The 275000-nt window shown below is 43.3% G+C and overlaps 4 protein-coding genes and 2 long non-coding RNA genes across 11 annotated transcripts in view; all 6 read right to left on the bottom strand.

Annotated features, from left to right (window-relative positions):
• LOC147032467 (uncharacterized) overlaps positions 1–48263 on the bottom strand; it is a 73648-nt gene extending 25385 nt beyond the window's left edge. The window contains exons 1-12 of one of the 4 annotated variants that reach the window (XM_085870104.1): positions 47781–48263; positions 32335–32482; positions 30755–30828; positions 29142–29282; positions 28550–28654; positions 28374–28439; positions 26529–26621; positions 26131–26256; positions 19290–19447; positions 17510–18242; positions 17232–17296; positions 15170–15551 (exon numbers count right to left, since the gene is read on the bottom strand). In XM_085870104.1, coding sequence (XP_085726230.1) covers positions 15170–15551; positions 17232–17296; positions 17510–18242; positions 19290–19447; positions 26131–26256; positions 26529–26621; positions 28374–28439; positions 28550–28654; positions 29142–29282; positions 30755–30828; positions 32335–32482; positions 47781–47855 — 2166 coding nt within the window. In that variant the 5' untranslated portion in view covers positions 47856–48263. Of the gene's footprint in view, positions 1–15169; positions 15552–17231; positions 17297–17509; positions 18243–19289; positions 19448–26130; positions 26257–26528; positions 26622–28373; positions 28440–28549; positions 28655–29113; positions 29283–30754; positions 30829–32309; positions 32483–47780 lie in introns of those variants that run through there. The other 3 variants (XM_085870106.1, XM_085870107.1, XM_085870105.1) reach the window with 3 other exon arrangements.
• A 3951-nt stretch (positions 48264–52214) lies between these two features.
• On the bottom strand, positions 52215–140420 carry LOC147032464 (TNF receptor-associated factor 3-like). Its single transcript, XM_085870099.1, has 13 exons — positions 140379–140420; positions 129604–129657; positions 68955–69055; positions 68616–68774; positions 64358–64409; positions 60904–61008; positions 59773–59934; positions 59270–59350; positions 56714–56788; positions 56464–56556; positions 55597–55737; positions 55247–55436; positions 52215–55080 (listed from the first exon to the last, which is right to left on the bottom strand). The coding sequence occupies exons 3-13, from the start codon at positions 69050–69052 to the stop codon at positions 54509–54511; spliced, it is 1728 nt and encodes a 575-aa protein (XP_085726225.1). The 5' UTR covers positions 69053–69055; positions 129604–129657; positions 140379–140420; the 3' UTR covers positions 52215–54508.
• Positions 108345–109259, bottom strand: LOC147032466 (uncharacterized). Its single transcript, XR_015052066.1, has 2 exons — positions 108828–109259; positions 108345–108733 (listed from the first exon to the last, which is right to left on the bottom strand). It is a non-coding gene; the product is annotated as an uncharacterized LOC147032466 (long non-coding RNA).
• Positions 115630–140375, bottom strand: MRPS12 (mitochondrial ribosomal protein S12). 3 transcript variants are annotated; one of them, XM_085870101.1, is made up of 3 exons: positions 140236–140375; positions 129604–129657; positions 115630–116357 (listed from the first exon to the last, which is right to left on the bottom strand). In XM_085870101.1, the coding sequence occupies exons 1-3, from the start codon at positions 140264–140266 to the stop codon at positions 115963–115965; spliced, it is 480 nt and encodes a 159-aa protein (XP_085726227.1). In that variant the 5' UTR covers positions 140267–140375; the 3' UTR covers positions 115630–115962. The 3 variants fall into 3 exon arrangements, with proteins under 3 accessions (XP_085726227.1, XP_085726228.1, XP_085726229.1); XM_085870102.1 differs by having other exon boundaries at positions 140336–140365; XM_085870103.1 differs by lacking the exons at positions 129604–129657; positions 140236–140375 and adding an exon at positions 117138–119048.
• Positions 140421–143196: 2776 nt separating the features above from the next.
• SLC39A9 (solute carrier family 39 member 9) lies at positions 143197–171773 on the bottom strand. Its single transcript, XM_085870100.1, has 7 exons — positions 171512–171773; positions 170550–170667; positions 164582–164797; positions 159599–159667; positions 159388–159473; positions 158279–158413; positions 143197–144592 (listed from the first exon to the last, which is right to left on the bottom strand). Exons 1-7 carry the CDS (start codon positions 171605–171607, stop codon positions 144341–144343), a joined length of 972 nt encoding a protein of 323 aa, XP_085726226.1. The 5' UTR covers positions 171608–171773; the 3' UTR covers positions 143197–144340.
• A 31322-nt stretch (positions 171774–203095) lies between these two features.
• LOC147032462 (uncharacterized) lies at positions 203096–204972 on the bottom strand. The gene is made up of 3 exons (XR_015055179.1): positions 203907–204972; positions 203373–203805; positions 203096–203148 (listed from the first exon to the last, which is right to left on the bottom strand). It is a non-coding gene; the product is annotated as an uncharacterized LOC147032462 (long non-coding RNA).
• Positions 204973–275000: the final 70028 nt, after the last annotated feature.

The following is a 275000-nucleotide window of genomic DNA, read 5'->3' as shown; positions in this document are numbered from 1 at the left end:
ACAATATCAAACCTTGAAAAGGCACATCCACAGGGCACCAACAATACACCTGGCAAGTTTCAATTAGATCGGACCAGTGGTTGTCGAGAAACAGCGGTCACACACACACACACACACACACACACACACACACACACACACACACACACACACACACACACACACACACACACACACACACACACACACACACACACACACACACCTGGAATTATAGATAGATAAGTGACATTTGAATTAACTGAACATTGAACTATTGCCATGATATATTTCTGTAAAGACATTGTCACTATATTTTGATTATTTCATGTTTAAAAGATCAAGCACTTTTTAGAATAGTATATTACATTGTGCAAATTACGTGTCTTTTTCAAATATGAACCAAAATTGTGCCAACTTGAGGAACCCCTAAATATCATGGAATTTTGTTCATTTTTGACCTATAAGTTCTTATGGGGTATTGGATCAAAGGCAAAATCAGGGAGCAGCAAAAATCAAACTTTCATTTTTTTTGCAACACCCTACTACCCATACACACATACATACACAAGTACCTCTACATATACACATACACACATACCTATACACACATACATAGACATACACACGTACCTCTACATATACACATACCTATACATATATACACACATACCTATACACATAAACATACCTAAACATACACAAATACATACATACAACTATACGTATACATACATAAACATACACATATACACACGCACAAACACACATACATACACACATACCGACACACATACATATACATACATACACAAATACCTAAACATACATATACATACCGATACATACAGAAACATACATATACATACACACATACATAAACATACACATATACACACACACATACATACACACATACTGACACACACACCTATTCATGCATATACATACATACACAAATACCTATACATATACATACACACATCCACACATACCTATACATGCAGAAACATGCATATACATACACACATACAAACATACATATGCACATATACATGCACACATATACATACACACAAATAAACATATACACATGCATGTACATATACATATACATCCATATACATACACCTACATACATAGACATATACACATACCTATACATACATACACATACACACACATACACACACAAATACCTATACATACAGAAACATACTGTTACGGATCTGGAAACCATTTGCATTCAACATACAGGTCCAAAAAGTCAGTTATCCCGTTAATAGACCAGGAGCTTGGGCACTTTTATTTCCCGTCTGAGGCCAAAAGGTTTGAGGATGTTTTCTAAATCAGAATTTTGTGTACATTCGGAAAATCCATTTCTTAATGGCCAAAGCCTCTGCGTTCTATGTGAAAAATACCATTTTCTTATTGTTGCGGGTGGCATTTTCTGCAAAAATAGAAAATATCAGTTTCAGCTTTCATGATCCAATATCACATGGCAACCTTGGCATGTAGGGTATCAAATTAAAGCTAATGACCTGGGGAAGGTTACTATATATAAATAATGGCATATGGGATGATCCTTATGGTTATTAGTGCTGTTTATGGCCAAAAATTAGAGAAAATATCCATTCTCTTGATGTCATTTTGGAAAAATCACTAAGTGTACATTCTTACATACTGGGGTTGGCGTTATATATCTAGTGAATTGTTGTAGCCTTGTCAATAGAACATTAGCATTAAAGGTCTTTTGAAAATTAATCTGTGCTATATTTTCACCATGAAATACTCCAAACCTTTGTATAAATAAGTCGACTAGTATTAATAATGATGTCTTGGATGTGCACCAATTCTGCTGAGCACATAGAACCTTTGGTGGTTAAAGCATGTCCAGAGCAATGAAGAAGTTTTTGCTGTAAATTTACTTTGAGTGTTTGTTGTATTTTTCAGAAGCTTACCTGGTAAAAATGGTCTGTTCAACAACACGTTCAACTACACCATCAACAACACGATCATGTGTTTTGCACACGGGACATCGCAGCAAAGATGAAATCAAACCATTTGACATTAGAACTTGGGATAAATTGATGGCTGCTAAAACTTCCAGACTATCCAAACTCAGTACAAGCTCCAAATATTCATCAGTATGTGCAAGCTTACCTACAGACTATAATGACAGTGACAGTATAGGATATCACACAATCTGTTACAAAAATTTCACAGCACTTCCTAAAACTACAGAAGACAGTTAATCCCATTATCACACCTTTAACAGATCTGCCAAACAAACTATTAAGAACACATATACAGCATCAGGAAGCCTCATCATCTGGGGTGTTTCAAGCCATTTGTATCTTCTGTAACAACAAACGTAAAACTGTGAATCATAAAGTTCAATTGATAGGCAGTTGTGAAACAAAAGATGCTGAGCAGACCATAAAAGATGCTGCGATTATACTTCAGGACACACATCTTCTTGCCAAAATTGGACATGTGGACTTTGTTGCAAAGGAAGTCAAATATCACCATTCTTGTTGTAAAGCATATGTCAACAAAGCCCACAGGGCAGTGGATTCATCAAGTGAAAAGACTGATTATGGAAAATCAAGGGACATTCATACAAAAGCCTTTGAGATGATTGTCCAGTACATAAAAGAACATGTCATAAATGACAAGCGTGCTGAGCTTATGACTTCTATTCATGCTCGTTACAAATCAATATTGGATGACTTAGGACTTGATGGTGCAGCATATGAAGTTCAGTTATTATCTGAAAAGATACTGCATCATTTTGGAACTGATCTGGTGTTAGGAAAGTCCAGTAACAAGGAGGGTAATGTTTTGTACAACAGAAATATGTCTAAAGATGATGCAATAATATGTGCTAAGCAGTATGCCACTTCCTTTGAGTGTAAAGTCACGGAGGTGACCTCTTTGGCAAACTTCTCTATTTAGCAGCAAGTAATGACTTGGATCTCACTTTAGTCTTCAGCTATCCTCTCACACCAGTGCCCTCAGGCCTAAGTCACATTTGCCACGGCGGCCGTGGGGTCTCCAAAATCTACGGCCACTAGCAATTATACGGCGGCCGCAGTATTTCCACGGTCACACAATGTAGCAGTCACATATGTTTTTATTTTTCGGGGAGCCGCACGGCGTATTTAGAAATTGTGGAGATAAGACCGAAAACGTGGGGTTGCCGTACGGTCTTTGATTTGATGTCGCACGGTGACTTTAAGGGGGCTCTGCGGCGGCCATAGAATTTTCAAGGCAGACACAAGGTAGCCTCAAGGTGCCCGCAAGGCGACTGCAAGGGGGGCGAACGTGCGGCCAGACGGACGGTAACGAGTGGGTTCATTTTTTTTTTTTTTTCGGCTTGTCGAATTGCTAAGGCGAACGTAGAAATGAAAAAAGTTATAACTCTGCGATATAATTCCACGGCGACCCCTACGGCCTGTAAAAGATAGCCAAACGGCGTAGGGCTACTCTGAGGCCACTGCAGAAACTCTGCGGCCGCCGCACGTTTCTGTCCATTCAGAGGGCGTACGGCCGCCGTATCCTCGCCGTAGAGCAAATGCGACTTAGGCCTTAGCACTGGCACATGTGGATGGCTCCATCAACAAAACTGATAAATCAAAAGTCATGCACAAGCTAGAAGAAAGAGTTCAAAGTGATAAACCATATGAGAGAGATGCATATGCAGTTGATGCCATGTTTCTGATACACACGCTTGTGAATGTGCATGTGACATTTGGTGGAATTGCTAAAGTTCTCATCACAAGATTAGTTGAATTTGCCAAGAGAATAGACTTTGTTTGTGATTCATACAAAACTCAATCAATTAAAGATATAGAGCATGGCATCCATGGGTCTGAAAGCAGACAGGCTGAATACAATATTTCGGGACCAGATCAGAAGTGTCCAAAAGATTTTCAATCTGTACTCAAGTCCCCTAAATTCAAGACAGCACTTTTGAAGTTCCTCTTTAGAGAGTGGCAAACAAAACCATAAACAGAGCAACTCCATGGCCATGTACTCTTTATGGGACTGGGTAAGAAAGCATACAAATATTAAGTAACTGATGACAAAGTCCAGATGGAAGAGGTCCCTGGTCTGTTTTGCAATCATCAGGAGGAAGATACCAGGCTGATTTGGCACATAAAACATATGTGTGATGCTCTCGAAGATGGCAACATTATTATCAGGGCCTCGGACAATGATGTCCTTGTTATTTTGCTCACACATAGCCAACTCTTACCAGCTCATCTATGGCTTGATGTTGGAATTAGCTCCAACAACACCAGAACATACATTGATGTATCTCAGTTAGCTACAAGTATGGGCCCACAGTTGTGTGGTGCCATTGCAGGACTGCATGCCTTCACAGGTTGTGACTTCACAGCCAGTTTCTTACGCAAAGGGAAAGTGCGCCCTCTGGCTTTGATGGAAAAAAAAATGAAAAGTTCTTGACAGCATTCAAGAAACTTGGTGAATCTCCTGTCATACAACTAGATTTATTGACAGACTTTGAAGCTTTTGTGTGTAGCATGTATAGGAAACCACATCTGACATCAGTCAATTTAGCCAGGAATGCACTATTTCACCAACATTTTGCCCCAAAGAACCGGTTTCAACCTTTGTATAAAATCAAAGGAACGGATCCTAGCAACCTGCCTCCTTGCAGATCTGTACTACTTGAGAAGTTGAAACGCACCAAATCTGGTAGCATCAGTGTGGAAAACAGCAATAATCTCACACTCCTGCAGCTGGGACCCACAGGAAAATGGATGGATACTCAAGGATGGCCATTATGCCCTAAAGTGGTTTGAAGGCAGACAAGTACCAGAAGAACTATACAATCATATTGATGATGACTTAGATGCAGAGTTGACCAATGATGATGATGACAAAGTGGAATACAACTCTTCCTCAGATTAATCTGAAGATGACTGAATAATTAGTGACACATCTCAACAAAAAAAAAAAGCACAAACATATATCATGCTTGATTGTACCATACATATTTGCTTGGTGATGGTTAAGCTAGAAACTTTGGGGAAGATATATTAATGGTTATGGTTCTTAAGCTAACACTTAATGGTTTTCAAATGCACTTGTCTATTTCACCTTGGAAATTCAATAAAATAATATCATTATGTTTAAACTTATCATAAATATGACAATTAATACTCATATTTTGTGTGATGCAACTGAATTGTCAGCCTTGCCTGAAAACCAGAAAAGTCGTGTTCAAACATTGTTGTCAATATTCATTTTCCTTTGTGTATTTTCATTGAAATACTTCTAATTATACCAGACACTTGTTATGTAACTGGAACAATAACAGCTGGTCTGAGAAAGATAAAGTTATCATGTAGATATTTTAATACAAATATATACTAGCGAGTGAATTTTTATCAACTATTTTGAGCTAAAACTGCCTATGAATTCACCTAAACACAATGTAATGATGTTGTTTATACATATTTGTATTATTCAGGTCACGACCTATGATTTGATACCCTATATGGCCATGTAGCCTGGCAATTTTGTATCATGTAGACCAAAAACGCTTTTTCTCACTTTCACCAAAAGCACCACCCATAACAATAACAAAACGTTATTTTCACAAAGAACGCAGAGGCTTTGACCAATAAGAAATGGATTTTCTGAATCTGCATAAAATTCTGAATTAGAAAACATCCTCAAACCTAATGGCCTCAGAAGGGTAAATAAAAGTGCCCAGGCTCTTGGACTATAAGTACATGTGTAGTCAGATTCCCTTCCTTTTGTCCAATGGGAGAATCAAAAACGTGTGTTGCGACTTCTTTTAGTTTGGTTATTAAATCTTTACAACCAACGAACCCTCCAACGAACAACCAACCATTCCATTCCCCATCACGACCCACTACCCACCCATTGTCTACAAACACTCTGACTTGCCAAGGCAGAGTCTTGCCGCCATTCCTTGCCGCTTCCTCTAGCGTCCCAATTCAATCTGGCGGTGGGTCCTTTTTAGTGAGTCTGCAGTAGAGTGAACGGGTTTTTCCGGCCTGGCCGAAATCCTGCCCAGAAAGGGCGGACCCATGGAAGCCCATTCCAATCGGGGCGAACAGTGACATCGGCTTCACCAAGGCCCCTCCCCTATCGAGGGGGATCTATTAAAATGACGGGTGGAGTTGCGAGGGTGTCGTGTTTTTTGGGGGGTTGCGCTGGAGTTCTTGAGTGGTTACGAGCAGTGGTTATGAGGAGCTGATACGAGTTCTTAGTTGGTTTTTGCTGTCAGGAGGGTTGAGCAGAGGGTCATCGAGGCAGCAAACGCATCTCTGCTGGGCCTCCACAAGGAAGGGCAGAGCGACCCCGACCTCCCTCCGTGGACCCCGACTATTCACCACCAAGCTCAGCCACAAACCACGAGTCCCCCACGTGCGACTGTGACCAGGCCTACGACCATTGGCAGGTGCCGCAGCATGGAGTACCCCCTTTCTCCGATGGCCAGGTACCCATCCGGACTCTGACCCCCAGCTCATCTCTCTCCCATGGGCTGGAGGGTCCAATAAAGAACTCTGGGTCTCATTTCTTTTTGTGTGTATGTCTGCGTGTGGGCCCGTGTTGCAGGTAGAACTGAGTAAGTGTTTTTGCTGATTGTAAATATTTCCCTGATTGCATATTCGCGTCAAGTCTGGCCTTTGTCTTTATTTTACTGTAAATAAAACAATTGTAGAAATGTTCCCAGTCCGTTTCTGTCCCTTCTTACATTGGTCCAGCATGGTCCGGGTCTGACTATAAGCGGGGTTTCATCTCTGATAATCCGTTCATTCCAGCCGGCACAGCTTTGGCAGTTTCCGCTCGGCTGCACCCGAACCGGAGTTGGTAGTCGGTAGTTGGAACTCTACCGCAGTCGGTAGAGTGATCCGGTTCAAGCAAGACGTGCCGAGGGCGTGGTTTCCCCGGTAGTCAAAATTGCATATTAGGTAAATTGGTTTTAGACAAACAGACCCTACGCTACACGGTTGAGATATTGGCGTCCACGGTTGGTTCAGCGACCCGCCAGTTCACGGAATTATCCGGAGCGATGGCCTACAATTCCGGGGAGTCTGGTGGGAGACGGCGTAACCTCCCCCACCGAGTGGTCGTTCTCACCACCGACCCCCGGCCCGCAACAATATATATACATACACGTACACAAACATACAGACACACACATAAATATATACATACACACACATAAACATATACATACACACATACATACTGTTGTGGATTCTCGCCTGCCGGCGTGCGAACGACCGCGTTTAGCCAATGGCGGTCGTCTCGCCCACCGAACGGACAATCCAGTCGCGCTTTCCAGATCAACGCCGGAAACCAGCCACGGGTGTGTTTTTAAGCACACCACAGCCTAGTCAATATTCCAACCGCGCGCGACAGGGTCAATCGCCGAATTGTCGATATACCTAATTATTCGCGCGGGCAGACTGTACCTCAACGGGGCCACTGGGACACGAGCCGCTTAAGCAGCTCGCTTCCTTTTGGGATAACCGAGCGGGGTATTATCGCACAGTCCCGTTAGACCTGATCACTTTACCGGCTATATTCTGAGTGCAAGATGGCAGCCCAATTAAGGGAAGAGGACGCAACGAACAGGTTTACATTCACACAAGGACATTTATTGTAATAAAGTACGTAAGTAGGCATGCACGTATGCAATTAAACAAGGCAAAACACGTATGCAATTATATAAGGCCAACACCCATGACAGGAGAACTACAACCGTTCTACACAATCACTTAACAGTTTTTACTACTTAGTAGACACGGGCACACGGACACACACACACACACACACACACACACACACACACACACACACACACACACACACACACACACACACACACACACACCCAAGAAATGGTGGCTGAGGCCTTTAATAACAGGCTCCAGCTCGGAGGACAGGTGAGCTGAAACCCAGAGCCTATCTCGAACCTCTCCACCTCATGTGGTCTTCAAGTTGTTCGGACCCGGGCTCCAGCGAAAGCGAGCTGGATCCAATCGCCGTGAGCCACAATCCTTCTCGAGCTCCCGCAAATCCTCCTACGCTTCTCAACAGGTGCTGGTGAGATGAGGCACCGATCCTACTTCTTTATGACCCCGTCGATGCGTCGCTTCCCCGAGGAAGCACCTCCAAGAAAAGGCCGAGGAGTCGCACCAAGCCGGGAACCAAACGGAGAACAAAGAGCTCCACGAACCAAGAAGAAGCCACCACTCGCAGCTCGAGTCGAGCAACCGGCTCAACTCTCTTCCAAACAAAGTAGCTCTCCAAAAAGTCTCCACCCGAGCCAAGCCGTGGCCGAAGCTCTACTGAAACAAGCAGGACCTGACGGCCTGCTGAACAACCACATGAACCCGAACCAACTAGTGGATCTCTTCCTTATCCTCTTCGCAGCTCGAGCCGAAGCTCTACTGAACCACCCACCCGAACAAAGAAAGGATCTCCTGTTTATCCTTTTCCGCCCCCCTCCTCCGTGCGACTAATGCCCTCATGATCCATCCCCCGCTCAACTATGGGTGGGAGGGAGTTGTTGACGTCATGAATCATGGGACGGAAGGGCTCTTCTTCCTCTTCGCAGAAGAGGGGGAGGGACGTCTCCATTGTTCGCTCCCTAACTATTAAATTGATCTGCAGCGCATCTAATCGATTTCTAAACATTTAAACAATGGAAGGTGAGCTATCTTCAGAGATGCCAACTTTTGGAAATCAGAATTAGGGAGGATTTTCAACCGACACCAAATAATGTGCGCGAAGCGCACCTCTCGAGCGCGGAGCGCTCGACCCTTGCGGCGGGGTCCAGGGCCCGCCTTAGGGCCCTGGAAGCTCTGGGGTTCTAGACGCTCTCTAGTGCCCTCTGAGCCCTATTTTGGAGCATTTAACATGTTAAGAATTCCCACTTTTTGAACAAAAGAAGGGGAAAATTGTGCACTTTTTAATGTTACATGTATGTTAATATTAGTAAGTTAGGGGACAATCAAAGATTAACAAAAAGCACAAAAGAAGCAATATTTTTCTTACCTTACTGGCTGGTACTACTGCTGCTTGCTTTTTCCATGGCAGCTTTGCTGAGTGACAGCTGTGTGGCTCTTTTAGCCCTTCTGATTATGTCTTTGCTGTATTCTCTCTGGTAGCAAGGGGTGTTATGAGCTAGTTTTTCAATTAAGAGAGCTTCCAGGGTTTTGACACTCAAATTGGGACGAAATTCAGTATGATTCTTCCGTACAAGACTGAGTGCCCGCTCACATGATGCGTTCGAATGAGGAATGACCAAGATTCCCTTCATCACTTTGCTCAAATTAGGATACTTCTTGGCACCAGTGCAGGGATCTGTGAGCTGTGAAATCCGATGCCACTGCTCATCCACTCTCACTGTCTCAGTAGCAATTGTAGCTATGGAGGCGTCTGCCTGGTCGTGAGCGAATTCACTCTCAAGACTGTCTATGTCACTATCACCGCCACTGAACAGACAGGGGAATTTCTTGATGAAAAACTCCACACAGTCAAACCCCACTTCTTGGTGTAGCTTAACATCCAGCACCTGAGCATGCTTGGCTAATTCATCATCTAGCGGCCAGGTTTTGAAGATGTAATTGCAGGCTTTCACATAATATGAGCGAACTGCACTGAAGAAACCTTGGATGTCTGACTCACTCAGAGTGAAGGTGGATTTCTTGAGACTCCTTTGTTCCCTTATATACAGTTTGGCATCGTTCCCAATCATGAGGTCCTCATCATTCTTCTGATGATTTCTGTCAGAGAAGGGTACATTTACCAGAGCAACCGATGACACCGATGGTTTCAAAAACCGTACGAAGATATCTTTCAGAAGACCATTCAATTCTCCGTGCAGGAGATGAATACAGGGTTCGTCTCTTTGGAGCAGAAGATTCCCCTTCTCAAAAAGCTTGTTAGCATATCGAAGGAAGAAACAATAGAGTTTTGTTTGTGGAGACAAGAACATCCTGTTGACACGTTTTTCTCTAGATTCCTGCACAGTGTTTGAGGAAGATGCGCTTTTAGTTGTAGAACTCGTAGTACACTTAGCCGCAGGGCGATCACACTTGCGTTTACTGCCAGCAGAAGAGGTCAGACTCAGATACCCACTGGTATCTTTCTTCTCCTCTGCTTGTGTCCACACATTTAAAAGAGGAGCTTCGGATGATGAAAATTTCTCACCGCTGCCTTCACCTCCAATGCAGCCAGATCCAATTTTACGTTTGAGGAGAGAGCTTGAGGTAGGTGCAGCCAAGGAAGAAGACCTCTGATTCGAAGGTTTTGCTGAGCTTCTATCAAGTGATTTGGCAAAAGCAGAACTTAACTTGGGTCCTTCTTTGCCTGTAGATGGGACTATCACAGTCTTTCTCGACTCTGAAGGGATCTGCTTTGTAGATGAACGTGATGAAGGGCCGGTGATGCTACCTGCTCTCAGCATTGGTTTTGGTGCTGTCCCTGCTGTCTTCTTCGCAGCAGATACTGCAGTGGTAGTGGTGAATGCTGCTCCACTAGTGCTTGATCCTGCAGTGCCAGTACTGGCAGTAGATACAGTGCCGTCCTTCTTGCTCGTTGTTAGAGTCTTGGCTACAGTTGGTTGCATTTTTCTTCGTACTTCTTCTTTGAAGAAGAGGCGAAGTGGCTCCCACTGTTCAATCAGCCTGTCTAGGCACTGACCAAGGGACAGCCACCTTGTTGCGACATGCTTCAGAATCTTGTGTGTCGGGGCATCACAGAGTTCTTGCAGTGCTTTCACTCCTTTGACGCGTTTACTACTTTTGTCCAAGTAGTAGTAAATATCGATGAGAAAGTCATCTAATTCAATGGGTAAGGCCTGAGCCGCCTTCTTGGCCGTATTGTGCATCATATGGCAAGGGCATCCCATGATGTCGCACTCTGGATTTTGTTTGTGGATATAAGCAGCGACTCCTTTGTGCTTGCCCACCATGACAGAGGCATTATCAGCACAAAAGGAAACACAATTTCCCCACGGAATTTTCCTGTCACTGAACTCATGATCAAGCAGTTTGAAAATGTTTTCTCCAGTGGAATCTTGTTTGCACGCAGGCAAACTTAGCAAACCTTGCTTCACAATCCCAGCACTGTTGTCATAGTACGAAATCAGGACAGGATATAGCTGGGCCTCACCACTGTCATTGCTACCGTCTGTAGCTAGGCTAAATGGAGCTAGTCTAGCAATATCGGCAATAGATGAAGCAGTAACATTTGACAACTCACCAATTACACTGGTCAACAACAAATTTGTTGTCTGCATTTTTAAGCTGATTTAGGACGAATCTGATGCGCTGAATCCAAAACTCACATTAGTTTTGTTCAATCAGGTCAAGTTTTTGAGATATGGCCACATGTCGTTTTTTACATATTTGTTCACATGTACGCATGTGTGGAGCATTTTAGAAGAAGTTGGTGGGGGTAAAATGTCATGTCAAATAATTGTTTTGATTGGAAATAATTATTTTAATGACAAGAAGTATTCAGGTACGATAGTTCTGGGTGATTATGTCGAAAAGGGATCAGTTTGAAGTCATAAAACCTCAAAATCTTCCAAAAATTGGTGAGGCAAAGCATAAAGTTCGTGGATCAAAACTAAAGTTAATGGGGCAGATTTTGTAATAATGTGATACAAAAAAGTTGTATTTCTTGAAATAACGAACTCTGAAGAATGTACAATACCTACATGCGCCAATTTATGACATGCGCTTCTGCTCAAGCTTGGAGTGCCACAGCACGAACCCAAAGATTGGAGACTGTTCATTGACAGCAGCAAGCGATCACTGAAATGTGTTCTGCTACACAACGGCAACCAGTTTTCCTCTGTACCCATCGCTCACTCGACTACACTGAAGGAGAAGTATGAAGCGGTGAAGTACGTGCTGGAGAAAATTGGTTATGATCAGCATAAGTGGTTTATGTGTGTTGACCTGAAGATGGTGAACTTTTTGTTGGGACAACAGTCTGGCTTCACCAAGTACCCATGTTTTCTGTGCATGTGGGATAGTAGGGACCGTGCTCAGCATTACACGAAGAAGGACTGGCCTGTGCGGGAAGAATTGGTGCCATGCAAAGAAAGGAACGTCATCAACGACCCTCTGGTGGACAGAGACAGAATACTCTTCCCACCGCTGCACATCAAGCTCGGCTTAATCAAGCAGTTCACCAAGGCTCTGGACAAAGATGGTGACTGCTTCACTTACTTGTGCCAGGCTTTTCCAGGATTGACCATGGAGAAATTGAAAGTTGGCATCTTTGATGGTTCTCAGATCCGTCAGCTCATCAGAGATCCAGAGTTCAAAAACTCAATGAACGAAGTGGAACTGGAAGCGTGGAAGACATTTGTTTTGGTAGTGAAGAACTTTCTTGGCAACAATAAGGCCAGAAACTACGCAGAACTTGTCAACAACATGCTGACTGCTTTCAGAAACCTGGGCTGCAACATGAGCATCAAGATGCACTACCTATTTTCACATATGAACCGGTTTCCTGAGAACCTAGGTTCAATGAGTGACGAGCAGGGGGAGAGATTCCATCAGGACATGAAGGAGATGGAGACCAGGTATCAGGGTCGCTGGGACGCAGTCATGATGGCTGACTACTGTTGGAATCTGAAGAGAGACCTCCCTGCCGCTGAACATTCCAGGAGTTCGAAGAAACGGAAGTTCAAGCCCTGAAGTTTGAACAGTGGTGACGCAACATGCAATTTACTTGTACTTACCTTTATCAATGCCCACCATTCAGATGACAGTAATCGATGTTTCTATCATGTAATCAATAAATGTTGTTGGCAAAACATTTTTTTTCTTAAAAACATGTTTAGGATGATATGTGTTGACAAAAATCAGCTGATAATGCCACAAAAATGTAATTGATTTTGTCACAAGATCTGATTTTTTCAAATCAACTTAGCACAAAAACCTGACCTGATGGAGAGAAACGGATGCCATTTCCTGATTCAGCAGTGCCAGAATACCCTAATTCACTTGTAGAAATCTAGACAACATTCAGAAAGTAAAAAATTGTTGACCAGTGTTCTTTTTTCTTCTTTTTTTTTTTTCTTTTTTTTTTTTTTTTTTTTTTCTTGATTTTTGTTCTTGTTTTTTTTTTTTATTTTTTTTTTGTTCTTGCACATCTTGCACATCTTGCAAGTTTTTGTTCTTGCATATCCATACTTTGAAGCAACTTTTGAATCTGGAAACATCTTTTGAAATAGAGGTCCAGCATGATCTGAGACTGATATGGGCAAGTTATGTTCCACAATAAATCCACTAAAGAGAAGTTCCGCTCGGGTAACATCCTCTTCCTCGCTTGTCCCTTGTTTGGTGAAATAATTCAGAAGTGTACCGGTACTCGTGCTCGAAGATCTCTCCTTTGCAATGTCTGTGTGCCGTTTGCTTCCAACGTGCTTCCGAATATCATCGCGACCTCCGTGCTCAACTGAAATATCAACGCTGCATACTGTACAATACGCATGATGAATTCCTCTTTCAGACTTTCGAATACACGGGTATTGGAGACTGTATTCGGTCTTGTACTTCTGAGACCATTTCTTGGTCTTCGTAAGCTTCTTTTCTGCCATTTCGTAATCAACATCGAGGGCTTGAAGCATCGGTAACTTCGAAGTCGATGTTCCACAGCTGCAGCACGACTCGTAGAACTCTAGCGGCTGTTAAATTAAACACCGCACGGTGGTCGCGACCGCCGGGCTGGTACGGGGCCCAGCTGCATGCAGTGAGAGTATCGCATGCATATACACTGTGCATACATACCGCATGCACTGTATTGCACACATACCGCATGCACTAAATCTCAGTGCATGATCGCATAAGCGAGATCCAGACCCAATGTTTCGCTGCTCCTCATTTGAATTTGCAATTTTTTACGTACAATTTGGTAGCAGCGAACGTTATGGAGTTACCACATGCTATACGTAGCAGACGATGCTTTTCATTCAATTCTCATACTAGTACATTCTGATTAGTGAACAGTGCAAAAATATCAAAATTTCGGGAGGATAAGGATAGTGATCGTAAGGGCGGGAGTTTGGGTGAATTTTCGGAAGCCTCCCGATGAAATCGGGAGGGTTGGCATTGCTGTATCTAGGGAACAAGCACTTATTGACATAGCTGACTAAAGGAACCTGTATGTTGTGTGCAATCGAATTCCAAATTCATAACAATACATATACATACACACACATAAACGTATATACATGGATATACACATACGTATTCATAGAGATACACACATACATAGACACACAAACAGATATACACAGATATACACACAAGCCGGTAGGCGACATGGGTGGTCACTACACAATTGCATACTAGTCATACAGTTTTTGATGGATCGGGCTGAAATTTTTTGACAAAGAGGTTGATTATAGTGTGCATAAAAGCGTGGAAGCCGATTTTTGATTTTCGAAAAAATTAAGTTTTTAGGATTTTTCAAAAATTTCAAAGTCCCGTTGCTAGGCAACGGTGGTGTCCATAGCAACGGTGCTCAAAAGCAGAGAACTATATCCTGGTATGAACCGACCTGTCAAGTTTCATCAAAATCGGTTGACTCCTCTGGCCTCCAGAGCTGTCCATTACATAAAGACATACAAACAAACTAACATACAAACAGACGGAAAAAGTGAAAATAAGCGTACTCTAGCGACCACCCAACAGATGGAAAAACTGAGAATAAGGGTAGTCTAGCGACCACCCAATACATACATACATACCCAGATACACACATACATATACACATGCAGAGATACACACATATATATATATATATATATATATATATATATATATATATATATATATATATATATATATATATATATATATACATACATATATATATATACATACATATTTATACATATATACATACATACATACATACATACACAGACACACATTCATTACAATAAAACAAATAAAAAGGGGATCGGCAGATGTAAAACAAGCAAGCAGATGGGATCCAGCAGGACAGAATTGGAGGTGGTCAGAAGGGAAAGGTCAGCAAAGAATATAAAAGGTAATAGATAGACATGAGAAATGACACATGATGACCATGGGCTGAATGGTGAATTCAAACATTGCCATAAACAATTACTTATAAAACAACACACCTGTAACCCACTGGTATCTTTCTTCTCCTCTGCTTGTGTCCACACATTTAAAAGAGGAGCTTCGGATGATGAAAATTTCTCACCGCTGTCTTCACCTCCAATGCTGCCATTCACGCCTTTTCCATCAATGCAGCAAAATGCCTCCAAATTCTCTATTTTGTCCTCTCCACTTGCCTCCGTTTGCAAAACCCTCCTGCTGTACAAACCCTTGCCATCCAAAATGTAATCTGCGAAGTCATTCTCTCTCTCCACTATGACCCACTCATCCGTTGGACCACCTGGACAGGTAACCCCTGGCATTTGTCCACTTTTGAGGCCATCATGTTCGCTGGTAGACAGCGCAGCAACTTCTTCAGGCTGTTCCGTGACGGTGTCCTTTGGTCTGGGAATGAGAGGAACGTCATACAATTATGTGAACTATCTTGTCTTCCTGATCATATCAAACACATTTATATTGAACTAGCAAAGATAACCCGTCGCTGATGGGGATATTAAGTGGGGGGGGGAGTGAGTTGAGAGAGAGAAGGGAGGGAGGGGAGAGAGAGGAGGAGAAAGAGGGGGGTGGAGGAGAGAGAAAGAGAGGAGGCAGGGAAGGGAGAGAGAGGATGGAGGGACAGGAGAGGATGGGGGGGGGAGGAGAAGACAGAGTGAGAGGATGGAGGGAGGGGAGAGGACGCTAGAAAGGGGGAAAGGGCAAGGAAGGGGGATGGGGGAGCAACGCCTCACCAAATGTTGCTATATAATGGAGGAGGGAGAGGTGCGAGGTGTGTGTGAGTGAGAGTGAGAGTGAGAGTGAGAGTGAGAGTGAGAGTGAGAGTGAGAGTGAGAGTGAGAGTGTGAGTGTGAGTGTGAGTGTGAGTGTGAGTGTGAGTGTGAGTGTGAGTGTGAGTGTGAGTGTGAGTGTGAGTGTGAGTGTGAGTGTGAGTGAGAGTGAGAGTGAGAGTGAGAGTGAGAGTGAGAGTGAGAGTGAGAGTGAGAGTGAGTGAGAGAGAGAGAGAGACAGAGGAAAAAAAAAGACAAGTGATGGGTGGAGGTGGGGTTAGCAAAGAGAATAATGTTATGCTTAATGACCGAACACGAAAAAAAAACTCATGTCAGAACAGCTGTACACACAATGACACATGAGTTTGTAAAATAATCCGCTGGCACATCTGCAAAAACTTTGATGTCCCAGTTCCAGAGAATTTGTTGGAACATGAACCAAAAGCAATCACTGAAAACATGGAAGTACCTACTGCTCACGGACGACCGAATGATCCCATCGAGTGTGAACATCGAAAACAAAGCGTTGTGGCCAGATATCATACTTAGGTACAAAAAAAATAAGGCATTGCTGATTGAGGTGTTAATAGCAGTGATTTTGGACTGAACAATGCAGAAATCAAGAAAATGACCAAATACCAAAACCTCAAGAACGAAGTGAGAAGATCGTGGAAGCTGAAGAATGCCAAAATTGGACCAGTGATAGCTGGAGCAACAGGAATGATGATGAAGAACCTCACAGTGATATTAAAAACCATCACTGGGAATATTATTTTAAATGAACTACAGTTGGAAGCTGTCTAGGGCTCAGTGACAATCCTGAAGAGAGCCCTCAGCACAAAACTTTTACAACAGAAAACTTCACAGCTTGGTCCATGAATCGTGATCCCTTTGAAGGGATCTAAAATGAAGGTGGATGAAGGTGGATGTGGAAGAAGGTGGATGCTTTGAGCCTGAATGAAGGTGAAGGTGGATAGTAGTAGGTGGATGGTGGATGAAATGAAAATGAAGGTGGATGAAGGTGGATGCTTTGAGGTGGTGGAAGAAGGTGGATGCTTTACTAAAATGAAGGTGGATGCTTTGAGCCTGCCCTTCGAGGACTCCATTCCACATTCTGACACCAACATATGTAGATAGCAGTCAACGACACACCACGCGTGCACGCACGCACGTACGACTTTTTTGGCATTTGCGGCAATGGTTCAGGCAATTAAATACCTATTTGTCAGGAGGTATGGGAGACAAAGCAAAATGTAAGGGAAGAGAATACCATGTGTGAGAGAAGTTATATTCTCCTTACTTTGGACAAGGTGCATCAAGCTTCATGTCAAAGATAATTCCAGCACAATCAGGAACAACTGAGTCCTGAAGGAAATGAGGAGCAACATGGTCATTTTGTGCTTGAAGTGGGTGGAGATGCTTTGTCAAGAACCATTTTGTTCTTGAGGAAACACTGACATCGATTCAAATACATCAGTGGCAAAGCAAATTAAATTGAGTGGGAAACAACATTTGAAACAAAATTGTTTGGTCAGGTTTCCCCTTTAATCTTCTTACAGGTAAGAGGGAAGTCATTACCTTGGCTGAGATGTGATGAGGTGCGCTGTCATCGTGCATTCCGGACTGTACTTCAGCGTCATGAAGTGGTAATTGTAAAGGCTGTAGGGTACATGGCACGGAGCATGTAGGATGAACAGAAGAAAGAAAAGCAGGAGGGAAGGCAACAAGAGGAGGAAGTGGAAGAGCAGGAAGATTTGGCAATGGAACAGTTTCATTGGGTGGCAGAGCATGAGGCAAAGTGGAAGGTGAAGTACAAGGTACAGCCAGAGAAAGGGGATGACTAGGAGGAGCTGTGAGAGAAGGAATGAAAGGAAAATCAGGAGGGAGAGGAACAGAAGCTGGAAGTGGAAGAGTAGAGGGAAGAAGAAGGGTCTGAGGAAGAGGTTTAGGAAGAACGTGAGCAGAGGGGAGAAGAGTTGAAGAGCTTGGTGTCACAGGTACACCCTGAGTGACTGCTGCCAGAGCAGACGGCACAACTTCAGGTGTGCCAAAAGTGCAAGGAATGCTGGCAGCGGTATGTGTGCCTTGCAGGACGAACAAAGCAGTTTGGATTGGAGAAGAAGGCAGGGCGGGTGTGGCCAGTGGACTGGGTGTATTAGCAGTCACTGGTGTGACAGGTACGGCAGGCACGACGAGGGCACTGGGTGCAGGACATGCTACATTATCCTGGTCGCTGAGTGCACCGTCCTGCAGTACATCATAGGTGTTTTCACGCTGTAGGTCCCCAGGGAGGGGAGTGGCATGGGCAATTCTGCCAAGAGGGGAAATCCACAGTATTAGTACACATAGGAAATTATACAAACAGCAGTGTTAAAATTCCCCTTAAGTTATACCACAAAGCCCCAAAAATCTGAAATGTAGCCAAAATCAGATTAAAATAATAAGTATTCAGGAAATGGAATTAAAGCAGATTGGAATTTTTTATTTCATAAAAGCATATAGCATTATGCTTTGCCATTGTGTTTCAATCCCTTCTTGGGTTTGCCTTTCCACTTATCGTACAAGTTTATTCCATCATTCAGAATTTTTATTTTACACCCCCCCCCCCCCGCACCCTCCTCTGCTAACATACAATGGTTGCATTAATATCCAAAGATTACCATTCACATGTGAACTGCGAACGCCTGAGTGCGTGAATTTGTCTTCTAGTGTAGGAGCTGCTGAACACACAGCAACCACACTCTGAGATAGCAAGCAACGTAACCCGGTATCAAGGAATAGCCACAACCAGACCACTTGCTTTATACCCGTAATTTAGGGCAGGAATTTTGCAATTTGGCCAGAGTGCTGACAATAACTCGCTTGGTCTTCGTCAAAAAATACCATGGGATCTTTAACGCCCACAACATGGTGCTTGCAGAGGGGTCCCCAGGTTCACCACCATCCAAGGAATGGCACACTCTGATACAACACCCTGCCTGTGAAGCTCTAATACGACTGTCGGCCTGACTATTAAACTATCAAACCCAGACTAAACAGCTCAAGTGCAAGTGCCACTACCTCTGCACTATCCTGCCAGATACAAATGAACAATATTACTGTGAATGCAAACATGCTTCAGATTTAAATCTGATGTCGATATCGTCTTTTCATTTCCTTTTTTAAAAGTTTTGTCACAACAATACTCGAGCGATTGAATTGCCTCCCAGCTCAGATTTGAGTGAATTTCATTGCTTAGCTGCCCGATGAGCATACGTGAAAAGTAGTCGTCAGAGTAAAAGCGTCTTGTCAATTCTCATCTATTAGCACAACAACAAGGATAAGACAATCGGTGGTTTGGAAAAATCGGAAGGTGTACCCAAGTGCAGCTGCAGTCTGCTTGGTGTGCTGCTGGGGGGGTGTTGAAGAAGTGGTGGTAGCCAGCGAAGTCTCAATTCCTCCTTTCTCCCAGTCAAAAGGATCATTTTCCATCACGCCTGATTGCCTCATGCTCAGCTCCAGCAAAGATGTCAGCAGCTGTAAAATAAGCAATTTCTGCTCTCTTTTCTCTTCCTTCTATCTAATGTACAGGGTGGCCCAAAAGTCTATGTAATATATCTATAGGATTTGGGCAGTTGGGCTAAAATAATTACTTTTTACCTTCTACAGTATATTATTTGAAGTATGTACATTTATTAAAAGTAATTACCCCTTCTGTCTTTCCAGATAAGTGATGGCAGCAAAATTAACAAAGGATAAGAGAGTGGAGCTTGTTTTTATGAGTGGAAAGCCAGGCTCTTCAAACCGATCAATTGCTGCAAAATTCAATGAAAGATACTCAGAAACAGCTCCAATTCCTCAGGAAGCTGTTGGAAAAGTTAAAAAGCGATTCAAAGAAATGAGAAGTGTTCAAGACTGTCCTTGTGCATCATGTATCATCATGATGTCCAATCATCATGTGCATGTAGAATCAAAAAGTGCATGCAAGTCTAAAATCCAGTTTGTTAATGAAAACCTGTGTATAGTCATCGGTATGGGCTCCGTAGCGTGTATGAAATTGGCCATTAAAGCCGTTACATTGGTATAGTCTGTGGGCTTATGTAACATTTTCTGGATTTGTCATTTTTTGGGGTATTCGTGGCACCCATGTCTAAACACATCTAGAAACTTCACTGGTTTAGAAAAAAAAAAAAGTGCCAGTTTTTCCATTAACATTTAGGGCCTCCATTTTGTATTTCAAAATTGCCACCGCCAAAAATCTTCTTTTAAAAATAATATTGCAAATTAACCATAACTATTCATTCAAATGTCATACAATATTTATTTTATCTAAACTCATATAAAGGGGACAAAGATTCATTAGAAGCAAACTAAGAGCACTAGAAATACTCTAAATATTGGAAAAAATTCAAGATGGTCGCCTGATTTCGGGGGTTTTCTATGTAAAATGCCATTACTTTTGAACCAATAAACATAAGAAGATGTTTTTGGTGTCGAATCATATGTTTTGGCACAGGAGGATTCCAATAATTTCTATTATAATACCAAGCTTGCACACTAAAAACTCGGCTCGCAGTCACACGATCCCTATGAAATTGCTGTGGCACTTAGCGGACATGCCGACAATGTTTGAGAAGTCTTTGCGTTCCATTGTACCACTTGCATTTTGCACAATGCGTATTTTTGTCATTCCCCATGTATAGTCTGTCTGCTACCAGCTATGTTGTACTGCTATCCCATGCATGTGCACGGGTATCGCTAGTAACAACATATTTATGATTGGAACACTTTGCCAATCCTCCAAAACATTTAACAGAAATAATATAGAGTATGTAATTCAATATAAATTTATTTGGGCGGTTATACAATTAGAAGATGGATAAGTTTTTTTTCAAAGGTATGAAAATGCTACATGTATGAATCAGGAGTGTCAATGTTACTGATTAAACATTTATAATTGTCATTGCTTCAATCATCTTCTAGATCTTCGCCAATCCTTGGTGGTGTTATGTTCGTACAGCTGTCGCCTTCCCCACCACATTTGCAAAGTTCGGTACAGACCACACTGTTTCCTCTGCATGAGCACCTTCTTGAACACTTTGATTTCTCACAGTTACACCTGACGAGCTGAAGCACTGAGACTGGAGCTGGTGCAACCTGAGAAAGAACAATCAGTAGCTTTTTGTCTTGGTCTCGCCACCCCAAGGTCAAAGGGTCAAGAAAAGTTGGGTTCAATACCATATCCTGGCGCCAGATATTACACTGGACATGGGCACGGTGTATATGTTCAATCCATACTCCCTGAGTCGGTGGCAGTTTGTCAATTCCTTGTTCATCTGTGAGTTGCTTGAACAAAAACCATCTCAGCGTCTTTGCTTGCCCAAAGTGGACTCCAACTGGAGAGAAAAGAGTGCAAAGAAACTCTTCACAACCACGAAGAACTTCTTCAGATGGCTCATCCCCTTCGCCAAGGTCAGCGAGTGCTCTCAGAATGGTGGGGCTTGCCTTCAGGTAAGTTGTAAAGCACCCCTTCTTTCTCTTCCCTTGGATATGTCCTGTCGTATCACAGCCTGTAAGAGCATGCCAGTTGATCAAAGCTGCTGATTTCTCTTGGCCAAACTTGTCATATATAGGCTGTAGGAAGACTTTCCGTCATCTTTCGCTTGTGCCCATGATTAGTGCAGAATGGTTGCCAAGTAGTGGTGTTCTTCGTAGAGCCAAAAGTAGCACATCAGTGTGAATATATGTCTTGTGAATATATGTGGACATTCATTCCATTGCTCGCAACTTCTACAGCATGATAAATTATAAGAGTGTCCGCCTCTTCCTGTGTGCTGACACCAGTCATTGTTTCAACTTCATAATTCGTCATGACCTCTTTCAGTGTTGCAGTCATAACCTTGTATTGACGGTACTGTAGTGGATGAGCTGATGGGAAAGGTAGAAAGTTAGTGAATCCTTTGTGCTGCTGCTGGCGAGAAACATCTTTTTGTCTGATGCCTGTTGAGTCTTGAACAATGTAGGATTTAGTTCCCTTCAGCTTGCCTTTCCGCCGCTCTCAAGTCTGCTCCTTCGGTGATGCATTCTTGGTGTAATTATCAAATATAACTCGCACTTGACAATATCCACGAGCCTTTGAGTCAATGAGTGTGACAAAGGATGTTGCAAGTTCTTTGCAAGTCTTGAAATTTTTGACTGCCATTAATTCCTGCACCACTCCCATTCCATCAACTACAAGACATGTCTCAGATCCCTCTTCAAACTTGGCAGGTTGTGCAGAAGCTTAAGCTGTGTCATTGGCCACCAGATCTTCCAGAAGCTTTATCACTGTGCTCTTGTCTGTAGTGGGATGCTTCCTTGATCTATAGATTCCTGCAATTCAGCACTGAACTCGATCTCTGCAGAAATAAATTCCACTGTATTTTCTGCCTGATATTCTCTGTTACTGACTCTTTCTTTGGCTTGTATGTACTTGCGCCAGTTTATGGTATGGCAATTTTTGTGATATTGAATGTCCCTTGAAAGAAAGTCGCCATCAGTTATGATGTTTGCCAGGTTTACTTTCCATTGTTCATTCCCGCTAACATCAACTATGTTTTGGATTTACACTCCAATATCGACACTTCGACAAGTAATAAGGCGTTCTGTTCTGTCTTACCACCACAAATATTCTCGTTTTGACAGAAGAAACAGTGTTCCTTTTGGAATGGAAGGTAACGAGATCTTGTTAGTGTGCTGGTAGATGCAGGAGTTGCTTGCTTTGGGGTGTTAGATGTTTGTGATGCGGGAGGGCGACCACCGACTTTGCTGTATGACAATACACTTGATTCTTCAGATAAAACTGCTTTGTCATATCTAGCTTTGTCTCTCTCAATGTGTTGCTTGTGCATTGCTTTACCATGACATGATTTGTGCCACACTGCATGTTGGTTGTTCAGTTCTTTTCCAGATATGCCACTCAGTTGTTGATGCAAACGAACATACTCAGGGTTTTGATATTGAGCCCTCTTTCTTATACAGTCCAACAATGATTGGTATGATTCCAGTTGTGGTAGTCGCAGATGCTCCAGTTGATGAACACCTTTAATGTCAGTGAACTTGTCTCCTTGACACAACAAGCAGATTCGAAAGTCAATGGAAGGTTCAGTTGCACGCTTCTTACATGATGGTTCTCCACAGGACACCATGGTTAATCTGGAATCATAACCATAAGTGAAATTAACAATTTGCCATAAATTTCAATGCCTTATGGATTTTATAGGATTGGATGTCCACTGTGCATTTTTGGTCTTCTGAAATAAAGCAGTAAGTTATTTGGTTCACAGTGGATATGCATCAAATTGCAAGCAGAAAATATTCGTCAGATACCAGTAATAAGTGTCACATTCATACCAATATTTCTTGACATTAACATCAAACCTGTTGACATCCATGCAAACAGAGTTCAGATGAACAGTTGTCTCAACTACAATGCATTTGGTACCCAAACTCTATTTGCACACACTTTGAAGTATATGTTCAAAATAACGTTAAATACCGAAAAAAGCATACATATAGGGTAAAAACGGCAGCCATTTTGAAATTAAAAATGGAGGCCCTAAAAGCTAATAGAAAAACTGGCACCCTTTTTTTTCTGAATCAGTGAAGTTTATAGATGTGTTTAAACACGGGTGCAAAGAATCTACCCAAAATTTTGCTTTTTTTACATAAGCCCACAGACTACGTAGTTTTGGGTCCGCGAATTAAGTGCTTCAATTAGCCGATTGCTTGATGGCTGGCTCGGCCAATTCTGTCAGGTGAATTTGCGGCAGTCGGGTATCTGAGATGCCGATTTGCGCCCAAATTAATCCGGGTGGATACGGAGACCTTTTTGTCCCCTCCCCACCCAGCGGCATGACAGACTTGAAGACCCCGACTGCAACAAGGTAAATCTATTTTTGTATTTTTTTTTTAAGGAAAAGGCACATCCAACCAAAAAAAAGTAGATCCGGTCTCAGGCGACGTTCCAGCCGCTTCCCAGTGGGCTTCCTCAGGCCAATAGACCCGAAGCCTCAGCACGTGTCCACTTTTATTCCCAAGGCGACAATTTGTTTTGGGTCACGTGCCGGTGTGAGAAGTCAATTGAGGAGTGTTTTTATATTGGTCAACACCAATCACATCATCGTTCGTCTGCTTTGCTCTTTTTATTTACTCGTGATCTGGTGTTGTATGTATGGGGTGTGTTTGCTCTTGCATTTTTATTTTAGGGGCAGGAAGATGGCTGGCTTCGTGCCTGGGTTGGACATGGTGATGTGGGGGTTATCCGTTGAGTGGAGGTTCTGTTGGGTGTTGTACATGTGTGGGTGGGGTGTTGGGCATCAAGGGTTGTTGTTTTTAGCTTAGCTGGATTTGGAATTCCAGGTAAGGTATTGTCATTGTGCACCGTCCGTCCCTCTGTCTGTCCATCCATCCGTCTTCTATTTCGACTTCTCCGGCCAAACCGCTGGGCCCATCCGGCTGAAATTTGGCAGCCACGTTCTGCTCCTGACTTGTAAAGGGGATTGCAAAGCTCATTCCGGTCACGTGACTTTAAGTATGTCAAAATGGTCAACTTAGTAAATTCCTTTTAAAAACATCTTCATCTCCAGACCCACCAGTCAGAATGCTACCAAATTTGGGTTACAACATCAGGACAGGTTCATGATGTTAAATTGCGGAGGTCACGCTGATTACTTGACTGGAAGTGTGTCAAAATGGTGAACTTGGTGAATTTTAGAGAAAATCGTGCAAATTCTTTCAAAAATCTTCTTCTCCTGACCCACCAGTTAGAATGCCACCAAATTTTGGTTACACCATTAGACCAGGGCCCAGATAAGCTACAGGTCTCGTGGTCCTTTTTTTTTTCCTCACCTTGTCCAGCTGTTTTCACCTTCCAGTTTTTGCCATTCGTATTATTGGTGTGTATTGTGTGGGTATGAGTATTCTACAGTCTCCCAAGTTAGACCACCTTCTCGAGTGTTGACGTCGACTTAGTAAATTCCTTTATTTGTTTCCAGTCACGTGCCGGTAATCCGGTCACGTGCCTCCAGAATCGAAGAAAATTCCTTTATTTGTTTCTGGTCACGTGCCTCCGGAATCAATGTGTGTCGTTTGTTGGATCTTGTTGTGTCTCGGACGTGGGTCCAATCCAAGTCCAACTTGTGGCTTGATTGCAGACAATTGCCTGCTCTGGCCGACTGTGTCACCATTCCAAGCATAATTGCTCTGTCATGTTCATGGAGCCTTTGCTTCAAATTCCTTCCAGTTTCACCACTGCAGAATTTGTCACAGTCTCTGCATGATGAATGGTAAACTCATCTTGATTTGTCACCAGTTGATTCCATGTCCTTCAGCTTTGAAATTACATAACACAGAAAAGATGTCTCCCTGAGACCCACTGTGTTCTTTGCTAATGCTGTCATACCAACTGTCTGGCTTCTTAGCACACATCATTAACAGGCTTGCAGGCAAGAGAGATAAAACAGTGAAGAATAGTGATTAATTTGTGGAGAGGATAAGAAAGGTTAGAATCCAGGAAGAAGAGACAATGGTATCTTTTGATGTGGTTTCACTTTTCACTCCAATGAGAGCCATCACGTCCCACTTTGTCTTCAATATATATATACATCAAGCACCAAAGCGTTCATTTGTGCTGGCTGCTGAAACCGTTTCATGGAAAGGGCCATGCTGAGAGGTTTGTCATCCCTCTAACAGCAGAAGTTAGGGCAGGATTTGGAATTTGTCCATGGTGCCGGCGAGAGCTTGCCTATTCCTCACAAAGGAAACCGCAGGATCTTTAATGGCCCCAACTAATGCTGGCAGACAGGATTCCCAATTTAATGTCCATCCAAGGAACGGCACACCCGTTGAGGAATCACCCTGCCTATGAAACATTGGGATGGCATTTTTTAAGTTGTCAGGATTCAAACCCAGGTTAGATGGCTTGGAGGTGAGTGTGCATACCTCGAGGCCATCCTGTTAGCCCATATTTATATAGACCACTTTTAATTGACAATATCCTACTCTCATTGCTTAACAGGATGGCCTAGCACGAGAGGTATGCACACTCACCTCACACTCAAAAAAAACAAAAACGTATGCTCTTAAACAGGCTTTAATAATAAAGCAGAAATACAAGGTTAAGCTTATGCCCATTACAAAATGGGCACAGAAGATAACCATGGCATAAAAGAGTTACTGACCTGATAGTCTGGCCGAGAAAAATATTCCAGGTTAGAAATGTGGACGAGAAAAGCATTGAATTCAGATGGGAGATGCTTCAGCAGGATTTGATGGTCATACTTTTCTTTAATCTGGCCGACTTGTTCCTGCAGCAGTTTCATACCACCTAATTATACATCTTAACCTCAAGAGATTCTCCACTCTCTATGTCACAAATCCTTCAAAAGAAAACTTTATCTTCAACAATGTCAAACATTAATTTTCCCAATCTCACACAATTCCTTAACCCCGCTCAAAGACTATGACATGTAAAAGCTTGCCCTCAAACCTTATCCCTCTGCCTTTGCGATCTATTCCATCTGGATTATCTTCCAAAGTTCATAAACTCTGAGATCAAAGTGGAACAACATTACAGCACCTTGTCTTTGATCTTCCGCCATGGTAGTTGTCCAACTGCAAACTCCACCAACATGTAGAACAGGGACCAGAGGTCATCATGCCGTCCCATCTCCTGCAATACAGCGAAAACACACATTAAGTCTTGGAAATAAACCATAATTTGGTGTGTGATTTTGGTCACAAAGTATCACTTAAAAATGAGAAAAATCTTAAAGCAATGTGACGAATCAATTAGTGAGTCCACTTTGATGAAAGTAACATAGGAATTGTATTTTTTATTTATAAATAATCCTTTTTTTTTTCTTTTTTTTTTACAAAGGCAAGTTGTATCAATGTAAAGATGAGTTGCATCTAAATTTTCCTTAGATATCACAGGTTGGTTTGAGATGTCTATATACAATTCAGGTAGTAATAATAATAATAATAATAATAATAATAATAAAACCGTTCCTTTTGTGTCGTAAAGGCGCATAGTGCTGCCGAGGCAGTTTCATTGGCAAGGAGAACAGTCCTGGACGGGTCACCACTCCGACGCAGGTCACCCCAAATGGTTATTACCCTAGTACACTGGTACTCATTTCGCCGACTTTGGAAGGATGACAGGCTGAGTCAACCCCACCTGGTGTTAATTCAACGGTAACCAGGGGGCTCAAACTCCGGACCCTAAAGTCCAAAGCCAGCCACCTTAACCGCTAAGCCAACATCAGGCTGTCTAGCATTCAGGTACGCTGAAATAATTACCATTAAATCAACCTGGCACCCCAAAGACCTTGGCAAATCCTTACAATCAATACTTTAACTTTGTTGACAAATATCGTAGTTAAGTTAAAGTAACTCTTGGCTGTCACATGCCATCCAGCTGAAGGGTCGTTTCCATATTATGTATGCAAAAAGCGTTTTTTACCTCCGCCACCGAAGGTGAAGGAGGTTATGTTTTCACCCCTTTCTGTCTGTTTGTTTGTCTGTCTGTATACATGATATCTCAAAAAGTTGTGGACAGGTTCGTTGTGTAACATGGACGAACTGATTAGATTTTGGTGAAGAACCAAATCCGGATCTGGATACAAGAATTATTTAATTTTTAAAGTGATTCTTCACCATTGAGAGATAGGGCCAAAAACGATATAGCATGATATTTTAAAAATGTATTGGGCCTGATATGGTCTCGTGGATCAGGTATTACATGGCGGAGGTATGCACTCTACTGAGTGCCCTTCTAGTGTCCACGAGATTCCTCTCCCACTCCACAGATCCCACCATTTCCCTTCCCCTAAATCAAAACTGCTAACCTCCTTTCTGTTTTTCTCTCTACTTCTCCCAACTATCAAAGCCTTTCATTTGAATTGTGTCGATATTCGAAGGCACAATTAAAGCCGTGCATGCTTATGACCAGGAAAATGCCGTGTCAAGGTATGAAAAAGTGGAACAAGATTGTGAGAATGCAATGCATGTGTCATGCCTTTGTGCCCGAGATGGCAAATATACTTCAAGTACCATGCAAAAACCCACTAAAACTGCTCCAATGGAAATCATGATGCAAGAAAGTTCGAACAGAAAACTTATTATTATTATTATTACTATTGTTATTATTAACCCCCTCCATTGGACTGTTCAAAATAAGTGGTGAATTTAGCTCCACTCTGTAAAACTTTTCAAAAGTACTTTGGTTTCCAAAAAAAGTAATGCTAATAAAAAAGTAATGATGAATTGCATCCTTGGCAAGAGAAAAATCAGTAAAAAAAACAAACAGTGTAATTGTGTTGATTTGAGAAGCCCTTGAAATGGAGGGGGTTAAAGTAAATTCAGCTTAGCCAAGAAGCAGTTCAAAAACAATGAGCAACACTGCTGGTTTTCTGACACCAACCTTGTTTTTGTGGGCATTAATGGATGCGTAACGTACTGTTCCCCTGAAGCCGGCGACAGCACGAGGCTGCACAGTAAAAAAAGACAGGCAATCCACGATAAACCAGGATTAAATCGCTTCTAATTGTGCTTTGCAACAAGAGACAGAACATATGAGGTGTGACTAACAAGACGTACCGGCCGAACTTCGCCTGTGCAGGTAGTGAACTGCCTTGCAAGACCAAAATCAAGCATGAAACAATTTCGACAGGTCGTGGGTGTCCGTCCCATGGCAAAGTTAGACTGTTGCATGGAGTTGGAAAAAAAATTAATAAAACATGTCATTTGAGAAGGTTACGCGAATCAACATTTGAATTATTTTCAAAAGCACTTTGGTAGTTGTGAAACGTGCCAGGACAATTAGGAACGGGAAAACAGGTACCATGGTGTGCAATTGTGTGTATCATTGGATGCAAGCGTGAAAAACATGCAGCAAAAGGGATGAGGCAAATACAAATGCCACAGGATAAAAGAAGGTGTGCTTTGTGGTGCAATGATGAAGGCAGCTGTTGGTGCTTCTGGGAGCTGTTGGCAGCTGTTGCAGGCCATAGGTGCTCCGGAGGCAGGGGAGAGGGGGGCGCGGAGGCTGAATGTGCCGGGTGTTGGGTGGGACGGGGGCGCCGGGTGTTGCGTGGGACGGGGGCGCCGGGTGTTGCAGGCAATGGGTATTTATTTACAGGGGTACATGTGGTGGGTGTTTACAGAGCTATCGGTGGTGCCTGCAGCATACAGGTTTGATGTCGCGATGCAGGAACCCCACGTTGTGGATGCTCTCGATTGCCTCAAGTATCTGCCGACCCAGCCTGAGTGTGCTGCCAAGAGTAAACGTCCCATGTGGTTGGCTGCGACGCAGTTCTGCAAGGTTCTTTCCCTGAAATCAAAGGTATTTTGTTCACCAGTTGTCATGCCACTGATCGTGCGGCAGTGACTTTGTAATGATATTGCATGAAGTAATGCATAAAGTAAACAAATGATGCCAATGATGCCAACAATGATCATGCTGAAGCACAAATAAATCTCCAATTACGCAATGCAGCAAAATTCCGTTTACGTTGAAACATGGCCCAAAATAAAGTACTTGGGAAATGATTTCAAAGCAAACTTCGTAATCACTACAACCGAAGTCACAATATGCTACTAATGCTAAAGCAGAGATAAACTAGAGGGGGAGCACTCAGGAGAGTGGAAAACCTCCGCCGCCAATACTGCTGGGTCACTCAAGTGAACCTTATATCTTATTCATTAAATATGATGTCAACAGTGCTGACAGTTATAGTTCTTTTCTCCAACATTTTTTTTTTGGGGGGGGGGGGGGTTGGAAATCACTTAAAACATGTAAAAATGCAAAAAAAAAAAAAAAAATCGAAATTTTGTTGAAAAAAAAGTTGCAAAATTTTTTTTTTCTCTAACAATATTTTTTTGGAGGGAGGGTTGGAAATCACTTAAAACATGTAGAAATGCAAAAAAAAAATTCTTTTTTATTGGGGGGGGTTGGAAATCACTTAAAACATGTAAAAAATGCAAAAAAAAAAAAAATCGAAATTTTGTTGAAAAAAAAGTTGCAAAAATTTTTTTTCTCTAACAATATTTTTTTGGAGGGAGGGTTGGAAATCACTTAAAACATGTAGAAATGCAAAAAAAAAATTCTTTTTTTATTGGGGGGGTTGAAATCACTTAAAACATGTAAAAATGCAAAAAAAAAAAAAGGTCGAAATTATGTTTAAAAAAAAGTTGCAAAAATTTGTTGTTTCTAAAAAAATTTGTTTTGGAAGGAGGAGGGTTGGAAATCACTTAAAACATGTAGAAATGCAAAAAAAAAATTCTTTTTATTGGGGGGTAACAATTTTTTTTGGGGGGTTGGAAATCACTTAAAACATGTAGAAATTTAAAACAAAAATTCTCTATTTTTGGGGGTAACAATTTTTTTAGGGGGGGTTAGAAATCACTTAAAACATGTAGAAATGCAAAAAAAAAAATTATCCAAATTTTTATTTGGGGGGGGGGTTGGAAATCACTTAAAACATGTAGAAATGAAAAAAATATATTTTTTTCTCTAAATTTTTTTTTGGGGGGGGGACCAAGTCCAAAATTTAATGGCATTATCCTTGGACCATACCTAACCCCCCCCCCACCAAGTTTCGTCGAAATCCGTCGAGGATTTTTTCCGTAATACTGTTCACAAACAAACAAACAGACAGACAGAAAGGGGTGAAAACAGTAACTAAACCTCCATCCATCTTCGAAGATGGCGGAGGTTAATAACAGGTATTCTAACTTGTGCACAGATTACAGATCTCTTTTCTTGTGAAACAAGTCAATTACATTCTCATTCAGTGGCAGTACCTGCAGTTGCATAACTACATAGTTGAATCTCTCATTTCGTCCACAACCAACAAACTTGCAAACATGATCATACCCTGAAAGGTACAGGAAGCAAGAAAAGCATTTTTTTTTTTTTAAAGAGGATTAAAAGTCATACAATAAAGAACAATCAAAAAGTAATTATATATTTTTGTATGTGTACAAAAAAACATTCAAAAAACCTAATTGACCAATCATATGCAAAAAAAAACTCATCAGTACCAGTTGATAACCTCATGATACCCCATCAACATAACAAATTTTGAGGAATAAAAACAGAAGTTTCCTACTTGGCAGAAGTCTGTGTGAGAGCAACAGACCCTGTGCTTTTGACTCATCATAGGAGATTCCAATGATTCTGAGAGCTTTAGATTCCACAGAATACACAAGAGACAGATGTAATACTGGACTCCAGCCCATAGTGGAGTGCAGTGCTGCATTGGATCACGGAAAAATGCCTTATCGACTGAGAGTAGCTTTGGTTTTCTAAGGAAAGACATGGGTCGACGGAGGACGCCCAGTCTGCGGTTGGCTTTGGAGGCCAGTTTTGTTATGTGATCAGCCCAGGAAAGGTCATGGCTGATGGTGATGCCGACATGTTCAACAGAATGGTACTTCAGTAGCATAGGTCACAAACATATCGTGCATAGGTGGCAAACTTACTTTTGAATTGTCCAGTCTGGGTTTGATTTCCAAAACCGACTATAAACTGTCAGATTGGTGCTTCACAGTTGGGGAGTTGCATCAGAAAGTGTCCCCGTGCTTCAGATGGACATCAATATGGGTGTCCTCCCTTCTGGCATTAGTTGGTGAGTTAAAAATCTTACCGTCTTTTGCAAACAGTCGATTATTTATCTCTGGCATCCTGACTAAATTCCAAACTCCTGCAACCTTCAGTCGACTGTCAGACCTGGCTATCTGTTTCCTGAAAGACGCATCCAAACACCTTCCCTGGCCAACCCCACAATAAAGTGGGGAAAAAATTGAGCCATTAAAGTAGCAGTAGTAGTAGTTGCATGGGATGCACAACCAACATTATTTTGTTGTAGTTGTTTGTTGGCTGTGCATAGTTGTTGATGGTGACACGCGAGGAAAAGTCAAGAAAGTGGAAAGCATTTTGGTGGGGCCACAGGAAAATGAGGGTCCAGAAGTGACTCACACAATGTTCACATTTGATGGTAGTTGTGGCAGTATCAAAGCACCTTTGGCTTCCAGCTTCTAGATTTCCTCAGCATGTAACGCTCCACATCAGACCAAGTTATGTGCATGGCCCAGTGCTGACTCTTCCAAAGTGTGAACCCCAATAGCAGCTGATACGTGATCTATGACTACTACTCCTACTACCACTGACACTGTCCAAATGAAAGGCTTGTATGAGAATTCACTTTGTGTGAAGAACCATTTTGTTCTTGCGCACTCAAATTATTGTATAACATACATTGAAATGTTTTAAAAAAAATTTTTTAAAGTAAAAGTGCTGTATATTTCATGAACCATGTTTTAAGTGTTGCACAACCTCACTCTAGCATTATCTTACCAATCAATGCTCTTCACTAACGTACCCTGAAGCTTTTTCAGCACAGCCACCTCCATCTTGAGAACCTGCTTTGATTGCTGTGCAGACTCAACCTTGAGTGCAACGCATTCCCGGCTCAGCAGATCTAGAGCTTCATAGATGTCCCCGAATCCCCCACCACCAATCTTTTTGAGCTGCAACAGGTCCCAAGAGTTGAGGATAGGGTTGAAGGGGGTGAGAGGAGTGTAGTGCAAAATTATTCTTTCTAATTGTATTTTTGTTTTTTCAAGAGTAGGCATTTTGGTCAATATACAGGCCAACCACCCCTGACTACTGTAATCGTAAAGGCTGTAGTATTAAAACCTCAGTGAGTACATCTTACGTTCCTTTTTTTGCTGGCTCTGAACTCGACTTGGGACACAAGGAGTTGGACTCAAGACCTTATGACTTGATAGATTTCAAAGATTAGGTCAAATCCAATGTGCAAAATGGGGCTTTGCAAAGCTTGCACAAAAATATATTTGTACTCACCATGTGATTATTCCTCCTGAAAATTCTGCAAGCGTGCCTCACGTACGTTTCAAATTTTCGAAAGAGTTGAATGACTGGTTTATTCAGTTTTTATAGTCCACTCGCAGAGCCTACCCTTCGCTTCGCTGACAGACCAATTAGTCATCCTGTTTGCCAAATTTACCCGTGCATAGGGTGCTTTAACCCCCTCCCTCCACTGCCCTCACGTCCGGCCCCCCCCCCCAACTTTATCCCAACATTCATCCTGATGTCGCTCCCCACTGTATATGTCTCACACACAATGACAGGCTTTGATAGGCTCCTCCGTCGGGGGTGGGGTGGGGTGGGGTGGGGTGTAGTGGGGGAGAAGGGAAGGAGGACAAATTTACCCGTGTGGAGAGAGTGCTTTCACCTCAGCATTGCCCAGGTAAAAAAGGGATATTGTAATACCTTCTGCCATCACAAGGTGACACGACACAGTACACATTCACACAGATGTATAAATGAAGAATGTGGTCATCATTGGCTCGATATTTATCGGTATGCCGTCCTGATGAGGGCAAATAAGCCTGAAATCCAGGTAGGTGGTTCCGTTTGATGTTGACCAGGTAATCTTTGTGTTTGACAGTCGCCCCGCCGAGGCCTCTGGGTTGGAGGTGCCGCTTTGGTGTAGTACTACGTCCAATGGAGATAGGGGGAGTGCTCGTCACACTCCACATGTTTCGATTCACCCGCCAATCACATCACATGCCTTCTAGTTGAATGGTTTTCATTAGCAGGAACAATTGTCTGGGTGGCAGACGGGTGGTTGTTCTTTGCGGATTATGTGGTTTTACCATGTGAGACATAGTTTGCGGCAGTGCTCACCATAAGTCAGGAGGTGCGTCTGATTATATATATATATATATATATATATATATATATATATATATATATATATATATATATATATATATATATATATATATATATATATACCATCAGAGATGGGGAATCCCCCACCATTGAATGAAAATGGTCATACATATTCCAGATAATGAGGGAGGTGAATTGGAAACAAGACACCATTTGGTCATCAACTCGAAAAAGTTCCCCAGGGGTGAGGAACGTAGTAACCAAAAATAATTGAAATCAGATAAGCAGTTTTCCATTTTTTACAAAAAGCATTTTTTTCAAGATGGCCGCCCCAGTTGGCCATCTTGGATCTGGCCATGCCCAAAATCAAAAGGGTTCTTCCTTTTCAGGTGGTACATGTGTGACCCAAATTTCAAATCGATATGGCGAACAGTTTGAGTTATTACACTCACAGCTATAAATGTTGACGCCCAGCCAGCCGGACGGACGGACGACACGGGTGACAACAATATTCCCCTTCCGCCACGCGGCAGGGGATAAAAAAAAAAAAAAAAAAATATATATATATATATATATATATATATATATATATATATATATATATATATATATATATATATAAAAACAAAAATATATAAACAAATATATATATATATATATAATAAATATATTTAATATAAATATAAAAAATATATATATATATATACTGTATATATATATATATATATATATATATATATATATATATATATATATATATATATATATAATATAATACAATATATTTTTATAAATAATATATTATAGTTGTATATTTTATAAATAATATATTATAGTTGTATAATATATTATAATAATATATTATGAGTACCAGTGTACTGGGCCCGGTGTATGCCCCGGTTAGAATAGGTGTACCATATCCCTGTGTGTCGTAAGAGGCGACCAGGGTTGCGTCAGGAAGGGCATCCGGCGTAAAAACCTATGCCAAATCATTATGCGGACAACAAAACGAATTTCCATACCGGATCGGTCGAGGCCCGGGTTACCAACGACCGCCACCGGTACCGGTGGTCAGCAGGGTACCAGTGGAAATTGTGCTACTGCTGGGCGAAGGAGGAGAAGGAGACGGGGAAGGCGAGTCCGGAGGAAGTGGGAGAGGGGGAAGGGTAGAAGTGTGGAGGTGAGAGTTGGAACTCTGAATGTTGGGACGATGACTGGCAAAGGGTGAGAGTTGGCTGATATGATGGAGAGAAGAAAGGTGGACATACTGTGTGTACAAGAGACCAAGTGGATGGGGAGTAAGGCGAGGAGCATTGGAGGTGGTTTCAAACTGTTCTACCATGGTGTGGATGGGAGGAGAAATGGTGTCGGGGTAATCCTGAAGGAAGATTATGTCAAGAGGGTATTGGAGGTGAGGAGAGTGTCTGACCGAGTGATGAGTGTGAAGTTGGAAATTGAAGGGGTGATGATGAATGTCATCAGTGCATATGCCCCACATATGGGGTGTGAGATGGAATATAAAGAAGATTTCTGGAGTGAGTTGGATGAAGTGGTGGAGAGTGTATCCAAGGATGAAAGAGTGGTGTTTGGAGCAGATTTCAATGGACATGTTGGGGAAGGGAATAAAGAGGATGAGGAGGTGATGGGGAGGTACGGTCTCAACAAGAGAAATGTGGAAGGGCAAATGGTGGTAGAGTTTGCAAAAAGAATGGAAATGGCAGTGGTAAATACGTATTTTAAGAAGAAGGAAGAACACAGGGTGACATACAAGAGTGGAGGAAAGTGCACACAGGTGGATTACATCTTAAGCAGGAGATGCAACCTGAAAGAGATTAGTGACTGCAAGGTTGTGGCAGGGGAGAGTGTAGCTCGACAGCATCGATTGGTGGTCTGTAGGATGACTTTAGAGGTGAGGTTGAGGAAGAGAGTGAGGGCTGAACCATGGACCAGATGGTGGAAGCTGAAGGAGGAAGACTGTTTTGTGAAATTTAGGGAGGAGGTGAGACAGGCGTTGGATGGTGGTAAAGATGGGTGGGATGATTGGGCAACGACAGCAGAAGTTGTGAGGGAGATAGCTAGGAAGGTACTTGGTGTGACATCTGGACAGAGGAAGGAAGATAAGGAGACTTGGTGGTGGAATGAGGAAGTACAGGAAAGTATAAGGAAGAAGGGGTTGGCGAAAAAGAAGTGGGATAGTCAGAGAGATGAAGAAAGTAGGCAGGAGTACAAGGAGTGGCGTCAAAAAGCAAAAAGAGAGGTGGCAAAGGCCAAGGAAAAGGCATATGACGAGCTGTATGAGAAGTTGGATACAAAAGAAGGGGAAAAGGATTTATACCGATTGGCAAGACAGAGGGACCGAGCTGGGAAGGATGTGCTGCAGGTTAGGGTGATAAAGGACGCAAATGGGAATGTGCTGATGATCGAGGAGAGTATGTTGAGAAGGTGGATGGAGTACTTTGAGGAGCTGATGAATGAAGAAAATGAGAGAGAGAAGGTTGGAGGAGGTGGAGATAGTGAATCTGGAAGTGGGGTGGATCAGTAAGGATGAAGTGAGGACTGCTATGAAGAAGATGAAAAGTGGAAAGGCGGTTGGCCCAGATGGTATACCAGTGGAGGCATGGAAGTGCTTAGGAGAGATGGCAGTGGGGTTGTTAACCAGATTGTTTAATAAAGTCTTGGAAAGTGAGATGATGCCGGAGGAGTGGAGATTAAGTGTACTGGTTCCGATTTTCAAGAACAAGGGTGATGTGCAGAGCTGTGGAAATTACAGAGGGATAAAGTTGTTAAGCCACACCATGAAGTTGTGGGAAAGAGTCGTGGAAGCGAGGTTGAGAGGAGAGGTGACGATCTGTGAGCAGCAATATGGGTTTATGCCAGGAAAGAGCACCACTGATGCGATGTTTGCTTTGAGAATGTTGATTGAGAAGTATAGGGAAGGCCAGAAAGAGTTACATTGTGTGTTTGTGGATTTAGAGAAAGCTTATGATAGGGTGCCAAGAGAGGAGTTGTGGCATTGTATGAGGAAGTCGGGAGTGGTGGAGAAGTATGTGAGGATCGTGCAGGATATGCATGAGGACAGTGTGACAGCGGTGAGGTGTGCGGTAGGAATGACGGACCGGTTTAAGGTTAAAGTGGGATTGCACCAAGGATCGACTCTGAGCCCTTTCCTGTTTGCAATGGTGATGGACAGGTTGACGGACGAGATCAGACTGGAGTCTCCATGGACTATGATGTTCGCGGATGACATCATGATCTGTAGGGAGAGTAGGGAGCACGCTGAGGCGAGCCTCGAGAGGTGGAGGTACGCACTGGAGAGAAGGGGAATGTTAGTCAGTAGGAGTAAGACGGAGTACATGTGCGTAAATGAGAGGGAGGGTGGTGGTATGGTGCGGTTGCAAGGAGTTGAGGTGGGGAAGGTGGATGGGTTTAAATACTTGGCATCAACTGTCCAAAGTAACGGAGAGTGTGGGAGAGAAGTGAAAAAGAGAGTGCAGGCAGGATGGAGTGGGTGGAGAAGAGTTGCTGGAGTGATTTGTGACAGAAGGGTAGCTGCAAGAGTGAAGGGGAAAGTATATAAGACGGTAGTGAGACCAGCAATGTTGTATGGTTTGGAGGCCGTGGCACTAACAAAAAGACAGGAAGCGGAGCTGGAGGTGGCAGAGTTAAAGATGCTGCGATTCTCGTTGGGAGTGACGAGGATGGATAGGATAAGAAATGAGTATATTAGAGGGACAGCGCAGGTAGGACGGTTTGGAGACAAAGTGAGAGAGGCGAGATTGAGATGGTTTGGACATCTGCACAGGAGGGAAACGGAGTATATCGGGAGAAGGATGTTGAAGATGGAGCCGCCAGGCAGGAGGAGAAGAGGAAGGCCAAAGAAGAGGTTCATGGATGCGGTGAGGGCGGACATGCGGGTGGTTGGAGTGTCAATGGAAGATGTGGAGGATAGAGCGAAATGGAGACGGTTGGTCCGCTGTGGCGACCCCTAACGGGAGCAAGCCGAAAGAGGAAGAAGATATAAAATATATATATATATATGTATATATATATATATATATATATATATATATATATATATATAAGTATATAGATATATATATATATATATATATATATATATATATATATATATATATATATATATATATATATATATATATATATATATATATATATATATATAGGGTGTCCCAAAAAATATACAACTTTTAACATGCTTCGTTTGATCCTAAAAAAGCAGTAATTTTGTCACTAATGCTTCATTTCTTGTTGTAGAGACCCTGAAGTTTATTTTGATACCAAACAAGCGCCAGAAAAATGCCAAGACTGACCGTACAACAACGGACGAAAATTGAACTTTGGCACCAGACGAAAAGTGTCATACAGGTGCAACGTCTTTACTCGAGACATTTCGGTATCCACTTGCGCCATGCACCAAACTTTCGGACAATAAAGTGCACCATCGCAAAGTTTACCAATGTGGGAACCATCTGTGACCTTCACAAGGGTCACGGTAGTCGGAAGAGGACAGGTCATAGTGAAGAAAATGTGGAAATGGTGAGACAGGCGGTCGTTCAGAGTCCAAAAAAATCGATTTGACGACTTTCTGCCGAGACAAACATTCATAAGAGCACAGTTCAGTGGATCCTTCGCCAAGACGTTCATGCCTTTCCATACAAAATTCAAATGGAAGCGGTGCTTACTGATCAACAGAAACGCAAACGACTAGACTTTGCAAATTGGTTCTCAAGAAAGTTGGAGGAAGCTGCAGACTTCCTCAAAAAACTTCACATGACAGACGAATGCCATGCTCACTTGTCCGGGGAGGTAAACAAGCAAAACTTTCCGTACTGGGGAACTGAAAATCCTGGTAATGCATCAACTGAACTGGTGCCTCGATCTGTTCTCAAAGTCACCACGTGGGTGGCGGTTGATTGGTATGGGATAATTGGTCCATACTTCTTTGAAGATGACCAGGGACGACTTGCACGATAATCCAGAGGAACTATCGCGAAATGATTCAGGAATTTTATCTGCCTGAGCTACGTACTCAGGGCCGTAGGAGAAACAACCTGATCCAGATGAGAACCCAGTGGTTCCAGCAGGATGGGTCACCGCCCCATACAGCCAGGGAAACGCATTTTCTCAACCAACATTTTGAGGGCCGCTTTATCTCCCCCTACGAAGACGTTGAGTGGCCACCGTATTCCGATGACCTTACTCCTCCAGACTTCTTCTTGTGGGGGTATCTCAAGGACAGGATCTATGGAAACCCTAGGCCTCAGACTCTTGATCAGCTGAAGGAAAACATCCACCGAGAAATCCAGAACATTCCTCAGGAAACGTTTCCCAAAGTGATGGAGAACATGACAACGCATTTGCAGGCAGTGATCGGACAACGAGGAGCCTACGTCAAACATGTGGTCTAAAAGAAAACGATGATTCTATACCAAAATTTAAATTTTGGTGGCAATTTTGACATTGGTACAATAAACTTCAACCTTTCAGCTTTCTATCCAGCCATATATCTTTTTAAAATATATATGTTATGACCATCCTCTTTGCAGATGAAAAGTTGTATATTTTTTGGGGACACCCTGTATATAATATATTATTGATAAATATATATTATAAATAATAATAGTGTAGGGTTCCACAGCTGCCATATGCAGGAAGAGGAAGAAGATATATTGTACAAAACTTTTGAAATGACTGGTATAAACAAAGTTTTTGGAGATGTATTTTTAGTATGTTGGACATGAGGGAAAAAGAGTCGGGTCAAGAAGGAAGGCCGTCATACACCATACTCTATATCGAGCGTCGGTTCTGCCGAAGCAGTTTCTTGACTAGGGTTTCAATCCTGGACAAGTCGCCACTCTGACACAGGAAGTCAGGGAAGGAATTTGGAATTTGGCCAAGGTTCCGCGATAGCTCGTCTACTCTTCACGAAGGACGCCATGGGATATTTGACGACCACCTAATGCCGACAGACGGGACATCCAGTTCAACACTCGTCCGAGGGAACCATGATACCAATGCATGATACATTGCAGGAACCATGATACCAATGCAAATTTACATGGGTGCATCTGTAAGATTGGTTCATGAAGACTTTTAATTGCAAGAATACATCACCGACTGCAGAAAACGAAGGTGGAGTTGTGAAGCTATCAGGATCAGTCTTACAGGTTACCAGTGATCATAGTGGCTGAGAACAGGCCAGCACTTCTTCTGGTAAAACTACCAAAATCACGAATCACTGCTCACCTTCACTCTTTCATTCCTTTTTTTCCCCGCCTTTGCAATAAACTCCCTCACTCTCTTCAATCCCATTATTCCCTCCAGGCCTTCGAAACAGCTGTTCACCACCACCTCTTATTGTCCCCCATCCAAATCCTCGATCTTTTCTACCCCCGTTAATCCACCCCACGCCCACCTCCTTCAAAGTCCCCACTTTTCTTCCTGAAAATCCGTGTGATGTCCACCTTGTATACCCCGTGTTCCCTGCCCCATCCTTCTCCCTTCCACAGATCTCCTAAAGTCTCTGTTCCCCACTGTTTTGTCCTTCCCACTCCCTCCCCTCTCGTCTCATGCCCCCCTTGCTGTGCGTTGTGTGTTAGCTCTCACACGAGCCTAGACAAGGTATACAAAAAAAACAAAACAAAAGCACTAGTGGGAAGAAATTGATTAGGCTCCATCGAGCTATATTGAAGGAACATTTTCCACATCAAGTCGAGGTATCGTTTGCATGAGGATGTTACTCGGCAATATCCTAGTGTGTTTAGCGAGACAGGAAAAATCAATGAAAGGGTTCAACACAAGAGGGGTGCTACGAGACCATGCCAAGCCCATCTCTTGTAAGCCACGTCTAATACCCTGGTGAAGAAAAGGGTGGACAAAGAACTAAAGAGATTAGAGATGTAGGACATTATCAGTGAGATAGATCAAAGTTGTTGGGCTATTCCGTCGTACCAAAATCAAACGGACAGTTCTGAGGTTGCGGGGATTATAAAATGACTGTAAACAAGGTCCTCGAGAGTTATCCAGCCAATACTTTGCCAAATGTGGGTGATCTATCCACAACTCTGACAAGCAGCCAGATCTTTTCAAAGTTAGATCTGACAAATGGCTTCCTGTAACTAGAGTTATATGAAGAGTCCAAGTAATATTTGACAATGAATCCACACAGGTGTGTACAGTATTTCAGTTTAATGGATAGCCTTTTTGAGTGTCTTCTGCCCCTGGAATTTCTCAAGGGGTAATGAACCAAATTCTGCAAGGAATGGATGTGGGGTAGTTTGCCGTCTGGATGATATTCGCATCACATCTCCCAACATGATGAGGTGTCGGATGTGGTACTCCAACATTTGGAGAAGTACGGAGTACGAGTGAAAGCAGACAAATGTGAAATGTTCCAAAACTCTTGTAGAGTTTTGGGGGTCATAGAGTAGATAAAGGTGGTCTACATCCTAGTCAGGTAAAGGTGGACATACTCCAGAATGCGCCCATTCTCAAGAACAGCACAGATCTGAGATCATTTTTGGGCCTTCTAAATTCATTCCAAACATAGCCATGATGCTACATCCACTGAAGAAGCTTTGCAGGAAAGATGTTCATTGGGAATGGATGGATAATTACGAAAAAGCGCTCAAACTATGTGAAGGCATGTTATTGGGAAGTCTATGCTTGTACATTATGACGTAAACCGAGAGATCAAGTTAGCATGTGATGCTTCGGCATATGGGGTCGGAGCTGTGTTTTCGCACGTGTTTGACAATGGAGATGAGTGACCGATTGCATTGACACCATACACTGTCACTGCGAATGAATGAAAGCATGTCCAGATTGAACGAGAGGCGTTGGACCTGATTTTTGGGGGAAAATAAGTTTCACAAATACTTTTATGGTCACAAGTTTACTATTTTGAAGGATGATAAACCCCTTAAAACTATTCTTAGGCGCAAGTGTCCTATTCCAACCTCAGCAGTAATCTGTATTCAAAGGTGAGCTTTAATTCTGTGAGCATACGAGTACATACTTTTGATATCGAGTATAGATGATCAGTTGATCACAGTCATGCTGATGCAATCTCTGGGCTGTCATCGCAGTTGACTGCAGAAGGAATGGATGCGTTGTACTTTTACCACTAGATGAGCTGCCGATCACAGCAGATGATGATGGCAGCACAACCTAACGGGATCCGGTTTTAGCAAGTATACATGACGAGTTAATGGTTGGCCAAAACATGTCGGACGAAGAATTAAGTCTATATACCCCCTTTATACCACACATATATATATATATATATATATATATATATATATATATATATATATATATATATATATATATATATATATATATATATATATATATATATACCACAGTGCCTATATACCCCCTTTCAAAAATTTCACCTTTTGTTGCCTATCGTGTGGAATTAAATTACATTAAGTGAGACTTTTTCCACCATTATTTACACATCGTAACCCACAATTTCCAAACGAAAAACAAATTCTACAAATTTCAGAAAATTAATTAAAAATACAAAACTAGAATATCTTGGTTGGATAAGTGTCCACCCCCCTTATAATAACAATTGTAAATTAGCTCAGGTGAAACCAATCACCTTCAAAATTACACACCAAGTTAATTGGCCTCCACCTGTATTAAATTGTAGTGATTCTGATGATTTCAGAATAAAATCAGCTATTCCTGGAGGTTTCCTCTATTGGGTGGAGCATTTCACAGCAAGGACCCAACCATGAGCACCAACGAGCTTTCAAAAGACCTCTGGGATAAAGTTGTGGAAAGGCATAGATCAGGGGATAGGTATAAAAATATTTTAAAGGCATTGAATACCCCTTGGAGCACAGGCAAGACGATCATTAATAAATGGTAACACAAGGACCCTGCCTATATCAGGCCGTCCTTCCAAACTGGATGACCAAATAAGGAGGAGACTGATCAGAGAGGCCACCAAGAGGCTAATGGCAACTTCGAAAGAGGTAAATGCTTTTATGGCAAAGACTGGTCACTGTGTGCAGGTGACAATATCCCAAGCACTCCACAAGTCTGGCCTGTATGGTAGGGTGGCAAGAAGGACGCCATTCCTCAAACAAGGACAAATGTGTCCAAGAGCCGCGTCCTAAAGGTTTTGTCTTCACCAGAAGAAGAACAAGAACAAGAAGAGGAAGAAGAAGAAGAAGAAGAAGAAGAAAAAATAACAACAATAACTTCCGATATTTCGTCACGTGCCTTGATTGAGCCAATAGCGAGACCCGTCATGGACGATCGTCGTTCATGACGAGAAAATCGTGTATTTACGAAATTACAATACATTGAATGGAATAATCTTTAAACAGTAACGTGAACTTTTCGAAACTTTAAAGCAAATGTCCGAATATATTTGAAAGTTCATGATAGACGCTCTGAAAAGGCACCCTCAATGTGAGGACGTGTACAGGTGTTTAGTATTTAAGGAGATCCGGATCCTCTATATAAAAGAGCCGAGTCCGAAAGGTTTTGTCTTCAGAACAAGAAGAAGAAGAAGAAGAACAAGAAGAAGAAGGACAAGACAAAGAGCAAGAAGAAGAAGAACAACGCAGAGCTCTCTTTCTCGCCACGCCTCGCGACTAAAAAGCCCACCTTGAGTCTCGCTTGAGGTTTGCAAAAAAACCACTCCAGAGATTCTGAAACCATGTGACAAAAAGTTTTGTGGTCTGATGAAACCAAGATGGAACTTTTTGGCTTCAGTGCAAACCGTTACGTTTGGTGCAAACCCAACACATCACCCAAAGAACACCATCCCTACTGTAAAGCATGGTGGTGGCAGCATCATGTTATGGGGATGTTTCTCATCAGCAGGGACTGGGGCACTTGTCAGACGAGATGAGAAAATGGATAGAGCAAAATACAGAAAAATCCTTGAGGAAAACCTGCTGCCATCTGTAAGAAAGCTGAAATTGGGAGGGAAGTTCACCTTTCAGCACGACAATGACCCGAAGCACACAGCAAAAGCTACACTGGAGTGGCTAAGGAACAAAAAGATAAACGTTTTTGAGTGTCCCAGTCAGAGCCCTGATCTAAATCCAATCGAAAATCTGTGGCATGACTTGAAGATTGCTGTCCATCAACACTCCCCACACAACTTGACTGAGCTTGAACTGTCTTGTGCAGAAGAATGGGCAAGTATTTCCCAATCAAGGCGTGCAAAGTTGGGAGAGACCGATCCAAACTGACTCACAACTGTCGTTGCTGTCAAAGGTGTTTCCACCAAGTATTAACTCAGTAGGATGGACACTTATCCAACCAAGATATTCTAGTTCTGTATTTTTTTTATGAATATTCTGAAATTTGTAGAATTTGTTTTTCACTTGGAAGTTGTGGGTTATGATGTGTAAATAAAGGTGGGAAAAAGTCTCATTTAATGCAATTTAATTCCAAGCTACACGGCAACAAAAGTTGAACATTTTGAAATGGGGTGTACACTTTCTCTAAGCACTGTATCCTTCAAATATCTCCACAAAAACATATCTGGAGAAGTAAGATCTGAGGATTGAGGTGCCCATAATGACTTTGACACCACACGGTCACCAAAAAGTAGCCTAAGTTCGTTCTTGCTGCACCGTGAAGTGCGACTCGTGGCACCATCTTGCTGAAACCATCCTCGGTTGATTTTGTCTTCTGGAAGGTGCCCAAGAAACTCATGGATTATGTTGATGCAACGTTCTGAGTTTACTCTTTCTGAGAAGAAAATTGGGCCAATAATTCTTTGCCGACTTAAGGCACATTAAACAGCAATTTTAGCGGAATGCAATGGCATTTCATGCCATAATCGAGCGTTTTGTGAATTCACATGCAAAGAAAGATGTAACCATGCTTCTCCAATATTTATTACGCAGGACATATTTATTTAGTCTACATTTACGCAAAAAATATGAGGTTCCGAAAAGATATAGTTTGTCATGTATGGGAATTATTTAAGGTTCTTAAATAAAAATAAAAATTAACCCTGCACAAAAAGGAGGAGAATAATCAGCACTTTCTATTTTTTATTTTTAAGAATTCGATATATTTGTCGAAGATACTACACCGACCCAAAAGGAGGAGATTGGAACCAAACTCTGTGCAGAGCGTTGGTGCTGCCTCAGCAGTCTCCTTGGCTATTGGGCACAGTCATGGACGGGTCGCCACTCCGACACAGTATACCAGCATGCTGGCACTCATTTTGCCGACTTCGGAAGGATGACAGGCAGAGTCAACCCCACTTGGTATTAATTCAACAGCTGAGGGGGATTTTAACTCAGGATCGTAGGATCCCGAGCCCACCACCCTAACCAGTAAGCCAACACCAGGCATGACCCAAAAGGGTCTCTTCATAACCACATAATCTTTCGAAATGTTACAGATCATCTTGAATGATGAGGGATGTCCTTCTTTATATTACCTCCGCCACTGAAGATGGATGGAGGATGTGTTTTCACCCCTGTTTTTTTTTTGTTTGTTAGTCTCTATGTGAACAGGATATCCTGAAAAGTTCTGCACAGATTCAGACGAAATTTGGTGAAGAGGTTGGGTGTGTGACAAGAACGAAATGATTGGATTTTGGCGAAGATCCAGATCCGGATCCGAGAATTTTTAAAGTGATTCTTCACCATTGAGTGACCACTCCTTGGCTTTTTTCACAAGATCTTGGCTATTCGTTGTTCACCTTGGCGTCTTGGTTTTCTATTATCATCGCTTTTCCAAAACCTTGTGAATTATTGGCTTTTTTCATTGGCTCACCTTGGCATTTATGAAAATGAGGAGTGGTCACACTGATTGAGAGATGGGGCCAAAAACAATAGAGAGCACGATCTCTCAAAAATCTCTCAAGTTGTGGACGAGTTATGACAAAACTTGGTGGATGAGTTGGTTCGGTGACAAGAACCAGCAGATTTGATTTTAGTTGAGGTCCGAATCCAGATCCGGCCAATCAGTGGCATACAATACGTAAACTGCCAGCGTGGCGGAGGTATGCGCGCTACCGAGTGCTGTTTCAGTTCCTTTCCTGTAACTCAAGATTGAAAAACAATTAAAAAAACATCAAACTGTACCATGTGATCTTTCTGCCAACATGAACATTTATAAAACACATTTTCCTAACACGCTGTCCATGGTATTTATATTCTGGAGAAATGACCAACCCTAAAATAGTCATCCTCACCCCCCCCCCTACTCACAAACCCCCACAATAAAGAAAAAACTATCCACCCACTCACGAGTTGAAACATCACAATAACCATAAAGCACACCACACACACCTCTCCAACTAATCTTCTACATTGCACATGCACTACACCATCCATAACCAATCCCACACCACACACCTTTTCCTTAAATGTACCCACATAACTCTTCTTGTATAGAAAACCTCCCCATCCACAACAAACCCCCAATACCACCATCTCCACTCCCCACCTGCTAACATCAGACACCTCCACCACTTGCACCCCCCACACCAGACACCTCCACCACTCACCCCTCTCCACATCAGACACCTCCACCACTCACCCCTCTCCATATCAGACACCTCTACTCCTCACCCACTCTCCACATCAGACACCTCCACTCCTCACCCACTCTCCACATCAGACACCTCTACTCCTCACCCACTCTCCATATCAGACACCTCCACTCCTCACCCCCTCCACATCAGACACCTCTACTCCTCACCCCCTCCACATCAGACACCTCTACTCCTCACCCACTCTCCATATCAGACACCTCCACTCCTCACCCCCTCCACATCAGACACCTCTACTCCTCACCCACTCTCCATATCAGACACCTCTACTCCTCACCCACTCTCCACATCAGACACCTCCACTCCTCACCCACTCTCCACATCAGACACCTCTACTCCTCACTCACTCTCCACATCAGACACCTCTACTCCTCACCCACTCTCCACATCAGACACCTCCACTCCTCACCCACTCTCCACATCAGACACCTCCACTCCTCACCCACTCTCCATATCAGACCCCTCCACTCCTCACCCCCCTCCACATCAGACACCTCTACTCCTCACCCACTCTCCACATCAGACACCTCTACTCCTCACCCACTCTCCACATCAGACACCTCTACTCCTCACTCACTCTCCACATCAGACACCTCTACTCCTCACCCACTCTCCACATCAGACACCTCTACTCCTCACCCACTCTCCACATCAGACACCTCTACTCCTCACTCACTCTCCACATCAGACACCTCTACTCCTCACCCACTCTCCATATCAGACACCTCTACTCCTCACCCACTCTCCACATCAGACACCTCCACTCCTCACCCACTCTCCACATCAGACACCTCCACTCCTCACCCACTCTCCATATCAGACACCTCCACTCCTCACCCCCCTCCACATCAGACACCTCTACTCCTCACCCACTCTCCACATCAGACACCTCTACTCCTCACCCACTCTCCACATCAGACACCTCTAATCCTCACTCACTCTCCACATCAGACACCTCTACTCCTCACCCACTCTCCACATCAGACACCTCTACTCCTCACCCACTCTCCACATCAGACACCTCTACTCCTCACTCACTCTCCACATCAGACACCTCTACTCCTCACCCACTCTCCATATCAGACACCTCTACTCCTCACCCACTCTCCACATCAGACACCTCCACTCCTCACCCACTCTCCACATCAGACACCTCTACTCCTCACCCACTCTCCACATCAGACACCTCCACTCCTCACCCACTCTCCACATCAGACACCTCCACTCCTCACCCACTCTCCATATCAGACACCTCCACTCCTCACCCCCCTCCACATCAGACACCTCTACTCCTCACCCACTCTCCACATCAGACACCTCTACTCCTCACCCACTCTCCACATCAGACACCTCTACTCCTCACTCACTCTCCACATCAGACACCTCCACCACTCACCCCCCCCACATCAGACACCTCTACTCCTCACCCACTCTCCACATCAGACACCTCTACTCCTCCCCTACATGAAACACCACCACCCCTCTAACCCCTAGCACACACCACATACACACGTCCACCACCCCTAAAATTCCTCTCCGTATCTTTTAGCTGAACTCACCACTTTCCAGCGCTCCTTGACGAGGCAACCAACGGACAGCAGCTCGGCCTGCTCCGCGTCCTGTCCGTCACTCATGGCGCTTCTAATACCGCTCGGCACCCGGCCCGGCCACCCATCGCCGCGGGCCGGCCTGAGGTAATTGCGCCGTTACATAAGCGGTTATCCTCACGTGGGTTAGGCCAGAGTGTTCGGGGAAGGCATCGGGGGCATCGGGAAGGTGGGGAACGGAAAGACTTGTGGGAGACTTGGATCTCGGGATGCGAGGAAGGGGACTGGGGATTGTTGATGGCGATGAGAATGGGGAATAAAGCTCGATATGGGATCCAGGCAACGGTGCGCCGGGCGTGGCGACCCCTTCGGGGGTTTATTATTATTATTATTATTATTATTATTATTATTTGTTTCGCAATCCTCCGGTTCCCCCTGCTGATGGAATAGAAAAACTAAACGTCATGAACGAGCGGATCAAAATTATATCAACAACAACAAATCCGATTCGTCGTGTACAGTACGTACTGTATTTACACATAGCAGACGTACTTTGGGCGTGGTCAAACTGAGAGTGGGCGTGGCGAAACGGAGGGTGGGCGTGGCTAAACTCAGCAGCACGTCAAGAACGGGTCACGTGGTACTAAAACCCCCCGATCCCTGCACGTTCCACTCCCGTCGGCCATCACACGTCACTGGAATCGGAGAACGAACAAAGCAACATGAAATCAAATCTGTGGGGGAATCAAAAATAACTCGGGAAATGACATTCTCCCTGAATCATTGTACATTGGTGTATTTTAAGGAAACATAAAGTTTATATCGATGTAAACGAGGAATTTACCCCGTGAGTTACATCATCAGCACCATTTAATCATCCATCTCGGAGACTGACCTTCTGCTCGTTTCCTCCCCCCTGAAACTTACACTCAGGGGGGGGCGGTTAAACAACCTCATACTATAGCGAAGAGTGATAGGAACTGTCATTAAACGTTTCCCCACCATTCATTGACCTGACAGCGGTGAGGGGTTCGAGAAGGGGAAATCTATGTATTACGTACGCATGTGGTTATTACTTTCGGTGTACGGCGTGTTCGATCAGGGCGGGGGTAGGGTGGGGGAGAAAACAGAGGGTGGACAAAAGGAAGGGTGGTCCAAACGTCCGTCATGTTTCCGCACACAATAAATCACATCGGAATCAAGCGGGTGCGAGTTGAGCGATTTCTCGCGCTATTAAAGGGTTAGTCACGTGATTTATTAAAACATAGAGATAAAGGTCTCGATTGGAACTCAGATCTCGATTTATTAATTAAATCGTCACATTACCGTCGGTTCCTTGAAAAAAAAAAAGATTTAAAATGGTCCCGACGTCATGATTTATTTTTAAAAGCCCGAAGCAAGGGGAGTTTTGTTGGACGTGGAAGCTCCGACACGTCACGCCCGTCTGAGCGTGACGTACGGGATTCCCAGGATGACATCATGGGGTTTCATCCGAGCAAAGAGGACGCTATTTGCATGAAAAAAAAACCAAAAACCCCGCGATTTCGTTCAAAAGTGCCACGGTCATTCACGTTATTGGTTTGTAGGAATAAAATTTTTTAACTACAATTTCCAGGAATTTTGAAACAGGAATACCAACTTGTAAAATGAATAATCACCGAATTTTGAATTTAGGGCTGGCAGGATAGCCTAGGCCCGAGGAGAGCACAGCGGACTCTCCTCCGAACTGTTTAGCCTGGTTCGAATCTCAGCCCAGTTAGAAACGGTCACCCTGGTGTTTGGCAAGCAGGGCGAGTAACCGATGGGTGTTCATCCATGGGAACCGGTCCAATTAACCCGGAGAACCCTGGGAATTTAGGGCTGGCAAGATAGCCTAGGCCCGAGGAGAGCACAGCGGACTCTCCTCTGAACTGTTTAGCCTGGTTCGAATCTCAACCCAGTAAGAAATAGTCACCCTGGTGTTCGGCATGCAGGGCGAGTAACCAATGGGTGTTCATCCATGGGAACCGGTCCAATTAATCCGGAGAACCCTGGGAATTTAGGGCTGGCAGGATAGCCTTGGCCTGAGGAGAGCACAGCGGACTCTCCTCCGAACTGTTTAGCCTGGTTCGAATCTCAGCCCAGTTAGAAACGGTCACCCTGGTGTTTGGCATGCAGGGCGAGTAACCGATGGGTGTTCATCCATGGGAACCGGTCCAATTAACCCGGAGAACCTTGAGAATTTAGGGCTGGCAAGATAGCCTAGGCCCGAGGAGAGCACAGCGGACTCTCCTCTGAACTGTTTAGCCTGGTTCGAATCTCAACCCAGTAAGAAATGGTCACCCTGGTGTTCGGCATGCAGGGCGAGTTACCAATGGGTGTTCATCCATGGGAACCGGTCCAATTAACCCGGAGAACGCTGGGAATTTAGGGCTGGCAGGATAGCCTAGGCCCGAGGAGAGCACAGGGACTCTCCTCTGAACTGTTTAGCCTGGTTCAAATCTTAACCCAGTTAGAAACGGTCACCCTGGTGTTCGGCATGCAGGGCAAGTAACCGATGAGTGTTCATCCATCGGAACCGGTCCAATGAAGCCGGAGAACCAGTCTCCAATTCAGAAATGGTGGACGATGGACGTCAAAGAGCTCACTTTTTTGGGCACCATGAAGGGTTCGGAAAAAAATTGGTGAGTTGGGGGGAAAAATAAATAAATAAATAAAATATATATTTACACTTAGAACTGAGAACGATCAATAGAGGCAAGTCATCTGAAAGAATCGTCAAACAGTGCTGTCTGTCTTCAGCAAATAATTTCTTGATGAAGTCTCAGTTGTGATAGTTTTTTCTTCTGTAAAAAAATTTCACCACGACAGATCGGGGATCAAAGTGTGCCGACCGAGGACTGTCGATTGCCTCTCTCGAGTAGCCAGACCGTTTTAATAGTGTGACATGAAACAGCATGTTCGTGCCCATTACTGTGAGGAGCCAGTGACAGGTAAGCATGTACCATCTTGGAGAACACAGTTCCAGGCACAGAAATCTTCATCACACGGTACAGTTTTCCAGTGCCGTCTGCAACATCGCATGGTACAGGAAAGGTTTCCACAAGCGAAGCGTCCAATGACTTCATCACATAATGTGTGACAGAGGTCTCCGCAAAAAGTCCCTCCACCGCATCTCGTGTCGAGCCAATCATCCGTTTCGTACTTTGTGCCTCGAGAAACAGGTCGAACCACTTTACGACGTCGTTCTGGTCCTCAACGAGTCTCTGTGTCAAAAATTATTTCGTACTGAGTACAATGTCACACTTGAAACTCGATATAATTTTATTTTGTGAACCTCATTCTTTCAATAACATCAACTTCTTGTTTAGTGTTCTCTGATTTACTCTCCTTCTGACTTAAATTGATAATAATCATTTATCATCTTTGGTTTGGATCCTGGACGAACCAAAGACACCACAAGTGTGAATGAAAGATGAACAATGTTGTCGCCCAGTGGTTTGAAATTTCATTCACTGGGCCACAATAATGTACACAACGACAACGATTAACTAACATCATGGAAGAAGAATAAATGAGTGATGTTCGTTATCAGGTCTGTTAACACATTAAGAATATCAAATGTAATTATCAAGATCAAGTGTAGTTATTGAGAATAACATCACTATGGTCATGGTTCAGGCCAGTCGCTACAACTCGAGAAGTCACCCACAATCTACAAGGAAGGAAAGCTACCTTTGAAGTTTAACTTGGGGTGAATGAAAATACAACAACAACGGCACTAGGTAGAGCACATACCTCCACCAGGCTGACCATTTTACATTTTGTATCCCACCGAGAGGACGGATCTCCATCCAGACCCGAGCCAAAATCGAATCGACTAGTTCTAGTCACCTACGCAACTCATGCACCAAGTTTTGTCCAAATTTGTCTGCAACTTTTTGAGATATCCTGCTTACAGACAGACACACAGGGGTGAAAACAACCTCCGTCCACCTTCAGTGGAGGACGTAACAATGTCACACAGTCACCGTGCTAACGAATGCACTGCCGCAGTGTCTTTTGCCATGAGAACGGGAGTCATCACCTGAACCTCAAACAAATTGCACACTCCTACCCAAATCACCTTCAGGAAAACTTCTGGCCGAGCCAGCACGATTGTGTAAATGTGTAAAACTTGGGCCAAAAACGTTCCCTTGCTACCCCAAGAAGTTGGGAATGAATAATGTAGATGTAGTAGTAGTAGTAGTAGTAGTAGTAGTAGTAGTAGTAGTAGTAGTAGTAGTAGTAGTAGTAGTAGTAGTAGTAGTAGTAGTAGTAGTAGTAGTAGTCCCAATTCCTAATTCAAGGTGAGGCTAATAAGTGACTCATGCCATAGCTAAACAGAATAAGGGATAAGTGATGGCTCATAATGCTCCGTGCATTTGACTTCCCAGTTATAAAGAAAACCAAACAACATATCAAGTCTACAGCTGAAAACAATTTATTTTCGCGTATAATTTCTCGCACTCGTTCAGCATCATTTACAATAGCGTGGCTTGTTGTGTAGAAAACTATATCTTTGTATTTACATGTGTTAAAGTTATTAATAAAGCGCCATGGTAAAACCGAAAATGCCCAACCTGTCAAAGTTCCTGAAGGGAAGATTTTCCACCTTGGTGCAAAGTTACAATTCTTTGTCATCATTATTATACAAGGGGAATTCATCACGTTTCCCCCACAACCATGAAGACGGTAAAACCCGACACAGAAGTTTGAAACTTATTTAAATACAAAGTTGCCTCTCCCTTGTAAAGCTGTGAGGGTTACGGTCATGGTGGTGCGAGGCGCTGTGCTGTTTTTCCAATTACAGTATGCAATCACTGTAGGTAAAAAAAATTTTTTAAACAATAAACAGGTATAACAGGGTACATACGGTAAAAAGCCATCCCAAAATGACAGGTGACAAGAGATCTAAACTCCAACATACCACGGGACAGATTGAAAAAATTCCCCCGTGGCTGTGAAACGCACCGGTTCCTGCCACGTAGACCAAAGTAAAACTGTTGCCAAAGCACAAAGGTGATTGTGACGATAAGACGTGCGCTGCTTCTGGCCATCACGTCTGTTTCTAAAGAAATTCACATTGCTAAGACAATCAATCGACACCCATTTAAGTGCAGCGGCATCATGTCAAGGGGACATGGAACCTCGGCTCGCCAAAGATGAAAAGCTCACGTCGATGTGTTGCAACAACAAGAAAAAGAACAAAAAGTTACCTGCCCCAAAACAATGAGGTACTTGCAATGACCCTTACCGCTCTGCGTGTCCGTAACCATTTAGCATTAACTCGATCCACTTGAGTTAAGTGAAACAACCGGCAAAGATGACCAATTCATTTTGGTTGTGTTGTGGGTTGGATTTTTTCAAGGAGCACAAAGTGCATTAATGGCTCATCGCATCAAGTTGCACTGGGAAGTCTTAGAAGGCATCTACATATTATGTATGCACAGGAGGAACATGAGAAGGAAAGTTGAGAGAATGGTAGATTTAAAAAACAAAAATGTAGGGGTGGGGGAGGGAAGGTCGGTGAGGTGGGCAGTTAGATCATAAGAGAAGAAGAAGAGTGCGTGGGACACGACACAGAAAGTTCAAAAGTTTCTTCCATTTTCAACAAATCTTCCATTTTTCCATTCTTCGATCACGATAACATGGTCTGGTGTATTTTTGGGAATACAGTTCCTTGAACCAAAATGATTCTAATGAAAAAAAAAAAAAATATATATATATATATATATATATATATATATATATATATATATATATATATATATATATATGAGGGTAATAATAACGATGGACCCATAGTCGTGATCGAGCTGCGTGCCATTCAAGGCAAGAATGAATGCCGGACGGATCGTCACTCCGACTCAACTGAAAGCGACAGGAATTTATAATTTGTTCTGAGTGCCGGTAATAATTCATATCCTCTTCACGAACGTGATCGTGGGATCTTAAAATGTACGCCAAGTGCTGCCCGATGGATCCTCTTGATCCATGTCCTCCCGAGGGACGACGCACACATCGATGAATCGCCCTGAATGCGAAACACCAGGGTGACAGTTTATAGCCAGGCTGAGATTCGAACCCAGGCTAGACGTCTCAAAGGTGAATGCCTCCAGACGATCCTGCCAACCCAATTACAGATTACAGTCTGATATCTAGAGTTTATGAACCGGAGGTTAACAAAGGACTGCTAACCGCAATGGGAAGTACTTTGCTTCCCACGGAGGTCTAAACTGTCAATTTTAAAGTTGATAAAACCTATCATTTGAATTTCCACCAACACAGACGGACCTGAGCCTTGACATGGACTAATATTTAATCCAGCTACAAAACAACCGTTTGCCAGTTTAGTTTAACAGACAGAGCTGCTTGCCATTTGTTTTTTTTATCAGGAGACTTCTGCTGATGGTGCCTTTTCATCGGTAGCAATTTAATATAAATCCAAAGCTGCAATGAGTCAACCAACATGTGTGAATTGGTGTCGACTCGACCAGATCCACCAAGGTCATTAATGAGCCAGCTCATCCAACAGTGATGCAATTCACATGAGACCGGGTCAGTTCCCAGAAGCTTCGAATCCACATCCTCATCACTGCTGCCTAAAGCAGCATTTGAACTCATAACAAGTAGGATTCCAGTCCACTGGACTTACTAATAGGTAACCACCAGATGCAGTTAACCAAAACAAAAAATAACTTTAAACAGTAGCCAAAGAGCTATGGTTCAGCAAGATCAGAATTGTCCACGACCACCTTGATGAATATCGTGTCGTCACACACGTACGAGCCGGTTTTCAGCAAGTCGTGAGAAACAAACAATGGGCAGCCTGATGCAATGTTCATGTCCGATGCAGGGCGGCTGAAACTCGTGCTGCTGGGGTCCGGTTTGAACGTGTCCGACAGGTGTTTCCGCCCAACCCCCTGATCCATGAGGGTGAGCGTCACTCGCTGACGGAAAGGCCAGGGAAGCAAAGCATCGTACTCCCCGCGCATAACCACAAAAAACAACGAGAGGTGTGTGCCACGTCCCATGCCATCTCCGTTAAGATAGACACGAGCACACATTTTATACCCGAAAGCTGAGGTATAAAAAGGTTGGCTGTACAGCGATAGCGTCTTGCCAGTGACAGCGTCAAGTTTCCGTCGAGAGTAGTCACGTATCTTCCAGATCAGCTTGCTGTTGTAGCTCGTAGTCTCCATGACCTGGAAGCGAAGGTCCATGTCGAGAAGCCGTGCATCATGCTGCCTCAGCTGCTCATTATGCCGGTTCAAGGAACTCTCCATTGTGCCTGAGATAGTGATAGACGTGACACCCTTGGCATCGCATCCCAACATATTTGTATCTCATCTGTTTGTGCTTCTACTTAACCGGTCGAGAGATATGTTTATGAAAAATGAAAATTTGCCCCACGATCTCCCCATGAACGTTACTGCCCCGAGGGCAGTTAAACTCACCAAAATTTTCATCTTGGGTTCGGTTCGTACGATTTTCCTCGAAGTGCTCAACGCGTGCCTTCAGATTCGCAATATCGTCCCGCATGCTTTGCACACCTTTGTGCAGAAAATGCTGATCGTCATTCTTAGAAGAGAGCTGGATCACATCTTGCAGCTTCAGAAGCTTCTCTGTCTGCATCGCCAGCATTCGCTGCAGAAACACCAGGCACATGCGCACTTTTAAGCAAAAAACACAAACAAACAAACAAACAAACACATAAATAATGGCTGAAATAGCCCATGAGGACACTTTCTCAATGTGACTGGACGGCATCATTCGGAGCTGCGTGGTGCAGCACAGGTAGAATTACCTGTGTGTTGCTCAGCCGAGCTTCTTGCTTGCTGCCAGCCTGCCCTTGAGCTAAAATCTCCCGTTCCAGCTGCCGCACTTTCTGCACAAGCTGCTCGATGACCTGCCCACGCTCCACTAACTGAGAATGGAGCACAGCTACCTGTGAGGCGATGAGCAATCAATAAACCATTATATATGGACCTTCTGGAAAGTAATAAGAAGAACGACACTCAGGAGAGCACATACCTCCGTCAGGCTTAACAGCTTACGTTTTGTATCCCACCGAGAGGCCAGATCTGAATCGGGACCTCAACCAAACTCTAAGCAGCTTGTTCTTGTCACTTAACCATCTCATCCACCAATTTTTGTCATAATCCATCGACAACTTTTTGAAATATCGTGCTACATATCGTTTTTGGCGTCATCTCTCAATAGTGAAGAATCACTGAAAAATTCATGTCTCCATATCCAGATAATCATCAAAATCGAATCATTTTGTCGTCGTCACACACCCAACCCGTCCACCAAGTTTCGTCCAAATCCGTTCATAACTTTTTGACATATCCTGCTCACAGACAGACAGGTGTGAAAACATAACCTTCGTCCACCTTCGGTGGCAGAGATAATAAACCATTAGCTATGGATATGAACTTCCTAATTTCATAAACAGCATCTAAAACGCACCGCTGCATATGATATGATGGTCCCATAACTCAACATTACTCAGGAACAAAAAAAAAATGTCAGGCAAAAATAAATATATAAATTTAAGGTTTTTCAATCACCTTCAGAACGATTTGCAAGCACAAGTTAGATCAAGGTAAATAATGTTTTGTGTTTGAATGCTCTGATCGAGACACTGTAGAGAATATCGATGTATCCTGACCTTGAGCTCGAGGTCGGTGTTTCGAGAGGTGACCAATGCAAGGTGGTGTTGCAATGCAGCCTCCTCGTGCTCTTTAAGACCTTGCAGAGTTCCCTGGGATGGGTGGCAACAGAGAAATGCTTAATACAGAAAACAGGAAAGATTTCAACAGCACGGAGTGTATAAAATGTGTGTTTTTGACAAACAATGCGCAGGTTACAAAAGGAGGTTGTGGAAATGAAAATGTAAGACGCAAGAGATGATGCCAAACCTTGTATATGCAGCCACAGGTGCTGAAAGAGCATTCGGCCTGCCTGTACGGGCAGCATGAGAGATGAGTGGGTAGCTGCAATACAGGGGTCTGCAGTTAGCAAGGCTCTACACATGAAGAAAGAAGCATTTAACCAAAAATTACAACAGCATGGTATGCAATTGCAGGGCACAATGACATGACCTTTGCACTCCAAGGCTTTACCTGAGCTGTGACAACCGACGGACGGCACGAAAAATACACCACAATCAGTGACGTCATAAGCAACCAGACAGACAGTGCATGTGTACATCCGTTTGGGGTTCATTATGGCATTAAGACGCAAAGTTAGGAATGATCGTTTTTGGGTTTGTTTTTTTGTTACCTTCGCCTGCGAAGGTGAAGGAGGTTATGTTTTCACCCCTTTCTATTTGTTACTTGCAAAATCGAAGATTTTTCAAGTATATTGGTTAGTCCATTTTGTTATTCCGTCAGTCTGTTTGTCGCCTCCAGGTCACAATTATAAACCAATTGCCATGAAACTTTACCAAGTTGTAAAGGTCGTCTCAACTGAGAAGTCTATTGAATTTCGAGGTTAAAGGTCATCAAGATTTGCATATTGCGGCATTGAATTGGGAAACCAACTATTTTTGAGATCAAAATGTCAAAGGTCAACTCAAGGTTAAACTTCTAAAATCATCAATTTTCAACAGAAAAATCGTCAATTTACATCCTATTAACTTGAGAGTTGAATACAATTTGCATAGTCCATCACTGAATTGGGAAATCAACTATTTTTTGAAGTCAAAAGTTCAAAGGTCAACTCAGGTTCAAACTTCTACGATAATCAAATTTCACATGAAAAATTGTCAATTTTCATCTGATTAACCTGAAAATTAAGCAGCAATTTCATAGTACATTGTTGAATTTGGAAATCAACTATTTTGAGGTCAAAAGTTCAAAGGTCAACTCAAGGTCAAACTTCTAAAATCAATTTCAGTCTGAAAAATCATCAATTTTCATCCAATTGACCTGAACTTTGATTAAGATTGTGAATTTTAATCTTTATTAAATGGACAATTTCATGTATCCATGGCAACCTTTGGAGAATGGGTGGGGGGTTTGCAAGTATCGTGTCTTTTTCTTGTTTGGTTGTTTGTTTGTTTGTTTGTTTGTGTGCAGGATATCTCAAAACGTTGCGAATGGATTCGGATGAAATTTGGTGGACACGTTGGGTGTGTGATGAAGACGAAATGATTAGGTTTTGTGGAAGATCTGAATCCAGACCTGGACATGAGAATATTATTATTTTATAAGTGAGATATAATTTTATTCACCATTGAGAGATTGAGCCAAAAACGATAAATAGCATTATATTTTAAATATATATCAGGCCTGATATGTTTTACTGGATCAGGCATTGCATGGCGAGGTATGCGCTCAACCAACTGCCCTTCTAGTTTATTCTGTTTGCATTAATTGAACCACCCATGCTTTTAGGAGAGTAAGCAAATATAATAACAAAAATAAGCTTCCTCCAATTTTCACGTCAGATGTATCAATGGAAATTCAATGACAAAATGGCCGAAAGTCAATGATCCATCTCATAATGTTGCATCAGGTTGGATCCTCATCAATTGGACTGATTGGGTATGGTCCTCGATACAAAATGACAATATCATGTGCCGTGCATCCCTGTATAGTGTTGTGTACCAAAACGGTCCTATAGCACATTCCACACCGTGCAACGATGCAAAATGAAGGTGTGAGGGTGAAAATTTCACAAAGTAGTGGAAGCAAAAAATAAAAAGATCGAAAGTGCATGCATGCATGCATACACACACACACACACACACACACACACACACACACACACTCACACACGCAAACACACACATACACACACACACACACACACACACACACACACACACACACACACACACACACACACACACACACACACACACACACACACACTACATAGAGCAAATGATTGTGGAAGAATATTATAACCAGACTCAGTGGCATAATGACTGGATTGTCCACTCTGAGCCTAGGAGGTCAGCGGTTCAAACCTAACCCTAACCGAGTCATATTAAAGAGAAAAATGGTACGTGCGGCTCCCTTGTTTGACGCTCAGCATTTAAAAGTATAGAGCATGGGAAAACAACCATAGGTTGGCAACCATTGAGCACGCTTGATGGGCCTAATGGCCCGCTCTTTCGCTGAAGTTCCTTGAAAGGGAGGCAACTCAATATTATATTAAATATATAATTTCGTGGAAAGACATGCAAATTGACACTTTACATCGGTACAGCTGATGACACTTTAGAGGGAACGGCGAGATAGACGTGACAAGCATATCTTGGAATTCCTCAAGTAAGACATCGTAACTTCATCTTCAACAGTCTAATCAAACGAACATCATCTCACACCACAAAATCCTGAGTTTCCTCTTGGAAACTACCATAATCAGAGCTTGAACAACTAAAAGGAGGATCATGAAGAAAAATAAGCAAAATGAAGCGTCTTGTGACAAGGACAAAGAACAAGTGGAGGAATAGACAGTCCAACCTCATCTCTTGGGATGTCTCCTTTGTCACAGTGGTTGGGACACGGGATTAGGTACTTTTGGCACTGTGTCTCGTAGTGTTTCTGCAGAGGTGTAGAAGTTGTAAAAGAGGGAAACAACAAGTTGGTTAGAACCAACACCAAATTAATCATTTATTGTTACGAGGGTTCTTCTTGCAAGGTCGATAGAATGGCAAAGACACGATAGTAAGATTGATTATGGTGAAGGATGGGAAAAAAAAGAGAGAGAAAAAAAGTTTTCAAACCCGTGAAGGGAAAGGGTAGAGGGACAAATAAGAAATTGGAAGTGAAAGAAAGAGTGGTGGCGATTGGGGGTAGGGGAGGGTGTGGGGTGGAAAAGGAAAGGAAGGGATGCTCCTTTGTATATTTGTGATGGCACGGAGCCCAAAATCAAAACTGGTTTCTTGCGGCTCAATGGCACATGGGTATTCAGGTTGGGAAATTTTGGGGAAATTTTAACCTTGACAAGGGGAATCCAACTACACCTTAGTGTCTGTGAGAGAAATCGGCAGAAGGCAGAACTTGCAACTCCGCTGGCGCAACGGACAACTCGCGATGTGTTGCTCGAGGTACTTGCGAAGGGGTCTCTGAGGGCAGCCGTGGAAGGAACACTGAACAGGCTCCCAGTGGCAATTTGAAAGGTGTTCCTGGGAGAAGGGTACAAGGATAAACAAAAAGGAATTTAACAAAAGGAAAAGGCCATTCATGCCACCAATGGGAACATACATGGACATTCACGTACGTGTGTGTACACACACACACACACCGTTCAAATTCAACAACTTTGAGGATAAAAGTGGAAATTTGTTATTCGTCTGGCAGGTCCACAAAACTTGTTTATTAATTATTATTATTATTATTATTATTATTATTATTATTATTATTATTATTATGTTTGCCTCATTTATTGGCAGGGTCGACGTGGCCAAGCTACTCGCCCAAAGACCTGCTTTTGTAAAAGACATGTGGGTTGTTTGAGTTCCAGATGGGTCAGAATGTTTTTTTTTCTTTGAAGATACTCCATGGTGCAACACCCTCCAATGGCTTTGTACCAAAAACATAATAATATTTTAATGAGATTCCACTCCAGTCGGGATATCTCGGTGGGTGGCACGGCTGCCATCAAGTCATTTCGTTTGGGATACCTGTAAGTAATAACCTTTGTAGAATTGAAAACTACCATTCTGTTGGAGTGCCAACAGGGGGGCTCTCGACCCACAAGGATGCAGTCCTTCAAAGGGAACATACAGCTGGACGTCCCATCTCCATTTAGGTTGCAGGTGCATCTTCTACAGAATCGGTCATCATGTGCTCGTACCCTTGACCAAATTTTCTACTTGGAGCTAGGTGCACAATCAGCACTACCTGTAGTACATATTAGACGAGCCTTATAGCCTTTCAGCTGACATATTACAAAATCCAGGGTTAGACAGCTCAGAGACAAGTAAACTGCTAACTGCGAAACGCGTCGGAGTTATCAGAGGTGTCCAAGTCCCACAAGACTGTACAGACAAGCACAACATAGACAGACAAAGAACAAGTCTCCGCTTATTACTTGCGAAACAAGTGTGATCAACAGCTGCACTCAAAACAGAAACAAAGATGCAAATTCTCACATTGAGAGTACTGAGGGAGGGCGTTGTTTTGCAGCCCTGTTTCTCATTGGGACAATGAACTCTCAGCACCAGGATCTCTCTCCGACAACAGTTGTCCGTGAAGACCTGTTGGAGGTACAATCGTACGCAGGTAAAGGATGTTGCCAAGCGAGGCACCCGCTAGCCCTACACGGGAAGGCAGATACATTTCCTGAAATCACAGTGGCGTCGCAATGGCAGTTGCTGTGACTCAAAGTTGTGAAAATGCCAAATTTGTAACAAGTACCGGCAAAATGTTCGACTGCAATACGAAATGGTGACCAAGAAAGTTCCAATGGAACACTTGTGACCGTTTAGACAAAAAAAACAAAAAAACAACAAACAATGCCACTCACTACAATTCAAATTACCCTGCACATCAGGAAACGTGGCTCTTAATACGTGCCACATGTATTGTCTGCGTTCATAGAGCGAGTTATTGAGATTTTAATAGTTGAAGCTGGTTGTTCTAAATGACAGATTGTTGTTGGTCTTCTTCTTCTCATACCCTGCCGACCTGTTTCCATGTCGTTCTCTGAGTGTTTGCCTGTGCCCCCTCATCTGCCTGTTCCTCTCCGCTCCATTTTCAGTGCATTCACCACTCACACTGTCATGTATCTCTTCCGTCAGCCTTTATCATTTCCACCATAAATGGATGAGGTGTGTGTGTGTGTGTGTGTGTGTGTGTGTGTGTGTGTGTGTGTGGCATACTTTATGTCTATTAAATACGTACTGCATATTCATTAATTACACACTATTGGAATGTACCTTTTGAACCTTCAGACTGCTGAGACCCCTTTTAAGACCCCCCCCCCCAAGACCCTTAAGAACCAGATGACTTTAAAAAAGACCCAAAAGACCGATACAACCTAAAAGTTCCCGAGGACCCAAAAGACCCAGAGGACCCAAAAACCCTTCAAAAGACTACTATAAATGGATGTGTGTGTGTGTGTCATGTTTTTTGTAGAGTTCTACTCCAGCGTTCTATTGTGGAACGTGATACACCAAAATGATCGTCATGACCTCATGAGTTGATTAGGCAAATTAAATACAAAAATAAAAATAAAAATTTGAATTCCCATGTTAAAGTATATTAAACAGCTTAATACGTCCTTTTACCATGGCATGGCATTCCAATTATCGTCAATTCCAATTACAAGATAAAAAAAAATAACAAAAACAATGACAATATTGTAACAAAGCATATATTAATTAATACAAATAATATTTACAATAATAATAATATTAGCAGCATTTGGCAATAATAATAATAATAATAATAATAATGAACATATACAGTAAATCCTGTTTGCCTGGTGTTGGCTTAATGGTTAGGGTGGCGGGCTTTGGATCCTAGGATCCTAAGTTCAAATTCCACTCGGCTGTTGAATTAATACCAGGTGGGGTTGACTCTGCCTGTCATCCTTCCGAGGTCGGCAAAATGAGTGCCTGCTTGCTGGTATCCTGTGTCGGAGTGGCGACCCGTCCAGGATTGTGCCCAATAGCCAAGGAGACTGCTTCAGCAGCACCAACGCTCTGCACAGAGTATGGTCCTCATGGATGGATATAAATCCCTGTGCTGGCCCCAAGCACATCTGGGCTTGGTGAAAGGCAAGCTAATGTTCAAGTAGTACAGCAGGCAGGTAAAGCTGTGAAGACCAATGAAAATTTGGTCCATCAGACCAACGGGCCCACAAGTTATAATAAAAACAACACACTGGATAAGTTAAACTACATGACAAGTAATGGATGCCCAATGTAAAGCAAGTTTGACACCTTCAGTGGTAAAGCTATTAGAACCTCAGCTGTGGTGTTATTATGATGCTCAACAACATCCCAACCCGTACATGGTGAGATCTCCACATGGCCGCGCCGAGGACACGCGGCACAATGCACTTTTGAGCTGCTTCTTTCAGGAATGCTATCAGAATTTCCATCAATGGTGGCATATTAGTTGAAGCAAGAGCTGACAGGATGGCCGAGGGGTACGCACACTCGCCTCTAAGCTGTCTAGCCTGGGTTTGGATCCTGACCCAGCTATAAACTGTCATCCCGGTGTTTCACAGGTAGGGTGATTCATCAATGTGTCCGTCATCCCTCGGAAGGACAGTTAAACCGGCATCCCGTCTGCTGGCATGAGTCGGTGGACCTATGCATCCTTTGTGAAGAGTATGCGAGCTATCGCCAACACCCCAAAAAAATTACAAATTCTTGTTCTAACTGACAAAGGCATTGCATTAGCGGCACAGCCATGCCCTCAGCCAATGACTTTACCCCACAGGCATGTGCCGCATACGAAAGAAGAAGAAGTTGAAGCAAAGTAATGACACTGGTGATCAAGATACTTCCTTTGTCTGTTTGTCTGCCATCCAACTTGCTTGAACTCTTCCCCACTTGGTAAGCAATTTTTTGGTTCATTTTCTTGGCAACAGGTGCTGTGTAATGCCGACTGGTGGATGCTGCAACCTTCACGTCTCTGTGTAATCGTTCCTTCTCTTCCTTTTCTAAACATCGTCTCATTACATCGACCCGCCAACCGAAGTGTGCAAATAGGAAACGTATGACCCCTTACCACTGGACAGTCAAGATGCCAATTAGCCGAACACACCGAAATATGGTGAAATGTAAGTTTATACCGTAATAAATTTTTTATTTATTTACAATGATCTAACATTCTAAGGCTTCGGAAGGAAGGAACTTGCACATAAATCGCACGCAGGAAATGGACATTAGGAAATATCAATGTACAAAGAGGCTAGCCTGAATTACAAAGACAATAATCAGCAGACAGATCAACACAGCGCTGAATATGGGGCTTGAACCTGGATCCCGACGGCATGAGCCATGAGCTCAGATGGAAACACCAAACAAGCCAAGCATTCTTTGAGGTTCAATAAAACTCGATACTACGAGTTAAACGGATGAAAATACAGAGAACCGCATTATTGCATTCACTCTTACGTTCAAGAAATAACTAACACAAATGATCCAAACCTTTACAAGCGGATTTGGAAACTGGCAAGCAAGCAGGACAAAGTGAGATTTTCAGGAAAAAAAAAAAAAAGGTTCAGAGGAAGGAAGTTAAAGATGCAATGGGAAAACCCCAGTGGACCACAACCGACTGCAAGCTGTGCAGTTGGATAGCTGCTTCGAGAAATCGAAGTGGCAGGTTTCAAATCCAGTAGCCATGCAAACCAATGAATACGAAAATCGTACTGTAATGTACATCGCGATTCCGGGAATCAGTTCGTCATTACAAATAAAATAATAAATAAATAAATAAATAAACAAACAAACAAACCAAGTGCTGATCCTGACAAACTGCACTCGGAGACCACTGCCCTTGAATTGCATCTGCTGAAGGCCGATAGCATGTCCAGCACAGCATATTACCGAATGTATGTGCATCATCCCACATGAACAAATATCTGCTCACCTCATCTGGCCGCAGTATCTCGTCATCTATAGGGCAAGCAGGTCTGGCTTGGCTGCAACGACAGGAATTAACCACTTCAGACGTCGTCCATAAACCCAGAAAAAAAATGACAAGCGAAGTCTCGAAAGTCAGAAGGTATATTTATTTGGAGATACCAATGGGATTTTAATCCCTGCAGATGGAACAGCCGATTTCAACATCTGACGCAAGAGCAGCAAACCGATGACTGTAGTTGGGAAGGGTCATGATTCACCAAAAATAAATAAATAAAATAAATAAATAAAATCAGCAACCAACTATTTTCTTCTTCATTCATACAAATGCAAAGGTTGTACGACCTGCACCCTTTCCCTTGGGCAAGACCAGGGCAGCAGTTTTTGCGAACCGTTTCTGATGGGGGTAGGAAGCACTGGGAATGCAGTCAGTGGTATTTGAATGCAGTTAATGCTTCAACCTGCTGTTGATTGTCCAAAAATAAATGCTTCCCTGCTCCTCTTTGTGAACTGCTACTAAACTACTCCTTCAACGGCCCCAATTATTGCCGCCTTCTTGTGAGGTTGGCCGGTGAATGTACTTGGCCAAAGCCTTCCACAAGCCAGCTGGCCTTGCCTGACATTCAACCGAAGGTGGCAGGAATTTGTAGTTTGTTCAGGTTTCCGGTGATAACTCCTGTGCAAAAGACACAGTGGGATCTTAAACATCTAACGATGACTAGTGTTGGTGGATTGATCTTCGGCCTTAACGTCCACATGGAGCACGGCACACAGATTGAAGTCTCGCCTCTACGATACACCAGAGTGACTGTTTATAGCTGGGTCGAGATTCAAACCTTGTCTGGACACCTCAGAGACAAGTATGTGTACCTCTAGGCTATCCTGCCAGCTGCTATAACTGTTAGAAAAATCAAATTTCTTGAAAGTAAAACTTTTTATGTCATGTAACTGAAAACCCCCAAGTGAGGGCATGTTTGACCTTCACAAGCTGCACAAACCATACTCTCAGCACAGCCATGTCCATCACAAGGCAGATTTGAACTTGAACTGACAACAAAAGAGCATAAACGCAAAAAAAAACTGGTACGGCACTCGGTAGAGCGCATACCTCCGCCAGGCTGAACAGTTTACGCTCGGTATCCCACAGATCGACCAGATCTGCTGAACTGAACCAAAATCTCATTTGTTGTAATCTAATCAATTCAGCCAACAAGTTTTGTCATTCATCCACAACTTTATGAAATATTATGCTACCTATCGTTTTTGGTCCCATCTCTCAATGGTGAAAAATCACTTTACACATTAAAAAAAAACGTTCTCGTATCCGGATCCGGATTTTATTTTTTTTTTTACCAAAATTGAATCGATTTGTCCTCGTCGTACACCGAACCTGTCCACAAAATTTCATCCAGATCCGTGCACAACATTTTGAGATATCCTGTACACAAACAAACAAACAAACAAACAAACAGACAAACAGACAGATAGGGGTGAAAACATAACCTCCGTTCACCTTCGGTGGTGGAGGTAATAAAATTAAAATAAAAGGTGTTTCCTGTCTTTAAATATCCTCACTCTGCGGAAGAACAATTAGCAAATGTCCCATTGTTCTCTAAGGCCATTCGTGCCATCAGTGAATGAAAGCCCTTCACCTGTAACACATTCTGCGCAACGTTAAAAACCGTGAAACATGGACAGCCAGAAACAAACTCCAGTGTTGCGGTGCGAAAAGGCCAGGGAGCAAAACCTCTCACAATTTTAATCAAGAGGACAAACCTCACACAATACGAACACAAAATGGGTTTGTTTTTTTTTTCAGTGAATCAACGTCTGATGGAACGAGTCTTCAATCGCCACAATTATTCCCACCTCGTTGGTTTAGCCGGGAAAGATTCTGGCCCGTTTGATCACTTTGGAATTTGTTCAGGGTGCCGGCGACAGCTCGCCTACTCTTCGTGAAGGGCACCGAGGGATCTTTAACATCCACCAAATAATGTTGGCCGAGAGGACACCCAGGTGAATGTCCAACCAGGAGGGATGACACACACCTTGATGCATCACCCTGCATGCAAAACACCGAGATGACGGTTTATGGCGGGGTCAAGATTCGAACCCAGGCGAGACAGCTCAGAGGTGAGTGTGCATACTTCACGGCTATCCAGCCAGCCTAATGTCTGATATGACTGTTTAAAAAAAATTAAAAAAAGGTCGGATTTTTTTTTTGCAGTAATTGCAGAACCAAGAAACAGGCAAATGCACCCCACCCCCCAAGTTAAACAGGTTATGCATATGTGTGATACACAATGTGCATGCTTGGAAAATAAAATATCCAACACGAAGTTGGACTAGAGCTCGCATTCCTCAAAATCTGCTGTCTTCGGAATATGCTAATCGACAGTCCAGCCAATGATGCTACCCCACACACTTGTGCTGCATATGAAAGAAGAAGAAGACGACGAAGCAAGTCTCTGGGCAAATGCATTAATCCCATAAGATAAGTGTCGATAACAATGCAGGATGGAAATCCCTCATGAAGTTGGAATGGTTGACGCGATCCCTTTTTCGATCGAATAAAAGTGGTGCACACGAAGCGTTTAGCTCGAACACTCAACGTGGATCGTTTCAAACAAATGAATACCTTAAAACCTTAAACGAGCCTATTTCAGTCCACTGCGAGCCGAAGGTCGAATTCACCGAGTGCCGAGTGGGTGTTTGGCATACCTGCCACACTTGCCAGGTGTGGGTTGGTGAGAGCGAGCGGCCGTGGCAATTGAATCCACATCCGCTCGCGGGGGAAGAAACAAATCTTAAAACACCTCACCGAACGGCCGGCCGACGTCAAATGAAAGCCGATGTACAAATTTGCATTCTGTGCCATCAGTGAATGACAATGGCAGTGCAAGCACAGTTCCAGAGGTGGGAGTAATAGCACGTCTATTTCCCAACTTCCCAGTTGATGCACGATGATTTACTGGAGAAAGGGAAACAAACTCGAGACTTATTTCACATATTACATCAACAAATATCAGAATTTTTGGTACATTGGTATTTACATACATACAAAAAAATAATCAATAGGTATTTCCTTTATTCTCCGTTACAAAGTTTTTGGGTTATCCACACCTTCCAGCGATTCCTTGGTTATCTTATCCAGCCGCGACCAGGTGAGCGCCCAGGGGTATTGCCCCTATGTTTATTGCATGGGACTGTGGAACAGAGGTTGCACCTGGCTTTTTTAGTTTTACTAACTCTGAAACTGCTGATCTTTCAATCAAAGACGATAAAGGGGATAACAGAAAACATCGTCATTACTGAATATTTGTTTTAATTCAGCCAGCTTAGTTTAGGACCGCAGGTTGGGGCAACACATATGGCAAAAGCAGTGCCCTTGGAAGGTTTCAAATAAGGACCCAAAACAAGAGGAGAACAAAAAATAATGAAGTTATTCCATAAACAAGTTGAACTAGAACGGCACTCAGAGGAGCGCATACCTCTGCCAAGCTGAACAGTTTCGGTTTTGCATCCCATTGATAGGCCGGATCTGCATCTGGACCTGTACCAAAACATTATCGGCTTGTTCTCGTCACCTACGCAACTCGTTCAGCATGCTTTGTCATAATCCGTCCACAACGTTTTGAAATTTCGCGCTATATGTTGTTTTTGACCCCCATCTCTCAATGGTGAGAAATCACTTTACACACTAAAAAAAAATTCTCGCATCCGGATCTCGACCAAAATCGAATCAATTTGTCATGATCAGACACCCAACCTGTCGACCAAGTTTCATCCGAATCCATGCATAACCTTTTGAGATATCTTGCTCATAGAAACAGACAGACAGACAGACACACAGACAGACGTGCGAACATAACCTCCATCCATCTTTGGTGGCCGAGGTAAATATAACCAGACTCAGTGGCGTAATGTTGAGCGTTCTGTCCGAGTCTGGGAGGTCGGCAGTTTGAATCCCTGGCCAAGTCATATCAAGGACTTTAAAAATGGTACCTGCTGCTTCTTCGCTTGATGCCCAGCATTTAAAAGGATAGAGCAGCCACGTAAACAACCAAAGGTTGGCAAAACTAGCACAGCCTTTGATGGGCCAAATGGCCCCCACCTGCATTAAAGTTCCTTGTAAAGGACCTCATGATATTATTATTATTATTATTATTATTATTATTATTCAAAAGGCCAGGTATCAAAAGAGGCTGTTCACTTGTCAAGTCAATAATCAGGCTAAAAAGTAACTGATTTAAACTCCAAGTTACCTCAAGATGGTAGTGATGCACTGCAAGCAAAACCGATGACCACAGGCCGTCTGCCGTGGCTCTTGAAGCACGTCTCTGCATGCCTCGCAGCGATACTTTTCCTCGAGTGGTACCATGAACTGACATTGTTGCCATGGAGATGATCCAGTTTTCACCAACCTGGATGACATTTCAAAGGGTGGAGTGATATATACATAAATATACTTCACTAAAAGAGCCGTGTGAGTTATACGAGCGAGCACAAACAATAGTGGGTTGGTTGAGCTGACAAATGCCAATTTCTGGGAGGAAAAAAAAAATAACAATACAAAAGATCGGTTGTAATTGGACGGTGGGTACGTTTTTTGTGAGGTGCGGTGAGAAGGATGAAGAGAGAACTGCTTTCCATGCTGAGGCTCACATGGCTCTTCAACGGCACCCGGAAGAGAAGCAGACATTGCCTACAGGGTCAGGGAAATGAAAGAATCAGATGCATCAGCAACAAAACATTTCAATAACAGCAGCAATCAGCAAGTGTGCAACTTCATACACGACTACTCCTGTCATTTCCAGGCTGAATAGTTTTCAATACAAATAAGTACAAACAGAAATAGAAAAATTCAGATCAGTTCATCTTGACACCCTTGAATTGCATGTTTTTGACTCCCTTGGCCTGGTATTACAACGTTTAATTACATTGGATTCAATGCAATAACACAGCTAGCTCAGGTATCATTACGTCCACCCACCAAAGGTGAACGGATGTAATGTTTTCACCCGTCTGCTTGTTTGTGTACAGGATATCTCAAAAAGTTATTGACAGATTGGGATGAAACCTGGTGGACAGGTTGGTTGTGTGACGAGGACGAATTGATTCGATTTTGGTGAAGATCCAAATGCGGATCTGGATATGAGAATTATTTAATTTTCAAAGTGATTCTTCACCAATGAGAGATAGGGGTCAAAAACAATATATATATATATATATATATATATATATATATATATATATATATATATATATATATATATATATCATGATTCTTTTTTTTAATGTATTGGCCTCAATATGTTCCATGGATCAGGCATTGCATGGCAGAGGTATGCGCTCAACTGAGTGCCCTTTGTAGTCTGGATATGTTTTTTTGCATCCAACAGTTCTTAACCACAGCCCCCCCACCTCCACCAACCACACTCTTACCCCAAAAAACACCTTCTTGGTTTTGATAGCGGAAGTGATGTAACACATTTAACATATACCCGAGTGAAAGACATTACTGTACAACTTTCCTTTTCATGGGCGACTAAGCTTACGATGTTCGCGTATCATTGTTCATCGAGTTTGTCGTGGCGATTTACTGTAATTTGTTGTTAAAATTGTTTGCAAAAGTTGTCAAAACACAGCATTCACTTCCATGGTACCGTACTGGAACAACCACTGTGCACGAGTTCCCAAATTAACCCAAACTGAAAAGCTGGAGTCGGTGTGATTTGTGTGGGTGAAACAGGTGACTTTCATGACAACAAAAACAGGTTCCCTAGGATATGATATGTTGAAACCATTTTTTTTTCTACAACATCGAGGCTCATGGAAGAGCAACGTGATGGAGGGTATGAATTGACAGTAGGACAGTAGGACAACAGTTGGACACAACAAGGAGAGACAGAGACAGAGAGAGACAACACAGCAACCTGAAAGTACAAGGGATGGGTAAGTAAGGGTTATTGAGGATAATAAAGATTGTGGGGAAAGATGAGGAACATCATGAGATCGTGGTGCACCGTAAGCTCTGGAGGGAAGAGTGGGAAAGCACAACCTCTGGAAGGCCATTCCACATACAAGAGAATCGATGAATAAAAGAGTTGAGATGTGCATTCATCCTGGATTTTGGGAGTTTAACAATGATGGAATTACTGGAAGAATGCATACATCCAAGAGTTGTTGAGGAGGGTCAAAGGGCTGAGAGAGGAGGGAGAAATAAACCAAAGGAGTCTCGGTGGTAAAATACAGAGGCCACCGACCTGCCTGTGCCGCAAGTGCTCCAGACTGCTGCCGGGATAGAATGGAGAACTCGTCTTACTGGTGAAGGCTAGTGTCGATCTGACTGAGAGAACAATGGATGGAATCAAGAGAACGTTGATCGAGGTATGCTAACCACTGTGGGAAGCAAGGAGAGTCTGACATTTTGGGTGATCAACCTTCTGTTGAAGCAAAGATAATCCATTGCTCTCAGGATGGATAGTCTACAAGGCGAAAAAGTGATTCAAGCGAAAGAGAATGTTGAAACCCAAGTCTCTGTCAACCCTGAAACGCCTCATTCACGTCCAATCTGAATCATTGGGAGTATAAAGAGAGTGTCATTCAAGCCAAGCGACTATCCAAAGACAATGGTTGATTGATAGCCAGTAACCTCAGGTATTTAAAATCTGTACGATTTGGGAAGTTATTTCTTTCAATCATTGTCAGTAACTCAGCTTATGTCTGAGATCCATCCATCCATCAGAACCATACTATGTGCAGAGCATTGGTGCTGCCGAAGCAGTCTCCTTGGCTACTGGTTACAATCCAGGACAGGTCGCCACTCCGACACGGGATACCAGCAAGCTGGCACTCATTTTGCCGACCTCGGAAGGATGGCAGGCAGAGTCAACCCCACCTGGTATTAATTCAATAGCTGAGCAAGATTTGAACTCAGGATCCTAGGATCCCAAGCCCACCACCCCAACCATTTAGCCAACACCAGGCATATGTCTGAGATGCAAGTGCAATAAAATGGTGACAGAATGTATAGTTCATGATATTGTTAAAATGTTGCATCAAAATAGCAACATCAACCAATTATAACTAGGGTTGTACCCAACCACCACAGTGGGTCCTGTCGAAGGGTCTTCACATCTACATTATTTATTTATTGTGTATTTTTCCTTCCCTGAGCATTTCTTTGTGTAAACAAACTCAAGGCTCATGTAGTAACTAGACAGGAAGCACTGAGGCAGCGAAGCAGGAGTTCAGGGACACGCTGGAAGGGACGATGGGAATGTTTGTGCTGAAGGTGCATTGTGGGAGACTTCAAGGCGCACGTGGGAGATGTGGAGCTGGGTGAAGAGGGATGTGTTGGTAAATTTGCATGGGAAAACGAGGAATAGAAAGGGTTGAAAGCTGGTGGTGAGAAATGGTTTAGCCATAGGTGGTTCGTTCTTCCAGAAGTGGAACAGCCACAAGAATGCTTACAGAAGAGGACATCACAAAACGGAACTGGATTTGTTGGTAGTTAGGAAGTAATAGTTGGGGAGGATCAAGGACTGTAAGGTGGTGGCAGGAGAGTATCACCCAGTACACACCTGTGGTGTTTGTTGCACGCATGTAGAAAAGGTAGGAAGTTAAGAGCAGGGGTCAGAAGATGATAAAGTGGGGGAAGTGCAGGGATGACGTCGCTGTAGAGTACAACAAGAAGGTGAGGACAAAGTGTGAGGAACCTCGTGAAGAAACCGAAGGTTTCAAGGAGGAGTGAAAGAAGTACAGAGGCGTTTCGGGGGATTTCAGAAGTTTCGTGTGAAGGAAAATCATGACAAGTTAACAATCAACATGGAAATCCAGCTGCTGCACCACCTGAAGTTGAGAATCCAAATCCTTCATGATGATGTCTGGAATTGAAGGTGAATCCACAACCCACAACCTATGGGTTTCAAAGACTAACATTTTTACCACGAGAACACCGTCCACTATGTTACATGTAATAACACGAGTACCTTGAAAAGGTACTTCAACGCAGGAGGAAGCCATTAGGCCCACCAAGCATGTGCAATGGTTTCCATTTGCCAAGCTCTGGTTGTTTGTCGGTGCTCTATCCTTTTAAATGCTGAGCGGCAAGCAAGGAAGCAGCACGTACCATGAATACATGCTTTTGATCCGACTTGGCCAGGTCGGGTTCGAACTGCCGACCTCCCGAGACTCAAAACGGACGCTCTAACCATTATGCCATCGACTCTGGTTAAATGTTCCTCTTCTTTTTCTCTAGCTACCATTGTGGACTGAGAATTTCCCTCCTCGTGATCGGAGGGTGAAACATTCTCATTATGAATCTGCAACCAAGAAACATATATTTTGGAGGAACGTCTCTTTAAGGACGTCAGTCACATGACAGGTGAAAGGAGAGTGACGGGTAACCTCATCAAATGTATTTATTGTAAAGGTTCAAGTGGTTGCATCCCATGCACAGCCAAAAATATAACTCTTACAAGAGCAGGCAGAGCTTTGAAAAATACTCCAAAAAGGCACAAAAACACTATTTTACAGCAAAGACCAGGAATGACGTCAGGGAAGTATAAATCTGGAAGAAGAATGTTGGAAAAGCCCAGACGAGAAATATGGAAAAACGTTTTCATCTCCCACCACCCTCTTAGCTTGGAATCCTTCAGAAACATAAAAATCAAAGCACTCCATCTGCCTCGGAGTTTAAAAGTAATCACAGGCCGCACCACAACTCCACCATTGTGGTTTAAAGAATTAAAGTAAAAACCGAGGCCTCACTTGATCAAATTACATTTCTGAAGAAAGATCCTGTGTAGTGAGGGGTTTCCTCAGAGTAATATGAATGCTTGTTGCAGTACAATATTTCTGTTTTTACTTCGGTCTTCTTGATGAGCTAGTAGTCCGGCAGGACTGGTGTGAGAATTGTCTTTCATGATAGAAGCATGGGAATTGGCACACGAGTGGAGCATGCCCTAAACTCCTAAAGAGTGTTTACAGCTATCGGGCCATTGCAGATTTGTCCCCAGATAGCCATGGCAGCCATTTTTCAAAATGGCTGCCAGCAAATGCTAGCGAATTGAACTATATGCTATGTTCTTCCACATCTTGTTTATTTCTTCACGTTTATTTCAGGAAAGGCTGCTACATGTTTCCTAAGCTCGTATGTGGATACTGCATTACAGCAAACAAATGGCAGCCCTTTAGACTGATTGTCGGGTCATTGTTATAGACCACAAAGACGTACTCTGCACCAAGCCAAGGGACTTCACTGGTCCTTGCTCCCTGTACTCAGGACAAGGCCGATACACGCATCTTCCGACATGTATTTGATGCAGTCAAGCATGGCTATTCAAAGGTGATGATTTGCACAGTTGAGACTGACATCCTGGTATTGGCCATAGCAGCGGTCAAACTCCACAGTATCACTCACATAACTGTGGATTGCTTTTGCCACAAAAAAGGCTTCAGATACCTCCCAGCCTATGACATGGCAGTGGCTCTTCGACCTGAGAAATGCAATGCCTTGCCATTTCTACATATATTCAGTGGGCGAGACACAGTATTCTCCTTTGCCAGCAGGGGTAAGAGGACTGTGTGGGAAGTATGGACGGCATTTGATGAGGTTACACCACCATTGTACACTTTGGCAGCCACTCCCAGCACTGTTGATGGCCACATGGGTGGACTGGAGCAATTTGTTGTGCTCCTCTATGATAATGCGAGCAGTGAGGTGAGGGTAAATGAGGTCCAGAAGCAGCTGTTCTCTCAGAAAGGTAGGTCTATGGATGGCCTTCCCCCATGACAGGCTGCACTTCTGGAGTATAATAAGAGAGCTGCCAACCAAGCAGGTCATATCTGGGTGCAGATGTTGGTAGCTGTTCCCAGGCTTCCATCCCCTGGTGAATGGGGTTGGATGCAAAAGGAAGATTGGGGTGAGGAAGTGAAGTGGACAGCTCTTCCTGAGGGTTGCAACTGCCACGGACTACTTTGCTGTGGTTGCAAGAAAGGTTGCAGGAGGTCATGTAGATGTGTGAAGGCTGCTCTACAGTGCACTGCTCTCTGCCTGTGTGGAGGCCTACGTGACCATGAATCGGCTAACCTTATCTGATTCTGGAATTTTTCCACATATTCACTCATGTACATTGTATATATTTTATATAGCTATAAGTTGACACATTACAACTGAATCAGTTGTGGAAATGGTTGTTAGTATAATGACTCCAAATTGTTATGCATTCACTTCATGTTACATTTGGTTATACGTGGGTTTAATTGATGCCGGTATCATAGTAATGATTTTGTTGCGTTCGAAAGTAATTTGCATTCATAAAAAACGGTAATTAAAAAGTACACTGCTATATAACTGACTCATGAGCTCATGCAAGACATTTATCATCTTTCAAAATAAATAAAAAATATAATAAGACTGGTGTGCGATATTGTGAAGCCAACAGCTAGTTAACATATCTAGGCTTAAATGTTGGGAACTTTATTTAATGATAACTGTCATTTTAAAATGGCTGCTACAGCCATCACAGAAACAGATCTGAGATGGTCCTATAGCCCAAAACTTTCCGCATAAATATAATCCTATAAAATAGGATCCTCCCCCAAATCTGTGCCAAATTTCATGCTTCCATCACCAAAGGCACAATTCCTTGATAGAGTTCACCAATCTGCCAAACTACGAGAAGTTTTTGCGAATCTGAGATCTTAACAAACGACATGGAAACACAGCAAAAGTTTTTGTTAATTGTGCCACAGCTTTGATCGATTGATTGATTGATTGATTTAATGGTTTGGTAAACCACCACCATGTTACATTCATGAACTACAATGGCACTTGGTAGAGCGCATACCTCCGCTAGACTGAACAGTTCATGTTTTGTAACCCACTGATAGGCCGGATCTGAACCAAAATCAAATCGGCTTGTTCTTGCCACTTACCCAACTCTTCCACCAAATCCTGTCATCGCCCGTCCACAACTTTTTTGAAATATCGTGCTATGCTGTACATCGTTTTTGGCCCTATCTCTCAATTATGAAGAATCGCTTTAAAAAAATAAAAAACAAAAATTTTTTTTTTAATTCAAAGGAAAAAAAAAAAGAAAAAAGATTGGAACACCGAACAAATTTGATCCCAATCTTTGTATCATGGAAGTTTCAAAGAATTTTTGTTTTTAAATTTCGAGTGAAATATTTCAAGTGTATTTGACATTCTTACTTCCGTAGGTAAACAATTCCAAAGCTGAATGGTGACAAAACTAAACGAGAACTGGCCAGGCCCTTTCACCCGAGGAAGCAGTATCGTATTACCGGAATACTTGTTTCCCCTGAGAAAGGCAACATTTGGTTTTAAACAATCAGGGCATAAATTTTTTTTATCATTTCCAAAATACAGTATGGACTAAACAAACTGTGGATGAACATGAGAATCAGTATCTAATCATCCAATTTGAGCGCACCGTTGAAAGATAGGGCCAAACATTATATATCATATTGACGGTTCTGTCAACCCACCGTTGAAAGAACCGTCGATACGATATCTACTGTTCACACCAAAAGTAAGTCTGGCCATTTTATTTTGACAGACTGGAATACAAGATGTGCTACGTTTGGATACAGAGTGAAACCAAGAAGCTGCAGAACAATCAAAATGAGGTTGAATTAAAGTAGGAACAACATAATTATTGAATTTGTACATCAAAATAAAATAACATTTTCTTGAGAGATGCTCCAGTCTTAAGATAGGTTTCTGAATAACACAAGTCGCATGCATCTCTCCACTGAGACTTTGATCTAACACTACACCAAGACATTTAACAAAAGATAGAGACCTTCCACATTTTAGCCTTCACAATGAATATTAAGATGATTACGGATATTAAGCCAACATTTTGTACCAAATAAAATGAACTCTGTTTTGCCTAAATTATGGGATAATCTGTTATCTTCCAAACAAAAGCTCAGGGAGTCAAGATCACTTGAAAGCTGGACTTGCAAGATAGCCGAGAGGTATGCATGCTCGCCTCCAAGCCATCTTGCCTGGGCTTGAATCTCAGCCCAGCTAGAAACTGTCATCCTGGTGTCTCGCGGGAAGGGAGATTCATCAATGTGTGTACCCGTCCCTCGGATGGACGTTAAACTGGGAGTAATGTCTGAAAGCATTAATTGGTGCATGTTAAAGGATCCGATGGTGTCCTTCGTGAAGAGTAGATGAGCTATGACCAGCACCTTGAACAAATTCCAAATTTCTATTCTAACTAAGGGTGTTGCAGCAGCGACCCAGCCACACCCTAAGACAATGATGCAACTCACAACCTTGTGCTGCACACAAAAGAAGAAAAGGCCTGGAAAGCTCACGCTCAAAACCTAACAAACAACGTAGAGATCCAGGAAAGGTTTTCTTTCTTATTGTGCCACAACTTAACAAACCACATTCAGCAAACTCTTCTTTGTTTTTTTTTTCGAATTGTGGCACAACTTAACAACTTGGAGATGCAGGAAAAGTTTTCACTTAATAAATTCAGAGTTAGGTTCCAAATTCTAAAGGTAATTCCAAACTTGAGTATTACGGATTGATCAAGAACGGCACTTGGTAGAGCACATACCTCCTCCAAGCTGAACAGTTTACATTTTGTATCCCACTGAAAGGCTGGATCTGGATCTTCACCAAAATCTTATTAATTCGTCCTTGTCACGCACCCAACCAGTCCATCAAGTTTCGTCCGAATCCGTCCATATCCTGCTCAAAGACAGACAGCGACAAAGAGCCAAACAAGCAAACAAACGGGAGTGAATACATAACCTCTGTCCACCTTTGGTGGTGGAGGTAAATATTGTGTACAGTACTGTTTTCATTTCTCTTCCGTCACAAAAATTACTTCGTAACCCATGCACTCGTACACTGACCCCTCATATTTTGTACTTCTGCACGGGATAAATGGAACTACCTTGGATAACTGTCTGGTGACAAATCTAAATGATGTCGAGAAAATATTAAGAATAAAACATAAAATAACTTAAAAAGATATCACATGCTAAAAACAAATTACAGACAAAAATGTACAATTGAGTGATAGGCTGACGTCCATCCTCTGTTATGGATGACGTACTTGAATGGTGCAACAAAAGCACAACACAACACTTTCTAGTCTGACAGTTTTGCCATTCATCGACCCAAGACTAGAGAGTAGATGCTACCCTCATTTAAGACACGCTGCAATGTGTTAGAAATTTACAAATATCGACTAAATATATATTTTTGGAATGATTGCCACCAATCAGTTTGTACCAAATGCTGGGTTACACGTCAAGCACAAACTACTGTTCCACCTCTATATTTTATTTCATTTCTTTGGCTCTACAGGTCAATATTTTGGCCGATCTATCCTACATTCACACCATAAGTATGACCTGTCATCTTCCGTTTCCCATAGTTGACGCGTCAAAGTCCAATGTCACAGAAATGTGACTCATGTACCCTCCATATTTCCACTTCCTTCTCCCACTCCCGCAATCACCACACGATGACATATTCATTGCATGTTGAAGTACCTGTTGCTCACGTGTGTAAAGAACATGCCACACTGCAGTGTGGAGAATATAGACACTTGTATGTTGGGAGAGTTCGTTTCCAGTACAGATGTACTGTCCCAATACATTTAGAAGCAGAACAGCACTCGGTAGAGCGCATACCTCCGCCAGGCTGAACGGTTTACATTTTGTATCCCACTGATTGGCCGGATCTGGATTTTGACCTGAACCAAAATCGAATCGGCTTATTCTTGTCACCGAACCAACTCATCCATCAAGTTTTCTTATAACTCGCCCACGACTTTATTAAATATCATGCGATAAATCGTTTTTGGCCCCATCTCTAAATGGTGACGGATCACTTAAAAATTCTCGGATCCGGATTTGGATCTTCACCAAAATTGAATGAATTCATCCTTGGTAGACACCCAACGTGTCCACCAAGTTTCGTCCAAATCCGTCTATAGCTCCGAGATATTCTACACACAGACAAACAAACAGACACCTTCAGTGGCACAGGTAAGTACAACGTAGGAGAACATACTACGTAACACGCATGTTACGGCAATAGACGCATGTTATTCAACATTTCCTTTCGCATAATGACTATTTTCTGTGACACATCGTCAGTGGTAAAAATGATCACTTACTATGTATGACGCATCATGTCACATTGCATGACATTTATAAACACTTTCAGTAACTGCTGGACATTTACCATTTTCAACATCATCGTTTTATTTATTTAATATTTGGCGAGGAGGATGTGGGCGGCATTGGCTTTAAATATGCACACAAACTTTTCAAAAACCTGACATCATTGCCGGTCAATTTGAAATTACAGACCGGCACCATACATCGGCCAGGCCAGGCAGGTAGATCATCTCCTCACTAAAGGTCATTAGTGAACAGGCTAGGTTTTTGATCAACATTCTAATGGCAACGGAGTGATTTTCCTGAAACTAGCTCAGTTTCTGGAAGCTGCAAATCAAAAGTCTTTATCACGTTGCCTTCATCCAGATTTGAACGCACAACTTTTGGGGATGACAGTGTGGGTGTCCTTAACACTTTACCAAATGAAATTAAAAAAATTAAATAAAAACACAAAAACATTTTACCATCACAACCTATACTTTGTACAGTGTAGTGTTTTTAGTACAGATTACTGCAACTGTTGAACTACTGTATTTTAACTCACCGATGGAACATAGTATTGGGCCATGGTAAATGATAATTCGGTCTTTTTAGTGGGGCAGATAACAGCAATTTTTGAGAGGAATCGTGAAAATGATGACACAAGCATCAAATTTGGCACATTTGTTCTCCAGGGGATTCTAATCAAATCTGCCTGATTGGCCATTTGAAAATCCAAATTTTGAAAAAAAATAAAAATAAACTTCAAAAAAATTTGAAGTCGCAGCTGGCTGAAATTCGTGAAGCGCAAGTGAACATCCCAGACAGAGAACCAAGGGGAGATGCAGTCATCATTGATGGCTCAGCACTTATCAATGCCCTACCTCCACGCACTTCAAAGATATTTGATGACTATGCTAAAGAAGACATCATCCCAGACGAACAGAAATACCAAATTTGATGCTTGTATCATAATTTGCACGATTTTTCTACTATCCACTACACTATTTCCAATCAATTAATACACCAACCTTAAGTAACTTTTATCTTACGCAATAAATTTTCTCATCTCACCATTAAATTATTTGAGCTAAACCTCCCTTCACTGTAATGTGACTCAATGAGTAATGGCAAGTACAAGTCCTATGACGTTGTACTCTGTTTCTTCAGTTCAGTCGTTCTACCTCAAGCAAAGTACAGTATAAACCCTCACCTTGGTGTTTCCTATGGAGGGTAATGCATCAATGTGGGTGTCTTGCAATGGATGGACGTCAAGCTAGATCATCCGTCTGCCAGCACCATTTGTTGGTGGTCATTGAAGACCACACCGTGTCGTTCATTGAAGAGTAGGTGAAATATTGCCAGTACCCTGAACCAATTCAAAGTTTCTGCCTCCTTTATAATCAAAATGTCAGGCCTGGCAAACTGGTAAGCTAAATATTTGGACCATAAACATTCTCCAGCCATGGCATCATTAAAAAAAAAGTTGGGGTGATTGTGGTGGAGCTTTCTGCCGATTCGTACTCTTATCTCCCTTGCCTTTTGCACTGTGAAGTCACTTCCCCTTATCCATCCACTTTATTCCCTTCGCTCCAGCCTTTCACGGTCGTGACTGACCAATATCTATCATCTACCCATAAAGACATGCAATATAGTCCGATCTTGCTACGTGTGTTTATCATCATCATCATGTGTGCTTTGCCCAAAGGCAAGTCCTTGGTACATGTATTTGTCTGCCCCCATTTCTCTATGTTCCCTTCCACTCTAATGTTGGCTCATTAACCTCCATCAAATAGGAGCCTTAATTGTTTTTACCCCGTGTGTGCGAAGCAAAAAGCGTGCTTAAGCAATTGTTTCACTTTGTCTGTCTGTCTATAAATGTCAGCTTATGATCGAGGAACAACTTCATTTAAATTTAATGTTATATTCTGAACATGACTCGGAAAATGGACCCGTAGTACGTCCGTAGTACGAAAATGAACAAACAGTACGTTCTCTCTGAATTTGACCCGATCATGCATGCACAGAGAGGAGTGAGACTATTTTAACTGTCTACCTGCCTGGCACACACACACACACACACACACACACACACACACACACACACACACACACACACACACACACACACACACACACACACACACACACACACACGCATTTAAAGGCCATTTTCCCCGCTAAAGCAGGGGTTAGCCTTGCGGGCCCCATGACAATCTTCTCCACTTTACCCTGTTTTCTGCATCCCCCCTTCTTAATCCCCTTGCCCACATTTCCTCTTCCACCACATTTAGCCAAGTTTTTCTCGGTCTTCCCCGTCCTCTACTTCTGACTACACTCATTTCCAACACTCCTCTCACCCAGTCACTTTCATCCTTCCTCAACACATGACCCAACCATCTCAACCTGTTTCTCTTCACAACCTCCATCACAGACTCTATTCCCATCATCTTCCGCAAGTCATCATTTGTCTTCCTCTCTCTCAACGATACTTCACACATCCACCGAACCATTCGCATTTCCACCATTTCCAGCCTTTGTTGCTGCTCCATGTTCAGTACCCATGTCTCACTCCCATAAATCATCGTACTCCTCACACATGTAGCATACACCTTTCCCTTCAGCTTCAACGACACTCCCCTCTTTGTCAGCACGCCACTCAGTTCCCGAAACTTCTTCCATACACATCTCACTCTAGCAACCGTCGAAGAGTCTGATCCACCTTCTCCATTCAGCATGTCTCCGAGATAGCAAAATGTTTTCACCCCTTCCAGTGTCACACCATCTCCAAGATCCAACTCAACAATTCCTTCATCTGCTGCTCCCTCGACGCACACCTTACACTTGAATGTAGCTGCCACACTGGTTAATGACCCTCTCACCCCACTACATTTTCGATGAACCCATTCAGCACACATTGCACACTGAATGGAGTTCACTCCGACACCCTTCCTGCACACAGCACACGGCCACTTCCCAGTCCTTTCCACCTCACCACATGCTTTATCACTTGCCATCACGTTCGTCTTTCCGATATTCACCTTCAAACCTTTTGCCTCCATACATTCCTTCCACTTGTTCATCTTCTCCTTCAGTCCATCCAGACTCTCTGCAATCAACACCAGATCATCTGCATACAGCAGCTCCCACGGTAAACCCTCCTTTACCCTCCGAGCCATCACCTCCATCACAACTACAAATAGAAGTGGACTTAGTACCGACCCCTGGTGCACTCTTATCCTCACCTCAAACTCACCACTGTTCCCATCCTTCGTCCTTACAGCTGTGCGTGCTCTCTCCTACATGGCCATCACTACTCTGATCAACCATTCCTCCACTCCTAACTTCCTCAATGCCCATGTCATAACTTCACGTGGAACCCTATCAAATGCTTTCTCCAGGTCAACAAACCCAAAAAACAACTTCTTCCTCCTCTCCATGTACTTCTCCTGCAACTGCCTTACAATAAAAATTGCATCCGTCGTTCCTCTTCCTGGCATAAATCCAAACTGCATTTCGTCAATCTTTACCTTCTTCCTTATCCTCTTCTCCAACACCCTTTCCAATACCTTCATTCCATGCTCCAATAACTTTATTGCTCTATAGGAGCCACAGTCCAGAGGGTCACCTTTCCCCTTGTACAGAGGGATGAGGGTACTCAGTTCCCAATCCACTGGAATGCGGCCTTCTTTCACCACCAGATTACAGATCTCTGTCATTCTCTTCACACCCCAACTTCCCGCTGCCTTCAACATATCTCCCACAACTCCCGTCGGCCCTCCTGCTTTTCTACTCTTCATTGCTCTTATAGCTTCCTCAACTTCCTTCTCAGTTATCTTCTCTGCTGGTCCTAAAACTGGGTTACTCTCGATGTTTCTATCCCATTCATTTTCTACATTCAACAGCCTTTCCATATATCTCTTCCATCTTCCTTTAATTCCATCTGAGTCCACAACGATTTGTCCCACTTCATCCTTCAAGAAACTCACCCCCGTCACATCAAATCTCTCTCTCGCTATCTGCTTTGCGATCCTGAATACCGCTCTCTTACCCTCCTCCGAATCCAAGCGTTCTCCAAACATTTTCCTATGGGCCTCCTGCGCCTTTGCAACCTCTATCTTTGCAGCCTTCTTGGCTTCCTTATAACTTTCATGTGCTGCCTCTTCTTCCACCGTATCCTTTGCCTTTTGCCATTCCTTGAATTTCTTCCTCTTCTCTTCAATTGTCTTTCCAACTTCATCATCCCACCACCATGTTTCCGAGTGCCTCGGTGGTCCTTTTGTCCATCCACATACCTCACCAACGGCTCCCAATAGACTATCTTTCATTGACATCCAACCACTTTCAAACTCAACCACATCATCTTCAACCATGCTCAGCCTCTCTCTTAATGCTTCCTTCACCGTCGCCTCTTTCAACCTCCACACCTTCATCCTCGGTTGGTACTTCACCCGCCGAATTCTCCGCGCACCTTTCACCCTTATATCGCAGACAACCAGGTGGTGCTGCGAAACAGTCTCCTCCCCTGGGATCACCTTTGTGTCCCGGAGGTTTCCCCTATCTCGCTGACGCACCATCAGGTAGTCAATGGTTGTCGTCAACCCACCTGACGTGTATGTAATAAGCTTATTATTCGCTTTCTGGAATTGAGTATTACAGATCAACAAATCAGCTCCATCAGCAAACTCCAAGATCCTTTCACCTTCTCCATTTCTCACACCATATCCATAACCCCCATGGACTCCCTCAAAACTGTCTGTACTCCTTCCCACATGTCCATTCAAGTCTCCTCCAACCACAACAACTTCCTCATCTTTCACATTTTCCATCAAGTTCTCCATCGCACACCAGAACATGTTCTTCTCTTCATCGCTTCGACTGACCTGCGGGGCATATCCCGAGATGACGTTCACCAAGAGATTTCTGATCACGATTCTCACCATCATCAATCTTTCACTCACTCTAGTCACACTCACTACACTGTCTACAAAATCCTCAGAAAACATGACACCAACACCATGCACGCCTTCCGGGCACCCTTGCCACATAAACTTGTACTTCTGCCCCTGCCTTCCCTTCACCATTCTCACACCACTTCCCTTCCACCGTGTCTCCTGCACACAACATATGTCCACTCTTCTTCTGACCAATGTTTCAACCACTTCTCCAGATCTCCCTGTCATTGTCCCGACATTCCATGTACCAAACCTCAGAAACCGATCTCCACGTGGGGCATCAGACGATTGGTCATCGTAAATGGAAAAATTTCCTTCCTTGCTTCGATCGGGTTCCCCACCTTGAGTTTTAACGAGAGGGGGTGAGGACCCCCACGGGGTACTTCGGGCTGTACCCTGCCCATCAGTTGTACTCATCATGGTTTCCTTTTGAGGCGATGTTTTTATGGCCGGATGCCCTTCCTGACGCCAACCCTTTTAGTCGCCTTTTACGACACGCAGGGATACGGTGTACCTATTCTGACTGGGGTACACACCGGGTACCTGCCTGGCAATCAAAGAAAATTGAAAATCATTCCAAACATGAAACTTACTGTTTTGAAGGATGATATAATGGACACATACAACAGGCACAAATAACTGACGTAACGTATTAAATAACATGGCGCAATAGACCCTGCATCAACGGCGGTAAAATTATGAAATTCTATTTTATTTTTAGCACGAAATCATAGCACAAGAAATAATAAAATACATGCCCACTGTCTGCGATAAGGGAGAGCATTCCATGGTCCACCATTTAAAAAGGGTGAGTACGCAATGGTTACATGTATTTGCAGTTTTTAAGTAGGCTTTGCTCCTCAGCCTCTGGAGGTGTGTTAAAGTGATAAATTTGTACTGTCGCAGCACCAAGTAGTACAAGCAGTTCCACCCAAAAGAGAAAAACAAGACTTTTGATTTTCATGCATACTGAAAAGGCATACTAGTAAGCAGGAAGACGTTGTGGGGTCTCAAAGTGACTGGCACAGCAAAATAGCCTTAGTCTGGCTTTCAAGGACAGGTTGGAAATGTAATTTCATCAGGATGTTTAATGATGAGGCACACGAGCTTTAAAAATGTGTGTTTAACTTGGGATATTGCAAATACGAAGAAATGTGGGGTTTTTTTTGGTCCCAGGTAATGATATTTAAAGTGGTCATTCAGGAGTCAAAGAGGAAGGATTGGAGTCTTTCCTATATCGAGTGTCAGGTGGCAGAAGATAGATGTCTGACCAATCTTCTCATATGACTAAATTCATGCAACTAAGGATCCACCTTCTTCCAATTGTTGCTTGCATGAGGAAATGGTCAACAGGACTGATTTATTGGCAAAAGTACACGTTAGGTAGATATCAATTTTGCAAAATCTTATGACAGACAAATCTTGGACAGCATTTCGAGCATTATCATCTCAATTGGCAATGCAAGCCGATCCCATGGATAAGTGAAAAGGATGTCATTGACCTGAGAAATTTTATACACACAAACATGCACGTACAAGATCAACCCCAAAATAATCAAGCTGATTGAGAAAGCCCTGGATCTGTCGAATACCACACTAATCCTGCAGCACTCGGAATGAAAGATCGAACGAAATACCAGAAGTGAAGATACGACGCGGGGTCTTCCAAGGAGACAGTCTCCCCCCCCCCCCCTCCGGTTTTGCCTGACTCTGGATCCACCAAGTGACGTCATTAATGAGCAAGGACACAGATACGCCCCAATAAGCAATAAGAGAATGTCTCAAGAAACCAGAAAGATGACACATCCACTGAACATGGATGATTTAAAACTCGGAGTTTTACACTGAACGATGAAAAATCGAGGGAACAAGTGAAATTTGTGAAACGGTACTCTGACGACATCCAAATGGAATTTAGCCAAGATAAGTGTGCCAAGTGTACACTTGTACAAGGTAGACCAACAAAAACAGACAACATAAAACAATCGACCTCGATGCAACAATACAGGAGCTAGATAACGGAGCATAATACAAATACCTTGGAGAAGAAGAGGGCCACCAAAAATGTCCTAAAAAAAAAAAAATATTCACAAAACAATTATCAAAGAATACCTGTGAAGAACGAGGCTGATCCTAAAAACATATCTCTCCCCCAAGGAACAAAATCAAAGCCTTAAAGGATGGCATGACCTTTTGTACTGTTTTTATGGCCGGATCATATGGCCGTCTTTTATGGCTCTCAAACCAGTATTCCATTAAAGCTGAAGAATAGTAAACTGGCCACAAGTGGAAATCAACAAAATAGATATTAGAACAAGGAAATTCCTCAGCATCCACAAAATGGTCGACAAAAATAAATGCATCCCGAGAATGTACCTGCTGAGGAAAGGAGGAGGTGGCGGCCTCATGGAACTCAATCAAGTGCATCGAGCGACGACTCTTGAATTAGCAGACACGTGAAAAGTTCAACAGACTACCAAATCCAATTTGTACACAAGCATGAACACAACAAACCAGAAAGATATCTCTCACTCCAATTGCAAAAAAATTTCTAAAACAGGCGTGAATGGAACATGTCATGCTCCAAACCGAAACAGCAACAAATACAACCCCAATGATACAAAAGAAAAATACAACAACAAATACAAAAGAAAAATACAAAACGAAATTCCAACAGATATTGTATGGATATATATATATATATATATATATAGATATATATATATATATATATATATATATATATATATATATATATATATATATATATATATACACATATATTGTTGTGGGGCCAGGTCTCGGTGGCGAGCATGGCCGCTTGGGGGAGCAGTAGAGTCGGCTCCACCGAACACACCAAACTACATTTAGGTCGTGACCCTCAGATAATCCAAAAGGCACGGGCCCCTTACAAGACCATAAATCGCCAATAATTCGACCACATGGGGTAGGGTTAATTGCCAAACTTCAATATACCTAAGTACCCATGCGGCAAAGCTACCGGGGAATTCACACCCTCGGCAGCCCTCGAGCCGTTACCGTGCTTGAACCTTGTGTAACCCAAGTGGATGGTTACCGAGACCTGTCGGTCCAAATGAACAATTACAGCAACAACGGCCTTCCTAGTCCCCAATACGCACCGTAGCAAACCAATGGCAGAAATGACAAAGAATGAGCTGATACATTCAACAAGGGGGGAATTTATTTATAACAATAATCGGGGAGGGGAACACAGAGCAGAGTTATCACGATTAAAGAAAGGTATCAAATGTACAAGCAATTCCTTAAACAATTCTACTTAGAGACAGGGCCACGGACACACACATGCACAAACAAATACCCCAGGAAGAGATGGACCTCGAGGTCTTTATTGCCACTTCAGCTCGGAGGGAAGACGAGCTGAGGGAAGAGAACTTGCTGGCTACTTGGCCGCGTTCGTGAGACTAGACGACCACACCTTCCCGGAGCACCAGTCGCCAAAGAACGGAACAGGGCAGGCGAACCCAGAGAAGGCGAGACGAGCTGATCTCCCGTGATGAGATGGTCGACCAAGCATGCCGGCGAGCGCATGAAGAGCGTGGACAATGCCGCGAGCAGAGTGTTGTTGTTGTCGTTGTTGATGTAAAAATCCTAACTATAAAATAATTCACAGCGCATGTACAATTAATCACCCATTAAACATAGGACGGGACCCTACCAAGAAACAAATACTTACTGATATAACTGATCTATAGGGCCTGTCTGTTGTGTGCTTATGGCTGCCAGATTCGTAACTATATATATATATATATATATATATATATATATATATATATATATATATATATATATATATATATATATATATATATATATATATATATATATATATATATATATATATATATATATATATATACACAAGCCAAACCCACGCTCTGCGCGAAGTTTCGAAAGTGAGGGTTCGTTAGGACGTCAATATATCCAGTTTTCACAATGTGATTTATCCAATTTCTTTATATTGTTGCGAATTCGTGCCCGCCAGCGTGCGATCGGCCATGTGACTAATTGCGGCACGTCACCCACCGGATGGACAATTCAGTCGTGACCCTCCGGGAACTATCGCCCGGAGCCAGTCACGGGTGGGCCTTTCGACCTCACCACAATCGTGCCAATCGGCCACCCGCGTAGGATAGGGTTGTTCGCCAAACTGGACCTACCTAAGTACCCACGCGGATGGTAAACCGGGCGATCGTACCTCACCACAGGTCGACTCCGGACACGAGCCTCTTGGGCGGGCCGTTCCGTACTATCGGGATAACCGAGCGGTGTTATCGTTGGCCTCGACGGTTCCGATTAATTACCGGGCGTATTAAGCCCACTACGAACCCTTTACGTGGAGCAAGATGGAGATTCGAACGAAGGAAAGGACGCAGCGAAACGGGGAACAATTCAACATAATGCACATTTATTACCTGGCCCACGAAAAGCACACATATTCAGTCAAACAGTCAGAATGCACATATATCAATTAAAACAAAAACAACAATGCAGAGCTACTACCGAATACGCGAACACACGGCAACAATTATACAGTTTTACTTCACACACGGCGCCGACACACATTTACTCAAAAGCAAAGGAAAGAAGCCACCCTCATAGGCAAGGGGGCAGACGGGCCTGTAGGCCAATATTTGCGCGGGACCTGAAGGAGCGGCCAGGTCCACGAGACCGGGGGGGTCCTACCCGCGTCCTCGTGACGAGCCGCAAATGTGGCTGCGCGGCGGTGCCCTGACTTCTTGCTCCTTCGTGGGTTTCGTTGGCACCGCTTGGAGTGGGGTGGGAACGGGGCCCCTTTTTGCACTATCTCAGCGCGGGGGAAAGGGGGGAATTGTTGATGCCCTGGGGGAGGAGAATGGCTGGCTGGCTTGGGTCCCACGACGAGCGATCCCACCGCGACCTCGTCGCCGACCACCATCTTCCCTGCCTCGGACCCGAGCTCCTTGGCCTCTTGCCACAACTCTCCTCAGCCAACTGCAGAACCCAACTCGCCGCCTTCGCCTCCCGACTCCACTCTCTGCCATGCTCCGCCCGATGACGCTGCCAAAACTCTGCCTTCCTCCGCACCCGACTCGACTCGACTGCCCACTCTGCCTTGCGCCCGCCGTTTTATAGGCCAGTAGGAGAAAACAGTATGCAAATTCCTGGATCAGGATCACCTCGGGGGCGGAGCCACGCTCGCCGATTGGACGGAGGAAAAGGGGCGTGGATCTCCCCTGATCCTAGAATTTGCATATCTCGATTCCACACAGACGCGCCTGGAGGTGGGGCCAAGTCGCCCTGTGCTTGCTAATTGGACGGATCAGAACTGGGCGTGTAGCATTCCTGATCCGAATTTTCCCTCGGAAAGGCCGCTATTTGCACTCGCGGCTCGGTGCATTTCGCTGAACGAGCCCAGGACAGCCCGACGCTCAGTGTTCACAGGTGGTGTGGGAATGGCCATAGAAGGAGAGAGGTGAGGGTGGTGGAGGGTTTTTGGTGGTGGTTTGATGGTTAAGGTGGTTGATTCAAAATAAAGATAGAACAGAAAAACGCCTAACTCAAAGCGTCGCAGCCCGAATTAATCACATAAATTCCCTCTAAACAATGGGTTTGGCGCTAACTACACATGTACTTCGAGATATCTCACCTACGGGCCCTTCATGGTGTAATGCGAATTTCCACAGCCGTAACAATATACAATGTTTCTCATTACATGTTTGTGTCAAATTCACCTTCTGAGGTAGTCAGCATGTGCAGAAGAGGGTTTTACATTGCAGACGCTGTTTTCTCGGAGTGGCATTACACCTCTCAGCGGTGACAGTCTGTCGACAACAGACGTAGTGACGTTAGTGAATGACCGATTATGTCATGACGTCATCACGCCTCTCAGTGGTGACGTCACACGTCGCCATGCAAACGAATGTAGAAATTAGAAAATCGACCAAAATTCCCAAAGCTGTCCATCTGGCACGATCTCACATAGCCAATGCTGTTCATTAGACCACGGACCACCCCCATGCCGAAAGTGGCGACAATCCATCTGGCAGTTTCGGAGGAGAAGCATCAAATTACGTGCAGACGTTAACAGAAAAAAAAAAAAATATATATATATATATATATATATATATATATATATATATATATATATATATATATATATATATATATATGTATATTGTTACGGTTGGGGAAATTCACAGAACACCATTCAGGTATCCCAGAGATCAGTTATATCGATAAGTGTGTTCAGAATAGATTTCCCCACCGATGTCGAAAGGGCTTTATTCGTGTAACCGGGCTGTGAATCTCTGAGTCAGCCATTATTCTTTTGCTATCTTTATTTTGGAACAACCACAACCACCTTCTCCACAACCACGCCATCCCCACCACAGTGTCAGCCACAACAACCACAAACAACTTCTCCAAAACCGCCGACATCTCCACAGACAACGGCCTCCCCAACAAATAACATCTCTGCCACCCAACGTGATGGTTACTTGTAAACAGGAATGACGGTTGGAACTCAACTCCCGCCCCGATATCCACGGTAAACAGAAATGACGGTTGGAACTCAACTCGCGCCCCGAAAGGATGGTTGGGGGCGTGTCCCCCAGAGAAAAGTCACCCCCCCCCGCCGCATGCCGGGAAGGGCGGGGCAAGATGGGCGGGGGATATAAAACCGCGCGTTCACTTGAGAAGAAGAGGAAAACGGGGACGTCAGGTTCAGGTCGAGTTGGCAGCTTGGAAAGCTGCAGGCTGACAGAGAACGGAGGCTGACTGAGACCGGGAAAGGGTGGAGTCCCGCGGAGTGCGAAAGAGCCACCGAGGGTCGCCGAACCAGGGCCCAGCGAGTCACCACGAGGGTGACAGGTAACTAGCGCGGCCTCTCGGAGCTTTTGCGGTCTCCACGGCTCCGTGAACTATAAAGACCCATGAGGTCCAGTTCTGCCCTTGCCTTTCCTGGGGTTTCTTTGAATGAATGTTGTGGCGCCATGTCCATAAATATAACTGTTAAGTGCATGTACAGTAATAAATAATAGAACGGTAGTAGTTCTTTTGTCGTGCTTGTATTACTTGCGTTGCTTTTGTTGATTCCATAATTGCATACGGGCTTTGTGAATAAATGTCCTTGTGTGAATGTTGACCTGTTCGTTGCGTCCTTTCCCTTAATTGAGCTGCCGTATTGCATTCGAGATATTAGCGGGCTTTTAAATAGCCGATAAAGTAATCGGATCCGGCGGGGCTTGGCGATATACACCGCTCAGCAAATCGCAAACGGAGCGAGCTGCTTAGTGGCTCGTTTCCAAGCAGGTCCCGTCAAGGTGTAAATCCCCGGCATTTCTGTCTGCGCGCATACTTAGGTAAATCGACAATTCGGCGATCGGACCCTGTCGCACGTGGACAGAATAGTTGGCTGATTTTCGGTGTAGTTAAAGGCACACCCGTAGCTGGATTTCGGCGTTGATCCAAAAGCTGCGACTAGGCTTGCCACGTCCGGTGGGCGCGTAGCCGCGATTAGCTAAAAGCGGTCGCTCGCACGCCGGCGGGGCCGGAAACTACAACACTGGTGTCAGGAGTGGGATTCAAATCCATCCCACCTCCAGCCAAATTAACGGAACCGGATCAAGGGTGTGCGAGGCGACCCTCCGGTTCCATCAAATTACGAGCTTTCAAATTAATTATTACCGACATGCAAGATGGCAGTTCAAGGCGAACAGGGGCAGGAGGGATTAGATATGGATTTAGAGATAGTTGAATCCATGGCCTAGGACAAAATAACCATGCAGGACTCCAATATGCAGGTTGAATATCCCCCACAAACAAACCCAGAGTTGGAAATGGGCGCAGCCGCGGCGGCCGCGGTGTATGACACCCCCTCCATCAAAATCCTTCCCCGATCCCCAGTGAAACTGCGACCGATGAGGGCGGATCGGTTGCGTTGCGTTCAAGCGGAGTGGCCCAGATATTGGCAACACTGGCAGAAATGAATGAAAAAGCGTGCAGAATGGATAACAAAATGGATGGAAACGCAAAGGAAATAAAAGAAATGAAAAGCAACATAAATGAAAATGCGTGCAAAATGATGGACAAAATGGATGTGAGCATGCAGGCATTCAGGAGCGAAAAACGAATACTGCGGGGTGAAACGCAGTGCGTGGGGCGAGGCCTGCAGGCTGGCATAAGGGCGATTGCGTGCAACGAGACACGGACAACGGAGCACAAAATGGCGGCGCCACATGTTGGAGCGAACGAGCTGAGGGGGAGTGTGGATTGTGTCCGGCCCGCGATGGAAACGAGCGAGGTCAAAGTAATTCGGGAGACGTGTTGGACGAGACTCGTAATGGCAGAGAGAGTGACGGTGACAGAGAGGGAAAAAGTAAATGGGGTGACTGAGACGTGTACAAGACATGTAAAGACGATGAAGGAAATAGAATTAACAGAGACACGAAGGGAGACGCAGGAATTAAAAGAAATAAAGACGAACACACACACATTGAGGTAGTGGAGGACAATGGGGGCGAGCTGGCAGAATGTGTCGTGACCCCGTGCGAGCAGCAGGATGGCCTTCATCAGGAACGAGGTGAGAGAATATGACCCTTTGAAGCAGAGCACGACCAGGTGGGTCCGGTCGAGCTTTGCGAGTTAGAACGGGCAAGTGCTGTGGACAGGTTCACGCGCAGCTTGGGGGGTATGGAGGCTCCGGGACCCCTTGTGGTAGCGCAAATCCCCAGTGTGATTGACCCGGTATGTGTGTTCATGAGTGTGGCGAAATGCGTGCTGAGACGCGCGCATAACGTGGGTGAAAGGCAGTGTGTAAAACAAACAGCGTGTGTAAGTGAAATGGCATGCGTGAGACAAAACGCGTGTGTGAGGTTGCGGTATGAGAGAGAAATGGTGGTTGATATGCGGGCACACGCAACCGCATGTCCGAGTGAGAGTGTCATGGTGAAGTCTGTGAGCATCATAGCACGCGGGGGTGCGTGCGTGGAATGGCGACAAGGACAGCACCAGACGAGGGACGAAGGCTGAGTAGCGGCCATAGCTGTTTTGGGGACCGTGCCGGATTCGCACGGCAGCGCGCGTGGGGTCGGTGCTGTGCTTCGCACAAGGCCGCCGCGTGCACTCCTGTGCAGTGAAATCCGGTCCGGAAACGCACGCAGTGGATGTTAGCAGATCCCGCGGATGGGCAGAAGCTCGGCTGGGATAGTGAATTTGGAACGGATGGGTTCTCCACGCGAGCGTGTGTGTAAAGCTCCGACGAGCAGAGCACATGTGCTCGCGTGGGGAACCCCTCGAAACGCGAGGTTTGCTTTGGATGCGCAGGGTGACGTCGTGGCTGCATGGTTGGAATCGGGCAGGAGGGGAAATCCCTGCCGGATGGTACCGTCCGAGGAGGGATGAGGTGCGCGAAGCGCGAACAGCTGCCATGATGTCACGGGGAAAGAGCACAGGTTGCGAGTTGCCGCGCTGGTGCACGCAGAAAAAAAAAAGGAGAGAAAACAAGCTTCCCCGTTTCGGGTCAACAGGATTCCCAGGCAAGGGGTGGAAGACCCCCTTGCTTGGGCACAGGAATGGAACTAGTTAGGTGGAAGGGTTAGTTTAGTTAGACCGGCTTCATAGGGCAGGGACAAGTCCTCAATGAGCCTGTGGAATGGATTAGTTCGAGGGATTTCAGTTTAGATTTAGGAAATGGGAAATGATTTTTTGAAGATAAGGACAGACATTGAGTGTGTAGTGGGGACGTAGCTTAGCTTCCGAGATTAAAAGGATGTGCTGTATTGTAAGGGATGACGAGGGAGCACGAGTTAGATGAGGGATTTAGTGAAGAAGAATGGCAGAGTTCAGCGATGGAATGAAATGAATGGAAACATGTTGAGTGAGTGAGGGCCAGCGGGCCTGAGTGAATGGAGTGAATGTGGAATGCATGGTGCGATGAGTGATTGGGGGGAGGAGTGATTCCCACCCAAGGGACCCCGGGTCAGTGTAAAGTGAGCTAGTGAGTTAGTCAAATTGACAAAATGGAGGTCGTTTTGCTGTTGATGGGAACGTAGGCTCGAAATCCATTTGGAGGGGTGCAGGAGTCCTGTTGACGGCTGGAAGCGTGGTTGCGAACGGTGAGTATTGCTTAGTGGGTACCCCGGGCACCGGGCTAGTCAGCCGCGGTAGGCCAAGGGTCCAATAGGGGCCGGGATAGCGTAGTGGGCACGGGTGGGCCCGCATGATGCGGGGCCTGGGGTGCCAATCGCCACTTGGGCAGTGTCGTGGGCACGGGCACCCAGGGAAGAGGCCCGTGGTGCCAGCCTGCCACGTGAGCATCGAGGGGGAGTAGCCAGGGAGGGCACTCCCCAAATTTTAGGGAGCTGGTAGGCTCGGAGACAGTCGCAGGGCCTGGGGGTGCCAGAGTTGGAGAATCGGAAGAGGGTAGTTCCTGCCAAGGGAGCCACGCGTCCCAGCTACGGGACCGTGCAAGGGCACGAGACGAAAAGTGGAGGGCAAGGCCCAAAATTGTGAGGACATCAACACAGGCAACGGGAATCCTGGTTGGTAGAACCAATAGTTTAAGCGACAGATGCTTTTGGAAAGCCCCGGGGTAGTTAAAGGTTAATAAATGTTCAGGTAGTTAGTGAGATGTACCCCTCCGCACCATCCATCCCTTCGCTCTCGTTGTGGGCAGCTGGACTCACCGTGGTAAAGTAGATCGCTGAGACCTGAGGAGGCCATTCTGAGGCTTGATTGGGCCTCAAGACAGGACACTAGCTCTCCCTTATTCCCCTCCAGGAAGGGAACATAGGGGTTAGGAGGAGGCTAGGTGACAGAATAGGTTAGCTGGACAGAGACAATAAAGGGGGTTAGGGAGACGAATTAAAAAGAAAAGAAAAAAATGATAATAAAAAATTAATATGGGGCTAAATTGGTTGAGTTTTTACAAATTAAGGGAGTGGGTATGGACAGAGACAGGCAAAGGCGATATGTTGGGAGGGAGACAGTAGGGTAGGTCCGAGCCCGCCTTCCGAGTGGTCGGCACCACCGCACTCCCTCCACGAACCTCATTGAACGAGACCAGAGACCGGCCAGCTTCATATGCCAGCCTGTTTTGCTACAACGGCCTGTGCCAGCCTTGCCATGCCTCGTCTGCCTGCCTCTGCCTTGACCCCATGCCTGCTAGCCCTTGTTGTTTGCATTTGCCCCATTCCATCCATCACCATGTGCGCCAGGATCATCGCGCAAGTTGCAGGGACTGCCCTGTAGGCAGCCGCATCACGGGACTGCATTGAGCAGCCCGTGCACGGTGTGTTTGCATCCATCCATCCATCCATCTGCACACGGAGACTGCATTGATGCAGCCCATGCTCCATTCATTTTTTGTGTTTGCTTGCGTCAGTGCCCAGTGTTCTGCAGGGACTGCCCTGCAGGCAGCCGCACACGGGGACTGCATTGGTGCAGCCCATGCACCGTTTTGTGTTCACTGCGCTCATTTCAAGGGGGAGGCCTAAGACTGCATTGGTCAGCCGGCCATATTCCCTGTACATATCTGCATTTGTTTTATGAGCCAGAGACTGCATTTGGGCAGCCTGGCTCCCTGATTCAAAAATGGCCTGTGGGATGGCATATGGCATGCCGGGTTGGGGTGAGTTGCCTCCAGCAGCTGAAGACATAAAAAGGTTCAGTGCAGCCAACGGGGCCTTTTGAACAGGCCCCGAAGACATCCGACCTTCAGCTGCGGGGACGCTCACCCTCAAACTCTGACGAACTTTGCCATGCTCTTTTTCACACAGAGTCCATCAGTCCTGGGCCATGGTTAATGGAACATGGATAAGGATAAGGTAAATTGTAAATGAGTTTTGCTCCCCCTGCATGTTTGGCATAGCGCCGGCAATTTAGTTAAGTCGTCTGCATGAGTGAGTTTGTTTAGTTAGTTACTCAGCCCGTAGGTTATTTACTTTTGGGACACGGATATACCAAATGTCGCACTCAGGGATCCAGAGGTAAGTCGTACTAGGGGAGAACTTAGACATGAAGGCACATTAAAATTTGACGACTCGGGACGAGTCTGTACAAAGGGGAGGGGGTAGAGTTACGGTTGTGGAAATTCACAGAACACCATTCAGGTATCCCAGAGATCAGTTATGTTGATAAGTCTGTGTTCAGATTAGATTTCCCCACCGAGGTCTAAAGGGAATTTATTCATGTAACCAGGCTGTGATATTTGAGTAAGCCATTATTCTTTTGCTATCTTTACTTTGGAACAATGACAACCACCTTCTCCACATCTCAACAACCACGCCATCCTCACCACAGCGCCAGCCACAACAACCACAACCAACTTCTCCAAAACTGCTGACATCTCCAGAGACAACGGCCTCCCCAACGAATAACATCTCTGCCACCCAACGCGATGGTTACTCGTAAACAGGAATGACGGTTGGAAAACAGCAACTCAACTCAACTCCCGCCCCGATATCCACGGTAAACAGAAATGACGGTTGGAACTCAACTCCCGCCCCGAAAGGACGGTTGGGGGCGTGTCCCCCAGAGAAAAGTCGCCACCCTCCCGCCACGTGCCGGGAGGGCCGGGGCAAGACGGGCGGGGGATAAAAAAAAAACCGCACGTTCCTTGAGAAGAGGAAAACGGGGATGTCAGGTTCAGGTCGAGTTCGCAGCTTGGAAAGCTGCAGGCTGATAGATAACGGAGGCTGACTAAGACCGGGAACGGGTGGAGTCCCGCGGAGTGCGAAAGAGCCACCGAGGGTCGCCGATCCAGGGCCCAGCGAGTCACCACGAGGGTGACAGGTAACTAGCGCTGCCTCTCGGAGCTTTTGCCGTCTCCACAGCTCCGTGAACTATAAAGACTCACGAGGTCCATTTCTGCCCTTGCCTTTCCTGGGGTTTCTTTGAATGAATGTTGTGGCGCCATGTCCATAAGTAGAACTGTTAAGTGCATGTACAGTAATAAATAATAGAACAGTAGTAGTTCTTTTGTCATGCTTGTATTACCTGCATAATTGCATACGTGCATGCCTGGATACGTGCTTTGTGAATAAATGTCCTTGTGTGAATGTTTACCTGTTCGTTGCGTCCTTTCCCTAAATTGAGCTGCCGTATTGCATCCGGGATATTAGCGGGCTTTTAACTAGCCGATAAAGTAATCGGATCTGGCGGGGCTTGGCGATATACACCGCTCGGCAAATCGCAAACGGAGCGAGCTGCTTAGCGGCTCGTTTCCAAGCAGGTCCCGTCGAGATGTAAATCCCCGGCATTTCTGTCTGCGCGCATACTTAGGTAAATCGACAATTCGGCGATCGGACCCTGTCGCGCGTGGACAGAATAGTTGGCCGATTTTCAGTGTGTTTAAAGACACACCAGTGTTGTAGTTTCCCGCCCCGCCGGCGTGCTAGTGACTGCTTTTAGCTAATAGCGGCCACGAGCCCACCGGACGTGGCAAACCGAGTCGCAGCTTTCGGATCAACGCCGAAATCCAGCCACGGGTGTGTCTTTAATCACACCGAAAATCAGCCAACTATTCTGTCGGCGCGCGACAGCGTCCGATCGCCGAATTGTCGATTTACCTAAGTATGCGCGCAGACAGAAATGCCGGGGATTTACACCTTGACGGGACCTGCTTGGAAACGAGCCACTAAGCAGCTCGCTCCGTTTGCGATTTGCTGAGCGGTGTATATCGCCAAGCCCCGCCGGATCCGATTACTTTATCGGCTATTTAAAAGCCAGCTAATATCCCGAATGCAATACGGCAGCTCAATTAAGGGAAAGGATGCAACGAACAGGCCAACATTCACACAAGGACATTTATTCACAAAGCACGTATGCAGGCATGCACGTATGCAATTGTGCAGTCAACAAAAGCAACGCAGGTAATACAAGCACGACAAAAGAACTACTACCGTTCGATTATTTATTACTGTACATGCACTTAACAGTTCTACTTATGGACATGGCGCCACAACATTCATTCAAAGAAACCCCAGGAAAGGCAAGGGCAGAACGGGACCTCGTGGGTCTTTACAGTTCACTGAGCCGCGGAGACCGCAAAAGCTCCGAGAGGCCGCGCTGTTTACCTGTCACCCTCGTGGTGACTCGCTGGACCCTGGTTTGGCGACCCTCGGTGGCTCTGCCCACACGCCGCGGGACTCCACCCGTTCCCGGTCTTAGTCAGCCTCCGTTCTGTCAGCCTGCAGCTTTCCAAGCTGCCAACTCGACCTGAACCTGACGTCCCCGTTTTCCTCTTCTTCTCAAGCGAACGCGCGGTTTTTTATCCCCCGCCCGTCTTGCCCCGCCCTTTCCGGCATGCGGCGGGGGGGGGACTTTTCTCTGGGGGACACGCCCCCAACCATCCTTTCGGGGCGGGAGTTGAGTTCCAACCGTCATTTCTGTTTCCCGTGGATATTGGGGCGGGAGTTGAGTTGAGTTTGTTTTCCAACCGTCATTTCTGTTTACCGTGGATATCGGGGCGGGAGTTGAGTTGAGTTGAGTTGCTGTTTTCCAACCATCATTCCTGTTTACGAGTAACCATCGCGTTGGGTGACAGAGATGTTATTCGTTGGGAAGGCCGTTGTCTGTGGAGATGTCGGCGGTTTTGGAGAAGTTGGTTGTTGTTGTTGAGATGCGGTTGTGGAGAAGGTGGTTGTGGTTGTTCCAAAATAAAGAGAGCAAAAGAATAATGGCTGACTCAAAGATCACAGCCCGGTTACACGAATAATTCTCTTCAGACCTCGGTGGGGAAATCTAATCTGAACACACACTTATCGACTTAACTGATCTCTGGGATACCTGAATGGTGTTCTGTGAATTTCCACAACCGTAACACTATATATATATATATATATATATATATATATATATATATATATATATATATATATATATATATATATATATATATATATATGTATAAATAAATAAATAATACAGTGACAACTGGGAAAAAGACACAGCAAGGAAATATATATATATATAAAAAAAGAGTTGGACAGATTGGGGATAGAGAAAGAAGGATCACTGGAATGGCTAAGAAGAGGTCAATTGGGATGGAGAAAGAATCATTATAAGTGTCTAAGACAAAGGACACTCACTACACCAATGGCTTAAAAAAAAAAGGCATGATCGAGCCAATCGGAGAGGTGTAGGTTCTGCAAAGGTATAAACAGAAAAAGCACGAGTCAACTCTTATCGGGATGTAAAAAACTCATATCAGAACAGCTGGACACACAAATGCATACACACAAATGCATACACACTGGACACACAAGGTATGTCGAGTAATCCACTGGCACATCTGTAGCAATTTCCAGATTCCAATTCCACAAAACTCATGGAAACGTGAACCAAAAACTCGACAATCATTGAAAACAAGGAAATAATGCTCATGTACGACCTAATAATTCCATCAAGCATGAATATAGAAAACAAAGCTCTATGACCTGACATGGTACTCAGATAAATAAAATAAAAAAGGAAAAGAAGGCATTGTTAATTGGGGTTGAAGTACCCAATGATTTTCGTCGAAATAAATCAGAAATCAAGAAAATGACCAAATATCAAGACCTCAAGAATCAAAAGATCCTGAAAGCTGAAGAGTTCCGGAATTGTAGAAATGATACTTGGCGCAACGGGAATGATAAAGAAGAATCTCACAAAGATCCTACAAACCATCCTTGAGAACATTACCACGAACAAACTACAGTTGGAGGCTGTCCGAGGCAAGGTGACGATCCTGAAAAGAGTTCACGGAACAAAAAGTCTGAGAAAAAGAAAACTTCACAACTTAGGCCGTGAATCATGATCCTTCAACAAAACGAAGGTGGATACTTTGAGTCCTGGGAAGGCTCCGTTCCACCTTATGAAACCAGAATTATGGAGATATCCACGACACACACACACACACACACACACACACACACACACACACACACACACACACACACACACACACACACACACACACACACACACACACACACACACACACACACACACACACACCAAGGTCTTTGTATTGTGTAGCCGTCCCAGCGTGCAAGTTGCTTCCAATCCAGGAATTCAAACACACAGGTAGGTGGGTGTACGTTGAACATTGGTAACCGCTTTGGATCCACAGGTATAAAGCGCATCACCGACTATAAAGTCACAATTCATGGTTCCCAAAGAAACGTGCATGAAGCACGGACGACGCGGGACAGCTCGGTGTTGTCCCACGGACAGGGAGTCACAATCACGACATCGATCACAAATCCCACACTAATCCACATCTGAATCTCATACAGAACAACAGGTATGTCGAGTCATTTCCACAGGTAAAACCTGCCCGTGTCTCTGCCGAAAGGGCTCAGCTTACCTGTCCAAAGGTGAAGAACAATAGAGTCGCTGAAAACTTTGTCTCGTGCTTCAAGACAGAGAGACAGGACCTCAGCGACGACGATGATGATGACATAGACTGGACCAATTAATAAGTAATGTCATCACACGGACACTTTGGGGAGGGAGTTTGGGGAGTGAGGGGTGGAGGGGTTCATCATCATCGCAGCGAAACGTCCTCTTTAATTTCCCCATCGCGTCCTTCTCCTTTTCTCAATACTTGTCCCACCCTCGGAGCACCACCCCCATCCTCGAACACCACCCCCACCCGTTTCCCCCTCCCCAATCTCCTTCCACTCGTCCGATTCGTCGCCAAGCAGCTTTGTTCTCACTCTTGCAACAGCGGGAAGTTGTTGGCGAGTGCGGGGAATACCGGGCGGGTCGTGCTCGTGCTCTCCAATCGTGGGAAATTCCCAGGACGCACCGATGCCGACGGTGACGCCGCCAGTCGGCCATGACGAGAACTGCACACAAGTGACACACCTGCGCGACGTCCGCGACTCGAATGGCGGTCAGAAATCGGAACCCGACCTGTTTTGGACTTCATGTTCCATTAGCTTATCCGACCTTAAAAAGGACGTGAAATTTTACAAGAGACAATTTACATCTTTTTGAACACGTCTGGACGTTTGGAAGCGAGACCTGACGTCATTCAGGACTGGGTGCTTCGTAATTCAGCGCCCCCTGCTGGCACATCGACGGGACGGTCAAATTACAGGTGCACTCGAACCAGGCAACAAGATCCAACAACGGAACAGGAGGTGCAGAGTGAGCGAGCGCACGACACTCACTACAACTGTGATCTCTCTTGTGTGGGTTCCATTCCCACCCGACACGAGCTTCATCGGTGTCCCGTCTGCGATGATGAGTTGGTCGACGTTAAGGATAATTACTTATAAATAATCTTTCCACGAAGAGGAGGTGAGTTATCGCCGGCAATCTGAACAAACGATGAAAAGGGTGCAAACTGCGAGCCGAACTCGGAAAATACACTTCCACACAAACATGAACACATGTGGGGTCTTTGCCAACTCCACTGGACCAAACAAACCAGGTCCCTACCTACACTAGTGGACCAAATATACCGGGTCGCTACCTACCCTACTGGACCAAATATACCGGGTCCCCACCTACCATACTGGACCAAATATACCAGGTCCCTACCTACACCACTGGACCAAATATACCGAGTCCCTACCTACCCTACTGGACCAAATATACCGGGTCCCTACCTACACGACTGGACCAAATATACCGAGTCCCTACCTACCCTACTGGACCAAATATACCGGGTCCCTACCTACACGACTGGACAAAATATACCGGGTCCCTCCCTACACTATTGCACCAAATATACCGGGTCCCTACCTACACGACTGGACAAAATATACCGGGTCCCTCCCTACACTATTGCACCAAATATACCAGGTCCCTTCCTACACTAATGGAACAAATATACCGGGTCCCTACCTACACGACTGGACCAAATCTACCGGGTCTGTACCTACACTACTGGACCAAATATACTGGGTCCAGACCGACACTACTGGACCATATATACCGGGTCTGGACCTACACGACTGGACCATATATACCGGGTCCCTACCTATACGACTGGACCAAATATACCGGGTCCGTACCTACACTACTGGACGAAATATACTGGGTCCCCACTGACACGAGACCAAATATACCGGGTCCCTACCCACTCTACTGGACCAAATATACGGGGTCCCCAACGACACGACTGGACCAAATATACCGGGTCCCTACCGACACCACTGGACCAAATATACCGGGTCCCTTCCTACACGACTGGACCAAATATACCGAGTCTGTGCCAACACTACTGGACCAAATATACCGGGTGCCTACCTCCACTACTGGACCAAATATATCGGGTCCCTACCGACATGACTGGACCAAATATACCGAGTCCCTACCTACCCTACTGGACCAAATATACCGGGTCCCTACCTACACGACTGGACAAAATATACCGGGTCCCGACCAACCTGACTGGACCAAATATACCGGGCCCCTCCCCACACTACTGCAGCAAATATACCGGGTCACTACCGACACGACTGGACCAAATATACCGAGTCTGTGCCAACACTACTGGACCAAATATACCGGGTGCCTACCTACACTACTGGACCAAATATATCGGGTCCCTACCGACACGACTGGACCAAATATACCGAGTCTGTGCCAACACTACTGGACTAAATATACCGGGTCCCCATCGATATGACTGGACCAAATATACGAGGTCCCCACCTACCATACTGGACCAAATATACCGGGTCCCTACCTACACTACTGGAACAAATATACCGGGTCCCCATCGATACGACTGGACCAAATATACCGGGTCCCCATCGATACGACTGGACCAAATATACCGGGTCCCTACCTACACGACTGGACCAAATATACCGGGTCCCTACCTGCACTACTGGACGAAATATACCGGATCCCTACCTGCCCTACTGGACAAAATATACCGGGTTTCTGCCGACAGGACTGGACTAAATATACCGAGTCCCTACCTATACGACTGGACCAAATATACCGAGTCCCTACCTACCCTACTGGACCAAATATAAAGGGTCCCCACCTCCCATACTGGACCAAATATACCAGGTCCCCACCGACACGACTGGACCAAATATACAAGGTCCCCACCTACCATACTGGAACAAATATACCGGGTCCCTATCGACACTACTGGACCAAATAAACCGGGTTCCCACCAACACGACTGCACCAAATATACCGGGTCCCCACCTCCCATACTGGACCAAATATACCGAGTCCCTACCGACATGACTGGACCAAATATACTAGGTCCCTTCCTATACGACTGGACCAAATATACCGGGTACTGAGCTACACTACTGGGGCAAATATACCGGGTCCCTCCCTACACTACTGGGCCAAATATAACGGGTCCCTCCCTACACGACTGGACCAAATATACCAGGTCCGTACCTAAAATACTGGACCAAATATACCGGGTGCCTACCTACACTACTGGACCAAATATATTGGGTCCCTACCAACACGACTGGACCATATATACCGAGTCTGTGCCAACACTACTGGACTAAATATATAGGGTCCCCACCGATACGACTGGACCAAATATACGAGGTCCCCACCTACCATACTGGACCAAATATACCGGGTCCCTAGCTACACTACTGGAACAAATATACCGGGTCCCCATCGATACGACTGGACCAAATATACCGGGTCCCCACCGACAAGACTGGACCAAATATACCAGGTCCCCACCTACCAGACTGGACCAAATATACCGGGTCCCTCCCGACATGACTGGACCAAATACACCGGGTCCCTACCTACAAGACTGGACCAAATATTCCGGGTCCTTACCCACACGACTGGAACAAATATACCGGGTCCCAACCTGCACTACAGGATGAAATATACCGGGTTCCTACTGACACTACTGGACCAAATATACCGGGTCCCCACCAACACGACTGGACCAAATATACCGGGTCCCTAACGACACGACTGGACCAAATATACGGGGTCCCCACCTACACTACTGGACCAAATATACTGGGTCCCCACCTACACTACTGGACCAAATATAACGGGTCCCTAGCTACCCGACTGGACCAAATATACCGGGTTTCTACCTACACGACTGGACTAAATATACCGGGTCCCTCCCTACACTATTGCACCAAATATACCTGGTCCCTTCCGACACTAATGGAACAAATATACCGGGTCCCTACCTACACGACTGGACCAAATCTACCGGGTCTGTACCTACACTACTGGACCAAATATACTGGGTCCAGACCGACACTACTGGACCATATATACCGGGTCCAGACCTACACGACTGGACCATATATACCGGGTCCCTACCTATACGACTGGACCAAATATACCGGGTCCGTACCTAAACTACTGGACGAAATATACTGGGTCCCCACTGACACAACGAGACCAAATATACCGGGTCCCTACCCACTCTACTGGACCGAATATACGGGGTCCCCACCGACACGACTGGACCAAATATACCGGGTCCCTACCGACACCACTGGACCAAATATACCGGGTCCCTTCCCACACGACTGGACCAAATATACAGAGTCTGTGCCAACACTACTGGACCAAATATACCGGGTGCCTACCTCCACTACTGGACCAAATATATCGGGTCCCTACCGACACGACTGGACCAAATATACCGAGTCCCTACCTACCGTACTGGACCAAATATACCGGGTCCCTACCTACACGACTGGACAAAATATACCGGGTCCCGACCAACCCGACTGGACCAAATATACCGGGTGCCTACCTACACTACTGGACCAAATATATTGGGTCCCTACCAACACGACTGGACCATATATACCGAGTCTGTGCCAACACTACTGGACTAAATATACCGGGTTCCCACCGATACGACTGGACCAAATATACGAGGTCCCCACCTACCATACTGGACCAAATATACCGGGTCCCTACCTACACTACTGGAACAAATATACCGGGTCCCCATCGATACGACTGGACCAAATATACCGGGTCCCTACCTACACGACTGGACCAAATATACCGGGTCCCTACCTGCACTACTGGACGAAATATACCGGATCCCTACCTGCCCTACTGGACAAAATATACCGGGTTTCTGCCGACACGACTGGACTAAATATACCGAGTCCCTACCTATACGACTGGACCAAATATACCGAGTCCCTACCTACCCTACTGGACCAAATATAAAGGGTCCCCACCTCCCATACTGGACCAAATATACCAGGTCCCCACCGATACGACTGGACCAAATATACGAGGTCCCCACCTACCATACTGGAACAAATATACCGGGTCCCTATCGACACTACTGGACCAAATAAACCGGGTCCCCACCAACACGACTGGAGCAAATATACCGGGTCCCCACCTCCCATACTGGACCAAATATACCGAGTCCCTACCGACATGACTGGACCAAATATACCAGGTCCCTTCCTATACGACTGGACCAAATATACCGGGTACTGAGCTACACTACTGGGGCAAATATACCGGGTCCCTCCCTACACTACTGGGGCAAATATACCGGGTCCCTCCCTACACTACTGGTGCAAATATACCGGGTCCCTCCCTACACGACTGGACCAAATATACCAGGTCCCTACCTACCCTACTGAACAAAATATACTAGGTTCCCACCAACACGACTGGACCAAATATAACGGGTCCCGACCCACAAGACTGGATCAAATATACCGGGTCCCTACCTACACTGCTGGACCAAATATACCAGGTCCGTACCTAAAATACTGGACCAAATATACGGGGTCTGCACAGACACCACTGGACCAAATATACCGGGTCCCTACCTACACGACTGCCACAAATATAGCGGGTCCCTACCTACACTACTGGACCAAATATACCGGGTCCCTACCTACACGACTGGAACAAATATAGCGGGTCCCTACCTGCACTACTTGGTCAACTATACCGGGTCCTCACCAACACGACTGTACCAAATATACTGGGTCCCTACCAACATGACTGAACCAAATATACCGGGTCCCCACCTACCATACTGGACCAAATATAACGGGTCCCTACCGACATGACTGGACCAAATATACCTGGTCCCTACCTACATGACTGGACGAAATATACCGGGTCCCGACCTACACGACTGGGGCAAATATTTCGGGTCCCTCCCGACATGACTGGACGAAATACACCGGGTCCCCACCTGCACGACTGGGACAAATATACCAGGTCCCCACCTACACGACTGGAACAAATATACCGGGTCCCTACCGACACGACTGGACCAAATATAACGGGTCCCTACCCACAAGACTGGTCCAAATATACCGGGTCCCTACCTACACTGCTGGACCAAATATACCGGGTCCGTACCTAAACTACTGGACCAATTTTCCGGGTCCGCACTGACACTACTGGACCAAATATACCGGGTCCCTACCTACCCGACTGGACCAAATATACCGGGTCCCTCCCGACATGACTGGACCAAATACACCGGGTCCCTACCTACAAGACTGGACCAAATATTCCGGGTCCCAACCTGCACTACTGGATGAAATATACCGGGTTCCTACTGACACTACTGGACCAAATATACCGGGTCCCCACCAACACGACTGGACCAAATATACCGGGTCCCTACCGACACGACTGGACCAAATATACGGGGTCCCTACCGACATGACTGGACCAAATATACCGGGTCCCTACCTATACGACTGGACCAAATATTCCGGGTCCCTCCCTACACTAGTGGGGCAAATATACTGGGTCCCTCCCTACACCAGTGGACCAAACATACCGGGTCCCTACCTCCACTACTGGACCAAATATACCGGTTCCCCACCTACACGACTGGACCAAATATACCGGGTCCCTACCAACACAACTGGACCAAATATACCGGGTCCCTTCCTATATGACTGGACCAAATATACCGGGTCCCTTCCTATATGACTGGACCAAATATACCGGGTTCGTACTTACACTACTGGACCAAATATACCGGGTCTCTACCTCCCCTACTGGATGAAATATACCGGGTTCCCACGGACACGACTGGACCAAATATACCGGTCCCCCCCTACACTACTGGACCAAATATACCGGGTCCCCACCGATACGACTGGACCAAATATACGAGGTCCCCACCTACCATACTGGACCAAATATACCGGGTCCTTACCTACACTACTGGACCAAATATACCGGGTCCCTACATACACGACTGGACCAAATATACCGGGTCCATACCTACACGACTGGACCAAATGTACCAGGTTCCTACCTACACGACTGGACCAAATATACCGGGTCCCTACCTACACTACTGGACCAAATATACCGGGTCCCTACCTACACTACTGGACCAAATATAACGGGTCTCTACCTGCCCGACTGGAGCAAATATACCAGGTTTCTACCTACACGACTGGACTAAATATACCGGGTCCCTTCCTATATGACTGGACCAAATATACCGGGTCCCTACCTACCCTACTGGACCAAATATACCGGGTCCCTACCTACCCTACTGGACCAAATATACCGGGTCCCCACCAACATGACTGGACCAAATATACCGCGTCCCCACCTACCATACTGGACCAAATATACCGAGTCCCTACCGACATGACTGGACCAAATATACCGGGTCCCTACATATACGACTGGACCAAATATTCCGGGTCCCTCCCTACACTAGTGGGGCAAATATACTGGGTCCCTAGCTACACTACTGGACCAAATATACCGGGTCCCTACCTCCACTAATGGACCAAATATACCGGTTCCCCACCTACACGACTGGACCAAATATACCGGGTCCCTACCAACACGACTGGACCAAATATACCGGGTCCCTTCCTATACGACTGGACCAAATATACCGAGTTCGTACCTACACTACTGGACCAAATATACCGGGTCTCTACCTACCCTACTGGATGAAATATACCGGGTTCCCACCGACACGACTGGACCAAATTTACCGGGTCCCTACCTGCCCTACTGCACCAAATATACTGGGTCCCCACCGACACGACTGGACGAAATATACCAGGTCCGTACCTACACAACTGGACCAAATATACCGGGTCCCTCCCTTCACTACTGGACCAAATATACTGGGTCCCTACCTACACTACTAGACCAAATAGGAAAGGATCTGAAGGCACATCATCGAAATTAACACCGGGCAGGTTTCAAATTTTGTTCCGGTTGCATATAACATCTTCTACATTGTATATCCGAAACCAGCAAGAGGGAAACGAGGGGTTGTGTGTGGACCGGAAAAGTGTGAGGTGTGGGAATTCGTCCCGTTCACCGATCACGACACCTGAAGGTGAGAAAACAACGTGGGAAAAATAAAATCTTCTTCGGTCACCCTCATCCCATCTTTCCTGTGTGAGGTCGTGGGGGAAAGCTCGGCCCGAGCCTTCTGTCCAAGCCTGACGTTCGGTTCCTTCGGGAAGGAATTTCGTGAACCAACAATGTCGACAAATACATACATATATATATATATATATATATATATATATATATATATATATATATATATATATATATATATATATATATATATATATATTGTGACGTCCACGGGACTTGAACAGTCCCGCCAACGTAGAATGAGCCGAAACGATGGAGGCGGTTTATTTATTTATAACCCAAAGGTGGCGGTTCTAATCGCTCTACCGCAAACGGGACGAGGAAGGTGGCACGAGTCGCTTTTCACTGAGTTGATAACGTTTATTCCTCTAACCAGAAATAACAAGACTCGGCAAGAAGAGGGATCCGGGGCGATTTGACGGGATGGTGTGGGATCGGGCGTGGGGAAAACACAGACAATTCCAATGAATATACAAATCTTAAACCCTCTAAGGCGCCAGGTACACACACAGACACACACACACACACACACACACACACACACACACACACACACACACACACACACACACACACACACACACACACACACACACACACACACACACACACAACGTAGCTATTCCTGGTGGTCAGGCTGGACCCGTGGTGTGGACGCAACTGTCCCTGGATTGGCGTCGGACGAGCTGGCCTTGCTCTCGTCAGGGGGGCAGGAGAAACCGTGGTGCTGTCGACCTCCTGGTCTTGGCCCAAGTCCGCTCACAGCCGCCAGGGAACCAGTTCTGGCGCCAAATTGCGAGCAGGAGAGGGAGGCAGGTCCGCCCGCCGTTCGACCCCGTACTCCGAGCCAGCAGAACCCCAGAGCCAACCGAGGTGAGGCACGAGGCCCAGCAAGGCTGCAAGACACGATCAAACCAGGGCCGAATCAGCGCAACAACAAGCACGCTCCCAGCACAACAACCTCCACCCCGAAAAACGGTCTTTCTGTACCGATCTTCTTCCTCTCTCTTTTCGACCCCGAACAGAACCTTTTTATCCTTGGTCCTCGTCACTTCCAATCGAGCCGTTTTATTGGCCCACCGCCATCGCCTTCCGCCAATCGTGATCACGGGGCGGAGCCATCCGCAGCACTGTCCTGTGACGTCACGGCAAGCCTCCAGAGAATACTAAAAGGGGTTCACGCAGACACACTTACCCTATCCCGTGTCCCTATCTAATTACGTGACAATTATCATTTCCCCCTTGAAGAAATGGACATTTACTAGACAACTTATCACCACTGAATTGCTACTTATTACATCGAGATCCTGGTACACTCGAACAGCATGGCATACCTAATTAAACATCCTAATTACCCTTTGAATGCATACCCCCCCCTCAAACATAACAATATAGATATATATATATATATATACATATATGTACATACACACGAGTTGTGTTCAAAAAGTATCCAACCTTAATTTTTCGTGAGTAAGCAAATTAAGCTAGGGAGGCGTGGTTTGGTGCACGTATGCAGGCGATCCTAATCCGTATGCGTGAACATTTTCCCGCCTGCAGAAGCTGTCAGTCGCCGACAGACCTCCGATGAGTGAGGAAGTGTAAGTGAGCGCCGTCGGATTTTCGTTTTTGACAAAATGACGGATCACTGTAGTCTCATCGCCAGTGATCACCGTGTTGAAGAAGTTGGGATCGCTACTCACAGTCTCCAGCATGTCCTGTGCGATCTCCAAACGGAGTTGCTTCTGCTCGATCGTTAGCAGCTTTGGCACGAGCTTCGCTGAGATTCTCCTGAAGCCCAAATCCTCAGTCACAATTGAATGAACAGATCCAATGCTGATGCCCGCCTCGTCTGCAAGTTATCTGATCGTGATTCGACGATCCTGCATCAGCAGGGTCCTCACTTGGTCAATGACGATCTCATTCCGGGATGTTGAGGGCCTACCAGAACGTGCTTCACTTTCCACTGATGTGCGACCATCTTTGAAGCGGTTGTACCACTCTTTTATCTGTGTGGTGCCCATTGCTTCGTTCAAGAAAGCCTGTTGAATCTTCTGGATCGTTTCCACTTGGGAATCGCCAAACTTTACACAAAATTTGATGCAGTGGCGTTAATCAAGTTTTTCCGTCATTTTGTCAAAAACGAAAATCCGACGGCGCTCACTTACACTTCCTCACTCATCGGCGGTCTGTCGGCGACTGACAGCTTCTGCAGGCGGGAAAATATTCATGCATACGAATTAGGATCGCCTGCATACGTGCACCAAACCACGCCTCCCTAGCTTCATTTGTCTACACACGAAAAATTAAGGTTGGATACTTTTTGAACACACCTCGTATCTATATATATATACACATATATATGTTGAAACGCAAAATAAACTTACCACCTTTTAAACCCTCAAATATCAACAATAACACTGCATGTTGTAAATGTGTGAACTTATTTGTGGACAATAGTGTCCTCAATGTCAGACAAAAAGGTCACGGATGGTCACTTCAACCTTCAATGGTCACTTCATAGCACAGCTGTTGAACAGCCGTTTTGAGTGTCAGTGATTAGCCAAGGGGTACGGGATGATTTTAATGAGCTGCACGTGATGTCTTGATATTGGCTTTAAAAAGGCCAGTGCAAAATGGGAATTTCAATCAACATGCCACGATTGTCAAGGGATCAACGGCAGTGTGCCTTGGGCATACCTGCAAGGCAGATTGAGCTACCGTGAGGTGGCACGTCACCTTGGCTGTTCACACCAGACAATATTGGCCCTGGTGGACAGAGACACCCTCCACAACTCTGCAGATGACAGACCTCGATCAGGGAGGCCAAGAGTCACCACTGCAAGGCAGGACAGGCAGATGGTCCTAAGTCAGATGGCTTCAGACATTGAGGACTAAGTGGGACAGAATCCAGCAGCAATCCATCCAAAGACTGGTAGGCAGTATGCGCCGACGATGCACTGCCTGTATCCAAAACAATGGTGGCCACACACGCTATTGAAAGGGGACTGACATTGCACCCTGTGCTGTTCTGTACTGTAGAACAAACTTATGAGATGCTGTATCTTGGTCAAAAATTTGACATGTCATCAATAAAATGCCAATGTTTCAATTAGCAATTGTTGGTTTGTTTCATTTTGAACTGTTACAATTTTATTACATTTCAAGCAAGTGTTAAGTTTCTTTTGCGTTCCAGTATATATGTATGTATATATATATATATATATATATATATATATATATATATATATATATATATATATATATATATATATATATAAATATATATATATATAAATATATATATATATATATATATATATATATATATATATATATATATATATATATAATGTTTCTCCACCCCCCCCCCACAAAAACCGATCATGTGATAGTTGATAAATAATTTAATGAATGCATCGATTTATCTGCATTTCAGTTTCGTCTCGGGACTCTGGGGCAGTCACCGTACATGAGTTACGTTATTGTGTGTGTTCCCTTGCGCCACGAAACCAAAACCACTTGTAAAGTTTACAGCGAGTGTGCGATGGTGATGCCGAAGATTACAACAATGACGTTGACGCTGATTTATGATGCGGTTCGGAACCGAATGCTTGCAGTAAGCGACGATCGTGGACATTCACACAAAGTGTCACAAAAATTTCCAAACTCAACAACAATTCGCTGGTTTGACCGGAAACCACAATGTATATATCGAAGTGTCATTTCCGCAATTGCCCCAACTTCCTTCTGAATTTTCCCGAAAGGTCGAAAGTATAAAAAATACACTTATTATAAGTAATGTTTCATTTGGTGTGATGGTCATTGAGAAAATCGAGATGAAAACTCACAACCAACGTATTTATTTTCCTTGCGTTCCTGAGGTATGGAAGCGGTCATCTACTTATTCCGTAGGCACATTTGTTGTTCTGCTCCTCTTCCCTTTACAAGGGGTGACGTCTGATGGCACCAAGCTTCTCCGCTGCCTTGAGCACCTCCCTGTCTTCAACCAACTTTCTCCACTCTCCAACCACCCCTACCTTACTGATATCCCACCTCATACAATCCTCCCATCTCAACCACGGTCTACCTCTCTTCCTCCTTCCTTGCTCCCTCAACCTACCACTCTTTTTGCCATTCTCTCTTCCCCCATCCACACCAAGTGTCAAGCCCATCGCAGCCAGCATTTCACCAAACTTCTGTATCGGCACAATTAACCCCATCTTCCAATTCTCCAGAATTGCAGCCATTTGCCCCCCCCCCCACCCCCAAATGGTCCAATCTCGTTATTGGCTTCACACATTCAACCTCTCTCGCTCTGTCTGTCAATTTATCACCCCACACTGATGATAAAATGATGGTGACGAAGGCGCTAAAAACTTATTACCTGCAGAAACAACAATCAACTAGAAGGGTACTCGGTGGAGCGCATACCTCCACCACATAATGCCTGATCCACAAGAACATATCGGGCCCAATACATTTTGAGATATCGTGTTACATATCGTTTTTTGCCTTATCTCTCAATGGTGAAGAATGACTTAAAAAAAAACTTCTAGTAGCCGGATCCAGATCTTCATCAAAACCAACTCAGTTCGTCCTTGTCACACACCGAACCGACCCACCAAATTTCATCCACGTCAACAACTTTTTGAGATATCCTGCACACAAACAAACAGACAGAGAGCGGTGAAAACATAACCTCTGTCACCTTCGGTGGCGGAGGTAATAACAAATTAATTCAATAAACAAGTCCTCATCCTGAAGCACAAATCCATTTTGCTCTGGAAGCATCGTCAAAGGAATTATTTGCATGGCTGGTCACTGGAAAAGGTTCAGTTCCTGAACTTCTTGGTCTCACCACCAGCTACTTCCACTCCTGCACTGACCATATAGCAAATCTGGACTTCAAATCCAGCCATTAGTGAGGCATCCTCTGTCATTCCTTGATAAATGAGAACTACTCAGCCTACAAAGCCTTTGTCTATAGCCCAATACAATATGGTTTTCCCCCATGAGCTGGTGCCCCAGCATCACATTTATTCTCTCCTTGAATTTAAATCTTTCAACATTATTTGACTCTCCTGTGATGAGGCCGAAGCACAAGATCTATTGCTCTCAGGTCAGTGGCCTGTTTTACCACCTCTTCTCTGAACTCTTAGCCTTGTGCCCCTCCCCAGCTCATTCCACATTTTGAGGTCAAAAACAGCCATCCTTTGGCTGCTGGAGCACAGAATTAAGTTCAACAAACTATATTGGGACTTGTCTAACTTCTAACTGGCTGTTCTCTCAGATGATATGGAGTGCATGCTGCTCATGGTTTTCATCACTGGCGGTAGAGGGAAGGGGAAGAGGAAGCATGGCTGTGCAGCTGATGCAGTGTTCACTCTTGGTTAGGGCAGTAATTTTTGGAATTTGGTATGGTGATGGCGACGACTCAATTACTTTTCATCCAATTACCATCCCGGTGTTTCATCAATGTGTGTGTCGGCCCTCAGATAGACGTTAAATGGGAATCCCATCTGCCCGCATTAGTTGGTGTATGTTAAAGATCCCATGGTATCCTTCACGAAGAGTAGGCGAGCTATCGTCGGCACCCGAGCCATAAAAACTCCTTTGGCAGCACCGACACTCTATACATGGTTCATGATCTGATCTGAGTTGTTACTGGCAGACAGATCACCAGTTTACATCCATCTGCATATCTGAGGCTGGCAGGATGGCCTAAACCTCGAGGCACGCACACTCACTGCTGAGCTGTCTATCCTGGGTTTGAATATCGGCCCAGCTATAAACTGTCATCCCGGTGTTTCACAGACAGGATTTCATCCTGAGCTGCCGAGTTTTTATTTAATCTACAGTATATATATATATATATATATATATATATATATATATATATATATATATATATATATATATATATATATATATATATATATATATATATATCTTCTTTCGGCTGCTCCTGTTAGGGGTCGCCACAGTGGATCATCCGTATGATCCGCATAGTGATTTGGCACATGTTGTACGCCGGATGCCCTTCCTGACGCAACCCTGGTCGCCTCTTACGACACAGGGATATGGTACACCTATTTTAACCGGGGTATACACCGGCCCAGTACACTGGTACTCACTTCGCCGACCTCGGAAGGATGACAGGCTGAGTCAACCCCCTGGTGTATTAATTCAGTGGCCCAACGGGGCTTGAACTCAGGACCTTTTGGATCCCAAGCCGCTGCCCTAACCACTACGCCAACACCAGGCTTATGATGTTATAAACTTACAATATAGCTCATAAATTATATTGTTCGAATTTATAAACAATTTTGTAAACTTAAATTGTGAAGTCATTGTAAATCAATTGATCAGAATTATCACGGAAGAATCTTATGAGACACTCGATGAGAAAACCTTCCATAAAAAGCCTGTGTTGCGCTCGTAAGCTTTTGAGCTTTCTGAGCATCTTTGAAGAACACATTTAATTATTTTTTTTACCACGCATGAGTACCTGAGTACTAGTTATGTGAACCCCTGTATGTACATACATACATACAGTACAAGCCCAAACGTCTCTGTCTGTCGGTCTGTCTGTCTGTCTGTCTGTCTGTCTGTCTGTCTGTCTGTCTGTCTGTCTGTCTGTCTGTCTGTCTGTCTGTCTGTCTGTCTGTCTGTCTGTCTGTCTGTCTGTCTGTCTGTCTGTCTGTCTGTCTCTCTCTCTCTCTCTCTCTCTCTCTCTCTCTCTGTGTCTGTCCCTCTCTCTCTCTCTCTCTCTCTCTCTCTCTCTCTCTCTCTCTCTCTCTCTCTCTCTCTCTCTCTCTCTCTCTCTCTCTCTCTCTCTCTCTCTCTCTCTCTCTCTCTCTCTCTCTCTCTCTCTCTCTCTCTCTCTCTCTCTCTCTCTCTCTCTCTCTGTTCCTTATGCACGGTCACATCTTTAAAGCTACAAACTCGATACTCGGGATACAGCTATGCAACTTTGTGCAAGAAGTAACCATGGGCTGTGGCCATGGCCACAGCGCCACAAATTGAGGCCAAAGTGCCTAATTTTTTTATAGTGCAACACAATTAATCTTTTAAACTATTGAGTGCTGTTGGCCACGATTGTGGCCCATGTCATTGTCCAGCAATCTGTATTGTTTGTTCTGATTTAAGTGTTTGTTCCTATGGTTGCCTTATAAACAATACAAGGGCCTGGTGTTGGCTTTGCAGTGAGGGTGGCTGGCTTGGGATCTTTGGGTTCTGAGTTTGAGCCACCTTTCCTGTGTTGAATTAACACCAGGTGGGGTTGACTCAGCCTGTCATCCTTCCGAGGTCGGCGTAATGAGTACCAGTGTACTGGTAAAAGGGGGGCCTGCATCAGTGGCACAGCTGTGAAGAAGAAGAATAAGAATAAGAATAAGAATAAGAATAAGAATAAGAATAAGATAAACAATACAGACTTTATTCAGTTTGCCTGAAAAATACCACATATTTTCCTTTGGCATACTGGAAAAATTCAGCACTCAAACAGTTAAGTCCATTAAATAATAATTTAAATTCATAGGTTAACTTAAACTTTTCCCCGTCACTAGGGATGGGTATTTTTGCCAGTTTTAAAATAAAAAGCACTCTTCCACTCTTGGATTACTACAATAGGACGTCCACATATTAAGTCTGCGTGAGTGTACTCGAGAGGCGACGAGAGATGGGGACAAAAAGTGGGAATGTTGGGAAATGTGGAGAAACCTGTTGGGAGAGCAAATGCAGTTATTGTTGAGAAAAAGGAACACAAATCATACCCAGAGAAAATACCTTTTTGTCTTGATAAGAAAACTCACGTTTATTGGAATTATTGGTACAGTGTACTTGTACTGGCTTCCATTACAAATGGAAATGATGGTGCGAAAATTGTACCTTCAAGACAGCACCTGCGTACTTTTCAACCACAGCACACACACCTCAGAACTAACTATGAGCTTGACATGACATTATGTGTTTAAGACTTGAAATCACATCAAAATTGAACTTACACACCTCGTTTCACATGACAAGCGTGCCATACACGTGGACACATGCAGAAATACGTGGCCAAACATTATGCTCGAGACACTCGAGTGTGGCCCGGACAGGCCCACGTCCTTTTCACTCATTTCTTCTTCTGCACGTGTGCACAGTCGTATTTCCCACGCACGACCTGGAGCTTTACTCCAGGCAAGTCCTGGGTACGACCGCCCTGCACGAGCACAATGTTATGCTCTTGCAGGTTGTGTCCTTCGCCGGGCACGTAACACACGGCCTCCTTGCCGTTGGAGAGCCGCACTTTCACACACTTGCGATTTGCCGAGTTCGGCTTCTTTGGTTTGCGGATCATGGTCTTGAGCACAACACCCTTGAGCTGTGGACGTCCAAAAGTAGGCCCGAGTTTTTTTGGGGGACGCTTTGGAGGACCGGCACGATGTATTTGGTTCAGGGTGGCCATAAGCCTGTAGGCCTGGCCAACATCGTGGCTCAGTAATCCAGGCACGCCTGCTCGCCCGCACGCTGAGTCAGAAAGATACAGACGTGATTGACATATTTGGCAAAAAATTGGTAAAAAAAAAATATTGGCAATATATACTGCATATTGTAGGTGAATTACTCCATACAGGATATAGGTATGCTACAAGGATGTATGTGATATCCAAACTATTGGGACAGTCACAACAGATGCAGGCTTATAAATTCACAACCCTTTATCCAATTTCAAATCGAAGGTGATTGTTTACCAACAACGCAACAGATTTTGGGAGATACGAAGTGCAACAAACGCATTGCATCATTCCTACCCCTCCTTCAACCACAAATGTAAGTTCAGTTTTGCTTTTTCATCTGACGACTCTGACCCTTAGGTGTCGTTGCAAGACTTGTTGGAAAATGGTTTGACCGTTTAAACGACTTTCCTCAATATCCTATAAATTAATTTTTTTGAATCAACATGCCCTCTTCTTCTATTTGTGTGTAACAAATTGCAGCTCACAGATCTAAATCCAAGTTGGACAGCCACGTCACAGCACTGTCTGTTCGGTGCATTGCCCAAAATCTTTCATCAAATTTCCGTAGGTGACGCTCATTCACAATGTGATGAATAGTCTGATCTGGGTGATCAGTCACATGCTGGGCTGTCTTTGAAATTCCATTTGTCGAGGTGGTGTGATGTCTTCGCATGGATATAATTATTAGTATATAATATGTAACATACAAACATATTCCAAGCATTAGTATATAATTCTATTTGAATATAAAGTATAAATATTGAGATGTAAACCTGCCCCACCAAATTACCTTGGCGTCTACGCATCCAGAGATCAATGATCTACAAGATCGCACGACAAAGTGCCGTCAACGTAGCATTTCCATTCCAGGTTGTGAAATGAGAGCAGTGTGGTTTTTGTGTGACATTCCTCCGTATAAAATAATCAAAACTTCCGTTGAATGAGAAGACAAACAAACTGTAGAATTCCAGGACAAAGAGCATATTGACTCGGATATGCCAGTGTCCAAAGGGTATATACAGCCCAAATTGTGACGAGGAAGTCAACTTTGAAAAAAACCTGCTAAGCCACCTGAACAACCGGTTCATTCCTCCACAGAATAAAGAAGCAACACAAAACATCATCAAGCATATCGTCTCTTTGTAATGGCTCAACATATTGCCTACTTCTCATGGAGTTGGCCAGGGAGAGTTTTTACTCCAAGTCTTTCACAAATCAGCTGGCCAGGCCTGGCATTTGACTGAAGGTGGAAGGGATTTTGAATTTGTTCCAGGCCAGGGTGTCCCAACAATAATTTGTTCCAGGGTGTGATAACTCAACTACTCTTCCACTCTTGGATGACTGCTTCCTCAGTCTTGTAGCCAACGTCTGGCTCTCAACAAAATTATTTCATCTCCTCTCCCTGTCAAGGCTGGAGTGCCCCAAGGCAGTGTTCTGGGCCCAGTCCTATTCTTAATCTTCATAAATTATCTCTCCGATTCTCTGGAAAATCCCCTTTATCTCTTTGCTTATGACACCACTCTCTGCCGTGATATCCCTCATCCTTCAGACAGGCAGGCTGTGGTCTGTGTCTCTCCGTCTCCGTCTCCGTCTCCGTCCCCATCTCCGTCTCCGTCTCCGTCTCCGTCTCTGTCTCTGTCTCTGTCTCTGTCTCTATCTCCGTCTCTGTCTCTGTCTCTGTCTCCGTCTCTCTCTCTCTATAGACCTTGAGAAAATCACAAGATGGTCAAACAATTGTAATATGTCTTTCAAGCCTGACAAATCTCACACTCTCATTATCTCTCTCCAAAAGGATCATCTGGCAAACCCTCCTATCTACTTTCTGAACAATTATCTTGAGTAAGTTCAGTCAGTCAAACCCCTGGGTCTCACCATCAGCCATGATCTTTTTTGGACAAACCACATTTCAAAGTTGGCATCCAAAGCCAGCCACCGACTGGGCATCCTCCATCAGACAAAGTTCTTCCTTGGCACATCTGAACTACCATCTACTTCATCATATCTAGATGGAGTACTGCTCTCCTCTCTGGGATGGCACCTCTGCCTCACAGCTTGCTCAGGTTGACGTGGTGGAAACCAAGGCCTTTAAGATAATTGGAATCTCCCGCGATGAAGCTGAGTCTCTGGGTCTATCAATTTGCCATCGTAGAGAGGTCAGTGGTCTCTCTGTCTTCGACAGCCTCCTTTCTGTTGTTGCACCCTCCACTCTTTCCATGCTTTGTCCCTTCAGGTTTCTGCAGGCCGCACACGGTTCACCATAAACCCCCTTCTGGTGAAACTACCTCAGTCCAAAATGACTGCCCAACTCCGCTCATTCATCCCTCTTTTTTCCCACCTGTGGAACCAACTTCAAACACTCTCTTCAATCTCATTTCTCCCTCCAGATATTCAAAACAACTGTTCACCATCACAACATCCCCATCCAAAACCATGATCTTTTTTTATCCCCGTCCCTCCCCCAACCCCACCACTTTCCAAATCTTTTCTCCCTGAGAGTTTTCTTCCGTATCCATGTCGTCCACCTTGTGTGCCTTTTCCTACCACTCATGCTTCCCAACATCCCTTGTTTGTCCGTCTGTTTATTTTGTCCCTCAACTGTGCTGCTGGTGTCCCCCCTCCGACCCTCCTCTCCACAGTTCCATTTCTTCAGTTGCATCCTTATCCATTCTGTGTTCTAGCTTTTCTACCTTGACTTTGTGTACAAAGCAGAGATGCCAACTTTTGGAAATCAGAATTAGGGAGGATTTTCAACCGACACCAAATAATGTGCGCGAAGCGCACATCTCGAGCGCGGAGCGCTCGACCCTTGCGGCGGGGTCCAGGGCCCGCCTTAGGGCCCTGGAAGCTCTGGGGTTCTAGACGCTCTCTAGTGCCCTCTGAGCCCTATTTTGGAGCATTTAACATGTTAAGAATTCCCACTTTTTGAACAAAAAAAGGGGAAAATTGTGCACTTTTTAATGTTACATGTATGTTAATATTAGTAAGTTAGGGGACAATCAAAGATTAACAAAAAGCACAAAAGAAGCAATATTTTTCTTACCTTACTGGCTGGTACTACTGCTGCTTGCTTTTTCCATGGCAGCTTTGCTGAGTGACAGCTGTGTGGCTCTTTTAGCCCTTCTGATTATGTCTTTGCTGTATTCTCTCTGGTAGCAAGGGGTGCTATGAGCTAGTTTTTCAATTAAGAGAGCTTCCAGGGTTTTGACACTCAAATTGGGACGAAATTCAGTATGATTCTTCCGTACAAGACTGAGTGCCCGCTCACATGATGCGTTCGAATGAGGAATGACCAAGATTCCCTTCATCACTTTGCTCAAATTAGGATACTTCTTGGCACCAGTGCAGGGATCTGTGAGCTGTGAAAATCCGATGCCACTGCTCATCCACTCTCACTGTCTCAGTAGCAATTGTAGCTATGGAGGCGTCTGCCTGGTAGTGAGCGAATTCACTCTCAAGACTGTCTATGTCACTATCACCGTCACTGAACAGACAGGGGAATTTCTTGATGAAAAACTCTACACAGTCAAACCCCACTTCTTGGTGAAGCTTAACATCCAGCACCTGAGCATGCTTGGCTAATTCATCATCTAGCGGCCAGGTTTTGAAGATGTAATTGCAGGCTTTCACATAATATGAGCAAACTGCACTGAAGAAACCTTGGATGTCTGACTCACTCAGAGTGAAGGTGGATTTCTTGAGACTCCTTTGTTCCCTTATATACAGTTTGGCATCGTTCCCAATCATGAGGTCCTCATCATTCTTCTGATGATTTCTGTCAGAGAAGGGTAAATTTACCAGAGGAACCGATGACACCGATGGTTTCAAAAACCGTACGAAGATATCTTTCAGAAGACCATTCAATTCTCCGTGCAGGAGATGAATACAGGGTTCGTCTCTTTGGAGCAGAAGATTCCCCTTCTCAAAAAGCTTGTTAGCATATCGAAGGAAGAAACAATAGAGTTTTGTTTGTGGGAGACAAGAACATCCTGTTGACACGTTTTTCTCTAGATTCCTGCACAGTGTTTGAGGAAGATGCGCTTTTAGTTGTAGAACTCGTAGTACACTTAGCCGCAGGGCGATCACACTTGCGTTTACTGCCAGCAGAAGAGGTCAGACTCGTAGTACCAGATCCAACTTTACGTTTGAGGAGAGAGCTTGAGGTAGGTGCAGCCAAGGAAGAAGACCTCTGATTCGAAGGTTTTGCTGAGCTTCTATCAAGTGATTTGGCAAAAGCAGAACTTAACTTGGGTCCTTCTTTGCCTGTAGATGGGACTATCACAGTCTTTCTCGACTCTGAAGGGATCTGCTTTGTAGATGAACGTGATGAAGGGCCGGTGATGCTACCTGCTCTCAGCATTGGTTTTGGTGCTGTCCCTGCTGTCTTCTTCGCAGCAGATACTGCAGTGGTAGTGGTGAATGCTGCTCCACTAGTGCTTGATCCTGCAGTGCCAGTACTGGCAGTAGATACAGTGCCGTCCTTCTTGCTCGTTGTTAGAGTCTTGGCTACAGTTGGTTGCATTTTTCTTCGTACTTCTTCTTTGAAGAAGAGGCGAAGTGGCTCCCACTGTTCAATCAGCCTGTCTAGGCACTGACCAAGGGACAGCCACCTTGTTGCGACATGCTTCAGAATCTTGTGTGTCGGGGCATCACAGAGTTCTTGCAGTGCTTTCACTCCTTTGACGCGTTTACTACTTTTGTCCAAGTAGTAGTAAATATCGATGAGAAAGTCATCTAATTCAATGGGTAAGGCCTGAGCCGCCTTCTTGGCCGTATTGTGCATCATATGGCAAGGGCATCCCATGATGTAGCACTCTGGATTTTGTTTGTGGATATAAGCAGCGACCTTTGTGCTTGCCCACCATGACAGAGGCATTATCAGCACAAAAGGAAACACAATTTCCCCACGGAATTTTCCTGTCACTGAACTCATGATCAAGCAGTTTGAAAATGTTTTCTCCAGTGGAATCTTGTTTGCACGCAGGCAAACTTAGCAAACCTTGCTTCACAATCCCAGCACTGTTGTCATAGTACGAAATCAGGACAGGATATAGCTGGGCCTCACCACTGTCATTGCTACCATCTGTAGCTAGGCTAAATGGAGCTCGTCTAGCAATATCGGCAATAGATGAAGCAGTAACATTTGACAACTCACCAATTATTGCTGAAGTTTTTGTTCTTGCACATCCATACTTTGAAGCAACTTTTGAATCTGGAAACATCTTTTGAAATAGAGGTCCAGCATGATCTGAGACTGATATGGGCAAGTTATGTTCCACAATAAATCCACTAAAGAGAAGTTCCGCTCGGGTAACATCCTCTTCCTCGCTTGTCCCTTGTTTGGTGAAATAATTCAGAAGTGTACCAGTACTCGTGCTCGAAGATCTCTCCTTTGCAATGTCTGTGTGCCGTTTGCTTCCAACGTGCTTCCGAATATCATCGCGACCTCCGTGCTCAACTGAAATATCAACGCTGCATACTGTACAATACGCATGATGAATTCCTCTTTCAGACTTTCGAATACACGGGTATTGGAGACTGTATTCGGTCTTGTACTTCTGAGACCATTTCTTGGTCTTCGTAAGCTTCTTTTCTGCCATTTCGTAATCAACATCGAGGGCTTGAAGCATCGGTAACTTCGAAGTCAATACAATATCTGATATTGTATGTGCAATACAATATCGAAGTCAATACAATTTCCCTGACAATATCTGCTGCTCTTCCTTCGCTCCAATTGGTTCTTCTGACCACGTCCTTGTTAAAGTGGACATCTCTCTGGCTGTTATCAGAGAACCACCTCACCGCCGTCGAGTCTGGCATTTCACTCAAGCCGACTGGCAGGGTCTCCGAGCAGCCATCAAACTTACAGACTGGTCTCCTATCACTACTTTCTCAAACATCAACTCATCCTGGGAATTCTTTCAAAGAAACTTGCTCTCCCTCATGCACAGATTTATCCCCTCTCGTGTTCAGTTGTCTTACCCTTCCTCCCGCCCTTGGTTTACTGAAGCTTGTGGCGAGGCAGTTGTCCTGAAACAACTTGCCTTTGCCTCATGGAAAGCAAACCCAACTGAGGGCAATCTCAGTTCTTTCCACAAAGCTCGGAACAAGTGTGTAGCTACCCTCAGGAGAGCCAGAAAACAACATCTTTCTCATCTCAAGTCTGAACTCTCAAACCTCTCTCCCTCCTCAAAATCCTGGTGGCGTTTAATCAAATCTGTTTCTGGTGTATGTTCCCCCTCCATCCCCTCCCTTACCTCAAATGGCCGCACTGCTGATTCCACACGTGATAAAGCTGAATGTCTAAACTCGGTGTTTGCAGCTAAATCTTGTGTCCCAAACCCATCACTATCTCTACCCACTTTACCCAGTCGCACCCAACTGTCCCTGGACTCTGTATCCTTTTCTCCTGACAAGGTGGAGAGCTTGCTTTCAAACCTCGAGTCAGATTCTGCAACCGGTCCAGACGGCATCAGCCCACGTGTCCTCAAAGCCTGCTCTTCTGCTCTTGCTCACCCTCTCTCTGTTCTATTCACCCTCTCATTTTCCCAAGGTCATCTGCCATCTGCTTGGAAATCTGCTAACATCACTGCCCTGCATAAAAAAGGTGCAAAAACAGATCCCTGTAACTATAGACCAATCAGCCTTCTCCCAATCATCAGCAAGGTTATGGAATCCATCATCGCTTCAGACATGAAATCCTTCCTCTTCTCCAATGGCTTGATTTCCAATCATCAATTTGGTTTCAGACCAGGTCACTCTACCCTAGATATGCTGCTACTGCTCTCCCATCAATGGATGGAGGTCCTCAATGCCAGACAGGAAATCCGAGCCGTATCCCTGGACATATCACGTGCTTTTGACACAGTCTGGCACCCTGCCCTACTCACCAAACTCTCTTCCCATGGTATTCAAGGCCATCTCCACTCATGGCTCGCAGACTTCCTCTCATGTCGCAGTCAACGTGTGGCCCTAAATGGAGTTCTTTCATCCCCTCTTCCTGTGCAGGCTGGAGTTCCTCAAGGTAGCGTTCTGGGCCCTGTTCTTTTTCTGGTTTTCATCAATGATCTCTCGGACTCTCTGGAAAATCCTCTATTTCTCTTTGCCGATGACTCCACCCTCTGCCGTACCATCTGTCATCCCTCAGACCGGCAAGCAGCAGCTTCTTCGCTCACTGCAGATCTGGATAAAATCACAAACTGGTCCAACACGTGGAACATGTCTTTCAATCCAGACAAATCTCACACTCTCACTATGTCTCTTCGAAAGGACCGTTTACAAACCCCCATCCACTTTCTCAACAATCCTCTGGAAGAAGTCTTTTCTTTCAAGCTTCTGGGTCTCACTATCTGCCATGACCTTTCCTGGGAAAGTCACATTTCCAACCTTGCCTCAAAAGCCAGTCGCCGACTGGGAATCCTCCGTCGTGCAAAGTCCTTCCTCGGCCCTCTTGAGCTCCTGACCACTTACAAAGCTTTTGTCCGTAGCCTGATGGAGTACTGCTCTCCCTCTGGGCTGGTGCTCCTGCCTCCCCACCTTTCTCGACTTCACGCTGTCGAAACCAGGGCTTTTAAGATCATTGGCATCTCCCGCAATGAAGCTGAGTCTTTGGGCCTCTCACTCAATCACCGCAGGTTGGTCGGTGGTCTTTCTGTCTTCTACCGACTCCTCTCCAGCCTTGCCCCCTGCTCTCTCTGCGATTTGTCCCCACCACATTTCCACAGGGCGCTCAAGGTCCGCCAACAACCCCCTTCTGGTAAAACTACCAAAATCACGAATCACTGCTCATCTTCACTCTTTCATTCCTCTTTTTTCCCGCCTTTGGAATAAACTTCCTCACTCTATTCTTTCCCATTCTTCCCTCCAGGCTTTCAAAACAGCTGTTCACCACCACCTCTTATCTTCCCCCATCCAAATCCTCGATCTTTTCTACCCCCGATAATCCACCCAAGCCCACTTCCTTCAATTCTCCTGCTTTCCTTCCTGAAAGTCCATTTAATGTCCATCTTCCCCACGCCATGTTCCCCGTCCCATCCCCATCCCTCTCCCTTCCACATTTCACCTGTGTCTGTTCCCCAATGTTTTGTCCCTTCCACTCCCGCCCCTCTTGTCTCATGCCTCCTTGCTGTGAGTTGTGTGTTAGCTCTCATACGAGCCTCGACCAAGGTATACAAAAAAAAAAAAAAAAAAAAGTCGATGTTCCACAGCTGCAGCGCGACTCGGAGAACTCTCGCGGCTGTTAAACACCGCACGGTGGTCGCGACCGCCGGGCTGGTACGGGGCCCAGCTGCATGCAGTGAGCGTATCGCATGCATATACACTGTGCATACATACCGCATGCACTGTATTGCACACATACCGCATGCACTGTATTGCACACATACCGCATGCACTGTATTGCACTCATACCGCATGCACTAAATCTCAGTGCATGATCGCATAAGCGAGATCCAGACCCAATGTTTCGCTGCTCCTCATTTGAATTTGCAATTTTTTACGTACAATTTGGAAGCAGCGAACGTTATGGAGTTACCACATGCTATACGTAGCAGACGATGCTTTTCATTCAATTCTCATACTAGTACATTCTGATTAGTGAACAGTGCAAAAATATCAAAATTTCGGGAGGATAAGGATAGTGATCGTAAGGGCGGGAGTTTGGGTGAATTTTCGGAAGCCTCCCGATGAAATCGGGAGGGTTGGCATTGCTGACAAAGTCTTGACCATGTACAAAAAAACTCCAGAGCAGAGTCAATGGTGCTCAATCGCAAATCCCCAAAACTTCCCTCCAAGAGCAAAGTTGGAAGATGGCAAAAAGTTCCACCAGAAATGACCAATATCAGATTTTGAGTTAAATTTTTTTCCTCCTTTTGACCCCTGTGATTCCAAATCCTCACCCCCTGGAGCATGAACCGGGGGTCAAATCCCCCAAAATTGTAACATATTTCATGCGTCCCCCAATGTTGATTGCACATACAAAGTTTCACTCAAAAATGTTCAGAAATGTGCCCATAAGTGCATTCTTTGGCACTTGACCTTTTGACCCCACCCCAGGGGCAGGGCCAAAAATTATTCTGCTCTCGCACATTCTTGCCACGTGGTGATTGTAACTACCAAGTTTGGTGAATTTCTGCCCAACTGTGAGGCGATAGCGTGATGGACAGATGAAGGGACGGATAGACGGAGCTGATTAAAAATACCCCCTTGTATTTTTTTCAAAAGGTGTGGGGATAACGAGCAGGTACCGGTGGAAATTCTGCATCATGTAAAATGGAAGTTCAACAATATTATGCAAAGAGTAGTTACTTGATTAAATCAACTGACCACCCCCCCCTACCAACCCCAACTCTCCCCCCAAATCCAAAGTCCCCAGCTCCCCCCCAACTCCAAGTCCTCAACATCCTCCCTTCACGATCACAAGTCCTCAACCCCCACTTCCTAATCACAAGATTTCAATCCCCTCCCCACTCCAAGTCTTCAAACGGCCTCCCCACGACTATTCCTGAACCCCCCACATCCCCAGCATCGATCCCGCCCCCCCCAAGCCCAACTCTATCTTCCCCCCTCCCCCTTTATTTACATTCTTCAAAGCATAATGGCATTCTTTAATCATTACATAATACATAATATTTCTTCACTACCTCATTAAATAGTGGAATATTTATCTCTCCCCCTCCCCTATCCACCTTATTATTATAGCATTGCCAATGTACGTGTGTGTGCGTGCGTGTGTGTGTGTATGCACACCGTACAACGTTAAAATTAAATAATGATGAAACGACGTCAAATTCACAATATCGCGAGACAGACAGACGGCTAGACAGACAGTCGTGATGAGCGTATTATTACACAGATGGTTCATTAATTTTGAAACTACAACGGAATTCTTCACAGTGTGTTCGGTATCAATATCATGGTTATTAATTACTAGACACACGGAATTGTCTGGTCACACGCAAATAACCACCGAGTTTGGGAGTACCCCGACGTTCCACATTATTATGCTTGGTTTTGATCCCAATTGTATCTTTGGTGCCATTAACACATTGAATTGCTGTGGCTGCGATGACTTCCTGTGATTCAATCCAACGATTTTGTCAGACAGCCTCTGTCTGGAAAGTAGCGCCCAATACTTTATGATAGGGAGACATAAAGATGCTGAAAAACAAGCAGCAGAGGTGATTTTTCATCAAAACCAAAGGGGAGAGGGAGGGAGATGGGGGGGAGATGGGGAGGGAGAGGGAGAGGGGGAGGGAGTGGGAGAGCAAGAGGGGCAGGGGGAGAGAGGGGGAGGGGGAAGGAAGTGTTGTTGGCCGAGATGACCAAAAATGCAAATATGAAATAAAAATCGACTGCACAAAAAAATGTGGTTCCCTTTGGGTAGAGGATTTAAACAGAAATATGAAAATGCAAATGAATGGAGGAAACACCAAAATTAATTTGAATATAAAACAACTGCATAAATGTAAAAGTTAAAAAAAAAATTAACAAGAAAAGTGTGGAGATGAGGATAGATTGGGTAGGGCAACAAAATAACCCAAAACCTTGTTGTTATCCCAATTATACCGTGTTGTATCATTTAACTAACACACACACACACACACACACACACACACACACACACACACACACACACACACACACACACACACACACACACACACACACACGTTGTGAAGCTGTAATCGTAGTACTTTTGCCTTTTTGTATGGAGACATTTTGGCTCAAGGAGCGAAACAACAGAGGCCAGCAGGTTCACAATGTGACAGAGAATCAAAAAAGGAAAGGCAGCCAGAAGCAGTGGATGAATGGCATAAAGGAAAGCAGCAGAGGTGGGGATCAGTGAGAGTAGAAACAAGCAGTAGTTGGTAATGGAGAAATCACGAGTTGATGATAGGTAGCACTCATGAAAGACTGGAGGGCAGGATATACATGGAGTCAGTGCTACAGACTAGAAAATAGAGGGATGAAGGAAGAGAGGTGAGCGTTCAGCTGAGAAGTTGGAAGGGTAATTTGGTGTGCGAAACTGGGTTGGCTCGGGTACAATGGAGGGAGTCGAGGGTGTGAAGAACGAGGGCAGAAGCGAAGCGATAGAAAATGGAGAGTCCACCAACCTGCCTGCGGTGGGTGAAACGCAGACCTTGGGACCTAGCGTCCTGTAGAGATGTATCAATGACACGGACAGCCTGGGACTCGATCACTCCGAGGGGAGCAAGATGGGAAGCAGCTGCACCACCCCCAGAGTGGAGATCTATACTCCATGGTACTTTCGATGAAGGCCTCATACACTGAAATGAGCTCTGAACAGTTCAGAATGGACTTGACTGGACTGTGGAGAGAATACCGACAGTCTGCCATCGAAGAGAGTTTGGCGGCGTGGTTCACCCAAGACAGGTTGTGATGCATGACTGCAAACTATCGTCATAAACATGAATAAAAACTTTAAAAATGTGAATACTGCCATAAAAATGACCTTTCCAGAATCACTGTACACTCACATCATGTCTACATTAGTCTTAACTTACAAACATCTTCAGTAATTGGTAGAGGAACATGAGGCCCAGCCTGTGCTCTCGAGTAGACATAAAGCACGAGTTTCATTGGAACTCCTGAACACTGGCGTCTCGTCATTCAGCGATCAGAACTGGTGATGAGATTTTACCGAAAACACCCTGCGACAGGAAGGATTCCACACTTGACACCACGTGCCGTCCCATAGGAAACGAAAGGAATTAAGCACCAAGTTACAATACAAAAGCGATCAAATATTTCATCCGTTCGACTTCCTCGTCGAACCGTGCCGCAGTCGAAACGCGAAAAGCAGTGAAGGAAGTTCTGCAATGACGGCACATGTTCAAAAGTCACTTCTGACTCACAAACATAAATATTCATGCTGGGATGAGTCTAAACTTCGATCTCCACCATTAATAATACTCAAATGGTGTTGTTCTGTTTTGTTTTTTTTAATAGAAGCAAAGATATTTATGTCACATTTGATTGAAAAAAAACCCCCCTCAAAACACACAATATTGGCTGAATTATTTTAACCTGGGGCTCTGCGATGGCCACTGCAAAATATTTAAATTGTGTTCAAACCGTTTAACGAGACACAACAATGTGGCAAGGTCATTCTGGTAGATCAAAGGGACTTCGCCATAATATTGCACTAAGGCCCTTCGTTATAGCAGTTAGTGGGCCTTTTAAGGAGAAATCGTACGCCCCCCCTTTCCTTACCTCCCAACATCCCCACCCACCCTACCTCCCAATGTATGCCTATCTACAAGGTTTGTCCTTTCTTTGTCCTTTAAATGCGGAGAGTCAAACAAAGGAGCAACACCTACCACTTTAAGACTCTTTCTTCCGACTTGGCGAGGGTTGGAATGGAACCGCTCACCTCCCAGACTCAGACTCGCACAGTCATGGGTCACCGAGTCTCGTATAATCACCGAGATCTTGAGGTCTTCTCCTTTTGTCTTGACCATTCCCCAGTACATTATTCTACTCCCATGCAGGTAGAATTTTCCTCCTCAATGTCTGCTAATACCTGCTGCCACCGGGAGTGAAATATGGTGTCCACACCCCATCCCTGCTCGATGTCTTGCTTCTTCTTCGTGTGCTGGACGGTTACTGTGGTACATCCTCATGTGTGGCAGGTGTTTATAATCCCCTCTCATCTACCTCTCACTGCTGCCGTGCAGAATCTTTTTCAAGTTTTCATTTTAATTTCAATCAGATAGGGATGAAAGGAAAGCCCAGAGGTAGTATACTCACTCTTGTTGTTATCCCTTTTGCTATCTCATTAACCTAGCCATATAAAAACTCATTAGCTATCTAATGTGGGTTCAATTTCCAGTCCAACCATAAACTGTCAACGTGGTGCATTGCAGGCAGGACATTGTGCATCAGTGAACATGACACCATTTGGAGTGGACATTGTTGGGTTGGCTGTCCCATTTGGCGGTATTTGCTGGTGGTCATTAAAGATTGCACAGTGGCTTTCAAAAAATAAACATAAAAAACTAGCTGATTGTGTGGCCAGATTCCACACTCCTGCCCGAAAAAACCCGAATATCAATATGATCATCAGTGACATCACCATGCATCGTCAATGATACAACCAGCAAAGCAAATTAAGAATTCATTCCCTTTCAAATATGCATCCGCCGGTGGAAGATGAATCGGCTCAATTCCGTCCTTTCACTCCTTCGTATCATCCGCCGATGATTTGATTATTAAATATTTTCAAAATGTAAACTCACCCCAAAACGCCACCTTGCGACCAATAGTAGCAAGTCCAGCCCAGGAGGACATTTCTGCAAATACAGTGACATAGCAGATGCTTCTTACCTCATCCAGTACAATAAACAACCTTTGACCTTTTAATCATCAGCAAAACAATGTTTCTCCGTTTCCTCTTATCCGGAGCTCCTTGCAGCGCTGCTGTTACATCGATGTACTTTTAGGTCTTGTCAGCACGGAAATGCCAGCAGCTTTGTTTCAGCTGTTATAAAAGGGAGTATTAATACTTGCATAAGGACAGTCGTTTTAGCACTACTTACTGTTGATACACTGGGCCATAAAGTAAATAAAACCAAAAAAAAAAATCATAACTCATCACCAGTGACAAGTATGAAATCATTTTTTAAGGTGAAATATTTGTCCAATCCTCGTTTCAACACTTTAAACCAAGTGCTCAATATGACCACCCCTCTCTTTTATATATTCTCTTATTTGCAGCAACACTGCAACAGGTTACGCATCACTTTCGGAAGGGTGTGCTGCGTAACTCCTAAGATAATTTGAATAAATGCATCTTTCAAATCAGCAATCATGATTGGTTTCAACTAAAACTTTCCCTTCGACTTGTCGCCATGACAAAAAAAAAAAAAATTCCAACGGTGACAAGTACAAGGATCTCGGGGCCCATGGGAATTCAGTTCTGTGGTTGATAAAGCGATTAGGAAATTTCTCCCTCAGCCATCCGAGACATTCATTTGAGATGTGGGATGTGGCTCCATCTTGTTGAAACAACAGATTTTCATTATTTCTCACCCTATTCAATAGGAAAGTTTTCAGCATGTGAAGATAACAATACGATGTCACAGTTCCTGCTGTATTGGTATTCGGGTTTTTAAGGAAATGGGAACCGTAGATTCGTGACAAACTCACTCCACACGAGACGGCGATTTTTGGAGAGTGAAGTGATGCTTTTTTTCATGTTCTTGTGACTCATACAATCCCCAAAATGTGCAATTCCGTTTTATCGTCATCCCATTAATGTAAATACTCTCCCGGTCAGAAGTTTTAGAACACCCCCATTTTTCAGTTTTTACTGAAATGTAAGCAGTTTAAGTCCAGTGAATAACTTGAAATGGTACAAAGCTAAGCAGTAAACTGCCAGAGGTTAAAAAACAAAGGTTAGGTTACCAAAAACTGAAAAAGAATGTAACTTTCAGAGTTGTTAAAAAGGCCCTTTTCAGGGAACAAGGAATGGGTTAGCAACTGCAGCTGTTCCACAGCAATGGAAGTAAATTAAGCCTTTAAAGTTGATGCAAACAATTCCTCCAGGTGTCCCAACTTTTGTTGATTAGTTACAAACCCTCTGTCTGTATAAAAGCAGTGTTGGAACAGACTGTGTTACTACACCCTCTGAAGCATTATTTGGACAATATTGCACTGCAGGAAGTCGTATTGTTGTGGTGCCGGGTCTCGGTGGCGAGCACGACCACGAGGGGGAGCATTAGATTCGTCTCCACCGAACACCCGGAATTTAGGTCGTACCTTTCGGAGAACTCCGAAAAGCACGGGTCCCTTACAGGACCATGAATCGCCAATAATTCGATCGCGTGGGATAGAGTTAATTGCCAACTTCAATATACCTAAGTATCCACGCGGCAAAGCTACCGGTGAACCACACCCTCGGCGGGCCTCGAGCGGAACGAGCCGTTACCGTGCTCGAACCGTGAGTAACCCGGGCGGATGGTTACTGAGGCCCGTTGGTCCAAATACACAATTTACCGTCTCCCAATTTCCCAACACGCACCGTGCTAAGCCAATGAAAGAAGCACAGAAACGAGCTGGTACATTCAACAATATAGGTATTTATGAACAATAATCGGGGAGACGAGGGGAGCACGTAAGGGCAGAGTTATCACGACGATGAGAAATGAAAATAATGTACAACAAAAGCACTTAACAATTCTACTTGGACAAGACACGCCCGCACACAGACACACACACAAAAAAGAAAATCGACCCGCCGGGTCTTTATTCGGCTCTCCAGCCAAGGAGGATAGTTCAGCTGGGAGTCAGAACGGCTGGCTACCTGGTCGCGAGCGCGCGGCTGGTCGTCCACACCTTCCCGGAGCTCCGGTCGCCAAAGGACGGACCAGGGCAGCCGATTCCAGAGGAAGCGAGACAAGGTGATCTCCCTTGATACAAATCGACCGCTCGCTGTAATGCGCCAGACGAGACACCTCCGAAGCGCAGGATGCAGTCCGCCGCAAACCCAGGCAGACGTGCTTTGAGACACCCAGGACGCAAACTCGAGCAGACTGGATGCGCACTCGAGCAGACTGGACGCAAATTCTCTCTGCGCTCGTCTCGACAACCACACACTTCTTCAGGAGGGAGGGCTTCTCCTCCTGGCCACTCGCCTCCTGATTGTTCGGACCCATCGCGCGATTCCCTGGCCGTCTCCCATTGGACAGGCCCACGGTAGGTGGGGCAACTCCCACCCTTCTGGGTGGAGTCCCGATCGGAGGCGTTTGTAGCTCCACCAACCTCCTCATTTCCGACCATGTGAGTAATGGCGACGGTGTTGAGTCGGAAACGGGGCGGGTGAGACGCCCGCTCCTTGCGGATTGGCCAAAGAGGGACGCCATGCCCATGTTAAACTCTGCCGGCGAGCGCGCGAAGAATGCGACGAGCAGAGTGTTGTTGTTGTGAGAGCGAAGCTGTAAAAATCCTATCTATAAAATAATCCACAGCGCATGTCCACTTAATTCCCATTAGACAGAGGGGATGGGACCCTAACGAGAAACACATACTTACCGATATAACTGATCTATAGGACCTGGCTGTTGTGTGCACATGGCTGCCAGATTCGTAACAGTATATTGCTATCATAATGGTGAGAAAAAGACAATTAACAAAGGAAGACAGACAGACCATAATCAGCCTTAAAAGTGTAAGCCTTTCCTTTGGAGAAATTGCAAATGAGCCAAGGTGTCAGTGAGTACAGTTTCCTATACCATCAAAAGGCACTTGGAAACTGGAGGAAACTCTGACAGGAAGAGGTCTGGCAGACCCAAAGCCACAACACAATCAGAAGACAAGTTTGAGAGTCAACAGCTTGCGTGATAGGTGTGGTGTAGTCATGCCCGCGGGGAGGGGCATGATGATGGGCGTGATGGTGGAGGAGTGGCCGTGGGGTTCGGCGAGGGATATGAGGTGTGCACGCCTCATATCCCTCGCCGAACCCCACGGCCACTCCTCCACCATCACGCCCATCATCATGCCCCTCCCCGCGGGCATGACTACACCACAATAGGTGGCTCACAGGACAGCAGCTTCAAGCACAGCTCAACATGAGTCGAAGTAAGGAAGTCTCAGTTTCAACTGTGAAGAGAAGACTTTGAGCTGCAGGTTTGACAGGGCGAGTGGCAGTAAGAGAAAGCCATTGCTAAGATGGCAAAATAAGAAAAAGAGGCTTACCTGGGCCATGAAGCACCACCAGTGCCAGGACTACTGAAAACTGTAAGAAGGTTTTATGGCATTTAAAATTTGAAATCTTTGGTTCATCACGCATGGTTTTTGTATGCTGTCGAGTAGGAGAAAGGATGGTTCCTCGGTGTGTGAAACCAACTGTCAAACATGGAGGAGGAAGCATGATGATATGGGGCTCTTTTGCTGGATCCAGAGTCGGCGACTTGCACATCACAGAGTGACTGGCACCCTGAAGCAAAAGGGCTACCACAGCATTTTGCAGCACCATACAATACCCTCTGGTCTACGCCGAGTTGTTCAGGAGTTCATCTTTCAGCAAGATAACGACCCAAAACATACCTCCAGGCTATGCCAGAACTACCTCAGAAGAAAAGAACAAGACGGTAGGCTTCAAATCATGGAAAGGCCAGCACAGTCTCCAGACTTAAAATCCATCAAGCTGCTTTGGGATGAACTGGACAGAAGCTGCGAAAGCAAAGCAACCTTCAAGTGCAATACATTTGTGGGAACTTCTGCAACAGTGTTAGGAAGAACTTTCCGAACAATATTCGATTTCCATTGGAGAAAGAATGCCACGAGTATGTTCGGCTGTTATATTTGCAAAGGGTGGCTCCTTTGATGAGTCAAAAATTTAGATTACATGTTGTTCAACAAAACGATTCCATTTCTTTTTTAATCTGCAATTGTTTATTTGTTCTATGCTTTAATTTCAGAGTATGTTGAAACAATAAACTGCTTAAATTTCAGTAAAAACTGGAAAAATGGGGGTGTTCTAAAACTTCAGACCAGTAGTGTGCATATACAGTGGGGAGAACAAGTATTTGATACACTGCCGATTTTGCAGGTTTTCCCACTTACAAAGCACGTAGAGGTCTGTAATTTTTATCATATGTACACTTCAACTGTGAAAGATGGAATCTAAAACAAAAATCCTGAAAATCACATTGTATGATTTTTAAATAATTAATTTGCATTTTATTGCATGAAATAAGTATTTGATCACCTACCAACCAGTAAGAATTCCGGCTCTCACAGACCTGTTAGTTTTGTCTTTAAGAAGCCCTCCCATTCTCCACTCATTACCTGTATTAACTGCACCTGGTTGAACTCGTTATCTGCATAAAAGACAGCTGTCCACACTCAATCAATCAGACTCCAACCTCTCCACAATGGGCAAGACCTGAGAGCTGTCGAAGGACATCAGGGACAAAATTGTAGACTTGTACAAGGCTGGGATGGGCGACAGGATAATAGGCAAGCAGCTTGGTAAGAAGGCAACAACTGTTGGCGTAATTATTAGAAAATGGAAGAAGTTCAAGATAACAGTCAATCTCCCTCGGTCTGGGGCTCCATGCAAGATCTCATCTCGTGGAGCCTCAATGATCATGAGAAAGGTGAGGGATCAGCCAAGAATGACAAGGCAGGAACTGGTCAATGACCTGAAGAGAGCTGGGACCACAGTAAATAAATTAACCATCAGTAACACACTACGTCGTCATGGATTAAAATCCTGTAGCACACGCAAGGTCCCTCTGCTCAAGCCAGCGCATGTCCAGGCCCATCTGAAGTTTGTCAATGACCATCTGGATGATTCAGAGGAGGAATGGGAGAAGGTCATGTGGTCTGATGAAACCAAAATAGAGCTTTTTGGTTTAAACTCCACTCGCCGTGTTTGGAGGAAGAAGAAGGATAAGTACAACCCCAAGAACACCATCCCAACCGTGAAGCATGGAGGTGGAAACATCATTATTTTGGGATGCTTTTCTGCAAAGGGGAGAGGATGACTGCACCATATTAAGGGGAGGATGGATGGGGCCATGTATCGCGAGATCTTGGCCAAGAACCTCCTTCCCTCAACAAGAGCATTTTCGATGGGGCGTGGCTGGGTCTTCCAGCGTGACAACGACCCAAAACACACAGCCAGGGCAACAAAGGAGTGGCTCCGTTAGAAGCATCTCAAGGTCCTGGAGTGGCCGAGCCAGTCTACAGAGCTGAACCCAATGGAAAATCTTTGGAGGGAGCTGAAAGTCTGTTACCCAGCAACAGCCCCGAAACCTGAAGGATCTGGAGAAGATCTGTATGGAGGAGTGGGCCAAAATCCCTGCTGCAGTCTGTGCAAACCTGGTTAAGAACTATAGGAAACGTCTGATCTCTGTAATTGCAAACAAAGGTTTCTGTACCAAATATTAAATTCTGTTTGTCTGATGTATCAATTACTGATTTCATGCAATAAAATGCAAATTAATTATTTAAAAATCATGCAATGTGATTTTCAAGATTTTTATTTTTGATTCCATCTTTCACAGTTGAAGTGAACCTCTGATAAAAAATTACAGACCTCTACTTGCTTTGAAAGTGGGAAAACCTGCAAAATCGGCAGTGTATCAAATACTTGTTCTCCCCACTGTATATATGTATATATGATATGATGGAAGATAGAGAGATACATACATATATGTATACACATAACATATACACCATAAAAAGTGATGATCACACCCCAATATATATATATATATATATATATATATATATATATATATATATATAAAAATATATATATATATCATTCAGTTGTAAATATGGTTTGCATCCAGCATTGTGGGTATCAATTAAATGCCTAATTTACCGTCGACGGAAGTGCGCTTTTAAAGCCTTGATGATACTGTACCTCCGTCCATCGGCTGTAAGTGGCTCGTTGTAAGTAGATATGTATATATGTTGAGGTGTGATCATCACTTTTGATGGTGTATATGTTGTGTGTGTGTGTGTGTGTGTGTGTGTGTGTGTGTGTGTGTGTGTGTGTGTGTGTGTGTGTGTGTGTGTGTGTGTGTGTGTGTGTGTGTGTGTGTGTGTGTGTGTGTGTGTGTGTGTGTGTATATATAGTATATATATAGTATATATATATATATATATATATATATATATATATATATTCTTTCTATCTATGTATGTCTAATCTGTTCTCTTACATCTGTTGTTGTTCATCTTTCGGCTGCTCCCGTTAGGGGTCGCCACAGCGGATCATCCGTTACGATCCGCATACTGATTTGGCACAGGTTTTACGCCGGATGCCCTTCCTGACGCAACCCTGGTCGCCTCTTACGACACAGGGATCAGGATTTGGGTTTCGCCATGATTCCGGGCTGCTCTACATCCTGCCCAGTGCAGAGCCCCCGTCCTCAAGCGATCCTCCAACCCAAGCCTCCGAGTAGCCGGATTACAGGCGCACGCCACTACGCCCGGTTCTGTTCTCTTACATCTATTCTATCATATTGTTACGGTTGTGGAAACTCACAGAACACCATTCAGGTTCCCCAGAGATCAGTTTTTTCGATAAGTATGTGTTTCAGGTTAGATTCCCCCACCGATGTATAATGGGTCTTGTTCGTGTGCCAGGCTGTGAATCTTTGAGGTAGCCGTTATTCTTTTCTGTCTTTTATTTTCAACAACATCTCAACAACGCCACCATCTCCACAACACCAACAACATCTCAACAATGCCATCAACTCCACAACACCGCCATCTTCTCGACAGCACCATCAACATCGTGACACCATAACGTCCTCCTCAGCAACAGCGGCAAAATGCCGTTGTCGTGGACACGCCGCGCCGCATTGGAGGCCACATTCCACCGTCCGTGTGCAAACAAACTGTGAAACGGCTGATTTGCATATTCGGATCAAGATGAGGTCTGCCTTGGAAAGGAATGGCCAATTAGAAATGAGGTTTCCACCAGGGGTGAAAGGGCAGAGGTGAAAGTAGGTGGAGCCAGCCTCGGGTGAAGGTTCGAAGGGCGGGCACCCCCACCCGATAAAAAGGGCAGAATTGAGCGCCAAGAGCCAGTTGGAGTTGGGCGGGATCGAGACGCAACGGGAGAAGTCAAGTGGTTCAGTTCCGTGGGCCAGTTGAGCGTGGAGAGTCGGGGTCGAGCAAGCTGCGTCGTGGTCCGGGCAGACGGCCCCGAGAGCTTCGAGCGGCGCTGAGGAGTGAACAGGTCCGAAAAGAGCATCAACTCTAAGAGAGCAAGGCCCGTTCGCTCCTCTGAAGCGTCGTCGGCCAGGCCTGATCGACCAGGCCGCAGAAAAGGCCAAGCGACCAAGGAAAGCCGCCAGCCAAGCTTCTCAAGCCGCTCAAGCGACTGGCGCGTTTTGCGACGCCCCAGGTGGAACAGAGACACAGGGGTCGCCGACCCGAAGACCGTCGAGTCGCCACCAAGGGGCGGCCAGGTAACCAGCCCGGTCTCTTGGAGTCCTTCAGTCATCCCGGCTCTGAGTACCATTAAAGGCTCACGAGCCCTATTTATTTTCCTTGGGTTTTGTATGAAAGTCTGTGGCGCCTTGTCTCTTAAAGTAGAATTGTGGTTAAGTGCATGATTGCGTGTACATTATCGCATAGACCTCGGCTGTAGGCTTTTTGCTCGTGTCTTGTCCCCATCCCCCCATTCATTGACTGCTTACGTGTTTATTGTGAATAAATGCTCCATTGTTATCTTGCCACAACGAAGTTTTTGCACGATATGTTAGTCAGCTTGTATGTTTTTTTGTTTTTTTTGTTTGTTTGTTTGTTTGTTTGTTTGTCTGTAATCACGTATAAAATATTCTGCAGAGCACAGTTATCATCGGAAATTTTTGTAACTTCGCATATCAGAGGCCTATCGAGGTCCCTTTCAGTGTACAAAATTTTGAAGGTCAAGGTCAAAGGTCAAGGTCACTTTGGCGCAAATCAGGGGAGTCGACGAAACCCTTATTTTTTGAGTAATTTTGATCGGATCGTCTTCAAACTTCATGGGAATATAGTTCATGGTCTGGCGCTCAGCTGATTAATTTTTGGTGGCGATTGGCCTTGACCTTCATGGTTAGCGCCAAAGGTCAATCATATTTGAACCCAAGGTCAAATTTTCAAGTTTTAGGAACCATATCGTGTAGTACCTCAAATTGAACACCTCGATGAGTGCTTTCTAGATATGTCAAGCTTGAGACATTATGACGTCATTTGGTGACGTTATGAGGCAAACGCATATTTTTCATGGTTACTCTGTAGAACGATTCTCATCGGAATCTCTCGTCGGCAGATATTCCTCAAGGAGTCGCTCCTGGTGGATAGCAGCTCTGTTCACCTCAGTGTGACCTTTAAGAAGTCACACGTGGTCACCTTTTGGCAAGATACGGGTCACCCTGCGGGTGACATTGGTTTTTTCAATGTCGATCTGCTCGTTTGCATCATTTTCCTTACATTGACTGCCACTACGCGTTCGGGGAATTAACTGGCTATTAAAGCCGATGAAAGTGATAATCTGGTCAGACGGAACTTGGCGATTTATAACTGCTCGGCAAAATGCACACGGGACGAGACGAGACAACGAGACACGGGACACGGGACAATTCGGCGATTAACCCTGTAGCGCGTGGACAGAATATTGGCAAGTTTATGGTGGGTTAAAAGGCACCCGTAGCTGGTTTCGGGGTTATCCGGAAAGCTACGACTGGATTCCGGTCTTCGGTGGGCGCGCGACCACATTTGACTGAAGCGGTCGTGCGAACGCCGACGCCAGCGGAAATCTGTAACAATATCTTCTATATATGTATATGCAATGTGTGTGTGTGTGTGTGTGTGTGTGTGTGTGTGTGTGTGTGTGTGTGTGTGTGTGTGTGTGTGTGTGTGTGTGTGTGTGTGTGTGTGTGTGTGTGTGTGTGTGTGTGTGTGTGTGTGTATATAAATATATATACATATATAATGAAGATATCATGGAATAGAGAGATAGACAGAATAGATCACTCGATTCGAGGTTCAATGCATTTATCTTGTCTCGACAAATTCTGTACATTACACATCAGCCCCTTGTATTGCGGTACTGAGTAAAAAACTGGGTTTCTTTCCATTTCTCAAACGCAAGGAAATTGACACAAAGTTGACATTTTACCCATCACACCTGTGTTACACCCACATCCAATTTCCTTTTCAATGGATCAATCAGTTTATTACCCTTGCCAGAGATGAAGGTATTGCATGTGGCTCCGTTTGTTTGTCTGTTTGCAAAAAATATGTTGACGTAGACCACAAACACCACCCCGTGGTCGCCAGTGGTACACGTCGTTTTTTTTAAAAAGTATTTTTAACCCCCGCCATCTTCGAAGATGGATGGAGGTTACTGTTTTCACCCCTTTCTGTTTGTTTGTTTGTTTGTTTGTGAACAGTATTACGGAAAAACTCCTCGACGGATTTCGACGAAACTTGGTGGGGGGGTTAGGTATGGTCCAAGGATCATGCCATTAAATTTTGGACTTGGTCCCACCCCCCCCCAAAAAAAATTGTTTGAGAAATTTTTTTTTTCATTTCTACATGTTAAGTGATTTCCAACCCCCCACCAAAAAAAATTGTTACCCCACCCCCCCAAAAAAAATTGTGAGATTTTTTTTTTTGCATTTCTACATGTTTTAAGTGATTTCCAACCCACCCAAAAAAATTTTATCCCCCCCCAAAAAAAATTTAGATTTTTTTTGCATTTCTAGATATTTTAAGTGATTTCCAACCCCCCCCCAAAAAAATTTATCCCCCCCCAAAAAAATTGTTAGATTTTTTTTGCATTTCTACATATTTTAAGTCATTTCCACTGCCCCCCTCCAAAAAAAAATTGTTAGAGAAAAAAAAAATTTTGCAACTTTTTTTTCAACAAAATTTCGATTTTTTTTTTGCATTTTTACATGTTTTAAGTGATTTCCAACCCCCACCCCACCCCCCAAAAATGTTGGAGAAAAGAACTATAACTGTCAGCACTGTTGACATCATATTTAATGAATAAGATATAAGGTTCACTTGAGTGACCCAGCAGTATTGGCGGCGGAGGTTTTGCACTCTCCCGAGTGCTCCCCCTCTAGTTAACTACTGTAGTACATACCTTGATTAACTAAGTACAATTAGAATGCGAGTACGTCTATAAAATAGGTACAAAGCAAATGTTGTTGGGGTGTGTTCCATTACCAGATCGTCGAGCGCTCGCCAAGTGGCTTAAGCTCTCAAGGAAGCAAAAAAAAAACGGTCGATCAAGAACAGCAGGCTTGGTGAGCGATCCGGATAACAAGCTGATTGATAATTAATAATAGAACACACCCATGGCCTAAACTCAACCTCTGCTCAGATTTTATAACACTGTACATACTTACGGATCAGGCTACGAGAGCACAGGAGCCACATTCAGGACAACGCGGTCCATATGATATGTATGAATGTTTGTAAATACATTCTACATTGTACAATACGTGCCTCCATCTCCACGAGACTTCATATTGTACCATACTGTACTCACCTTCACCCACTTCCGGGAGGATAAGACACGTGACGCATTTGCGCAGTGACGTCATCGGTTTACGGAAGTTCAATGAACGGATATGCGGCCATCTTGGGATGACGCGTCGAGACAATCTTGAATTGTCAAATATTTTCAACCATCATGATCATTTATCAGTCGCCCTTCCTTCGCCTCTTTCTTTTCGGAATGCCGAATTCGAGTTTATTCAGAGAAAGGATCAGCGAAAGACATAGAATTCCGGGCGGTGTATAAGGGTTTAATAACAGTTGTAACTGACATAATTAATTTTAAGCATCACGCGAACATGGGTAATGTTTTACTGGTACCATTTTCAAATCTTCAACACGACGACCGAATCAAACTTTACTGTCGTGGAAAACGTTTCCACGCTGTTAATTTGAGATTGAAAATTAAAATTAATTTTGTACGTTATTTTTACTTTGACCATCGATTTGAGAAATAAAAACGCCATCCCGAGAATCAAATTCACTCTTGTACCTTTAACATGCACGTTTCCTTGTAAGGAACTTCAAGGTGAAGAGGATACCGTTGGGCCCATGAGAGCCGGTGCTAGTGTTGCCAACCTCTGGTTGTTTGTCCGTGCTCCATCCCTTTAAATGCCGAGTGTCACGCACTGAAGCAACACGTACCAGTCCTGAAGTCTTTTAGAATGACTCGGCCGGGATTCGAACAATCGACCTCCCAGACTCCGAGGACGCTCTGTAACCATCGCAACGATGAGTCTGGTTTTAATCTCAATTTAATAACAATTGAAATCCCTTAAAAACAAACAAAAATAAAGCCGTTTGAAAAGGTAAAATAGGTTGTGAAGACAAACGAGCTCAAATGAGCTGAGATCCTCGTCCTCTTAATGATGACGTCATAAAAACGACTATGACGTCATTGTGATGCGTCAGGTTTGCGATAAATTATCTGTGCTAATGCCCGGCTTGATTCCCGCAAACAAAATTCGAACAGCTTGCCTCGTTTGAGATAATGGTAAAGGCGATTTCCATTAGCGGCGATATTATGACGTCAACTTTTTTTCTCGGAAGAATTTCCAAAATCGGAGATGGTTACCGCCTGCGCGTGGGCTTTCTGCATATACATGGCAAGTTTCACGAAGATCCGATGAAAAATCTGGGTTGTGAAACAAAAAATGTCAAAAAATAGAAATGACGTCATAAAAATTGATATGACGTCATAGTGATGTATCATATGCGCGGTAATTAATCTCTGCTAATGCCCTGTTCGATTCCCGGAAAAAAAATTCAAAAAGCTTGCCTCGTTTGAGAATTTTTTTTAGGCGATTTCCATTAGCAGAGATATTTTGACGTCATAACTTTTTTTCAAGGAGGAATTTTCAAAATCGGAGCTGGTTACTGTCTGCGCAGGGTATTTGTACATATATATGCCAAGTTTCAGGAAGTTTCGATGAAAACTGAAGGATGTGAAACAAAAAAGTCCACAAGAAGAAGATGAAGAACAACAACGTGAGTAAGACTTAGAGATCCTCCACGAGGATCTAAAAAAATTGTGGGGTTTCTGCCATTTCGCATACGTAATATTTAGATGATTTCTATTGAAAGGAGCAACGACCAATAAGATGGAGAGATATCGCTGTTTGGTTTATTTGCATCTCCACACAGCAAGGCAGGGGGATGCGAAAGATGGCAGTTTGCAGCACAAGTTAGGTACAAAAACATCCCTTTAACCTACTCCTTCCTTTTACTATGACCAACACAAACAAGGTGAGTTCCTAACAAATAAAACAGAGGCAGATTTGCACCAACTGCATGCCAATTACAACACTAACGGTGAGGCTGAACACCGATTTAAATAATCTGGGGGGGCAGACCTGGGAATACTCGAGGTGCTGCTGCATTCCACAACAATTCAATGTCATCGTTCAAAGCCAAGGAAATAATGGAGTGGAAGATTTTGGTTGAAAGAACTATGTGAGGGGAGAAGTGGGAGGGGGGGAAGGAAAGGGGGGAGGAGTGTGTTGGCTGATTTTACTACACAACAGGGTGGAGAGGGGAGAGGGGGAGACGTGGAAGTGGGGGAGAGGGGGAGACGTGGAAGTGGGGGAGAGGGGGAGACGTGGAAGTGGGGGGAGAGGGGGAGACGTGGAAGTGGGGGAGAGGGGGAGACGTGGAAGTGGGGGAGAGGGGGAGACGTGGAAGTGGGGGGAGAGGGGAGACGTGGAAGTGGAAGTGGGGGGAGAAGGGAGATGTGGGAGGAGTTAGGGGAAGATGTGGGGTGAAGGATCAGAATACATTGGTACATACCAACAATAAAAGAATGCTATGTTTTTACCTACATGCAATCATTGGCAAAATCTCAGGATGTGCTTACCTTATCCCTTATTACAAGGCTGCAACAATTCCTTCACCGATCAAAATTGCATTTTTTTTGTACTGTATACATACATATGGAATGTAGGACGTGGTTCGGGGTCATATAATTATGTTTTCAAGGCATCGTATTTATGAGAATTGAGGAGGAGAGGAGGAAAAAAAAAATCGAAGAAAAAGAAAGCGTGGAAGAGTTGGGATTGGGAGGAAATGGGTGGTTTGGAGAGTTTGTGGTGGCGGTGGGTAAATGTGGAGGATTTTGGGTGGGGTTAAGAACAATGGAGCAATGTTGAATCAGAGAAGGGAGAAAGAAGAGGAAATGCATGAGGACACAATGAGGTTTATCATTCCTATAGTCAGTAAGTCTTGTAACCCCGTGCAAACAAATAATATATTGTCAGTTCATATTCTCTTGAGATTGGTTTGTGTTGTGAATAAAGACGACATTGCAATATACATCAACGGATCAAATTTTAATGGAAGTAGAAGAACCACTCCTTTCGTGTCTTTTGACGCATCGGGGTGCCGAGACAGTTTTCCTTGGCTCGGGGGCGCAGTCCTGAACAGGTCCCCACTCCGACGAAGGATACTCAAATGGCTCATTCGTCCCAGGAAGCTGGTACTCGTTTTGTCGATCTCGAAAGGATGACAGGTTGAGTCAACCCACCTGGTGTTATTTTAACGGTATGAAAGGGGCTCAAACTCAGGACCCGAAGATCTTAAAGCCAGCCACCTTAACCGTTCAGCCAATGCCAGGTTAAAATGTTCATAGGTTAAAAGTAATAAATGAAAAATGGGGGTAACTAGATCCATGGCCCAAACACAAGATCCCCATATGTCTATACATTGCCTTCAATTAAATCTTCATTAAAGTGTCGGTAATTATTTTATCAAACACTCCAATTGCACTGTAGCATTTAAAAATGGAACTTAAGATTGTGTGTTCTAATTGGAATAGAACACTCCTTCAAAACATGATTATAAACGGAGTCATAAACAATGCTCTGGACATGTGCAGGAATAGTTATACCGCTGCACAGTTACGGGTTACTTTGGGCATTGGAAACGCCCGATCACATCATGTGGAAACATGGCATTAGAAATCTTGAATTTTCAACACTTATTCACAAACTAAAGGTCGATCACGCAGATTAAACCAATGTTTAAAGATAAGACCATTCACTCTGTGCACCAATGAAATTTCACCAAGGTCATGGGTCACTTGTATCGAAGTTTGAAGTCTGTGGAAACTGGGTTTAATGATGGAATGGGGGAAAAAGAAAAAGAAATGTTTTGGTTTGAGGGGGAGGGGGTAGGGGAGGCTGCAAGTTTATCAACTTGTATGTTAATTGGTAACAGTGTCTCGGCAGATGATAGGGGTGTGCAAATGTTCAAACAGTGTGGGATTGCACAGCAAGGCATAACATCCCTAATTATTGTTAAAAACAGTTGAACACGGAGGAACATCGCAATGGGAAGTGTTAATTGGCATTTGATAGCATTAAATAACTTTGAATGATGCCGTGAGAGTCGGGAAAGAGTTCCCAATCAAACAAATGAGCCTCTGCACAGGAGGGTGGGTCTCCGTTGATCCATAAAGGCCTAATGATGATGTCCGAGTGACAGCAGGAGAGGGAGAAGACATCCGGACACGATCAGGATCAGGTCTACACGACCAGGAGGTGGCGGGGCGGCACCGAGAGGCGATGCCACCTCAGTCCGGTGTCCATGCCCCCTTCCCGTGTCCCACACCTCAGGGAGTACATGCACGGTGGCCACGTACAAGAAGGTGCCGGCAGAAAAAAGGAGGGCAAGACCTGGTGCGCTAACCCGCATCAATGCTTCTTTACTGCCCTGTAAAAAGACAGATATGGAATGGTGAAACATTATTCATTCATTCATTATTCCATCAGATGGTGAATTCAATTCCTTTATCTCACACACATCTGCTTCTTCGAATAGGAAATCACCAAACAAGGAAAAATAAAGCTAATTCAGGGGGTGGACACCAAAAGTTTTTCTGATTGAAAACTTGGAGAATCAGGGCACAGAGGTGAGAGGACACGAGGAGCAAGAACAGAATAGCGCCGGTAAAAAAACCACAAATGAAGGAAATGCAGGGCAAGCAAACTGATTGTGAGCATAAAACAAAACCTGAGATACCAATGATACAGAGGGCCTTAGATTCCAAAGCCTCAAATGAAAAGTGAGAAGCATTACCGATCAAAAGAGAGGAGCTTTCCTGTGTAACACTTCAGATGACGACATTACACACGATTATGACAAGGAATGACAGGTACCTTTGACACAGGAGACCATTCGGCCCCATATACCTGCGCGACACCAACACCAAATTAAACTCGAGAGTTCATAGAACACTTTACCACGCTCAGTGTTTAAGTACATAATTCAATTGAAATAAAATAATGATTTTAAAGGTCGTATTAAAAAAAATTCCCGAAGTTTAGTGCCGTTGATGGTGTCTTATACACCACCTTATTTAACATAACCAAGTCCTGTAAAACGGAAGGGTTTTTAAAGTGGTAGAAAAGGCAAAAAAGGTGATACAGTGTTCAACTGAATCATTCAATTGAAATAAAATAGACACTTTAAACGTTGCAGAAAAAAACATTTCAGAAATTTTTTTCAGAAAGAATATTTTTAACCTCCGCCATCGAAGATGGATGGAGGTTACTGTTTTCACCCCTGTCTGTTTGTTTGTTTGTTTGTCTGTTTGTGAACAGTATTACGGAAAAAACTCCTGGACGGATTTCGACGAAACTTGGTGGGGGGGATTAGGTATGGTCCAAGGATCATGCCATTAGATTTTGGACTTGGTCCAAAGTCCAATATGGCCACTATGGCGGCCATTTTGAAAAAAATATTTGAATTTTTGTTTTTGCATTTCTAAATGTTTTCAGTGATTTCCAACCAAAAAAAAAAAATTTGTTAGAGAAAAAAAAAAAAATTTTGCAACTTTTTTTCAAAAAAATTTCGATTTTATTTGAAAAATATTTGAATTTTTTTTTTTTTGCATTTCTACATGTTTTAAGTGATTTCCAACCCCCCCAAAAAAATTTGTTAGAGAAAAAAAAAAATTTGCAACTTTTTTTTCAAAAAAATTTCGATTTTATTTGAAAAATATTTGAATTTTTTTTTTGCATTTCTACATGTTTTAAGTGATTTCCAACCCCCCCAAAAAAATTTGTTAGAAAAAAAAAAAAATTTGCAACTTTTTTTTCAAAAAAATTTCGATTTTATTTGAAAAATATTTGAATTTTTTTTTTTTGCATTTCTACATGTTTTAAGTGATTTCCAACCCCCCCAAAAAAATTTGTTAGAGAAAAAAAAAAAACATTTGCAACTTTTTTTTCAAAAAAATTTCGATTTTTTTTTTTGGGCATTTCTACATGCGTGTCGATCTAGTTTAGTTTATTCAATCGTGGTTCAGTAGAGTCTGATCCGTTTTGACCTACAATGAATAGGATATCAGGTTCACTTAAGTGACCCAGCAGTATTGGTGGCGGAGGTTTTGCACTCGACCGAGTGCTCCCCCTCTAGTTGTATAACACTGCATTTACAACGGTGAATTTCCCCCAAAAAACAAAATTTGGAACTTTAGTGCTGTAGATGCAGTCTCTTACACAACCTTATTGAACACGCTACATTATTAACAACACCCATTGAGCACCAACACACACAGAGGTAAAAATACTAAAAATCAAATACCACATGTACCATGAGCACAAGAGTACAAAAACAGCATATGTTCCTTGCAACGGCAAGTACCCACCATAACCACCCTTGGCACTACATGTACAACCACCCACAGGCCACTAAACATATTAAAGCGACACCAACACCACAAACACATCAATCACATTGACATCCTCCAAAAAAACATCCCCCAAATGAACAGCAGAAACTAGAAAAAAAACACATCCACACAAATTCAATCAACAAACTCGGCCTAAACAGTATCCTGGGCAATAAACCCACCTATCCATGACCAGACCAACTACTCTCCAGGGTGTGATCATGTTCAGCTTGCACACCTCCGCTGTGGACACCACCCACAGCTCTTATGCTGCAAACACAGACTCGACGACACTACTGACGACACCTGCAATCTCTGCCAGGATGCCCCACACACACCAAAACACATTATGGAAGACATTATGGTCCTGGCTTCACTTAGACAACACCACATCATAGATGCAAGGCATCTCTGGGTCACTCCTGGGGGATCAATCGGCTATCTCCGTACAAGCAGAACTGACCGGGCAACACAACAACAAGAAAAAGAGCAATCAGAAATTGCAGACCCTCGCCAGGACTTGTTTTGTGCGGCGTTTGCGAAATTTTGTGTGGTGTATTTTGTGTGGTGATTGTGCACTGGTGTGTTCCATAATTAATGAGACATAACTAGAACTGCCACTTTATAACTGTTGACAGTGAGGACCGGGTACCAAGACGTTACGCTTTGATGCAATCCTACTTTGATTGGACACTTGACCCTGACCCATAATGTTTATTATGATTCAATTGAATTTAGAATGGGATTAAAATAAATTAAATTCAAATCAAATGGAAGACCAAATCGGTACAGTCCTGCATTGGAATAATCAGAAGAAACCGGAACAAGTAAAAAGCAAAGATGAAGTCATCAGGAGGAAGCTGGATAGGATTCACATTTCAGCTGCTACTCTTCTACCCTCAAACACATACAGGCACCAGCAAGTGAGCCTAATCAAATCAAAAAAACCCCAAAAGAACCCAGATCATTTAAAAAAAAAAAACATTCTGGCAGTCCGATCAGGTTGAAAATTATAACATGTATTCCCATCACGACGAGATCATAATGTTGAAGTTTCACATCGAGTGATTAAGCGGTTCAAGAGAAATAATTTTATAATATCTTCGCTCAATCCAATATGGCTGCCAGACCATGTGACTTATCAATCATTTGTGAATACCCTGGTATCCCCAATGGTTGGGAAACATTTGTGTAAAGTTTCCCCTCGATCTGTCCTGTCATTCTGGAGAAGATTTTTATAGGTTTTTGGGTAAATCAAAGATGGCTGCCAAAACACGTGACCTATGATGTCATATGTGAACCTTTTGTTCCTCATTGATAGGCGGTCATACGTGTAAAGTTTTGTCTAGATCTGTTCAACCACTTCAGGGAAGAAGATTTTGAAGGTTAAAAAAAACGAACAATATGGCTGCTGAATCACGTGACCAATGACATCATCAACATTTTTTCTGTGGACCATTTTATCCTTGGATGACCCTCAGAAAATGTTCATACCGATGAGGTGCAAGGTTCCAGATATGCAATTATGACATCATGACAAAGTCACCGATGACATCATAAAAATCACACTTATTCCCCATGAGGAGTACTTGCCGTGTGCCAAGTTTCAATTTTTCCTTGGTTGGTTTCAGAGATACAGAGCACCAAAGTTTTCCCATTTTTCCAAAATCGCCGCCACACCATACGACCAATGACGTCATTATAAATTAAACATTCTGCATGAGTCGTCACTCCTGCGGTGAAAATTTTGTCTCAATCAGACAAGCAGTTGCAGAAAAAAAAGACGAAAGTTCTGTGCAGACAAACGAACAAATACACCAATGTCATCCGCAGGGTGACCCGTATCTTGCCAAAAGGTGACCACGTGTGACTTCTTTGAGGTCACACTGAGGTGAACAGAGCTGCTATCCACCAGGAGCGACTCCTTGAGGAATATCTGCCTACGAGAGATTCCGATGAGAATCGTTCTACAGAGTAACCATGAAAAATATGCTTTTTCCTCATAACGTCACCAAATGACGTCATAATGTCTCAAGCATGACATATCTAGAAAGCACTCAGCGAGGTGTTCAATTTGAGGTATTACACGATATGGTTCCTAAAACTTGAAAATTTGACCTTGGGGTCAAATATGTTTGACCTGAGGTGCTAACCATGAAGGTCATGGCCAATCACCACCAAAAATTAATCAGCTGAGCGCCAGACCATGAACTATATTCCCATGAAGTTTGAAGATGATCCGATCAAAATTATTCAAACAATAAGGGTTTCGTCGACTCCCCTGATTTGCGACAAAGTGATCTTGACCTTTGACCTTGACCTTCAAAATTTTATGTGCTGAAAGGGACCTCTATAGGCCTCTGATATGCGAAGTTACAAAAATTTCCAATGATAACTGCTCTGCAGAGTGATTTTTTCGTGATTACAGACCAAAAAAAAAACAACAAAAAAAAAAAACATATGAAGGTCAAGGCCAATCACCACCAAAAATTAATCAGCTCAGCGCCAGACCATGAACTATATTCCCATGAAGTTTGAAGACGATCCGATCAAAATTACTCAAAAAAAATAAGGGTTTCGTCGACTCCCCTGATTTGCAACAAAGTGACCTTGACCTTTGACCTTCAAAATTTTATGCGCTGAAAGGGACCTCTATACGTCTCTGATATGCGAAGTTACAAAAATTTCCAATGATAACTGTGCTCTGCAGAATTTTTTATACGTGATTACAGACAAAGAAAAAAAAAACAAACAAAAAAAAACATACAAGCTGACTAACATATCTTGCAAAAACTTCGTTTTGGCAAGATAATGAAAAATCACTCAGAGCGACACTTGGTAAAACAGCACAACAACGGCACTCTGGAGAGCACATAGCTCTGCTTGGTGGAACAGTTTATGTTTTGTATCCCATTGATGGGATAGTCATCTCTTCCACAGCTTTTTGAGATAGAGTGGTGTGTGTGTGTGTATGTGTGTGTGTGTGTGTGTGTGTGTGTGTGTGTGTGTGTGTGTGTGTGTGTGTGTATATATATATATATATATATATATATATATATATATATATATATATATAGTTTTTTAGCCCTATCAATTTTAGAAATATAATGGTGACCTTTTAACATGTGTTGACCTGAAAACTAATTGGTGGTTGAATTCAGTGACCTGACGTGAAAATCCTGTTCAAATTTTAAGTCAGTCGGATGAAGATTGACAATTTTAGAAATTTGGCCTGTTGACCTTTTGACCTCAAAATAATTGGTGCTTGAATTCATTGAACTGATATGCAAATGGTCTTCACATTTCAAGTTAATCAGATGAAAATGTACAATTTTAGAAATGTGGCCCATGTTGACATTTTGGCCGATGTCGACCTATTGGCCAACATTGACCTCAAAATTAATAGGTGGTTGAATTCAGTAACCTGATATGTAAATGCTCTTCAAATTTCAAGTCAATCGGATTAAAATTGAGGATATTAGAAATTTGGCCCATGTTGACCTTTTGGCCTCTGTTTACCTCAAAATGAATAGGTGGTTGAATTCAGTCAACTGGTATGCAGAAGAGGAATGAGGAGGGGGGGGGTATGAATGGAGAAGGAATGGTTTACCTGTGCGTTTGCAGATGGCAGATTCTGTTTTTCGATACCTAACTTGGCAATGCTGTTACAAACATCACAGCTGTGGGTTGTAAACGGGCTTCTCCAGTGCCCAGCGTGTGGCCATTTGAATGGTCTTCAAATTTCAAGTCAATCGGATGAAAATTGATGATTTTAGAAAATTTGGCCCAAATTGGCCTTTTTTGACAATTTGGCCTATGTTTGCCTCAAATTAATCGGGGGTTGAATTTAGTGACCTGACATGCAAATACTCTTTGCATGTATATGAACATGCAAATACTCTTCAAATTTCAAGTTAATTGGATAAAAAAATTGAGGATTTTAGAAATTCGGCCAACGCTGACCTTTTGATCAGTGATGACCTCAATAAAATAGGTGGTTGAAGTCAGTGACCTGATATGTAAATTATTTTCAAATTTCAAGACAATTGCATGAAAATTGTCCTATTGGCATGGCCTATTGGCCTATGTAGACCTATTCGGCCGACCAAATTTCACGAAATTTCAATGCGGGACCATCGCAGGGTCGGTGACATTAATGTCCGAAAATTTCAGAACGATCAGTTGAGCAGTTTCGGTTGGAGGCGAGCGGATAAACAAACACACAAACAAACAGACAGACAGACAGATCGAAATGCAATACCCTCTCCTTCGGTGAGGGAAACAACAACAATAATACAACAACAATAATACTCGTTATTCTTGCTTGTTTGTGTCCTTTATGATGTCTTTAAAAATAGTAAGTTTCCTGTTTGTAATGAATTTAAATTTTGTTTGACAGCCAGACAGGCAGATGGAGTAAAAAAAAAATTATTAACAGAATCGGTGCACACACTGTTATGGTCACTGCCTCTAACTTATGTCTTATGTCTACCTTCTCTACCATAATCGGGATCATTACTTGAAAGGTCAAACCTATCGATCTATTTATCTCTACGTCTATCTTTTGTACAAACTTGGTTAAAAAGCAACCCTGGACTAGATCTAGAAAAATCCTCATCCGCTCAACCCTCCCTCCTGTTCCTAAACCCCAAAAAGTTACAGGCATGGTCTATATTCAGTGATGAAGACAAAGTGGACCAGTTAGTGTAAAGGAAGGCAGAGAGGTGGAAAGAGCAATCTTCCTGATTGAATCGCAAGACCCCGTGGTGCCTCAGTGGTTCCATGTAGAGTGTAGACGACTATCTGAGAGGCCAACACTTTCTTGCTGAGCAAGAGCAGGAATGGTTGAAAGGGAAGTTGAACGTGACGAAGTCAAGCAGATGGGTAAAACCTGAAGTGTCACGAAAGACCTTTGCTGCGATATCATTGATAGTCGTAGCACGTGGCCAAACGCCAAGTCAACTGGAATGGTGGCAGTTGAAATCACCAGAGATTATGAAAAGAGTTGGGGTGGGGGAGATCGGTGGGAGTTCAAGTTGGCGAAGAGAACCTCAAAACAGAGTTACCACAGTTGGGAGGGCGATAAACCACAAACATAAACAAGGCATTGATACGGAGAGGAACACAGATCCAGAAATATTCCAAAGGAATGAGCGTGGTGCCGGCACGCGCACGGGCAAGAGCAGAAGAGAAATGAGGAGGGGGGGGGTACAAATGGAGAAGGAATGGTTCACCTGTGCGTTTGCAGAATGCACATTCTGTTTTTAGATACCCAACTTGGCAATGCTGTTATAAACATCACAGCTGTGGGTTGTAAACAGGCTTCTGCAGTGCCCAGGAAGGAAGAAGTGGGAAGAGGAGTGAGCATGGTGAGATAATGAGAAGTGGTCAGAGGAAGAGGTAGATGAGGGGATGAATAAACAGCAATGGATTCAGTGTAGCTCACGTGAGGAGACATGAATGCACACACGCACTAAGAGATAAACCAATGACAGGATGAAAATCTTTTTGGTATTTTTTTCAAAAATGAGCAGGAAGGAAGGGGGGAGGAGGATGAAAGCAGGTAATGGAGGGAGGTGTAAGAAAAAGGTGAAGACAGGGGAAAGACAAGAAGATAGCACGAGAGGACACCGAGCTCAGGTGAGGTGAAGGTGTAAATTTTCTGAAAAGGGGAAGCCAGAGAAATGTATTTGAATGAGGTAAAGGACTAAGATGAGGATGAAGAGTAAGAGTGATCAGAACAAAGGGCAGTGCAGGCAGGCCGTGTCCTACTACATTGCAGGAAGCAACACCAAAGCAGATACAACAATGGATACAACAACGTTTTACAATAAACAATCAAACAACAAGCAGGTCCACAATTTAAACGGCAGGATGGCAGAACGGAGTTTGTGGAGGAGTGAAGCACATGTATTACACTTTCCTTGATCCGGCAACAGAAATGTTGCTCCGATTGCTGTGACAATGTCAGATTACAATGTGACAATCTTCCCCAAAATATCAGCATTGGCCGTCAGCGTGCGATCCCACGCGCGGTGCTCAAAACAGATGCTTCATGTAAATTACAGCAATGCTAAACTTGCGACCAAGGAGCACAACGTTCTTTATCTGAACGTACAAGCAGTTTCCATTCGAACATGCTCCACATATTTTGTGATCACAAAACAACTGGTCATTTGATGTTCTTATATGAAGCAACACATCTGATCCAAGCATCATTCTTAGTGCTCTCTGTAAGCTGGATGGCCTCGATGTACGCACGCTTGCCCCGAAACAGTCCAGCCTGGATTTGTATCCCGATGCAGCTATAAACAGTCATCCCGGTGTTTCACAGGCAGGGTGATTCATCAATCCGTGTGCCGTCCCTCATATTGACATTAAACTGGGTGTCCTGTCTGCCAGCCAGCTTTAGTTGGTGGATGGTAAAGATCCCACAGTGACCTTCATAAAGAGAAGGCGAGCTATCTTCAGCACCATGAACAAATTCCAAATTTCTGCCATAACCTACAAAGGGCGCTGAATCAGTGGCACAGCCGTGCCCTCAGCCAATGATGCTACCCTGCATATGAAGGAAGTAGTACTAGTAGAGGACCTGGCTTAGACATGTATGCACTTAATTTAGGAGAGGATAACTCAACTGTTTTAGGCTAATATGACCCCAAGGAACAACTTGGGATGTGTGCCAAAATCTCTATCCGGGACGAACGGCCCGAAAATGACCATGCCCTTTTTAAAATGGCCACACCCTTTTTCATCGAAAGTGCTACTTCTGACATCGCTGTATCTTCTAAACCGTTGAAGCTACAGATTTTCTGAGGTGCTAAAAATGTTCAGAATGGCCATGTTTATTTATTTATTTAGGGGGGGTCATAGAAGAGTGTAAAATTTCTAATTTGATATTTTTTATGAGAAAATTCCTAAAAACCGTTTTATTTACCATACATACTGGAATTGCCATATATTTATTAACTTAAACTTTCTGGACTTAGAGCAAAGTTAGAAGATTTGTGTCATCTACTCGAGTTGAACTGACAATTTGGAATTTGAACAATACAAGGGATTTAAAAAAAAAGAAAGAAAGCGAGCATTTGATTAATATAAAGAAATTGTATTTTCAATCATTTACATACTATTATCAATGGAATGTTAACTTAAAATGAAAAATAAAAAACAAAACATTACTTTAGTAGGCAGCAGTATCTAGAGAGCTTAAATGTTTCAAAGATCAGCAGGGAAATTGCCCAACCACCAACAATACAACTTTTAAAACCACATTCATACTGTTTATGTGTCACGTAAACCAGGGTCAGGAACATGAAGAGCAACACAACAGAGTTCAGGTACGAGGATGATGAGCAGTGTTCATTCAGTGATAGGGTTTTTACAACAATCACCTCCCTTGCATTTGCAGTACTTGCAACACTTGATCCCAGCTACCCTGCAGGAACACCCATTTTTGCGAGCACACTTGCCACATGTGCAGGGATTTGGCAGGCCTTTGGGTTTGGAGATCACATTCTCAGGGACTAATAAACTGCCCCTTCTTACAAACCCATAAGACTCGGCATTCATAATCAGGGTGGCATCTCTAAATGGGGCTTGGACCCACAGCTGCTGTTAGTCATAGCATCTATGGATATGTTTCCTTGCATTAGTTGAGGTGCAAGTGGTTCTCTTAAAGTCCATCTTGAGGGCATTGCTATCAAATGCAGTGAGACGCAGGTCGTCAAATGTCTCCAGGTCTGTTGATGGTTTGAGACACTTGACCAAGAATGTCTCTGCCATCTGTATTGCACTTTCTGCTAGCTGGGGACAGTCAAAATTCAGGATCAGAGAGGAATTTCCTGGTTTGCGGACAGCATTCAGGGCTGCAAGTTTAGTTGATATCTTGCTGGTTGTATCGCACCCAGTCAGCGCATGGAGTGCTGGGAGACACTTTGTGAGCTCGTCTCCCAGTGATATGCAGATATCGTGGAGTGGTAATATTGATATTTTCACTCCTGAGTTGCGGACGAGCCAAAGCTCTTGGAGGCCAAGATCTCTCCAATTGACTGTGATGTGGCATAACAGGCACACAAAGACATCTGTGTCACCTGATGACAGCGTCATAGATGTAGGTCCTGACCGGTGACTTAGAATGTCCTGCACATGGAACATCATCCTGTCATCAGCTTCCTCATGTGTGCAGTTGAGCCAAGGGAATGGAGAAGCACACCCAGCTGACACCATCCATGCCTGTGGTGATATACCGAGGTATAGAGGTTTGGTTCCGTGGTAATTGGTGGTGAGCCACTCAACATAGAATGCCTGGAAAGCAGTTTTGCTGATGGAAGATGACCAAAAGTTCTCTAATACCACTGGAACATTTTGGTTTGGTGACATCACATCAAGGACAACCATTTATTTTGACTTTCTTCTTCTCCCCCTCTCTCCATTCTTGGTGCTGTCCTCTCTGTAAGCATCAAAAACGATATGGATCCCATCACAGTTGTGCCCAGCTTTGGTGACCATAGATGTCAAGGCAATAGCAAAGTCATGGAATGTCTTGACGGGCGGATCAAGCTTCTTTAAGGGGACCTTTCTCACCAAGGCCATGAAGTCGATAATGATGGCGTGGGTTTGTGGGGAGGTTTCTGGCCATTTTTTTTTATCTGGAGTGGGCACAACTTCAGCAGCTCAGTCCCAAGTTGTGATTTGGTACTCTTCCTCAAGTAACCATCTTCGTCAACCAAGAAGAATGCAGAGTTGGTGATCTCATGCTTGAGTAGCTCCTCAACAATGAACCCCCAGTGACTCCCATACTCAATAAACATGAGAGCTTTGATTGTCTCATCTTTGATGTCTGCTTTGGGAGCCAATTTCAAGGTGGTATTAGGGGACGTAAACTTGATTTTGCTAATAGTTGAGTGTATCGATATCGACCTATTTCTGAGTCGATCATCGATAAAATTAGCACAAGCAGTGCTGCCCTCCTTGATACAGCACAACAACTTGTCTACATTGACATTGGTCACAATTTCTCCAGTGAGAACATTCTTCAGTGCTACCTGGTCTTGTAGAGGACTGCATACCTTCAGGAGATACTCCTCTATGTCTTGCACCATCCCAACTATCTTAGTTGCAGTACTTGGGTTGAAGTCGTGGTGAAGTGAGAGTTCTTCTTCGACATCATCCTTCATCTTCAGGAGGTCAACGTACTGGTCTTTTTTATGCTTGATAATTCCCCACAGAGCTACTGCTTCCTTCTTTCTGGTGACCCCAATTATCCCCCCACTCACTTTGGCAGGCCGATTGTAGCACTGCTCTAGCGCCTGGTCAAAGGGCACTCCACTACCTTTCTTGGTGGTGTTCATGACAAATCCACCATTCATGTAGGAGTTGTAGAGGAGTGGGAACTTCTCCTTCAGTTGATAGCAGTCCTGTAGGAATAATGGTGTCTATCGAAAGTAGTTTGTTTTCCCAAAAAAGAAGAACAGTGAAGTTGCCCTCTCCATAGCACTGAGGTAGAGAATCCAGTCTCAAGAGCGCAGAGAATTGGTCAGATCCCTGACTATTGGGAACAGGTGGGAAACGTATGTGTTCCAGTAATCAAAGGACTGGGACAGCGATGCCCTTTCCTTAAGGTAGACTTGAAAGGCTGCTTGGATGGTGTGATATTATCTATAATATAATGAGATATTATCTCTGTGACACTGGATGGATAAGTCGTTCGTTCGTTCGTTCGTTCGTTCATTCGTTCTCTCTCTCTCGTTCTCTCTCTCTCTCGTTCTCTCTCTCTCTCTCTCTGGATCTTATAGCTATGAATAAATCAAAAGCAGGCTGAGTGAGTGATAATAGCGTCCATAGAGTGATAGACAATTGGGTACATAGTTTTAAAAAGGGCGTGGTCATTTTCGGGCTGTTCGTCCCAGATAGACATTTTGGCACACATCCAAAGTTGTTCCTTGGGGTGATATTAACCTCAAACAGTTGAGTTATCCTCTCCTAAATTAAGTGCATACATGTCTAAGCCAGGTCCTAGACTATACTCTTGATAACATTTGTATAACCAGTTTAACATTTGTGGGGATTTTTTTTTTTACATTCTCCTCACATATGAAAACGAGAAACATGAACTCTGATATGCTCAGGTAATGATCACATCTACAAACTGGGATGGCACTTGGTGGAGCGCTTACTTCCGCCAGGCTGAACAGTTTACGTTTTGTATCTCACCAATAGATCAGACCTGGATCTGGACCTGATCCAAAATCTCGTCAGCTTGTTATTGTCACCGACCAAACTTATCCACAAAGTTTTGTCATAACTCGTCTACGACTTTTTGAAATATCATGCTATACATCGTTTTTGGCCCATCTCTCAATGGTGAAGAATCACTTTAAAAATAACCATATTAAAATAAAAACTCATATCCGGATCTCCACCTAAATCGAATCGATTCGTTCTTCGCACATGCCCAACCTGTCCACAAAGTTTCATCCGAATCCATCGATAACTTTTTGAGATATCGTGTGATACAGTATATCAATTTTGGCCCTATCACTCAATGGTGAAGAATCACATAAAATTCCACTATCCGGAATCGGATCTTCACTAAAATCTAAACATTTTGGCCTCGTTACACACCCAGCCTGCCCACCAAATTCCGTCCGAATCCGTCCGTAACTTTGTGAGACCAGCAGAGTACAAGATCAATGGGTAATCTTGTTCCAAGCATGCAACACGTTCTTCTGACGCATACCTTGAATTGGGTGGTGTACAGGCAACAGACAACTCTGTATTGGCAAAAAAAATTAAATAAAAAAAACAACAACTGGGTTACGTGCATGAAGCAAAAACATACCTACTGCTTATAATTCAAAACACCTCACTGCACTGGAAGATGTGAGGACAGGGAAACTGGACTGTAAATGGTGGGACTTGTCATACCCTCCCCCACATGGAGACGGCATGACGTGATGCACATTTACAGGGAAAACTTGCATTTCAATATATATTGTGGTTTTGATGCACAAAAAAAAAATATTGTGGTTTTGTCCAATCACCAATCGCAGGCAACGTTTATAATTTATGAAAGAAACACATTGACAGATTACAAAAGGAAAACAATTTGACCAATTGATAGGGAAGCAATGGTGGGGGTCAGGGGGCAAGTTTAATTGCTTCTGAATGTTTAATCTGCATCATCACAGCAGGAGACGTCATCAAAAAGCCGATTTATGTTTATTTCACATTTTTATCTCAATTGCAATGTGTTTACTTTTGGCTGCTGCCCACATTCCTCTGTATTTTCTCAAAGCCCAGGAACCTAAACCCCTTATTCCCATCGGTATCATCGGTAATTGGCTTGAATCATCGTGGTTTTGAATGTCGCAACGTTTTGCGGGAACATAACCCCCACGACATTTAAGGGTTTACTGTATTTGTTGAGCAAGAAATGCTGCAAAAACTATGAAACCCCCAAGGAAGATGTCTTGGAGGAAGATGCAGCCACGCCCATTGCAACACCATCCGCTAAGAACCAGGACATGCATAACAAAAGGAACCATTAATTGATGCTAGTAATTCTTCATGAACATCCTTTTCCATGCTCTTTTCTTTTTGTTCACTTTTCCCTCATCGCCCAAACCAATAATCACCTGCTGCATGAACTACCAGGCCCAACGTCGTCGTCACTTTTGAATGTCCTCTTCCCCACCCTAAAGCCCCCTGACTTAACTTACCAGCTTGAGCAGAAGAAAGGTGGCTAGGGTAAGAATCGGTGCAGCAAGCGAGAAGATAAGCAGGTGCTTTCGGATCCGATTTCTTTCCAACCCACCATGCATCAAATACGACACGAGGCCAAATGCTGCTGGAGCCTGACATGACATGCAACAATCAACATTTTTAACAATTGGATATCAACAATAACCTCCATGGGGAGATCAAACAGTTCTAGCAGTGACATACTCACAATCGGTAACAGCACTCCAAAAACGCAACAATGAGCAATTGTAGAAGTAAAAAAAAAAAATATATATATATATATATATATATATATATATATATATATATATTCTTAATTTAATAAGATATATTTGTATATTAAAAAGTAAAAATAATATTGGCACATCTTCGACGATTTTGAGTTTCTCACCGACTTGAACAAAAACAATCTTCCAACTTCACTTCTAGATATACACTGCTCAAGACAAATGGGAACTAGGGTGAAGTCGATGGCACACCGTTGCAAATCCCCACGCTTCCCACCTCAAGCAAAGTTTAAAGATGGCAAAAAGACACCAGGAAAGACCCATTATCAGATTTTGAGTAAAATGTTTTCCCGTTTTGACCACTGCGACCCCAACTTCCCACCCCCTGGAGCATGAGCCAGAGGTCAAATCCCAAAAACTCATTACATATTTCATGCATCCCCCAATGTTGATTGCATACACCAAGTTTCATTTAAAATGTTTAAAAATGTGCTTGATCTTTTGACCCTGCCCCAGGGGGCAAGGCCAAAGATGATTCTGCTCTTGCACCTTCGTGCCACGTGGTGATCATCCCTAAATTTGGTGAATTTCTGCATAACCGTTTAGGAGAAGATAGCGTGACAGACAGACAGAGACAGACAGATATCTCCCTGTTTTTTTCTTCTTCAAAAACCGTGTGGATAATAAATGAACATTCCTATTCTCAATATGTGATGTAAGTGTAGCAATTGAACATCGATAGAGAGGCGCGTGCATGCATGCATGCACTGGAGAAGACAGCAGAGGGAATGAAATTTCAAATTTGATGTAAAAGTGCTGGCATGAAATAAGGGGGAATGCAGGCAAAAAGGTAAACGCACCTTATGCAGCATGATGGCGAAGAAAATTATGAGTTGCACAGCTGTCTTGGAGGAAGATGCAGCCGCGCCCATTGCAACACCATCCGCTAAGAACCAGGACATGCATAACAAAAGGAACCATTAATTGATGCCAGTAATTCTTCATGAACATCCTTTTCCATGCTCTTTTCTTTTTGTTCACTTTTCCCTCATCGCCCAAACCAATAATCACCTGCTGCATGAACTACCAGGCCCAACGTCGTCGTCACTTTTGAATTTCCACTTTTTCCTCCTTCCGCATCTGCTCCAGAGGCAGCCAAAAGACCACAAAAACAAGTTTATCCATCCACAGTACACTTTAACCCCTCTCGACCATGGTCTCCATTACTCGAAAACAAAGTAGAGAATAATTTGATGACACCTCTTCTCCTATTGCTTTACATTAAACACCATGATGCTCTATAAGTTACCTTCATCGTATCAATCTTTTTCCTTAAAGAGGATAAAATGTGCCACCTTGCAAAAACGATGCCAGAACATTTGCAGAGCAACCAGCTGATCTACAAGGTCAGGATCGAGAACCATGGGTTATAAGAACTGGCAGTACATACTGCCGGTGTTGTCACCCAGTGCACAAACATTTTATCAGTGGAGATTTAATCCAAACTTTGATTAGTTAAAAATATGAATTGTGTGAGTGAGTGTGAGTGTGTGTCAATCGCACCTTTTGGCTGTGATGGTGAGCATCGCCGCACAATATGTCTCACATGTCAGGAGGTGCGATTGATGTATAAATGATGAACGTGGTCATCATTGGTAAGATATTTATCGGAATGCCGCCCTGAGGGAAAATAATCCCAAAATCGAGGTAGGCGGTTCTGTTTGATGTTTAACTGATGTTCACCATGCAATCTATCTGTATGACAGTCGTGGGGTTGAGGGCTCTGGATTGGAGGTGACACTTTTAATGGGGACTTTATGTCCAATGGAGATCGGGTGAGTGCTCAGCTCACTCCACATATTTAAATATTATGTATATACATACATATATATATACACACACATACAGTTCGCCCTTTTTCCTGGGGACATTGTCAGTATCAATTGAATTGCTATTCCTGCACCCTCAAATGCATTCAGGTGCAGCAAAGTGAGCTTTCTGGAAAAAAAAATATCTGAAAGTTCTCAGGTTCAAATAATTAAATAATTCTGGCTGCCAAACCGCGTGGCTGATCGGGTTGGAATTTTAAACCCACGGTTCGGCTAAATTATAATTGTGAAGTTTCGCATATATAGAAGCAGCGGTTCCAGAGTAAACATTAATTAATATTTATCCTTCAATCCAACATGGCTGCCAAACCGTGTGACCTATCAATTAGAAATTCACAAACTTATATTCACTGCTCGTGTGCAATATGTTTGTAAAGTTTCCCCTTGATCTGTCCAGCTGTTCTGGAGAAGATGTTTGAAGGTTTTAGGGTAAATTCAATATGGCTGCAAAACCATGTGACCTTTCAATTAGAAATTAACAAACTTGTGAAAGGATGTCTTGGGGAAAGTGTGTGTGAATTTTTGCCTCAATCTGTCTGGCCGTTCTGGAGAAGAAGATTTTTAAAATGTATTAATTTTCAATCCAAAATGGCTGTGGAACCATGTGATCTATGACATCATAAATTTATATTCTGCTTCCAATAGTGTAGTGCAACACGTTTTTGAAGTTTCGTGTTTATCAGACAAGGTTCGTTTTTCTATCCAAGACGGCCGCCAACCCATGTGACATGTGACGTCATAATTGGTAAAGTATATGCAGGCATGGGGGTGGATTATAGTGGCCAAGTTTCACTTTGATAGGTTATGTGGTTCCAGAGAAAACATTATTTAATATAATTTTTAATCCAACATGGCTGCCAAACCATGTGACCTATCAATTAGAAATTAACAAACTTCTGAAAGGATGTCTTGGGTAAAGTGTACGTGAAATTTTGCCTCAATCTGTCCAGCCGTTCTGGAGAAGAAGATTTTTAAAATTTATTAATTTTCAATCCAAGATGGCTGATGAACCATGTGACCTATGACATCATAAATTTACATTCTACCTCCAATCCTGTAGTGGAATGCGTGTGCGAAGTTTCATGTTAAACGGATAAGGTGCATTTTTCTATCCAAGATCGCCACCAAACCATGTGACTTTTGACATCATAATTTTTACTATGAATGCAGACATGATGGAAGATGATAGTTGCAAATTTTCACTTTGATAGGTTATGTGATTCCAGAGAAAACATTATTTAATATTTTTCTTGAATCCAACATGGCTGCCAAACAAAGCGACCTATCAATTAGAAATTAACAAACTTATATTCACAACTCGTGAGCAATACTTATGTGAAGTTTCCCCTTGATCTGACCAGCCGTTCTGGAGATGTTTGAAGGTTTTTGGGTAAATTCAAGATGGCCACCAAACCATGTGACCTATCAATAAGAAATTAACAAATTTGAAAAAGGACGTCATGGGGAATGTGTGTGTAAAATTTTGCTTCAATCTGTCCAACCGTTCTGGAGAAGATTAAAAAAAACAACAAAAAAAAAAACAAGATGGTTGGTGAACCAAGTTACTGATGACGTCACAATTTTTTTTTCTGCGGTGAATTGTTGTGTTGATGATGCTCAAGAAATTTCAGATTTTCATATGCAGCGTTCTCTTTGACGAATTTTCACCGGGATACCGCTTCACTGATGTCACGAAAAATCACCCCTCTTCCCCATTGGGAGTTCATTAAAATGTATGAAGCGAAATATATTTCCATTGCACCGTTTCAGAGATACAGAGGTCTAAATGTTTTCGTTTTTTTTCAAGATGGCACCCGTACCACGTGACCTATGACGTCACAATCATCAATTGAGTTTGCTATCAAAAAAGATACATACTATGGTGAAAATTTCGTGTCGATTGGACTTACCGTTCCTGAGAAAATGATTTTTAAAGTGAAAGAACCCGCAAATTGCCGGCGGAAAAAGAATAAATAAGAAAGAAATGAGAAATAATGTTACGAATCTGGAACCCATCGCACACAACAGCCAGGGTACCTATAGAACAGTTATATCGATAAGTCTGTTTCTAGTCAGGATTCCTTCCCCTTTGTTTAATGGGTGAATAATTGTACGTGCGCTGTGAATTATTTTATAGTTAGACTTTTTGTTACATCAATTACTACTACAACAACAACAACATCCTCGTTTGTTTGGCTTGGCAGCGATCGGGTTCGAGGTGCCGGAGATCGACTCGTCTGGTCTGGTCGGCTTGGCAGTGCTCGGGTCGTCTCTCGTCTCGTCCACCTGGCATCCGACGCTTTTCCTCCGTCCCTGGTGCTTGGAGTGGCATCGTTGCTGCGGGTTCGAGTCCCGCCGAACCAGATCGTCGAAGACCACACGAGGTGGACAGGTCCAAGCGCAGGCTCTGGTCTCTAGCTCACCTGTCCTCGAGCTGGAGGCCTTCAATAAAGACCATTGGGGTCCATTTCTGTGTGTGTGCATCTGTCAGTGGGCCTGTCTGTAAGTAGAAATTGTTAAGTGCTTGCTCTTTGTACATTGCAATACTATATTCGGGGTTAATTCTGCTCTGTGTCTTCCCTTTCCCTATTGTAAATAAATCCCCCATTAAATGTATAAGCTCGTTTCTGTGTTTTCTTCATTGGTTTAACACGGTGCGTGTTAGGGAATTAAAGAAGGCCGTTGTTGCAGTAGTGGTGTGCATTTGGACCGACGGGACCTCGGTAACCATCCGTTCGGGTTACGCACGGGTCGAGCACGCATACGGCTCGTCCCGTACGAGTGCCATCGAGGGTGTGAATCCTCGGTAGCTCGCCACGTGGGCCTCTAGGTATTTTGAAGTTTGGCAAATAACCCTGTTCCACGTGGTTGATTTATTGACGATTCACAGTCCTGTAAGGGACCCGTACCTTGTGGAGTTTTCCGAAAGGTACGATCTAGATTCCGGGTGTTCGGTAGAGTCGACCCTACTGCTCCACCAAGCGGTCGTGCTCGCAACCGACGCCTGGCCCGCAACGATAAGAAATAAACAGAAGAAAAACAATAGGTTACCCAGTCCATTTGACTGAGTACCCTAATTAAAAGCTTAAACTGGAACATTAGATCATGTTCCTGCTTTTAAAGAAAAAAAAAATTCAGCAACAGTGAGGGTGGGAGCAGCTGCTGCATTCTGGGTAAATTAAGACATGAAATGTGAAAAAAATGTATTGGTAAGTGTGTGTGAACAGAAATCAATTTCGTATTAGTGATCACAAAACAGATATTCAGGTCTTGAGAGACTGAAAACACCAAGGCCTTTAAAGGCCTCGTGAGATTAACAAATATAATTGAAAAAGATGAAGACATGAATGATGTCCGTTATCAGGTAAATTAACACTTTAAGAATGTCAAATATAACTTTGTTTTGCAACTGATGTTCATTATCAAAAGCAAGTGTAGTTAATGAGAATAACATCACTGCAGTCATGGTTGTGGCCAGTAGATAAAACTTCATGAAGTCACCCACAAACTGCCAGTAAGGAAAGCTAGCTACCTTTGAAGTTTAAGTTGAACTTGGGGTGAATGAAAATACAACTAGAACTGCACTTGGTAGAGCGCATACCTCCGCCAGGCTGAACATGTTACATTTTTGTATCCCATTGATTGAACGGATCTCCATTCAATCAATCACATCTTCACCTGACATGACCTTTGACCTTTGATGCCAAAATCTAATCACTAAATCTTTGCATCATAATACTCGTATATACTTGTACCATGTTTGGTCAAAATCCCACCAATGGTTCACAAGTTAGCATGGGAACGAAAACCTATGACAGACTCTGACCTTTGACCTCTTGATGCCAAAATCTAATCAGTTCATCTTTGCATCATCATATATAGTTATACCAAATTTGGTCAAAATCTCATCAATGGTTCACAAGTTAGCACGGTACCAGAATTTTTACCTAACAGAACCTCTGACCTTTGACCTCATTATTTAATGAGTTCACCTTTGCATCATTATACATGCTTGCACAATGACAAAGTATTATAAAGATCCCTTCAGCCATAGAAAAACCTATCACGGACGGACAGCAGGACGGCCAACCCGAAAAACACAATGCCTCCAGTGACTTCATAGACAGAGGCATAACAAACCGATCTCGTTTCAGTGCATCCGTACCTTCAGTGCCATGACTGTGACCGTGTCCAAATCTATCCACAAGCAGCATGAACACAAACCCCAGGACGAGGGGCAGCCCAATTAGAGCATGTAGCTCTTCAAAATCCTCACTGTACGAATGGTCATGCCCAACTGCAATCACAGGCTTCTCGGCTTCTGCTGCGCTCATCACTGCTCCCTCAGAAAGTGGTACTCCTCGAGGTTTCCCATGTTCATCTATGCAAAACACATCACAATCACATGATCATTCGAAATAAGAACCTTTCCCCAAAAAAGAAGAAAAAAGAAGCCAATTCCGATCCATTGCAATATATTATATACTTGTGTTTTTTTGTGTATTAAATACAATGGGTAACAGGTATTTCACACCAAAAGGTAGTTGCACACCACTAAGAGCTGTGTAAGTGAATGACATTCAATTTACATTTCACAATGTAGGTAACCACGATATGAGATCTTAGAATGGCCATTACACTGGGGGCCTTAACAGCTCGACAATTTCTCAGGAAAGTTGTTGAGATGGTGAGGAGTGGGGGGGGGGGGGGGTGGGGGTTCAAGAAGACAGTCCTGTCCATATTTGTGGATGTGAGCACTTTTAATAATCACCGCCTCCAAATGTATCTTACGAACGGTTCATGTACCTCGAGGTGGTGGAAGGGTATGGCAAACCTTCAGTTGGTACAGTTTCAAACCACTCACAACTTATTGCAAGACCGGATGCCCGGCACAAAGCAAACGATAATCACAGTCAACCAAGTTCAAGTCTTAATGTTACTCACAAGTGCAGATAACAATCATGTGCTTCGTAGAAGACAACAATATATCCACTGGTAAAGAACTAGTTTATCCAATGTACTGTATGACTCGACCTTTTATCGGGCCATTAGGGGCATAACACCGCCGAGGCAGTTTCATTGGCTTGGGCAGGGGTCAGCAACCTTTTTGTGCAGAAGAGCCAGATTAAATTAAAACCTTGAGCAGTTGGGGCACAAAGAGCCAACCGTAAAATTAAACAATCAACGGAGCCGACTTCATTGTGCAAGTGTAATTATGAAATCGTAGAAATTTAATGTTTACACTAAATAGACACCACAAAATTACAACCCGTACAATGTTTTATCAACAAATATCGTAACATTTTCAATTAAGTGTTTGGCCTGTTGAATAGATGTTTATATGTGAATTTGTACCAATAAACTTGGAGGCTCTGTGAGCCACATTGGGATCGTCGAAGAGGCAGATATGGCTCGCGAGCCAGACAGGTTGCCGACCCCTGGGCTCGGGGCACAATCCTGGATCGGTCGACACTCCGACACAGGATACTTGGCTCACTTTTCCCAGCAAGCTGGTACTCATTTTGCTGACCTCGGAAGGATGACGGGCCGAGTCAACCCACCTGGCGTATGAATTTCAGGACCTTAAGATCTTAAGCCAGCTGCCTTAACCATTACGCCACCACAAAGCTTCACCTTTATCCAGTGAAAATATAAAAACAACATTCCAACTCTGTTAGTAATGGCATGTATCGAGATAACTTATCGGTATCCATGTTCAGTTACGCTTAGTCAGACAAGTCATGATGATAGCTTAACTATTAACACTGCTCTGTTCTGATTTGCCATACAATCTTGCCTTGAAATACAGCAAATGTAAATATAAACATGAATATGGCATTTGGCCCCTTAGGCACGAGTCCATCAATTCAAACTGCCTGATGTATGCAGATACAGCATTCATTGAGATGACAACGATCCAAAATCAAACATTTACCCCTTGGCCTCTGGAGTCGCAAGGAAAGCAAGACAGAGCATGTAAGAATGAAAATCCTCGCCAAGGTACTGCATATATAGTGCGACGGTTTTGGACATGTACCCCTCGGAGAGGATTCACGTACACATAGGAGTCCCAAAAATGAGTTATTTCATTAGTTTCTGTGGTAGGTAGATGTTTGCCCCTTATCCGAGGGCGGGGGGGGGGGGGGATATGTTGTTAGTTTGTGTATCTCCAGTGTGATGTCCGTTCCACCAATCGCCCCTCTGCCTTCCTCAATCCACCAACAATCCCCTTTACCAAACCTCAATTCAACAACCACTCTTTCATCCCGTCGGTGTTTCTTTCAACCCCGGAGGTTTATTCTCGTCCTTCAATACATCTGTCTTCCTCACCACTCGAATCCACTCATTCTTTTTTTACCACCAACTACCCGTCGCTCACCGTAAACAATTTATCCTCCGGCCCAGCACCGAATTACTTTCCCATATCCTTTTTTCCCCCTTCCTAAATTTTTCCTTCCCTGCACTTCCACATTCGTCATGGGGGACAACGCTTCTCAAGTACGAAATAAAGTACAACACATCTCGCATGCAAGATACAGTGCGCACTGAAGAATGGTTTGCAGCCCGTCGGACTGCAGAGTAATCTGCGGCTGGAGATTAGGGAGACAGGTCCGAGGAACGCCTCCCTCCCACCCCCGTGGTAGTCCCTGAACCCCGGTTCCGTAACAATACATTATAGTCTATCGACATGAAAATAGATCTGTGTGCGGACTCATATACGCACCTGTTGACACACAGACAGATTACAATAGCCTCTCCCATCCCCTTGGAAGGACGAGGCTAATAAGGTACAGTTTGTGACCAACAAGGGAGTTTCAAAAAGGATGTGGATTATAATTACAAAACATGCAAAAATTATGGGCAAATTTTGTGCAGTGACATATATTGTTTACCCTGAACAAGTTACACAGGAGGTGACAAACACTGGTTAAATAGTTCTGGGAAAAAAACCAAAATGGCAGCTCACAGCTCGGTTTGTATCATTCAAGTTCCCTGCGACGTAAAACATCAAACGAGATGAAAGTCACATGAGACTGTCTGTACAATTTCTCAATGCAGGTCTTTCGCACACCATACGTGTTTAAATCAGGGGTCTCCAACCTTTTTGGGCGGAGGGCCACAAAACCAAAGTGGTGAGGGGCGGAGGGCCGCACCCAAAAAAAGGACGCTAAATTCCGGAAAATAAAAATATAATTAATATGCGGAAATTTAAACAAAAATTAGTGCTGAATATATTTTTCTTGCCAACGAATATGATAAATGAATAATCGTGTTAAAAACACGTGTCTAATATGAATCAAAATCATAATAAAAATTACAGAACGGTTTGATCATTGACCCTGACAAATTGGCAATATCGTGGGCCACATTGTAATGTAAACTTAACATGGCACCGCGGGCCGCAGGTTGGAGAGCCCTGGTTTAAATGTTACAGCATTTTTTTTAAAATGGCTGTGAAATTGTCATGTTCTTCAGCATTCTCACATGCTGTTACTCGAGAAAACAATAAAACAAGTTAAACAGCCAGTTTTGGTGAATCACCAGATCACTCTACGTGACCTTTCAGAACAATATATATTGTACACAGCATACATTTTTGAACGAGTGGGGCATGCTTGCAGGCTACAAACAGATCCTGGGGTGCATCACACATTCATGCTCGCAGACACAATAAATACAAGCTTTACATAATTATTGAAGTGGATTGTGAAAGAGCTTCACCATTTTAATGAAGTAGATTTTGTGTGTATTCTATAAGTAGCGAGATAAGTGATCAGAATTAACTCTTTATTTTACATTTTAAATGTATAGTAGTTTTTTTATTTCAAAAGGTCAAAGGTTATAAAATAAAAGTATTGTTTCCATCATATTGGGTTGCGAGGCAATGCTAAGAGACTTGTCCTGTGCGCAGCAGAAACGGAGCTCCTTGCCGTTGGCACACCAGGGACGCCTGAGAGGATGTAATGGAAGACAGACTCATAAACTCTGGGTGTGACCAAGTTAAATACAAACGTAAAGGAATGAAAGGGGAACTTATGAACTGAAGTTGAAAGCAAACAGTGATTGTCATGCTATTGTAGCCGTTTCCATGTTGCACGTTGTTAATGACACAGCCAATTTGAGTCAACATGATGTTAAGTTAGTATCCTTCCTTTCTGACACATTGATGGAATTTAAATTTGTAAAGATGATCGAAAACACAAAAAAAAAACAGTATTAAAAAAAAACAGTACAGTACAAGAGTAATTTTGCACGCATTTAATAGATGAAGAAGAAGGCATACCTTACTGGGTAGACAAAACACTGCGGCGAAGCATTAATTGACCATACTGTGTCGCAGGCTGTTAAAACACTGCAAATTGTAAAAACAGTATTTCAATTTCCAAAAAAAAAAAAAATTCTAGTTAAGGAATTAAATTCCGGTTCATGTTCACCACGAGCCTCTTCCGAGTGTTCTTAGTGGGTGGGTCCAAGCAAGCCCAGCCGACCCGAGTGCCTCTGTCCCTCTTCCTTGGCAGTGTATTTCACCACCAACCAATGTAAAAACGAAGAGAACTGGAAGGGCACTTGGTGGAGCGCACACCTCCGCCACGTAATGTTTGATCCATGAGAACAAATCGGGCCCAATACATTTTTGAAATATCATGCTACTATATCGTTTTTTGAGCCCTATCTCTCAATGGTGAAGAATCACTTGAAAAGTTAAATAATTCTCGTATCCAGATCCGGATTCGGATCTTCACCAAAATGGAATCAAATCTTCCTTGTCACACACCCAACATGTCCACCAAGTTTCATTCGAACCTGTACACAACTTTTTGAGATATCCTGTACTCAGACAAACAGACAGACAGAAAGGGGTGAAAACACAACCTCCTTCACCTCCGGTGGCAGAGGTAAAAATAAAATGGTTTCTTTTGACGTTTTGGATTATTCATTTTGACTGTCGTCTGTGTTTTGATGATTTTTCTAATTTCTAACATCGGACCTTGTGTTTGTGTTCAACTTGCCGGGACAAAGTGATCTTTACATCCAGCTTTCCTGGCAATGTGTATCGTGAATAAAAGCATACATGTTGGAGGCAATGAAAAACAGGTTGGCAGCAATCGAAATTGGGTATATTTAAAATATAAAAAAAATATTTTAACCAAAGGTGGTAAAAGCGATTTAAATTCGAGAGATTGTCAGTGACACAAAATTCAACGGAATACCGAGATAGACGTTTACTGACGAGTCATGATAAGGAGGTTCCAAATAAGAGAATTTCAAAAAAAAAGTTCAAACGCTGATTGTTGCGACACGATATTATGAAGAAAGTTTCATGGCATAGGATAGGGTATCCATCAATTACCACTCGAAATTCACACCGTAATTAAAAAATGATAATAATAAAAAAATGAATTAAATGGGATCCTACCACGCGGTTTTGGATGCAAGTGAAAGAACATTTATCAAAGTTTTGACTTCCCCCCCCCTCCCCCCCGTGTCCAGTTGTCGCCTGCGATGCGAGACATCACCTTTACTGTGAATGGCGTACCAACAAGAAAGATCAGTGTTGCCCGGTTTACCAAATGATGACAAATGCTGTATGATGATCTTGAGAAAATAATCTTGCGGAGTCAATGAAAACAATCCCAATCAAATCCTACCATTCAAAGTACCGATAAATATCACCTGAAGAAGTCGAAGAGCGACCTGGAAAGCACATACCGATTGATTTGGGGGTGACGGCAATATGGTAGATGTGAGGAAGTGACGTGCTGGTGCTCACGGAATCCTCGAGGGTGGCGACGTGCTCTTTGTTTGGTGAAGCTCATGATGCCACAAAGCCATTAGACGAGAGCGGTAAGTTGCGTGTCCGCGAGAGGTCTCCACAGGTAATGTCAGTGTGTGTGTGTGTGTGTGTGTGTGTGTGTGTGTGTGTGTGTGTGTGTGTGTGTGTGTGTGTGTGTGTGTGTGTGTGTGTGTGTGTGTGTGTGTGTGTGTGTATTGGACAGCTCGATGGAGAGTGTGCCACCAAACAAGGCAGAGCAAAACACCGGATCATCTTTTGAACCACCACCCCATCTTCACCACTATAGAAGTGCTTTTGCTTTTCCAAATCAAATGAAGCAAAAGTGTGGAATCCTCACCGTGTATCCTCTTCAAGGAATCTTCGTACAGGGCGTGGATCCCCTCAGGCACGATTACAGCCAGTGCAGTGCCGCAGAGTAGTCCAGCACCCAGTACAGAGACCCATCGCAGTTTCTCCTGCACACGGCAAACCTCGTTCCCATTACAAGCAATTCCAAACGTTCTGCTCATAAAAGGCAGTTTTAAAAGTAACAATGCAATGAACGAAATACAATATATATATATATATATATATATATATATATATATATATATATATATATATATATATATATATATATATACATATATACATATATATGTACACACACACAGTATTGATGTTTCATGGATTTGTTAATCATAAAAATAAAATGTCTGCTTGTTGACTGACAGGTATGTCCTCTGTTACCAATTGGCTTGCTTGCGCTTACCAAGCTAACCGTTCCTCATCAAGTTTCGTTGGAGTGCTTGTTTAAGGGTTAAAATCTCACGAGCAGCATGGCGAGCGCTGGTCCAAGCTGATGGGTAATGGAACACGGTCACACCTCCAGCTGGGGTGTGTTCGGTTACCAAGTTTCTTGTAGAGCGCTCACCAAGCGGCTTAAGCACTAAAGCAAGCTGCTTAATAAGCGAACATACTCTCGATCAAGTGAGATACCCACTTTTCTCTGAAACTTACCTTTCTGCCCAAGAGGTGCTAAGCTTAATACCGAACAGTTTCTTTTGAAACAGCTTGTAATACCTTCACCTGTATACCTATAATATAGGGAGTTCAGAAACAGACACCATGACCAGGGATATAAATCTGTGGAGCTGTGAACTCCCTCACCCCCCACAATCACCAAGTTTAAAAACATAAAAGAAACGAAAGGAAACTTTTCAGGGCAATGATTCCAAGAGTACGTTCATAAACTGTCAAAGGAAGATTAACGTGCGATTCGAACCGCCGAGACCGTCCATGGACCGTTCAACCACTCGCCTCTGACAAGTCGATAATTAAAGGGATAGAACCCGCCACGTAGCAGCCTGCCAGCATCGCAAGCGCCAGCAGCAAAACAGCCTGCAGCTCATCCATGTTCCAAGGCAGGTTTTAACACGCAGCGAAACCGACACTGGGGCATGGCCACCCCTGGAATGCGGTGAACAACAACAACGACCACACTCTTACAATCAGCTTGGCGCTTCACTAAAACAACAACTACTACTACTACTACCGCTTCCGGTTACACGTCTCTGACATTCCGTTCATTTTTTTTGATTGTTTGTTTCATACTTTGATTAATGGAGTTTTTAAAACTCATTGTTTTACCACGTGGTATACTCCACACTCATCGACCGAGGGGAAATTGTGTTACTGTAGGACAACAAATATATAGCATATCAGCAGATACCGCGAAGCCTATACACCGCTCTTAAATATTTTATCTGCTGTTAGTGAAAAACAACAACAACAACATTTCTTCATAATTCGCGATGAAAATGCAAAAAAACGAATGACGTTCACTTTTTTGAAAAAATCATTTTAATTCAGTGAGTGTTGTGATAATAATCAACAACAGACCTTTTCTGTCGGCTTTATTATCACAAAACTCATCCGCATATCGACAACAACATAAATATACATCGGGTAAGAATAACACAAGCCGGCAGGCGGCGATGGGTCGCCGAGCATGGAATCTATAAGATATAGAGCAAAATGGATGTCATATAGCGGATAGAGAATCACCTTAAGATTATGCAGATCAAATCTCATCCAGTTCCATCTACTGATAACTACTCGGTATCCATTTGAATGAAAAGTACCGAAAATGCGGTTTGAAATCGGAAATCCCCAAAGTTCGAGGGGGTGCTGTGGGTGAACAAAGATATAAATCGAAAATCCGGCTCAATAGTTTGTGCACAATATATTCCAGACGATTAGTGTGAATTTACATGACCATCCGACCATAACCCTAGGAGGAGTAGCATTTGGCACGAAGGAACCTCCAGCTCTCACATATTATCGATTTTTGCACCAATTGACCTTTGACCCCTGACCTAAGCGAAATCGGTCAATATGTCCTGAGGCAAAGTTGTAGTACTAATTGAGTACCATGAACCTGCAAAGTTTCATTCGTATCGATGCACTCACCTGGTCGCTAGGGGGCATTCAATTTTCACACAAACCCTAATTGTAGGGGGCGCTGCAGGTAAAGTATTCCATATATCACAAAAACCGGAATATATTTGATAGAACATCACCTGTAGATCATTCGTGCCAAATTTCATTACCTTACGTGGGATAATGGCTTTCAGAATTGATTTCGCGTGAACGGTACCGATTTTGAAGGTTTTTCAGTTGTTGCGAGGGAACCAAAGCGTCCCAAGCAACCATCACAATTTCCAAAGCACGAGGTCATAAGATGTACCTACCACCCAAGTTTAGTCAAAATCGGCCCACGTTTACTACCCATTATGCTGATGACAAACGAACAAACATCCAAACAAACAGACAAAATTACTGACAATTAGGGTCACTTATTTCGGCGACCCAAAAATACAATAACTAGTGTACATAATGCTGAAGGCAAATACCACATACACATCACATAATAACAAAGTTAAACTCCATACTCTAATACCAATTACATTCCTCAGAGTACATTATTCCTAATATACAGGGTGCCCCACAGAAAAACAGGAAATTTAAGATTTATTTTGCCATATTTTGCACTACATCTAACGTTTGTTTTTGTTTTGTTTGAAAATATAGTGCATCTTTGTTTTACACTACATCTAAGTTTGTTTTGTTTGAAAATATAGTGTATCTTTGTTTTACACTACATCTAAGTTTGTTTTTGTTTTGTTTGAAAATAAAGTGTATCTTTGTTTTACACTACATCTAAGTTTGTTTTTGTTTTGTTTGAAAATAAAGTGTATCTTTGTTTTACACTACATCTATTTTTTTTTTTTTTGAAAATAAAGGGCATCTTTGTTTTAAACTACATCTAAGTTTGCTTTTGTTTTTAAAAAAAAATAAACTGTACCAAATTTCCTGGTTTTCTGTGGGGCACCCTACAGTATATAACATACCTATATTGATACAGCATGACTTTCCACCGAGTATGTAGTGTACATATCAACACCAGCCATTGACCTTCATATACAGCGCTGCAACATCCACCCAATCACCATTGCCACTAATTACAGTATGGCACTCCATTATCACAACATTGACCCCCTTCCGAGATATCTATCTCTGTAAATCTAATCTAATAGGAGGACGAATGGTGCGACCGGATCTTCTTGGCACTGGAGGGTTATCCCCAGCATCTCATTGCTGTGTAGTTGCAGGAACCATCTCAGGAACGAGATTATCCCCCTCTGAGCAGGGTGCGTCTTGGGGACTACCCTGGGGAATTACATTTTCTTCAGAAGCCTGAGGTAGAATTTGGGGTTCACTCTTGGACGGGGTTCCAATTGGGGCTGTGTCTAACAGAGACCGTAGTTTCCCTGCCATCTGGGTGGTGAACATGGGCATAGTGGGGTCCTGCTTGGAGGAGGTCGACTTCATCCACAAGGGGATCAGTTTTATTCGTGCGTTCGTGACGCTTCAGCAGGACTGGGCCAGGATTGCATAGCCCAGTAGGCACCGAGGCTCCCGAGGAAGAACGACGAGAATAGTTCAGAAGTCTTTCATGAGGGGTAGCATTGGTTGCTGTAGACAACAGTGAACGAATTGAGTGGGGAGCATCAGGCAGAACAGTCAGCCAGCATTTGATGGGTAGAGCCATTGTGATTGCCTTCCAAATGGTACCATTGAACCTCTCCACTTGGCCATTACCTTGAGGATTATAGCTAGTAGTTCTGCTACCGGTGATCCCCCGAAGGAAGTCTTGCAATTCCTTGCTCATGAAGGAGGGTCCCCGGTCCGAATGAATGTAAGCCGGCATTCCGAAAATAGCAAACAGCTGACAGAGGCACTTAATAACCGTGGAAGTTGTCATGTCGGCACAAGGAAATACAAAAGGAAACCGTGAATATTCGTCCACAATGTTAAAAAAATACTGATTATTATCTGTACTTGGAAGAGGCCCCTTGAAATCTATATTGAGACGCTCAAATGGCTGAGTAGCTTTTATGAGTCGAGTCTTATCTGGTTGGTGAAACTTGGGCTTGCATTCGGCGCATATTCTCCAAGATCCAACAACCTGCCGGACATCCTCTACAGAGTATGGCATATTCTTAGATTTCACAAAATGGTATAAGCGGGTAACCTCTGGGTGGCACAAGGCTTCGTGGAGGTTAAACAGTGAATGTCGATCGTGGCATGCCATCCCACAATAAGACCTGGAGAATGTATCAGAGGGAATGTTTTCTCGATCAGGACGATATACAATGTCTCGTAGCAAGATAATTCCATCCTCCAACGCATGAACTTATCATTCTTTATCTTTTTTATGCGGCTTATCAAACATATAAGCTCACTGATTGTTGATCTGTCTTTATAGTAAAATGTCTGCCCGTCAAATACTGTCTGCAGTGGTGAACTGTTTCAATAATAGCCTGGGCCTCCTTTTCAATAGAAGCATGACGACATTCGGGTCCCTGAAGGGTTCGGGAAAAGAAGGCTACCGGACGTCCTGCCTATGTGAGGACTGCAGCAATTGCCACATCCGAAGCATCGGTCTCAACTTCGAAGGGTACGGATTCGTCAATCGCCCTCACCACTGAACCTTCAATGTCTTGCTTAAGTAGATGGAAAGCCGCTTCTGCTTCCCTTGTCATGGGAAATGTAGTAGTGGCACACAGTGGGCGGATCTTGCTTGAGTAGTCATGCATCCACTGTACTGTGAATAATAGGTGAAGAAGCCAAGGATGCGTCGGAGCGATTTCATGTCCCAAGGCACAGGCAAGTCCTGCAGGGGTCGGAGTCGTTCAGGATCCGGGCGCATTTCCCCTCCTTCCACCACATAACAGAATACTGAGCCTGTTAGTTGAAAGGATGCACTTGTCTTCATTATAAGTTATATTCTTTCTCTTTGCAGCCTCAATAAATTTTGTGACATGAGCATCATGCTCTTCCTGAGTCATGGCGCAGATAGTCTGTAATGTTGTTGAAGTAAGCATGTTCCAACCAGTTCTTCTTGGATGAATGAATCCACGATACGTTGGAAGCAAGCCACTCCGTTGGTGACACCAAAGGGAACCCGAGCAAACTGATAAAGGCGTCCACAGGCCTCAAACGCGGTGTATGGCTTATCTTCATTTCTCATGGGGATTTGATGAAACGCACTACAGAGGTCAATTGTACTGAAAACACGGTATTGAGCAATGTTGTTAACAGTGTCATCTATACGAGGCAGAGGATACCCCGTAAGAAGTGTAAATTTGTTGATAGTTTCTGAATAGTCCATGGCTAAGCGTTTCTTGTGAGTTTCGTTCTTAACGACAACAACCTGTGCACACCAAGAGGAGTTACTGGGCTCTATAATACCTTCCTTCAACATCCTCTGAATTTCCTTTTGAAAGAATTTACGATCATCGGGAGAGTACCGGCGTGATCTAGCAGCAACAGGATAACAATCAGCTGTCAAGTTGGCAAACAGTTCTGGAGGGTCAACACACAGTGTACTGAGTCCACAGATAACAAGAGGAGGCAAACTACCTCCATATGTCAGTGTAACATTATCATGCAGTCCCTGAAAATCCTGGCCCAAAACTATATCTGAACACAGCTGAGGGAGTATGGACAGACGTACATCTTGGTAGCACCGACCGTTTACTTTGATATTGGCCCGACAGAACCCTGTCTGAGCGGTGAAGGAAGTGGATGCCATGGAAACATTGTCTCGGGTGTGATGTACACTTAAGGAATGTCACTTAACGAGGTCGGGATGGATAAAACTTTCTGAACTACCACTATCAATAAGGCCATCCTATTCCACTCCATTGAGCGTGACCCTCGCAACCACTTTTGATAACACCCCTGGGGCAGCGGCAGAAGACACAGCCGCTAGCGTTACCTGATCAGAGGAAGTTGCACAAGCACCAGTAGCTGCTGATGAAGTACTCCGGCACACTTTAGCAAAATGACCCTTTTTCTGGCACTTATGACACACAGCCTCTCGTGCCAGACATTTTACACGTGGGTGTTTTAAAAAACCACAAAAGAAACATTTAACACCCGTAGCAGCCATTACAGTTGTGGGTTCCACTTCACCGGTATTCTGATTGGATGAGGCAGCACCCAATGAACGGGAGGGTTGAATAACACAATAAGATTCTGAATTTCTTTGGGCTGAATATTGAGATCTAGCCTGATCAAACATGGTAGCAAAATCTAGTCTTATTCTCAAATAAATGGTATCTGATCAATGGGGACTGCAGGCCGCTAATAAAGGCATCCCTGATGGATTCTTCGCAATGTTGAGTTGCTGTTACAGCCCTAAAGTTACACTCTTTACTTAACATTTTCAGTGTCAGAAGGTATTCACCCAAGGACCCTCTGACCTGCTGGCGGCGAGTTGCAAGACGATGGCGTGCAAACACTTCATTAGTGGACTTTACGTACTGTGACTGTAAAGTACGGATAGCCTCATCATAAATGGTGCACTCTGATATAGTTTCGTATAGTGTTGGTGAGACAAAATTTGTAAGCAGACTTAGCTTATCCAGATTATCCTGTGGTCGAGCTCCCAGGAAGTTTTTGAATGTCTTTAACCAGTGTTTCCATTCTTGTGCCGCCGTGGGTGAACTGGGATCCGAATCCAGCCTCTCTGGTCTCAGCAAACGCTCCATTCCAGTGTCGGCTTAGGCGCTCTTCTGATCCAATCCAACCGGAAAGGTTTTGTGAGAATAAATTATTGTTGTAATAATCAACAATAGACCTTTTCTATAGGCTTTATTCTCACAAAACTCATATGCATATCTACAACAACAGAAATATACATAGGGTAAGAATAACAAAATACAATAACTAGTGTACATGATACTGAAGGCAAATACCACATACACATCACATAATAACAAAGTTAAACTCCATACTCTAATACCAATTGCATTCCTCAGAGTACATTATTCCTAATATAGTATATAACATATCTATATTGATACAGCATGACTTTCCACGGAGTATGTGGTACACATGTCAACACCAGCCATTGACCTTCATATACAGTGATGCCACATCCACCCAATCACCGTTGCCACCAATTACAGTACAGCACTTCATTATCACAACAAACCGTAAAGTGTGATCCCCTGCCCGAAGGTCTTTATTTCAATAAAATTCGGACAAAAAGGCGTTTTCTCTCACAATCACTGAACTCTGAAATTTATTGTGTGGCACTTGCTCAATATCTATCTATAATTGCAATAATGAAAGGCAGAAATAATAAAAAAACATATATATATATATATATATATATATATATATATATATATATATATATATATATATATATATATATATATATATATATATATATATATATATATGGAATGCCATCAATATAACCAGACCATTCTGTGGGTTCACTGCAATGACACGATATACCTTTTACAATACAATATTTACTTTTTTCAGATGTTTATTCAGGAAAACTAAATATAGTTGGAAGCAGAGCATTGATACCATCACAGATTGAAAAGTAGTCGTACCAAAGCAGGAATCTTTTAATGTGACCAGAGCAGAGGATTGATTTGACGAACCACTTCGAAGAGTGCTGCTTTGTTAATGACTCAGTGACAGTTTGAACTCATTTCGTGAACATTGCTCTTGGAGAATCGCCCTCGAACCTGCCGCACACTCGTCGACACAACGCAACAACACCGTCAGTGACAGCTCAGCAGCCGGTGACAAGGGGGGGGGGGTCGCGAGGGCAGCCGGTGATGAGGTGGGGGGGGAGGGTCGTGAGGGCAGCCTGTGACGATGGAGGGGGTCGTGAGGGCAGCCGGCGATGGCATGAGGGGGTGTTTGCGAGGGCAGCCGGCGACGGTGTGGGGGGGGGTCACGAGGGCAGCCGGCGATGACATGGGGAGGGGGGAGTTGAACAAAAGAACATGTGAGTCTATTGCAGACGACTTTATTCCAGCAACACCAAAAGGAGCTTTCCACACTGTCGATCATACAAATATAATTATTTTATCATTTCATTTGTGGCAGTTGAGCTTATTATGAGCTTTGGCATGATGTTGCGTTGTATGTTCAACTCACTCGTGTTTTGGAATAACGTGCAACTCTAACAATATTGTCATATGAATGTCAATCACTCAATAACCACAACCACAATCCAAGTGGTTACCTTCAGATGGTGGAGTGTTCATCTTCCACATTTGAACCAAACAATCTCTAATTTGCTCAAATTGATACCTGAGTGGTGGACTGTCAATTGTACTCCGTGCCTGTCATGTTACCAGGTTACCAATTCAGGATGATTGCTAATTCAATCCACAAAAAACATCTCGACATAAACCCCTAGTCAAGTCAAATAACTTTAGTCATGTGTTGAAAAAGCAAAGCTAAGAAACAATGAAATTCTGATTCATAAACAGCCTTCTCGCTCGATACATTCATCTGTACAGCAAGATTTATAAAAAGCAACAGGAAAGCAAATATACAACAGTATTGACGAATATACACCATTTTGTAATTGACATATAACATAGAGCATCAGCATAATCCAATTTAGTGACAACTCGGGATACAGACAGCCTTGGGAAAAAAAAAACTGTCCCAAAACCTGGTGGTATGTCCAGAAACTACGATACCACCTGCCTGATGGCAGAGGTGAGATCAGTCGGTGTGCAGGATGAGTGAGGTCTTTTATAATGCAGAGGGTCTTTCTGAAGCAGCGGTTAATGTAGATATCCTCAATGGATGAAAGCTCAATCTGATATTTTTTTCATGCACTCCTAATAATCTTTTGTATGGTTATGTGGTCCTGTGCAGTGGAATGACCACAGGAGGCTGTGATGCAGCCTGACACCACGCTTTTAGTGGTGGAGTGATGAAAGTTCACAAGTGTGGAAGTCTGCAGTCCAAATTTCCTCAGCCGTCTGAGAAATTAGAGGCGCTGTTGTGCTTTTGTTAAGGTGGTGTGTGATACTGATGGTGTGACAGGACCATGGCATATCATCAGAGATTTGAACGCCGATAAATCTGAAGCTGTTCACAACCTCCACAGCTGCCTTACCGATGGTGAGAGGAGCATGGCATGTGTTATGCCTCCTAAATTAAGTCAACAGTTCGTTTGATACTTTGCGATGAAATCATATGTATAGAAAGAGTAGAGTAGTCGATTTAACACAGCCTTGTGAAGCACCAGAGTAAAGTATGAATGGAGATGAAATTGCATTCCCAACTTTCAAAACTTGTGGCCTACCCATGAGAAAAATATACGCCCGAAAAAGTCTCTGTGACACACACACGCGCGCGCACGCACACACACAATTATATAGTCAAACATGCCAATTTATGAAGAACAAGAAGGTATATACAGAATTGTGCTACTACATGGAAAACAGCATCCTGGTTGCCATGGCAACCACTTTAGATGATGACTGTATGTCGCGACACACCGTCTCCACAGTCTGTACCTATGTACCAAATATGAAACGTGAAAGTTGAAAATTTTGGGAGTTAGAGTGCGGACAGGAACGGACGGACGGACAGACAGACAGACAGACTAACGACCAGTATCACATAATACGCCCTGATATATATATATATATATATATATATATATATATATATATATATATATATATATATATATATATATATATATATATATATATATATATATATATATCGGGCGTATAAAAAAGGATCCAGTACACACACAGTTGCAGAAACCCAAGGCCTATAGTTTCATGACAAGTTTGGAAGGAACAATGGTGTTAAATGCAGAGTTATAATCAACAAATAGCATTCTCACATAAGTGTTCTGCTTGTCAAGATGTTTTAAGACAGGATGCAAAGCCAGAGATGCAGCATCATCAACAGATCAATGATGTTTATAAGCAAACTGTAATGGATCAAGGGACGTGGGGATGTTGTAGTTTATGAAAGACATAACCAGTCTTTCTGGACACTTCATAACTACAGAGGTGAGTGCCACTGGGCGGTAAGAGCATTGTGAAACATATGATATCCATTTAATGCTGGCATCGTGTAAGAAGTCTGCGGATGCTCTTGTTACCAACACAAACCAACGATTCTCAGATTGTACAGACGTTGTCTTATTTTGCAATCTGCATGCAGTCTCTGCCACCACCTTCCATGCCTGGGTACAAATAATATGGTAACCAGCAGATTGAAGTCTCGGCTCGTCACATCGAACAGCAAGCTGAGCCTGACGTGAAAGAAACCATGACATGTAAGGTAAAAGAACACTGGCAAGGGATGAAATATCGTACAAGCCATGTTATGAATCATGTCTGTCTGAAGATATGATGTCTTGATACAGCTATCATGATGGTCACTGAATGGTTATTGACTCACCTTCCGAGAAATACCATAATCAGGCACTTCATTGCTGATATTACATTTATCACTGAGATAGTTGAATCACTCCCAATCTCAAATGCATGGCCTGAGAGAGGTGCCAGCTCAATGGTGTCCTCTGACCTTCACCAGCAGTTCCAGGATGCAAATGTTGATCCAATATCGCCATCCTCATTAAACCTCCAGAATCCAGGCTGACTGCACGGCTCAACTCATTTGTGGAACCACCTTCCAAACGCCGTTCTTTCCCACTCTTTCCTCCAGGGCGTAAAGCATGCAGTGCACCGCTATCTCGTATCATTCACCAACCTGACCCATGATCGTTATTACCCCCATTAACCCTTCCAAACCCAACCTCTGTTGTTGGTTTCAGTGTTTCCTCCCCGCCTCCCTTTCATATTTATCCCTTCATTCATTCCTTTGCTGATTGCAAGCAAGAGTGGTCCCGTTACCTCACAGTTAAAGTTTGTTAAAGCGTGCTCTTCGTTTTATCATTTTTAGCTCGCCTGTTCAAAGAACAGAGAGCTATAGTGATATCCCCGGCGTGAGCGTGAAAATGTTAAAGTTTTTGGTTCAAGTTATTTCCTTTCTAATGTTTTTATCTACCACACTATTTTTTACTGATTACAATATACAAATACATATATTGCTTTAAAATTATTTGGATCAGACTTCACTGCAATGCTTTATAAAAAAATATTATTAGACTAGTCTTTTAAAAACGATAAATATATAAACAGGCGAGCATTGGGTGGCTTTGACACCAACTCTCTGGTTTAAATATTGGTAATGGAATTTCAGCAAAACAGGTAAATCGAAGAAAAAACAAAATGATGTTTCTTTGATTAAATTCCTCACACAAAGCTGGGTGCCACGAGGAATCGAACCTCGTCCGAGAGACTGGAAGTGCCACCACTAGCACCTTTTAGCTTTTGAGGAAAAGCAAAACCCAGAAAGATCTGTTCGATCTCTCTGGGGGAAAAAAATCATTTGAACAACTGAATGAAGATTTGGGACTCAAGTCAACGTTTGTACATGAGTCGGGAATATCCACTTGTTGAGACAAATCCCATGACCAAAAATATTAATTTGCAGGAGAAATAAGAGATCACTTGCATAACCCGCGCTCTGCGCGACATGTTGGGGTGGGTGTGTTTGAGAAAGGAACTGATGCAGAGTATCAGTAGTAATTTTACTTTAATGCAGTAAGTGGAATACGATTTCAGTGTTTCAGAACCATTTCATTTACTTTTTTTGTACCATGCACCTCATCTGATCTTTGAGATAATGTAAGCCGAATATCACGTTACTCGAGCGCAGAACAAAGTCGAAGATAGCGCGACACGAAACCACAAACTCGGAAATAATATATAAGATGATGTTACATCTGCCAACAATTTGGACAAGCGGTTAAATTGATAGTCATAAATGGTTGGGATTTTCATTGAAAAAACTTCCTTGTTTGTTTTTCAGTGCAATTAGATTTTCTTGGGGTCATAACAAAATGAGATGATAGCCAGCCAATCAAGAGGAAGAGGCCTGACTGGCTGGTTATATGATAGGAAATATTGAACAAAATCCTGTGCAACTTTGTACTAATTGTCCATTTGGTTCATGTTGTGAAGGAAGATGTGATTATTACATTTTGTAGAGAAAAGTCAAAATGCATTCATGACACCCAAACGTGATTTAAAAGCACTCACCATGACATGGCATATACAAACAGTATGTGATACTTACCACAACATGCTTACCAAGCTGTGGGATACTTACCAAAGTTCTCTGCATACTCACAAGATCTTAACAAAAGTTATGTCGAAACACGTCCTACACATGAGCAGTGGAACAATGCCCTGCAAAGGAAATCATGAAGAAATGGCAGCCATTAAAAGAGTAAACAAACATATTAAAATGAAATATGACTTTTGTGTTCCAATTTCAAATGTTATGCAATGCTGGACTTCAGCAATTGTTGTTCACATGCTGTTTTTATGTGTTTTTTTTTAACTGCGACGATATTGTAATATTTCTGTCTCTCTATCTATCTCACCCTAAATGGTGATGTGAAAAATCACCAAACTTGATATTTATGATCACCACATGGCAAGAAGGAGTGAGAGCAGTATCATTAGCATATCATTTCACGTGGCAATTATGGGCACTTAAAAAAAAAACTTTCAATGAAACTTGGTGCAGCATGTCCAATCAACATTGGGGGATGTATGAAATAATCAACGATTTTTGGGGATTTGACCACTGGTTCAATTCAGGGGTCAAAACAGATGGTTGTTTTTCAAACCCAAAATTTGATATTGGTCATTTCTGGTGGAACATTTTGCATTCTTTCAACTTTGCTTTCGATGGGAAGCAAAGGGATTTGCGATGGTATGCCATTGACTTCGCTCTCAAGAAAATACAAGGAAATCTAACAGGTGGGGCCATTCTGCCCATCATGCCTGTGCAAACACCATACTAATTTATCTACACAAGATCCAAGGAAGAAAATGGGGAAAAATGTTTTTAATTTATGATATAACCGTTTTTTTTGTTTGTTTGCTTGTATTTTTTTTATTTTAGTTTTTGTAGTTTTTGCATTTGGTTTTCTTCCCCTCGGGGAGGGGGCATGGGCTTGGTTAAAGACACAAATCAACCACACAACCCCCCTTGACAAGACCCCCCACGAACAGCACTACATACACGTGCACACAATCACCCATCAATGCTCAAACTACCCAAAAGTCTCGTCAACATCCATATACCCCAACATCTCCATAACTTCCAGATACCTATCTAATTCGAATTTATCTACTTTTTCTGCTGCCACTACCTTTCCAGGGAGGCCATTCCACACATTAACTATTCTCTGAGTGAAAGTCCCCTGCCTTACTACCATCTTAACTCTCCTCTTCTCTTCTTTTCTTTACTCTCAGGCTATGGCCTCTGGTCCTATCACTGTGAGTAGGGTGAATATACTGGTTCTAGCTCACTTTTCCCCATGTAAATGAATGGGGGATTTTCAGCGATTCCCTTTTTTTTTCCCTAACAATAAACCCCCTTTTTATCCGTTTTTCCCTGCTGTGCAGGGGTTTGGCTTTTTGTGAGGCAATGTTTTATGGTTGGATGCCCTTCCTGGACGCCTCTTACAACACAGGGATATGGTACACCTATTCTAACCGGGGCATACACCAGGACCAGTATACTGGTACTCATTTCGCCGACCTCGGAAGGATGACAGGCTGAGTCAACCCCCTGGTGTTAATTCAGCAGCTGAGCGGGATTCGAACTCGGGACACTGGGATCCCAAGCCGCCACCCTAACCACTAAGCCAACACCAGGCTTTGTATATATATAACCAGGCTATCCCAAGGTATATTTATTTGTCTCCCCTTTAACCTGGAGGTTGATCAGCTCACTCATTGAACCTATAAAGATTTGTTCATTCTCAAATTCCTTCAATAGTTTAATTTTCTTTGCACAATAATCCCCATCTAAAATATTGACAAACAAAACATTTGAATCTTTATATTTTTGAAGATACCCCTTTTGTACCATTACGAAATGATAAACTTCTCTTAATGCTCTCATCTGGCCACCTCCTGAGCCACATATCATTTTGAGATTATAGTAAATTGTTTTTTCATTGTTCAATTGATAACCATCAAAGTTTTCAGTCCATTCAAGGATATTCATTTTTTCTTTACATCCTCTAACTTACTAGTTTTTAAATTAATTCGCTTATTTGTTTTATTTACCTTTGTTTTAGTTATTTTTTCAATAAGACTTATTTGATATTTTTCACATTCATTATGTTTTCCATTTATATACCAAGACTGAGATTTTCTCCACTCTTTAGTTTGATTAATACTTGGTTTAACCATTTATATATTGTGAAAAAACGCGGCGGTAGCCCTTAAAAACCCTAACCCATCTTCCCATCGTTAAAACATAATCTATTTTATACACTCTATCATACAATATCCATATGGAACACAATCTATTCCATTATCTAAAATAAATCTCTTATCATCAAAGGCTCCTAATGCCTTTTTATTTACTTCTTCACTATATATGTTATGTTTATAACTTCTTATTGTATTCATTTTCCTATATTCTTCTTTCTTATTCATCAAACAATTATAATAGTAATTTCTAAAAGTTATTGATTTCTTTATTACATATTTCTTTATTCCCTTTAACCTCTTATCAATCTGTTCACCATACTTATAAGCATATGCCTTTGCTCTCAATCCAATAAACTCACTCATTACTTTTCCACCCAACTCATCCTTAAACTTACCAATAACCTTTTCATTCTTTTTGGAAAATAACTCACTCTTCTTGCTGAAATTACTTGTATCATATACTCCAATATTTTTCTTCATATCTTCATAAACATCATCAGTTTTTATATCTAGGATAAAACTATCAGTGTCCATATACAACAATGAAACATTTTCACCATACTCTTTCTTTAAGTCATTATACAAATAATCATACATCAATATCTTTGATAAATCAAGAACTGCTGTTCCAATATAAATTGGTTTATCCATTACAATACTTTCCTTTTTCATATGAATTGCAGAAAAGTTCTCTGAAAAAACCTCTTCTCTCTCAAAACTTGGTTTATTTATCAATCTCGAAGCTTCTTTCCAAGATGTTGCGAATCTAATGTTTTGCCTGTTTCTAACATTTTCCATAGTCTTTCCAAATACAGCATTATTCATTAATTTATAAAAGTCCCCTTCAAATTTTACTTTTGTATTTGCTCTCATATCTGTATTGAATTGAATATACTTTTTCACCCAAGGACTTTGTTTAAATTTTAAAACTCTATGAATTTTAGCTACTCTCAATCCTTCTCTCAAAAACTGTTTTAAGCTTCTCTGATGTAAAACATATCCCTCTTTATCATAGAATGTTGTTAATAACTTTTCTGTTGATTTGCCTTTAATATTAAAACTTTTATGATAATCACTGAACCATTCTTTCTTTGGGGTTTCTTTCTCACATGCAAAAGGAAGGTCTTTATGCTTATTATGAAGAACACTCGGGTACCTCAAATCAACTTCAAAATAATAACCTTCTTCTTCGTCATTCAATTCCTCTTGAGAAGAAATAACAATATTCATCAAAGCCTTTTCATAATCCTTTTCTTCCACCCACTCTAATTTACCATAAGGTAGAGATTGAGACATTGCCCATCCATACAAATTATTAGCATCAAAATACATCAAATAATTACTATCTTTTTCACTATCATAATTTGGGAGATATTTATTATTTGCTTTCGCATATCTTTTTGAACATACTTGTGATATTCCACCTCTCTTGGACTTCTCAATCATCAAAAGCATATCAACATCACTGATTAAATCTATATCTTGTTTTGTCATTTTCAACATTGCACTCCAAGCTAAACCAGGAGCTGTGAAATAGTGGGCAGGGTCTAATCCATAACAATTTTTATTATGAGAGTGTTCTAAAAGCCTCAAACACATCAGCTAACAATAAAACATCTGTTTTTAGATATAAATCATGATATTCTCCAAGGTTCTTTATCTTAAATATTTTCCATATTTCTTGTGCGTGTTTATATTCCTTATCACTTATCTCTTCTTCATAAAGGTTATTATAGAAACTTTCTTTTGAAGGAAGTTGTGTTTCTTTAAATCTCATAAATGAATCCATATAATCATAAGGATAAATTCCCTTACTTGTAAGAATTTTCTCTTTACTTTGAATTTCATTCCTTGTTTGAATTTCCTCTCTCGTAAGAATTCCTTCTTTAATCAGAATTTCATCTTTAATCTGAATTTTCTTTATAATTAGAATTTCATCTTCAGTTAGAATTTCTTCATTAATTAGAGTTTCCTCTTTACTTTGAATTCTCTCTTTAATCTGAATTTCCTCTTTAGTGAGAATTTCCTCTTTTGGAAAGAATGAATTAAGATTTGGAAAAGAGTCCGTGGAGCTTAGATTTGATGCGAGGTAGGCTAGTGGTGTTCCCATAAACTTGTAAGAATCTAGAAACCTAATACGAGTTAAAGGTTTTGTGAATATCATTTTTGAAAATGAAATATACTTTTGACTTGTGTTTGTTATGGCAGAAATATTCCCTGGTGTTTTTGAAAGTTCATTTATAAATAGATGTGTATCATAGTTGGTGCTGTTGTGAAGAAAGACTGGAATAAAAGAAGGTAATTTATAATTAAGATTACAACAGGAATGAGCGGGACCTCTATATTTATCAGTAAGATGACAATGGTCTCTAACTTTAGACTCCTTAATTTCCCCCTCACAAATATGACAGATATTGTTCATTCTAAATTCTAATTTTTCTTCTTTGGTTAATTTCATCGGTTCATTTGTTTCTTTCATTAATTTAGTGAGTCTTATACAATCCTTTTCTAATCGTTTTACAAACTCTTGTGAAGCATTTTTTCCACGATAATGTTCAAGTTTGTTATACTTTTCTCCAACAGATGATTTGATATAATAACAGAAACCACAAGGAATATGTTTTTGATATTTATTTGTATATGGTTCTTTTGGATTAGGAGAAGCAGTATTTATCTTTTTAAGGATACACTCAAAATCAGCGTATATCACAAATGTGTGCATGATAGATTTATTATAATCTTCAAAAGAAATCTTTTCACCAGGTTTAGGCATTGTAATTACAGCTGATTTATGATTACTACAATATTTTGAATGTTGTTCTAATCGTTCTTTTGTATGAAATGAATTAAGACATCGCTTACAAGGATATATTTTGTTTGCTGTTCTGAATACCTGAGAAGAGATTAATCTTGATAAATTATTGATGTATGTGTAATGTGAATTCTTTCCAACACTAAAATATAAAAGATCAATGTGTGTTTCTTCATTTTTATCGTTGTTTGAAATTTTTAATATTTGAACTTTGTTTGTATCCGTTAATCCATATACATTAATAGAAAGATTATTCTTTTTCTCAAATTTAGGAATATCTGTTAGTGGCATTGGGAATTTAAAATCTTTAATGTCCAAGGTATTCTCATATTTCATATATTGTTTTACTCTTTCTGAATTACATTTTGGTGGATGTAAGTGAGCAAGAACAGACCAGAGAAAACATTTATTATCATTGTTCTTAATATTAACAACTGCCTTCTTTAGTTTTATTTCTTTTGGTAATTCAATATAAGAAGAAGCTTTAAGAGGGTTTGATTTTAGAATGTGTATATCTAAAAAGATGATTTTTTAAATATTGAATCCACTTCCTACCACTGTATTATCAACATCCTCCTCTTGTCTTGATAGTTCTTCATAAACCCCACTATTCAAAAAATCTTGAAATGATGTTATAAAATGAAGATCTGTTCTCATATAAGGAGTTTGTTCTTCATCTTGTCTTTTCATATTCATTTTCACTCCCATATAAAACTTTAAAGTTTTCATTTCTTTTAATGTCTTTTTAATAAATTTTTCAACATCGGGTTTCACTATTTCAATTGATTCAGCTATTGATGATGGACCGGGTTCTCCAAATTGAAAAATCCTTATTTTTATATGCCCTTTAAATGCCCCATCAGTGTTTTCAATATAATAGTCTCCCTTTACTTTAAACTCATTTTTCTTGTGTTTTTGTGATTGAAGATGTTTATTATAACTACTCTTCAAAACATCCTTTGAACAGATATCACAATGTTTTCTTTCCAACTCAAGAGGAGATATTTTATGAAACAGATTAAATGTGTGTTTGTTGGTTCGGAGGTGTTTTCTATAATGTTTATATTCGTGATTACAAACATCGCAGTACGTTGTATTCACCATATTTATAGAATAAAACTTTGCTTAAACTAAAATTTTCTTGATGAAAATTTCGTTTGTTTTACAGGTGAATCTGTGCATAAAACCATTTTATCCTCCAACTTTTTCACTTAATAAATACAATGTTTCAAGACACAAAAGACAAGTTTCAATCAATCTCTTCATCTGTTAAAGATACTGAGAAATATGTCAAGGATGTAAAATTGAACAAAGATAAATATAACAACTATTGGATAAAAACTATTATGGTAAATAATATGAGTTCTTCAATTTCCTTCAGTGGAAGGGCTTTTAGTATACCTGGTAGAACATCAATTAAAGTATCTCTAACAAAAGTTTCTCCTCTCCTTCTAGAAATATATTCAAAACTAGAAAAAGCAATGAAACAAGAAAAAGTATCAAAGAACAAAAACCTTATGGATGAAGCTTTAGAAAGAAAAGATAAGACCATCTGTAATATGCAAGGAGAAATTTGTATTTTTTTCAACAACCCTAAAGATGTAAATCCTGATGAAATAAAGGATGTTAATATATCAGGTGAAATGACATTTCGTTCAATAGTAGTTAACGATAATTTTAAAATTACCTTTAATATAAAAAATGTTGTCGTTGAATCTGATAATGAAAAAGTATATCGATATCGATGGTAATATACAACTGAAAGTATAGATGAATTTCAGTTTAAGTAAAGTTTTACTTTATAAATATGCTAGACTTTCCTGATTCTCCATATGACAAATTTGAGAATTGTCCTGCGTGTGAAAGACGGGGATTAAACACAGAGTCAAAAGCCTATAAACAATGTATATTCTGTGATTATCTTCTAATTAATGATAATAAAAAATATAAAAAGGAAAATAATTCTTTTAGATTTACACCAAAAATGAATTACTTTACAAGATTGATTAGAGAAATGAATGTAAAGTATGAGGATGATAACACACCTTTCCTTACAAGGGAAGAAACTGAACGTATAAGAGAAATGTTCAAAGGATTGTTGTTGTATATTATTCATGGATGTAATTTTCAGGGAAATATCAACACAAGATATTGTATAAATAAAATAATGGATTATCTTGAAATTAAACCTGAACTTAGGATAAAATATAGAGTTTCTAAAAAAGCCAATAATAAATTAAATAACCTGTTTTTCAAATATATAAATGAATGATTTTTTACCTATTTGGGAAAATAAGATAAAATTTAACAACCATAAAAATCTCCCAAATTCATTAAGATGTCTCATAGTTGGTTCAAGTGGATGTGGAAAAACCTGCTTACTTTTAAAAATGCTCCTCACTCCCAACTTTTTAGATTATGACAATTTAATAATTTTCACAAAGTCGAGTTTTCAACCAGAGTATCAACTACTCTCACAAGGTTTTAATGCTGGTCTTCAAAAAGAAGATATAATCGGTTTATTTAAACGTCAAAAAAACCTAAATGATTATAACATTGAAGATATAATTCAACTATTTTGTGATACACAGAGATGTAAAAAGAAATCAAATCCTATAACTTGTATTCTTAGTGATAATACGGATGATATACCGTCTCCCCAAGATTTGGATAAATCAAAAAAGAACCTCGTTATCTTTGATGATTGTGTTAATGAGAGAAACCAAACGGTAATGGACAGCTACTACACAAGAGGGAGACATTCTTCTTGTAATTGTATTTATCTTAGTCAATCGTACTTTCAACTTCCTCGTCGTTCCATCAGAAACAATGCTAATACTTTTATTTTATTCAAGTTAAATTCAATAGATATCAATAATTTTTGGAGAGATAATTGTTCTACATTATGTAGTAAAAAGAAATTTGAGGATTATATGAAGCACACGACTGAAAAATATAAATATATTGTTGTGAAACAAGATGAGATATTAAGGGATATATTTTTTTGTTTTATAAACAATTACATATATAAATGACAACTATTATTATAAATCTTGTGGGTAAATCTGCTTCTGGAAAAAACTTTCATAAATCAAGGTTCTTGTGTAGTACAAATGAGAATATTGTAAATTTACTTAAAAAACACCCCGTGATACGCATTGTATCAACAACAACTAGAGCAATAAGACCTGGAGAAGTAAAAGGTGAAGATTATCACTATATTTCAGTGGAGGAACATATGCGATTGAGGAATGAAGGTCAAATGTTTGAGGAGGTTTCTCTTGGTACAACAAAATATTCACATTGTAAGAGTGAGTTAAGGAAACTAAAATCTGGTGGTGTTGGGATATTAGAAACTAATCCAGAAGGAACGAGACAAATTATTAAACATCTGAGTGGAGTGAAGATTTTATCATTCGGTTTTGATGTTGATGAAGAAACTCAACGCAAACGTATGAAAAGCAGAGATGCAAGTATTAGTGAAGAAGAAATTACAACTCGCATTAATGTTAATAAAGAATTTGATGAAATATTTAAAGAAAAGGATTTATTTGAACACATCTACTTGAATGATGAAGAAAAGGAAAATTTCCCTGTTGATCTTTACAATTCATTAAATGATATTTTACAATAAATAAATGGATGTAAAAGAAAGAGCAAGAAGATTTAAGGAACATCAAGAGTTGGTTTCAAAAGTTGTAAAACAACAGGAAGACATAAAGAAGAAACGCAGACAGAAACTAACGGGCGAAGAAGCATTTGAAAGAAAACAAGAGAAATTTTTTAAACCACTTTTAAAAACTTCCCAAGAAAAAATGAAAGATGTTTCCACAGTTCCCACAGTAGAATATACTCCCAGAAAGCTCCAAATGTTAAAAGATTTCAGTCAAATGACGGAGGAAGAATTAGAGCATATTGGAGAATTAGAACATGATGAAGGTTTATTTCAACAACTGGAAGAGATTAATCAACCCCCTGATTATATTGTGAATGCTGTTCAAAACAATGAATATTCAGCGGATTCAAAAACCAAAGCAGGACTCATTCCAACAGAACAACCAGCAATATTTCATCTTGTTCAAGAAAAGGTATTGATATTTAATGATGAATTAAGGTTCTTAAGTTCTGCTCAACCCCCTGTTAAACTAACTCCGAGATTAATGCTTCTTCTCACAAAAGATGGAAGACAAGGTTCAACTGTGAAGGATGAATCAAAGTATATTGATAAACCATTGGATATGGAAAATAATGATGATAGAGTATATATTGATTTGCTGAACACTCTAAATTATAAGGTTATTCTTTCTGGTAAAAGTAGGAAGAATGAGAAGGAGAAACACATTATTCAGGCTTTAAGTATCCTTGGTTCAAGTGTTAGTTTTCTTCCAAATGACCCATCGCAATTAGTTAATAGACTGTTATTGTTGTTAGGCAGTCAGAAGGCTGGAAATAACAATTGTTTTAATGAAGCATCAGCCATTTTAGACCAGTTGATGAACATGAAAATAATTAATAAATATCAATATAAAGACATTTTATCTCATATTAAATAAGATGAGAAGCACAATCCTTAGTTTCAATTTCACAACAAGCGACCACACATCTTCATTCCCATACCCACTACAACTTGACACAACAAAAGAATATGAGGCATCTTTATTGTCCATGGAAACTTATAATACCTTATTTAATATAACTGATAAAAATGACAAGTTTAGTTATAATCCCGGAAGTGGATACAAAATGATAACAGTCTCACCCGGAGCATATGAGATTTCTCAAATATCTTCCGAAATTGCTCGTCTTATGAAAGAACAGGGTGATGAACCAAAAAATATTGTTATAAACATTCAAAAACATACTTCAAAATCAACGATTAAAGTTAAAAATAACTACAAGGTTGATTTCACAATTGATAATTCATTTAGAGAGTTATTGGGTTTCTCCTCAAAAAAGATTGAAACTAATGGGACGTTTTACAGTGATAATGTCATTCAAATATCCTCAGGAATAAATTCGGTGTTAATTCACTGTGATTTGATTGATGGTGCTTATAATGATGGAAAAAAAACAAATACAATATTTTCATTCAGTGCATACTCAACTCCAATTGGTTATAAATTCAATATGGAACCCAAAAATTTGGTTTATCTACCTGTGTCAGGAAAAACCATACACAGAGTAAATTTTAGGATAACTGACCAAGATAATCGTGTGATTTCTTTTAATGGAGAAGTTATATCTATCAGAATTCACCTACGTGAAGTTTTCCAATAAATAAATACGATGGTTATTGTGAGGAAACACGAGTTGGGAAAATATAAAATAATTACAGGGGATGGGATGTTCCTTTCCCCATACTACAAGGGTGAAGGTATGTATCTTGGTAGAGGATACTATAAACCTGAGAGACAAAGGGGTGTCGGACATCAATTTAGAGGAGATGGGATAATTGATACTCTCATGGGTATTGGTTCAACTATTCTTAAACATAAAGACCTAATTGGTTCAACTGCTTCTGCTGTGGGAAATGTAGCAGGTGCTGTAAAGAGTATAAAAGATGCTCAGAAGAAATCTCATAAATTACAAGCAATAAAAGAAATTAAGAAAGGTAAAACTCAGTTGTCCCCCCAAGAACGACAGAAAATAATTCAAATACTTGGATCAGGGTTTCAAAAGTTTTAACATCTTTTTTCCTAAATAAATACAAGTATGGAAGCAATTGATAGTATCTATGATTTGGATGATACTATTATTATCTCAAACTCCACTAAAAAAGAAGATTACTTCAAGGTAAATGCAATAACTGGAACAGACTGGAATACAAATGGTACAAAAAGTTTTGAAATAAATAATCAACAAACCTATTTGAATCTCTCCGAAAGTTTCTTGTTGTGTAAATTTAAATTCACTAAGACTGGGAATAACACAAACGCTACACTTGTAAATGATTTCTTCTGGAAAATGTTTGATAGTGTGCGATTGTATATTGGAACACAAGAAGTTGAAGCGGTTGATTATGTCTCTGCTGTATCTGAAATGATAAAATTTACACTCTATACATTCAGTGATAGAATGGGAAAGGGGTCTGTCGAAGGTTTTATTCCTGATATGTCAACGGGAACAAACACAGACCCTGGATATATTCAAAGGAAAGGAGCGTATAATGATGATACAAAAGCAGAAAATAGTTTTACTGTGGCGGTTCCTCTTAAAGGTATATTTGGATTTTGTGATCATGATAAAGTTCTGTATGGTCTTAAAATTAGATTTCAACTACAAAGGAATGATAATGAAAATCGATTGCTTTTTGGTGTTGCTAGTGCTTTTGGTGAACAGAATAAATTTGTGATTGAGGAGATGAGTTGGTATATCAGTGAATATACTCCTAATCTTAAAACAGAAGAGATGTTGAATCGAAGACTTAACTCAAAGAAACCACTCAGTGTATCATACCTCAAAAGAAGATGTCAACACGTTAAACTCAATCAAACTACTTACACGTGGAATTTGGGTGTTCTGGAAGGAAAGCCACGATATCTGTGGATCATTTTTAAAAAGCCAGATGGTGATACTGCGACTGATAAGAATAATGCATTGAGTGATAATGCTAAGGTGAAACAACTTCGCGTTTCTCTAGATGGAACATTTTATCCACGAGATAGATTGGAAATTAATTGGGAAAAAAATGATTTTGCTGAAGCATACAAGTCTTACCAAAAGGTGTGTGAAAGTAATGGAAATAAAGAACCTATTTTGGATATGACAGCATTTAAAAGTTTGTATACAATCTATGCGTTTGACCTGAGCGCGCAAAAGGAAACTATAAAGTCTAATCGAGTGGATACTTCCCTATACATTGAAAGAGGAGAGAGTGAAGAAGTTGATACATATTGTTTGCTTTTGGAAGAAACAGAATTGCAGATTAATACAGATAATGGTGTGATGATTAGTCTCACATAATTTTTTGTTAAATAAATGAGTGGCAAAGTACCAACTGGGGTATATGTTAATCAAATCAATCTTCATAAACTATCATCTTGTGTTCAAAATCAAAAGCCTTGTACGATTAACGTTAATACAATTCAGAGAAAAGGAGCAGTAAGAATTGATGTTTTGCTCACAAGAGAACAGGTTAAAATCTTGAATGACACTGGCTCACTTAAAATTAAAATGACAAAACCAATGTTGAAAAAATATTCAATAAGAGAGACGAGTGGAGGATTTCTCCCATTTCTAATTCCTTTATTTGCTGGTTTAAGTGCGGTTGGAGCATTGACGGGTGGTATTTCAACAGCGGTGAAAACTGCCAACGAAAGGAAGGCTCAACTCCAGGCTCAAAAAGAATTGGAAAGACATAACAAAGAGTTGGAGAAACAAATTAGTGGAAGTGGCGTAATTGTAGATTTTGCTGAAAAACTTGAAGGTCTGCCTGATAAAGCGAGATTGTTAGTTGGAGATATGCTTTCTTCTATTGCACAAGCAGGTGTAAAATTAACGAAAAGAGGTAATGGATTATATCTTTCTAATAAATAAATGAGCATTGATGAGTGGTTGAAAGAATTTGGAAAGAATACAACATCAAATTTACAACTTGCCAAATATTGTAAGAAATTAAAAATTCAAAATGTGGTTATTTGTATGAGAGATGAATTAACAAATGTGCCGAAACATACAAAGAATATTATTATGAACTTAGAAGATAATAATGGGAACGGTTCTCATTGGGTTTGTATTTTTAATAATCAAGACAAATATTATTTTGATAGTTTTGGTCTTCCACCACCTGTTGAAGTCATAAAATTCTTACAGAATGGTGTTTATCAAACATTTCAAGTCCAAGAATTAAATTCCAAGTGTTGTGGTCAATTATGTCTATATGTGTTATTTCAACTCAACAAAAATAAAAAATTTTATGATATTATTTTTAATCTAATATAAATGACTTATGTTGGTAAAGATGGTTCTATCTTTGGTGTATCTCAAGAACTGGATATTGATTTATCAAATTATTATACAAAGGCACAGGCTGAACGACATAAATATAATATAAACAAAAATATTAACATGAAAAATGCTTATAAATTAAAAAATTATCCAAGCCCAACTGACGCGAATGACTTGGTGAGATTAAGCGATTTATCACAATATATATACTTAAATAAAACGGCTGTGTATTCCAAAGATACAGAAGTGTTGATATTATCTCCAGGTCATACAGAATTCACAGTTCGAATTAAAATAAATTTTTATAAAGAAGGGCGTATCGTTTGTATGAGAATAGAACAATGGGGGTATGATATGAATGATTTAGGGTATAATTGGTCATTTAAAATTAACCTCGAAGACCTGGAACAATTAAATCAGTCTCGTAAGGAAGAATATTATCCACTTGGTATCGAGAATGAGTTTTGTGGGTCCACGATTAGTAAACAACAAATAAAAGAATTTAATAAGGGTAAATATAATAATGGTTTTGCCCTTGTTTATCTCATGAAAACAGAAAAAAACAGGATTATATATAATAAGTAAGGAAATACAAAATGATTTAACTATGGGAAGATGGGGAGGTGTTTCGTGCCATAATATTATTCTAACATATATTTCTAATACATAAATGACAGCAAGAAGGCTTCAAGAAAATTATCATTTCTGTGTCCAAGCATACCTTCAAGAAAAGGGTATTCGGTATTTTAATAAATATGTTCTACAACATAAGAATGAGGTATTTTCAATAAAAGATTGGCATTATGCTGATGTTGATAAACCGACAACTTTAGATTTAATTAGAATGTTAAATAATGAAAAAATTATAAAGTTAAGAAAAGGTAAGGCTCTTTTAGAAATTCAAAAGAAATTTTATTGGTTTCCTGTTGTAAAAAAAATTATTTTCGATGCAGGAATAACAAGAAATCCTGATGAATATATGTATAATATTCTATGGGGTGTAAACGATTCAAGGATAGTAAGGGATGAGGAAGGAGTTGAAGAAGAGAGGGAAGAGGAGGAAAAGGAGAATGAGGAGAGGGAGAAGAAAGAGAAGGAGGAAAAGGAGAAGAAAGAGAAGGAGGAAAGAGAGAAGAGAGAGAAGGAGGAGAGGGAGAAGAAAGAGAGGGAGGAAAAGGAGAAGAAAGAGAAGGAGGAAAAAGAGAAGAGAGAGAAGGAGGAGAGGGAGAAGAAAGAGAAGGAGGAAAAAGAGAAGAGAGAGAGGGAGGAGAGGGAGGAAAGAGCGAGACAAAATAAATATCAAAATATGGAAACCAGTGAGATTCAAAAAAGATTGGCGGTATTACAGAAAATAACTCAACCCACCGAGGAGGAAAACAAAGAATTGACAAGTCTATTTGCAATATTTTCTTCAAGACTATTGACATCGTCAAGCTATTCATTTTAATTCAAGTTTTTTCTTAAATAAATGGAGGAGAGAGTGAAGGCATTTCTTAGGATTCTTTATGTTTTAAAAATTAAGATTCAAATGTGCATGTTGGAAACTAAAAAGGTTTTTGCACTCTGCAGGACTTTTTCACATAAATAAATGAGTTATTGTCTCAAATGTAAAAAGAAAACTAATACGAAAAATATTTCATATATTAAAAGTAAAAATAACAGGGTTATCCAAAAAGGTATATGTTCGGTGTGTGGTTCAAAAAAAAATCAATTTATCTCCAAACACAAACTCGGAGGAGATATACAAAAGTTTTTATCAGGAAGTAAATTTACAACTACTGGAATACCAGGGGAATTACATCTTCCAGGGTATTCTTTCTGTGGTCCAGGCACAAACTTGGATAAAAGATTAGATGAGGCAGACAATCCTAAATCCTGGAGTCAGCCTATCAATAGAGTTGATGAAGTGTGCATGAGACACGATATTGATTATGGGAATACCACAACGTTGGAAGAAAAGCATGAAGCCGATAGAGAAATGTTGTATAATTTGTCTCTGATACAAAATCCAACCTTGAGAGAAAAAGTTGATCGGTTCATTGTGAAGAAGATGATCAGTGCTAAATTGAAACTTGGACTTGGAAATTCAAAAAACTTGTAAGCTCTAATGATGTCATTAAGACTGAAGAGCAATTAGCTGATGAATTACATAAACCAATATTCACAAAGTTTCAGAGAAGGAAAGTTTATTCCAAGGAAGTAGATTATATCTGGTCTGCTGATTTGATTGAACTCAATAATGATAAGGGGTACAAGTATGCTTTAACCGTTATTGATTTGAGGAGTAGATATGTGTGGGTTGTCCCTTTAAAAAACAAAACAGGTAATACTCTTATGTTAGCTTTTCAACAGATATTTAATAAAAGTAAGAGAAAACCTAAAAAATTGTGGACTGATGAGGGTAGAGAGTTTTATAACAAGACATTTATGAATTTTCTAAAAAATAACAGTATTACATTATACAGTACCTTTAATGAAGGGAAGGCAGTTGTTGTTGAACGTTTTAATCGTACCTTAAAAGAGAGACTATATAAAAAATTCACACAACTCGGTTCACAACAATGGTCATCTTTTATTCAGGATATTGTGGATAAGTATAATGACACGATTCACACGGCAACAAATATGAAACCATCAGAAACATTTACAAAATTAAAATATGAAAAAGAGATTAATGTCAGAAAACCTAAGTTCAAAGTTGGTGATATCGTAAGAATATATAGGTGGAAATCTCATTTTGAAAAAGGTTATACGAAAAGATGGACCAACTAGCTTTTTAAAATTGTTGATGTAATATATACGGTTCCTTGGACTTATAAGATATATGATTTGGAAGGGGAAGAGATTTTAGGTTCATTTTATTCACAGGAATTACAAAAGACAAAGATAAATTGAAATTTTTTGACTCCGCCCCTTTTTGACTCCACCCACACAAGCCCCACCCACACAAACCCCGCCCACACAAACCCCACACAAACCCCACCACACACAAACCCCACACAAGCTCCAATAAATTGAAATTTTTTGACTCCGCCCCTTTTTGACTCCACCGACACAAGCCCCACCCACACAAACCCCACACAAACCCCACCACACACAAACCCCACACAAGCTCCACACAAGCTCCACACAAGCTCCACACAAGCTCCACACACACACAAGCTCCACCCATATTCACATAATTAGTGATTAGTTAATTAGTTCCCCCACACACAACATGTTTATTTAATTAAAAAATTATCCACCCATCCACACAAGCTCCACTCATCCACCCATCCACCCATCTCTCCACCCATCCATTGATCCACACAAACCTCATCCACATTCGCCCCTCCCACATAAGCTCCACCCACATAAACCCCTGCCCACATAAACCCTGCCCACATCAACCCCTCCCACATAAGTCCTGTCTACACAAGCTCCACACAAAAACTCCACACACATAAACCCTGTCCACATAAGCCCCTCCCACACAAGCTCCGCCCACATAAACGCCGCCCACACACATCCCGACCACACAAGCCCCACCGAAGCCCGGCCCACATAAGCCCCACCCACATAAACCCCTCCCACACAAACCCCACCCACACAAACCCCGCCCACACACACACCCCGCCCACACAAGCCCCACCCCCTCATCCCCCTGTGCGCCCCCACCTTTGACCCACCACCTCCCTCATCCCACCCCCCACCCTTCCCCACACACACACATGGGGAGGGGAGGGATGGGATGAGGGGGTGATGGGTCATTGGGGGGGCGCACCTACCCTCCCTTCATGTTTTGATCCTCAGATCATGTTCTTGTAATTCAGAATCAAGTAATTGTATACAAAACAAATATAATTTATTAATATTGAAAATATTAAATATTCAGGGGGGGTCAGGTATGGGAGCATGTGCCAGAACAGCGCGTCGCTGCGTCCACTTTCCGCCGGTACTCCAGGGGCCTCCGTCTGGCCATCCCCCAGGCAGATGCCAGGCCCATCCCCATCTCCTTGAGATGATGGTCAACCTGCTGCAACCATGAGGCATGTGGTCGGCCCACTGGCCTCCTCCACTCATGAGACTCCCTCGCTGAGAGAATCTGGTGAGCAGGATCAGCGTCAGGAAAACGAGCCACATGTCCATACAGCCGCAGCTGACGCACACGGACTATGCAGGTAACAAATCTCATCCGAGTCTCTCTCAGCAACCGCTCGTTGGACACAAAATCCGACCAGCGATAGCCAAGGATTCTCCGAAGAGACCTGGTACCAAAGGAATTAAGTCTCCGTCTCAGATCCTTGGTCAAAGTCCAAGTCTCGCACCCATAGAGCAAGACTGGAAGTACCAAGGACCTGAAGACTCGGACTTTCGTCCTCCCGCACAGGTACCGGCAGCGCCACACCCCATGATCCAGTGAATCCATGACTCCCCAGGCCCGACCCAGACGTCTATTGACCTCCGGCTCACAACCTGCGGAGACATGAATATCACTGCCAAGGTAAGTGAATCTATCCACGACCTCAACATCCTCACCACAAACAGACACAGACAGGACAGCAGCATCCAAGATGTCACCGAAAGCCTGGATCTTTGTTTTGACCCAAGAAATCCGTAATCCCAACGGCTCCGACTCCTCATTCAGCACCTCGAGGGCCCCCAAGAGGATGTCTAAAGTCTCCGCAAAGATGACTGCATCATCTGCAAAATCAAGGTCCGAGATCTTGACATTGCCAAACGATGCACCGCAACTTGATCTCTCCGACATCCTCCCAAAAATCCAGTCCATACAAGTGCTGAAAAGTGTGGGGGCAAGTACACATCCCTGACGAACTCCAGTAACAACTGGAAATAAGTCAGAGGCGGTACCACCACACTTCACAGCACTCTCAGTACCAGAGTAGAGTTCAGACATCAGATCGATCAGTTTCGGTGGCACCCCACGAAGACCAAGAATCCTCCAGAGGACATCCCGATTCACTGAATCGAACGCTTTACAGAGATCAACATAGGCTGCAAGCAGCCCCTGCCGAAACTCTCGTCTGCGTTCAGTGAGGACACGAAGAGCAAGGATACGGTCAATCGTTGACCTCTTTGGTGTAAAGCCTGACTGCTCTGGACGCTGGTGCTCAAGCAGATGGTGGCGAACCCTATCAAGAATTATCCGAGCAAAGACCTTGCCCGGCACTGAGAGCAGCGTCACCCCTCGGTAGTTGTTGCAGTCTTGGCGATCACCCTTCCCTTTCCAGAGAGGGACAACAAGGCCCCTCTTCCAGTCAGTTGGGATGATGCCTGTGTTCCAGGCAGAGCACAAAACTGCATGCAACGACGCGAGTGCAGCATTTCCACCAGCCTTGAGAAGTTCAGCATGGATGCCACAGATCCCTGGAGCTTTGCCCCGTTTCAACTGGTTCACCGCAGCCCGTGTTTCCACAAGCGATGGTGGACCACAGTTGATTCGAGGGTCAGCAACAGGGATTGTAACACCCTTGACGTCCAACTCGACAGTTGGGGGATCAGCCTGGTACAACCGCTCAAAGTAACCGGCCCAGCGGGCCTTCACTTCAGACTCCTCTGTCAAGAGCCTACCACTCTCTGCTCGAACTGCAGTGCTCCGAGGGATGGGCTTGGATGAACGTAATGCGCGAATTCCCCTGTAAGCGGGACAAGAATCACCTGTCCACAGGTGATGCTCTACCCCCTCACAGATTCCTCGCACATAGGCCTCCTTGTCCACCCTCAGTGCACGTACAGTTTTACGCCTCAGCTCCCTGAACAGCTCAGCTCTGCCATTCAGCCTGGCCCTGCGACTCTGGTCAATGGTATCCAGTGTCCCTTGAGAGACAAAATTCTTCTTTGCCCTGCGGTGAACTCCAAGGCATCCACCGGCAACATCAAGGACGGTGGTCTTGAAGGTGCTCCACAACTCTTCAGGACCCCCCAAAGCACCCAGACCACCCAAGTGTCCACTCAGCCTGTTCGCAAACTCCTCAGCTACTCTCTCATCCCTGAGCTTGGCAACATCCAGCCTAGGCTGGGATGGTACCATTCTCCAGGATTTAAGATGCAGCTTTAGAGTTGCTACAACAAGCCTGTGGTCAGTATTGAGGAACTGAGCACTCCGGTAGACCCTGCAGTTCTGGATCATCCTCCAACGACCGTCAATGAGGACATGGTCAATCTCCTTTGCCACACCGCCAGCGTTGGAATACCAAGTCCAGCGATGAGCTTGTGGGCGCTGAAACCATGAGCCAGCCACCCTAAGTCCATGACTTCTTGCAAAGTCAAGGAACTTAGTGCTATTCTGGTTCGTAGTTCCTGACCCATGGGGACCAACACACACCTCATAACCATCCCTATCAGTTCCAGTCGATGCATTGAAATCCCCCAAGACTAGAAGTGTATCTCGTCTGGGGCACTGATCAACCACAGACTCGAGTGTGGCGTAGAATGCATCCTTCACGGTAAGATCACTCGCCTCAGTCGGAGCATAAATAGAGACCAGGGAAATGACACCTAAGGAGTGACGAATCCTTAATCTCATAATACGCTCGTTGACCGGTGTTACCTCAATTATCATTGGGGTCAGCTTATTGGACACAGCTACAGCAACTCCTTGGGTATGGTAACCATCAGAGCGACCAGACCAATAGTAGGTGTAACCACCCACCATTATCTCGCCGCAATCCGGTCTCCGAACCTCAGAGAGAGCTGCAATCCCGATGTCCAAACGCTTGAGCTCAGATGATAACAGAGACAGGTGATCATCCTCTCTTAGGGATAGGACATTCCAGGCACCCACCCGAAGGGACCGCCTCAGGTTAACCCAAGGAGACCGCCGTCTGGTGGACGACACCTCAGCACCACTCCGACACACTCTCCCGCAATCTGACCCAGGGATGTTACCCCGTGGTTTCCCTCCTATCAAAGATTGGGGGTCCCGAAGGCTTTGCCCCAATCCCATCATCCGGTGAGCTGCCCTGCGAAGGGAAGCTGCACAGGAGGTACTCCCACGGAGTGGGTTTTCAGATTTTTTAGCGTTTTTGCGTTTTGCGGAATGAAGCGTTTTACGGTGGCTGGAGTGCAAATCCTGCCACCAACCTCCTAATAAGAAATAACCCAACTGCAGGAGGACGTCCGCAGACACAGTTGGGCACTAGATATGGATGGCCGTTGGCTCACAAGGAGCTCCTCCGCCCTTTGACAGGTTTTGTTTTTAATCCTGCTGGGTGTCCATATCCAAACACCCTCCTCACCAGAAAACCTGGTGGGGGAGACGGTTTAGTCGCCGACAACCCGACCATGGAACAGGTTAGTACAGGTTTACATGGTACCTGTAACAGGTCACAGATCGAACCTGACCTGACAATAAGTATTCATTTCACATAAGTAATAAGAATTAAATATTCATTTGTGAGAATGTATAATCTTTCCCAGCAATCTTCTCCAGATGTCTTGTGATTTCGAAACTCAGACACCATATTCTGTTTTGAAACAAAAAGTGGATAATAATTACATGGTAATATGAGTAAGCCTCGTTGACCACTGAATTAACACACCAGGAGGCCGACTCAGCCTGTCATCCTTTCAAGGTCAATAAAATTAATTCCAGTGTACTGACAAAACCGCGTTCAAACTAATGATGCAACCAACATTAGACGACATTCCAAAGAGAGAGTGATATTAATAATAATTCAGAAATATTTACCTCCAGAAAATCATGTGTTGTACAAGATTGCTTCAACAGCTGATGTTGTGCGATAGTGCTGAAAAAAAAAAAAATAAGTCAAGGGTATAGATGAAGAGACAGACAGACAGGGAAAGCAACACACACACACACACATAGACACACATAGACACACGTGTCTCACCATTGGTTTAATTCATTCGAGATCAGAGACCAGTCATTATAAATCATTGATCTCTTCAATAAGAGCAGAGAGAGGTAGGTAGGAAGACAGACACACACACACGTGTCTCACCATTGGTTTAATTCCTTCGAGATGATAGGACGTGATAAGACTTCGTGCCACTCATTGAAAATGTCTTTCAATTCTCTTCTAAAATCATTGATCTCTTCAATAAGAGTATTAATTTCATGAACCACGTCGTGATACGTAAACTCAATTTCTTCCAATGCCCTGTCAGGGAAAAATATATATATAGATATATATCAGAATTATCATGATTTAATTAATAATCATTCGCTTCATCGTTCAAAGAGAAAACCAAACAAACTTACCAACTCTGTAGTAAGCTTTTGCCTTCATCGGAAGAGAGATCATCCATGTCTCAGTTGTAAAAATGAAAATCCCGTCTGGCAGAAACTTTGTCTGGTGAATCACTTATAAGGCAACAATGATGAAATTCCCTAAGCATTGGGTGCGGCCACAGGAAATGACAGCTTGGAAAATAACTGGGCGATTGTATGAATCATTTACAAAACATACTTAAAATGGTTTTGATTCAAATGTTTTCAGTTCGTGTTCTGAGATAAAATATAAACACGAGACCTTGTCTCACAGAATAGTTCCTATTTTTTCACAGCATGACTGTCTAAAACCACACAGCACGACCGTGTCAAAAAACACTTCCTCATTTTCACGGCATGAACTGAAAACATTTGAAACAAAACTTTTTTTATGGCGTGGTTTATACACAAAAATGATTTGCAACTCGGGCGGTGGTCAGATGAGAGCATTAAGAGAAGTTTATCATTTCGTAATGGCACAAAAGGGGTATCTTCAAAAATATAAAGATTCAAATGTTTTGTTTGTCAATATTTTAGATGGGGATTATTGTGCAAAGAAAATTAAACTATTGAAGGAATTTGAGAATGAACAAATCTTTATAGGTTCAATGAGTGAGCTGATCAACCTCCAGGTTAAAGGGGAGACAAATAAATATACCTTGGGATAGCCTGGTTATATATATACAAAGCCTGGTGTTGGCTTAGTGGTTAGGGTGGCGGCTTGGGATCCCAGTGTCCCGAGTTCGAATCCCGCTCAGCTGCTGAATTAACACCAGGGGGTTGACTCAGCCTGTCATCCTTCCGAGGTCGGCGAAATGAGTACCAGTATACTGGTCCTGGTGTATGCCCCGGTTAGAATAGGTGTACCATATCCCTGTGTTGTAAGAGGCGTCCAGGAAGGGCATCCAACCATAAAACATTGCCTCACAAAAAGCCAAACCCCTGCACAGCAGGGAAAAACGGATAAAAAGGGGGTTTATTTTTAGGGAAAAAAAAAGGGAATCGCTGAAAATCCCCCATTCATTTACATGGGGAAAAGTGAGCCAGAATCAGTATATTCACCCTACTACTGTGTACTCTGTTGAACAATCCATCTGCACTTATTTTATCTGTACCTTTCATTATCTTAAACATCTCCATCATAGCTCCTCGTAACCACCTCCTTTCTTGTTGATAAAGCCGTGTCTCCTTCAGCCGCTCCTCATAGCTGACTCCAGCTAAGCCCGGAATCAATCTAGTAGCCCTGCACTGAACCCTCTCAACGGCATCTGTGTCCTTCCTGAACTGTGGTGACCAAAACTGCACAAAATATTCTTGAGATAGCCTCACTAAATTCCTGTACAATGTTAACACCACCTCCTTTCGTTTATAAATGATCCTCCTCTGAATATAGCCTAAAACCCTTTTTGCTTTACCTATAGCTGCCTGGCATTGTGCTGCCTGCTTACCTCCCATATCTATTACGACCCCCCAGATCCTTCTCCTGTGTGACACACTCCAAAATTACCCCTTGCATCATTTCACCTCTATTTTCACTGTTCTTTCCCATCCCCAACACCTTACACTTGCTCAGGTTAAACTACATCTGCCAATCTTTTGCCCAATCTATGGAAGTATCAATACTTTCCTGAATCTGATCACCACCCCCTCTGCCATCCACTTTACCTCCAAGCTTTGTGTTATCTGCAGATTTGGAAGCTTACTCTTTACCCCATTATCCAAATCGTTGATGTATATAATGAATAGTAATGGTCCGAGTAATGGTCCCTGAGGTACTCCACGACTTACATCCTCCCACTCCCAGCCACTCTTTTCTTCAAATTTATCATTTCTTTTTTTCACTCATTAACTCGCACGCGCAAATCGAAAAGCAGGGCGAGGATTTGGACATGCATTCACCGATGTTGTTCAAACTTGGCACACAGATAATGAATGATGGTTGACATAAGCATGTCATTTCTTTTTTGACATCAGATCCAAGATGTCTGACTGGTGGCCATTTTAGTTGTACCAAAAAAACTGATGTTGAACACGTCTTCAACCATTTCTTGGACAAGCATTTACTAATATTGAACACGTCTTCAACCATTTCTTGGACAAGCATTTATCAATGTTGTTCAAACTTGGCACACAAATAAAGAACAATGGCTTTCTTAAGCACGTCATTTGTTTTTTGAGATTAGAAATTTGTCGATAATAGGTGTTTACGGTTGTGAAATGAGGTTGCTGAGGATATTGGAAGTGGTGACGGTGCAGCAGGGGCAGGCAGTGGTGGAGGTGCACTGGGTACAGGCAGTGGTGATGGTGCAACAGGGCAGGTAGTGGAGAAGGTGCAGCGAGTGCAAGCAGTGGAGGAGGTGCAGTGGGTGCAGGCAGTGGTGGAGGTGCACTTGGTGCAGGCAGTGGTGGAGGTGCACTTGGTGCAGACAGTGGAGGAGGTGCAGCGGGTGCAGACAGTGGAGGAGGTGCAGCGGCTGCAGAGGTTTTGAAAAATAGATACAGGATATTGGGTAAGCGGCTGAAAGGAAAGGGTTGTGAGGTAATGTTTTCTGGGATTCTCCAAGATTAGGAAACAATATAGAAAATATGAGCAGAGCAATAGACATCAACCAATGGCTGGTGGAATTGTGTTGGGAGGAAGGTTTTACATTGAAGAAGTAGTGGAAATCATTTAGGGGACAAAGGGAGTGTTCCTGGAATGATGGCCATATGTTAAATAGAAAGGGGGCAGCAAGGTTTGCAGTGGGAATTGAAGGAATTCAGGCTTTTTTAGGTCAGTGGAGGGTAGGGAAGGTATTAAGGAAGGAACGGGTCATGGAATTGTGATGGTTAAATTTAACACTGGTTAAAGACGTTCGAAAACTTCCTGGGAGCTCCACCACAGGATAATCTGGATAAGCTAAGCCTGCTTACAAATTTTGTCACTCCGTTTCAGCAATCATGACCAAACTGGGTACAGACGTCGGCCATGGTCCAACTTAGACACTTGTCGTTTTTGGTGAATCTAGGTCAAAGGTCAAGGTCACCGAAAAACCGAAATTCTTATTTTCGCAATAACGTCCGCTAAAATGGTCGTATCGACTTCAAACCAAATCCAAAATGTGCATCTTCCAATTTAGCATCCAACCATATGTCTCATTGAGGTGTCACACCAACACCCTTCTTAGCGGTTGGGGGTCGAATGTCAGGGGGATCGGCTCAAAAATTTCAAATTGTGATTAAAAACACCATTTCAAGTCCGATTGACTTCCAAGTTATGATCATGACCAAACTAAGTGCTATAACTCATTAAACAGTAGCACTATCGACTTATAAGAACTAAATTGATTTCCAGGTTTTTGTTTTTTCAGAGATCATGGAGATATGACAAAGTTATTCTGGCAATTCCTTGCTCAACGAGCAATTTCATTTGTTTGTTTGTCGCCGACAGGTCACAATTTTAAACCGATCTTCACAAAACTTCACCACATGGTAGAGTTTGTCACAAGAAAGAAGCCTATTGTTTTAGAGGTCAAAAGGTCAACATAGGCCAAAGGACAACAACTTAGCTGAGATTTCAAAAATCCTCAATTTTCATCCGATTGACATGAAATTTGAAGAGGATATATATATATATATATATATATATATATATATATATATATATATATATATATATATATATATATATATATATATATATATATATCAGGTCACTGAATTCAACCAACAATAATTATTTTGCAGGTCAACATTGGCCAAAAGGTCAACATGCGCCAAGTTTCTAAAATTGTCAATCTTCATCTGATTCACTTGAAATTTGAAGAGGAATTTGGTCATTTAATTCAGCTACCAATTCTTTTTGAGGTCAAATTTGTTTTATGGATTTTGCAAGTGTCATGCTCTGTATGACGTCTTCTTGTCTGTCTGTTTGTTTGTTTATCCACACAGAACTTTCATGTTTTTCTCCGCAACCACTTGTCGGATTGAGGCAAAATTGTCAACATCGGTGCGACAACTCATGTAGAATGTTGTTAGGATAATTATGATGTCAGAGGTCATGTGGTATGGCAGGCATGTTGAAAAATGGAAAAACTTTGGACCTCTATCTCTGAAACTGCACCAAAGAAAACCAGAGAGTTGGTGTCAAAGACACCCAATGCTCACCTGTTTATACATTTATCATTTTAAAAAGAGTAGTCTAATAATTAATATTTTTTATAAAGCATTGCAGTGAAGTCTGATCCAAATAATTTTAAAGCAATATATGTATTTGTATATTGTAATCAGTAACAAGAGCGCAAGTGAGCACAATATACGCCCGAACAAGAAGGTATATACAGAATTGTGCTACGACATAGAAAACAGCATCCTGGTTACCATGGCAACGACTTTAGATAACGAACGTATGTCACGACACACCGTCTCCACAGTCTGTACCTATGTACCAAATATGAAACGTGAAAGTTGAAAACTTTGGGACTTAGAGTGCGGACAGGAACGGATGGAAAACAGCATGCTGCTTGCCATGGGAACCACTTTGTCTCCACAAAGATGATTGCATCATCTGCAAAATCAAGGTCACAGATCTTGACATTCCCAAATGATGCACCACAGCTTGATCTCTCTGACATCCTCCCCAGAATCCAGTTGATACAAGTGCTGAAAAGTGTGGCAATGAAAAAACTAACCCTGACAAACTCCAGTAACAACTGGAACAAAGCCAGAGATGGACCCACCACATCTCACAGCACTCTTTGTACTTGAGTACAGTTCAGAAATCAGAATGATCAGTTTTGGTGGCACCTCACAAAGACCGAGACTCCTACAGAGGGCATCCCGATTCACTGAATTGGATGCTTTGAGGAGATAAACATAGGCTGTGAGCAGCCTCTGCCGAAACTCTCGTCTGCGTTTGGTGAGGATCAGAAGAGCAAGGATACGGTCAATTGTTGACCTCTGGTTGAAAGCCCGACTGCTCTGGATGCCGGTGCTCAAGCAGATGGTTGCAAACCCTATCAATAATTATCTGAGCAAAGACCTTGCCCGACACTGAGAGCAGCGTTACCCCTCGGTGGTTGTTGCAGTCCTGGCTATCACCCTTCGCTTTCAAGAGAGGGACAAAAAGGCCCCTCTTCCAGTCAGTTGGGATGATGCATCTTCTCTAGAGCACAGAACTGTTATGCATCGACATGAGTACAGCATTTCCACCAGCATTGAGAATTTCAGCATAGATGCCACAGATCCCAGGAGCTTTACCTCCTTTCATCTGGTTCACCGCAGCCTGTGTTTCCACAAACGAAGGCGGTTCACAGTTGATTCGAGGGTCAGCAAGAGGGTTAGTTACACCCCTGATATCCAACTCAACAGCTGGTGGTTCAGCCTGGTTCAGCTGCGCAAAGTAACCGGCCCAGCTTTGCTCCAATCCCATTATCCAGTGAGCTGCCTTGCGAAGAGAGTATCTCCACTGGAGGTTTTCTCTGCGTTTTTAGTGTGTTTTGTGGAACGAAGTGTTTTACGGTGGTCGGAGTGCAAATACTGCCACCAACCTCCTCGAAAAAGGTAACCCAACTGCAGGACGACGTCTGCAGATGCAGTTGGGCACCAAATATGGATGGCTGATGGCTCAAAAGGAGCTCCTCCACCCTTTGCCAGGTTTTGTTTTTAATCCTGCTGCGTGTCCACTGTCCATATGCATGCACCCTCCTCACCAGGAAATCTTGTGGGGTAGGTGGTTTTGTCACGTTAGAACCTGACGATAAAACTGGTTAGTACAGGTTTACATGGTACCTGTATCCAGTCACAGATCTGATCTGGCCTGACCAGACAATTGATCTGCAGAAATTAAGCATGGTTTATGGTATTTTCTATTATTTTGCTGGTGTGACTCATGCATATTTCTTCACTTCTCAGCTGACTGGATTTCCCAACTTTGCAACACATGCAAGTATGGAATAATAATTTAGTTTCGCACAAATGCTGCATTAAATATGTAATTTTGGAGTAATATTTGGCTTCTTGAGGTGGCTTCTTGCAAGACATTGATAGTGTTATCCACAATATTAAGGTGATCAGTTGTCGATCTAGAAACCTTTAATTTTCATGACTTCAAGCAATATTTACACCCTGTAAATTGTGTTTCTGGTGCTATGTCCTGCTAAAGCTGATGGGAATCCTGATCTTGCTGTGTATGCTGAGCTTTTCAAGCAGCAACATATCACAGGCCAGAGGCTTCTTGTTCTCTCGAGGCAGGACCTCAAAGCCATTGGAATTCCATTCTTGGGCCACATCCTGCATCTCCAGGTAAGACATCGAATGGGTCTTGCTTTACTTTTCTTGTCATATAAAATACAGCATCACTGTTACTATTTTGTTCATCTAAACCCCAAAACATCTCACACCAAGTTGTTTTTTTTTCAAGTCTTGTTGGCTTTAAAGTAAAACTTTGAATGTTCTTTTACTTGTGTCAATCAACACATTTTGAAGAATTTTATTCTTATCTCGATAAAATGGAACATACAACAGCAGGTATATAGGAAAGATATTACACTGGCAAACAGAGGTCAAAGTGGAGTAAAATAACCATGTTACATTGTAATCCTTTCAAGGAAAGTTTGGATTTGTATGAATTGTACAATTTTTTAAAACTATTTTCACTTATGCAGGGTTCTATCAAACTTATAAAGTAGCCATATGCAAATTTGAAGGTAGACATATAATTCTGTCTATACATTTCGGAACACGTCTGACATTAAGGCAATCAAGGCAGATGATCCATCTGATGTTGATAGTTGTTAAAGATTCTATGGCATCTTTTGTGAAGAGGTGGTGAGATATCGATAGTATCCCGGCAAAATTACAAATTCCTGCAACTTCAGTTGAGTATTTTGCGCAGGAAGAGCGACCCGCCAAGGATTGGTTGTGGCCTAAAATGTTTTTGAATTAGTCATGATAGAACTCTATGAAGAGTGTGGGCCTCTAATTATTTTTAATACTTTTATTGTTGTAGATAAAATAGTGTAGCTTAGCATATTGTACCACCAACGGCTCAACTTGCGTCGAGCTCGTTTCTGCGGGAGGTTAAAATCCCACGATGTACGGAATGCTTTTAACTCCTGTAGAGACATTCCGAATTATGGCGGACTACGCGTATGCGGCTGTGAGGCGACACACAAGCACCTTATTCCTTAGTTCTGGTAAAACAAGCAGGTTGATTCCCCAAACCACAAACAAATAAAAATAACCAGGGATTGGTGGAATCGCGATGGAAGAGACGATGGCGGGTTGGGAGGGAAGGAAAGGAATGCAATTGATAAATGATTAATTATATACAGTGAGGAAAAAATGAATCTAAAGAAACTAGGGCGCCTCACACCAAATTTAACCACAGACGGGGAAAGGGAACAAAAAACGGGTGGCTTCAGCTCTTGGTGGATGAGCAGGCAATGATGAGGCGAGCAGACAATGTGGAGACAAACAGGTGATGAGGGGACGAACAGGTAATGGGCAAGGCAAGATGATGAGACTGGCAGGACAATGAACAGTTACCGGGCGATGAAACCAGGCAGAGGCAGGCAGGCAGATGATCTCCTTCACCAGCTCTCCTTAAGCAAGCTCTCCTCAGATCCAGTTCTCCCCAGAACTTGATCCTTTCTGTCAATTCTCCTCAGATGAACCACACCCATGCGATCCAGGCTCCTCTCCTATTGGGGCAACGAGAAACTCCGCCTCTCAGAGGGGATCTCGGCCAGCGGTTCTCTAACTGGGGTGCAAGAACCCCCCACGGGGTGCGTGAGTCCATCCCAGGGGGTTCGTGAGACCTTTCTGAAAGTCAAAACTAGAGTACAAACAATGCTACTTTATCTAAATTTCACACACGTGATATGAGACCACGTTCAATAAGCTATAATTGGTCGCGCTTGTACGTCAGACTAGAGCACTAAGCGTACTCTGACCCTTTCTCAGAAATAAGCACGTACGCGTATTTGGCAGACGCCATTTTCCAGTTATGGTGCCATTTTCAAAAGATAGAAATTGCAATCGGAAGCCCTAATACTGGCAAATATTTTTATATAAAATGTATCATTTCATCATATAATTTATATAAAATGTATCTTATATCATATAATTTATATCAACATCATATATATTTTTTTTCAGACCGCAATCCATAATGTCTAAAAAACGCAAATACGATGATTCGTACATCTAGTGGGGGTTCACGAAGTTTGTGGAGAAGGATGGGACTGAACGTCCGCAATGCGTTCTGTACTACAAAGTGCTGATGGAGGCATCGATGAAGCCATCGAAGCTAAAAGCCCACCTCGCCAGCTCCCATCCGACTCATCAGAACGATTCTGAAGACATGTTCCGAAGCAAGAAAGCTTGCTTCATGGCGAAGGGTACCTTGACTCGGCACGGGTTCCAACCGTCGACGAAGCCTATCCTTGAAGTCTCCTACGAAGTAGCGCTCCTCATTGCAAAAGAGAAAAAGGCTCATACGATTGGCGAAACGCTTGTAAAGCCCTGCACCATTTGGGTTGCAGACCCGAGGAGGCCAATAAACTCAAGAGTGTTCCCCTGTGCAACAACACCATCAAGCGCAGAATTGAAGACATGTCAAAGGATACTGTGGCTCAGGTCACACAAGAACTTTGGGAATCGTGCTGCCGTTTCAGCTTGCAACTCGACGAATCCACCGACGTAGCGAGCTGCAGTCAATTGCTGGTTTTTGCATGCTACTTGGCGGGAATTGCTGTGAAGGAAGAGTTCCTGTTCTGTTCTCCTCTCAAAACAACAACAAAATCGGAGGACATTATGAATATCGTGAACCATTTCATGGAAGAAAACGGCATCGAGTGGACGAAGTTCGGATCGTTGTGTACGGATGGAGCCCCGGCGATGATGGGAAAGCGATCCGGGTTCGTTGCGCTGGTGAAAGACAAGTGCCCCGACGTCATCGTGACACACTGTGTGTTCCATCGCCACACCCTTGCGACCAAGACGCTCCCCAAGGAGCTCGGTGATGTAATGGCTATCGTTGTCACAGCAGTGAACTTCATCCGCGCTCGGGCTCTCAACCACCGCCTCTTCCAGGTCTTCTGTGAAGACATCGGTGCTGCATACACTCACCTTCTGTACTACACCGAGGTGCGTTGGCTATTCCGGGGCCGAATTCTGAACCGCCTCCTCCAGCTGCGTCAGGAGATTGAAATTTTCCTGCGTGAGAAAGGCAACGACGTGGCAGACTACTTCGGCGACCCTGTCTTCGTCGCGAGGCTTGCGCACATCAGCGACATTTTCGGGCACCTTAACGCTCTAAACATATCACTTCAAGGGAGCAGCCTCACGATCGGATCGTCGAAGCAGCGGAACGGATCAACTCGCTTCGAGAAAAGCTGCGGCTTTGGAGCAACCGCGTGGAGAAGCGGTCATTCGTCAACTTCCGGGAGCTCGCTCAAATCCTTGAGGATGACGACACTCAGAATGATCTCTGCTCCACGCTTGTCGTCGACATCAAGGTCCCTCGGAGTTTTGGGCAAGCAACTACGAGGCCTTCCCCAATCTAGCGGCAAAAGCGCTCCGAATGACAATGCCTTTCGTCATGACCTATCTATGCGAAGCCGGGTTCTCCGCGTTGGTCGTCATAAAAACAAAGCTGCGGGCACGCCTTGACGTCGGCCCCGACATGAGGGTGGCCCTCTCCAAGACAGCTCCAAGGATCAAACGCCTCGTGGAGGAAAAACAGGAGCATCCGTCTCATCGTGTGTGATGGGTGATCGATGCGTGATACAATTCGTGATCTGATCTTGAAGTTTCCAAATAAATATTTGTTCATCTTGTTTTTTTTCATTAGAATATTACACTATGAACTTGATCTTTTACGAAGCACTGTTATGCGTATTATAGTATAATAATAACTCAGATCGTGTCTCGAAAAGTTGGGGGTTCGTGGTGGACACTTCTGACATCCACAGGGGGTTCGTGGGGGGATAAAGTTAAGGGAACCGCTGATCTAGGCTCATCCGCTGTCTCTATTGCCTGGCAGAACCCCAAGCCACCCAATTCCACCAGGTGGGACATTACAGAGGGGTTATATGCACAATTTCCTGAACCATAATCGCTAATTAATGACCACACACAACCCCTGAAATGGTACACATTTAAACAAAACAATCTTTAAGCTGACGTGTCCCGACTTACTACATCGAGTTTGACTTTTTACTCGTATACAGACCATGCTATTCTATATATTTCTATCTGCTCTGTTGGAATGTCTAACCCCCCTCCCCCGCCCCCAAAATGTAACAATATTAAATATTTTAATTGCGCTACAAAACCCATGAATATACGTACTAGTAGTAGGCCTCCGTCGGTCGATGTCGACCATGGATGATGATGCACCCTCGTTATCATTTGAGGCCGTGGTGACGTCACGGCTGAAACAGCGTCAGCCATGGCTGATCAGTCTGATTCGGGAGTGGCAGTCTCTGCCGCATCGGGTGCAGGTGTGGGTGGTCGTAGGGATGTCTCCACAGGAGCGCGCCTTCCGTCTGGCTCTCTTTTCTTCAGCCAGGTTCTGGATCTTTTCCTCTCCTGCCTTGAGTTGTCTTAGGAGCACGCTGCACCATCTGCTGCGGTCAGCTGCTATGTTCTCCCAGCTCTCAGTGTTAATATTTAGAGCTTTCATGTCGCGCTTGCAGACATCCTTGCAGCGCAGCTGGGGACGGCCGACAGATCTCTTGCCAGAGGCGAGCTCGCCATAAAGGATATCCTTCGGTAAGCGGCCGTCTTCCATCCGGCACACGTGGCCGAGTCAGCGCAGCCTGCGTTGTCTGAGGAGCTTGTGCATGGTAGGAAGGCCAGCGCGTGCGAATACCTGGGCATTTGGCACTTTGTCACTGCATTTGATGCCAAGGATTGTTTGGCGTATGTTGTCCAGGTCTCACTGCCATACAGGAGCGTGCTGATGATGCAGGCATTGTACACTGCCATCTTAGTTGGGACTGTGAGCTTTGGATTCTCCCAGACACGTGCTGTAACTCAGCCTAGAATTGTTGCGGCCTTCTCAATACGTTTGTTAATCTCGACATCGAGGAACGGGTTGTCGCTGATGGTAGACCCTAAATAGGTGAACTGGTGGACAATGTCTAGTTCATAGCTGTCGATGGTGATAACAGGGGGAGTATCCACATTTTGGCCCAGCACGTTGGTCTTTTTCAGGCTGATGGTGAGACTGAAGTCTGTGCAGGCTTGAGAGAATCTGTCCATAAGACACTGGAGTTGTTGTTCAGAGTGTGAGGTGACTGCAGCATCATCAGCGAAGAGCATGTCTCTGATAAGGGCCTCGCGTACCTTGGTCTTCGCTCTCAGTCTTGTGGGATTGAACAGTCGCCCATCTGATCTAGTGTGTAGGTACACTCCTTCGGTTGAGGTCCCAAATGCATGCTTCAAGAGCAGAGAGGAAAAGATGCCAAAGAGGGTGGGCATGAGGACACAGTCTTGTTTCACACCACTCTTGATATCAAAGGGCTCGGACATGCTGCCCTCATACTGGATGGTTGCCTTCATGTCATTGTGGAATGACCTGATCATGCTATGTAGTTTCGGGGGGCATCCGATTTTCAAAAGGATGTTAAAAAGCCCATCCCTGCTTACCAGGTCAAGCGCTTTAGTGAGGTCAATGAAGGAAACACAGAGATGCCAACTTTTGGAAATCAGAATTAGGGAGGATTTGCAACCGACACCAAATAATGTGCGCTAAGCGCACATCTCGAGCGCGGAGCGCTCGACCCTTGCGGCGGGGTCCAGGGCCCGCTTTAGGGTCCTGGAAGCTCTGGGGTTCTAGACGCTCTCTAGTGCCCTCTGAGCCCTATTTTGGAGCATTTAACATGTTAAGAATTCCCACTTTTTGAACAAAAAAAGGGGAAAATTGTGCACTTTTTAATGTTACATGTATGTTAATATTAGTAAGTTAGGGGACAATCAAAGATTAACAAAAAGCACAAAAGAAGCAATATTTTTCTTACCTTACTGGCTGGTACTACTGCTGCTTGCTTTTTCCATGGCAGCTTTGCTGAGTGACAGCTGTGTGGCTCTTTTAGCCCTTCTGATTATGTCTTTGCTGTATTCTCTCTGGTAGCAAGGGGTGCTATGAGCTAGTTTTTTCAATTAAGAGAGCTTCCAGGGTTTTGACACTCAAATTGGGACGAAATTCAGTATGATTCTTCCGTACAAGACTGAGTGCCCGCTCACATGATGCGTTCGAATGAGGAATGACCAAGATTCCCTTCATCACTTTGCTCAAATTAGGATACTTCTTGGCACCAGTGCAGGGATCTGTGAGCTGTGAAATCCGATGCCACTGCTCATCCACTCTCACTGTCTCAGTAGCAATTGTAGCTATGGAGGCGTCTGCCTGGTAGTGAGCGAATTCACTCTCAAGACTGTCTATGTCACTATCACCGCCACTGAACAGACAGGGGAATTTCTTGATGAAAAACTCCACACAGTCAAACCCCACTTCTTGGTGTAGCTTAACATCCAGCACCTGAGCATGCTTGGCTAATTCATCATCTAGCGGCCAGGTTTTGAAGATGTAATTGCAGGCTTTCACATAATATGAGCGAACTGCACTGAAGAAACCTTGGATGTCTGACTCATTCAGAGTGAAGGTGAATTTCTTGAGACTCCTTTGTTCCCTTATATACAGTTTGGCATCGTTCCCAATCATGAGGTCCTCATCATTCTTCTGATGATTTCTGTCAGAGAAGGGTACATTTACCAGAGCAACCGATGACACCGATGGTTTCAAAAACCGTACGAAGATATCTTTCAGAAGACCATTCAATTCTCCGTGCAGGAGATGAATACAGGGTTCGTCTCTTTGGAGCAGAAGATTCCCCTTCTCAAAAAGCTTGTTAGCATATCGAAGGAAGAAACAATAGAGTTTTGTTTGTGGAGACAAGAACATCCTGTTGACACGTTTTTCTCTAGATTCCTGCACAGTGTTTGAGGAAGATGCGCTTTTAGTTGTAGAACTCGTAGTACACTTAGCCGTAGGGCGATCACACTTGCGTTTACTGCCAGCAGAAGAGGTCAGACTCGTAGTACCAGATCCAATTTTACGTTTGAGGAGAGAGCTTGAGGTAGGTGCAGCCAAGGAAGAAGACCTCTGATTCGAAGGTTTTGCTGAGCTTCTATCAAGTGATTTGGCAAAAGCAGAACTTAACTTGGGTCCTTCTTTGCCTGTAGATGGGACTATCACAGTCTTTCTCGACTCTGAAGGGATCTGCTTTGTAGATGAACGTGATGAAGGGCCGGTGATGCTACCTGCTCTCAGCATTGGTTTTGGTGCTGTCCCTGCTGTCTTCTTCGCAGCAGATACTGCAGTGGTAGTGGTGAATATGCTGCTCCACTAGTGCTTGATCCTGCAGTGCCAGTACTGGCAGTAGATACAGTGCCGTCCTTCTTGCTCGTTGTTAGAGTCTTGGCTACAGTTGGTTGCATTTTTCTTCGTACTTCTTCTTTGAAGAAGAGGCGAAGTGGCTCCCACTGTTCAATCAGCCTGTCTAGGCACTGACCAAGGGACAGCCACCTTGTTGCGACATGCTTCAGAATCTTGTGTGTCGGGGCATCACAGAGTTCTTGCAGTGCTTTCACTCCTTTGACGCGTTTACTACTTTTGTCCAAGTAGTAGTAAATATCGATGAGAAAGTCATCTAATTCAATGGGTAAGGCCTGAGCCGCCTTCTTGGCCGTATTGTGCATCATATGGCAAGGGCATCCCATGATGTAGCACTCTGGATTTTGTTTGTGGATATAAGCAGCGACTCCTTTGTGCTTGCCCACCATGACAGAGGCATTATCAGCACAAAAGGAAACACAATTTCCCCACGGAATTTTCCTGTCACTGAACTCATGATCAAGCAGTTTGAAAATGTTTTCTCCAGTGGAATCTTGTTTGCACGCAGGCAAACTTAGCAAACCTTGCTTCACAATCCCAGCACTGTTGTCATAGTACGAAATCAGGACAGGATATAGCTGGGCCTCACCACTGTCATTGCTACCGTCTGTAGCTAGGCTAAATGGAGCTAGTCTAGCAATATCGGCAATAGATGAAGCAGTAACATTTGACAACTCACCAATTATTGCTGAAGTTTTTGTTCTTGCACATCCATACTTTGAAGCAACTTTTGAATCTGGAAACATCTTTTGAAATAGAGGTCCAGCATGATCTGAGACTGATATGGGCAAGTTATGTTCCACAATAAATCCACTAAAGAGAAGTTCCGCTCGAGGTAACATCCTCTTCGTCGCTTGTCCCTTGTTTGGTGAAATAATTCAGAAGTGTACCGGTACTCGTGCTCGAAGATCTCTCCTTTGCAATGTCTGTGTGCCGTTTGCTTCCAACGTGCTTCCGAATATCATCGCGACCTCCGTGCTCAACTGAAATATCAACGCTGCATACTGTACAATACGCAAGATGAATTCCTCTTTCAGACTTTCGAATACACGGGTATTGGAGACTGTATTCGGTCTTGTACTTCTGAGACCATTTCTTGGTCTTCGTAAGCTTCTTTTCTGCCATTTCGTAATCAACATCGAGGGCTTGAAGCATCGGTAACTTCGAAGTCGATGTTCCACAGCTGCAGCGCGACTCGTAGAACTCTAGCGGCTGTTAAACACCGCACGGTGGTCGCGACCGCCGGGCTGGTACGGGGCCCAGCTGCATGCAGTGAGCGTATCGCATGCATATAGACTGTGCATACATACCGCATGCACTGTATTGCACACATACCGCATGCACTAAATCTCAGTGGATGATCGCATAAGCGAGATCCAGACCCAATGTTTCGCTGCTCCTCATTTGAATTTGCAATTTTTTACGTACAATTTGGTAGCAGCGAACGTTATGGAGTTACCACATGCTATACGTAGCAGACGATGCTTTTCATTCAATTCTCATACTAGTACATTCTGATTAGTGAACAGTGCAAAAATATCAAAATTTCGGGAGGATAAGGATAGTGATCGTAAGGGCGGGAGTTTGGGTGAATTTTCGGAAGCCTCCCGATGAAATCGGGAGGGTTGGCATCTGTGGAAACATACAGGGGCTTCTGCTGTTCACAGCACTTCTCCTGTAGTTGACGGAAGGAGAAGATCATGTCCACTGTTGAGCGTTCTGCTCGGAAGCCGCACTGGGACTCAGGGTAGACCCGCTCAGCTAGCTTCTGAAAGCGCACAAGCACGACTCGGGCGTAGAGTTTGCCTCCAATGCTCAGGAGGGAAATGCTCCTATAGTTGTTGCAGTCACTTCTATCACCCTTGTTCTTATGCAGGGTGACAATCTTGGCATCTCTCATGTCTTGCGGTACGGCTCCTTCTCTCCAGCACTGGCGATGGACGTCATACAGTGGCTGCAAGAGGGTGTTTTTGCAGCTCTTGATCAGATCCGGCGGGATACCATCGTTGCCAGGTGCTTTACCACAGGCCATGCTGTCAATAGCCTTGCGGAGTTCCTCCAGTATTGGTTCGGCATCTAGTTCCTCCATGATGGGCAGAGGTTCGATGGCGTCAAGGGCTGAAGTGACAATGACGTTCTCTCTGGAATATAGCTCTGAGTAGTACTCTACCCATCTCTCCGTCTGCTTGCCTTTGTCGGTGATCACTTCCCCGCTGGATGATTTGAGGGGGGCTGTTTTGCTCTGAGTTGGACCTTGAGCTTTCTTGATCCCCTCATACATCCCTCTGATGTTGCCTGTTACAGCTGTAGTCTGGATGTCATCGCTGAGCTGCTTCCAGTATTCATTGGTACATCTTCTCGCTGTTTGCTGCACTTTGCTCCTGGCGGCTCTGAGTGCTTGGAGGGACTTCTCACTTGGTGAGCGCTTGTATTCAGCAAGTGCAGCACACTTCGCTTCGATGACGGGAGTCATCTCACTGGACTTGGCTTCAAACCAGTCGCAGTTCTTAGAGGTCTTCCTCCCAAAGATTGCGAAGGCTGTTTTCTGAATTGTCTCCCGGAGGTGGTCCCATGTCTCAGAGGCAGAGTTGCGCGGCTGGTCTACAAACAGGGCATCTTCAAGGGACTTGGCAAACTCCTCAATTTTTTCTGGATACTGCATCTTGGTGGTAACGATGCATGGCTTCCCCCCTTGTTTGGTGCAATGGATCTTCTTTGGGTGTAGCCTAATCTTGCTGCACATTAGTGAATGGTCGGTGTCGCAATCTGTACTATGGTATGTGTGAGTGAGGAGCAAAAACTTGAGGCTTGTACGTCTGACAACCATGTCCAGCTGGTGCCATTGCTTTGAGCGTGGATGTCTCCATGACACTATGTGTTGCGGCTTCGTCTGGAAGTAAGAGTTGGTCATGCAGAGGCCGTGATAGGAGCAAAGCTCGAACAGGCACTGCCCATTCTCATTGATCTTGCCAACTCCAAAGTGTCCCAGGCAAGAAGGCCAAGAGTCATGGTCGGCACCCACTCTGGCGTTGAAGTCACCAAGGAGGACGAGGTGTTTATTACTAGGAATATTCTCAAGAATAGTTGGCTCAAGAAAAAAAATCTACCTATGGATAAACTTATCTCAGTGTGTACTGATGGTGCTCTGTGTATGGTGGGGAAAAGCAAAGGATTTGTGGCGCTTCTCCGTGAACATGAAAATAGACCCATCCTAAGTTTCCATTGCATTCTACACCAAGAGGCACTTTGTGCTCAGATATGTGATGGGCAGCTTGGCGAAGTGATGTCGCTGGTCATTGGTGTGATCAACTTTATTGTTGCCCGAGCCTTAAATGGTCGTCAGTTTAAAACACTGCTGGATGAAGTTGGAAATAACTATCACGGTCTGCTTTTGCACAGCAATGTGCGTTGGTTGTCAAGAGGGAAGGTGCTTAGCCATTTTGCGGCTTGCCTGAACGAAATCCGGACTTTCCTTGAAATGAAAGGGATTGAGCATCCTGAGCTAGCCGAAACTGAGTGGCTCCTCAAGTTTTACTATCTCGTGGATATGACTGAACATCTGAACCAGCTCAACGTGAAAATGCAAGGCATTGGAAATACAGTGTTATCCCTTCAACAAGCCGTGTTTGCTTTTGAAAACAAGCTGGAGCTCTTTATCATGGATCTTGAAACAGGTCGTTTACTACATTTTGAAAATCTGAGACAATTTGAAGATGCATGCACAGCAAGTGAGCCCACTCAAAACTTTGATCTCCACCAGTTAGCTGGCTTGACATCCAGTCTCCTACAGTCATTCAAAGCACGCTTTGGAGAATTTCGTGAGCACACTCGTCTTTTTAAGTTCATCACCCATCCAAACGAGTGTTCACTGAACACAGCCGACCTGAGTTACATTCCTGGTGTCTCCGTCAGAGATTTTGAAGCAAAAGTGGCTGACCTGAAGGCCTCAGACATGTGGGTGAATAAGTTCAAGTCACTGAATGAAGATTTGGAAAGAATCGCACGACAGAAAGTGGAGTTGGCGAGCAAGCACATGTGGACAGAAATGAAAAAAACTTCAACCCGAAGACCAGCTGATTATCAAAACTCGGAACGTGCTTCCTGTCACATACCACACACTGCAGCGTGTGAGTATTGCTGTATTGACCTTGTTTGGATCTACGTATGCATGTGAGCAGTCATTCTCACATCTTAAAAACATCAAGTCCAACCTACGATCACGTCTAACGGATGAAAGCCTCAATGCTTGCATGAAGCTTAACCTCACCAAGTACCAACCAGACTACAAAGCCATCAGCAAATCCATGCAGCACCAGAAATCCCATTCATGGTGAGTATTATAACAACATTATTTAAAAGAATAAATTCAGAGGCTTATTATACTCACATTTAGTGGAATTCAGTCTTAAAATATATTATATGGCTCTGACTGAAATAGATTTCCAAATATTTTGCTTTCATGGCTCTCTGAGTCAAAAACGTTCCCGACCCCTGATCTAGAGGGTTCTAAAGGGTAATTCTAGAATCTAGAGGGTTCTAAAGGGTAATTATAGAATCTAGAGGGTTCTAAAGGGTAATTATAGAATCTAGAGGGTTCTTAAGGGTAATTCTAGAATCTAGGGGGTTCGAAAGGGTAATTCTAATTGGTTCTAAAGGGTCATTTTAGAAAGTTCTAAAGGATTTCGTTCAGTTCTAGGTTCTGCCTATTTCATATTAAAAATGCAAATCTGAACTGCTTCCTTCGGACACGGGTGTGATTTTCTTTTTACTCTGTCTGCTTGTCTGGAAGTCAAACAAAATTGAAAAACATTCAAAACAGGACACTTCCTGCTTTTAAGGACAGGCATAGAGACCTCATATAATGTGTTAAATAAAGTGGTGTAAGACACTGCATCAACAGCGGTAAACTTCCGATTTTCTTTTTCGACAACCTTTAAAATCTTTCTTTCTTCTTTCAATTGAATGATGTACTTAAACAGTGAGAACCCAAATCACCTTTTTGACAATTTCAAAACTCTTTGGTTTAGCAATACTTGGATAAAACATAGCATTTTATGTCATCATGACCAATCAAATTTTCTGCTCGTAGATTCCGCCAATGTTCTTTTTTCTCAAGACAGCACAGGGTAAGGTGTTCTATGAATTTTCTCGTTTCTACAGTGCTCATACAGATAGAAACACTTAATAAGGAAAACTGTGTGATTGTGTCTCATGTACCTGGTCTGGTGTTTATTGGAATAAATGTCGTGAAGTGCACAGTAGAGTATGAAGGACTGCTTTTAAAAACAGCACAAAACAGCAAGCAAAGCTTTTATCTTTTTACCCTTATTTATTCAAAGATATTCCATACAGCTGCAATCTACATCAATGGTATGTGCTAAATTTCAGAAAAATATACATATACGTTTGGTATAGGGTCACATTATGGAAATGCCTTGTGAATATGTATCTCCATCGGTATCCTCCTTGATGGCTTGATGCCCATTTTCATCAAATCCATCAGCATGATTTTTTGCAGGTAAACAAATTGCTTTTTCATTTTATTGCATTTGGTTGTTTTTATTTTTATTTTTGTCCATCATTGTCTTGGGTTTCTTGAAGTACAGTGAGCAGAGCCCAATGCACAGTGAAGTAGCTTAAGGAAATGGTTACGGGTTTTAATTGTTGTGTAGCCAAATGATTCAATATTCATTGCAACTGAGTGAACATAATGCTTTCCATGAGAATTGCTAGTTTTAAGTTTAAAGTAAAGTCTGTTCAAATTGATGGAAATAATGGTCAACAGAGGAACCTCTGTCATTTTCTGAATTTGAATTGGTGGATCTTCGAATTGGTGAGAGTCTACTGGATTTAGTGTTCGTGAGAGACAAGTGGAGTTCATTAGAGTTTGATTTGTTCTGTTTATTTCCGCATATGCTTCTACAGCATATGAGGAAATTGTGACAGCCACATTCCCTTTTGGAAACCCCTGGATTATTCAGGCTTTGTAATCAAAAATTACCATGGTCAGGAGAGTGTGAAAGGAATGTTGCGAAACGCAAAATAGAGCTGTTTGAATAAAGAATACGGAAGCCGTTTGAATGGCTATGTCAGACTAATGTGCGCCATGCCCTTGGCAGGATCCCATTAACATTTGACAAAACAAGCTCTCCAAAACAGCGGGAGGTTGACAGATATTTCACACCTCCTGACCTAGGGGATGTTTGTATATGAGAAGAAGTGTACAACTTTCAGAAAATGGCATTATCTTTTGGAATTGCAAGTGAATTGAAAGAGTTTTGTGTTTTCCTTACATTTCAGAAAGCAATTGAAAAACTCTATCATCAATTTCTGGACCACATTCATTTTCCTCCTTTGATATGGGTGGGTTAAATTCCTTTCAATGACTCTCTCAAGCCAGCCATGCAACAATCGCACTTAGACAAAGTGAGATGTTTTTAATTGAAAAACAATTTTCGAATCATTTGCCAACTTTATGTATATTGAAAAAAAAAAAATGAATAAACCGAGATATGTGAATGAACAAAATTAAAAAGCAAAAAACGTTGTTGCATTTAAACAAAATAAATTGTCTTTAATAATGTGAATAAGATGGACAAAGGACATGTGGTTTCAGGTATAAATTTCACACGTCTCACCTTTCAGGAGGATGAAGACGAAGCTCCATGCATCGCCAACAAACATTTTGCCAGTCTTGAGTTGGTCTTTGGTTATCATCTCATCCCAAGTCAAAGTCCAAGCCAGGTGTGCTAAACAACACAGTCAGGGGCATAAGGAAAATAACCTATGAATGCATGTCAGGAAAATGATTCTTTTCTTACTGCAGTCTGAGCGAAACTATATCATTATCGGCCACACGTCTCCGGTGCTTCACAATTTGGTCTCCGTTTTCTGCAGATTGAAGCGGAAATAATTTCACAAATGCCCTCCATGAAAATTTCCATTTTTTTTCCACCCCTTGCAGATGTTCTTCCTTTTCTCGCTCGATCTCGTTCCTTTTGTGCATGTGACAGCATCACTTAATTGTCCTCATGCAGGAAAATGTTTTAATTGCCTCGATTCCTTTTTTTCTACTGTCCTCGTACGTGTGAGTTTGGCACGATCTGTGGTGTGCTCCACGGGAGGCCGGCTGCGGCCCGCTCTTTGCTGGTGGAACGCACAACAATTTACCAATAATTGGAGACAAGCTCTTCTTCTGCAGCAGGTGCAAGGAACTCATCAACCATTTGTCAAAAATAAATAGACAAATACAACTTCCACCTGGAGATTTTTGTCTTCCCCCTCCCCCCCCCACCCTCTTTAAGCTGTAAAAAGAAGATAAAATTCTTTCTTATTGCTAAAGCAAAATGATTGCCTCTGGTATTTTATATAAGTTCCACTTTTTAATCCTCAATACCTGTTTGTAAAATTGCACACATAAGGTTGCAAAAATAAGAGAAAAAGTTTGAAGCAAACCTGCCAGCCATGGTATGGAAATTGTACTGATGGTGCAGTCATTATTTCGGATGCTTAGTGTGTGAGAGTTCCAGAATCTTGACATTTTATTGGCCTCGGTGTTTCTTTAAACCTGTACTCCTCTGATCAAGTTAGCAGGTTCACTGATTTTCTTTCTTCCTGTGCTCTCAAACTATTTTTCAGTTTCCATTATCTTTCTGTGAATGTCAATTAACTTTCCAAAAATAGCAAACAGTTTTTAGCAATTGTAGAAAAATTATGTTTTCAAAACTCTCCCATTCAACTACCATGCATAATGTTTCAAAACTCTGCAATTCCACTATTATACTACCATGCTTAATTTGCAAAAACCTATCTCAGGCCGATTACTCAGATGGTAATTATGTGCTTCTACTCTATCGGTCATGTTAATTTTTTCCCAATGTTTAAGGGTCACAGGGTCCATACAGTGCCGATAGAAAAGCTATACCACTCTTTCAAAATTTTCACTTTTTTTGCCTCATAGCCTGGAATTAAATTGCATTAAATCAGACTATTTACATATCGTAACCCACAACTTCCAAGTGAAAAACAAATTCTATGAATTCAGAAAATTAATTCAAAATACATGTATATGTATATGTATATGTATATATATATATATATATATATATATATATATATATATATATATATATATATATATATATATATATATATATATATATATATATATATATATATATATATATATATATATTGCATAAGATTGGGGTGGTTGGGATTTAAAAAAAAATTAAAGAAGAAGGCGCTTCCAACCAAAAGTAAAAACTCTGTACCATACCATCTGTCAACCCTCAGACCGGCAAGCAGCAGCTTCTTCGCTTTCTTCAGATCTGGATAAAATCACAAACTGGTCCAACAGGTGGAACACGTCTTTCAATCCTGACAAATCTCTCACTCTCACGACGTCTCTCCGAAAGAACCGTTTCGAACCCACTCTAACCCCCCACCCCATCTACTTTTCAACAATCCTCTGGAAGAAGTCCTTTCATTCAAGCTTTTGGGCCTCACTATTTGCCACAATCTTTCCTGGGAAAGTCACATTTCCAACCTGGCCTCCAAAGCCAGTTGCCACCTGGGAATCCTCCGTCGTGCAAAGTCCTTCCTTGGCCCACCTGAGCTCCTGACCACAGACAAAGCTTTCATCCGCAGCCTGATGGAGTACTGCTCTCCCCTCTCGGCTGGTGCTCCTGCCTCTCACCTTTCTCAGCTTCACGTTGTGGAAACCAAGGCATTTCGGATCATTGGTATCTCCCGCGGTGAGGCTGAGTCTTTGGGACTCTCACCCTCTCTCACCGCAGGCAGGTTGGTGGTCTTTCTGTCTTCTACCGTCTCCTCTCCGGTCTCGCCCCCTCCTGCTCTGCCTGCCCCCCCCCGCCCATATTTCCGCAGGGCGTTCAAGGTCCGCCAGCAACCCCCTTCTGGTAAAACTATCAAAATCACGAATCACTGCTCACCTTCACCCTTTCATTCCTCTTTTCCCCTGACTTTAGAATAAACTCCCACACTCTCTTAAATCCCATTCTTCCCTCCAAGCCTTCAAAACAACTGTTCACCACCACATCTTGTCTTCCCCCATTCAAAAGCACGATCTTTTCTTCCCATCCATCCATCCACGATCCATCCCAAACCCACCTCCTTCAAATTTCCTGCTTTCCTTCCTGAAAGTCCCTGTAGTGTCCATCTTGTGTACCCCGTGTTCCCCGCCCCATCCCTCTCCCTTTCACAGATATCCTAATGTCTCTGTTCCCCACTATTTTGTCCTTCCCTCTTGTCTCATGCCCTCCTTGCTGTGTGTTAGCTCTCATATGAGCCTCAACAATGTATAAACCCCCCCCCCAAAAAAAAACGACAACAACATTTTCCGACACTTTTTGGTGGCGTACAGTCAGAAACTTGGAAAGCTAAGTCTAAAATGGAGGCCACAGGCCCCAGGCTTTGAGTTTCGCAACAAGATGTCAATGGAGAACGGTGTCAAAAGCCGTGCTGAGGTCAACATAAATGACAGATTTATGCTTATCTACCGTGATGGTCCAACTGTCATATGCCCATTGCAGGTTGTTAAGGTACGAGAAAAGTTGGCAGAAGCCATATTGTGTATAATCACCATGAATGGCTACCTCTGCATCCTTGATGTCATCAGTAAGCCATGTTTCCATAATAACTAACACACCTGGGGTGCATTGAACAACCAACATTCGCAGCTCATCCATTTTGTTAAACAGACTAAGTGCGTTGGTGTACACTGCAGTGATATTCCGGGGCGCGTTTGCCAACCACATTGAGTCATCACGGCTGTTCTCCCCCATGGCCTTGGCTTCCTTGTGATGATCTCCAGTCTGCGGATGATGAGGCCTGCCTCATTTTTTGAACATTTCTTACGCTGCCTGACGAGCTTTCGTTTTAGTCTCTCTCCTCAACCATCAGATCTGGTTGAACACTGACAGGGATGCCTCGAAGGTGACTGGCCCGGCTGAGAAGTAGTTCATGCTCAGTATTTGTGTTAAGTACAACCTTCAGAGGCCTCGGCTCTAGGCCTGGGATTGCAGGATGCTTCCTGAGCCTGAAGACCCCTCTTGAACTCCATTCTCTCATTTCCTGAAATCATTGCCGTAAAGCATCGGGTGAAGAAGTTGACGTCATCTTAAATGCGTTCCTCCACACCTTCTCTGGCAGACTGGCACACCAAAGAACATAACATTGGTGGAACGCCACTGTCTGTCCAGTTCTGTAGGCGATAGTACCAATTGGGAGGTTGCGTTCCGCCCATGTTGTTTTTGCATAACCTTTACCCAGACACCGCCATCATTGACGACCTTGTTATTGGTTCACGAGTTTGTAAGTTCACGAGTCAGTAAGTGACCACTATATTCGTTATTGGTGTGTGTCTGTCTGTCTGTCTGTCTGTTGGGTAGTCGATCTAGTCAGAAAAAAAAAAATTTGAGATTTTTTTTTCTACCCTTATTATCAGTATTTCCGTCGATATGTTTGTCTGTCTGTCTGTATGTATGTCTGTTCGGTCAAGCGCTCCGTTAATACAATGGCGATTTCGATGAAACTTGGTTGGTAGGTTCATACCATGACCTAGTTGTGTGAAAATGAGAACCGTTGCTATGGACCCATCCGTTGCCTAGCAACGGGACCTTTGCAATTTTCAAAAAAATCCCAAAAATTAATTTTTTCGAAAATCAAAAATCGGCCCACGAGCGACTGTTGGCAGTACGTTCAGCCATATTGTCAAAAATTTCCAGCCGGATCCTATGAAAACTGTCGGAGAAGATAGATTTTGAATGAACCCTGGTCGAAAACAATAAAAAAACAAAGTTCGTTATATCTCAGAGACTATGAGTCAGATATACATGAAACTGGTATGGTAGGTTCATGGTATGTCCTAGTTATGTGTGAGAAAGAACCGTTGCTATGGACGCTTTTGTTGGCTAGTAACGGCTGAAAAACGACTAAATTCGACTTGATCGACTACCCATGTCCGCCTACCGGCTTGTCTGTCTGTCTGTCCCGAGCAGAGCTCCATGGGTTTTGATCCGATCCTGATAAAATTTTGGTGGGAGGTTCATATCATGATCTAGTTGTGTTTTCCTGAGAATGGGCGTGCTGCGCCCATTATGGGCGGAGCCACGCCCAAAAAACATGTGTTTTCAGGGGGTAGCCGATTTTAATTTGCATCTTCTCCGAGGGGGTTTGTCGAATCTGACAGGGGTTTCGGTATTTGGTTATCCCAATGGCACCTGCATAGCCCCACGGAGCTCGATTTTTCATTTTCGTCCCAAGGTCAAGGTCACGAACTTAGAAAATTGCGAATTTTGATATAAAAATCTATCTTCTCCGTGGGGGTTTGTCGAATCTGGCATGGGTTTCGGTATTTGGTTAGCCCAATGGCACCTGCATAGCCCCACGGAGCTCGATTTTTCATTTTCGTCCCAAGGTCAAGTTCACAAGGTCACGAACTTAGAAAATTGCGAATTTTGACATAAAAATCCATCTTCTCCGAGGGGGTTTGTCGAAACTGGCAGGGGTTTCGGTATTTGGTTAGCCCAATGGCACCTGCATAGATAGCCCCACGGTTTTTTTGATTTTCCCACAAAATGATTTTTCATTTTTTCCCAAGGTCAAGGTCACAAACTTAGAAAATTGCGAATTTTGACATAAAATCGTACGACCGCCCAAACTTTGAGAGCTAGGATGACAATATTTTTTATGCATAATCTTGAGGTCATTACCCACCTAAAGTCTTGAAACCATTTTGCTCTATCTCAAACACCTTGCCCGCGGCGCCCCCTTAAAGTTTGCTTTTACGCTGATTTCATCAAAGTCTGGATAATCTGAGGAGTGTGAAATGCCATATAGCCTATATGACGTTATATTGTTCCTGGAATGTTCCAGAGGAAGTTTTGCACCAAAGGTCATAATCCTTGACCTTTAAAGTTCACAAAGGTCAAGTTTTCAAAGTTGTGGGAATCAAACCGGGTTTTCGACCTTCTTCGACGAACTAACTCCAATAAGCTATAGCACGTATCCTGTTTCCTTATTTTAATGTCCACAACATTGTTCTGTGACCTTAAGGGTTATGCAAAGGTCAAATTTTGAAATCCTTGACCTTTAAAGTTCACAAAGGTCAAATTTTCAAAGTTGTGGGAATCGAACCGGGTTTTCGACCTTCTTCGACGAACTAATTCCAATAAGCTATAGCACGTATCCTGTTTCCTTATTTTAATGTCCACAACATTGTTTTGTGACCTTTAAAGGTTATGCAAAGGTCAAATTTTGAAATCCTTGACCTTTGACCTTTAAAGTTCACAAAGGTCAAATTTTCAAAGTTGTGGGAATCAAACCGGGTTTTCGACCTTCTTCGATGAACTAATTCCAATAAGCTATAGCACGTATCCTGTTTCCTTATTTTAATGTCCACAACATTGTTTTGTGACTTTTAAAGGTTATGCAAAGGTCAAATTTTGAAAGTTGTTGAACGAAACTGGGTTTTCGACATTTTGCAGCTAGTAACCTGTCACCCGTACCACATCATGTTGATCATTTTTATAACTTCGTCAAAAATTATCACATTGTCTCATCCTTGACTTCTGAAACAATCTACATCGTCAAATACCGCTCGTGAACCATTGCCATCTCCAGACTTGTGAGTATCTATAATTTCGAGCAACGCGGAGTGAAAAAGATGGCGACAATTTCTGAACGGTTGGAGGGAAAGGAGTGGCTTGGCTAATGTGCGGTGCTTGTGACGCTGGTGAGAGAGGGGAAGGCGTGGCTATAGAATGGGAGGCACTTCTGACCTTCCCACAGGCCCACACATCCACCCACCCACCCACTGACACGAACTCAGCTTTATATATTAGATTTAGCAAACTAAGCTGGCTATGTAAGCCTTGGCAAGCTAAAACAATGTCTTGTTCAGTTCGTTTTTTGTTAAGTCCAATGATTTGCAGAACATATCTGTCTTTACAGGACTCGACTGCATTAATAATCAAAATTGACCAGCAAACCTTATATGTGATGGAACAGGTGACAGTTTCTCCTTCTTTCATGCCCACAACCATCTCTGCATCACAAATGGAGGCTGAGAACCATAAAGGAAGATGAAGGTCAAAAGTCTTCCATTGTCACCTTTCATAAATTCCTTGCTGAGAAAATTTCAGCATAAAATGACTGATGTTTTATATTTGGGTGGTAATTGCACCAGCTAGTATTATAATGATATAACAACCGGGATTATATTGTCCTCACAGCTTTCAGGGTTGCACAAGCTGTGCTGCTTATCCCCATGCAAGCTTAGCCCCCAGCCCTCTCTTCCCCTCCAAAAAAAATAACAATGCTAATAACAATTCCTGTTGCCTGACTACCATGTGACATAAATTTTATAACTATGTCATATGAAATATTATTTATACAAAATCAGAAATATCACTACACTCTCCTATTAAACATCATCAATTTAATCAGCTGTAGACATCTCCAAAACAAAACTGTGGAATGTCGGCATGAAGTGGAAGCTTACATGCAAAAACAAACTAGAACCATCAATTTAGCAAACCAGAGAAAATCACTTCAATCGTGAAGAGAATCTTGTAATGGAATGTCATATGAAACAGACATGACTGTCATTTCATCAAACTTTTTTGAAGTGATGAAAGGGTTTGAATAGTCATTGGGTTATCAAGCAAGTACCAGCCCAGTTCACTCCTTGCATTATATGGAAAGACCACAAAAGAGCAGCTAAAAACAAGCCATTCATCAGTGGTTAATACACAGATTTACAGGGGCACTGTGCACATAATGGATGTCCTGAGGATTTAAAGTCTGTTCGCAGGTTTTGGCCAGGTAGACATTGATATCTGTCAGACTGTCAATGACAGAGCGCAGAGTCCAAGTACACATTGATCAAATCTAAAGGCATTGTCTGTGCATGTGTTGAAACACCAGTTACTGTATAGGCTTGAGAATGACTACAATATCTGAAAGAAATAGGAGATGCTTATTGAAAGAAAGATGGAAAATCCCTCCTCCAAACTAATAAAATAAAAATCAGCAGGTGTTAGAGTAAGGGCCTAAGTTGGGATAAGGGATGGGGCATTTACACCAAGGTTCCCACTTGTAAGATTACATCCAGATAAAAGTGAATGTCTGAAAAAGAAGAGGGGAAAAACAGGATATATAAAATACATGAATGCTGTAAATGGAGACTTACCTCATGGATAGTAATATCGCATGTGGAGAGATTGTTTGCTAAAATCTACTCTATATGGAAACAAAGTTACTAAAACTAAATACTCATGACACTTTTTTTATTTTCTAAAAGAGTAAATTTGATAAATTTCCTAAAGGCTGGATATGAGGATAGAAGGATGCACATGGTGGGGAAGTAATGTAGGAATGCATTTAGGTGCCAGATCATGAGAAATTTATCCTTGCAGTTCCCTGAAACTCCTTTTATATGTGTCCCCATGTCCAATATATCTCACGAAACAAACGTCTTAATGAGGAAATTATGCCTAAAACCCCTCTACTACCTGCACCCTTATACACCCAACCTACTTCAGAAGGTTAATCATTTCTCAATGGTGTCTTCCAGTAAAATTGCTTGGTGGTTTCCTTTTTGCAAATAGGTCATTGTATTAATCATACTAAAATACACAATTTAGTATCTGTCTGTCTGTCTCTCTGATGGTTTTTTGACTGCAATACATTCGGTCATTACTTATCCAATCTCAACCAAACTTGACAGGAGGACTAATGGTCACACGATGGAGGTTGTGGCAACTTCATTTGTCCCCCTTCCCAAGGGGGTGTTCTGCCTTCAGTGAAGTCCGTGTCAAGGTGTATATCCGTGTTACTATAAGTTAATGGTGGCGTTTTTCCAAGGGCACTTCTAATAACAAAACTAATAACACTATGAATGATAATAGCTTAACATTAATGTTATTATAAAACAATATTAATACTAATAATAACTCTTCTTCCAAGGGCTTTTTTTTTCCTCCTTGAACAAAAATGCCGTGTTAACGTGTATAAATAGCTTATTGTGGCCTTTTGTGGGGCTTGAAAATGAGGAAGAAGAAGAGGGCTCCCAGAAGTAAAAAATATTATGAACCACAAACATGTGTGATTACCTTTTTAAACAGTTGATACTGCTGTTTAGCATGAAACTGAAAGAAATCTGGAGGAATCTCGACATCCTTAAGGCATTCTCTGCTTATTAGGTCCACCACAGAAGAACGGACCGGAGATTAGATCTACTGTAATCTATATACCCCAGAGAGCATAACAACGTCACCCTTCCTGTTGCTCCCTTCGGGAGTGGGTGGACTAGTTATAGAAAACTGCATGGATGATGAGATGACACAAGATGGATGAATATTTTTCTTGCATCTACCTTTCTTGTAATTTGTTTTAGTTACCTGGCTTAGGTATATAATTTCCTGTGAGTTGTTGATTTTGAAAGTCACATCCTTGATGTGCTGATATTCCCTCATCCATCTCCACATACATCTTCCACTTGCAGTCCTGCAGATGGAAAACAAGATAATCTTTCTGAAAGCTTGCTCAAACTAACTTGCCCAATTGAATCAACCAGAAAATAAACCAATGTCCCATCTTGCCAAAAGGTGACCACGTGTGACTTCTTTAAGGTCACACTGAGGTGAACAGAGCTGCTATCCACCAGGAGCGACTCCTTGAGCAATATCTGCCTACGAGAGATGCCGATGAGAATCGTTCTACAGAGTAACCATTAAAAATATGCATTTGCCTCATAACGTCACCAAATGACGTCATAATGTCTCAAGCTTGAGATATCTAGAAATCACTCATCGAGGTGTTCAATTTGAGGTACTACACGATATGGTTCCTAAAACTTGAAAATTTGACCTTGGGGTCAAATATGTTTGACCTGAGGCGCTAACCATGAAGGTCATGGCCAATCACCACCAAAAATTAATCAGCTGAGCGCCAGACCATGAACTATATTCCCATGAAGTTTGAAGACGATCCGATCAAAATTACTCAAAAAATAAGGGTTTCGTCGACTCCCCTGATTTGCGACAAAGTGACCTTGACCTTTGACCTTGACCTTCAAAATTTTGTGTGCTGAAAGGGACCTCTATAGGCCTCTGATATGCGAAGTTACAAAAATTTCCAATGATAACTGTGCTCTGCAGAATTTTTTATACGTGATTACAGACAAACAAACAAATAAACAAAAAAAGAAAAACATACAAGCTGACTAACATATGTTGCAAAAACTTCGTTTTGGCAAGATAATAAATCCAGAACAGGTCCACCGAATCATGCAAAAGTCATTAAAGTATCAATGGTACACCAAGAGAGCCCTGCACAGAAATAATAACAAATCGCTTGGAAGGTCAATAGTTGATAAATCTCTGTGAAGGCTAGTGTCAGTTTGTATCAGTGAAGAAGATACACAATGGCTTATATAAAATTAGAGTTCAAAGAACACTTTAACCCCATGCAATCTTGAGAAAAACGAACATGGAAAAGGTCTTTCAAACTCTTCCTTATTGCGTTTCGAACACTCTCTATATATTCCCATGCTTTTCGTTTAGTGTGCAGGGTAATAAAACCTGATAAGTGTTTACTGTCATGGAAAATGAGGTATGACTGATGTTTTGAGCATGAGCCTTCCCTTACAGCAATGGATGTAAATGCAGTGTTAAGGCCCAGTCACACCTTGACGTTTTAGCCAGGAATGGCAACGTATAAAAATGCACGTAAAACGTTGGCGTACGCTGAAGTTTTGAGTTTTTTTTTTTTAAGTTTTGGTCGTATTCATAACGTGTTGGTCGTATGCATAACGTATTGGTAACGGGCACAGAACGTTTCGTTGTGTTAAAGATAACTTATACCAACAAATGCTTTGCCTGTTGTCGGCGTTCACAACCTATGCCCAACGATATTTTAACTTAGTCATAGTGCGCTGCACGTATCGCCGACGAACTCGTGGCGTTCTCTGTTAAAAACCTGCTGCTCGCCGATTTAAATCATAACCGCCTGAAAATTGGAAGTGTCAACATCGCAGTCACACCTTGACGATTTAGCCAGCATATGCCGACCTATGAAAAATGTGTCTAAAACGCTGGGACATGTCGAATACGGTATGGGTACGTTGTGTATACGTTAGGAGCACGATGAAAAACAATGAAGTACGCTGGCATATTACGTGGTACGTCTAGTACGTCATGAAATTTCAAGCATGCTGAAAATTTTACGACGTACTCGACGTATGGCTCACAAATTCCGCACACGCTGGCATAAGTTCTCGGCACGCTCCACAATCCTTTACACACGTCGGCCACACGTTACTTGTAAGTTACTCATAAGTCGAAACACGTCGAGGTAATGTTTAGCATACCCGAAACTTGATTTTTAACCTACGAGTAACGTGCTTTGAACCTATTAGTAGCGTGCTTTGAACCTATGAGTAGCGTGCTTTGAACCTATGTGTAACGTATCTGAAACGCACATTGGCGTATGTAGACGAATTTGATTGACGTCTTCCAGACGACCACAGAACTTACTGAACTTGTTTCTAACTTACAGCTACCGTATAATGGCGTATCGGCAGCGTTTAGGGGAATTGGTATATACAAATGGGCTTCACAAGAGGAACCCGTCAGTGTTCCAGACTCCATGTTGAGTGGATGTCAATGTCAGTAGCAGTGGCAGTAGCAGTATTAGTAGGAGTAGCAGTAGTTCGAGAGAATTTAGTGATGTCGATGTTATTGGTAGTAGTAGTAGTAGTAGTAGTAGTAGTAGTAGTAGTAGTAGTAGTAGCAGTAGTTCGAGAGAATTTAGTGATGTCGATGTTAGTAGTAGTAGTAGTAGTAGTAGCAGTAGTAGTAGTTCGAGAGAATTTAGTGATGTCGATGTTGGTAGTAGTAGTATTAGTAGTAGTAGTAGTTCGAGAGAATTTAGTGATGTCGATGTTGGTAGTAGTAGTAGTTCGAGAGAATTTAGTGATGTCGATGTTAGTAGTCGTAGTATTAGTAGTAGCAGTAGTAGTAGCAGTAGTAGTTCGAGAGAATTTAGTGATGTCGATGTTAGTAGTAGTACTAGTAGTAGCAGTAGTAGTTCGAGAGAATTTAGTGATGTCGATGTTAGTAGTAGTAGTAGTAGTAGTAGTTCGAGAGAATTTAGTGATGTCGATGTTATTAGTAGTAGTAGTAGTAGTAGTTCGAGAGAATTTAGTGATGTCGATGTTGTTCGTAGTAGTAGTAGTTCGAGAGAATTTAATGATGTCGATCTTATTAGTGGTATTAGTCGTAGTTCGAGAGAATTTAGTGATGTCGATGTTGGTAGTAGTAGTAGCAGTAGTAGTAGTAGTACTTTCGAGTAACGTGTTGCAAAGTGTGAACAACGTTCGTGTATCGTGCTTACAAAACGTTACTCATAGGTAAGAAATAAGTTTCGGGTACGCTAAACATTACCTCGACGTGTTTCGACTTATGAGTAACTTACAAGTAACGTGTTTCAAAGTGTGTCAACGATCGCATAACGTGCTTACAACTTATGGCCAGCGTAGCGGAACGTGTGAGTCATACACCGGCATACGTCGTAAAATTTCAAGCATGAAAAAAATTGAGGAAAACTCAAAAGTTCAACGTTTAAAGCCAGCGTACTACCACTTATGGCAGTGTTTTTCAGCGTGGTCTTAACATATACAAAACGTATCCATAACGTATTCGACGTGTACCAGCGTTTTACAAAAATTTTACAAAAATCGGCATAAGCTGGCTAAAACGTCAAGGTGCGACTGGGCCTTTAAGCACAGGTGAGAGATCAAACAAATTGGACAAAATGTCAGGAGTCAAATATCAGAGGAACTGGATCAAATATAAATGGTCAAATGTGGAGAGCGGGTTTATATTTTGTTGGGCATAAGGCAAATAATGAAAGGGCCAGATTAAAAATGAGGATTCAAAGATCTAGGGCAGTGGTTGTCAAACTTTTTTTGACTACCGCCCCCTTCTGCCCTCTTGGACCGGCCCAATGCCCCTTTGTCCTATCGTTCATGGTCGGACACCCAGTGGGCAATCGGATAGTCCGAATTTATGTAGATAGGAAGCAAAAATAACAGAAGCCAAATATTTTCTGAATAATATTTTACTTTATTTTACTTTACTTTTCCATTTTATTTTGCACTACCTACAATGTTTCAGCAGAACAGGTCTAGGTGAGGCAAACTGGGAATCTGTTATCACAGGCCCAAATACCGTTCGTGTGAAGGGTGGGCCTGGTGACTCACTGCGAGATTACGAACGCCTGGCTCCATCTCAGTGAGGTTGAGACGCAGATCGCCCCTCTTGGTAATGTCAAAGCGGTTTCGATACTTGGTCAGCAGCACCATCACGGTGCTGAACCCTCTTTCAACGAGGTATGATGTGGGGAACGCCATCAGCAGCAGTTCTGCTTCTGTCCACATTGCGGGCTATTCGCCCTGCTTCAGAATCCACAATTTGCCGTATTCATGCTGCGAGAATCTTGCCTTCACCTCATCATCATTCCACAAGTTGATAATTTCGTCCTGTAATTCGCGCTTCACATTTCGAATTTCACATTTGAATGGGTTGATCACCCATGCTGGCACCGACAGTTCTAGCATGTCTCTGAAACGCTGCTCATATCTCCACGAATCTTCTCAAGGTGATTGCAATAAACAAGCAGCTCTTCATCAGAAACAGCAGTTTCCTTTGCCAACCGGGAAAGTGGTACATATCTCTGCGGCCGAGGGTTTCCCTGTGCAGAGTTGCCTTGGTTAGGAACGCGCCAATCACTTTCTTTGCTTTAATCAGCGTCATATGGTCACCCTGGAGTTGTTTGTTGACATCATTCAGTATACTGAATATGTCCGCAAGGTAAGCCACATCATGCTCAATCACATACACTTTCTCCGATAACTTTGTATTTCTGACAGAAACTCGACTACTGTTGAGAAGAGGGCATGGAAACGGGGCAAACAAGTGCCTTTGGACAACCATCGAACTTCGGTATGCAACAAGACCCTCTCGAATGGTTCATCATTCTCCTGGCAAAGCTGACGAAACAGCCGATCATGCAGAGACGACACCTTGACTTTATTGACTGCTTTGATTACTATTTGGAGTGATGTATGAAGTCTGGTGCTGAGAGCTTTTGCTACAAGATGCTGGCGGTGCACGACACAGTGAATGGCGAACCACGGACGGTACCTGGTTCTTCAGAAGCGCAATAAAACCACGCTGGCAGCCAACTATCGCTGGTGCCCCGTCCGTTGCGCAAGCGAGAATGTTCTCCATCGGTATGTTCTTATCAGTAGAGTACTTCTCCAACGTTTGGAAGATGGAAGAACCCTTCGTATCGGTCTGGAGAGAGCGGGCAACCAACAATTCTTCACCATTTCCTGATCACGGATGAAGTGAACGTAGCAGAGTAACAGAGCTTCACTGTCACGCAAAGTGGACTCATCCAGCTGGATAGCGAAGTGCGTGCTTCTCAGCTCACAACACAGCTTATCTTCTACATCTGATGACATTTCATCAATCCGCCTGGCTACAGAATCATTGCTGAGAGCAATCGACGAGAGAACTGGATACGGATCCTAGCCCATAATAGTTTTTATCACTTCCCCAACAGCCGGTTTGATCAACTGTTCGCCGAGTGAATACGGTTTTCCAGATCTGGCGATGAGCAATGACAGCTTATACGATGCTTCCAGTCCTTTATCCACGAGCTTTTGGCTGGGTTTGAACATTGTCGTTACCGTGGATCGCTTCTCAAATTTCTCTTTCAGCGATTGGAAATAGCTGACCTCTGCGCGAGCCTTATCACTGTGCTTTTTACTCAGGTGCTCGCTCAGTCGAGATGGTTTCATTGCTTCATTGGACAGCGTGATACCACACAACAAACACATCGGTAACTGCGTGTTCGTCAGGGATGGAATGAATCCATACTTGATGTATTCAACGGAATACTGATGACACTTTTTCTTTGAGGCCGACATCTTGAAGCCGACCGGACGTGAAGCTTTTTTGAATGACAAAATCAATACGCCAAGATGTCGAAAGACTAACACCAGTGATAAGGCCAAACAATAATTATATATTTCCAGTCTCTGGTCAGCGCACGCATCGATTTTCACCCTGTGCATCAAAAAAAAAATTTCTTCACATTTCCAACGGTAGCTACAACAGCGCGCGCCTAAAACACAATGCCGCGCCGCCTCAGTACTCGCCCCTCGCTGGGAATTGCGCTGCCGGATCATAACACATGTATATGGTATTCACACCATGTGTGTATTAAAAAAACAGACTTGCATTGTTGGTAAACAAGTCTGTAATATGCTTGAAAAACTTAATGATTTTCAGAATAAATACATTTTAAAATGTGTTCATTATTCACAAAAAGGCCAACCTGTCCCATTGCCTGTCTTTAATTTCTCTCTGGATGGCGCCACGGCAAACGAGGAGGACCGCAACGGGCATTGTATGGCCAATTTGCCAAATGGCGCCGGATAACCTGTTCAGACTGCAGGAAGCCCAATGAGCGCTCCTAATTGCCACTGCTCCTATAAATTGCCAGTGCCCCCCAAATCATTGCCAGCGCCCCCTACCACTCGTGGAGTCGAGCGCCCCCCTGAAAGTTCTCAGCGCCCACTGGGGGGCGGTTGGGACCACTTTGAGAACCACTAATCTAGGGGGACTGGAACAATGGTAGTTGTGCCCTTGATTAAAAAGGATGATAACAGAAAGAAAGAGAAGCGAGAAAAGGCAGCTCGGCACCAAAAATATGAAGAAGAAGAAAAACTGGGTGTTGGCAGTAATGTATTAAAAACTTGAGAAATATCCAGACATATGGCCCTGTTCTCTCATTTGAGATTAAGTACATCCATCCATTGCTGCATTAAAATAAGCAACATGTGCAAAGTATAGAATAGCAAGGGTGGAAACAGAACTGATGATCAGAGATTCCATTTGGAGAAGAAATAATGACTGAGATCTGCAGCAACTATTATTTCGATAATTTTGCTTCTGATTGAGAGAAGGCTGACTGGTCTACATTTGAGTAGATCAGACTTGGACACCTTCTTGTGAATGGGGGTTGAATTTGTAACTTTTGAAGGTGAAGGCCACAGTTCTGGAGGATTGCAGTTCCAATGCCATTGATGCCAGTTGCAGAGGTGGCAAGATTGATTCAGAACTTATCAAATGAGTAATGTCATCTCAAAACGAAAGGACCCAATACCAACTGGCGACAAATCTGGAGTAGTTTACCATTCATCATGCAAAGATTGTGACCAATTCTACATTGGTGAAACTGGAAGGAATTTGAAACAACGACTAGATGAACATGATAGAGCAATTAAGCTTGGAAAAGTGACCCAGTCAGTCATCGCATGTCATTACCTGCAATCTGGCAATATAATTGACTGATGGGACCCATGTCCTAGACACTGCAACTAACAAATGACACAGGTTGATTTTGGAAGCATGGCATGGAAAGAGCCAGGAGGGTGGCCTAACTGGGGAGATGGTAGATATACTCACACAATACACACCTCCAATGCAAATGGCAAAATATACCATCAGAGATGGGGAATCCCCCACCATTGAGAAATAATTGAAATCAGATAAGCGGTTTTCCATTTATTAAAATAAACATTTTTTTCAAGATGGCCGCCCCAGTCGGCCATCTTGGATCCGGCCATGCCCAAAATCAATAGGGTTCTTCCTTTTCAGGTGGTACATGTGTGACCCAAATTTCAAATCTATATGGCGAACAGTTTATGAGTTATCGCACTCACAGCTATAAATGTTGACGCCCAGCCAGCCAGATGGACGGACGGACAGCCGGACGGACGACCCGGGTGACAACAATATTCCCCTTCCGCCACGCGGCGGGGGATAAAAACTGGATGGTGCAAATGGCTGGATAAGGTGAGCAACAAACACCCAATACCAAAGACCCACATCCACATGTGCACAACACCCAATGAGAACCTCAAAACTCGCACAACCAACACTTCATCATGCCCAACCCAGATATGAAACCAGCCATATTCATGCCCAGGAAAAACAAACACAAAAACAACAAGCGCACACATGTGTTCACCAACACACATACAACACCAGATCATGTGTAAATGAAAACAAATAAGAGCAAAGCACCCCTTCAATGATGTGATTTGACATTTGTTTTTGCTTTTGCAAAATAACAATTTTTTTTTAAAGCACTCCTTTTGACTTCGAGCACCAGCACATGACCGGAAATGAGCGGTCGTATCGAAATAAAAACCGGAGGCCCGGGGCCTATACGTGCTGAGGCCCAGGGTCGATTGTGCCTGATGAAGCCCACTGTGAAGCCAGCGAAACGTTGCCTTGAGACTGGGTCTGCTCTTGCTTATTTGCTCCAATTAGCAGTCAATCGAGTTTTTACTTTTGGTTGGAAGCGCCTTCTTCTTTAATTTTTTTTAAAATCCCAACCACCCCAATTTTATGCAATATATATACATATATTTATGTATATATATATATATATATATATATATATATATATATATATATATATATATATATATATATATATATATATATATATATGTATTTTTAATTAATTTTCTGAATTTATAGAATTTGTTTTTCACTTGGAAGTTGTGGGTTACGATATGTAAATAGTCTGATTTAATGCAATTTAATTCCAGGCTATAAGGCAACAAAAGGTGAAAAATTTGAAAGAGTGGTATAGCTTTTCTATAGGCACTGTATGGACCCTGTGACCCTTAAACATTGGGGAAAAATTAACATGAAAGATAAAGTTGAAGCTCATAATTACCATCTGAGTAATCGGCCTGAGATAGGTTTTTGGAAATTAAGCATGGTAGTATAATAGTGGAATTGCAGACTTTTGAAACATTAAGCATGGTAGTCGAATGGGAGAGTTTTGAAAACATAATTTTTCTACGATTGTTAAAAGCTGTTTGCTATTTTTGGAAAGTTAATTGACATTCACAGAAAGATAATGGAAAGTGAAAAATAGTTTGAGAGCACAGGAAGAAAGAAAATCAGTTAGGCCTGTCACATTTGCTCTACGGCGAGGATACGGCGGCCGTACGCCCTCTGAATTGACAGAAACGTGCGGCGGCCGCAGAGTTTCTGAGGTGGCCTCAGGGTAGCCCTACACCGTACGGCTATATTTTACAGGCCGTAAGGTCGCCGTGGAATTATAACGCGGAGTTATAACTTTTTTCATTTCTACGTTCGCCGTAGCAATTCGACAAGCCGAAAAAAAAAAAACCTGGTAAAAAATAAATAAATAAATTAACCCAATCCTTACCGTCCGTCTAGCCACACATTCGCCTTAGGGCCCCCCTGCGGTCCCCCTACGGTCACCTTGCGTCTGCCTTGAAAAATTCTATGGCCGCCACAGGAACGCCCTAACGTCACCGTGCGACATCAAATCAAAGACCGTACGGCAACCCCACGTTTTCGGTCTCCACAATTTATAAATACGCCGTGCGGCTCCCCAAAAAATAAAAACATATGTGACTGCTACATTGTGTGACCGTGGAAATACTGCGGCCGCCGTATAATTGCTAATGGCCATAGATTTTGGAGACCCCACGGCCGCCGTGGCAAATGTGACTTAGGCCTAAATACGCCGTGCGGCTCCCCAAAAATTAAAAACATATGTGACTGCTACATTGTGTGACCGTGGAAATACTGCGGCCGCCGTATAATTGCTAGTGGCCGTAGATTTTGGAGACCCCACGGCCGCCGTGGCAAATGTGACCGAGGCCTTAACCTGCTAACTTGATCAGAGGAGTACAGGTTTTAAAGAAACACCGAGGCCAATAAAATGTCAAGATTACTGGAACTTTCACACACGAAGCATCCAAAATAATGACTGCACAATCAGTACAATTTCCATACCACAGCTGGCAGGTTTGCTCCAAACTTTTTCTCTTATTTTTGCAACCTTATGTGTGCAATTTTACAAACAGGTATTGAGGATTAAAAAGTGGAAATTATATAAAATACCAGAGGCAATAATTTTGCTTTAGCAATAAGAAAGAGTTTTATTATATCTTCTTTTTACAGCTTAAGGGGTGGGGGGAGGGGGAAGACAAAAATCTCCAGGTGGAAGTTGTATTTGTCTATTTATTTTTGACAAATGGTTAACGAGTTCCTTGCACCTGCTGCAGAAGAAGAGCTTGTCTCCAATTATTGGTAAATTGTTGGGCGCTCGGTCTCGGTCTGTCTCTGTCTCTCTCTCTCCAATTTTAGTGGTTTCAGCTTGTCCCGGAACCCCTCAGCCTTACCTTTCCTCCCCATGCCTCATGTATGGAATACATTCTGCATTGGAGGATGATCTCCTTCTCCTCAACACTCCAGGTTTCCATTTGTAGTTTTCATCTCTGGAGTATTGTCTTTCATGGTGGAGAGACAGGTAACACCCTTACAGGTTCTTGCTTTGGTGCATAATCATGTCTTTTTGCAAGGTGATGTTTCTCCTCACTTAAGAAGGTGCAGTCATTATTTTTCACAGCGCACTTTCCTGCTGCTCAGAGTGTCAGTGCAGACATCATACAGACATAGGGATTCCCCTGTAAGAGGCCTGTAACTCTTTTCTTGAGATATTTTTCTACTTTTTATCAATATAAAATGTTCTGTTGCTTCCCCATACCCCGCCTTCATTACCTACTCTCATTCGACTGAAGGCCCCTCCACCCCTGGACTCGCTGTGCAGCTCACCCAAGACTTTGGATCATGCACAAGTCACACAGCATCCCACTCCACTCACTTTTTCCCCACCTTCATTGCCAGGGCTGATATCCGCCATCATGGTCAATACCCTGGAATTTCCCAGCATCATGGTTGACACGTCATCATGGTCAGCCTCACAGCGCTGCCCCAACTCACACATCACAGAGCCGTGCACATTTATTTTTTCCCCTTCTCCACATCCCAGTGGGCCTCTTAACCGTGGCCATGCCAATCCCATCCTCCTTAAAACCTTCGCTTCTGGCGTCCCGAGTTTCACGTGGTTCATCAGAGCCAAATCTGTTTACAAAGCGCCATCTTGATCTATCGGACCCCCTGTTAAGGCGCTGTCACACCTTGACGTTTTAGCCAGCAATGGCAACATATAAAAATGTATGTAAAACGTTGGCGTACACTGAAGTTTTGAGGTTTTTTTTAAAGTTTTGGTCGTATTCATAACGTGTTGGTCGTATGCATAACATATTAGTAACGGGCACAGAACGTTTCGTTGTGTTATAGATAACTTATACCAACGAATGCTTAGCCTGTTGTCAGCGTTCACAACCTATGCCAAACGATAGTTTAACTTAGGCATAGCGCGCTGCACATATCGCCGACGAACTCGTGGCGTAGCCTGTTAAAAGGCTGCCGCACGCCGATGTAAATCATAACCGCCTGAAAATTGGAAGTGTCAACATCGCAGTCACACCTTGACGATTTCGCCAGCGTATGCCGACCTATGAAAAATGTGTGTAAAACGCTGGCACACGTCGAATACGGTATGGGTAAGTTGTGTATACGTTAGGAGCACGCTGAAAAACGAGGAAGTACGCCGTCATATTCCGTGGTACATCTAGTACGTCGTGAAATTTCAAGCATGCTGAAAATTTTACGACGTACGGCTCACACGTTCCGCTACGCTGGCATAAGTTCTCTGCACGCTCCGCGATCGTTGACACACGTCGGACACACGTTACTTGTAAGTTACTCATAAGTCGAAACACGTCGAGGTAATGTTTAGCAGACCCGAAACTTAATTTTTAACCTGAGTAACGTGCTTTGAACCTATGAATAGTGTGCTTTGAACCTATGAGTAGCATGCTTTGAACCTATGTGTAACGTATCTCAAACGCACATTGTCGTATGTTGACGAATTTGATTGACGTCTTCCGGACGACCACAAAACTTACTGAACGCGTTTCTAACTTACATCTACCGTATAATGGCGTATTGGCAGCATTTAGGGGAATTGGTATATACAAATGGGCTGCACAAGAGGAACCCGTCAGTGTTCCAGACTCCATGTTGAGTAGATGTCAATGTCAGTAGTATCAGTAGTAGTAGTAGGTGAGTGTCAGTAGTAGTCATAGTAGTAGGTGAGCATGTCAGTAGTAGTAGTAGTATTGGTAGTAGTAGTATGTCCATGTCAGTAGTAGTAGGTGAGCGTGATGGGGAGGGTGTGGGTGATGATGGATCCTTGTTGCGTCCACGAATAGGAGACTACTTTGTACCATTGTTCGATGTTCTTTTCGGCTAAGTTTTTTTTCTCATTCCCACGATGAACTATTTTTTTGTTTCAGTTTTGAAAGTATTCAAAACGACTTGGAAAAATGCATAATGTACTAGTAATGAACACAGAACGCTTCGATAACTTATACATAAGTTATACCAACGATTGATTAGCGTGTTTTAGGCGTCCACAACCTATGCCCAACGATAGTCTAACGTATGCAAAGCGTGGCAACGTATCGTCGACGATTACATGAGGTTTTCTATTCATAGGCTGCAACTTCACTTTTAATAAATGGCTGTCACTCGCCTATTGTTTTTGGACGCTGGTGCTCGGCAATTGAAATCGTTTCCATTGAACGAGTGAAATCGCTTCCACTGGACTATTGAAATGATTTAATAATAATGCTTGGTTATCCTTGGGCCCACTCTGGCTAGCAGCTCGTCGAACATCGCTGGGGGCATTCGCAGGAAGTTGATGAAGGATGCATGGTCCTCGTTCCACCATGAGCTAGTCATATATGCCGTAATGGCGTCGCCTCCCGATTCATGGTCTCACCCAGTTCCTTCTCCTCCGTTCACGTCTTCTTCTCCCGGCTCTATTGGCACACAACTGGTTCAGTGTCAACTCGATGAGGTGACGTTGATGTTCGAGGACAGGTAGGTATTGTCGTCTCAGCGTTGCCGTATCCTCCATCTCTCAGAATGACATGGACATGTACTCACCACGAAGTATAAAAAAAGACGGGTTCCTCCTGCGAAGCCCCTTTTTATATACCAATTCCCCTAATCGCTGCCAATACGCCATTATACGGTATCTGTAAGTTATAAACGCGTTCAGTAAGTTCTGTGGTCGTCCTGAAGACATCAAATACGTCTACTTCTTTTTCAAGTAACGTGTTTTGAAGTGTGAACAACGTTCATGTAGCGTGCTTACAAAACGTTACTCATTGGTTAGAAATAAGTTTCGGGTACGCTAAACATTACCTCGACGTGTTTAGACTAATTAGTAACTTACAAGTAACGTGTGTCGACGTGTGTCAACGATCTCATAACGTGCCTGCAACTTATGGCCAGCGTCGCGGAACGTGTGAGTCATACGCCGGCATACGTCGTAAAATTTCAAGCATGCAAAAATTTGAGGACAACCCAAAATTACAACGTTTAAAGCCAGCGTACTACGACGTATGGCAGTGTTTTTCAGCGTGGTCTTAACGTATACAAAACGTACCCATAACGTATTTGACGCGTGCCAGCGTTTTAGACAAATTTTTCATAAATCAGCATACGCTGGTTAAATCGTCAAGGTGTGACAGCGGCTTTAGCGGTGCTTCATGGGCATTCACATTTCCATTCACAGCCCCTCCCATCCTTATCACAGATATCCTCCCCCACTACAATGTAGGCCCCTCCCCTCCAGGTCTTGGGTCTGCCATGTAGCCTGCTCAAGAGTCCAGTACGTACGCGATCAACACAGTAGCGTACCTCATTCATTCTTCTCCTCTTGATGTCTGCCTTCAAGGAATAGGTTCCAAAATCGTCTGAAGTCCTGGCAGACACGCCAGCAGTTTTGACTCACCTTGCAGTGTCGATTCAAACAGCAATGGGCCATGTTTGTCTTTCTCTCGATGTTCGCTGCTTGGGCAGAGGCTTCAAAGCCACCTTGGGCCCCAGCGGATGTGTCAGTGTCTCGGTCTGCCTCGTCGTGCCACTCATAGTGCCGCAAGCCGAGACAGATTATTTGGCTGCCGGCCGATGTTCCCTCCGCAATCCCTCTCGGATGCATGTACCATGGAGAACATCGTCACTCATAGTCTTTGTGAATCTTACCTCTTCGATTCTCTCATCGGTCGCCAAGACCAAAGTCCTCAGATCAGCTTCAGCAGTTATATGTAGGTGAGCTGGCAAAGATAACTGGTGAGGTACATCACCCTCAAACCTTTATTTTGAGAATATAGAGAATACGAATGAAGAAATTTTTCTTCTTTTTTTTTTTAGCTGCTGTTGTTTTCGTCAAGTTTAGTTCGAGTAGAAAGTGACTTTGCATTTTGAGATGCTTATTAGGTCATCTCTTCGAGCATGACCTAATAATATTGGTGTTGAGAGGAGAGGTGACGATCCGTCCGTCCGTCCATTCACAATGAAGTTGAAGCGGGAGATCTGGTCATTAGTGATCCTGATAGAGGTCGATGAGACGTACAAGATGATATGACTTTCAAGGTCACTGAAGGTCAAGATCAAGGTCACGAGGCATTTGAAGTTGCGAAAATGACGATTTTCAAATTCTATCTCCTCCGCCATTTCTCAAACGATCTTGAATTTGATTGTAGCATATGAATCTATAGGACAATATCTAAATTTTGGTCAGGCCGGATTTTCGATATTCGCTTTCGTTTTCGTGTCACGTGACTTCAAAGTTGGCAAAAAATGCGAAAATGACGATTTTCAAAATCTATCTCCTACATTTCTCAAGCAATCTTGAATTTGATTGTGGCATATGAATCTATGGGACAAAATCTAAATTTTGTCGGGCCGGATTTTCGATATTCGCTTTCGTATTCGTGTCACGTGACTTCAAAGTTGGCAAAAAATGCGTAAATGACGATTTTCAAAATCTATCTCCTCCCACATTTCTCAAGCAATCTTGAATTTGATTGTGGCATATGAATCTATGGGACAATATCTAAATTTGGTCGGGCCGGATTTTCGATATTTGCTTTCGTGTCACGTGACTTCAAAGTTGGCAAAAAATGCGAAAATGACGATTTTCAAAATCTATCTCCTCCGACATTTCTCAAGCAATCTTGAATTTGATTGTGGCATATGAATCTATGGGACAATATCTAAATTTGGTCAGGACGGATTTTCGAATTTCGCTTTCATGTCACGTGACTTCAAAGTTTGCAAAAACTGCCCTACCTTCAGGAGGCTATATATTTTCTCGCAGAGATGACCGTCACTCCCGCACGGGTGTATTTTTTTTAGTCTTCATCTCGCTGCTAATTTAACTTTTCTTTTTACTTCTAACCCTTCTCCTTTTACTACAAAGGAAAAAATGAGAATAGGATGTACTTTTTGTTGTGTTTAGCAGAGTGACAGTGGAAGCAGAGCAAACTGCATACCGTCGCGCAAATGACTGAACGAGCAAACGAAAAACAAACAAACACACACACACACACACACACACACACACACACACACACACACACACACACACACACACACACACACACACACACACACACACACACACACACACACACACACACACACACGTTCTCTTTTACAGATCAAAGCAAAAAATGTTCCATGACTTCTACTATAAATGGACGAGTTGTGTTTGTCTGTGTGTGTGGCATGTTTTTTGTGGAGTTCTACCAGAGCTTTCTGATGCGGAATGTGATATACCAAAATGATCATCATAATCTGAGTTGATGAGGCTAATTAACGACAAAGAACCCGGAAGAATTCCCATGTTTTAAACGCACGCCATGTTAAAGGGTCTTGAACAGCTTAATAGGTCCTTCCACGGCATGACATTCAAATTACAAAATAAACTAGAACTTCCACTTTATAACTGCTGGCAGTGATGACCGGGTACCAAGATGTCCAGCTTTGATACAACCCCGCTTTGATACAATGCCACTTTGTTACAATGTAGGACGCCACGTCGTGTTGAATCCACTTATTGCATACGAAGTTGACCATTTCTGCTGGTGACATCAATTGAATTGGAATTTAAATAACCTGAACATGAAGTAATAAATGGTCACACCATGGCTCCAGAGGGTAAACCAGGATTCCTCCCCAGTCGAACGATGCCCCACACATCTCTCTATGACATGGGGTTGATGAGTTATGGACCAAGTAACAGGCCATGTTCAATCTATTTATCATGTACTCAGTTGACCTTTTCTCCTGGGGCCATCGTCGGTATTAATTGAATTGCTCTCAAACTCTCAAACCCATCCAAGCTCAGCCAAGTAAGCCTGATTCAACATATATATATATATATATATATATATATATATATATATATATATATATATATGTATGTATATGTATATATATATATACATACATATGTATATATATATATATATATATATATATATATATATATATATATATATATATATATATATATATATATATATATATATATATATTTGAATCAGGCTTACTTGGCTGCGCTTGGATGGGTTTGAGAGTTTGAGAGCAATTCAATTGATACCGACGATGGCGATATATTTATATACATATATATATATATATATATATATATATATATATATATATATATATATATATATATATATATATATATATATATATATATATATATATATATATATATATATATATGAAGACCACAAGGGGAAAACCAAAGATGTCAGGATAAGTCAATTTTGAAGAAACTGAAAAACAAAGTTTCAAGACTTTGGTGGACTGTTTAATAACTGTCATATAGATTTCTTTTCCAGTAAAAGGAAGAGTGATCATTGGCCGATCAAATTAAGCATGTAGCATTTGCCAAGCTTCTGTGTTATTTAATTTAAGAGCAAAGAACGAATCAATGTTGCAAACTGACATCACTGGTTATTCCCTTGTTTAATAATTGCCATGCAATTTTAACCCAGGATGTGTAGCAAATTCATGCTTGTTGGTTATTAGCATACATTACATGACTTTGGTGATCACAGATTATTTTTTTCAACATTAAACGGTCATTGTTTTTTTGTTTGATTGGTGTTCAACGCCAAACTCAAGGGTATTTCGCTTATATGACGACGGATTCTCCATTTATTACTCTGTACTACTTAATATGATGGAAAACCGGGAGGAAACCAAGGATAAACCACCCCAGCGATAGCCGAAGTCACCTCATGTGACTCCCTCATATACCGAAGCAGGTTGATTGGGCGGTGGGTACATCGAATGAGGATGGGTACTCAGACGCGCTAACCATTAAGTCACGGCGTGGGTCCCATCACGGGTTAACATTTAAACAATGACATTTATTTACACATGCACATATACAAGCAATGCACGTATACAATCATGCAGTCATGTATGCAACCAATGCACGTATGGGACAAAACATGAGTAACAAAAGCCTACAGCCGTTCTATTATTATTTATTTACATGTACTTAACAGTTCTACTTAACGGACTAGGCGCCACATCATTCATTCAAAGAAAACCCCGGAAAGAAAAGGCCCGGGCTCCTAAGCCTTTAATGTTTCTAAGAGCTTGGGAGACCGAAGGAGCTCCTAGAGGCCGCGCTGGTTACCTGCCGCCTTCGTGGCAACTCGCTGGGTGCTCCTCGACGTCCCGTCCACACGGCAGCTGGCGTGACCGCGGCGCGGCCAAGGCCTCGTCGTGCGGCCCGGTCGATCGGGCCTAGTCGACAACGCCTCAGAGGAACGAACGGGCCTTTGCTCTTTCAGAGTTGATGCTCTCTTAAGAGCCCATCCGTTCCTCAGCATCATTTGGACTGTCCCGGGGCCTGATCACCTCGGACCGTTATGCTGCTGGTTGGCGACTCCTCTCCGGCCTCTCTCCAGCGACCCATAGTTCGGCACGACACGGCAGGCTACGCTCCAGGCTCCCGTTTCCTCCGCTCTCTCCAGCTCCTCCCCGACCGCAGACTCCAGACTGATCCAGCTCCCAACGCCGATTCCACACAACTCCTCACAACTGCGCACTTGGCGTCTCTGTGCACCTGGCGTCTCTGTGCGCCTTTATATGGGATCTGTGAGGCGAGGTTTTGATCTCCGATCTCTCACCTCTGACCCCCCGCTGGCTCCGCCCCTTTCGATCTTTTGATCCGAATTGTCGCGAAGCTCGGAGAGAGCGGACGTGGGTGAAAGCATCGACCCTGGTGCCAACGAAGGAGTCCCCGCGTCTGGTGGCAGAGATGTTGTTCGTGGGGAATTCGTCATGGCTGGCGCAAAGATGGCGGCGTTTGCGGAGATGAAGGTGAGGCGATGCTGTTCGTTGTTGAGATGTGGTTTAGGAGATGTCGTTGTGGTGAAGGTGGTTGTTGTGAAGGCGGTTGTGGAGAAGGTGGTTGTTGTGAAGGCTGTTGTGGTGGTTAAAATGCAGTTGGTCCAAAATAAAGATCGTAAAAGAAAAACGGCTGACTCAAAGATCACAGCCTGGTTACACGAATAATCCCTTAGACATCGGTGGGGAAATCTATCTGAATACAGACTTATCGACATAACTGATCTAAGGACCTATATGGTGTCCTGTGAATTTCCACAACCGTAACACTACCCCTCACCTTTTTACAGACTCGTCCCGAGTCGTCGAATTTTAGTGTGCCCTCATGTGAAAGTTTCCCCTCGTATGATTTACCTCTGGATGCCTGACTGCAACATTTGGTGTATTCGTGTCCCAAAAGTAAATAACCTACGGGCTGAGTAACTAACTAAACAAACTCACTCATGCAGACGACTTAAATAAATTGCCGGCGCTAAGACACACATGCAGGGGGAGCAAAAACAATTTACAATTTACCTTAACCTTATAAGTTTACACTAAACCATGGCCCAGGACTGATGGACTCTGTGAAAAAAGGGCACATTGCATTGTCAACGGTATTTCAGCGTGAGCGCTCCGCAGCTGAAGGGCGGATGTCTTCGGGGCCTGTTCAAAAGGGCCCGTTGTCTGTCACAAAACCTTTTTATGTCTTCAGCTGCTGAAGGCAACTCACCCCAACCTGTCGGCTATGCGCCATCCCACAGGCCACTCTTGAAGCAGGGAGTCAGGCTGCTCAAATGCAGTCTCTGGCTCATGACACAAATGCAGGTATGAACACAAGCCGCACACGGGCTGCACCAACGCAGCCCCTGTGTGCGGCTGCCTGCAGGGCAGTCCCTGCAGAACACTGAATGGGCACCGACGCAAGCAAAAAAAATGAGCGGTGCACGGGCTGCTCAATGCAGTCCCGTGGTGCGGCTGCCTACAGGGCAGTCCCTGCAGCTCACGCGATGATCCTGGCACACATGGTGATGGATGGACAAGGGGCAAATGCAAAAACAAAAACAACAAAAACAAAAACAAAAAAAAGACCCCACAGGCATGGGGTCAAGGCAGAGGCAGGCAGACAAGGCATGGCAAGGCAAGGCCGGCACAGGCCGTTGTAGCAAAACGCAGGCCGGCAGGTGAAGCTGGCCAGCCTCTTGTCTCGTTCTGGAGGTGTGTGGAGGGAATGCGGTGGTGCCGACTGGTCTGAAGGCGGGCTCGGACCTACCCTACTGTCTCCCTCCCAGCCTATCGCCTTTGCCTGTCTCTGTCCATACCCACTCCCTTAATTTGAAAAACCCCAACCAATTTAGCCCCATCTTATTTTTTTGTTTTATTTTATTTTTATTTCCCCCATTATAATTCGTCTCCCTAACCCCCTTTATGTCTTTGTCCGGCTAACCTACCGTCATCCTAGCCTACTCCCAACCCCTACGTTCCCTTCCTGGAGGGGAATAAGGGAGAGCTAGCGTCCTGTCCCAAAGCCCAACTAAGCCTCAGAATGGCCCCCTGACTTCAGCGATCTCTTCACAATGGTGAGTCCAGCGGCTAACAACGAGAGCAAAGGGACGGATGGTGCGGAGGGGTACATCTCCTAACTACCCTAACATTTATTAACCTTAAACTACCCTGGGGCTTTCCAAAAGCGCCTGTCGCTTAAACTATTGGTTCTACCAACCAAGATTCCCGTCGCCTGTGTTGGTGTCCTCGCAAATTTGGGCATTGTCCTCCAATTTTCTGTCCGTGCCCTTGCACGGTCTCATGGCTGGGACGCGTGGCTCCCTTGGCAGGAACTACTCTCTGCCGATTCTCCAACGATGTTACCCCCGGGCCCTGCAACTGCCTCTGAGCCTACCAGCTCCCTAAAATCGCGGGGGGGGGGGGGTTGCCCTCTCTGGCATTGCCCCTCTCCGATGCCCACGTGGCGTGTTGGTGCCCCGGGTCCCTTTCCGAGGGTCGCCAGTGCCCAGTACACTGCCCTCGTGGCTATTGGCACCATGGGCCCCGCATCATGCGGGCCCACCCGTGCCCACTACGCTATCCCGGCCCCTCTTGGACCCTTGGCCTACCGTGGCCGACAACCCGATGCCCGGGGTACCCACTAAGCGATACTCACCGTTCGCAGCCACGCTCCCAGCCGTCAACAGGACTCCTGCACCCCTCCAAACGGGTTTCGAGCCTTCGTTCCCACCAACAGCAAAACGACCTCCACTTTGTCAATTTGACTAACCCACTAACTGACTTTACACTGACCCCGGGGTCCCTTGGGTGGGAATCACTCCTCCCCCCAATCACTCATCGCACCATGCATTCCACATTCACTCCATTCACTCTGGCCCGCTGGCCCTCGCTCTCTCAACAAGTACATTTTCCATTTAAACTCATTCCTTCGCTGAACTCTGCCATTCTTCTCACTAAATCCCTCAACTAACTCGTGCTCCCTCGTCATCCCTTAAACTCATAGCACATCCTTTTAACACTATGTAGCTAAGCTACGTCCCCTCTCTACACACTCAAAGTCAGTCAGTGTCCTCAAAATCCCTTTTCCATCCTAAATCTGAACTAAAACCCCTCTAACTAACAATTCCACGGGCTACATGAGGACTTATCCCTGCCCCATGAAGCCGGTCTAACTAAACTAACCCATCCCCCTAACTAGTTGTGTCCTGTGCCCCAGCAAGGGGGTCTTCCACCCCTTGCCTGGGAATCCTGTTCACCCGAAACGGCGAGACTTGCTTTTCTCTTTTTTTTCTTTTCTTTTCCAAGTGCACCCCAGCGCGGCAACTCGCAACCTGCGCTCTTTCCCCGTGAAGTCATGGCAGCTGCTCGCGCACCTCGTCCCTTCTCGGACGGCAACATCCGGCAGGGATTCCCCTCCTGCCGGATTCCAACCTCCGTGCAGCCACGACGTCACCCTGCGCATTCCAAGCAAGCCTCGCGTTTTGAGGGGTTCCCCACGCGAGCACATGTGCTCTGCCCGTCCGTAACCTGCTTCGTGCGCTCTGCGAACAGAACGCACGGGGCAGGCCACATGGAGCTTTACACACACGCTCGCCTGGAGAACCCATCCGTTCCTCATTCACAATCCAGCCGAGCTTCTGTCCGTCCGCGGGATCGGCTAACATCCACCACGTGCGTTTCCGGACCGGATTTCACCTGCGCAGGCGTGCACGCGGTGGCCTCGTGTGTAGCACAGCCTGGACCCCGCGCACGCTGCTGTGCAAACCCGGCGCGGTCCCCAAAACATCTACGGCCGCTACTCGGCCTTTGTCCTTCATCTGGTCCCGTCGTCGTCGCCATTTAACATACGCACTCCGGCATGCCATGACGCTCACACACCTTACCATGACAATCGGACATGCGGTTGCGGTTTCCCGCATACCGATCGTCATCTCCCTTACAGCGCTCTCACACATGCGGTTTCACTCACACATTTCGAAACCACACATGCTGTTTCCCTCACACACGCTGTTCCTTCCACACTCGGTGTTTCCTTCACACTCACCATTTCACTCACACACGCTGTTCGTTTTACACACAGCCTTTCACCCACGCTATGCGCGCTTTTCACCGCGCATTTTGCCACACTCGTAAACACACATTTTGAAACCACGCTGGGAATTTGTGCCACCACAAGGGGTCCCGGGGCATTCACATCCGCCCCAAGCTCCGCGTGTACCTGTCCACAGCACTCGCCCGTTCTACCTCGTTCGGCACGACTGGACCCAACTGGTCGTGATCCGCTTCAAGGGAGCATAGCGTCTGCCTCCGTTCCTGAAGGAAGCTATCCTGCTGCTCGCACCGGGCCACCAAACATTCCGCCAGCTCCCCTTAATTGTCCCTTGCTAACCCCATGTGTGTGTGTTCGTCTTTCACCCCGTCTTTATCGTGTAGTCTATCCTCCACATTTTCTATCTCCCGCGTCTCTGTTATTTATTTTAATTCCTGCGTCTCCCTTTTAGTCTGGGATCCAAGGCCCATAAATCCAACTTTGATGTGACACCCCTGCTGTAAAAATTTTGGCACTTGAATCATGTTTGTAGGGGTGTAGGACGCCAGAAAAGTGACTTTGGCAAGTTGGATCGGATTACGCTATTTCTCCAGGGATGATTTTTTTTAACTTCAGCCGGCAAATCCCAATATCGAAAAAACTAGGGGTAGGGGAAATGCAAATCCCTGTATCTCTTGAACCCTGCATCTCACAGTAACAAACTACCACTCATTCTTTTTGGTAGAATGTCAGCTTTAAAATGATGTAGAACAAAATTTGATTGGATGACCTCTGGGGTCACGGGAGGTAAAAAGGTCACAGAAAGTAGGTCATGCTGAAAATCTAGGCCTTACATTAAACAAATTGTAATTTTGCTGTCTCATGGTGTTATGATAAAGCAATCATTGATATTACTGTGTTCTTTATATCCCCCTGATGGTTTTGGGAAAGGAAGGTTCGGACTGAGAAACATTTTGCCTCTTTATTTTGAGTGTATTTGGGGGGTCATTTTTTCAGAAATCCACAAAATTATGTATTTTCGTAATTAATTATATGCGCATAAAATTAATGTTGGTATCATTCATGCTTCCCCCTATATTTACCATAACCTAATGATGTTTTCTCCTTTTTTCACACAGGTACGGCCCATATATTAAAGAATGGAAACTGTAATAGCAGTTAAAGGTAAAGGAAAAACGATTTTTTTTAATCGAAAATGACTTCAAAATGTTTGGTCTGCCAAATAATATGTGATGACAAGGGGTCTCTGTACAAGCTAACCAAAAGAGGTCTGCAAACATTTAAGAATGCTGTCGAAATCAGGAAAGGCGAGGTGCATCAAAGACTGTGGGGTGACCTTCAGGACGCAGATGATTTCCTGTCAAAAAATCCTCTGTGCCATGTAAAGGCCCTGTCACACCTTGACGATTTAGCCAGTGTATGAAAAATGTCTAAAACGCTGGCACATGTCGAATACGTTACGGGTAAGTTTGGTATACGTTAAGAGCACGCTGAAGCACGCTGGCATACCTCGTAGTACGCCGAGCTCGTCGACAAATTTTAAGCATGCTCAAAATTTTTCGACGTATGCCAGCGTATGACTCGCACGTTCCGCATATGCTGGCCATAAGTTGTAGGCACGTTATGCGATTGTTGACACACGTCGACACATGTTACTTGTAAGTTACTCATAAGTCGAAACACGTCGAGGTAATGTTTAGCGTACCCGAAACTTATTTCTAACCTATGAGTAACGTGCTTTGAACCTATGAGTAACGTATCTCCAACGCATATTGACGTATGTGGACATATTTGACGTCTTCCGGACGACCACAGAACTTACTGAACGTGTTTCTAACTTACAGCTACCGTATAATGGCGTATTGGCAGCGTTTAAGGGAATTGGTATATAAAAATGGGGTTCACACAGGATGAACCCGTCAGTGTTCCAGACTCCATGGTTTTTTTTTCTTTTTTCGGCATGACGGTGATGTTGACACTTCGATTTCTAGTGCGGTTATAATCTATATTAATATTTCGGCACGCCCCTTTCTTTGTTCCACCATCAGATTTTTGTTACTGCATGAAATGAAACAAGATTTGGCACATATACTAATGATATTATTGTCTTCCTGAAGAGGCCCCTCAAAATTCGTTTTAATGCATTTTCACAAACTCCAACGGATTCCATTCAAATTCGGTACGATTATGGCTTTTGGTCCAACTTAGGTCATTGGCAATAAATTTTTTCCATAACACTTCCGATATTCGAAAAAAATCGATAAATCGATATCCCTTATGGGATTTTCCATTCAAATCCACTCAAGTTTAAGGCATACGGGGAACGCAAATTTCCACTTTGCCCCGGGCGCTGTTTACCTCCACTACGCCAAGCTGTTAGGGTTAGGCTTAGGGTTTGGGTTAGTGTTAGGGTTAGGGTTAGCTACCCTAACCCTAACAGCTAACCCTAACCGCTAACTCTAACCGCTATTCAGGAAATTTGCAAGAAAGCCCGGGCAACGCCAGGCTTTATTGCTAGCCCGAGCAATGCCAGGCATTACGACGAGTATAATATAATTAATAGGCTGCTGCTCAACGATTTAAATCATAACTGCACAAGAAATCGAAGTGTCAACATCATCGTCAGACCAAAGAAAAAAAAAACCACGGAGTCTGGAACACTGACGGGTTCCTCCTGTGTGAACCCCATTTTTATATACCAATTCCCCTAAACGCTGCCAATACGCCATTATACGGTAGCTGTAAGTTAGAAACACGTTCAGTAAGTTCTGTGGTCGTCCGGAAGACGTCAAATATGCCCACATACGTCAATATGCGTTGGAGATACGTTACTCATAGGTTCAAAGCATGTTACTCATAGGTTCAAAGCACGTTACTCATAGGTTAGAAATAAGTGTCGGGTACGCTAAACATTACCTCGACGTGTTTCGACTTATGAGTAACTTACAAGAAACGTGTGTCGACGTGTGTCAAAGATCGCATAACGTGCCTACAACTTATGGCTAGTGTATGCGGAACGTGTGAGTCACACGCTGGCATACGTCGAAAAATTTTGAGCATGCTTAAAAGTTGTCGATGAGCTCGGCGTACTACGACGTATGCCAGCGTGCTCTTAACGTATACAAAACTTACCCATAACGTATTCGACGTGTGCCAGCGTTTTATACAAATTTTTCACACGTCAGCATACGCTGACTAAATCGTTAAGGTGTGACAGGGCCTTTAAATCATTGAGCGGCAGCCTATTAATAGGCTACACCACGTGATCGTCGGCGATACGCTGCTGCGCGCTATGCATAAGTTAGACTATCGTTGGGCATTGGTTGTGAACGCCGACAATACTCTAAGCATTCGTTGGTATAAGTTATCTATAAGTTATCGAAATGTTCTGTGTATGTTACAAATACGTTATGCATACGTCCAACTCATTATAAATACGCCCAAAACTGAAAAAAAAAACATCAATAGTTCAGCGTACGCCAGCGTTTTACATACATTTTGATACGTTGCCATACGCTGGCTAAAACGTCAAGGTGTGACAGGGCCCTAAAGTGTCGCAGTGGGTATACACACAAAAGGTCCTTTGATGTAATTTCTGCTAAACGGGCAAAGGATGATCAAGGTTGTGGGGAAACTTCAGAGGGAGCCAGTAAAGGAGACAGAACAAGTTCCATGGATTTCAAAAAGACTTTAAAAACTGTGTTTTCTGTGTGAAAAGGAACGTGATTCAAAAGGGGACAGAACATTGATACTAGTTAGTACAACAGAGAGACAGAAATCAATTCATGAAAAGGCAAAGGAACTTAATAACAAGGATATTCTATTCAAAATTGATGGTTTTGGCAACCAGTGCCTCGACTTAATTGCAAATGATTTCCGCTATCATGTGAGGTGTATGAACAAGTTTATGAGTGAACGTAGCAAAACTGAAAATAAAAGTCGAGACCCAAGTTTGCATGACCAGGTGTTTCAAAAACTTCTGTCTGAGGTTACACCAAGACTTATGATTGACAAGCATGTCTATTACATTCGCCAGCTTTCAAAACGGTATGATGAAATTTTGAAGCAGAATGGTAATACTGCACAGCGGCCTTATAGAACTGATAGGTTGACAAAACGATTTTTGGATCATTTTGGCGCCGACATTCAGCTCATTACTTTGAACAATGGAACTCTAATTTGTTCCTCTTCTTTGACCACCAAGGAACTTTGTGATGAGGTTGTGGGGCTCAAGGCTGAAGTTGAAGAAGGCCAACTTTTGCCAGATGATGATTATGATGGTGACAATTTTATTACAAATGCATCAGGTAGTTCATATCCTCTGGCAAAGCACTTGCAGATGGAAATAAAACAGGCTGCAAAAAGGGTGCCTCAAGTTCAGGGAACTGCAATTGAGATTTCTTACAAAGAGGCATCTAATCAAGTTCCTGTCCATTTGTATAATCATTTGGCATGGTTGATAACAAACTGCAATGAAACTACAGATGAAGGGGGAAAGGTTCAGATTCCTGAAGATGAAAATGAGAAAGTTCTGAACTTAGCGCAGGATGTTATGTGATACCTAAGCAACCAGCCACTCACTCCCAAAACACATTGCGGTTGGTCTTCATATTCTTAAACAAGCGAGGAGCAAAAACCTCAAAACAATGGTGAACAGATTTGGAAATGGCATTAGTTATGCCACCACTCAGCGATACCTCACAACAGTGGCAAATTATATTTCTGAGAGAGAAGAGAGGGAAGGAATATTCATCCCAACTAATGTTATTCCTGGGCATTTTACACAGAATGCACTAGACAACTTAAATTTCCATTCTGACACAGAGGATGGTGGCAGCCTTGATGCCACTTCCAATATCATTTACCAGTACCGAGAAAGACCTGATGTTGAGCAGGCTGGAATGGTTCTAGTCAAAAAACAAGGCAATTAACTATCAATGCGCCAGAAAAGTTTGTACCTGTGGACAGTAATCTTGCGCTGAAGGACAGAAAACAAGCCAGATCATTGCATGGTATTGAAATCTGTCAGGGTGATGACAAAGAAAGCGGCACTCTGGCTGATGAAAACATCGTTTGGTTTCTTTTACGGATGTTTCCAACCCAAATGATGACCATTGTAGAAGATTGCGTGTCTATTTCTTCTCCAACTTGGAACAGTTTCTTCGAACTTAGAGCTGGGCAAGAAACACCAAAAACAACAATTGGTTATGGCCCACTGTATCCCAAAACTCCCACAAGTCCTGATGTCAAAACCTCATTGGATTACTTTCATGTCAGTGAGTCTTAAGCTTGGGCAGCCAAAAACGGTCATCACTTGTGACCAAGCAATCTATGATATAATAAAGGGCTTGGTAGTAAAAGAACCGGAGAAATACAAGGATGACATAGTACGCTTGGGAGGTTTCCACATTGCACAAAACTTCCTGGGCTCCATCGGCTTTTTCATGAAGGAGAGTGGCATCGAAGACCTACTGGTTTCAAGTGACACCTGAGGGAGAGGCACAGCTAACAAAGTAATAGGCGGAAAGGATCTTCCAAGATGATACGGTACCATTCATGGGTCTGTGAAGCAATGTTCATGCTCAAGTGGGAGTCCTTTGAGAGATGGCTGGCAAAAGAAAATGATGTTGAAGCCCTTTCTGTAGTGTCGTCAGCACTGGAAAAATCTGAGAAATGAGTTTCATATGAAAGACAAGCAGAAAGTTTTGGAATTTGTGGATGAGGTCTTGAGACATCTGGCAACACAGGAAAACCTTTGGAGGAATTTGAGCACACACTGGGCATGACAGCTAGATTTTGGAACATGTACATTGAAATGGTACTCATAATCAAGCGATACATCCATGCCGAGAGGGTTGGCTTGTGGAAGCAGCATTCGCAAGAGGCCCAAAACATGTTGCCATACACTGTATCCTCAGGTCACAGTAAATACATGTCTTGCCTGCCAATATATTTGAATGAGATGAACAACCTCCCTCAGTCAGCGCCAGAAGTGCACCAGACATTTGAGGCAGGGAACTTTAGTGTCCATGTAACAGAGGGAGGTTTCAATGGAGTTTGGACTGATTTAGCATTGGAACAAACATACAATAAAGAGGGCAAGACAAGTCTGTTCAAAGAAATAACCCAGGATGAGGCTACCCGTGAGAAGTATATCAAAACATTGCCATTTTTGACTTCTGTATCAGAGTATGTCAAAGAAATGGTCCACATGGAATGTCCACAGTCAGACCATCATGACAAAATGACCAAAGACGACATAGACAAAGTGATGAAAATCAAATTGACGGTAACAGAAAAAATGAGAAACCCATTTTCAGATGCTGTTGGAACTGACAAGCTGATCAATATTTCTACAGGAGAAACACTTACCTCACCGGAACTGTTAGAAGCAAAGCAACGTGGGGTAGGGTCAATAAAACTTGCCAGTTCCACCAATGCTGACAAAATCAATGTGCCCAAAATAACAACATTTACAACACAGCAGAAAAAGGAAAGAAGAAGCAAGACAAGGTCAAACAAGTCCTATCTGAGGAAAGTGGAGGTACAAGGGCCCTTTGTTTCACACAGAATTTAAGTGATGAAGCAAGGATTGATGCGTTCAGTTATGAATGGCTGGAATACCCACCATCTCTGTTTGAACCAGACAGGGATGAATATACCATGCGGAAAGGAACCAAATCAGACTTTCTAGTGCCACTACAGGATAAGGTTTCTGATTAATTGGGTGCCTTTGAAGGAATTGCCCATCGGTTGTGCATCACAGTTAGTTTATCTTATTGATGCGATGGCATTCATCAAATGTTTTCAGACTCTAGGTGCGAGTATATTTGTGCAACTTCAAGAGAGGTACAAGAGTAAAATCATGAGTATGAAACCTGTACACTGTCAGGAGGTACACTTCATTGGTGATAGGTATGACTTTGACCTGCAGAGTCTAAAGGGGGACGAATGCCACAGATGGGAAATGGATGTGAGCTCACCCGAGTATGTTCCTGCAGACACTGGCCATTCCTGCATGGAAAGGATTCCTGTGAAACCCATGTAACAAGGCAAATCTAGTCATATCTCTCAACATGTTGGTCAATTGCCTCTTTGCCTGATGGCTTCAGTCTGGTACTAGGAATTTCGCCAGATGCGATACGTGTCACAAAGAATGGAGCAACCGCCATTCGTGAGCTGCACTGTCCTTCCCATGAGGAGGCAGACACTAGACTTTTTGCACATATAGCGAATTGTCCAGATAAAAGTGTTGTGATCATTCAGACGACTGACACGGACATTATACTGCCAGCGTTGTACCATTTTCCCAAGCTAATGAATATAAAACAGCTATGGGTGGAAAAAGTGACCTCTTCCTCCCTGTTCATGACTTGGTGAAGTCACTGGGTGAAGCTGTGCATAAGGACCCTTTGCAGTTAACTGACACCTTGCTCACTTGTTATGTCTTGTCAGGCTACGATTCAGTCAGCTATCCAATTCAGACGGGGCAAAAAGAGGGCAGCAACAGTTGCACTACAGCATGTAGGCAAAATGCCAGCATTTTCGAGTTTTGTCCTCACTGATTCAGGCCAGAATGATGAGTTGACCAGTGAAGCTCGCAGCTTTTTGTGATCTTTATGGCAGAGCAGACTATACGTCCTTAGATAATTTCATGTATTTGCTTCTAGCTTCTATTTGATAACCATTTCTTTGCTTCTCGCAAAAGGGATCTGCGATCTCTGCCTCCAACTGAAGACGCGTTTCACTGTCACGTTCTAAGATCTCTTTGCCAGATCAGCCTGTACAAACAGGCCACACTTGCCAACCCAGTCCTTTTTCCACCTGATAAATATGGTTGGTATGTGGAAGATGACAGGTTGCTTCCAATCATGAAGAAAAAGTCATCAAAACCTGCCATTGCAAAATTGTCTTTCTGCAAATGCAGAAAGTCTGGACGGTTAATGGGTGAAGATAGTGATGGTGATGAATAAACTTTTCATCCTCAGTTTACCATGTGTCGTACTCCATAACAGTACTTTTTTGTGGCTGAGAGTGAATCAGACTTTGCAAGTATATGTATGACGTACAGAATTTCCAGCTACTATAGCCCAGACTTTATAAAATCCATTCAATGGTTAGTATAAGAGTTAGTGTCTATTCCATACAGTCAGGAGTCCATGACTATCTCACAAATTTGCAGGGAATACATGGATGCGAAAAGCAATCACACTTCTGCCACAACTGTATCACAGTTACAACACAGTAATTGCTGAATACTTACATGCCCCCCCCCACCCCTGAAGTTGGGGCTCATGCTCTATGGAATAGACAATGACTGTAACATTGTTTTACCAATGCATTCATATGTTTAGATATTGTGCTGTACAAAGTTTAAGGTCACATTATCAATTACTGTGAAAAAAATTTATGATATCCAAAACCAAGAATTTGGGTTTTCGATTGCTTTTTTTTTTCCGCAAATAGCTTAAGAAATAGCACTAAATAGAGTGGCAAGATGCTATTTAATCCTAACCTTCCTTTTTTAAAAACATCAGAGGCATGTATAGGACACAATTATGCCAAGGGTTTTCATAATAAAATTCTCATAGCAGCAAAATTACAATTTGTTTAATGTAAGGCCTAGATTTTCAGCATGACCTACTTTCTGTGACCTTTTTACCTCCCGTGACCCCAGAGGTCATCCAATCAAATTTTGTTAGACATCATTTGAAAGCTGACATTCTACCAAAAATAATGAGTGATAGTTTGTTACTGTGAGATGCAGGGTTCAAGAGATACAGGGATTTGCATTTCCCCTACCCCTAGTTTTTTCGATATTGGGATTTGCTGGCTGAAGTAAAAAAATCGTCCCTGGAGAAGTAGCACAATCCGATCAAACTTGCCAAAGTAACTTTTCTGGTGTCCTACACCCCCACAAACATGATTCAAGTGCCAAAATTTTTACAGCAGGGGTGTCACATCAAAAGTGTTATTTTGCACATTTTTGGCCCTTGGATCCCAGGCTACTTTGTGTCTCTGTTAATTCCGTCACCTTGTTCATTACCTCCGTTTCTTCCTGGATCTTCGTCTCCGTTTCCTCTTTCATTTTATTTAATTCAGTCTCGACTCGATCTATCTCCCGTGTCTCTGGCAATACTTATATTTCCTTCGTTGTCTCTGTTATTTCCCTCGTCTCCATTTTCATTTGAGTCTCTTTTATCAGGGTTTGCCCTAATTGATGCTTCATCCGATGAGTGGTGTCAATCAAGTCCTGCACCACTAACATTACTCCCTGTGGTGATACCACACATCCCACCTTATTGTGCTGTTCTACTTTCTGGCTCCATTTAAGTCGTTCTTCCTCTCTGAGCTTTTTGAGTTATTCGTTATCTTTCCAGAATTTTTCCATCTCCGTGGACTCCAACTTTGCTCTCTCCTTGAGTTGATTAATTTCAAACTCACATTGTTTTTGTGTTCTACCCCACCGTCTCTCATGTTCTTCAATCTCCAATCTCATAGTTTCTTTCAATTGGCCGATCTCCTTTTCCCGTTTCATTCGTCGTTCTTTCACGATCTCCGCGTACTTCAACCTTGCTCTCTCCTTTAGTCGTTCTTGTCCTTCTTTTTGTTTCTTCCTCCATTGTCTCTAATGCTCTTCATTCTCCAATCTCATAGTTTCCTTCAATTGGCCAATCTCCTTTTCCCGTTTCATTCGTCGTTCTTTCACGATATCCGCATACTTCAACCTTGCTCTCTCCTTTAGTCGTTCTTGTCCTTCTTTTTGTTTCTTCCTCCACTGTCTCTCATGCTCTTCATTCTCCAATCTCACAGTTTCCTTCAATTGGCCGATCTCCTTTTCCCGTCTCATTCGTCGTTCTTTCACTATCTCCGCGTACTTCAATCTTGCTTTCTCCTTCAGTTGTTCTTGTCTTTCTTTTTGTTTCTTAGCCCACTGTCTCTCTTGTTCTTCCTTCTCCAATCTCATCATTTCTTTCAATACTCTTTCTTGCATCTCATTCTTTAATCTTGCTTCTGCTTCGAGCTGCTCGATCTACACAGTATGGTTCCTTAACGTTTCATTCTCCGTTCTCGTTCTTTCCTCTCTTAATATCCTCAGTTCGTTTTGTAATTCTATTTCTCTGCTTTGGTGTTTCTGTAACTCAGACGCTTTTTTTCTCATTGCTCTCTCAATTTCCATGCCTCCTCGCTTATTTCATCCCTTTTCATGGTCATCTCCGCACCTCTTTTGGGTTCTTCCTTCCTCAATTCGTTCATTTTCTTACCGTATCCCTATAAGTCTTCCAGGCGTTTCTCTTTCATTTTTATGGTCTCTTCTAGGCTTTCTCTTTCCTGATTGACGTTCCCACCTCTCGCCTCAGTCGTCTCAACTCCACATCGTGTTCCCATTTTTCCCCTTCCAGCTTTGTTTTCCATTCTTCTTCCAAGTTCTCTCTCATTTCTTCCTGTAGTTTTTCAGATTGTCTTGACTTTTCCAACAATTCCTCCTTCCTTTGCTCCAGAGATTTCTCTCCTCTTTTTATCTTCTGTTCTAGGCTTTCTCTTATCTGATTGCCTAACCTTACCTCTTCCTTCAGTTGTTTCAATTCCAAATCGTGTTCACATTTTTCCTTTTTTAGCTTTTGAATTTGTTCCTGTGCATCGGCCAATTGTTGTGACTCCTCGCACACATAATGTTTTCTGAAGCTCGTCTGAGTGCCGTTGTGCCTCGTCCACTCCAATTTGCACCTCCTCGATATAATCTTCATAACGCTTCACCTTTTCCAAGACATCCCCCAATTGTGCCTGAAGCTTGCAAATGTTCACGTAGTCATCCTGCCATGCCTGCCATGGCACATGCCGTGACCACCTGGTTTGAACCGGTGGCTGGGAACCCCCTCCTCGTGTCGTGCCATTCGTTGTGCTATTAATAGCAACTCGCTCCATGTTGCGCTGCGGTGCGGCCGCGCCACAATTTGCGATTTTGAGTTTGTTTGCCGGCAAAGTTCATGCTCAGTATATAAGGGTGAGCGCCCCCACTGACTGCAATTAGTGGTGGGGTTATAAAAAGAACTGTCCTGGGCCATGGATTCTACATTAAAACACATTCCTAATCCACCCTGCTCCCGCTCACCTTGAAATGCTATTTTGCGTATCGGAATAATTTAAAAAGCTCGTAATTTGGGGTAACGGATCCCGTTAATTTAGTTTGGAGGGGAATGAATCTGTTTCCCGCTCGCTGACACCAGTGTTGTGGTTTCCACCCGTAAGGCATACGGGCGACCGCTTCCAGCCAATGGCGGCCGCTCTCGCCCACCGAACGGACAAACCTAGTCGCAGCTTTCGGATCAATGCCGAAATCCAGCTATGGGTGTATCTTTAATCACAACACAGCCAAGTCAATACTCTACCCGCACTTCAGGGTTCGATCGCCGAATGGTCGATTTACCGAATGAATCGCGCGGGCAGACTACCGAGAGACTGTACCTCAACGGGGCCTGCGTGGAAACGAGCCGCTAAGCAGCTCACTCCATTTGCGATTTGCCGAGCGGTGTATATCGCCAAGCCCCGCCGGATCCGATTCTTTTATCGGCTATTAAAAAGCCAGCTATATTCCGAACTCAATAATGGCAGTTCAATTAAGGGAAGAGGACGCAACGAACGGGTTAACATTTAAACAATGACATTTATTTACACATGGACATATACAAGCAATGCACATATACAATCATGCAGTCATGTATGCAACCAATGCACGTCTGGGACAAAACACGAGTAACAAAGCCTACAGCCATTCCATTATTATTTATTTACATGTACTTAACTGTTCTACGAAACGGACTTGGCGCCACATCATTCATTCAACGAAAACCCCGGAAAGAAAAGGCCCGGGCTCGTAAGCCTTTAATGTTTCTCAGAATTGGGAGACCGAAGGAGCTTCGAGAGGCCGTGCTGGTTACCTGCCGCCTTCGTGGCTACTCGCTGGGTGTTCCTCAGCGTCCCGTCCACACGGCAGCTGGCGTGACCGCGGCGCGGCCCAGGCCTCGTCGTGCGGCCCAGTCGATCGGGCAGAGTCGACAACGCCTCAGAGGAACGAACGGGCCTTTGCTCTTTCAGAGTTGATGCTCTCTTAAGAGCCCGTCCGTTCCTCAGTGTTGTTTGGACTGTCCTGGGGCCCGATCACCTCGGACCGTTATGCCGCTGGTTGGCGACTCCTCAACGGCCTCTCTCCAGCGACCCACAGTTCGGCACAGCATGGCAGGCTGCGATCCAGGCTCCCGTCTCCTCCGCTCTCTCCAGCTCCTCCCGGACTGCAGACTCCAGACTCCAGACTGATCCAGCTCCCAACGCGGCTCCACACAACTGAGCGCTTGGCATCTCTGCACGCCTTTATATGGGATCCGTGAGGCGAGGTTTTGATCTCCGATCTCTCACCTCTGACCCCCCGCTGGCTCCGCCCCTTTCGATCTTTTGATCCGAATTGTTGAGAAGCTCGGAGAGAGCGGACGTGGGTGAAATCATCGACCCTGGTGCCAACGAAGGAGTCCCCGCGTCTGGTGGCAGAGATGTTGTTCGTGGGGAATTCGCCGTGGCTGGCGCAAAGATGGCAGTGTTTGCGGAGATGAAGGTGAGGCGAAGCTGTTCGTTGTTCAGATGTGGTTTAGGAGATGTCGTTGTGGTGAAGGTGGTTGTTGTGAAGGCGGTTGTGGGGAAGGTGGTTGTTGTGAAGGTGGTTGTGGGGAAGGTGGTTGTTGTGAAGGTGGTTGTGGTGGTTGAAATGCGGTTGGTCCAAAATAAAGATAGTAAAAGAAAAACGGCTGACTCAAAGATCACAGCCCGGTTATACGAATAAATCCCTTAGACATCGGTGGGGAAATCTATCTGAACATAGACTTATCCACATTACTGATCTAAGGACCGATATGGTGTCCTGTGAATTTCCACAACCGTAACAATATATATATATATATATATATATATATATATATATATATATATATATATATATATATATATATATATACATATACATATATATATATATATATACATATATATACATATATATATATACATATATATATACATATATATATATATACATATATATATATACATATATATATATATATATATATACATATATACATATATATATATATATATACATATATATATACATATATACATATATATATATATATATATATACATATATATACATATATATATATATATATATATACATACATACATATACATTGTTGCGGATCCGGGGTGGCGGGAATCTGACCCGGTCCCTGGTGCCAGCCTCGCCACCGCCGTCTCTGGGAGTCAAAAACGCCAGCCGGCTCTGCACAGGCCTCGGGTCACACGTCTTCAAATGCGATACCAATGTAATCCTATACCTTACCAGTTGGGGAGATAGAACCCCTGGTTACAAACTGGCTTTGTCAGTGACCGAGCGGAGTCTACCAGACTGTAACCACTTTGGTTTTACATGCCAATGGAACGGATCGTTCCTCGGCGCGACACGCATGAATCCATAGCGGCAACTGCATAAGAATTAACCAGATTTATTGGGGAACATCAGGGATCACAACACAAGCAATAAACACAACAATGGTTTTATTAACAATCAACCCGTTCTTTACTAGGGAACCACGGTCTAAAGGTTTCGAGGGGATCACTACGAAATATGCCTTAGACAACATGTGCAAACAAAACAGACAGACAAACAGCATGCATGCAGGATAGAGTACTTGGTGATGTCTCATGGACGAGAAGACCATGTCCAAAAGCACGAATGTCGCTCGGAACAAGCAGTGGTGTCCACGGGTTTGAACTCCCGCTCGAACGTGCCGCGCGGCAAGATGGCGGCGCAGTGCCTTTCCTGCTCCTTTAGTCACCGTGTGCGCGGTCTCCGCATGCTCCGACCTCGCACAGGGTCGAAGATGGGCCTCAGCTGATCTCTCTCACGGTCCAGCACACAAATCCCGGCCTGGCCTGTCCTCCAGACAAGGCTCCAGTCGAGGTCCGAGTTTCACAGGCGGATCACAACGTGTCGAGCCGTGAGGTGAGCAAGGACCGCCAAATGCTCTGGCGTCTCCTCTCTGGCCTTCCCACCTCGAAGCCCGACTCCCGCTTTGTCCCCTCAGTTCCTCTGTCGGTCGAATTACCAACGTGCAGGTCGGTTCAGCGTCTCTCCCTGAAGATCCAACACGGTGCCTCCTTCGTTTGCTCGTTTTGAAGAGACTCCGAGCACGCCTCGAGAACCCGGCCGTTCCTCATACACAGCACTGCTTTTTTCCCGCGACTCCGTTTTCCGCTTTCTTCGAAACACGAGCACACTTCGAGAGCCACTATTTCCACACACTGATCTTTTGTTCCCTTTTCTTTTCTCCTTCTCTTGGCGACTCCGACAAAAAGCTCCGCCCCCCTCACGTCACTTCCCCTCCAGGCCACACCTCTCTCTCTAGGCCACACCCCTTCGCGTCACTGACTGGGCGGGGCCTCTCCGGGATTAGGAAGGAACAAGAGCGATCTCTCGTTTCACCACCGTATGAACATAAAAACAGTCTCTTACACCTCTTGACACACACATATCATCCCTTTACCAAACAACCTATCGAAACAGGCATTTAGTGGGGGATCTGAGCTAATCCTATACTTAGTAGTCCCATAAGGGCCATTTCCGTAACACGTCCCCCCACTTTCTCCCTAGGCTCTCCGAGCCTCCATCTGGAGCAGCCCACGGCAATGGCCCTGTCTAACGTACAGTACAGATGTCCCATTTACTCTAACCCATAACATGGGAAGCACTTAACTCCAGAAATCAAAGTGTCACAGTAAGAGTGGCATGTCCCGATCCTAATGTGTCGGGTCACCAATCTAACAAACAAATTCACACTCTATGCACATTACTTAACATTCTAATCGTGGATTTTAACGGGAGGGCATTCAATTTTACTTTTAACTCCACATTTGCATAAGAGCAGAACATTGAAAGGGTCAAAGTTCTTTCACGTGTTCGCTCCTTCATGCCCCCTCCTGGCAGTATTGTCCATTCAGCCCTGAGGGTTTCCTCCCTTCATGGCCTTATTGGCCTCTCACCAGGTGAGTTCAGTCGGCCCAGTGGCCTAATCTCACAGAGTTCTTTGGCCCACTGAGCCCACAAAATGGCATGAATCTTCAGCTGGAACGGCCCACAAAAGCACTTCGGCCTCAATGGCCCACAAAAATGCTTCAGCCCATATGGCCTACTCACAAGCAGCAACAGGCAACAAGCCCTGCATTGGACAGCAGGTGACACAGCAGTGGTGGCATGGTGATATCGATTGTAAACAAATGCAGTTTGGAGGCGCTCTTGAGGACGCAAATGGGTGTGATGACCTCGGACCAGGTGAGAGGGAGTGTACCCTTAACCTTCCTTGCCTGACTTGCTTTGGTCAAGTTCTCTTTTTTTTTTTCTTCTTTTACAGATAGGACGGTGTGTTTCTTACTCAACTGTTATTTTCGTGGATGTGTGCTCATGACATACTGGTGGCCTCTCTGGCACTTGGAGAGGGTGACCTAGCCTGGCCCTTGCCAACAAATTTTCCCATCAACACTACTCGTACCAGGTGTCAAACATGAATGGTGCGGAGGAAAGTCCATCGAACCTAACCATTTACTTTTAGTTCTCGACAATACAACAAACCCTGCTACGGCTAGAATGATCCTAATGACCCATTTTTTTCCGACCTGGCACACTGTTCCATTCTATTATTAAACCTGGGCAAGGCCCTTCCTTGTCTTTTTCCATTTGGTGGTGCCAGGCATAACTCACTGGCTGGGGAGTGTGACTACTACTAGGTCTCTTTGCCTGCTTCCAATCAGGGGTGGAGGACACCCAGCGACCTCGGGGTTCACCTGAGCGTGCTTCTGGCGCTCCTAACTAAGGGGTGGCTCTCTCTAGCCACCATACTGTGCTCTCATAGCACCTACACTGTGCTCTCCTGGCACTGAACCCTACGGTGCTCTCCTGGCACCTCTGACAGCCTTCACCTGCCAGGAACCCCCAAAGCCCTGCTGCCCTGTTTCCTGACTCACCAACTTCCCATACCATGTCACACTACCAACCAGTATCCCCATACCTTGGCCTGCACCTACCCCTCGCAGTCCGCCTGCACAATGGAACAGCAGCAATAATCCATGTCGAATCCTCTAAGTACCTCCAACCGACACTAACTTGGTTAGAGACTCCTACCGACGGGGTACATTGTTTGCACTCACTCTCCTCATTCGCACAATCACGCAATTCACCCAAACACTTTAGTCATTCATTCCACAGTGCCGCACACCCAGTCCACAACACCATCCAACACCTTTCACTTTTATGTGAAAACAAAAACACACCAGTCCCTCGGATCCCACTTGGTCATCAAATTTAACTGGTACACTTTTTCATCAAACCCCAATTAATTTGTCACTACGTCCGTCGTCTGCTGGCTTCCTCCATACTGCCCTAAGCGTTTATTTCCAACAATTTAAACGACACATCAAAATCTCTTCACCAGTCCCATGGAACCTCTGCATGGTTCCAACCAGGCATTTCAATATTTCCTCAAACAAGCCACTCTTTGTCATCCACTTGTTTCAGGTGTGTTTAATGCTCTGCCTGTAATGTCTCCACCACTTTTTTCAATAATCACCCAAATCCACTCGTGCTACTCTTATGCCTTCTGTCATCTCTCAATTTGCAATCACTTTCGGTACAATTTCCAATCAAAATTTTCACACCCGCATATGGCCTGCTTTGGCTCATTGGGAGGGGAGTGAGGGAACGAATCCCTCATTTCCCATTACATGAGCCCGCCGCCTTTCCGCCACGGCTCAAAGGGGTCACGCCTCAATGGGGGCCGTGATCTACCCCCGCCTTTTCTCCAGGGTTCGCGGAAGTCAGGCAAACCCCAATCAGTGGAACGGCCTCCCCCTCTTCTCCAGGGTTCACGGAAATCAGGTAAACCCCAATCAGAGGAATCGGCCTCCCCCTCTTCTCCACCACTCTCTCAAAACAGATAAACCCCACTCAGCGAGCCAAACCACTTGTGTGCTTAGAAAGGTCCAAAGACCAAGTGACACACACCAGTGCCGCCTGCTACTCATCTGCACTCTACCCCAAAGTTCCGGTGAGGCTAATAGAGTAATTAAAATCCAATTTCTAAATTGCATTTCTAAAATCCAATCCAAAACTGTTCCTGGATGCAGCACCTCCAAGTCTGTAAGAACCCATGCGGAGCTGTCCATTATAGTTTCCGTCCCCTGGCTCAAGTTCTGTCCTGGTGTCATTTCTATTTCTCCTTGCACTTCTAACCTATTTCCTATGTCACCACTCATTCCATGCTCAGGACTCCCACACACAGCAGGCTGCACACATTCCAAGGTTATGTGTTGACATTCCACACCTTCAACCTTGCCTGTGTACTGACCAACTGCCTCGCACTCCAGGGCTACAATCTCGACCGCCAGGTGAGTACCCACACACACTTCGGCCTCGGCAGCACATACCAGTGCTGTAATCTGGACTGTGGGCTCACAGCATTCGTTCACAGGCACTCCACACACACATTCAGGGGTCACGCATACGTGCACCCCATCGGACAGAGTCTCTTCGGTAACATAAAATTCAATTTCTACCTTAGCTCATCGTCCGCACCATGTATGCATGTACCCACGTACCTGCTTCGTTCCAGAGTCACCTCTGTCCGGTCGCTTCTCTCCAGCAGGTTGCTCATCATCGGTTCGCCACACACCTCTGGGGCTGTCAGCTCCACACGCTGGACCTGCTCAAAATGTATTTCATTCGTCAACAACCCCGTATGCTCCCTCAATGTCAATGTCTCAATCACCAGGGTTTTCTCTAAGTATGGTGTCATTCGACGAGTGATGTCAATAAAGGTCCGCACCACTAACATTACTCCCTGTGGTGATGTCACACATCCCATATTATTGTGCTGTTCTACTTCCTGGCTCCATTTTCTTTTACATTCGAGTCGTTCTTCCTCTCCGAGCCTTTTGAGTTGTTCGTTATCTTTCCGGAGTTTTTCCATCTCCGTGGACTCCAACCTTGCTCTCTCCGCACCTCTTTTGGGTTCTCCGCACCTCTTTTGGGTTCTTCCTTCCTCAATTCCGTTGGTCAACCTCAAATTTGTTTTCTTTTGTTTTCTATCCCACAGTCTCTCATGTTCTTCATTCTCCAATCTCATCGTTTCCTTCAATTTGTGGATTTCCTTTTCCTGTCTAATTCCTTGCTCTTTCACTATCTCCTCGTACTCTAACCTTGCTTTTTCCTTTAATTGTTCAATTTCAAATCCATGTTCTTTTTGTTTCTTATTCCACCGTCTCTCTTGTTCTTCCTTCTCCACTCTCATCGTTTCCTTCAATTGGTTGAGCTCCCTTTCCTGTTTCATTCGTTGTTCTTTCTGTACTCTTTCTTGCATCTCATTCTTTAATCTTGCTTTGGTTTCTCGCTGTTTGATCTGCACAGTGTGGTTCCTTAACGTTTCATTCTCCGTTCTCGTTCTTTCCTCTCTTAGCATCCTCAGTTCGTTTTGTCGTTCCGTCTCTCTGCTTTGGTGTTTCCGTAACTCAGAAGCTTTTTCCCATAATTCCTCTCTCATCTCCTCACCTCTTTTGCAATCTTGCTTTCTCCATTCGCCCATTCTCGTACCGTGTCCCTTGCTAATTTCTAGTTCACGTGCTGGTTCATTTCCCCTGGACTTTAATTCCTGAAGCTGTTTGGACTTTTCCAACAATTCTTCCTTACTTTTCTCCAGATTTTTCTCTCCTCTTTTTATCTCCTGTTCCAGGCTCTCCCTTATCTGATTGCCTGATCTTACCTCTTCCTTCAATAGTTCCAATTCCCGTTTTTCCTTTTCCAGCTTTGTTTTCCATTCTTCTTCCAAGTTCTTCCTATCCCAGGAGTTACTAATTTACTTCTCCTCTATTCTTTTGCTCAGTTTGCTCTTCTCTTGTTCCAACTTATGGGTACTCCCTTCTACTTTCCTCATTTCTCCCTGTAGTTCTTTGAACTGTCTTGACTTTTCCAACAATTCTTCCTTCCTTTGCTCCAGAGATTTCTCTCCTCTTTTTATATTCTGTTCTAGGCTTTCTCTTATCTGGTTGCCTGATCTTACCTCTTCCTTCAGTTGTTTCAATTCCAAATAGTGTTCACCTTTTTCCTTTTCTAGCTTTTTTTTCCCCATTCTTCCTCCAAGTTCTTCCTATCCTGGGAGATACCAATCTGCTCTTCCTCCATTCTTTTGTTCAGTTTGCTCTTCTCTTGTTCCAACTTATGGGTACTCCCCTCGACTTTCCTCATTTCTCCCTGTAGTTCTTTGAACTGTCTTGACTTTTCCAACAATTCTTCCTTCCTTTGCTCCAGAGATTTCTCTCCTCTTTTTACCTTCTGTTCTAGGCTTTCTCTTATCTGTTTGCTTGAGCTTACCTCTTCCTTCAGTTGTTTCAATTCCAAATCGTGTTTCGGTTTTTCCTCTTCCAGCTTTGTTTCCCATTGTTCCTCCAAGCTCTTCCTATCGTGGGAATTACTAATTTGCTCCTCCTCTTTTCTTTAATTCAGTTCGCTCGCCTTTTGTAACAAAAACCCACGAAACCATTCTACTTTCGTCGTTTCTCCATGTAGTTCCTCGACTGTGCTGGCTAAGTCCTCTTCCAGCTCCTGAATTCGTTCCTGTGCATCGGCCAATTGTTGTGACTCCCCATGCACACAATCCTCCTGAACCTCGTCTGCGCGCTGCCGTTCCTCATCCAATTTAATGGCAAACGAATGCAATTCCTCTATATAGTTATCACCACACTTCCGCTGCCCCAAGGCATGCGACACTCGTTCATGAAGCTCATGAATGTATGCGTTGGCGTCCTGATTCGTCTGCCCCGGCGTATACCGTGTCCACGTGGCCTGAACCGGTGGGCGGGAGCGTTTCCTTCGCGCCGCACGGTTCGTTGCGCTATAATTAGCCCTCTCTCGCTTCGTGTCACGCCGAGATGGAACCGCGCCGCAATTTTGCGACTCCATTTTCTTTATAATTTGCAAGTTTTTCCTCCGATCTGCTCAAGCATAAAATCAAATCAAATCTGGACCGTTTTTTAATTTTTGTAACCAATGTCTAGGGTGCGAAATGCACCGCAGGTCCAAATATCCCACTCATGACACCGGTTGTTGCGGATCAGGGGTGGCGGGAATCTGACCCGGTCCTTGGTGCCAGCCTCGCCACCGCCGTCTCCGGGAGTCTATAACGCTGGCCGGCTCAGCACAGGCCTCGGGTCAGGCGTCTTCAATCGTGATACCAACGTAATCCTATACCTTTCCAGTTGGGGAGATAGAACCCCTGGTTTCAGACTGGCTTTGTCAGTGATCGAGCGGAGTCTACCAGTCTGTAACCACTTTGGTTTTATATGCCAATCGAACGGATCGTTCCTCGACGCGATACGCATTAATCCATAGCGGCAACTGCATAAGAATTAACCAGATTTATTGGGGAACATCAGAGATCACAACACAAGCAATAAACACGACAATGGTTTTATTAACAATCAACCCGTTCTTTACTAGGGAACCACGGTCTAAAGGTTTCGAGGGGATCACTACAAAATATGCTTTATACAACACGTGCAAACAAAACAGACAGAAAAACAGCATGCATGCAGGACAGAGAACTTGGTGATGTTTCATGGACGAGAAGACCGTGTCCAAAAGCACGAATGTCGCTCGGAACAAGTGGTGGTGTCCACGGGTTCAAACTCCCACTCGAACGTGCCGCGCGGCAAGA

Source organism: Eptatretus burgeri, chromosome 2 (assembly GCF_056783735.1).
Source record: "Eptatretus burgeri isolate ZD-2024b chromosome 2, Ebu_testis_v1, whole genome shotgun sequence".
Lineage (NCBI taxonomy): Eukaryota > Metazoa > Chordata > Myxini > Myxiniformes > Myxinidae > Eptatretus > Eptatretus burgeri.
Note: the sequence above shows the minus strand (reverse complement) of the source record. Positions and strands in the feature narration are given on the sequence as shown.

Excerpts from the sequence above, each read along its gene's own strand:
- LOC147032464 (XM_085870099.1), bottom strand. The coding sequence starts at position 69,052 with ATGTCTGCTTCTCTTCCGGGTGCCGTTGAAGAGCCATGTGAGCCTCAG. Across the intron at positions 59,351-59,772 it reads TTTCTCTCACAGACACTAAG|AAACACTACGAGACACAGTG; the intron begins GTGTAGTTGGAT and ends ACACCTCTGCAG. Across the intron at positions 56,789-59,269 it reads GAGACATCCCAAGAGATGAG|CTACCCACTCATCTCTCATG; the intron begins GTTGGACTGTCT and ends CCTGTATTGCAG.
- MRPS12 (XM_085870101.1), bottom strand. The coding sequence starts at position 140,266 with ATGTGGCTCCTGTGCTCTCGTAGCCTGATCC. Across the intron at positions 129,658-140,235 it reads GTGCTCTCGTAGCCTGATCC|AAATGTCCTCCTGGGCTGGA; the intron begins GTAAGTATGTAC and ends CTGTATTTGCAG. Across the intron at positions 116,358-129,603 it reads TCGCAAGGTGGCGTTTTGGG|CGTGCGGGCGAGCAGGCGTG; the intron begins GTGAGTTTACAT and ends TTTCTGACTCAG.
- SLC39A9 (XM_085870100.1), bottom strand. The coding sequence starts at position 171,607 with ATGGATGAGCTGCAGGCTGTTTTGCTGCTGGCGCTTGCGATGCTGGCA. Across the intron at positions 159,474-159,598 it reads CCTGGTAGTTCATGCAGCAG|CGGATGGTGTTGCAATGGGC; the intron begins GTGATTATTGGT and ends CCTGGTTCTTAG. Across the intron at positions 158,414-159,387 it reads TCGCCATCATGCTGCATAAG|GCTCCAGCAGCATTTGGCCT; the intron begins GTGCGTTTACCT and ends ATGTCATGTCAG.